Source organism: Panthera pardus, unplaced genomic scaffold (genome assembly GCF_024362965.1).
Source record: "Panthera pardus isolate Hobbes unplaced genomic scaffold, ASM2436296v1 HiC_scaffold_10, whole genome shotgun sequence".
Lineage (NCBI taxonomy): Eukaryota > Metazoa > Chordata > Mammalia > Carnivora > Felidae > Panthera > Panthera pardus.
Genome location: NW_026526655.1, coordinates 81,257,582 through 81,474,515, shown reverse-complemented (window position 1 = coordinate 81,474,515; position 216,934 = coordinate 81,257,582). Strand labels below are relative to the sequence as shown.

The 216,934-nt window shown below is 41.6% G+C and overlaps 1 protein-coding gene across 7 annotated transcripts; it reads left to right on the top strand.

Annotated features, from left to right (window-relative positions):
- The first annotated feature begins 10,182 nt into the window (after nt 1-10,182).
- On the top strand, nt 10,183-188,587 carry LYPD6B (LY6/PLAUR domain containing 6B). Of its 7 annotated transcripts, XM_019455742.2 has the most exons (8): nt 118,519-118,631; nt 118,746-118,811; nt 135,018-135,090; nt 159,175-159,244; nt 176,162-176,312; nt 178,858-178,956; nt 182,354-182,484; nt 184,224-188,587. In XM_019455742.2, exons 5-8 carry the CDS (start codon nt 176,198-176,200, stop codon nt 184,386-184,388), a joined length of 510 nt encoding a protein of 169 aa, XP_019311287.1. In that variant the 5' UTR covers nt 118,519-118,631; nt 118,746-118,811; nt 135,018-135,090; nt 159,175-159,244; nt 176,162-176,197; the 3' UTR covers nt 184,389-188,587. The 7 variants fall into 7 exon arrangements, with proteins under 7 accessions (XP_053764929.1, XP_019311276.1, XP_019311319.1 ...); XM_019455731.2 differs by lacking the exons at nt 118,519-118,631; nt 118,746-118,811 and adding an exon at nt 10,184-10,289; XM_019455774.2 differs by lacking the exon at nt 159,175-159,244 and having other exon boundaries at nt 118,518-118,631.
- Nucleotides 188,588-216,934: the final 28,347 nt, after the last annotated feature.

The following is a 216,934-nucleotide window of genomic DNA, read 5'->3' as shown; positions in this document are numbered from 1 at the left end:
GGTTAGTCGGGCTCAAAATAGTAAAAGACTTCCAGGTATCCCCACGGATCTTTCCACTTATAACACTGTGGATGGCAAAGGCTGGAATTCTCCATCTGCTTTGCCTCCTCAGTGCCAACCGCTCTGTTTGGGAGTCCTCCCTGTCTGGCACCCTCCAAACTCTCACCCCTCCCTATGACCATACTGCAAATGATTCTCATAGGATAGCTCTTCAAAGAAAATTTACCTAAAATGATACTTTACTCCTTCAAAACATATACATGAAACTAGGGAAATTGGCAAACTTGCCTCAGATGACGTGTTAACCGCATCAGAACCTCAAAATGCCCAGAGAGCTGTGGTAAGCAATCAGTTAATTTGGAGAGATGATTCTGGCTGTGTGCCAGATACCGTTTTAAGTGCTTTGCATGTATGAATCCATCTAATCCTCCTAATAACCCCATGAGGTAGGCACCATTATCTCCACATTAGTGGGGAGGAAACAGGCACCAGAGAGGTTTGGTAACTTGCCCAAGGTCTCACAGCTGGGAGGAGGAGTCAGGTTTGAAACCCAAGCAGTCTGGTCCCAAGGTTTGTGTTCTCAAGAGCTGGCAAATATCTCCCAGAACAGTGCTCGGTGTGGTGTGGGCTGCGTCAGGAGGGGGGCGGGGGGGGAGGGCGGGGTGGTGGTGATAACCAGCAACCAGCCTCAAAAACCCTTTTGTAAACAATTTATACAAAGTTTTATACCTTTGCATACCTTTGCGTTTCTGTGTTTTCTCCTTTCAGAGGAATCTGAGAATTCCTTGTTAGTTGAATTACATTAAGCAATCAAATGCATCTAGTAAAGAATCATCAAAATAATAATGAAAGCGGATGCCCCACAGCAGGAGTGCCTGCTAATGCACCTTCTAAAGGAAGTCTGCAGCCACTGCAATTGTCAGACTCTTTTTCTGTGTAACAGACACTCAGAAGCTACAGTCACTCCTGTCAGTTTCGTACTATTTGCCTTAAGAATTTAACTTCACTCGTGTTGACTTTTTTTTCCTCTTTAGGACATTAATTATCTCTGGTTGCATTTTAAAATATATAGCCTATGTCCTCTGCTGTTTAAGCTCCAAGTGAAAGCAGGGCTCTCTTGCCCCATCTGGGCCAGCTGGAACGGGAGGTCTGAGGGGCACTGGTGGGGTCCCCTCCCCCCCACCCCCCAGGTCTATGTGAGGCCTTGGAGGAGGCTGCTCAGGGAGCCCTGTTGATAGTAGCTACCCCTACCTCACCTCCAGCCTTGTCAGGATGATTAATAGAGCCTCATTTTAGTGCTTTAGGTTTCAAAAAAGTAAACATGCCAACCATACCACACATGCATATGCAAGTCCGACTGCAGAAAAGGGGCAGGAAAGCACAAGCGGGGTCCTTGTGAGCACCCCCCACCCTGCTTTACCACAGACTCCCTTTACCTCTGCCTCTCCTGTCTGAGGGTGCTTCTGATGGGCTACTACAGAGTTGAGAAGGACAGGCTGATGGCAGATTTGTCTAGGTCTTGGGCAGCTACCTCCTTCAGCCAGTGCCATCGTGGCTGCTGGCCTGCAGACCCCAAGCACTAGCCTGGCTTCTCTGCTGCCCTGCAGTGCCCCCTTCTGGGACATGCACGCAACAGTAAAATACCCCTGGAGCACCGGCTCTCCACTATAGCACCGCTGAGTTAATTCCAAAATAGGAATAATGATGGACTTGGGACCTGGATCCAACTCGACTTCATACTGACCAACTGTGGGATTATGATCAAGCTGTTTGGCTGTACAGCGTCTCAATGGCTTCGTCTCCATACCTGGATTAGGAGATTTCTGGTCCACCACTCTCTACCCTTCACTATTGGTTGGAGGATCAGATGAGAAATTGTGTGCCAGCATTCTATCAAAGTGCCACTTAAACATAAGAGATTGTTATGTTAAAAGACAAAATTCAACTGAGTACATTTTAAAGATCTTACTGGCCTTATGCAATGATTCATGAACTGGGCAGCATGAATCTAGCAGATAGAAAGGAGCTCCGAGGAGCAGTACAGAATGAAAGACTTACAGGCAGAAGAGAGTGGGAACAAAGGGGAAAAAAAAAAAAAAGAAAAAGAAAGAAAAAGGGCAGAGTAGTTGTGGCAAGGTCACTTTCCTTTAGAGGATGGCGGGGGTCCCTCAGGCAGGTTACCTAACTAGTGCTGACCAGGTGATTCCTGGTTGACTGGTTTAAGATTGCATTTCTGGAAGAGCTGAAACTGAGTGACGGTTTGGGCTTAGCACAAGTGACTCCTTTTGGGGCCTGTTGTATTGTTTTTAGCAGTTATTGTAAAAAGCTTCCTAGGAGAAGGTATTTGCACCTTGGACCCCGATGATGCCATTACCTATCACCCCCGATACGTAGCAGAGAAGAGTATGGGAGACCCTGGGAATTGTCTGATTCCACCCAGTGAGATCAAATCTCATTGTAGCTCTCTGTTTAGGGTTCTTCCTTTCCCACACCTCCCCGTCCTTCCTTTTGGGGAAAAGCTGCTCTTAGGCTGTTTCACAGGGTAAGAATATCCTCAACCTGCAGTGAGGAGGGTTTGGGGCTGGTGTCCCATTTTTGTGCCTGGTGTTCATCTCTGCACCTGGTGTCCATCATCTCTGTGCCTGGCGTCCATTATCTCTCTGCCTGGTGTCCACCTCTGTGCCTGGTGTCCCATCTCTGTGCCTGGTGGCTGTTTGTATCAGGGCTCAGCTGCACTCAAGGTCCTGACACCTCATGCATCAAGTCCATTCTGCATCTCAGAAATCATAGCTACTTCGGAGGGTCTACGTCCCAGCAGCATTTCATAGGAGCTTAACAAGTTCCCCAAAGCGAGATGAGATGCACTCAAGGAGTCACTTAGCCAAAGCCGGGACACAAAATCCTACTCAGCTGCTGGCAGCATCTGGAAACAAGCTCTCTGCTGCTTCTGCTGCAAAGAGCCTGGTATCTGAAAGCTCTCCTCCTGGCACCACGCTGGAGGCAGGTACTCACTGTGTGGGGCAAGCTCTTCTGTCCTTTCTGCGTGGGCCTGCTGCTCATAAACAGATGACTTACCACCGTGACCTCCGCTTTCTACTTGTCTTCTTTCAGCCGTAAACCCAAGAGAAAACAAATCCAGACAGGTGAACTAACCTGTCCAAGGTCACATGGTTGGTCTTGGCTCTCGAGCTCAGATTCCTTCTATTACAGTCTCCTCTGTTTGCCCATCTCAATTTTCTCATTCCTAATTTCCCCTAGGACTTGTAAGTAAATAGTGTCTTTTAAAGTGGTTTTCGCTTTACTATATTAAGCCAATAAAGTGGGGAGTTCTTGGAAGAAATAAAGTGTACATCACCAATACTTGGAGTAGAAAAGAAGGCTACGGAGGCACATTAGAAATCATCTGTTTCCACCCAGCAAGGGTAAACACTCCCCTCACGTCACACACGGACAGCCGGAGCCCAGAGCTCCTCACTCCAGCCACACTTCACTCCGCTGCACCAACCCTCGGCCTGCAAAGACAGAGGCTGGTGACGGTAACTGATGGCGGTGGGCGCCTCTCTGACGTCCCTGGGTCAAGCACTGCGTGACGGTTAGTCGCGTGGAAGTGTTTTGTACACATGTGAACTGTGTGCCAGGAACCTGGCGATCAGGACTGGACCTTGGCAGTTCATAGTCCAGAGTTCCTGTAGCTCCCACTCTTCTCTGGAGTAACCGAGTGCCTCTCTGGGAAGTGAAGTGCTTAGTATATCATGCATGGCTCATGATAATAGCTAGTTTTTCATGTGCATTCTGGAATCTCTTAACAAGGGATGGATGAGAATGGTACTATTATTTTCCCCACATGCAGATAAAGAAACTGAGGTATGGAGAGCTAGGGAGCGGCGGAACTGGCTGTACAGTCCATATTCTTAATCATTTTTTAATGTTTATTCAGTTTTGAGAGACAGAGAGAGTGCAAGCGGGGGAGGGGCAGAGAGAGGAAGACACAGAATTCGAAACAGGCTCCAGGCAGAGCCCGACACGGGGCTCAAACCCACAAACCGTGAGATCGTGACCTGAGCTGAAGTCGGCCTCTTAATTGACTGACCCACCCAGGTGCCCCTTAATTTTTTTTTTTTTTTTTTTTTAGAGCGGTGTGGTGGAGAGATAGTGTGTGAGCTGGGGAGAGCTTAGAGAATCCCAAGGAGAGAGAGAGAATCCCAAGCAGGCTCAGCACTGTCAGTGCAGAGTGTGATGAAGGTCTTGAACCCACAAACTGCAAGATCATGACCTGAGCCGATATCAAGAGTCAGATGCTTGACTGACTGAGCCACTCAGGTGCCCCTAGAGTCCATAGTCTTAACCAGGTTTACATGGTTACCAAGGAGCATAGAGAGACGAGGCTGAAATCATGTTTTACTCTTAGACCAGAGCTTATTCACAGAACCTGAGCGACATACAGGAACGGTTGAAATCTCTATGTGATAAACTCAAAATGTTAGCATTCATTCACTCTTTCCAGAAATATTTGAGCACCTATTTTGTACACAGCGTTGTTTTCAGAGCTGGAGAGAAGTGGTGAATAAGGCACGACAGTCTTTATTCTCTTACAGGCAAATGACGAACGAGTGAACACTACTTTCTAATATGATCGAATACATTTAAGTGCTATGAAGAAAGTAAAACAGGCTGCTGTGGTAGCAGGTGGCTTGGTCTCCTTGGAACCAAGTACTCAGGGAGGGCCTCTGTGAGTGACAGAAGGAGCCAGCCATGCAAAGATCTGGAGACAGTTCCAAGCAGAAGGGACAGTAAGTGCAAAGGTCCTGAGGAAGATTTTGCTTGGTGTGTTAGCGGTAACAGAACTCTCATTTTACACGAAGAGTTTTCTCCACACTGGCATTTCACTTCCTCATTGACCTTCAGCAAATTAAAAAGATGATCCATATGTTTGTGTTACCTTCAAAAGTAGGAACTAAATTCGGAATAATCAAGAACTTCTTTCCTGGGTTTAGAAACCCACCACCAAAGGCATTTGGACATTTTTGTAGCCAGCAGTTTTGTAAGCAGACCCATAGCTTTGTAGTCCATGTTTCAGTGCTTGCTCCGAAACCCAAGCGAAAGAGGGCAAGCAATCCTAAGAGGATGTGTTTTAGACAGCCCGGCAAATTCACGATGATCTGTGGTCCCTGAGAGCGTAAGGCAGCATACTGAGGAATAAATATGGAAAAGCTGATTCACTGCCCAGCCTCAGGGCCAAGCACTCGCCTGAAGGGGCCACCTGTATCTTTTAATAGTTTTCTCAGGGACATACTGCCTCTACGGTGTGTCACTTGGAAATTTTGCTCGCTGCCCAACACACTTTGGAGAGGTTATTTCAACTTTCTGCTGCTTTAGGATTCTGTGATTGGTGGACTTCCAAAACCCAAAGAAACCTATGTATCCTTGGCCGCCCTTGGTAAGCATGGAGAGAATTTCACCAGACAAAAAGCAAAGGTTCTGGATTTTGTCAGATAATTCTTGCGCTGACATTTTTGGGTGTCCCCGAAGCGTAACTCTGATAGCCGTTCTTGCTGTAGCTGCTGCCTGTTCTGTTCTTGGTTCAGACTCATTTCTTGCCAAGATCTGCCAGGAAAGAAGTGTTTCCCGCTGCGGGCCTCACACAACTAAATGGCACCAGACTGAAGTTCCCTGTTCAGTGACTAATTAGCCCGTGGCTTTAGGAAGTGGAACAAAGGATCTACATTTTTGTAGGATGTCACTTGAAAGTGTGAGCTGAATAGCGTCAGCTGTTCAAATAGCAAAGCTGGATACAGTGGGGTATGTGGAGGGGGTGGGTCCCGGAGTGAGGTAGCAATCCGGGCAAGAAAGGTCTGGGTTTCTCTGAGATTTAAAGGGCTAACACAGAGGTGGCTGCACATTTTATTTTTCCCTAAAAGGAAGGCTGATTTCTAAATGGGTGAAGGGGAGGGGAGCTTGGGTGGCTCTTGATTGGTTAAGTGTGCAGCTCTTAAATTCGGCTCAGGTCATGATCTCACCGTTGGTGAGTTTGAGCCCCAAATCAGGCTCCGTGCTGACAGTGCTGATCCAGCGTGAGATTTTCCCTCTCTCTCTCCCCCACCCCTGCTCATGCTCTCTCTCTCTCTCTCTTTCTCTTTCAAAACAAACAAACAAACAAACAAACAAAATGGGTGAAGGTGAGTGGGAGGTACAGGTTTCTAGTTATGGAATGAATAGGTCATGGGGATATAATGTACAGCCTGGGGGATATAGTCAATGGCATTGTTGTAAATGGTGACAGATGTTTGCTACGCTTGTGAGCACAGCAGAACATGTTGACTTGTTGAATCACTGTGTCATACACCAGTAACTAATGTAACATTGTGTGTCAACTATACTTCAATTAAATGAGTGAATGAATGAATAAATTAATAAATAAAATAACTTTAAAAAAAAGAAGCCTCATTTTGTTGTTTTTAGAGCACTACTTATGTGAACCTGGGTTGTGGAGAGAGTTAACATTTCTCTTCCTTTGTTCAGGTGAGGTGAGGGCATGGCTTAGAGGGGAGGGACGCCTCTTGGTGGATGTGGGGCGGGAGCTGTTCCAAACTGAACCTCTCCCCAGGCTTGCTTCTGCACCTGAGAAATGAGAAGTTGGATGAGATCCGTTTCCTAGGCTTGCCTGTAGGTGAGTAGCACCTGGAGTGCTTATTCAACACCACTCATCTCTCCGGAATCAGAATTCTCAGGAGCAGTGATCTGCCTCTTGAGCAGGCATCCCCAAGTGACCTTCCTCCTGAAGGATGTCTGGGAACAGCGGCCTGCAGGATCTCTGACAAGTCTTCTGGCCTCAAGACCCTTGGCTAAGTCTGGAAGGCAGTGATTCCTAACCAGTTCTGAGACCCTAACATCTTTGCAAATTTAAGGACAGCTGTGGATTCTCTCTTTAAGAAAAATGTATGTAGACACAGAATACCGAATTCAGTTCCAGGGTCTATGGACCTTGGTTAACAATTCATACCCTGAAGTTAGCTCTCAGAAGAGAATCTAAGCCCGTAGCCGTGTGCCTGGCATAAAGTGGCAACTCACTGAATTTTATGCATGCCTCCCAGCCCCTATGATACACTAGTATTATCTTCATTTTATAGATGAGTAAACTGGGGCATAGAGAGATTAACATATCTTCTTAAGAGGCAGCTGGATTTGAACCCAAACATTCTGATTCCAAAGCCAGTGAACTTAAATTCTGAGCCTAATAAAGTGGTTATCAGGTTTGCCTACCTGAATTCATGGCTCTTTTCGACCCTAATATTGTTGACCTGTTCCCTAAACCTCTCCCATATTAGTTTCAATTAACTGAGCAGCTACTATGTACCAGGAACTATCCTAGGCACTTTCCACACATATTGAAAAATGTGCTCAGAAAATGATGTACAGTATTAACACACACATAGAATCCTGTGTAAAGGTAGGAAAAAAAGGTAAATTATATCCCAAAGCTCAGAAAGTTTTTTGGTTATTCTTTGGATAATTTCTCTTCCACTATGCAATCAGAGAACTAGAGATAGAAAAAAACCCTGAAGATTTCCTAGTTCAAATGTCATTTTCCTAGGTACCAGGAGAATAACACGCATGATCATTTGCAAGGATTAATGCATTCTAGATTCTTAAGAAGTCTATCAATAGTTTTATCCTATTTTCAGCACTTTAATACCATCAAACATCAGTTGGCTCTCTTTGCCCTGCCAGCCTGAGCCATGAGCAGGTGCTTTGTGCTGGCCCTGTGCACTTCAAGTGCCTTATTTGATTTAAGCTCACAATCATATCAGACCTGCATATTTCAGATATCCCTTTCTGGCGAAGAACTTCAAGCAGAGATCTTGTCTGATTTAATGTTTATGGGTTTTCCAAGTGGGAGAAATGCACAGTTAGGGAACATGCCCAGGGCTACTCAGCAAGCCTGGAGTGGGGCTGAGGGAGGGAAGGGGGAGAGAGAGAGAGAGAGAGAGAGAGAGAGAGAGAGAGAGAATGAATGAATGGATGCCAGGGCAGAACTTGTGCCTTCCTGATGATTCCCAGGCCAGTTGAGTGGCATCACTTCAGGTTGACCCAGCCAAGATCACACACATAGTGGGGGGGACCCTAAATCACAGCACAGATCACATGCTCCACTGACTGTAACCAATACACCAGAAGGGCCCCGCCCACTTTGTGTGGGTGAGACCTGGAGGGGCTCCCGACCTCAGCCCCACGTGCTGGTACGAGTGACTATCCCAACGGCAGGACCCTCCACAGCCCCACCCTGGGACATTAGCCTCCTCACCCACCATACAGGGAGTGCAGCTGGAACAGGGCGCACCTAGGTGCGGCATTCTCTGTAACTTTTTACCAGGTCGGCCTTGCCCAGTGTGAAGCAACCAACCAGGCAACACCACATCTTAAACACCCATCTGTGCAAGACTCACCGATGAAGCAGGATTTGGGGGGGAGGTGGTCTGGGCCCCAAGAATGTTGAGCCTATTGTTGGGGGTGGGAGTGGTGCAGGCCACTTGGCCCTGGCCTCACCTTGGCAGACAGCCTCTAATTATGGCCTTTGAGATTTTTTTTTTTTTTTTTTTTTTTTTTTTTTGGGGGGGAGACCCCCACCCCCGCCCCAGCAAAACCCCCTATGGCCTTTGAGATTTAATAGATAGTCCTAGAAGTGTACTGAAATAGTTCTAAGTAGGAATGTTCTCCACGCACCTTTAAAGTTGTACAATGTTTCCTATAGTGGGCTTAGAATGGATTTCTTTAATGAGTCTGCAAATTAACATATGAATAGCAGCATCACACAGCATTGTGTGTGTTTGTGTGTGTGTATGTGTGTGTTAGGGTCATTCATTTGCTCAATGGAAAAAATACACCACACTCTTTGTGTCCTATTTTGACACATGTTTTTTCATGGATTTTATTTTGTCTAATTTTTTTATGTAACCTCTACACCCAACTTGGGGTTCGAACTCACAATCCTGAGATTAAGAGTTGCATACTCTACCCACTGAGCCAGCCAGATGCCCCCCCCCCCCCCTTTTTTTAAAATGTCAGGGCTTCAGTGAGAGTAAGTGGGTCAGGTCATGAGCTCTAAGAGGCCTGGAAAGAGCACGGATTAGAGATTTCAGCAGAGGACCAACCCCAAGTCCCATTTCTGTAGAAGCTCTATCCCCAGTCAAGGCTTCCTGGCTACAGGACTCACCAGCACCCCGAATGCCCCACGCTTGGCTCAGCTACTAGCTGTGGGATCCGGGGTCAGTCACACAAACTCTGGGCTGTTTCCACAAGTGCAAGGCTGGCAGGAGAGCATCGTATTTCTGAGTACCCCTGCCTGTGACATCTTCGGAAGTTAAAGATTTGCTTGACAGCTTATGAAGATGTCCAGGGGGTGTCGACTTCCCACAAGCCTGACAGGCAACCAGAGGGTGGTAAGCGGTACAGACAGGATGGGTGGCTTGGAAACCTAGCCTCTTGACTCTGGGTTCTTGCTGGTAAAGCGGGAGAGATGCTGGAACAATTCTGGCTTGGAGAGACCATCAGAAGGCTGGACTCAGAAGACTGGGCCACACCTCATTTGTGCACCAGAAATTAAGTGAGCACACGCATCGTTCAAGGCTCTGGTTATTTAACAGCGTACAGAGGAGGTTCCTCCCCTTTTGGGGCTTACAGTCTAGAGGTGGAGGTGGGGGGGAACATCACGATCTGAAATGATCTTATTTATAGCTTAATGCTATTCTACAAAAGGCTTTGGGGCCCATCTGAACCCACGTGGGTGAGGCGGGGATGGCTTAAATGAGGGATGGTCAGAAAAAGCTAGAGTTCTTCCAGTTCTGAACTCATTGTGCCCTTGGCCCAATCATTTTTACCCCATAGGTCTCAGTTCTGGGTTCTCGATTTATGCATCCCACAAAGAAAGGGGTTGGCTTCCATTCTTGGCGCTGGCTTGGTCGGTCGGTCGGTCGGGTCACGCTCTGTGGCCCATCTACCGCGCCGGCCAGGATGGGACCAGGCCGTGCCTCCCAGGCACTGACCGACCCCATCAAAAGATCCCTGAGGTTCCCAAAGGAGCCGGAGCTCCGGGCGGCTCGCTTGCGGGCGGGGCCCACCTGTCCGGGCCGGGTCCCCTCGCGGGCGCCCCAGGTGGCTCGGGCGGGGAGGAGCCGCGCCCCGCCCCGCCCCGCGCGGCCGCAGCCAACGCGGGCCCCCGGCGGGCGCGCTCGGAGCCGGGGCCGGGAGCCGGGCTGGGGCGCGGAGAGGTCCGGCGGGCGCGGGCCGCGCAGGTGAGCGGGGCGGGCGCGGCCAGCTGGGGGCGGTGGTCGGCCGGGGGCGGGGGGGCAGGTGAGCCGCGCGGCGCGGCTGCGGCGGGTTGTGCAGGGCCCGCGGAGCAGTGGAGGGCGGGGGTCCCGAAGTCGCCGGGAGGCGAACAGCTGGGAACATCTGGACTGGACGGGGGGCGGGGGCAGGGGGGCCCGCGAGGGTCTCCTGAGTGGCAGGGCGCCGCCGAGCACCGCTTGCGTGGCGCTGGTGGGGAGAGGAGAGGCTGCGCGACGGGGCTGCCGTTGAGAGCGCGGGGCTGGGGCGGGGGTTCGCGCCGCGCAGGAGCCGAGAGAACTCCCGCCTCTCCCTCTGCGGCGCCGCTGCTGTCTGCCCGACTCGTACTTTTGCTGGTGCTGGTGAATAAGCGACACATGCACAGGGGTTAGTTCTTTACCCGCGGCTTCCGAATGGCTGAGTGTGCGCGGCAGCTCTGACTCAGGGGCCTGAGGTTGGGAGGCTGCAGGGCTTTGTGCCTGGGGGCGTTGTGCCTGGGGGTTAACGGGTGAATGGGCGGCCCGGCCAGCCAAGGGAGAGGGGGAAAGGACTAGAGTGCTGTTTAAATTCCGGTTGCTAGCTGTGTGGCCTTGAGCAACTTACTTAACTTGGCTGATTGAGTCTCCGTTTCCTCAAAGGCAAAACGGGTATTATAATCATTAAAATAGCCTTAAGTTATGTGATATTCATCAAGTCCATGGCACAAAGCTTGCTGGAAGTTCTCTCCGTTTTTCCCCCCTATGTGATAATGTAATACTTTATGCCTCCCAGAGGTCGCCACACATTTCTGAGCAGAAGGGAGATCCAGGAGGCTCAGATTACCCTTTTGTAGGGGGAAACCCTGATGGTGGTGGTGGTGTGTGTGTTTTGGGGGTCCCTTTTTTTTTCCCACTCTTGATTTGTTCATTGCTAGGCTGCCTCCTCACAGTCTTACTTCCTGATACCATCCTAGAGGCAGGAGAGGTGCCAGGACACAGGCACTTAATATTGCCTGATGCAGTACAGAAACTGATTGGGTTACATGAATGACATAGGCTGAGGGCTCTAGCTTCAGGCATAGCTATATCCAGGGGCTCAGATAAGGCTGCAGGACTCATTCTCTCTCATACATATCTTGGCTCTTTTCACCCTCTGTGTTGACAGGTTTTTGGTATGGCGTGACAAATAGCACTGGCACCTGCAGGTTTATCTGCTTCTTCAGAGAGAGGGGGTGGGTGAGGTGGGGGTGGAGAGAGTCTTTCTCTTCTTGCAGCTCCTTTATCCTTATAGCAAATCTTACTGATAAACTAGACCAAAGCCAGGCCAAGCCATCTCGGTGGATAGGGAGTGGGTTTCCATGATAGGAGTGGATACTTCACCCTGGTGCCACCAGTGCCTGGGGCTTTAGTTCAGCTCCAATTCAGCTGTTGGAGATTGAGGAGGGGCAGTTCCCAGTGGGCAGATGAAAATAGGACATGTCCATTGATTGCACTGTCTCTGCCTTTGCTCACGACCACCGAAACGAAGTCCATAGTAGAGTGTAGACAGCCTGGGTGCCGTATTCAGTCTGTCAGTCATTGTCTTCATCTAAGGCATGGAAGGCATCCTGTGTGTTCGTCTTTTCATTCATTGTTTTGCTGTTCATTCATTCAACAGACCCAAAATGGAGTCGCTCGTGCTAAGCCCAAACTGAGACTTAATTACAGTATCCCAGGGCCTCTGCCAAGGGTGAAAATGCTTGCTCTTGAGAAGCTCACAGAAAGCAGATGCGGAGATGACAGTGCCTGGAACTGTTTAACTGTCTGGGGATGTCGTGAAGACTTCTCGAGGAAACTGTAGTTGAGCTCTAAATGGGAGATGACAGGGCTACTCTAGGAGAAAAAGCCTGAGGGGCTTCCCAGGCCACGTGGTGGGATGTCAGTGCTTGCTGTTGTAAATAACACCGTTAGGTGAGTTACTTAACTGTGTCACTTAAGAAGTATGGAGGTAGGAGGTTCAAGCGGTCACGGCTCCAGGCTGGATTCTCTCGGTTTTCCCTGCTCTGCCACAGGTTGACTGCAGCTGCATCACGGCTTCAGGTGATAACATCCCAAGCAGAAAGGGAGGGCTTGCTTCTCAGTGTTTCTCTAGATAACAAAGGATGAAATTTGCCAGAAGCTCCCTATGGCATTAGGCAGAAGGGTCACATGCCCACCCTGAATCGGTCACTGATAAAGGAGAAGAAAGCGGGCTGTGATTGTGTTGTCCAAGCCATCTTCTGCAGCTGAGAGAGGGTCTCGGCTTCCCTGAGCACATTGATGCCCCTGTCTGAACAAAGCTGGAGCTCGGTTGGCCAGGAAAGAAGCGAGACTGCCTACCAGGCTGTTCGTCAGGCCGTCAGTCAGTGGTTTCTCCCACAGGCGGTGACAGATGAAGAAAGGCCTGGCCTGTCCGGGCAGTCAGGAGAAGTTCAGTACAATAGAAGTACAGGGCGTGGCTGAGGGGAGAGAGGAGCTGAGGCTGGAGACAGGCAGACGCAGGAGTACCCCATGTTAGAGACCACGCTGGCTGTCACTAAGAAGTGTAAATCTTGGTCCCATTTCTCCAAGAACTTACACTTAAAACCTGGAGAAGTTTTTCTGAGTTTTTCATAGTCTTGTTAGAACAGCAACAGTGGCTTACTCCGTGGTGATGATTCTGTAGGGGTGGCTTAGGGTAGGGGGTTTGGGGCTGCATGTACGGTTTGAAAAAGCCTCACAGCTGTCCTTCTCTGCCTTCCACTCCCCACTAACTCCCCTTCACCCTCTCCCATAGCCTCTGCTAAGAACACTTGCTTGCTCTAAATCATGGCTTCGTTTCAGTATCGTTAGCTGTCTTCAAACTAACAGGCTGGGACTTGGCGCACGTGTAGTTAGTGGTAGATCTCAGATGAGAAAACAGTTCTCCTGACAGTAAATCCAGTGGATGAATACTCAACAGTTCTTTTAGTAGGAAACCAGCCTCTATTGCCTATTGCTTTTAAAGCCTTTAGGCTGTTTTCATTTGAAGTATGAAGTGAGTGCTGCTTTTTGTTTCCATTTGCTATGGTGGACACTGGTGGGCATTTGGAGCTAGAGTGGGCAACCAGGGATGCATCCTCGGTATCTCGTTAGCACAGAAATTGGCAAAAAGACTCGGTCACTAATCTGGAAGAAAGGAGGGAGTGGAGGGCAGCATATTTTGTTGTTTCCACCGGCAGTGCTGCTATGGGATGGCCAGGATCCTTGGGAAAATGTGAAGGGACGGGGTAGGGAGAGATGCCTCGGGAAGTTGTTGATTCACAGCTGTTTATTGAGCATCGACTTGTGCCGGACCCTGTTGTGGATGCCGAGGACAAAAGAGTACAGGAGAAAGACAAAGTCTCTCTTCTCATGGAACTTACAATCTGCTGGAAGGAGACCTATTTATTTACGTTTTATCTCATATTTCAGGTGTTGAGAAGTACTATAAGAGAAATAAAATAAGTTTGCCAGAGGGGTGGGTGGTGGAAGGATGGGCGGAATGAGCGGAGGGGAGTGGGAGATACAGGCTTCCAGTGATGGAACCAATAAGTCATGGGGATGAAATGTACAAATAAGGGACATAGTCAATGATATTGTAATAGTGGCATATGGTGACAGCAACTGTGCTTGTGGTGAGCTTAGTGGTGATGTGCAGACTTATTGAATCACTGTGTTGTACACCCGAAACTAATGTCACATCGTGTGTCAAATATACTAAAAAAAAAAAGACTCTAAAAAAATAAAATAGGGTAAGAAAAGTGCAATAGTTGGAAACAAGCTGGGCATAGTGCTGGAAATCTTCAAGGTTTATTCTCTCTCTGGTTTCCACCAGAGAAGTATGGCCTGAGCAGGTATGATATTGGGGTGGAGGTGGGGGTGGGGTGGGGGATGGGGAAAGACATTCACTTGGAAGAGGGTTACGTGTTGAATAACTTGATCTTAAAAGATTTCTTTCATGCAGAATCTCTTTGTTTCTTTGTTGTACCTCGCATTGTTCCCAAACGTGATTTAAGGTGACTTACAAAATATGGTACCAGGTGACAAGAAATAAGTGTAGAAATATGAGCAAAGGGGAAATAAGTCTTTTCTTTCATCATTGGATTCCAAAATTGTTTAGCTTTGGTATCAAGGAGAAGGAGGAAGTACGTGATTAAAAATGTGATTCATGCTCAGGGGTCATTATTTAAAAGGTGAGAAAGTACATTTTTATGCCTCAGAAAGTTATAACTCATTTGGGGTGTGTTTAAAGAGCCAATTTTATTTGATGGGAAAATTAGTCTCTTTACTAAGGACTTATGTAAAATTTATCTCCCGAGTTGAATGAAAACTAATAGTTTCTTTTTTTTTAGGTCAATATAAAGTGCATCAAAAGTTAACAGAGATCAAAAGCCTAATTCTGGGTCAAATTATATGGTACAAAAAAAAGTTGGTGAGAAGTTATGTTTGGGCCCATAATGGACTGGAAAAAAATATACACATTCAAATAAAAGTTTCTAGCTTTTAAATGTTATGCAGTGGTAATTTTGAGTGCCTATTTTTATTGGGTTGTTTGTTTTCTTATTGTTGGGTTTTGAGAGTTCTTTACATAATCTAGATATAAGTTCTTTGTCAGAAGTGTGGTTTGCAAATGATTTCTCCCAGGCTGTGCCTTATATGTTTATTCCCTTAACAGTTTATTCCCTTAACCCTTTCAGGGTAGAAGTTTTTAACTTTGATAAACCATTTTATCAATTTTGATAGAAGACTTTTGTTGTAATATCTAAGAATTCTTTGCCTAACCAATTATTTTGAAAATTTTTTATGTTTTCTTCTAGAACTTTCATAATTTTATGTTTTACACCAATATGATCCACGGGGTTAATTTTTGTATAAGTTGTAAAGTGTGAGTCAAGGAATTTTTCTTTTTCTTCTTCTTCTTCTTTTTCAATTTGTCATGTGAAAGTCCAGTTGTTCTAGCATTATTTGTTGAAGGGACTGTGCTTCCCTATTGAATTGTCTTGGCATTTTTGTCTAATATCAATTGGTCGTAAATATAAGTCTTTATTTCTGGACTCTCGATTCTATTCCGTTGATTTATATGCCTACATTGTGCCAACACTACCTCTCTCTTGATTATTGTGACTTTATAATAAGTTATGAAAGCAGATAGTATAAGTCTTCCAACTTTATTTTTATCCAGAATTTGTTGTGGCTCTTTTAGTCCTTTCCATATAAATTGTAGAATCAGCTTGTCAATATCTATAAAAAATCGTGCTGGGATTTAGAATGGGGAATTGATCCTATACATCCTTGTGAATGTATAGTTATTTTAGGAATAATTGACATCTTTACAATATTGAGTTTTTCAGTCCATGAAGATGATGTTTTATCTCTTTTTTTTCTTTGTCCTTTTTGATTTTTCTATTAGCATTCTGTAGTTTTTAGGATATAGATATTGCATATGTTTTGTTAGATTTATACTTAAGTATCTCATTTTTGGGGTTGCTATTATTGCTAGAATATAGAAATGCAATTTTTTAAAATATTGACATATCCTGTTACCTTACTAACAGTAACTAAAGTTACTTATTCTAGAGGGTTTATTTGTAGATGCTTTGGGATTTTCTACATAGTCAGTCTTGTCATCTGTGAATAAAAATCTTTACAGTCTGGATGCCTTTTAGTTATTTATTATTTGCCTTATTGCACTAACTATGAATTCTAGTACATTGTTGGATAAGAGTGATGAGAGAGAACATTCTTGCCTTGTTTCTTGTCATGGGGGAGAAATCATCAATTTTTCACAATTAAGTATGATGTTAACTGAGGATAGATGCTATAACGTTAAGGAATTTCCCTTGTATTCTAAGTTACTGAGAGTTATTATCATGGATGGATTTTGAGTTTTATTGAATGCCTTTTCATCATCGATTGACAAGATCATGTGATTTTTTTGTCTTCATATTTAATACAGCAAATTCTATTGATTGATTTTCACATGTTGAGCCAGGCTTGTATTCCTGGGATAACTTGACTAGGTTGTGATGTATTTTTGGAAGAGACTATGCAGGATTGGTATTATTTCTTCCATCAGCATTTGGTAGAATTCATTAATGAAACTATCTGGGCCTAGAGTTTTTTTTGATAGAAGGTTTTTACTACAACTTTCATTTCTTTAATAGGTATAGGACACTTTAGGTTACCTATTTCTTGATGAGTTTGGGTAGTTTATATCTTTCAAGAAATTGTTCTACTTCACCTAGGTTGTCAAATTTATGGAGCTAGAATTGTTTGTGGTATTGTCATATTATCCACTTAATGTCCATGGAATCTTTAGTGATTTTCTCCTCTCATACTTGATACTGGTAATTTGTTTCTTTAGTCTTTTTCTTATTCTGTATAGAAGTTTATCAATTTTATTGATCTTTTCAAAGATCCAGATTTTGGTTTCATTAATTTTGTCTGTTTTTCTGCTTTCATTTTTATTGCTTTCTGTTCGCTTCTTTTTTACATCATTCTCTTTGCTTTGGGTTTAGTTTACTTTTGTGTTTTCTTAAGGGATAGCTTTTATTACTGGTCTGAGATTTTTCTTCTGTTTTAATATAAGCATTTAGTGCTATACATTTTCCTTTAACCACTGCTTTAGATGCATTCCACAATTTTATTATGTTTATTTTCATTTTCATTTATTTAAAATTAAAATATTTAAAAATATTCCCTGAGAATTCTTCTTGGCCCATGTGTTATTTGAAACTATGTCACGTGATTTTTTAAGTGTTTGGGAATTCTCCAGAAGTTTTCCTGTTATTGCTTTCTAGTTTATTCCTTTATTGTTTCACAGTATAATTTGCATAATTTCTGTTCTTTTAAATTTGTTCACATTTATTTTATGTTCCAGAATATGCTCTCTCTTGGTGAATACTCAGTGTGTACTGGAAAAGGATGTATATTTGGCTATCGTTGGGTAGAATATTCTGGAAATATTAGGTCTTCTGTGTCCTTACTGATTTTCTTTTCACTTGTTTTATCAATAACAGAGAGGCATGTTGGAGTCTTCAACTACAATTGTTGATTTTTCCATTTCTTCTTTTCGTTCTATCACTTTTTCCTTCATGTATTTTGATCATCTGTTCTTAAGAGCATACATATTTAGGATTGTTATGTCCTCTTGGGAAATGGATCCTTTTACTATTATATAATATTTCTCTTTATCCTTGTTAGTATTCCTTGTTCTGGGTTCTACTACTTTGGGTGTTAATAATATAGCTACTCCAGCTTTCTTTTTGCTAATGTTTGCATCCTGTATCTTTTATTTTTTTACTTTTAATTTGCCTATGTCCGTATATTTAAAGCAGGTTTCTTGTAGACCTCAGATAGTTGGGTCTTACTTTTTTGACCAATCTGACAATATCTGTCTTTTAACTGGTATGTTAAACCATTCACATTTACTATGCAATTAAACTTAATGAAGATCATCCATTTTTCTGCTGTTCTTTTTTTCTTTCTTTTTACTATTTCTTTTGTAATGCTTATTTACTTTTGAGAGAGGGAGGGAGGGAGGGAGAGAGAGAGAGAGAGAGAGAGAGAGAAAGAAAGAAAGAGAGCCAAAGTTGGATGCTTAACCAACTGAGCCACCCAGGTGCCCTTTCTTTTTCCTATTGAGTCCTTTTTATGATTCCCTTTTATCTCCACTGTGGACTTCTTATTTATGTTTCTTTAACATTTTTAAGTGATTATGCTAAAATGTGTGTGTCTATATAAATAAATACATATATATCTGTAATTCATCAGAATCTGCTTTCAAATTATAGTAAACTGTTTCCCATGTAGTGTAAGGACCTTAATAGCAGTATATTTCTAATCCTTCTCTTCTATCCTTCGTGCTTATGGTTATCATCATTTTTCTTTTACATGTGCTATAAATAAAACATTGCTATTATTTTTGCTTTAGACCAGGAGTTAGCAAACTTTTTGTCCAAAGGACCAGAAAGTAAATATTTTTGGCTTTGAGGCCACATTTGTTCTCTGCTGCATATTTTCTCTTTTTCTTCAACAACCCTTAAAAAATATAAAAATTATTCTTAGCTCGCAGGCGGTCCTAAAAGAGACTATGGGCTGTATTTGGCTTATAAACCATAGTTTGCTGACTCCTGCTTTAAGCATTCAGTTATCTTTTATAGCAATTACAAATAAGAAAAAGATGAATTGTTTTTGACTTTCATTTATTCCATTTCCAGCACCCTTCAGGTCTTAGTGTAGATCCAAGTTTCTGACATTATATTCCTTCTGTGTGAAAAACTTCATTTAGCATTTCTTGTAGTGTAGGTGTCCTGGCCATGAATTCTCTGCTTTTGTTTGTCTATGACCATCCTTATTTCTCCTTTGTTTTTTGAAAGATCTTTTCACTGGTATAGTATTTTGGGTTGACAGTTTATTTTTTCTTCTAGCACCTTAAAGATATTGCTTCATTGTCTTTTTACTTGCATGCCTTCTGACAAGATGTCTTCTGTAATCCTTATATTTGTTTTTATATTTAATGTTTCATTTGTTTCCCACTGCATTGAAGAATTTTTTTCCCTTGGTTTTCAGCTGTTTTAATATGCTATACCTCTGTGTGTGTGTATGTATGTGTGTGTGTGTGTGTGTGTGTGTGTGTGTGTGTATGTATGTGGCATGTGTGCACATTCTTGGGATTCATCCTGCTTGGTGTTCTTGAGCTTCTTGGATCTGTGGTTTGGTATCTGTCATTAATTTTAGAAAATTCTCAACAAGTATTTCTTCAAATATTTTTTCTGCTCCATTCCCTTTTCTACTTCTAAAATTTGATTACACCTAGGTTAGAAGTTTTGATTTGTTCCACAGCTACTGAACACTTTTGTCTTGTTTGTTTCATTCTTTTTGTTTCTTCTTGTTTTACTTTGGGTAGTTCTGTTGGCCTATTTTCAAATTCACTGATTCTTTCCTTGGCTGTGTCAAATCTGCGGAAGCATGTTGAATGCAGTCTTCATTTCTGTTACTGTGCTTAGCCTTTCAAGTTATTTCATTTAATTCTCTTTTACAGTTCCTATCTTCCTGTTAAAATTGTACATTTGATCTTTCATGTTGTCCGCCTTTACAATTAATTAAAGCTATTTAAAATTTAGTGTCTGATAGCTTCAACATTTGTGCTATCTCTGAGTCTGGTTTGGTTAGTTGCCATATCTCTTGGCAGTGTTGTTTTTCTCTTGCTTTTTGCATGCTCTGTATGTTTTGTTGAGAATTGGACATCTTGTACAGTATGTGAGAGACTGAGATAGTTTTTTTTTTAATTTTTATTTTTAGAAAGAGAGGGTGAGCGGGAGAGGGCAGAGGGGGAGAGAGAGAGAGAGAGAGAGAGAGAGAGAGAGAATCCCAAGCAAGCTCTGCACTCAGCGCAGATCCCAATGTGAGGCTCCACTCACGAACCATGAAATCACGACCTGAGCCAAAATCAAGAGTCAGAGACTCAACCACCTGAGCCTCCCAGATGCCTCCCAGTTTTTATATGTGGAAATAGGAGTGCCTTTCTATTATTTCTGCTAGACCTTTAGTGTGGGGGGTTGATCGCTATAGTCAGGAGTTGAACTGGATTTGAGGTTTGTTGTTGGTATGGTTATTCTCAGTGCACCACACACTTTAAATTCCTCCTGTGATAGTTTGCTTTTAGAGTTGGGGCTGGTTTGTCAGTGTCAGCCTTTGCACTGTGCCTCAGAGTGGTCTGTCTCCGTGCTCTTTCAACTTTTCCAGAAGTACTCTGTTGTTATTTGTTACTGGATGTGTGTTAGCCAGTGTCCAGGTACATCTGCCTCAGGGACACAAGTACTTGCCTTCTTTCTTCCTGTGGATATCTGGTTCTCCTCAGATTTAGGGCTAGTTTGTTTCCCTGTGACCTCAGCTTTCTATGGATTCAAGAAGGTTCTGGACTTGCCCTTTATCTGGCTTTTTATTTGTTGTGAGAATCAGAGTGATGCTCTTTTCAGCTCTCTACACTCTGAGCAGGAATTAAAAGCCTTGGTATAATGTTTTCTAGCCCTTTCCTTTTATGATCTTCATGTAAGTCCTGGGGCTGTTTCCCTTCCCTCTGTGCTTTATAAAATGTCATTTATACATTTTATACCTACAAATCAGTGGTTCTCAACTCTTACTTGAAGAACATTAAACAAAATACAAATTTTGGGTGCCAGTGTTTTAATTAATACATGTTGGGATCCAGGTATGGGTATCTTTTAAAAGCTTCCCAGGTAATTCTGATGTACATCCAGGCTGAGAAGCATGGTCTTAAAACTTTCCCTTTCACAGAGGTATTATTCCAGCATAAACAACCAAATAAAATTCAGGCTATATACATTCACCCTTGTGACTCCATGAAATTATTTTCTCCTAATTGTGTGTTCAGTGATAGTTAATTGCCTGTGATCTAGACTGATAGTCTCGTAGAATAGGAAGGGAGCAGAGTTCTTCTTAATGCACTTTCTACTTAAATGAATATGCTCCATGACAATCTATAGCTTTGGTGGCACTGCTTGAAGTCTTCTGGGGGCTGGAAACTCCAGTGTGAGATAGTTTTACTTGTTAGAGGTGTTTTCTTTCTATTGACTAGAAATATATCCATTTATAATCTCCCAAATAGTTTGCCTAATTCACAGCCTTGCAAGCTGTATGAAAAAATACCTGTTTGCACGATCTACTACGTGTTTACATGTGCATGCATACACACACACTCATACTCGTGACGGGTCTTTTATGAAACAGCATTTACTCGAAGTCTTGTACCTCTAGATTGATTTCATGACTCTCCAATGGGTTGTTTTTTGCAGTGTGGAAAATGCTCATCCAGCCCATCTTTCACTAGACAAGCTTTCATTCTGAAGGCTTCAGGACTGCTCTCCTGGTACCTCAGAGTTTTCCTGTGTGTGGTGTGATGCTGGTTCCTTTAGCTGAGTTTCAGCTTCCTCGCTGCTCCAGCCGGTGTCATGCGTTTGTTGGGCTGCAATGTCTAGTGTCCTCTGCAAGTTGATGGCTGAGTTAAGAGGCCAGGGCTCTTCAGGAGGGCAGATCAGTTCAGAGTAGAAGAAGGTTCTTTGTCTTTTTCTAGACACCATTTCTAGTCCTGTGGCCCCAATTTAGCGGGAGGTAAATCGAATGGTCCTCGAGGAACATTGTTGATGGCTTTGTAATTGTTATGTGTCCTCCCACGTTTTCATGTTAATCAGGCATTATCCTAATTAGCTCTATTTGCATCTTGATTTTCTGAGAGACTATAAACTCCTTTGAGGTCAAGAAGAATATTTCGTTCTTTTTGTCCATAGTGATCAGCCCAATAAAATTAATTTGTTGAAATAACCTCAGAAAATGATATTCCCAGTCAAGAAACTTTGGCCTTTTAGCATTATTGCCTTGCTAACGGTTGTGCTATCAGCCTTACCTACTTACCGACATACAGCTTGATAGCCGTGTATTTCCTTTGGGAAATAGATAAATTGGGTAATTCTTAATTTAATTTTTTTAAGACAGAGAGAGAGAGAGAGAGAGAGAGAGAGTGCATCAAGGGAGGGGCAGAGGGAGAGGGAGAGGGAGAGAATCCCAAGCAGGCTCCACGCTCAGTGTGGACCCTGATGCAGGGCTCAGATCTCACAACCATGAGATCAGGACCTAAGCCAAGATCAAGAGTCGGATGCTTAACTGACTGAGGCACCCAGGTGCCCCTAGATAAACTGGGTAATTTAGATGAACTTGTCACCTTAGTAGTCATGCATAAGACACTGTGGCAGGTGCTCAGTGAGATGCATAGTATTTTACAGCTTATAGCTTGACTGGGGACACAGGACATGCAAGGTGGGTGTCATGAGTACTGTAGTGGTTATGTGCCCCTAGAGGTCACAGAGGAAAGAAAGCTCACACAGGTGGTCAGGAAAGACTTGATTTGGGCCTTGAAGGTAAGTAAGCATCCAACACATGGAATGGAAGGTGTTTTGGGGAGGGAGGATTTGGAGAGAGGAGTAAGCTATTTTAGTAGTCTCCCAAGCTCTACAAAATCTCTGCTGTCTCCAGGAGTGACTTGGATCCATAGGATCTGAGAGAAACTGTAGGTAAAATATGGAAGAAAATCTAATTTAAATGGTTTCTATAGCAAGGACAGACACCCACGGAAGGTGATATGCAGATGCCCCTCATCCCTGTCCCCCAGGTCTGAGCCTTCAGGGACTCTGACTCTGACGAATGTAGTTTATGTGTCTGTATCTCTGGGACTACTTCTCGTCATTACGAGGTTCAGCTTTCCAGAGGTCATTTCAGGGATGGTAGCCTTAGCAGTGCCTCTTTGTGACTTCCATCAAGTTTTGGAGCCACCATCCATAGCCACTGACCTAAATTTTTTTCTACTTTCCCTTCTCTGAGGCCTTTTGAACAGATGTTATATGTAAGTGATGAATCACTAAATTCTACTCCTGAAATTATTATTACACTGTATGTTAACTAACTTGGATTTAAATAAACTTAAAAATTAAAAAAAAAAAAAAAAGAAATGTACATTCTCAAAGTATGCCACATCTACCATTCTTTTTTTTTTTTTTTTTCTTTTTTTGAGAGTGAGAGAGGGCGCAAGTGAGTGAGGGACAGTGAGAGAATCCCCTGCAGCCTCCACACTGTCAGTGCAGAGCCCAAAGCGCGGCTCGACTGCGCCCGAAGTAGGGCTGAAACTCATGAACCGCGAGATCATGACTTGAGCTGAAACCAAGAGTCGGTTGCTTAATGGGCTCAGCCACCCAGGCGCCCCCATCTACCACTCTTCAAGATCAACTTTGTCTAGGAGACTGTCTTCTGAGTATTCTTGTTGGTAGTGAAACAGTGACACTGTCAAAATAATGCACAATTGGTGTCTTATTGAAAACATTCATTTGGGGACTATTTGCTATGATGGAAATAGGGATGGAAGTACATTAGGAAAAAGGCACTGTGTGTGTTACTTATCCTTGAGCAAGGGGTGGGGACTACAGTTCTTAAGCAATAACAACAAGAATTAGAACAAAAGGGAGGGTTGTGAGTCACCGCCTGCTGTGCTGTACTGCAGGGTAGGTATTAGCATTACCGAGCAATGATACATCATACATTTCTCTTAGAATCCAGTGCTGGAATGGTAGTTGATCTCCTGGGAAGAACTGGGAAATAAAACAGTAGAGATCTAGATAATTCTTATATTTCTCTTTTTGCCTTGGCAGCCAGGAAGCCCAGAGCCAAATGCAAAAATACTCAACTGTAGTAATAATTTTATTTCAAGTTCTGAGTACAGAGATTTCCTGTCTTAAGTTATATGATTTTACCTTAAAAAAATTTTTTTTTCTTATTACCATGGTGATACATGTTCATTATAGAAAATGTGGAAAATAATAGATTACCCCAGTAATCAGCTGTTTTCCCACCACACAATAATAGCCACTGGTTTTTTTTAAAGTTTATTTATTTGCTTATCTTGAGAGAGAGAGAGAGAGAGAGAGAATGCACAAGTGGAGGAGGGGCAGAGAGAGAGGGAGAGAGAGAGAATCCCAGTGCAGGCTCCACACCACTAGTGCAGAGCCCAACACAGGACTAGAACCCATGAACCATGAGATCATGACCTGAGCCAAAGTTGGACACTTAACCGACTGAGCCAACCCAGGTGCTCCAACAGTCACTGTTTTAACCATTCTCATTTCTTCTAAGCATGTATGTATACCTCCTAAGCATGAAATGATACCTTTCATACTGTATTAAAACTTTTTTTTAGCTTACCTTTATAATCATATTCCATGTCATTATATATTCATGTAAAACATTATTTGTAATGGCTGGTATATTGATATTTTCATCATGAGGATGTATCGTACACATTTAGCTTGAACTCAGCTTTTTGCCATTATAAACAACTCTGTCATGTATGTTCTTATAGCTACATCTCTGAGCACATCCAAAATTATTTCCTTAGAATTTCTTTTTTTTTTAATTTTATTTTGGAGGAGAGGGGGGAGAGAGAGAGAGAGAGAGAGAGAGAGAGAATCCTAAGCAGGCTGCATGCCCAGCAGGGAGCTCAAAACAGGGCTTAATCCCACAACCCTGGGATCATGACCTGAGCTGAAATTGAGTTGGACGCTCAACCGACTGAGCCATCCAGGTGCCCCTAGAATTTCTAGAAGTGACATAGTTAAATAATTAAATGAAATAAATAATATTTTTAAGGTCCTAGATATATATTTCTGTGCTGCCTGCAGAAAGCATGAACTAATCTATTGTATCACCTCAAGTTTTGAGAGTGCCTCTTCCCCAAGCCTCCTCCAGTACCAGGATTATTATTTGTGAAAATCTGTATTAGGAAGCAGGATTACTGGCTTTTGGTCAGGTGTGGAGGATTTGGAAGGACCCCATAAAACAACTATGAATCTGGACAAAATGAACAGCCTGTCACTCTGGTAATCTATCAAAGGCATATAACAATCTGGGAAGCATTTATTCTTGAAAAACTGCTGAACTTCGGGAAAGAACAGTAGGAGTCTACGGCAATCTTGCCTGCCCAGCTCGGTGGGCTCAGAGGTGGGCTCCTCAGTGAGGGAGACTGTGCAGACCAGCCCCTGTGCTGCCCAGATCAAAGGGACTCGCTCAGTTTGCAGTGTCGGGCAATGTCTGTGCCTTCAGGGTATTTCCAATATTCTGATCTTGTAAACTACTTTGCAGATAATCTTTATAGCTAAAGTTGTGGCATTAGTAATTATTGATGGAGGGTACATTCTTAGAATTTGAATTATGGGATCAAATTCTATACCTTTTTTCAAAACTGTCTTTCAAGACATTTTGCCAGTGAACACTTTCACCAGCCGTATATGCACATATCTTACCATAATTGTTATTTTTAAATTGAGATAAACATACATCCCATACAATGTACCCTTTTAAAGTATACAGTTCAGGGGCACCTGGGTGGCCCAGTTGGGTAAACATCCAACTTTGACTCAGGTCATGATCTCACGGTTCGTGGGTTCGAGCCCTGTGTCAGGCTCTGTGCTGACAGCTCAGAGCCTGGAGCCTGCTTCAGATTCTGTGTCTCCCTCGCTCTGCCCCTCCCCCACTCATGCTGTGTCTCTGTCTCAAAAATAAGTAAAACATTAAATTTTTTTTAAAAAATAAAGTATATAATTCAGTGGTTTTTAGTATATTCACAAAGTTGTGAATTATCATCAACATTATCTAATTCTAAGATGTTTTCATAACCTAACAAAGAAATCTCATACTCATTAGCAATCATTCCCCGTTGCTTCTTCTCAGCCCCCAGGCAGCCATTTTCATGGATTTGCCTATTTTGGACATTGCATATAAGTGGAATCAGTTACGTGATCTTTTGTGTCTAGTTAGACTAGACTAGTTTTACTTAATATGATGTTTTCAAGATTTAAGTTTAATAATGTTTTCGAGGTGATAGCATAAATCAGGACTTCATTCTTTTTTATGGTTGAAAAGTATTCTATAGTATGGATATAACACATTCTGTTTATCTACTCATCTTGATGGAGGTTTGGGTAGTTTCCATTTTTGGACTATTATGAATCATGCTTCTGTGAACATTCATGCACAAGTTTTTTGTGTGGACATGTGTTTTGGGGTCTCTTTGGTATACACTTGGAATTGCTGGATCATATGGTTTAACTTTTTGAAGAACCTCCAAATTGTTTCCACAGATGTCGTACCATTTTACATTCCTGTCAGCAATGTTGTGAGGGTTCCAATACCCTCACACCTTTGCCAACACTGTTTATTGTCTAACTTGATGCTTATGGCCATCTTTGTGAGTATGAAGTAGTATCTCTTTGCAGTTCCAATTTGCATTTTCCTAATAACCTATGACGTCGAGTATCTTTCGTGTGCTTATTGGCCATTTGTGTATCTTCTTAGGAGAAATATTTACTCAGGTCCTTTGCTGATTTTTTTAATCCAGTAGTTTGTTTTTTTACTGTAGAGTTGTAAGAATTCTTTATATGTTCTGGTACTAGACCCTTATCAGATATATGATTTGCAAATATCTTGCCTCCTCCTGTACATTGTCTTTTCATTCCCTTGATAGTATCCTTTGAAATATAAATGTTTTAATTTTGATAGCATCCTATTTATTTTTTTCTTTTTTCACTTGTGCTTTGGTGTCATATCCAAGAAACCATTGCCTAATCCAAAGTCACAAAGGTTTACACTTATATTTTCTTCTAAGCTTTTATAGTTTTAGCTCTTCTGTTTAGATATTTGAAATATTTTGAGTTAATTTTTGTATATGGTGTGAGTTAGGGATCCAAATTTATCCTCTTGCATGTAACCATCCAGTTGTTCCAGCACCATTTATTGAAAAAAGCATTATTTCCCCCTTTGATTGTCATAGCTTGTCAAAAATTGGTTGACAATAAATATATACAATTTACTTCTGTTAATCTCAATTCTATTCGGTTGATTTGTATGTCTGTCCTTATGCCAGTACCACCTAATCTTGATTGTTGTTGCTTTGTAGCAGTTTTGTTACTGGGAAATGTAAATTTTCCAACTTTGTTCTTGTTCAGTATTGTTTTGTTTATTCTGGGTCCCTTATATTTTCATATGAATTTTAGGATTAGTTTGTTAAATTCTGCAAGAAGCCAGCTGGGATTTTGATAGGGATTGCTTTGAATCAATAGACAAATTTGAGGATAATTGCCATTTTAACAATATTAAGTCTTTCAATAATGAACATGGGATATTTTTCTAGTTATTTTGGTCTTCTTTAATTTCTTTCAATAACGTTTGGTAGCTTTCAGTGTTTAAGTCTTGTACTTCTTTTGTTAAATTTATTACTGAGCCTTTAAATTTTGTTACTGAGCATTTAAATTTTCTTAAATTTATTACTGACCATATTTTTTTTCTAGTGCTGTGTCAATGAAACTGCCTTAATTTCATTTTTGGATTGTTTGCTAGTATTGCCTAAAGGTGCAATTGATTCTTAGGTTTTGATCGTGTATCCTGAAACCTTGCTGAACTTGGCGATTAGCTCTACTGGTGTTTTAGTGAATTCATTAGGATTTTCTCTATGTGAGATAGTGTTATCTGCAAATAGAGATAATTTTACTTCTTCCTTTCCAATATAGATGCTTTTTATTTCTTTTTCTTGCCTCATTGCCTTGGCTAGAAGCAAGAATACAATGTTAAATACAAGTGGTGAGAGCAGACATCCTTGTGTTGTTCCTGTGTTAAGTTCCTGATTAACAAGGTGGTCAGTATTATTTACACTACTTTATGACTCTTTTTATAATCTTCAGAATGTGAGTGATGGAACAAGAGCTGCTGCCTGGTTTCTCCTAGGGAAGGAACAAACAAAAATTGCCTTGTTCCTGTGCATTTGAAGGCTTGGCATGGTAGCTAATAGGAAAAAGAAAATTTAATTGAGGAATTTATTCATGTGACATTAGGTGCCACGGAGTTTGATTAATGCTTCCTAGGATAGAAGCATTCATTACTTAAAAATAAAACTTAAATTTTCCCTGCTAGTTTTTTTTTTTTTTTTTTCTCCTGCCTTTCCATATGCTTGGCCCACTGTATGCTGCAGGTACTGTTCTGGGATGACAAAGAAGAGTTAAATGCACACTGTGTCTTCAGGATGCTCATGGAAAAGTCTTGGAGGGAACAGGAAATAGGAAGTTTAACATTCTGGTTTCTATCCAGGGTAACCTGTCAGAAGGAAACGGGTAACATGTGGGTTCCTTCTTGGAGTTTTTGAGTCTCAGTTGTTGATGGAACATTCACTTTTTACTCCACAGAATCAAAGAATTATAGAGCTGGAGGCTTGGAAATCCTTTTATCCAATGCAACATTGTTTCAATAGGAGGAACCTCTTACCTTATTCAACAGTTGCTGTTCTCTCCCGTCAGCAAGTCTTTTTCTGAAATGTTTTATCTCACACACACATATACACACACCCCCTCACACAGCATTTTCCAGCGGGAGGCAGTCCATGTTTAGCCCACTTCTTGGCTTTGTTTATTGCGTCTGGTGATGGAAAATGAGCCGCGGTGCTCATCTTCAGTATGACGCATCTAGGATTCCTGCTTCCTCTTGACTCAGCATTGTCCTTTCCATGGGTGCTTATGACGTGGAACTGACAAGGATGGGGACGTTATCCGACCCCAGATCTGAGTTACTCAGAAAGCTTGCAGGAGGCTGCCTGTTCTAATTTATTGTACTTTGAATTTTCTTTGTAAAGAGCATATTCCATTTTAACCTTGTCAGTTCAGGAGATTAAGTAGGAGGCATGTAAAGTCATACCTGTATGCTCACTGTGAAGTCATCTTTTCAGAAAAGAATGAAAGTGGTTATTAGCAAAAGCAATGAAATAGGCACACACCTTAGCAAAGTTTACAGTTTTTATTTTGTAAGTTAAGTCAGAATTGTATGCTACATGTGTTTCCATTTTTACTTTGCTATTTAAAAAGAAACCTTTTATTCCAGCTTTATTATTTATTATTACAATTAAAATAACATCAGGTTACTTTTTATCATCCCACTGGTAAAATGGAATGCGAACCTTACGGTCTTAGGCTACAAAAGGAAATGAATTGTCCCCACAAACCTTTCAAGTTTAATTAACTTTTAAACAAATTTGAAGTTCTGGTTTCCTTTTTTCCTTTTTTATTACAAGGCATTTTTTCTTTTGATTACGTGAGGGGGTGAGATAAGGATGCAGAACTGCTTTCTGGTTCACATTGTTTACTGCATATGATACAGCAGACAATTCAATCAGAAGGGAAATAGGAAAATAACTATTCTATTTGTGCCTTGTAAGCGGTTTGTACAGTCCCCTTCAGTCCCTACGATTAAATGTTGGCTTCTCTCCTTGCAGGCGTCTAAAATGAAATTAGAAAGTGAAGCAGGCAGCATTTTAAGACCAAACACAAATACCGTGTAGGGACAAACCCAGCAAATTGAAGAATGCCGGCATTGCAGGTGGTCATTTGATTCAGGGCTGAGAGAATGCCACGGAAAAGGAGAGGGGATGGGAGCAGGTCCTGAGAAAGTTCTAGGTCGTTGAAAAGCCCCTGACTATTTGTCCATGTTGAGGGTGGCTTGGGGTGGCGAGAGGTGGGGATCGATTGCTGTTTACAGCAGAGCTCTCCCTAATACATATGGTAAACACACCAGTGAAACATAAGGTCACTAAGTTACTCATTACCTCAGTCTAAGCCCTAGAATGGCCCTGGGACTTGCCCATGGGAAGGGGGGAGGCTAGGGTGTGGAGGGCCCTTTCTAGAAAAGGGGGTGGCAGTGTGTAGAGGAAAGAGTGTTTGGACTGGCAGTCAGGAACCTGAATCCTGTACTTGGTCCTTCTGCCTTCAGACCATCTGACATTGGATGTGTCACCTTACCTCTCTGAACCATGGTTTCCATACTGCAAGATGCAGGTTTGGACTAAATCTTTGATGTCCAATCCACGTTCCCAAGCCTCCACTGAGCCATCTCAGAGGCTGTCCCTGCACCAACAGTCGGGGTTCCTGGCCCCTGCTTCCCAAAGGGAGCAGTCTCAGTTTCCTCCCTTCTGCAAGCTGTTGTGTGAACAAAGTGGTCACCAGAAAGTGTTTGAAAACTCTTCATGGCCTGATCTCAAAGATCTTATGGTTCTTGCATTCCCTTCGTCTATAACTCGGACATCCGGTCCTAGTTGCAGGTGGCAGCCATCAAGGAACACCCATTATTCTGGTCTTTCCCACCTTTCCCAGGAGACACAAACAACAGTCACAGCAAAGCTGCAGGGTGGAGAGGGGTGTGTGCATATAGGATTTCAGCCTGAGACTTCAGGAGCCCACCATTTCTTCCCTCCTATTGATATAGATTCTCTGTGGCTCCAAGATCAGGGCTTGGTTAATGTAAGTGGCCAGGAGACGTGATTTTTTTTTTTTTTTAATGTTTTATTTTTAAAATTTTTTTGAGAAAGTGCAAGCGGGGAGGAGCTGAGAGAGGGGATCAGAGGATCTGAAACGGGCTCCGTGCTGACAGCAATGAGCCTGATGTGGGGCTTGAACTCACGAACCACGAGATCATGACCTGAGCTGAAGTTGGACACTCTCCTGATGGAGCCACCCAGGTGCTCCTGGAGACGTGTGATTTTGAGGGCACCTGTTGCCTCCATCTTGTCAGCTCTCCACAGGTGCTGTGAGGTTGCCCAGCTCTGAATCTTTACTGGGTGTCCCTGAGGTTAAGGAATAATAACCACCTGTCAGCTGCAAGTTGGGATTCTGAAAGCCGCCTCTCCTGGGAGTCACTTGCTGGTTTGGGTTAAATAAGCCTTTTCTCCCCATGTCAAGTCATTACTTATCCGTGCCCTGTCTTGGGAATCTTTTCCTTTCACTCCTTAGGAATGTGCCTCCCTCTGCCACAAGCTTACCTCCATCTCTTTTGAAACCAGAGTGTGTGCACTTTTGTGTTGCCAGGAGTGAAGTAAGGGAGTAAGCCTTCAATTTCCCTTCTGTTTCAAGCAAATATAGTGCCTTTTGTTACTCGTCCCCAGACGCTCTGGTGAACACAGAAGCCTGCGAGGAAACGTTTGGCAGAGGAAGCCGTCATGAAAGAACTATTTTAATTGAAGAATATATAGCTGGAGACCCAGGGGTGTTGAGCAGTTTAATTAATGTTTATTAGAAATGAGACTTGCTATTTAAAAGTGAAACTTTAAACCTCCTGTCTCCATATCCATTTCTCCCTCATGTCACTGCTCCTTTTGCCCCCTTTTTAATTTAGCAAACTTTTATTGAGCTCCCACGATGAGACTAGGCACCTTGTTAAACATTGGGCTGAAAAAGATGAGTAAGACCTAGGCCTTGCCCTTAAGGAGCTCATGGCTAGGCTCAGAAATAGCTAAGCAGATGGTAATAGCACAAAGTGGTCCATGCTCTTTGGAGAAGGTCCTGGAAGCTGGGAGAACACTCAGGATGAGCAGCCAGCCACATGCTCTTAGCTGGGGACAGGAAGTGGTTTCTGCAGGAGGAACCCTAGGGACCTGTATTCTAGAACTAGGGGGAGGGCATTCTGGGCAGAGGGAGCAGTGGGTCCTAAGTGCGAGGGAGCTGGGGAGTCTGGTGAAGTGTAGGGGCTTAGTGTGGTTGGTTGGGGCAGACCTTGAGGGAAGGGTGAGGGGGAGAGAGCAGGAGCCTGGATGGGATAAGCAGGGATCAGGCTGTGAATGACCTGGAATATTTTACTAATGTGCTTGTCAATTTGGATTTTACCCCAAGGTATGGGAAGCCACAGCTAAATTTTAGGCAGCTTGGGACAGGAGGTTTGCAAGCCTGTTTAGCGTGGCAGTTATGAGCAAGTGCTCTGGATGCAAGTGAGTGGGGTTGAACCCTGCCTTTACCACCTTCTAGCTGTAGGTAGGCTCCTTAACTGTGTCTCTGTTGACTCACCTTTAAAATAGGGATAAAAATCCTATCTGTCCTATACGGTTCTTGTGAGGAATGAATAACTAAATTTACCTTAAGGTCTTATAAAAATGGGTGTATAGTAAGCACTTATTAAAATTTAGTTATCATTTTTTGGGGATGGGGGCATACTGTGTTTTCTGTGAGCAGTCACCTTATTATCCATTAAGGCTCCTGCAACTGTGGCTGGCTCTGGGGCTTGGCTGATCTTAGCTGGGCTTCACTGAGCAGTTGTGCTTCAAGCTATGGCCCTGCTGGGAATGCCGTTTGGGTTTTCATCGGCTTCAGGTGGGATCCAAGCTGAGGGCAGCTCTTGCCAAGGCAGTGGCAGAACTGGAAGGGGTAAGAGGAGGAAACCTGCAAGGCTTCTTAAAGCCTGGGTTCTTTCCAGCCAAAGCCATTCACAGGCCAAGCCTGAAATCAAGAGGCAAGCGATTATTTTGACCCCCATCAGTGGGAGGAGCCGCACAGCTACTTGGGGAAGGGCATGAACACAGGGAAGGCCGAGGGACCGAGGCCAACAGTGTGAGATTCTGCAGGCTGCTCTCGTGTCTCCTGCAACTTCGACTTCCAAGGTGCTGCTCCGTGAGGAGTAAAGTCAGCACTCAGCCTGGGCAAACCTGAACCCCAGGGGCCTGGCTTCAATTAGCGACTGCCCTGCCCTCGTCCCAGTGCTGACCTCCAGGCCTTGCAAATGCATTGTTTCTCCCGCTTCTCAGAGTCTTTGGAGGAGACCGCACATTGTAGTGGTGTGGGTTTGACTCTAGACTCTGTGGGATGAAACGGGGGTGCTAATTTTCTCCCATAATATGCATCGGAAAGGAGCAGAGGTGTTTCTACAGGATTGTTTCGCCGCCTCTCAGACTTCGCAGGCTGCAGTGATATTCTGGAACATGGTTTGTAGCAGATATGAACAGCAATGAGAAGGCTTACTGCTTAAACCCAAGAGTACACTAGGTGTGTGTTTATATGTGTTTTTAGATGCCTCTCTCCTGATACAATGGAAGGAATTGTGCTTTTCCCTGGGTTCCCTGGCATTTGCTTTCTATTCCCTGGGAACCTCCTGTGAGGCGTGCCTGCCTCTCCAGTGGACACCCGTAGGCAAATGCTGAGAGAGAGGCAAGGGAGAGGCAGTCTGGTTAGTGTTTATGAGGATGTAACTCTGCCCCGGTCTCCCATACTCCTCGGGGCTTGGGAGCAGGATAGGGACAGTGGTGGGAGGAGTCAGATACGGTTGCTTTGCCAGCATGTAAGATAATCTCTCTGCTTTTCCTGGGCCTCCTTCTGCTGCCTGACAGACACATCCATTCTTCTCCAACAGAGAAGAGAGATACAGGGACGGCGAGATGTTCTTATAGGTTAGACTTTTCTGTTTTATGTATGAGAAAGAAGTATATTATGAAATTAAATATCAAATTTCTTAACATGCTAGTCCTTTATTAGATTAAAAAATTAAGCAAGATCTCTAAAATTACACTTAATTATGCATCGTATCACATTGAGCAATCGTTTTAGAAATGGGGAGGAAATACTAAAATTTTTTGGTAATGAAAACACCACTGGAAATAAAAAGTAAAACATTTAGCAGTATGATTGACATCTATAAAATGCTCAGTAAATTGTAGCACTGATGATGATGATGATGATGATGATGAGTGTAGTGTCTAGAGAACTTGTCCCTTCATGGGTGGAGGGGACTACAGACAGAGATTACAAGGCTGAGGACTCTCACACACTGCCTTGCTCCAGAGGAACCTCTCTCACACTTTCCTTCCCTACATGGAAAAGCAACAGGCAAATGAACCCAGAAAAGCTCAGGTTCTAAAACCAAGCCAAGTGGCTGTGTACTTTAACGAGTTACAATTTTTCTTTTTTCTTGAAGTGTTTTTTTCTAAAAGGCACAATTCAAAATAGTCAGTGCAAGAACAGACATGCTGAAATCCTAATGGTGCAATTCTATTTTGTTGAGTCAAAAAATAGGGCTGGATAATGACGAGTCGTAGCTATGCAAATGAAAAGAAAGATCATCATGTCTTGTGCTTCAGGGTGTGAGTTGATGGCAAAAATCTGTCCATGTTACTTAGTAGGAGAGATGAATTCAGATGAAAACATTCAGTGGCATATTTATATATATATATATATATATATATATATATATATATATATATATATAATTTTTTTCCCCTTAAGCACTATTTATGGCTGAAATGCTAAAATAGTTGGTCCATTGTTAGCCTTTCCTGGGTGTCTACTGTGGGCAAGGCTCAGCAAACGAGTCCATCTTTCCTTCCTTCCTTTCTTCTCCAATAAACATAGCCTTTGCTTTCCAGGAGCTTATATCTTAATGGAAATGGCAAGATGCAGACATTAGAAATGGAAAAAAAACACGTCCAAATTTATATAGTACATACTGTGTATGGTAGGTTTCTAATATATCTGGAGGGAAAATCAATAGAGTGAAAATGATAGTTCTAAATCTTCACTAAATTAAGCAATGAATTCTTCAACTTATTTTATTTTTTGTGTTTTCAGGCCATGGGGCATTCTTTTCAGGTGTATTGGGGTGAGAATAACATTGTGATCCAAGAAGTAGACCCTACCCATAAAATAAGCAGAGAATTCAACCAACGGTTGGTGACTCAGCTACCATGTACTTATATGCCTTACAAATATATTTTCAAAGCCTTCGACTAAATGGGAAGAACTAATTTTAAATAGGAATTATTACTTAGCTGACTGATGCCCCATTGAAGATGAAATGGCTTGATGATGACGATGATTTCATTTGTTTATAATCTTTTACTGAGATTTCTTATGAAACTACTATGTATATTTGGGTTTTTCCTTTGAAGTTTTTGTACTTTTTATTTAAAAAGTGAACTGGAATAATTTCCTAACTACGTATAACACCAATGTGCTAAAGTTTTCAAAATAAGGCAATGAGGAGGCATTGTCTAATAGATTAATTAAGACATGCTTTGGACATAACAAGATATCACTTTGTACCCCACCAAACATAGGATATCTTACAAATAAAGTCCAGAGGGTTGAATATTACAAATTGAATAATAGAAAAGCTAGCAGAAAAAATTTATTAGGTCTGCCTAGGAATGACGATTTTTATGGCTTTAAAGCAAGAGAAGCAACCAGTGAAGAAAAAGCAAATTCACTTGCATATATTAAAATTTAAAACTTCTATATAAATGAAGAGACAACAGACTGGGAAAATTCACATTACATTTGTGACACATAAATGATTAATATGTGTCATAACTTGAATATATAACTTACTCAAATATATAAGAAAAGGGCTGGGGCCCTAAAGAGAGATGTAAAATATAATAGCTACCATTTATTGAGTATTTTTTATGCCTGCATAGATTTACAAAATCAGATTATAGTGATTGTTTTACATACAGAGTGTTTTATAACCAGCTTTTCTCACATGCCCAGACTATGTTACTAATTAGTCTTCCAAAACATGGTGTTCAGTGGTTACAAACTATTTCCCTGGTAAAGAAGTACAGCCCAATTTTACTTAACTAAGTTTTTCATGCTGGATGTTAAGGTTATAGAAATATAACTTAAGGTGATTTTTCTAGTGTCTCTTCTGCTTGTGAAGCCATGGCTGTTGTTAGAGCCATGATTATGGAAAAATACATCTCAATGAATGGAATAGTGATTTACAAAGAAGCACATTCTATACAGTTTTTATCAACAATTTTATAGGTAGCATCTGCCACTGAAACCTGGTTTAGCAAGAAAGGAAATATCATTTGGGATCCCATGCTTTACACAACGTGCCATCATATTTACTGAAGGCCTTAGTGAAAGAGACACATTAATTACCATCCCTGTGAGCATCTCTAGGATAGCAATGACTTGAGTATTCTACGAGGGCACTTTGTCAAGCATGTCATTCCCTTATCTTGTTTTTATAGCAAAGGAATCAAGGCACTAGAGAAATATCTTTGAGGTCACACAACAAGTTAACAGCAGGTAAACATTAGAACCAGCAGCTCCAGAATTCCCACTGTGTGTAATTACTTCACTGCAGGGAGGAAATGACAGCATTGGGGATAAATGGCATTGTGTTTAGGGACATGGAGGCTGGTGGGAATTCTCTTTGCTCTTCTGAGTGGTTCATTAAGTTAGTTTCTTGCTGAGGTTCCCAGTGCACAGAACTTGGAGGCCTCTCAGCCAGGTGCCTTCTTCCTTAGGGTGAAAGGAATCCCCCCACGGTCACCCTCTATTGCTTTGATGGGTTGTCGAGGTGGAGGATATTGGGTGTGGACCTGAGTCATTTCTTAGGCAGTGCAATCTCTTACTGAGGCTTTACGGAGTTTGTGAGCATGTTTTTTGCTGTTAGCTCCTGATGGACCCTGAGGTGGCAAGAAGTACGAGGTTGGTAGTGAAAGGGCAGGCACTGTTTCTGACTCCTTAGAAGTTCACCCCTTTTCCCGTGCTCCAGAGTTCTCAGAGTCGCCTGGCAAGTGCTGGTAAGCTCATGGAAGGCATGTTTGCCTTGTTTTGTCTCTCTGTGAATGACAGATTCTGAATTTGTGGACTGCCTCCTATTCTTAGGTATCTAACAAAATCATTGTAGGAAACAATGTGGTTGAAAAGTACCACCAAGAGATTTGGTATGTTTGTGGATTCTAGGGTGTTCAGAGACTGTCTGCCATGTTTGGGCCAAAGGCTGGTTCCATTGGTTGCTTTAACAAACTCATTCGGTCCTGGAATCATGATGATCGTAATTTCATTGAGACACCCCCCCCCCCCTTTTAAAGAACATAGCTAATTATTTAATCACCAAGGGTTCACCAGAGCGAGGACTCTATGCCCTTGCTTTAGAATGTTGAAAGAAGGTGAAATTCTGAGTTCATTTTCTCTTTGTTCAGCCTAGAATGAGCTTGGCATGCTTCCTGGGAGAACACAGGCTGGACTCTACTTACTTTCTGTTGCTTCAAACCTGGCTACACCAAGTGAGGTCTGCAGACTGGCAGTGTCAGTATCACCTGAGAGTGTGTGTGTTAGAAGTGCACCTCCTCAGGTCCCATCACCTGTGTTTCTTTTATTAATTAAAAAAAAATTTTTAATTTATTTATTTTGAGAGAGAGCGCACACAAGCAGGGGAGAGGCAGAGAGAAGGAGAGAGAGAATCCGAAGCAGGCTCCACTCTCTCAGCACAGAGCCCGATGCAGGGCTCGAACCCATGAACCATGAGATCATGATCTCAGCTAAAATCCAGAGTCAGATGCTTAACCGACTGAACCACCCAGGCACCCCAAACAAACAACACCCCAGAAAGCATAAGACATGCTCAAGTATAAGAAGCATGGTATAGAGCATCTGGTATAGAGCATCTGAGTTGTTTAACTGTGAAAGGTAGCTTTCTCAGTGCTGAATCCTTTCTCCTGATCATATTTTTCATGTGTACATTTTGACCCTTAATAAACATGTTAGTTCTTTGACATTTTAATAATTTAAACATCTTTCTAAAATTTGCTTTTTATTAGAAATTACCACATTCTTATTATAGAAGCTTCAGAAAATACAGAAAAGTGAGCATAAGGAGCAATTTATCCCTCAAGTACACTTATTCATAACATTTAAAGGTACATTTTCTGTCTTCTCCATGCATAATTTTTTTTTATTTTTTTATTTAAAAAAAATTTTTTTTTTAAATTTTTTTTTTAACGTTTATTTATTTTTGAGACAGAGAGAGACAGAGCATGAATGGGGGAGGGGCAGAGAGAGAGGGAGACACAGAATGGGAAGCAGGCTCCAGGCTCTGAGCCGTCAGCCCAGAGCCCGACGCAGGGCTCGAACTCATGGACCGTGAGATCGTGACCTGAGTTGAAGTCAGATGCTTAACCGACTGAGCCACCCAGGCGCCCCCCAAAAAATTTTTTTTTTAATGTTTATTTATTTTTGAGACAGAGACAGAGCATGAACGGGGGAGGGTCAGAGAGAGAGGGAGACACAGAATCGGAAGCAGACTCCAGGCTCTGAGTTGTCAGCACAGAGCCCGACGCGGGGCTCGAACTCACGGACCGTGAGATCATGACCTGAGCCGAAGTCGGAAGCTTAACCGACTGAGCCACCCAGGCGCCCCGCATAATTTTTTTTAAAACTTCGTGTTTCTGTTCCCCACCCCAGCCCCCCTCCCCCACCCACCAATTGTAGACCTTCTATATTACACTTGTGGAAAATAAAGAAAAGAGGAAAACATGAGAGACAGAAACCATCCTTTATATACAGGTGTTTGGGGGTTACATAGTATTATGACGCAGTATTTCAGTCTTTGCTTCTTTCTTTTGGTTTTAGAGGATCTTCTCAGATAATCTCTGTTTTTAGTTCTTATGAGACTTACAGGTTCTGTTCTTATTTTTTATTTATTTTTAACACTTATTTATTTTTGAGAGAGAGAGAGTGGGAGCAGGAGAGGGGCAGAGAGATAAGGGAAGAGAGAATCTGAAGCAGGCTCTCTCAGCGCAGAGCCTGATGTGGGGCTCGAACTCACGAACCATGAGGTCATGACCTGAGCTGAAGTCAGACGCTTAACCGACTGTGCCACCCAGGTGTCCCTCCACTTATTTTTTAAAATTTTATGTAATTTAAATAGATTTCTATTTATTAATTTTATATAATCTATTTTATAATCATTAATGCCTCAAATAGTTATTTCCCGGTTAGAATGGAGAATTTATTAACTTCTTTGTGCAATTGAAAAATTTAATTGACTACTTACCATTGGGGCATTGTTTTATATTATTTATGAATCCTCTTTGACCAGAAACTTCTTGGTGAGTAGCAAAGCCTTTGCTTTTGAACAATGTGTAACTACCCTGCTCTCAACGTGCCTGATAGGTTGTCTTCTAAAGGAGGAAAGGAGGGACTGGTTGGATTCCAAGATTCAATGATACCAAGAGAAAATCCTTTTTTTTCTTGGGTTTACTGAGTAGAAACTTCTAGATGATTGGGGAACACCACTGCAAGGAAGCAGGGTTTTGTTACTTGGGTGCTTTGCTGAGACTGGAAAAATGGAAGACAATCTTTGTCCAAATTTCTGCTTTTTTAGGTAGTTTGGGAATAAACTGGCATGTGACTTTTAACATCTGTAGAATAATTGGCTTCAGCGTTTGAGGCAGGGCAGGGGACATCTGGTTGTGATTTTCCCTGTAACATCGTTACCATGCTTTGTTTTGAAATACATCATTGCCCTTGATATTGCAGAATGTATTATGTTAAGAATTCACTGCATTTTTTATGTCCATGGACTAGACTCTTTCCCCAAGTCTGGTTGTTGCAAGTGTACTTCATACAATTTACCATCCAGAGGAACACAGTTCAGAAGCTAAAGTAACTAACAGGTATTTCCAAATTTCGAACTTTATTTGACTTTTTTCAGAGAATATTAATAGGGATTTAATGTATATTTCTAAAAATTCTAAGTAATATCTGTAAAAATTCTCTCCCATCTCTCCTGCCTCGCACTGTTCCAGATCACCTTGTACCTTTCTGAAGTTCCAGTCACATCTTTACCTGCAGTCTTTATTATGTAGATCGCTTTAGTCCTACTGACTTCTTTTAGTTTTCTTTCTGATAATTTCCAACTAGAGATAGTCATGAAATGACCCACCAACAGGAGTTTGTCCATTTTGTGGGTGGGGAGGGGACGTGGCCTTGAAGAACCTGATGGGGGAAGGATTGTGACTAGTGATTAATAATAGCTGTTTTCTGTTACACATGCTTCAGAGTATGCCCTGTGGTCCGTGCTTGTTGCCTTGGTGACACAGACTGTGTGTTCTTTAAGAACAGTGGAGTCACTGCACCGAACTATTTAGAATTTATGAGTGTTTTTTCATTGGAATACTGTTTACGAGATACACGAAACTGGTTGATTAGGACTGAATGGAATTGAAAGATAGCAGATCTTAAGGTACCACCCGCAAACCCTGCTGTGTCACAGATCTTGGCTGATAGCATCTTCTTCATGTTGAGAAGCTGGTTGGGCAGGAAGGATGTGTGGTCTGGATATTGCATTAGCCAGCTTGGCATTTAAACTTGCCAAAGACTTTTGGGGCATTGCAACATTTAAAAAAAATGTCCCTGTGGTAAATTTCAATGCTTTTCTCTCCTGTAATTCTGCATGTTATTCTTGTATACCAGTGTGACGTCTTTTTATAGCATTGTTGCACATCCAGTTGCCCGTGGTGCTAAGCTGTGTTCTCCACTGTGGTGCTCGGTCCCAGTTCTATAGAAGCTACTCTCAAAGCCACAAACAGTTTTCATTTTTATTAATAGAAACTTAGGATTTTTTTCCCAGGCAAATATGTTGGCTTTTTCTTTCTCTTTTCTTTTCTTTTGTAGGTTGGCTTTTTTTCTTCTTTTTGTTGTTCTCTTGAAATATAGAGATATGCATTTTTTGAAAAATAACCACTGTGGAGTTTTAAGTAAATGAAAATTTGGTAAATGGGTGGCTTTTCTCTGTGATGGATAAACAGGTATGTGTTTTAGAAGCATACATCTCGCTCTCTGCTCCTCTCTGATTTTGTTTCTTACATCTCTCCCTGTGAATGTTAGGCTTCAGCCACACTGGCTTCTTTGATGTTCCCCAACATGCCAGCCGTGATCTGCCACAGGAACTTTGTATTTAATGCTGTCTTGAATGCTCTTCCCCATTTATCTGCAAAGCTGGCTCCTTCCCACTCTTCAGACTCAAATATGAGCTTCTCACTGTTCTTGGCTACCTGTAATTTCATCTGTAATTTCACCCCCTTCTTTGGCCCTGTAATATTTTATATCCTGCTTCCTTCTTTTTTCTTTTCTTCTCCTTACCGCTTGTTAGCATTTAACACAGTACAGTTGACTCACGAACAACAAGGGGGTTAGGGATACCAACCCCTGGGCTGAATGAAAAACCATGTTTAACTTCTCACTCCCCCAGAACTTAACTACTAATAGCCCACTGTTGACCGGAAGCCTTACTGATAACATAAGCATTCGATTAACACATGTTTTGTATGTTATGTATATTGTTCAGTATATATATAATGTCAAGAATATCATAAGAAAGAGAAAATATGTTTACAATACTGTACTGTATTGAAAATCCACATGTAAGTGGACCAGAGAAGTTAAAACCTGCTGTAGTTCAAGGTCCAGCTGTATAAATTTTACTTATTGTTGATCTCTTTTTGTCTCTGATTGGAGTATAACTTTCCTGAGGGCATGGTAAGGTTTATTCCCTCTTGTATTCCCAGTGCCTAGAAGGTGCCTGTACCATCGAATGACTATGATGTCGTCACATAAAGAACTTGATAAATGAAGGCTGGAGGGAAGGAAGAAAGGCTGTGAGTGACTCTTGTTGGCTTCCCCCTGTCATAATTGACCTTCCCCACATTTTAGACAACCCAGTGTAAGCTAGCAATCAGCCCACTCCCTACACGGCACAGCCTGATCTTGAGGTAAATTTGGAGGCTCCCAGGTTCTGGCAGTCTTCACGGTTGGTGAATTGTCATTAGTATTTGGTGTATAGAGGCATGTTCCGTGAAACCAGTAAACGCCCCCTCTCTACATGGTTCTACTATTTCATACATTTCCAAGAAGTCAACAGGTAGTAATAGATACAGCCTGATTGATTTCTGGAAGGGTAAAGACAGAGTGTATTTGCTGTGAGATAGGTAAATGGAATCTTTGGCACTGAGATTCCATTATCTTTTCTCCACGGATAAAAGGTGTATGACTTACTGACCATTTAATCCCACACACAGCATTAACAGTAGTGATAGGTGAGGGGTGTGTGAGGAGAGGGACTTGTAAATAAGAAGATGATAGGAGTGTAAAACCCAGTTTGGCAGGGTCTGCCTGGGATTTTTCTGAGTCCCTGGCAATACTTAATTAACTGCAAACATTCTATTCAAGATAAGACTATAACAGTTGCCTTGGGGAAAATTCTTTTGAGTCAATATTTGTTTGATCTTTCATATAGTATTTTGGCTCTGCTGTTCGTGCTATAGCAAAGTTCCTATTATAAATGCCATTTTCAAGGATTTGCTGTATTTACACATCAGGTCAGTCCTGGAAGGATTAGAATCACTGTTTAAATAGAGACTCTAAGGAGTTTCAAACAAATCTTTAACAGTGGAAACCTTTTGTTTCAGCCAGTTGACAAATAATTATTAAAAACTGGGTTAAGTAGTTCGGGAGATCTCAAAATACAGAATAAGATCTTTGCCCTCAGTTGGCTTATGATCTAGCTGTGGGAATAAGGCTTTAATCAGTCTATGTGAGACAAGATTTATGTGCTAAATAATAATGATGGTCTACATTGCTGGATGACGAATAGCACTGAGCACGGTCTTAGGGGTTTTCTAACCACGAACTCACTCATGTTGTCTTTCCAGTAGCCCAGTGAGGCAGGCGCTACTGGCTTAGAGTGAATTTTGCATAAATAGACAGTGCTGTGGGAGTTTGGAGAAAGGGGGGACCAGGGAAGCAGAAACACGTGAAGGAAAACTTTAAGAAGGACGTCTCTCAATCTACATCTGAAAACCGGGAATGGCTGTGTAACGGGAAGGAGGAAAAAAAGGGGCATAATGGGCATTTGTTGCTTTTGCTTGTAAAATCATTTGTGTCTCTTGAAAGTTCTTTTAGTCTTCCTAGACTCTCAGCACACATGCTTCTGCCGAAGGGGGCTATAAACAAATACGTAGGCAAAACATACAGGAGGTCAGTGTGATAAGTGCTTTGAGGAAAAACAAAGACAGAAAAAGGAAAGAGTGCTGAGGTGGTGGAGGAGGGGATCTGTAATTTTAAATAGGGTGGTCAGGGAACACTAACTGAGGCATTTGAGTGAAGATTGGAGGAGAGAGAAAGAGCTCTCCTGTGGGAAGAGCTTTCTAGGCCAAGGGAATGGTGGGTGCAAAGGCCCTGGGGTGGCAACTTCCCTGATTTGTTCAAGAAACATCAGAGTGGCTACAGAATACTAACCAGGGAGGAGAATGGTAGCAGGTGACGTCTTCATAGGCAATGCATGCCTCGTCACCATTGCTTTTGGTGGTGCTGTGATGTAGGAGGAGCTGGTGAGAGTTTTGAGTAGGTGGAATGGGTCTTCCACAGCTGTAACTACTTTCTCCAGCCACGTGCAGCTGTAGCTCCTTTGGCTTTTAACCGGCAGCAGTTCTCAGTTCCTGATCCGTTGCTGACGTGGGCAGAGGTGTTTTGGCAACTTCATACCCACTGCCTGGCAGGTAAGAACTCAGCCACACAAGCTCGGGCCCTGGGTGAGAGCACCCATATGCGCTGGAGACACCCTTGGCACAACCCTCACAATATATTCTCATTCTGCGTTTCTTCCATTTCCTGCTTGGCACAGGCATTCCTGCTGGAACCACAGCCCTCTTGGCTGGGTCTTTGGCTCTGTCTGGTTCTCACCATCCTCTCTGCCAGGCCTACTCCTCTGTTGCTGGGAGTTAGTGCTGGTTCTGGGCTGTATCTGAAGCTTTTGGGGTCTCTGTGGAGAGTTAAGGAAGAGCCACTACGCTGCTAGGGGCTCCTTTCCCTTCCCTTTCCCCCTCCCCCCCACCAATGATCTTGGTTATCTTTCTACTATTGCCGTGTCTCCCTAGATAACAGACGTGGAGACTGGAATTAGGTGTGGTTGACTCTGGGTCTTTAGACACACCTGCTGGACTGTTGCCATAACCCCTTTAGGCAGGGCTATGACATGGGTTTCTGTCCAGCCTGCATTTGTCTGTCTTTGATCCTTTACCTTTATCCGGTGCAGCTGGTCTGCTCAGTCACAAGCACAGACCATACCTGAGAGGGAGAGGATGGGAATCCAGGAGGGACTCCACCTGGGGTGGAGGATGAAGACCCCCACCAGGGCGACAGCAGTGTGAGTGGAGAAAGAGGGCGGAAGTGAGAGATCTGGGGAAGGAAGCCTCAACAGAATGTGGTAGAGTCTGCTTTGTGGTGACTTGGTAAAAAATAGAGTCAAAGCAGGTGTTTCAGGATTTACCGATGAATATCGATTCAGAAGTTGCAAATGCAGTGAGCACTTTCAGAGAGTCCTAGAGCTGAGTCATGACCAAGTTATTTAAGAAGATTGTGTTTACCCTGGAGACCCTGTGAGGGTGCAGGTGGGGCCAGGTCAATATGGGTTAAGATGAAAACAGATGGTCTAGTTAATGTTTACTGTAAGGGTCAGCTGGAGGGTCACTTCTGTGAGGACACACCCATGAGAACACACACTGACACACATAGTCTCGCCCATTCCTGCTTTTGGTTTCTGATTTCAGCTTCAGTTGCTTCTATATTGATCTAAAAGTCCAACTTGACTGCTGTTTGTAGGAACAGTTATAGAGCAAATAGGCCCAACTCAGAAACTTAACAGAGGTTGGATGATCTAAAGTTCTCTGCCATTTTCTCCCTGTTTTCCCAGCAGTGGGACTGGAGTTACTAGGGTGCACATGGAAGCTTTTTTTTTTTTTTTTTTTAATGAATCTAGTATGTAGGAAGATATGCTATGGGGCTCTTCCAGTGCTGGAGAAGAGTAATTGGGTTGAAAAGGGTTATGACAATAAAAATGTTGGCATGGTTCTAGAAGATGGGTGAACTAAGGCATGTTCCCTCTTTGAAGAAAAATGGTAGGTTATTTAAGGTATGTGGTCTCCTGGGCTCACCATTTACTTTCCTGGGAATGGATTAATTTGAGTTAATGTTTATTGAGCTTCCAGAATATCCTATGAAATGCTTTAAGGTTTTAAAATATAATTTGTTTTCTGAATGGGTAATTGATTCATGTGGTTCAACATTTAAAAGCTGCAAAAGGGGCTTCTGGATGGTTCAGTCCATTGGGTGTCAGACTCTTGATCTCTGCTCAGATCTTGATCTCAGGATCATGAATTCAAGCCTGTGTTGGGCTTCACAATGGGTGTCAAGCCTACTGAAAAAAAAAAAAAAAAAAAAGAAAGAAAGAAAAATAAAAGCTGCAAAACAATATTCAGTGAAACCCTCCCTCCCATGTTACCATTTTCTGATGTATTTCAGAATCTATCAGTGTTAATAATATTAAAAAAACAAAACCAAAAACAATGTGGGGCACTTGGGTGGCTCAGTGGGTTAAGCATCCCACTCTTGATTTTTGGCTCAGGTCACGATCTCACAGTTCGTGAGTTTGAGCCCAGAGCCTGCTTGGGATTGTTTCTCTCCTCTCTAGCTCTCTGCTCCTCCCCCACTTGCATGCATGCACACACACTCTCAAAAATAAATAAACTTAAAAAGATGTCTTCTCTAAGCAGCTTGCCTTTAATAAAACAAAGGGAGGTAATCATTTATAGCCATTTTGGAAACTTAATTATAATTCCACTGATTATAAAATTCCTAGATGCTGAAATCTATATATTTGCTACACAGAGTGTGGTCTACACTCTGAGCCCTGGGGGCTTGCTAGGATGCAGTATCTCAGACACCACCCCCAACCTCCTGAATCAGAATCAGCCTTTCATAGATCACAGGTGATTCAGAGGCACATGGAAGTTTCGAAGCCACTGCTGTGATTCATTTCCACAGCATTGGTCTCAGGTGGCAGAGTGACTGAGGTCCACATGGAATGGGGAGAGGGAGACCCTCTTAGAAGTAGAGTTCTGCTCCCCACATCACTCTTCATATTTGTTGCTACAGTTAAATGATGGTGATCGCTTCTTAATTTGTGACCACAGCTCTAGGTGGTCTATACATCTTGTGATTATGATTGTGAAATTGAGAATTTTTCCCTTTCCTTCATTTCTCATGAGTTCTCAAATCTTTGGCACTTGCTGTAACTTCCTTATGGGGCCGTGCTGGTGCTCAGTAAATACACTATAAACAAATAATAGAAAAAACAGCCAGTCAGGTTTACATCGACAACTTGTATTTTGATGGATACATGTGTTTATGACTGTGGTTTTGTATTGTTTTGCAGTATGTGTACATTTGATTAAACTTCATGTTTCTGAGATGAGCCATTAGTGTATATGTTTGTGCTAATCTTAGTGTGATGGAATTAAATAGGTCATGGGATTCTGAAAAAAGACCAACCTTTAAAAAGTGATCAAACTTCTGGCGGGGTTGGGAGGAGAAGGAAACTTGTTCTTTGTGAATGGAGAAAGAGGGCCAAAATTACTGGAAGCCTATGATGGATGTACTTGTAAACTAGTGCAAACAATTAGACTATGAGTTTGACTAGGAACTTGTGAAAAATTTAACAAAAAGGAAGTAAGAATGTAGGTCATAACTATATTTAAGGAAGGTGGGTAATTAAAAAAATTTCTAATCACTAAAGAATTTATATTCTACAGAATATAAGAGATACATATGAGATACATATATAATCCATAAGTATCCTAAACCATGCTAATGGAATACTTTGGAGGAAGGTCGTGGCAGAGTTGGAGGATGAATGAAAACCGGCAGAAACAAAAGCAAGCAGTAAGGAAACCTTACCCTCTTACAGGTGAGACAACTACTGCCTAGGCAGTTGGGGCCAATTCTGCAGAAGGAGGCAGGAGGCTGAAGGGAGGAGCAAGTCCAGGAGAGGAAGGGATGCTATAGGGAAGAATGAGTTTCAAATATGGGAAAGTGAAATGTCAGGATTTAACACTGAAATGCATGAGAACCTTTTTGGCTGTGTGTTACTGACAACTGCAAAATCGTTTGCTCATTTGGATAATTACTCACACCTGGACTAATTCTAACTCTAGAAATATATTTTCAAGCAATGTCTGAAGTTAAAAAAAAATATTTGGCATAAAGATGTTCTTTAAGGTATAACTTACAATAAAAATGGAAAGTGAGTTAATTGTCTAACCAAAAGGGAATGGATAAGTAAATTGTACAGCCATAGGATGGGATGCTTTACAGCTACTGCAATATTTATGATGTGTTCTAAATGAGGTATGAAGCAGGACAATGATTGTTTGGAAAAACAGGAAGCAATGTTAGTGGTGGTTGTGTGATGGGATTTTCTAAAGACCATTCTGGATCTACTGTGCTATAGTGAGAATGTACTATGTGAAAAAGTAAAGAAATCCTCACCCTAATTTTAAAAAAGGACTAAGAGTTGAAAATGGACAAAACTTGCGTGTCATTATTCAGTGGAAGATGTTATAATGAATATTTGAAATCTGAGGTGTTCAAGGCATTTTTGTAAGTTCCCTAGAATGTGCTGGGGTTGGAGTTATGTAGAGAGGTGGGAGGAGGAAGAAGCTCTCCATAGGGAGAAGTGAGAACCTTCCTAACCTAGAATGCGCATAGATGGCCCCCATGTGCTTCTGGCTGTAGATAGCCAAGCCACTGGCTGGCTGGAATGGACGGCCACGGATGACTTCGTGGCCAGTGTCCTGTTAAATGCCACAGAATGCTCTGACAGCTCCTTTTTAATTCCCAGGAGGTCCCTTGCAATATTGAAGTGATGAGGCAAGAAATCCTAGTGGGGGTGCACTCGAGCATTAGCGGCCCCCAGGGATGTCTGCAGGAAGCTCTGGAGAGCAGTGCAACTTCAGGGCTTTGCAGTAGCCCAGGGAGGTGAGGGCTTTGGTGTCTGATGTGGCTTAAATAGCCATCTGGACATAATAGATTAACTTTAAGAAATACGTTCCCTTTGTATTGGGAGACCATTGTATTTCTGTAACACTTTGACTTTTTATTTTTTTTTAATTTTTTTTTCAACGTTTTTTATTTATTTTTGGGACAGAGAGAGACAGAGCATGAACGGGGGAGGGGGGCAGAGAGAGAGGGAGACACAGAATCGGAAGCAGGCTCCAGGCTCCGAGCCATCAGCCCAGAGCCTGACGCGGGGCTCGAACTCACTGACCGCGAGATCGTGACCTGGCTGAAGTCGGACGCTTAACCGACCGCGCCACCCAGGCGCCCCAACACTTTGACTTTTTAAAAAAAATTTATTTATTTTATTTATTTAAAAAGACTGTGACATAGAGCAAGAAGTAGTAACTATGATTCTTAAAAATTTCTCTAGGACTCTACAGGAGCCACTCTAAGGGCTGTTCTTTAAGGTGGTTTGAAGCGAGTGGCCTTTAAGGTTTTTGTCCTTTTCTCTCCTGTATATTTAATGCCTGCGAGCATGTCCACATGAACACATGCAGATATGATTGCCCCATGTTTGGGCTTACCTGTGCCACAGTGAAAAATCAACACCATTAGCACAGTGTGTGAGCCCCTATCCTCTAAGTGCTGGCTATCTTTTCAGTGGATAAATTGTGAATTTAAAAACATAAAACTGAAGTTAATCACACTGCCATCTACCTTTCAGCTTGTCATTTGCTGAAAGTGATCTGATGTCATTGAGGAAGAAGGGCAGTTGGAATGCATCCAGTCCTGGTGGTGTAGCCTGTGGCTAAAACTGAGCTGCTGTACCTTGAAGCAAAAGGCTGCTGCTGGTTTAACAGGCTGTTTATGAACTGTTCAGCCCTCCATGGGAAAGGGAAATCCTAGAAGTCACATGAATGTGACCGTGAACACTTAGTTTGCCTGGTAGGCTGTCTGGACAAGGTCGGTCATAGTGCCATGATGTCAGGCCAGAAGAGGGTCCTGGAAGGACTGAGGGAATCTCCTATGTAGGTGAATGCTGCCCTCACCTTGCACCACTGCCCTCTGCCTGCGCCCCCCCCCCACCAAAGGTACCATGATCCCTGGGTAGAGGCCTGTTTCCCCCTCTGTAACCAGATCCGCATCTGTATTGATCTTTGCTTCCCTCTCTGTTCATGAAATGCTTTGCCCATACCATCTGTCTGTATGTTGGGGGCCATAATTCCTTTCTGTAAAGCAGTGACTTGAAATGTGGAGTTGTCTGCCAGGATAATAAGTGCAGTCTCTTGAAGTTACCTGATCCTTCGGGTCTTAAATCAGTGACCTTGGTTTGTTCAAGCTATATATTGGTCTGCTTCTAAGGTTGGCACACACACTAAGGGGAACGCTCCTGTACATTCTACCTGAGAGGAGCCTAGGGCCCAGCCTCTGCTACTAACTTCAAGGAGAGTCATGAGAACGGACTAATTTTAAAATTCAGAAGAGCAAATAGAAATTTCTAAGATAGCAGTCATTAAATTTTCACCTTTTATTTTTAATTTTTTTTTTTTTAACATTCATTTTTCAGAGAGCATGAGTGGGGAGGGGCAGAGAGAGAGAAAGAGGGAGGGAGGGAGGAGCCACAGAATCCGAAGCTGGTTCCAGGCTCTGAGCTGTCAGCACAGAGACTGATGCGGGGTTTGAATTCATGAACTGGGAGATCGTGACCTGAGCCCTAATCGGATGCTTAACCTACTGAGCCACCCAGGTGCCCTGAAATTTTCACCCTTAAAGACCAGGAGATATTATCACCCTGTGGGGGTACCACTGAATTCTATTTGTGAACTCTGTTCTAAGCTCTATGAGGGCAGGCTAGGGTCTATTTTATTCACCCCTGGATCTGATTTTCGGTGCATAGACTGGTAGCCAGCATTCACATGTGCTCCATATTTCTTCTGTGAGTGTATTTCCATTTCATAAAACTTAACCATATTGTTCTAGCTAATACTAAATTTAGTCTAGATATCACTGACACTTGCTGTAATTTGGACTTAAGCCATAGCTGGCACATACCAGAGATCAATTCATAAAACCCACCTTAACACTGATTGCTTTTAGAGGTTCATTTGTATTTTCTATGGCTGCATTTGAAATGGACACTATTGTGCAAGGTTTGCTGGATGGATGTTTTTGGAAGACATTGTGGATTAATTCCATATTAAAGTTCAGAAGTGAGTCTGAACTCCTAGCCTCCCTTAAAGTCTATTACTTATTAAAATGCCATTTCTATTCATATTTTTTTTCTTGCCTCAATTTTCAGTAGCTGCCTTCTTTTTAGTAGATTTAGGCCTTTGAAAGTAATTCATTCCTGCAGTGGAAATTATGAGTTTGGGGGGGGGGGGGTCGGTGGTGAGATTTGTAGGACTAGGAGGCACCTTTCTCTTTAGACAGAACCACCCTAAGCCATCTCAGAGGAGTTAACAGGCTTCCAGGGAATGGAGTTTGTAATTTCTTTCATGCTTTTACTTCTCACAACTTTTTGCAGCAGATTTTTTGTTTTCTTGATTTGAGTTCTAATCTTGGTCAGTGAGGGCTTGGTGTCTAAGCAGTGTCCTTTAGTTCTCTGTCCTGGTTTCTTCATCTCCAAGATCAGGCTAGAGCCCGTGCTCTTAGCGGACGGTGCCAGGCCTGGGCTATGGAGGTGTGTGGTCTGCTAGGGCCGTCCTAACAGCAACTCAACTGGGCAGCTTAAACAATAGAAATGTATCTTTTCATGGTTGGGAGGCTGGTAGTTTGAGATGTAGCTCTCAGCAGGCCTGTGCTTCCCTTTGAAGGCACGAAGGAAGAGGGTGTTTCCTGTGTCTCCTCCAGTTTCTGGTACTTTCTGGGGCAGCGTTAATTCCAGTCATCATACGGTGTTCTTTGTGGGGTGTGTGTGTGTGTTTGTGTGTGTGTGTGTGCGCGCGCGCGCGCGCTCAAGTTTTCCCATTTTTATAAGGACGCCAGTCATGTTGGATTAGGGCCCACCCTGCCCCAGAATGACTTCATCTTAACTAGTCACCTCTACAATGACTCTACCTCCAAATAAGGTCACATTCTGAGGTACCAGGTGTTAGGACTTCAGTGTATGAATTTGTGGGGAGGACACAGTTCAGCCCATAACATTAGGCAAGAAGGGCAAATAGAATTGGGAGATCTGAAATAGCAGGCTGGGCTATTTCTCTCAAGTTCTCTGTTCTTCCTTGCTTCTTAAGAATCCAGTATAATAGGAGAATGGCCAACCTGGGATACATGCGTTTGCTATCTGACTGGGATCCTGTCTAAAGATACCATACAGAAGTGGTGCCTGGGGGCTCAGTGGGTTAAGTGTTCAGCTCTTGATTTTGGCTCAGCTCGTGATCTCACAGTTCGAGCCCTGGCTCGGGCTGGGTGCTGACATTGTGGAGCCTGCTTGGGATTTTCCCTCTCTGCCCTTCCCCACCCCCCAACTCATTTTCTCCTTCCCCCCAGCCTTTCAAAGTAAGTAAGTAAACTTAACAAAACAGACTGAAGTTAAGGTACGTACAGTCTTGATTTAGTCGGGATGTTTTTATATCCGGGCCTTAGTAATATCCAGTCCTTTTCTGACTTCAGCTGCTACTGTGCAAGGGTGCAGGGTCTGGGTCTGCTACTGTAAACAGGTGGAGACACAGCCGCCTCTTCCAGAGCACTTCTGGGCTTTGTTTGTTGCTGGCTCCTTTGAGATCCCAGATAGAAGATACACTAGAGGATCAAAGGCCTTTGTAATTATTGTCCCCCACCCCCAGCAATTCCTGCTAATGCCTGCAGAGTTATTTATATGGCTATTGCAGGCACTGTGTCTAATTTCACTTTACATACAGGTTTAAATGTTGGCTCCTACGTGCCTTGAACTCTCACTTGCTTTAAAAGTATGTTGTGGGGGCGCCTGGGTGGCTCAGTCAGTTAAGCGGCCGACTTCGGCTCAGGTCATGATCTCGCGGTCCGTGAGTTCGAGCCCCGCGTCAGGCTCTGTGCTGACAGCTCAGAGCCTGGAGCCTGTTTCAGATTCTGTGTCTCCCTCTCTCTGACCCTTCCCTGTTCATGCTCTGTCTCTGTCTCAAAAATAAATCATTAAAAAAAAATTTTAAAGTATGATGTTGTGTAACATCTCTGAGGTGGTTTCAGAAGTCCTGTCTCTTGGTGGCGTATTTAATTGACTTCCTAATTGTTACATTTTACATTTTTTGAGATACAATTGACATAAAACATTAGTCATTACACATTAGATGCACAATGTAATGATTTTTTTTTTTAAGTTTATTTATCCTGAGGGGGGGTGGGTAGAGAGAGAGAGCATGCATGTGTCCAAGTGGGGTACGGGGCGGGGAGAGGGAGGGAGAATCTCAAGCAGGCTCTGCACTGCCAGTGCAGAGCCCAGTGAGGGGTTTGAACCCACAAACCGTGAGATCGTGAGCTGAGCTAAGTCGGATGCTTAACAGACTGAGCCACCCAGGCACCCCTGTAACTATTTGATACTTGTATGGATTGGAAAATGATCACAAGTCTAGTTAATATTCTATACTACATGATAAATAATTTTTGTGTGTGGTAAGAACTTGTAAGATTCCCTTAGCAACTCTCCAATATAGTATTTTTTTTTTTTTTAATGTTTTTATTTTTGGAGGAGAGAGAGCATGAGCGGCGGAGAAGCAGAGAGAGAGGGAGACACAGAGTTCGAAGCAGGCTCTAAGCTGTCAGCACAGTGCCCGATGCGGGGCTCAAACCCACAAACTGAGATCATGACCTAAGCCGAAGCTGGACGCTCAACCGACTAAGCCACGCAGGCGCCCCTCCAACATAGTATTAACTGTGGTTCTTGTTCTGTATGTTAACCTCCCCATGACTTGTTTATTTTATAACGGGACGTTTATATCTTTTATTTATTTTTTTAACTTTAATTTTTTTTTAATGTTTATTTTTGAGAGAGAGACCGAGTAAACAGGGGAGAGGCAGAGAGAGAGGGAGACACAGAATCTGAAGCAGGCTCCAGGCTCTGAGCTGTCCGCACAGAGCCTGACACGGGACTTGAAGCCGCGAACCATGAGATCATGACTTGGGCCAAAGTCGGTTGCTTAACTGACTGAGCCGCCCTGGTGCCCCAACATTTATACTTTTGAATTCCCTTTGCTCATTTTCCCTACCACCCACCCCTGCCTCTGACGACTGCAAATCTCTTCTCTGTATCTAATGAGCTTGGTTTTTTGTTTTTTTAGATTCTACACGTAGATGAAATCATAGGAATTTCTTTCTTCATCTGAGTTATTTCACTCAGCATAATGTCCTCAGGATCTATCCATGTTGTTGCAAAAGGCAAGATGTCATTCTTTTTTATGACTGAATAATGGTGTTATACATAAAATGTACCGCATTTTCTTTGTCCATTCACCTGTTGGACACTTAGGTTATTTTCCTGTCTCGGCCATTGTAAATAATGTTGTAATGAACATGGGGCACATACCTTTTCAAGTTAGTGTTTTCATGTTCTTCGGATAAATAGTCAGAAGTGGAATTAGTGGGTCATATGATATTTCTATTTTTAACTTTTTGAGGAACCTCCATACTGTTCTCCACAGTGGCTGCACCAGTTGACGTTCCCAAGACCATACAAGGGTTCCCTTTTCTCCACATCCTTGCCAACACTTGTTATTTGTTGTTGTTGTTGTTTTTTATAATAGCCTTTTTCACAAGTGTGAGGTGATACTGCAGTGTGGTTTTGTCTTCATATTTTTAATTAAGCTTTTTGTTGAAGTATAACCTATAAATGGTAAAGTGCACAGAGAAGAATAGTTTAATGATTTTTCGCTCCCTGAACATACCTGTGTAACCATCACCCTGAGACCCTCCCCTGCCCATCGTGCCCCTTCCTACTCACTACTCCCTTTCTGAAAATAACCATTATTTTGAATTCTAACAGCATTAGTGATTTTTTTTATTGGTTTGAATTTTATTTATATGCATACTTAAAAATACATTTAAAGTATCTTAAAATTCTTTAAAACTTGCTTTTCAAGTGTTCATTTTTGAGAGTGTAAGTGGGGGGAGGGGCAGAGAGCGAGGGGGTCAGGGGATCTGAAGAGTGATCGACAGCAGTGAGCCTGATGTGGGTCTCGGACTCCCGAACCATGAGGTCATTACCTGAGCCCAAGTCAGATGCCTGACCGCCTGAGCCACCCAGGCATCCCTAAAATTTCTTAAAATTTTAAATGAAGTGTTTATTTATATAGTCCCAGTATGTACTTTATGGTGCCTGGCTTCCTTTGGTCATCATTATAGGAGATTTCCTCCATGTTGTTGGTTCTAAGGATATCCATTTATTCTATAAGGGACGATATAGGCTTTTCTTTCTGCTCTTCCGAGTTCTTGGCTGAGAACCTTGTAATAAAGGAGTAACCAGAGAAAAACAGTGGTTTGTTAACATGTACACCTCATATATACATCAGAGACACCGAGGGGGAAAAATAAGTAACTCCTTGAGGTGGTTCAGTATTCAGGATTAAATATGATCTTAGGAAAACGGAGGTGAGATGTAGGCCTCTGAGGGGAAGGCAAGTGGTTTTCAGGAAAGATTAAAGGGCCTTAACAGAACAGATGAGAGGTATGATAGTGTGTGACAAAGTCTGTCTGGGTGTGGTGTTAACTTCCAGTCTTCTTTCCTGTGATAACCATCAGTCTTCCTAGTTAATGAAACTCCCAGGAAGGGACTTCTGGCAATTGAGCTCCTTGTGAAGGATGAAGCAGATAGGAGAGTTCAGACGCAGCCTCTCCTTGCATTTGCTGGTTTTCAAGAGCCTATGGCTCAAGCTTACCACATCCTAAGTGCATACTTTGAGTGGCAAGTCCTGAACTCCTATGGTCCTATTTTGGGGTGCCATATTCTGCAGCTCTTCAGTTCTAGTCACTGTAGGATACTCCAGCAGGGCCTTCCTATTGGTTACTGCTTTCTGTATAGTTCCTATGTAGATAAATACTGCAGTCACTTCCTGAATGGCTTGCTACCCTTTTTTTGTACGTGTTCACGTAATTCAGCTGCTGCCCTCCAAGATTCGAATGCCTGCCTCGCTTCCTTGGTGTCTGAAGGTCTTTTTTCCTCTTTATTCTATCCTCGTGGCATATTTGAAGCTTAATTTTACCCTCTTAATAACTATCTGCAGTAACTTTGAGGAGGGAAACATCTGTTCTAGTCTTCTGAATTTTCTGCCACTAATGTGTGAAGAGCTGTGAGCAATGGCAAGTGGCCGATTAGCAATGGCCCGATTAGCGATGGCCGGGAGGAACAACTGGATAAAGTAATACATCTTTGCTTCTCGTGCTTTGATTGCCGTGGTAGCTGTCAGGAAGCAAGCTGTGATTTTAATTGTGGTACATTCTTTCCGATGATAAATGGTTATGGATGCCTAGACATGCAAGAATTTGAGGGGCGATTTGCATTAATGGTTTTTAGGGGAGAAATAGTGAACCTCCTTCTGCCCACCAGTACCAATTACCATTATTTTTTTCTTTCAAGCAAAATGATTTACTCAGCCTTCGGAGTAGGAATGATATTACCAATTACTTTTTAGCCTTTGTTTACAATGAGTTTGTCAGTGGTTGATAGTAGTACTTAATGATGATTTGATAAAGGTTGGCCACATTTGGAAATCCATACATTGTTGGACATATGAGGCACTTAGAACAGTGTCTGGCACATAGTAAGGACTCAAGAACTGTGTGTATCATTGTTACTTGAAATTATTGGGGATTTTCCTTGTGCCAGCAGGGGGCCCAAGGCTGGTTGGACTCCATTGTGTGGTTAATAATTACCATGTAGTTAGGCAGCTGGAAAAGCTTGTCAGCTGAACCTGGCTGGCTATAGCCATAATTCAGGCCTCCCTTTCTACCTCATTGCCTGTAGGAAATAAGGAATCCAGGGTGTGGAACAGCTTTCTCTCTGCTTGCCTGGGTGCACCTGGGTGTGCCTCCAAAAAGGAAACCTGATGCCAGCACAGGGAGCAGATGCAGCTGCTGTTAGATAACCGAAGCCAGCGCAGACATCTATGTGTCCAGGTTAGAGTCTGGAGACCCTGGATGGAGTACCATTAAATGGGAATAAAGTGGCACAGTGGGGGCATAACTATAGAGCAGTTATGACAAATGGAAATCACGTCATGGATACCCTGCCACTACAACAGCAAATAGCACTTTGCTCTATCTGCTCTTGTCTCTCAAGTTTGACATCAGAGCATTTCATCCCTAGATTAGTTCAGAATGCATCTCCTAAGAATAAGGACATTTTCCCTTCATTACCAGATATAATAGTTTTAAAAAACTTTATGTATTTTTAAAGTTCATTTTTGAGAGAGCATAAGCAGGGAGGGGCCGAGAGGGAGGGAGGGAGGGAGAATCCCAAGCAGGCTTCATGCTGTTAGCATAGAGACCAATGCGGGGCTTGAACCCACGAATCATGAGATCATGACCTGAGCTGAAATCAACAGTTGGATGCTTAACCAACTAAGCCACCCAGGAATGCCCAGACTATAATGCTACACCAAGAAAATTAACAGTGACTGTTTTGTTATGTAATACCCAGTATTTTCAAATTTCCCTGCTAATTCAGAAATGTCTTAGAGCTTTAACATTAGGATCTAATCAAAGTTCATTCATTACATTTGTCATGTGTCCTGAATCTCTCTCAGAACATCCTGTACACCTTCATCTTTAACTTTTTGGGGAGTTTAGGCTAGTTGTTTTGGAGTGTGTCCTACATTAGGATTTCTTGACGGATTCTTCATGTTTTATTTACATATTCCTATATCTTATGTATTTCCTTTTAAGTGGAAGTTAGGTCTAGAAGTGGGAATCGATTCAGGTTAAACATTATCTTGGTCCATTCAGGCTGTTACAACAAAAATTCCATAGACTGGGTTGGCTTATGAACCACAAGAATTTTTCTCACGGGTCTGGAGGCTGAAGCCCAAGGTTGGGGTGCCAGCAGGTTGGGTGAGGGCCTTCTTCTGGGTTGCAGACTGTCCTGTAGCTAACATGGTAGAAGGGGTTAGGGAGTTCTGGGGGGGCTTTTTTATAAGGCACTAATCCATGGGATTAGCTCTACCCCCATGACCTAATCACATCCCAAAGGCCCCACCTCTAATAATAACACCTTGGGAGTTAGGATTTCAACCTATGAATTTGAGGGGGACACAAACATATTATAGACCCTAGCAAACATTTTTGCCCAAACTGTTGTAGGTGATGCTGTGAATTTGCTACTGCAGAATGTCCTGCTGTCCTAGTGTTAACTGATAGAATTGCCAGATCTTTCTACTGTAAAAGCACATTTTCCTTTGCAATTAGTAAGCATTTGTGGGGTGGTTTTTGGCAAAGTGCAAATACCCTGTTTCCTAACAACTTTTCAAACAGGATTTTAGCTTCCTTTGATCCCTGCCTCAATCAGCTATTACACTGGAGTTGCAAAATGGAGATTTTGTAATTCTTTCATTGCTTCTACATGGCTGCTGGCATTCTTTAGAGAATTTTCCTCACTCACCCTTCTGAGTATCACTATAGATTGGTGATTTTTGTATATGTACTTTGTAAGCAATTTTGGCCATTGTCCTTCTTGATCCTCTAGATGCCCTCTATGTTGAAGGGCACAAAGAAATTTTATAAACTGACAAGTTCTGTCTGTATAAAGGTGGAGCCCTTTCAGGTAGTTTGTTAATTGTAGGCAACTGGCTTAAAAACTGGCATGTTCAAAAGTATTTAGAATGTTCCAGCCATGGGGTGTATATGTGTGTGTGGGGGGGGTTAGTTCTCTTTAAGAATCAGCTTTGTTTGGGGGTGCCTGAGTGGCTTAGTGGGTTAAGCATCTGACTTAGGCTCAGGTCATGATCTCATGGTTCATGGGTTCGAGCCCTGTGTCAGGCTCTGAGCTGTCAGCAGAGCCTGGAGCCTGCTTTGGATTCTGTGTCCCCCCCCCCCCCCCCGCTCATGGTCTATCTCTGTCTCAAAAATAAACATTTTAAAAAAAAATCAGCTTTTTTGGGGGGCAGTTATAAAATTGAAGAACCCAAGAAGAGCTTTGATCCTGGGAATTTGCCAAAGCAAAGAGGAGAGTGAGGATTTCATCTAGTGATTTTCTTTCTTTCTTCCTTTTTTTTTTTTTTTTTTTTAAAGCTTATTTTAGAGAGAGAGTGAGAGCAAGCAGGGTAGGGACAGAAAGCGGGGGGGGAGGGGGGAGGGGGGGCGGGAGGAGAGAGAATGAATGAATATCCCAAGCAGGCTCTGCCCTGCCAGTATGGAGCCCAGTGTGGGGCTTGAACTCAGGAACTGTGAGATCAAAGCCAAGAGCCAAAATCAAGAGTTGGGTGCTTTATCAACTGAGCCACCCAGGTGCCCCTCATCTGGTGACTTCAGTCTGTTTGTGATTTGAAGCATTATCCTTTCTCAACTTTTTTGTCATGGATACAGAAGAATGAGGAGAGGCCCATGGGAGGGGACAGGAAGGTAGCTCTGTTCCAAAAGCTCATCAGCGAGGACTGGGATTCCCCCAAGGAGGAAGTTAGGCTCTCCATGCCTCTGGGTTAATACTGGCAGCAGGAGGAAGGCCCATTAAACAATTCCATCAACCTCCAAGACATTGCACAGAATGTTCTCAGGTGCAGTGCCTGGGCTTTCTCCATGCATGGGTACACCTCAGCTGAAGTGTTTAGACCAGAATGGAATGCAGCCCTTTTTTTTTTTTTTTCCAAAATGTTTGCAAAATATACTTCCCCACCCCCATGCACATAAACACTTCCCCAATGTAAAACAGCCTATCCCTATTCTCATACATTTAGTAATAATAAAGCCAAAGGTGGCCACATTAGAAAATGGAAAGAAGCCTCCCCTGGTCTCCCTGATGAGAAAGGCAAGGAGAAAGCCAGTTGGTTTGGTTTGTGAATTGGGGGCTTTCTTGCAGTCCTCCCCTTCACACATCCCACTCTGTCCTTCCAGACCTAGGAGGGGAAGAGAGCCTCAGGAAATGAGTCGTCATGGTGTCCTGAGCATCAAAGTATCACGAAGTGACAAGTTTAAAATCTGGTGCTTCCTTCTCTCCTTCCTTTTTTCAGTTTTACTCCAGAGTGTCAGCTCTGAACAAGACTGGCCTCCTTTCAGAACTAGGACAAGGTACATTGTCTTAAGGTATTAAGTGTAAAAGAGTTGCCTTGCTTTTTATATGGGGAAATGGATTAGTTTTCTAAGGCTGCCATAACAGAGTACCACAGGTGGGTACTGGGTGAACAACAGAAGTTTCTCACTGTGTGTGAGTGTGGGTCTGAGAGTGCGCGAGCGAGAGTGCGCGTATGTATGTTGTGTAAGTCCCTCATACAGTGGAGAGCCTTGCCAGACAGATACTCAGTTACTTGGTAGCAGCTATCAGAATTAGGACCTAAAGCTCAAAGGAAATTCTGTGGCCTCTCTGTTTGGTAGCACCTGTATCAGAATCACATGTGGTGCTTTTTAAAAATGCTCACCTGTGGGCACTACACCGTATCTACTGAATCAGTGTCTTGGAAGTAGGGCCTAGGAATCTGCATTTTAAGGATGTCTCGGGAGATTCTCGGGCAAATAGAATTTGAGGACTGCACTCGTGGCAGGATGTGCTGTTCTGTGTCACCGTGAGGTGGTGACTGTTCTCTCACTTCTCATAAATACTGTTGTAGGGAAATTATGTAATGCTTTGGTTCCTGGTCTCGCGCCTCTTACCTTCACATCTACCTTTAATTGGAACAGGGTTGATGTCTCCTTGCCTTCACACCCCTGCTCTTTGCCTCTGCAAGTATTCCATTTCTGTGGGATCATGCTTCTCTGTGATGGTGGGTAGCTTCTAGAACCTTCTAGGACATCTAGAAAACAGTGGGCATGTAACTCTTTTGGAGGTTTTCTTTGAAAAGGACCAAGGTTAATTGGGTACATTTTTTTCTAATTACTTGTCTGTGTTCAGTGTAGGCTAGACTACACCATCTCACAATATGGTTGTCCTGGTAGGGGGAGTAAAATATCAATGGATATGTTAATATAATAAATGTTCTTTTGTCTCAAGTTTATCTTTTAGTTTTAAATTTTAATTATGTGAGCATGTTGTCTTTTTGATAATTTCTTCTTTGGACCATTGGTGACTTAGAAAATCATAACGTGTAAGAGGAAATGCCAGCCACAGTGTCTCGTCTCCTGCTTCTTGGTGGTGGTACCCATGTTTTTAACAGCCTAAGAACGTGATCACCATGTGCATCTCTACCACACTGACATCCCTCCTCAAAGTATATTTTTTTTAGGTAAAGGAATTCTCTGAAGCACTATTTCATTTTGGATAGTACATACAATAATAGGGTTTAAACTGAGCGGTCAGTATTTTAGTGTTAGGATCACATGCAAGGGTTAGAGTGTTGTGGAGTTGGCCTGACAGTTTAGGAGATTTTCTTTTTTTTTTAATTTTTTTTTTTTTTTTTTTACTTTTATTTATTTTTGAGACAGAGAGAGACAGAGCATGAACGGGGGAGGGGCAGAGAGAGAGGGAGACACAGAATCTGAAGCAGGCTCCAGGCTCCGAGCCATCAGCCCAGAGCCCGACGCGGGGCTCGAACTCACGGACCGCGAGATCGTGACCTGAGCTGAAGTCGGACGCTCAACCGACTGAGCCACCCAGGCGCCCCTAGGAGATTTTCATAGCACTCCTTAACTTTGTTGGAGCCAAGATACTAAGACGAAGAGTGTGAAGTTTTACTGTCAAAGCTAAGTAGTATCAAATAGTTTGGGCTTTTGAGAAGAAAAGGGGAGATGGTACATTGTGGTGGCTCAGAGCACAGTTTTAGGAATGAGTACTGAACAGATCTACCACATAGTTCCTGGGTGTCATTAGAGGACCTATTTCACCTCTCAAAGTTTGCTTCCTCCCCTCAAAATGGGGACAATAACCATACTTAAAATAGTGAGGATCAAAAGATCCAATACATGCTTTGCCTGGCATATTATAAGTGCATTTGTGTGTATGTCCAAGATTCTGTGAATGTTATTTTTTAATATTGAAATGGTTACTTGGCGTGTGGTGTAACAAACATGGATAGAGACTATTTTAGGCAATTAGTTCATCTTAAGTTGTTTGTAAATCTATTACACATTCAACTCAGAGTTAATATATTTTCAGATTGGGAGGGGCTAAATGTCCTGCTGGGTTGGGATGGTGAGGCTGTTTCTGGATGCCATGGGAAGTGCTGGGATTGGCTGTGTCTGTTCCAGTCCCAGAGGGAAGATTGGTGGCATGCATCCATTTCCCGGTCTCCTAACTCACAGCTAAGCTCTTTGATCTAGTAATGTTTTCTTCATACACTTTTATACTTGATATGAACAAATGATTCTGTAAGATAATGAAAATACTAAACTCTGATCACATTTTTTCTGGCTGATCCTCCACACTACATATATTTATGGTTTGAACATATTACATCTCACTGGATATGCTTGAAAATGTAAGGAACGCCTCATTTTGAATAAGTTGAGGAAGTAAGTTACTCCTCTTGTCAATTAATCCCTGGTTTTTTGTTTGTTGGTTGGTTTTGATTGTCCTTGTGCAGTCTTGCCCATCTTATAGCTTGTAAGGCTTTTCTTCAAAACACATACTTCAAAATATTTAAGTGATTCAATAAAGAGCAATAAAAAAAGAACTGTTGAAAAGACAAAAATTGCTTAATTGTGCAGAAGCTGGATGAGGGAGTGTTTGGAACGTGGTTGTGGCAGCCAAGTGCATTTGTCCTCCGTAGCTGTGGTAGAAATCTCGGCCCTTGGTGCTCCTATTCTGCTTCCCTTAGTGTGATGGGGATGGAGACCACCTCTTCTGGGAACCTAAAATCTGTGTCTCTGCCTTGATTTGTATATTGGAGGAGTCAGGGAATTTTTGGTTCTCCCTGTATATATTCCCATTTTCCCTGGAGTGACAATTTTGTGTTTTCACAAGATGCTGAATTAATGATACCAAGTGTATCCTGAAAAAAAGATTTAATATTTCAGAGATAAATGAATCCATCCTTCGAAGGACTTAAGTTTGGCCTAAGGTATTAACGTAACAGACTCGCATGCAGTTATATAGGCTTTTTAGCAAACGGACTGACCTTCTGGGAGTGGTTCAATTTTCAACTGGCCACTGGATCCTAATGACTTACATGGCAAGATGAAATCAATGTGCACTTAAATAATATGATTAAATCAGTCTTTCTGGATCACTGCTTTCCATTTTAGGTTTGTTTTGTTTTGGCTCAAGCCAGAGGTCAGAGGTATTCATAGAATGTTAAGAATGGAAATGATCTTTGTTGATAGGATCAGTACTCTTAGCTTTTTCATGCAGGATTGTTGATATTAAACCAGACGTAACACAATTCTACGTATAAGACTTAAATAAGTGGGGGAACCTGGGTGGTTCAGTCTGTTGGGTGTCCGACTTTGGCTGTGGTCATGATCTCACAGTTCCTGAGTTCCTTGCATTGGGCTCTCCACTGTTAGCTTGGATCCTGGAGCCTGCTTTGGGTCCTCCTGTCTCTCTGTCTCTCTGTCTGGCCCTCCCCCACTCGTGCTCTGTCTTTCTCTCTCTTAAAAATAAACATTAAAAAAATTTTTTTTAAAGACTTAAGTGGACCTACTATAAAAATCTCTTATTTGGAAGAATACTGTTTCTTAAGGTTATCTCAGACAATTAGAGAAGATAATTCAGGACAACCAATGATATTGCTTATATAAGGCAAGTGAAGGCATGTCAAATCTTTCAAACTTGATACAAAAGCACTAAGAGTTTGCATTTTTTAAAATAAAACCTTTTTTTGAGAGACAGAGAGAGTGTAAGCAAGGGGGAGGGGCAGAGAGAGGGAGACACAGAATCCAAAGCAGGCTTCAGGCTCTGAGCTGTCAGCAGAGCTCAATATGGGGCTCAAACCCAGCTCAGATCATGACCTGAGCTGAAGTCGGACCTTAACTGACTGAACCACCCAGGTGCCCCTGTCTTTATTCAAGTAATTATTCACTGATTTCTAAAAAGTGCCTGTTACATGACAGGCATTGATCTTTTTGAAACCCACAGGTAGTATATATACTCCAGCATTCAGCAACATCAGTGCACTAAGCATGGGGACAGATAATAATGATGCATTCCTTTCCCGTGAGTTTTGTGAAGTTACTTGTCTTTGAATTTGCTCGCAATGGTCAGAATTATCCTGAAAATGTCTGGGTGCCCTGCATTGAACACAGCGCTTGAAGTGTGATTACATACGGAATAAATTGGCACTCAGTTCTTGATGCCTTGTGTCTAAAAAGTAGAAGTAAGTTTGGGAGAACTCTTCATTCAAACTGAGGTTTTGCAGTAGAGTCTTACACATATTTTCACTTGTATAATTTTGTTCGATTATATCTCTGCATCTTGTGAAGTTGGAGTTTCAGATCTAAGTAAATGACCTAAGTGAAATGAAGGACTTTGTGCTCAGATGATAAATAAATGACTGATGGGGCACCTGGGTGGCTTAGTCAGTTAAGCGTCTGACTTTGGCTCAGGTCATGATCTCATGTTTTTTGGGTTCGAGCCTCGCATCGAACCCGGAGCCTGCTTCAGATTCTGTGTCTTCCTCTCTCTCTCTGCCTCTCCCCTGCTCGTGCTCGCTCACTCGCTCTCAAAAATAAATAAACATTAAAAAAGTGCTTAATATGCAAGCTAGTCAGAGTGGCCAAAATGAACAAATCAGGAGACTATAGATGCTGGAGAGGATGTGGAGAAATGGGAACCCTCTTGCACTGTTGGTGGGAATGCAAACTGGTGCAGCCACTCTGGAAAACAGTGTGGAGATTCCTGAAAAAATTAAAAATAGATCTACCCTATAACCCAGCAATAGCACTGCTAGGAATTTACCCAAGGGCTATAGGAGTGCTGATGCGTAGGGGCACTTGTACCCCAATGTTTATAGCAGCACTCTCAACAATAGCCAAATTGTGGAAAGAGCCTAAATGTCCATCAACTGATGAATGGATAAAGATATTGTGGTTTACATACACAATGGAGTACTATGTGGCAATGAGAAAGAATGAAATATGACCCTTTGTAGCCATGTGGATGGAACTGGAGAGTGTGATGCTAAGTGAAATAAGCCATACAGAGAAAGACAGATACCATATGTTTTCACTCTTATGTGGATCCTGAGAAACTTAACAGAAACCCATGGGGGAGGGGAAGGAAAAAAACAAAAGGTTAGAGTGGGAGAGAGCCAAAGCATAGGACACTCTTAAAAAGTGAGAACAAACTGAGGGTTGATGGGGGGGGTGGGAGGGAGGGGAGGGTAGGTGATGGGTATTGAAGAGGGCGCCTTTTGGGATGAGCACTGGGTGTTTTATGGAAACCAATTTCACAATAAATTTCATATATTAAAAAAATAAAAAAAACCCAGCACAGTCATGGCCCACATAATGGACCTAGAAAAAGAAAAAAGTGTTTAATAAGTGAGTGAATGAATATGTGATTAAAAAGACTATATATGTATCTATCCATCTATCTAGGTATGATAGATTGATTTTTGACCGTCATTCTAGCCTATTGAAAGTCTTTGGATCTTGCTTCTGGCATATTAGATTTATTTCATTCTTTTCGTTTCAAGTGTTTGGTATTTTTAATAATCATGTCAACTCTATCCTCAATGTTAGCAGGACAAGTCCAATGATCAAGTCTTGAGTTATGCCTTTCATGAGCTTCCCTTGGGCTTATATTAATCATAATTGGCATTCTTTGCTTCACATCATTACAAATCCACCTAAGTATACTACAGTCCAGTTTATATTCCTCTTGTCATCAAATCACTCATCTGTCCATCATTCTACCCACAAACTAATGAACATCTACCTGTAAACCAATGTGATTCCTGTGAATCACATACTTTGCCACTTTTTGAACTAAAAGCTAGAGAAGACACAGGTTGTAATCAAATACAGGTGAAAGTAGTTTAAGAGGATAGTTTTGACACTATGTCACAATTCTTTTTCTTAATGTTTATTTATTTTGAGACTGAGAGATGGAGAGCAAGTGAGCAGGGGAGGGGCAGAGAAAGAAGGAGCGAGGATCCCAAGCAGGTTCTGTGGCCTGTGCACAGAGCCCACTGTGGGGCTCAATCTCCTGAGCCATGAGATTGTGACCTGAGCCAAAATCAAGACTTCTGTGCTTAACTGACTGTGCCACCCAGGTGCCCCTAGACTATGTGACCATCTTTTTGTGTGTTTGTTTATGTTTATTTTTGAGACAGCTCTGGAGCGCAAGCAAGGGAGGGGCAGAGAGAGAGGGAGATACAGAATCCGAAGCAGGCTCTAGGCTCTGAGCTGTCAGTACAAAGCCCTCTGTGGGGCTCTAACCCACTAACTGTGAGATCATGACCTGAGCTGAAGTCAGATGGTTAACTGACTGAGCCACCCAGGCATCCTGACTATGTGACCATCCAAATCCAATTTTGAGGACCACTGGTTTAGCCACAGTTGATTCAGGATGGCGATTTGCTGGGAAGGTAGGGTGATAGTTCATGTGAGCAACTGTGGTGTCCAGATTGGTTAAGGGGGGAAGGTAGGGAGGGAAGAAGAGTAAGTAGGAGAAAAAGATTGCTAGAAATCCTGACAGACTGGGGGGGGGGGGGGGGGGGGCGGGGAATGCAGGTTTTAGGGCCTAGCCATCTTAATGTGTAGAAAAGTAAGAAAGTTAGGAGGATGGGAGGTGAGGATTGGTGTGGGAGGTTGAGTTTAAGATGTCAAAGATCATGACAAGATCTAGTATAGGAATAGAACAGCAGAACTACAGGGAAGACGAAAATGTTGGTGTTAAAGGAGCCAAATAATTGTGATGCTAAGGTGCTGAGTAGGCTTTTTGCATGCATGACAGTAATCTTCGATAATAGCAGGACTTGGGATGTCATGAAGACTCTGAACCAAGCGAGTGTCACTGAAAATGCGGAAGTGAGGAGGCAATCTTTGTAAGCCAAGGCAGGTGTACAGCTGTGGAAGCAACCTTGGAATTTGAGATTCATAGGAGGCAGACATTGTGAGTTGACTCCTCATATCTGTTCTTCCTTGACAATATAATCATGATTTTTAGCTGAGCACGTGGCTGCCCAGAGTAAGACGACATTTCTCAGCTTACCTTGCAACTATGTAAGGTCATGTGATTAAGTTCTGACCCATAGACTGTAAGTAGGGGAGTGCTGCTTACAGTGGACACAGAGCTTCCTTAGAAAGGAAATTTTCTCCCTTCTGCAAACTTGAATGTGCTTGTGCTCTATTGTGAAATGATAGCCCTCTTGTACCATGAGGTAGAAGATACTGCTGAGGGTGGTGGAGCAGTAAGATAAGAGCTAACCTTGGCTCCTCCTGACTTTGTGAAGCCCACCCCTAGGTACTTCTTATGTGTGTGTGAGAAACAAGTATCTCCTATAACCATTTCTATCTTGGGGTTCTGGGGTTCTATCCCTCATAGTCAAGTGAGTCCTTCACATAGCTCAGGACTGAGAAGAGAGGATAGGTAGCCTCAGCAGGGGAAGAAGCAATAGCTCTAAGAGAACCAGTTTTCAGTTTAAGGTGCAACCCATATTCTGAGAAGAGCTTATGGATGCTGAACAGCTATTTTACTTGGGAACAGGGTTGCCAGAAGGTACAGTGGAAAGCTTTGAGGGAAATAGCTGCCAAAGAAAGCAAGAATGGGGAATAGTTTGGGAACGCAGAGATAGGAATTTACCTCTTGGCAGAGATCAAAGAAGTCAAGGATGCAAGGCAGGTCATTGAAGCTGACCTCAAGGACTCCATGTTTGATGTAGTGGGTATTGGTACAGATATAGCCAACCCTAAACAGGTGGGAGGCCTGACGACCATAGCAAATTGGAAGTAAGGTCTCTTTGTGCTGAGGCCTGGGACAAGAATAAGCCCTGGTCTAAAGGGATATCATGATAGTCAAGATACCCTATCAGAATTTTTGTGGATAAGATTGGGAACAGTGTTCAAAAAGGAAATAAAGGTAATACAGTGCCCAGTGTACTGGGATAATCTCTGGTGGTTTCTCATGATCTCTACTCTTTCTCCAAATGCTTATAGGCCATCTCTTTAAAGATCAAGGGTAGGTATTTTACCTTGGATTTGACATTTTGAGTTGCACATGGCTCGCTGTTCATTATCTGGACAGGACTGGATGTCTTTATTCTCTTTCCATCTGTATATGCTAACATATTTTTGTCATTACCTATGGCTGTTAAAATCTGTTTTTCTCTTTCCCTAAGACTTTGCTTTGATATTTATTGCATATATTAGTAATCTGTATTTTACTTTTTCAGCTCTTGTTGGTGAATAATTTGATTTTTTTTTTTCTTTTGCTGATTTACAGTTTTTTTTCCCCACTTACTACAAACTCCACTGGTTTGGTGATCTTCTTCATCTGTGATTCGTATCAATCACTTTGAGACTCCTTTACGTCAACTTTGTCTTTCTAATCATAATGGAACAAGAATTTTCTTGACTTTTTTTGGTACCTGATAGATTCTAATGGAATATTACTTTGGTATCATGGAGTTGATATAAAGTGGTGAAGCAATAAACGGGTAAAATAAACATGTATAATGAATGAGGAGATTTCTCCCAGCAAATAGTTATCTACTTAATTTTCGGTCCTAAATCAGGACCAAAATTTAATTATTTTTGGTCCCTGTGTGTGAATGAATAGACATAAATAAATAGTATGTAGAGTAAAACTTTTTTTTTCTTCCTTTTTAAATGTTCACATGAGGATTTTAATACCAGAAAGCAATTTCACTAAATGTGAATGAACTTTTGACATAGGAATGATTGGACTCTGGCTCCCATAAGAAAAAATTGAATCAAGCTTTGTAACTTCACTTCTAGAATGCCAGGGATATGATATAATCTAGGGGACTTACTTTACATGTAGAGATCACAATTAGATTTGCTGAAGCTGATATCCAAAGGATTGTCCGAAAAGTATCTCCTGAACCCCAGGCAGTTGGAAATGAATAGAGGCGATGGCCACTCTGGGGCTAACCACTTGGGTATTAAGTTTAGGATATTGGTAGCTATTTGAGCAGAAGCTATTTTGTATTTCCCATAAGACTGGAATTCTTGAGAACATTCATTAACTCTCAGATGGATTCTTCTTTGGAAAGAAGAAAGAATAGAAGTAGATTTTACTTTAAACTTATTTTTTATAGAGTTCATAATCTTTTATGTTTTTTTATTTTCTTATTTTTAGAGAGTGAGTGCGAGCCGGGGGAGAGAGGCAGAGGAGGAGAGAGAGAATCTCAACCAGGCTCTACGCTCAGCATGGAGCCCAACACAGGGCTCGATCCCATGATCCTGGGATCATGACCTGAGCTGAAATCATGAGTTGGATGCTCAACCCACTGAGCCACCCAGGAGTCCCTACTTATTTTAAATCACATTTATGGACAATAAGAACATAAGCACCATTTGCAATTGCTGTTTTCATGTCTGATCCTTGTCAGTTGGTAGGCCTAACTTGTTCATTATATTGAGGGGGCTTCAGATTACCATGGTGTTCCTTTGTTTGCTTGGCATTGCTTAGCCACTTGTTAAAGGACATTAAAGAAGGATGGGCTTGTATCAAGTAGCAACTCCAAAAATAGTTATCAAAAAATAAAAAATCATATCTATGCATTGTTCTAGATTGTGTGACTTTACAAATAATTTTGCATCTTATTTTTTATGTTTTGAAGTTTGAGAGAGAGAGCATGTGAACAGGAGTGGCAGAGAGAGAAGGAGAAAGAGAATCCAAAGCATGCTCTATGCTGTCAGTGCAAAGACCAACATGGGGCTCAGTGTCATAAATTGTGAGATCATGACCTGAGCCGAAATCAAGCATCGGCCATTTAACTGACTGAGCCACCCGGGCGCCCCTTGTATGACTTTGAGTGTTTAAGAAATTTTGTTTTAGAAGATGACAGCATAGACAACATAGCTGATGGACTAAGAGAAAGACAGAAGTTGAAAGGACATTTCCCTCTTTACAAGGGTGGTGTGCAGTACCATGTGAGAGCATGTTCCCAGATACAGTTAAAGACCTTTCATTCTCTCAGTGAAAATGTTGGGGGGGGGGGTGGTTTGGGGGACTTTTTCTTCCCAAATGGGAGTTTGGTTAAGTACAGTAGTGATTTGTATGTACCTGGTTTGCATAATAAAACTTAATCTTTGCTAATCTGGTTAATTATTGCTCTGTTTGATGTTGAAGCCATTGGATTCAGACTGACAGCCAACACATGAATGGGGCCATGCAAGAGAACACAAGACCTAGCAAGGGATGTTGAGGAAGTAGAAGGGAGGGAGGGCCAGTGAAAGGGTGAGAAAGTGATGAATACATCAATGAAGGAAACCAGAGGGACCCACAGATGAATGGGGTGGGGAGGAGGAGGAGGTGATGGTCACAGAGAGCAGAGGGAAGGAGGGAGTGAATATGCAGAAACAAGCCCAAGCGGGGGAAGGACAGAGTGGGGAGAAAAGTAGGAGGTAGGGAGTGAACAAGTTTGAGGAGGTCTTGTGTTTTACTGTCCAAATGCCCTCTTGGAGAGTCCTCATGTAGCAAATGTAAGTTTATTGGAAGCCAGTTAATGAATGGAAAACCATTTGAGTCCAGTAGCAAAATTACCCTATGAGTTAAATTTATTTCCACTTAGTCCATGCTTTCTGATCTGGAACTTGGGTCCTGAGCCATGTTAATCATTACTGAATATTAATATGGAAATGAGTTTACCCTGTTGCAAGTCCCAGTTTCAATCAGTAAGTAATTATGAAAATTAGTCTTAAAGAGGCTGTGAAAAGGTGTTGCTTTCCAGGCAATAATTAAACCTCTCAGGCATCTCTAGGTGGTTGATTTTTTTTTTTTTTAAGTTTTTTTTTTTTCTTTTCCAAACTTCTGCAGGCAGAAAAAAAAATCAGTTGCTGCTGCGTTTTTCATTGGAATAGTAGGTAAGGTACGGTCAAAAGGAGAAGGGAATGAATGGAATGTTTTAGAACTGAAAACTAAAAGATCAGCTGTTTTCTTGCCCAAAGGAAAGTTTGTTTTTTTTAAATAAGTGTGAATAGAAACTTTAAACCCCGTTTGTTTTCATGTTTGTGTATTTTTTTGAGCCAAATTTCGAAAATGGAGCTGTATCTCCATCCTCAGTGGGAGCCAACCCAACATGCTAGCCAATTTCAGTTTCTGGCAATTAGTAAACAGGTGCTCAAAAATAGCAACACATGATTATTATTGTCATCATCTATAAAGTGCCATGGAGCTCTGCGTCACTGCAGAAGTAGAACTTGAAAGGCCTGTAGGCATGCTGCTCTGGTGGCACCATGTACCTTGTCTTCCTGCTTCCCCACCTCCTCCCCCCAAAAGAGAACCTCTTCCACCATGACAGCAGGACAAAGCCCCTTTGAAACTCATTCAAATAGGAAGCCTTCAAGGACATGGTGTAGATGTAGGCACAGTTCTTCAACTTTACACTTGCAAAAGTTCCAGTATCAGCAGGGTGTTAGGAATCTCCTTCTCTGCACGCCCTAAGCAGAAACTCCTGAGGGAGAGGGGGAAGGGTTGCCAGATAAAATGCAGGACACCCACTTACAATTGAAGTTCAGATAAACAAATAATGTTTTGCTCATTGTTTACCTGCAATTCCCAGTAAATGAAAAAAAGTACTTAAAACATAGTATGATCCTGTTTAGACTTTGGCTTTCTCAGTAAAAGGCAATGGCTGTTGACCCATCCGGATGGACTTTAACTGCACACCCTCTGTTTTGTTGGCTCAACTGGCAACCCAGGTTGCATCCCCTCTTTTGGGGAGTGTCAGACCCTGACAGTCTTGGCTCGGCAGCAAGTGAGCCTTTCGTTCCCAGGCTTATGATGTGTTTATCTGTTCTAGGACCCTTATACCTTTCTCCAGAAGGTAGCATAGATATAACTGGGAATAACTATAAAAGGAAGAAGGCAGAATTTTTGGACTGGATCTCATCAGAGATTTATACAAGTTAGAGCAGGCAATAAAACAAGTCTCTTAAATTAGGTTGCTGTACTGACGTTAGGAAAAGTCAATGGCTGTTGATTCATCAGCAAGAATTACAAGTGTGCTTGAATCTAATCATCAGCAGGTTTGTTTTGTTTGGCTATTGGGTCATTCCGTCATATACTACCCTACATGATTTTTAATGCACAGACACAAGAGTTATTTAACAAGGAAATGGAAGGGAGTATAATTTTTAAAAAAATGATTGAGTCAATACTGTTTTTTCTCATTACTTTGAGGCAGTATCTTTTAAAGAACTTGCAAATGAAAATAGTAATTGCTTACTTGTTGTAACCTTGCCTTTTGTTTGCTTTTTAAGGGAGTTAACATAGAGTGGTAGAACATCCTAGGAGTCAAGAGACCTTGCCCCAGTGCTCTTTGTGAATAGCTATCAATGTTTATACATGCTGAGTTCCAGTGTGAATTCCTGAGACTTAAATCTTCTGAGGTTACCCTAACTTTTACGTTCTCAAATGGGTTTGGATCCATCTTTCGAAGGCCTGTTTTCCCTATGTGAGTTGTATAGTACATAGACCAAGGGGTATTAAAAATGGGTTGGATTTCTTGCACTAATTTCTAAGTTAAGCTTGTTTGCTTTTTGAGTACAGTAGAACCTTGACATGTCTATATCTATAGACAGATGTAGAGATAGAGATATATGTAGATAGATATTTTAAAGTCACACTGCTTCAACAGTGAAGAGTTTAAGACAGATGTGAGATGACGGGACTTTGATGCACTGCCACGTCCTGCACTTTTACAAGGCTCTCAAATGCCTTTCCCACATATTGAACTGTCACAGCAATGATCAGTGGCTCAGAATGCCTCCTGAATTCCTGACCAGCTGCCAGAACAATTGCTTAAGTAAATGTTTCCTGATGTCCAACCACCATTAATATCCCCTCTATACAATTGGTTATGAGCTGAGATTCTGAAGCTGTGCTGTCTATACTTTAGTGAAATCTATAAAAATTGGTGAGTGTCATCCACTGGACTAGGGAAGGCAGGCAAAGCCCCTCAGAGGGACAGAAGCATTTCTTTGGCATCTATTTCTTCCGAGATTAGAATGGATCTCTGAACTGCCTGAAGACTCGGGAGGGCCACACTAGTGCCAGTGAGAGGTAACACATGTTCAAAGATCTCCAACGCCCGGCCTTCAATCCCCCGTGAGGAGCCTGGAACCCAGTAGACTCTACCATTGTTGAATACCATACTTCTGAATAATGAAGCGTTCTGGTAACCAGAATGTAACGATGCCCATCTCAGGCTTCTTAGAGATCTCCAAAGCTCTGTGTGTAGCACCAGGAACAATGCCCAGTCTAGGATTGAATGCTGCTTTTTGTGGTGGCTGATCTTCAGGAATACAGTCTTAAGCCCAGGGACTTTCAAAAACCTTATTTTCTGAAAGATGGGAAAGACAGCTAGCACATGGGTGAGGGGACACCTGATTGCTCAACCTGAGTTAGAGCACCTGTAAGCTTGTTGGCACAGCAGTGTAGTATTTACTAAATAAGTGGCCAGGGGGGCGCCTGGGTGGCTCAGTCAGTTAAAAGCCAACTTCAGCTCAGGTCATGATCTTGCAGTTTGTGAGTTTGAGCCCCGTGTCAGGCTCTGTGCTGACAGCTTAGAGCCTGGAGCCTGCTTTGGATTCTGTGTCTCCCTTTCTCTGTGCTCCTTCCCTGTTCGTTCATTCATTCATTCTCTCTCTCTCTCTCTCTCTCTCTCTCAAAAATAAACGTTAAAAAAAAATTTAAGTGGCCAGGGCCTTTGGTCAAAAGTTACTTCTTAGATTCATACAGGCCACAGAGAGCTATTCTCAATAGGAGTGGTCTCTCCATTGTTTCAGGGCTGCTGCTCTGAACGGGCAGTTTGTCCTCATTATGTTCAGCATGCAGAATTTTACATTCTTGTTGTAAAAAGGACCATTTATGCCAACTTACTTCCTGTCAGGAAAAGACTGATTATTGATATCTGCCAGGGGCTGCTGGGAAGGGATGGGGTGTGGCAGAGGGTGTGATAGTCTAAACGGGATCATACTATATTTTAAAGTTATTAAAAGTTGTAGCCCTTTTGGGCTCAGGTGTGTCCCCAGAATGCTTCTCAACTCCGTGTTCCACATAGTCACTGCCAATTAGTTGTCCTTGACACACGAGCTGATGCCAGTTTGCCATTTGGAGTTTAGAAAGATTTTTTTTTTTTTTCTCTGCTGACTTCTCTAGAAATTTGCCTCCAAAAGCAGCTCTGTGGGTTTTTAAAAAGCAGGCCTTCAGCCTTGGCAGAAAAGGGCCAGGTCTGGAGACAGAAGGGTGGTCTGTTTCAAAAGGGATCGGGCATAACGAACCCTTGTCCTGTTACCAGTGGGTGGTGGGCCATTGTGTTGGGGCTGGAGGACCCTGTAGAGGCTTAGTATCAACTAGAACTAACCAGCCACCATCCCCACTTCTGGGGTTGTTCCTCCTCCCTACCCAGGGCTTTAGGAACCAAGTCTGTCTTACTATATGGACTTTTAAAGTAGTAGCTAGGTGTAAGCTATTGTAAAAAGCTAAATGAATCCATTGTTGACCTTACAGTTTAAAATCCTCCTTTCAAAATTATCATGCAGGCTGGGCTGTAAATTGCCCAGAATTTGGAGTGTAAAAAGCAAAGCAATAAAAATCTGCTTCCCGTCTGAGCTACCGGTAACCCAGGAACCTCTTGCTACCCACCTCTTTGTGGCATTAAGAAAAAAAAAAGTTTTTATTGGGGCGCCTGGGTGGCTCAGCCAGTTGGGTGTCCTACTTCGGCTTAGGTCATGATCTCACAGATGGTGAGTTTGAGCCCTGCATCAGGCTCTGTGCTGACAGCTCAGAGCCTGGAGCCTGCTTCGGATTCTGTGTGTCCCTCTCTCTCTGCCCTTCCCCTGCTTGTGTTCTTCCTCTCTCTTAAAAATAAACATCAATAAATTTTTAATGTTTAATTTTCAAAATTTTATTTTTGAGAGAGAGCACGCACGAGCTGCCAGCACAGAGCCCGATGTGGGGCTCAAACCCACACCTGAGCTGAAGTTGGACGCTTAATGGACTGAGCCGCCCAGGTGCCCCTCTCTGTGGCATTTTTAATCCTCCTGTTGTTTGAACCTACCCTTGTCCATGTTCTAATCTTGCAGGGCTGAGCTGTGTCTTCACACAGTTAGAACACATTCACTTAGACAATAGACGCTCTTGTTGTCAGTTCTGCTGCTTTCAATAATTTATCTTGACTCGATGTTCATTAGTGCATGCCATTGGCAAAAGCAGAGTACCTCCAAGCTCGGCTAATTACTCAGCTTCCAATATCCGCACAGCTGAAAGGAACCTAGCCATCTTCATGAAGGGGCGCTTTTCTGCCAGAGCCAGCCCTGAATGTGGCAGGTGACGGTGACGGGGCTAGCAAGGATGTGCCAAAACCAGAGGAAATCTGGAACCGTCAAGGAAACTGGTGGCTTCCTTTTGTTCCAATATATTCCCCTTCTGCATCCCCATGGAAGCCCTGGCACAGTTCAAAGGCTGGAAAGTAAAAGAAATTTGGGTGTGGGGAGGGTCACCGCAAGTAGCCCTAGAAATTCAGCCACTGATTTACGACTTTTGTAGCAACTAGTGGAAATGCTGAGGCTTAGGTAATGCTTGGCAAGCCATCAAGTAGAGTTGTACCTATTGTTCATTGCACGAGGGCACCAAGCCAACGGGTTAAGTGGGGCCAAGATCCAACCCTTTCTCTGTCTGGCAGAAGGCGATGTTGGCCTGGACGGAGGGAGGCCTTTTTCAAATGCCTGCACAGACACTGTCGTTTCACCAAGCTGTGTACACACGCGCAGAGCTCATCTGCCCCTGGTTGGGCGCCTTTTCCTAATTTGCATAACAGTACCATTCGGGCTAATGGGGGCCCTAATGCTTGCTCCCTTGTCCTCAGAGTACATCAGACTGTTAGCTGAACTCGGAAGCCATCTTGGCCTCAGGAGCTTAGGAGATCTCAGAGATCCCTGAAGGCAAGAACCCTCATGGCACAAGACGATTTCAGTGTGCACATGACAACACGTGTAAGGAGTTCCTTCCCTTAACTCTTTGAGTTCTACTCATTAGTCAAGAAGAAAGTGCCTGTTTGCTACAAGGAGGCATCAGCAAGTGCTAGCTTTAGTTAGCCACACCAGCCACAGAGAGAGGTGGACTTAGAGCCAGAGGCTTTGCAGAAAATTCTTGTAGGCATTTATTCTCACCTTTAATATTCGGTGTGTTTATATTTAGAATGAGCTATCTTTGCCAGTGAGTTGGTTTCTCGTTTTAGTCCAAGCCAAGTTGTCACTCCCATGGACTGAATTTAGCACATACCTCCGATTTCATGTAAAAAGACCAAATGCGAGAAGGAATTATTTGAGTGTGAAAAAGAGAGGTCTTCACAGTATAATACTGGTTTCTGATAACTTCTGCTAAGAGAATAAAAGGAAACATTTGCACTGTGGTTGGAGGGGTTTGGGGTTCCAATGTACAAGTATGCACGTGTGTTGCTGTATTTGTGTGTACTTGTTGCATAAACGAAAACTGAGAGACTGTGAATGTTCTGAATTCCTGAGGGTGGGACTAGAAGATGTAGGAGATGCATTTATTTAGATGTTAAGTAGTTGACCCCACATTTTTTCTGTAGGGAAGAAATGGCTGGATTAAAGCCAGAAAGTTTGAGAAGAGGAACACAGCTAATTGATACTTGACTTCATATGTCCCTCTGTGTCTCCTTCATTTTCTCTTTCTCACACAAGAGTGTGCTCCCACGCACCCCCTCCCTTCCCCACACACCCCCTCCCTTCCCCACACACCCCCTCCCTTCCCCACACACCCCCTCCCTTCCCCACACACCCCCTCCCTTCCCCACACACCCCCTCCCTTCCCCACACACCCCCTCCCTTCCCCACACACCCCCTCCCTTCCCCACACACCCCCTCCCTTCCCCACACACCCCCTCCCTTCCCCACACACCCCTCAGCTAGTCCACCAGTGATTCAGATCTGCAGTCTTCCTTGTAGATTTTTATGCACAAGGGACCTCCTGACACATAGAACTAAGGGCATTGTTTTCAGACCTCTTCAGGTGAACTGACACATTCAGCTGTTAGTGTGCATATGGTTGAGATAACTGCAGTAAAAGCATTGTTTGGTATCCAGTGGCAACATTAGCTTATGTTTACATAAAGAAAAAAAAGTGTCGTCTGATATAATCTCAGAAAACTGCTGCCACAGGCCTTTGAAACAATTAGTTGAGACTATTTCACAGAGCATTAAGCTTAACAATGTCAGTCTGTTCCTAAATGCTCTTCAAGAAATTTTTTGCAATGAGGCCAAAACTTGGGCTGGCAAAAGGGCAACCTCAAATTGGCAATCTCATCTTTTTCTTTTTTTTTTTTTTAACAGATTTTTTTTTAGATAAAATTGACCTACAATAAACTGCACATATTTAGAGTATAATTTGCTGTTTTGACATGTGTATATCTGACATAATCAAGATAATGAACACCTTCATCACCCCAAATGCTTTGTGTTTTTTGGTAATCTCAACCTCCTGCCCCTTTCCGTGGTGGGGGAAATGCCTTCTGTTATTATAGATTAGTTTGCATTTTCTAGAGTTTTGTATTGAAAGTACGGTATATGCTTCTTTTTGTCTGGCTTCTTTCAGCATAATTATTTTGAGATTCATATATGTTGTGTGCATCATTAGTTCATTTTGTTTTACTTGTCAGTAATGTTCCATTGTATGGTTACGTCACAGTCTGTTTATCCACTCACCTGTTGATGGACACTTGGGTTGTTTGTAGCTTTGGGCTATTACAAATAAAGCTAATGTGGACACTTATGTGTAAGTCTTTGTATGGATGTATATTTTCTTTTCTGTTAGGTAAACACCTAGGAATAGATCATATGGTAGTTGTAGGTTTAATAAACTACCACACTGTTTTTGAGGGGACTGTTTATGTCCCCACTAAAATGAATGTTCCATTTCTTGTGTATGAGCTTTCTAGTTCCTCTGAATCCTTGCCAATACTTGACAACCTAGAAGCCATTTTATTTCTTTGTGGTTTTAATATTTCCTGAGTAATGTTGTTGAGCATTCTTTATGTGCTATTTACCATTTGTATATCTTCTTTGATGTGTAAACATTTAAAAAATGGGTCTTTTTTTCTCATTCATTTGTAAGTATCTTTATATATTCAAGATGAAAATCTTATATCAGGTATGTGCTTTGTAAATATTTTCTCCTAGACTGTGGCTTGTCTTTTTATTCTAATGGTGTCTTTCAAAGAACTGAAGTTTTAAATTTTTATTAAATCCACTTTATTGATTTGTTTTTTTCTTTTACAGACCTTGCTTTTGGTCTCACATCTAAGAAATCTTTACCTAACCTAAAGTCACAAATATTTTCTCCTATATTTTCTTCTAGCAATTTAAAAATTTCCAATTTTACATTTGGGTCGGCGATCTGGTGATTTTCATTTTTCTCAATTCATGCAAGGTATGGATCAAGGTTAAACTTTTTGCAAATACACATCCAATTGACCCAGCACTATTTGCTAAAATGTTTTTTTCTCCATTGAATGGCCGTTACACATTTGTCAAAAATCAATTGTTCGTATATTAATATGTCTATTCCTGAACTCTATTCTGTTTCATTGATCTATGTGCCTATCCTGACTTGATTACTTCACTGTGTAGTAAGTCTTGAAATTAAGTATTTGCTTCTGTGACTGTGGGTCGTCTGCATTTTCATATGAATTTTAGAATCAGCCTGTTACTTTATATAAAAAGCCATTGTAATTTTGATTGGATGGTATTAAATCTATGGACTGATTAGGGGGGAATTGCCATCTTAACAATGTCTGTCTTCCATGAATAAGGCTGGTACTCTCTATTCAGGTTTTCTTTGCTCTCTTTCAGTAATGTTTGGTTTTCAGTAAACCATCCCTTCACATTTTGGTCAGATTTATCCTTCAGTGGCTTTTGTTTTTAATGATACTTTAAATGACTTAAAAAAGTTTTAATTTCTGATTGTTTGCTGCTGGTATATAAAAATACAAATTTTTAATACTGATCTTGTATCCTGAAACCTTACTAAAGTCATGTCTTTGTAGTAGTAGTTAGTAGTGGCAGCGGCAGCTTTTTTGAGCTGTTAGGTTTTCTACATGTTTGGTCATGATGTTCTACAATAAGATAGTTTTACTTCTGTCTGGATTTTTTTTATTTTTTTATTTTTTATTTCTTAGACTTGACTTGCTCTACTGGCTAGATCCTTTTGTACAGTGTGGAACACAAGAGATGAGAAGAGATATCCTTATACTTAATCATAGAGGCAAACATTCAGTCTTTCACTGTTAAGTATGTTAACTCTAGGTGTTTCATAGACACTGTATGATACTCTATCAGCTTTAGGAAGTTCGTTTCTGTTACTAGTTTGCTTAAAGCTTTTTTTTTTCTTTTTATCTGCAGTAGATGTTGGATTTTGTCAAGTGATTTTTCTCTTGAGATAAACATATGGTTTTTCTTTTAAAGTTTCTTAATATAGTAAATTACATTGGTTTTTATTTTTCTGGTGACTTTTACACCAACCTTCTAGTCCTGCAGTAAAACCTATATGGTCATGATACATTATTTTATATATTAAGTTCAATTTGCAAAAATTTTGTTTAGAATTTTCACCTGTTCTTGTGGGTATTGGTTTGAAGTTTTCTTTAATGTCCTTTTCTGCTTTGGGTACCAGAGAATTGTGGTCTCATAGAATGAGTTGAAAAGTATTCTCTCCTTCTTAATATTTCTGGAAGAGTTTGTGTAGAATTTGTACTATTTCTTCATTAATGATTGGTAGAATTAATTATTGAAAGCATCTCGGTATTTTGTTGGTATGTTTTTAACTACAAATCTAAGTTCTTGAATAGATACAGAGCTATTAAAGCCATCCATTTCTTCTTAGTAAGTAAGCTTTGGTAGTTGGGTCTTTCAAGGATTTTTTTTCATTTGATCTAGGATTTTGAAATTATTGCCATAAGTTAGTTCATAATATTCTCTCCTTCTATTTTTAACATAGAATATGTTGTGATGTCAACTCTTTATTCCTTGATATTTAATTTTTTTTTTCTATTTTCCTAATCTATATACAGGGTTGTAAAATTGATCTCAAAGAATAAACTTTTCTCTATTTTTCTGCTTTCCATTCTTTTAATTTCTGCTTTTTTCCCTTCCTTATGCTTATTTTGGGGGTTAATTTTCTCTCAATTTTAGTGGAATGAGGTCATTGGTGGAAGCAGAAGTCATTGATTTGAGGCTTTTTTGAAATAGTATTTGGGCATTTAGTACTATAATTTTTTTCTAAGAATCCCATATACCCTGCATTGTTTTCATTTTCACTTAGTTCAGAATACTTTCTAATTTTATTTTTAACCTCTTCTTTGACCCATGGTTTATGTTTTAGGTTTACAAATATTTGGGGGTCTTTATTGCTGATTTCTAATTTAATTCTATGTAGTCAGAGAACTATGACTTGAAATATTTTTAATCTATTTAGATTTGATTTATGGCCCAGAATATGTTCTGTCTTGCTAAGTATTCCATGTGCATGTGAAGAGAATGTATTCCACTTTTGATTGGTAGAGTATTCTATAATTGCCAACTAGGCCAAATTGATAGTATATTCTTAATGATTTTTTATTTGTTTCATCAATTATTGAGAGAAGGATATTGAAATCTCCAGTTATCATTATGGATTTGTTTAATTCTACTTGCAGTTCAAGGAGTTTTTTCCCCATATACTTTGAAGCTCTGTTTAATAGCCTAATAAATGTTTAGGAATATTCTGTCCTCTTGATTACCTGGAAATAAATTTATATACATAAAAGGTTTTTCTTTGAAATGTACAAGGTCTGATGGTCTGGTATTTTATATATATGTGTGTATGTATATACATATGTGTCAGTGTGTGTGTATGTATATATTTGTGTGTATATATGTGTATATACATGTACACACACATATATATACACATACACATTTGTCTCTGAAATGTACATGGTCTGATGTTTTGACTCTTTGGGTTTTTTGTTTTTTGTGTTTTTTTTTTGTTTATTTTTTTTATTAGCGTGGTGTATCTTCTATCATTTTAGTTTTATTCTATTTATGTCTTCATATCTAAATTGTGTTTCTTATAAACAGTATATAGTTGGGTGTGTCTCTTTTTTATTCAGCTGATAACCTCTGACTTTCATTTGGGGTGTTAGACTGCTTATATTGAATGCAATCATTGATATGGCAAAGTTTAAGTCTTTCAGCTTGCTGTTTGTTTTCTAATTGTCCTTTTGGGTGTTTTTTTTGTTTTGTTTTGTTCCCTTTTCATGTTTTTCTGGCTTCATTTGGACTGAGGTTTTTAAAAAACGATTTCATTTTAGCTGCTTTATTAGCTAAATAAAGCTTACTAGCTCATTAGCTAATTAAAAGCTTATTAGCTTTATTTGTTTTAATGGATGCTAGGTTTTAAATTATGTCTTTAACTTATAGTCCATCTCAAAGTGATAATATGTCAATTCAGTGTAAACACCTTAGTATACTTTTATTTCTATTTTTCTCCCCAGCTTTTAATGCTATTTTTCATACATTTTAGTTATGTATATGTAAGAAACCCCGCATTACATTGATAGAATTTGTTTAAATATTTTTTATTTAAATCTCTTTTATAAGTGCATCTTATATATTTATTCTTGTACTTACCATTTTTGATGTTTTTCTTTGTGTAGATCCATCTTCCATTTAGTATCTTTTTTGTTTGAGAGACTTCCTTTGACAATTTTTGTAGTGTAATTCTTAAAGGTTTTCACCTTTGTTTTTGAAATATTTACTGGGTATAAAATTCTATGTTGATGGTTTTTTTCCTTTCAGTACTTTAAAGATGTTCAGCCATCTTCTCACTTGCATTGTTCCTGGTGAGAAATCTCTGTCCTCCTGACCTTTGTTCCTCTGTACATAATGTGTCTTTTTACTCTGACTGCTTTTAACCTTTTCTTTTTTACAACTGGTTTTGAGGAGTCTGATAATTATGTGTCTTGCTATACTTCTATTCATGTTTCTTGTGCTCTAGGTTCATTGAGTGTATTAGATCTCTAAGTTTATAGTTTTCATCAAATTTGGAAAATTTTTAGCCTATGTTTATTTCTCCTACCCTTATCTCTTAAGAGAACTCCAATTATATGTATCTTAGACAACAAAGTTGTTCTGTAGTTCATTGATGGTCTATTTTTTAAAACAATTTTTATTTTTTTTAAGTAGGCTTCATGCCCAGTGTGGGGTTCACACTTACGACCCTGCGATCAGGAGTCACATGCTCCACCAACTGAGTCAGCCAGGTGTCCCAATGCTCTTTTGTTTTAAAATGCTTTTTATTTGTTTCATTTCAGGTAATTTTTTAAATGTTTGTTTATTTTTGAGAGAGAGAGAGGGACGAAGGGAGGGAGAGAACGAGTAGGGGAGGAGCAGAGAGAGGGGAGGACAGAGGATCCAAAACAGACTCTGCACTGACAGTAGAGAGCCTGATGTGGGGCTTGATTTCCAGAACAGTGAGATCACTACCTGAGCTGAAGTCAGATGCTTAACTGACGAAACCACCCAGGTGTCCCTCATTTCGGGTAGTTTTTATTGCTATGTTATCGGATTTTCTAATCTTCTGTTCTGGAATGTTTAGTCATTAATTACATTCAATGTGTTTTGCATCTCAGATGTTGAAATTTTCTTCTGTAGAAGTTTGACTTGGGGCTTTAAATTTTTTTCCTATATGTGTTGACTTAAGCAGATAAAGACTTTAGTTATAATAGTTTTAATATCTCTGTTAATTCTAACATCTGTGTCTCTTCTGGGTGGTTTTGAATGATGTTGTATTCTCCTGCTTCTTAGGGCTGATAATCTTTGTTTGCCAGACATTGTGAATTTTCCCTTCTCGGGTGCTGGATGTTTTTGTATCCCTATACAAATTCTTGAGCTTTGTTCTAGGATGCAGTTAAATTTTTTGGAAAGTTTGACCATTTTTAGTACTCTTTTGTTATTAGCTAGTCAGGACCATAGTAGCATTTAGTCTAGAGTGAAGTATTCCCTCTTGTTGAGTGAAGATGCTTCTGAGGACTAAATTCTATGCCCCATGAATTCTGAGGTATTGCAATGTAACTAGTGGAAGTGGCAATTGGTAGAACGTTATATATTATACTCCATTTTAATATAAAATCTACACATATTACAGATGTTTCCCTTATTTAGTGATTGTTTTATGAATATATATACAATGTGATAGGAATCAGGTCTAAAAGAGCAAATAAAACAAAACAAAATCCTTGCCCTCAAGGAGTCTACATTCTATGACTGGAGACTTACAATAAGGCAATAGGTAAATAATAGGTCAGGTAGTGATATGTGCTTTGAAGAAAGTAAAGCAGAGTAAGGAGAAAGAACATTATGGGGAGTGGGAGAGGGTACAGTAATATGAGTGGGAAAAATTCCTTGAAAAGATGACATTGGAGCAGAGACTAGAATATGAGGTAAAGGAACATACCATTCTAGGAAGGACATTCTAGGTATTTGAAATAATAAGTGCTGAGATGGAATAAGTGAGGAGAATCGGTTTGGCTTGCTGGAGGAAGATCAAGGAGGCTAGTATGGTTGGGGTGCTGATAGAAAGGAAAGGGAGGAAGGGTGGGGGTGAGGGCAGAGAAAGAGCATCAGGACAGTGGAGATCGTAGAAAGCTTTGCTGCATGTGGTAAGAACTTTGGGTTTTACTCTAAGGGTGATAGAAATAATTTAGGGGTTTTGAGGAAGGTAATGGCATGACCTGCTTTACCTTTTTAAAGGCATGTAATGTAGCCATAGGGAGAATTGACTATAGGTAAAGGGCAGTAACAAGGAGACTAGATTAAAAGCTGTTAAAATCACTTGGACCAAAGGAGTTGGTAGTGGTAAAGGTGATGGGGAAATAGATTCAGAATGTATTTAGAAGTTAGAGCCAGCAGGATTTGCTGATGGGTTAGATGTAGGATTGAGAGAAAGAGAATGAAATTAAGAATGGCTCCTCAGTACTTTTCTTGTTGGTTTTTGCCTCTTCTTGCGTTCCTAATGCTCACAACAAGAAAAAAAAGTTGCCATTACTAGGATGGAGAATACTGGTGGAGGAGAATCAAGAGTTCAAGTTTGACATGTTGAGTTTGAGATTCCCTATACAATGTCCAGTTAAACATAAAAATCTGGAGTTCAAGGGAGAAGTCTGGGATGGAGTGTGGGTTGAGAGCCATCAACATGTAGAAGGCATGTGAAGCATAGGCCTAAATGAGATCACGTAGAGTAAGTATACATGGAGAATGAAAGAAGGCTGAAGATTAGGATTATCCTACATGTAGCGATTAGGAAGATGAAGAAGAGCCATCAAAGGTGACCATGAAGGAATGGCCAAAGAGGAAGGGTGATACCTGGGAAAGGGACATCCTAGGAGCGAAGAGAAGAAAGTGATGCAAGAAAAAGGATGGAATATACTATGTCAGTTACTGTTCAGAGTTGAAGAAAACGACGTCTTAGAATTGACTTTGGGATTTGGCAATGTGGAGGACATTGGTGGCCTTGACAAGTGCAGTCTTGTGGAAGTGGTAGGGATGAAAGTCTGATGGGATGAGTTCCAGAGAGACCGGGGAGAGGAATTGGCAACAGTGAGTGTGGATGGTCTTTGGAACATCTTATGAATGGGAATACAGGAATGGAATGTAAGCAGATATATATGCCTGACATGCTTAGATGTCTTAAAGGAGACACAAGAAAGGGCACCTCGTGGTTACCTCTGGAAGACAGGGTGGGCCAACTTGGGTACAGACTACATAGAGAAAACATTGTGTGTTGTTTGATTTTTCTTCCTTCATCAAGCTTGCAGTGCTCTTCATATCAATCAATACATGAATATATGTATAAAGATAGAATATGGTATACATAGTGTGATTAGGATAAACCACTGGAAAAAACCATGCAGAGAAAAGACAGGAAGAAAATGCATAAAATATTTAAAATGTATAAATGCATTGAACTTTGGAATTGAAGTACTAGGAGCTTCCATACAAATCACTTCATGCCTCTTGGCCTTGGCTTCCTTATTTGTAAGTAATATATAAAAATACTATCATCAAGGGTTAGTGTGAAACTCAACTGGAATAATATGTTAAGTGCCTGGAAATTGGTAGTTCCTGGGCCATTATTGTTCCTTTGAATTTTCCATATTTTTTCATGTTTTATTTATTAAAAAAATAGTTTTTGAGCGAAAGCATGGGCAGAGGAGGGGCAGAGAGAGAGGGGAGACAGAAGAGCTAAAGCAGAGTCCAATGCAGGGCTCGAACTCACAAACCATGAGATTATGACCTGAGCTGAAGTTGAATGCTCAGCCAACTGAGCCACCCAGGTGCCCCCTATTTTCTCATGTTTTAACAGGAACAAAATATTTATGAGTTAGTCGTATAATTAAAAGTTAGAAACATTGAAAACAGACCAGAACAACAGTTAGTAGTGTTTGGTTCTAGGTGATTTTCTATTCAGTATGGTTTCTGTGCTTTTAAAAACAAGCCAACAAATAGTTTCTTTAAATAGAAACAGTAGGTGATTTTTTTTTTTTTTCCTGTCCAGGTCACCACTGTTCTGTTGAACAAGGGCGGAGGGTGTATAGAAAAGGAGGAGGGACTGCAAGCTCAGATGGTACCTACCATCTGAAAAATTAGTTGGAGAAAATCCAATGCATCAAAAAATAGGTTAGTGAAATGTGACTTCATTTATAGAAAGCCTTCAAGGCCTGCATCTGTTGCCTGAGTTGAGGTCACAAAAGAGGGTGCCTCATAAGGACAGTTCCAGTTTAACTGTTGTCCTGGTGTCCTTACTTATAAAGTCCCCTTTTACTTCCAGAAGTGTCCCAGTGTGGATGATAAATTAAAAAGTCCCCCTATTTAAGGGATGTGGAACCTGCAGAAGTTTTCACAGGACTCACTAATGCTCTTGGATGGTTTTGCTCAAAGATTTGTTTATTGAGATGGAGAGTTGGATGGTGTCAGTCAGATTAAAAGGATGTCCAGGTCATCTTCCAGATTTCAATTCTGTGATGAAATTGAGAAAGGTAACACTTGAGATGGGACAGTGCAGTTTTTTTGTCCTGGCTAGATGGGCAGTATAAGTGAGCATTCTTAATATAGGTCAGAGGGAGCCATGGTAAGTAGGATACGTTGCAGACAGTAAGGCTCTGTTCAAATGAAAAGTGCTGTCATCTGGACTGTTCCATTTGAGTCTCACCATAATATCTAGTTTGGTGTTCTAAATAGGTTTGGGAATCACTAGTAACTGATCTTAGAACAAAACCCAAATCTCCTTATGCTCTTTCCATTGTAACACACACGTCGGAAAGCCTTTGCCGTGCTCTCCAGGGAAGATTTTTTTTCTGACTAGGACAAAAAGTGAGTTTAGGTGGCTTCTTGGGAGTGGACTGCCTGGTTCCTTGTTTAGGAGACCAAGTTAACTTCACTCCCTGAGGTGGCTTTGCTACATAAGGTATTGAGAAGAAGTTGAGTTTTAGACGGGAAATCCTTGCCCATTTCCAAGATGTTTTTAAATACAAATGAGCCACCAAACAGAATAGCAGTTGGTTGACTACTGTCAGATTTGGGTACCTGCCATTTATTGTAACCTTGGAAATTCCATTGCACCCTTTTCCTCCTCCCAAAAGCCCAGTAAAGCAAAGGGAAGGAAAGCTGTGGACAGAACAGTTAGAAGAGCTTCAGAGGGTTGACTTGATACAATCTGAAGCTCTTGCTTAGTACTTTATTCACATACCAAATTCTAAATTAAGGGATTATACTATGGAATTTAAGGATTGAAAGAAAAAATAGGAGCTTATCACTAATTGTTCTTTCAACTTTTTTCCCTAAATGCACAGTCTTTGGAGAAGTCTTATCAGTATAAATAATGCTTTTATCTCCATGCCAAGTGATATTTCATTTTGATCTAGGAATTCAGGGCTTGGATATGTATTTATTTTTGCAAAATGTTACTTTGTCCTGATAAATTAAGTAGTGAAAAAGAAAAACTCCAATACAGTTCTTCCCTGCTATCCCGAAATCCTATCAAGACCCGATTTATCTGAGAGAAGGAAATTATACCTTAAGATTTAACACAGAAGTCGTAAAGGCTGGTCTCTGTTAAAGCTGGGCTGTCAGCAGCCTGCAAATTAGCACTCTAGGGAATGTTGAAACTTAAAGTTCATCTTTAACATAAAGGGAGTTCACACAATGCTATTCTGAGGGCTAATCTTTAGTGACAGATGCAGAGACAGGAGCCTGAAGTGTTGTTACGAAAACCCAAGCCTTCCCTCCTGAGCACTTTTGACTTTTATTTTAGGCATCAGCCAGTCATTGCCAAGAATATGTCTGAAGGGACTGATCCTAGCTCTTTGAAAGGGCTTGCTTTTGTATACGGTACTTAGAAAATCATGTAGTATTTTGTTCTCTGGCATATTTTATTTATAACATGACCACAGATATCAGTGATCCTAATGATTTTTTTCCAAGTTGATGGCAGCATGGACTTGTGAAAAGAAAGCTCATGGAGCTGGGAGGCAATCCTTACTACAACAATTTAAATTAGATATTATTACTAATCAGACAAGTTTTTTAAATCTGTTATCTCAATTTTCACATCTGTAACCTGAGATTCTAATCACTTCACTTTCTGCTTTACTGGAATATTTTCATGATCAAATGGATGATTAGATCCCTTGAAAAGTAGAATCCTGGCTTTGGTAGACTTACAGTGCTCACCTGTATCTGTTTCATCTTCATGGGAAAAGTTCTCTCCCTGGCTCCTCCTGCAATTGGGCAGGCCATATGACTCTTCCTGAGCAGTGGCTTGTAGTTGGACACTGGTCACTTCCGGGCCAGACTGATTAGTCAATGTAAGACCCTTTAGGGCTCTTTGCCTGTCGTGGTGATTGTGGAAATATGGTGCCACATTTAGAGCTGTCTGGAATGCTAAGACAGTACATGGAAGCTCGTTCACCTGGGAGAGTTTCCTGGACCCACTTGGGCTTCGAATCAGCCAGAGGTAGACCTACTGTGTCAAATCAGACACTGAGGATTGTTTGTTACGGCAGCATAACCCAACTCATCCAGATAGGTCTAGGTATAAAGAAGTTGTAACATGAAAAAAGGGGTGGTATGTGCAAGAAGTACTGTATCTGCATTTAATGAATAGCCAACAAAACTTTATTGACAATAGGAAGAGAAACAGGATGATATGGTTGTTACCGGTGATCCCATGTGGCAAAATCAAGTAGTCAATACTCAGTTCTCTGCACACTTGGCCTTGAAGGCAGGGTTTGGCAAGCTTTGTCACTCCCATTTTCTTGAAGTTCTTTTTGATCCTTGGCTACCTAGACACCAGAATCTTGTAGTTTTCCTTCTGTCCTAGTGGCTACTCTGTGATGTCCTTTGTTGAATCCTCTTCTTAATATCTAAATATTGGAGTGCCCCAGAGCTCAGTCTTTGGAGCTCTTTTTTTATTTGAATCTTTCAGTCCTATCTGCTGTTTGTTTTATTATTGAATGACTTTATGGATTTAGGCATTCTCTTTTATATAGAGTATTAGCTCTCTATCATATATTGCTGATAATTTTCCTCATTTGTCACTAGATTTTTACTTTACAGTTTGTCCGTGTAGGCACTTTACATTTCTATATAATAAAATGTCATTTTAAAAAAGGTTTTCAGAATTAGTGTGGGATTTGGGGGATTAGTTAATGTGTGATGTGATGATGCTTCAAATAGGAAATTGGCTTCTATGTTAAAGCCACATATCAAGGACATGTTGCTCACCCATCATAGTTTGGACATGTTCTCTGGGTTGGTAGTTACCTGGTGAAGAATCTTGTCATTGCAATCCATATTCTTGCTAAATTACCCTTGTTACTATAATGATTCATTGCTGTGTAACAAAGCCCCCCCAATTTTAGCTGTGTCAAGCACCAATATTCATTTATTATCTCTCATGGTTTCTGTGCATCAGGAAATCAAAAGTGGCTTGGCTGGGCAATTCTGGAGCAGTGTTTCTCACCACGTGGATTTACATCTCAGGTGACTCATGTAGCTGGCAAGTTGGTCTCCCTTCATGTGGGCTTGAGTGTCCTTATGACATGGTTGTTGGTTTTCCCCAGAGCAATTTATCTAGGAGACCAAGGCAGAAGCTCCAGGGTCTTCTATGACCTAGCCTCAGAAGTCAGACATGATCACTTCCACCTCATGTCGTTGGTTGGTTGTATAACAGACCAGCTCTGCTTCAGAGTATGTGTTGGATGTTGGGGAGGGCACTGCTAAGGGCACAACTACCATGAGGTGATGCTGGGGTACCACAGTAACCAAAGGGTATTATGTGTCTGAGATGTTTTCTTGGGTTTGATACACACTTTTAAATTTAAAACATAGGAATGCTAACTGATGAGTATTGGGTTTTATCCAAGGCACTGTTAACTTAATGCTCTATTAAAAGATACAAGGTGGATGAGTGTCGGGAGACTGAGTAGATGTCATCAGGACAGGTGTTTGGGATTGCACCAATGTGGGACCCCAATACTGGGGTCGAACGTTATTCTTGATTTTTCTACTTTCTCCTTACCTCTCTGAATCCAAATACTTTGAAGAAAATAAGTCCCATAGGGACAAGACAATGTTTAAGACAGAGGAAAATAGCTGCTAATAATAGCAATAACTTTTATTTATTAACCACCTGCTATGTGCCAGATATAGAACAGACACTTCATAAACTACATCTTACTTAGTTTTCTAATCGCCATTGATGGAAGTGGGTATTATCCTCCTCGTAAGTATGGAAAAACTGCTGATCAAAGTGATTCATCCAAGGTCATGCAGTAGTAAGATGGTTGAGCTGAGATTTGAACCCAGGTTCGTCGGTCTCCAAAGGCCGTGGTTATTTTACTGCCTCTTACTGCATCCTGTTGATGTAAACATAGGCACATAAAACCTTTGGGCATCAGAAAGTTGAAAAACTGGAGTTGTGTGTTATCTGGAAAAATTCGTCAAAGGTAAAAGATTCAGGAAAATGCAATCCCAGATATGAAGGCACTCTGAAAATGAAAAGTGCTTTATAAATGTAAGGTGGCAGTGTTATTAATATTATTCAGATCAGAGAAGAAAATGAGTCATGTGTAATTCCTCTATTTCTTTAGTCCGATTATAGCAGAACACCTGCCCATTAATCCTTACCCCGTTAAAATAGTAACTGCCTCGCCAGGTAGTACATTGGAATTAATGTGTAATTAAAGAAAATTATCATCTGCTTAGCTATGAAATAGGAATGGCAGTATTTCAAGTTAATATATATTCTAGGCAAATAAATGTTTTAGATCAGGAAACTCTGCTAAAATGTATAATTTAGGAAGATATCAAATCATCAGTTTAAAATTAAAGCATAAAGAGCTTTATGTCTGTAAAAGCATTTTGTTGTAGTGTTGATATGGTGTCCTATTCATCTTCAGTACGAAGACATTGTCTTTCTGACAACTGCTGTGTAAAGAAAACCAGCCTTGGGAATGGGGAAAGCAGGTTTCTCCTGGATTGCCTCTCTTTTGACGTGTTTGTTGGTGGCATTAACACATTAATGATGAACTGAGATGGCGGTCCTGAGGGTGGGGGACGATGTGTAGTCCTCATTGCTCCTTGGCACCCGGCCCACAGACACTAGCAGCAGCAAGAGCCTTGATTTCATTTTAAAAGGAGTTGGAAGAATGTGAAGAAGGTCATAGCCATCAATCTGTTATCACTCTGCTAGATGGGATCTCTTTAAGGAGGAGCGTGAAACATATTTTAAAACCTCCAATGAAGGCCCCCAAATGACAATGTTCATCTTACCGCTTTCTAATGAAAGTGCTCAGTCTCTGAAGCAGAGCTCACAGTCACTGCACCACGAAATTTGTCTAAGAAAATGATTTCGTTTTAAATTGTCCCAGCTAGAGTCGGCATATGCAGTTAGTACATACAATGAGGCAGATATACAAGAGCTATATATATATACACACATGCATATATATGTATACACACACACATACACACACATATATATATTTTTGCAGTTTTATTAGGTTTTGTCAACTTCACATTCTTGTATGTGGGCCAGTAGTTCTGCTGCAGAGGAAAGAAACGGAGACAGACGTTAGATGTCTAGCTGAAGGCTGCTTATTGATCGGAGGGTGGGAAATAATCTGGAGGAGCTTTAAATTCTCACAGTGTCCCTCTCCTATCACTAGCTGTAGCCATGAGGTCTCTGGATATCATGCCTTTTGTTTTATTTCTTTTGTTTTTAAGGAAATTTTAGAAAATAAATACACAGTACTTAGAATTGGAATCCTCCAGCTTGGAATTTAGTTTTGTGAAATTTATTTAATTTATTTAATTATTTAATGTTTAGCCACATGCGTGTTTGTTTTTGCACAATTAAATTATTGTATGTTCAAATGTATGGACAAAATCTGTTCAAATACCCGTCTTATAAAGTTTTTTGCTACTATAAAGTCTTAGTAGTATTTCATGGTAGCATTCTAGTCCTTCAAGTTGATATGTCATAATTTATTTTCTTACTGTAGAACATATAGGTTGTTTCCAAAATTTCCTCTGCTACAGATGATAATGTAATAAACTTTTTCATGAATATAACCTCTTTATTTCTCAAGGTATTATTTTTGTAGCTAAAATTTTCACAACTGGATTTAAAGGGTCAAGGCCACTTTCATTGTTTATGTGATTATCTTCACGGGTTTACTTCCCTGAAAGATGGTGATTTTCTTCTCTTTTATATTCTTTATTTTTAAGAGTCCATTCTGTACCTAGGGGTTAATGTAGTACTGATTTGCCCGACCAAATTTGATGATTGTGTCAGTAAATGGCCACAGCAGGACATAGAATTCACACCATTGGTTCAAATGAAAATAATTCAGTGGATTGTACCCACAGAGTCAGTGCAGGGTGAAAGGACAGGGGAGTACAGCAGTAGAAATCCATGTGAATTCCAAGCTGAGGGGACAAGAGAAAGAAGAAACCTCCCATAAGGTTTCTTCCATAAGCCATAAGGGCTTGTGGTCAGTTCTGGACAGAAGAGACAAGGGAGGGAAACAGTATTTCGTGAATGCTCAGAGCCGTGGCTGTGGAGGAAGCACTGCCTGCTAGGGCTGGTTCTGCAGAGGGATGCCACTTACCTGGTGATGCTGGACTTGACTGACTAACACCCCCACCACCACCACCCCCCCTCCCCCGCCAGCCAATCTCCCTTTCTTCCCTGGCTCTGGTCTCCTGCCACTGCCTCCATTAGCCAAACCCAATCAGAAGTCAGCTGCCACAGGAGCCTGAGTGATCTGGTCTGCAGGGTCACCCAGGAGGGGGAGACAGGGCAAACCATGGATCTCAGGCTGGTGGAGGTGAAGGTACATATGACAAAAAAATAAAAACCAAAACCCAAAACAAATAAAAGTAGCATAGTGATGATGGAAAGTTTGTTTCAATGGCAGTAAAGGGCTTATTTTGTAGAATCTTAAGTTTGGATGGATGATATTTAACATCTCTCCGGACTCTAGTTTCTGAGAAAGGCCTTAAATACTGCATTTCCTTTATTATGAAAACTAGGTCACGGTAAGAGCGCAGGGGACTCAGAAAGAACACTTGGCACTGACGAGAATAAGTCTCGAGTCTGTAGGCTGTTTTTGCTTTTTTGGCAGTCTTTGTAGTTACCTTAGGTCAGATGTGATGTTATTCCTTACACAAGCTTTTCCACATCTCTTCTAGCTCCTGCCCTCACCCCTCAAGGTTTTGATCCCAGTATGTTTCTAGTTTCAAGGACACACCAAAGGCAGATTATCTGTAGGAACCTGGTCACAGACAACATTCCACAGGGCAGTTTCTCACATTGGGAGCTGAAGACCTCTGAGCCTCTGTGACCTTGGGGGTTTGTGAGTCTTATGTAAGAATTTTAAGATGTTGCTTTTAGTTGGATTGCAATAAAAATTTTATCTAGACCTATCGTGATCATTAGATAACTGTCTCATAACTGAGCACTGGAACGTGATTTCCAATCTACATTTAGGTTTGTCTTCAAATGAGTGTTGAATAGAACCTATTTAAATGTGGAGAATTCCTAAGAAAAATCAGGGTAGAATTAATTTGATGCCAGAGCACTGTTCACGTTTAAAGACCAAATGCCTACAGAGTAGGCTGATGAAGAAAGACTTCACAGTAGTTCTAGAAGGAGAAGTGAATGAGGAATGCAGACTTCATGTAGAACATGGCACTAAATGCTGAGCTCAAAAGAACCCATGCCGCAGCACTCAGGGACCAGTACCATGTGTATTCTCATTGGAGCAGCAGGGTGGTTTCAGCAGAACATCATCTAGCATGTTAAATTACAGTTTTAATTTGAATGCTGTTGATTTTATAGTTTGAGTCACATTTGCTTATACATGTGCCTTGGTTTGTATAGATAAAGGGTGATACATGTAATGATTTTGTACCCAGTTTTCTAAGGAACACACTAAAAACAATAAAGTTAACATTAGAGAAATTAAGGGAACTTATTTGTTTTTAAACAATTTTCAGTGTTTATTTTTGAGAGAGAGAAAGAGAGAGCGTGAGTGGGGGAGGAACAGAAAGAAAGGGGGACACAGGATCCGAAGCAGGCTTCAGGCTCTGAGCTGTCAGTACAGAGCCCCGTGTGGGGCTTGAACTCATGCACCGTGAGATCATGACCTGAGCTGAAGTCAGATACTTAACCGACTGAGCCACCTAGGCACCCCTTTTTCTTTTTCAAAAAAAGTCTGTATATAATTCAAGTTGGACAATTACCATGGAGTTAACACTGTACTGGTAATCTGTCTCTGAACTGACTAAGGGAGGAAGGAAGGATTTTTTTTTTTTTTTAATATTTGAAATTCATTGTCAAATTGGTTTCCATATAACACCAGTGCTCATCCCAAAAGGTGCCTTCTTCAACACCCATCTCCCACCTCCCATCAACCCATAGTTTGTTCTCAGTTTTTAGGAGTCTCTTATGCTTTGTCTCTCTCCCACTCTAACCTCTTTTTTTTTTTCCTTCCCCTCCCCCCTGGGTTTCTGTTGAGTTTCTCAGGATCCACATAAGAGTGAAAACATATGGTATCTGTCTTTCTCTGTATGGCTTATTTCACTTAGCATCACACTCTCCAGTTCCATCCACATGGCTACAAAGGGCCATATTTCATTCTTTCTCATTGCCACGTAGTACTCCATTGTGTATATAAACCACAATTTCTTTATCCATTCATCAGTTGATGGACATTTAGGCTCTTTCCATAATTTGGCTATTTTTGAGAGTGCTGCTATAAACATTGGGGTACAAGTGCCCCTACGCATCAGTACTCCTGTATCCCTTGGGTAAATTCCTAGCAGTGCTACTGCTGGGTCATAGGGTAGGTCTATTTTTAATTTTTTGAGGAACCGCCACACTGTTTTCCAGAGCGGCTGCACCAATTTGCATTCCCACCAACAGTGCAAGAGGGTTCCCGTTTCTCCACATCCTCTCCAGCATCTATAGTCTCCTGATTTGTTCATTTTGGCCACTCTGACTGGCGTGAGGTGATATCTGAGTGTGGTTTTGATTTGTATTTCCCTGATGAGGAGCGACATTGAGCATCTTTTCATGTGCCTGTTGGCCATCTGGATGTCTTCTTTAGAGAAGTGTCTATTCATGTTTTCTGCCCATTTCTTCACTAGTTTATTTGTTTTTCGGGTGTGGAGTTTGGTGAGCTCTTTATAGATTTTGGATACTAGCCCTTTGTCCGATATGTCATTTGCAAATATCTTTTCCCATTCCGTTGGTTGCCTTTTAGTTTTGTTGGTTGTTTCCTTTGCTGTGCAGAAGCTTTTTATCTTCATGAGGTCCCAATAGTTCATTTTTGCTTTTAATTCCCTTGCGTTTGGGGATGTGTCAAGTAAGAAATTGCTACGGCTGAGGTCAGAGAGGTCTTTTCCTGCTTTCTCCTCTAGGGTTTTGATGGTTTCCTGTCTCACATTCAGGTCCTTTATCCATTTTGAGTTTATTTTTGTGAATGGTGTAAGAAAGTGGTCTAGTTTCAACCTTATGCATGTTGCTGTCCAGTTCTCCCAGCACCATTTGTTAAAGAGACTGTCTTTTTTCCATTGGATATTCTTTCCTGCTTTGTGAAAGATTAGTTGGCCATACTTTTGTGGGTCCAATTCTGGAGTCTCTATTCTATTCATTGGTTGATGTGTCTGTTTTTGTGCCAATACCATGCTGTCTTGATGATTACAGCTTTGTAGTAGAGGCTAAAGTCTGGGATTGTGATGCCTCCTGCTTTGGTCTTCTTCAAAATTACTTTGGCTATTCGGGGCCTTTTGTGGTTCCATGTGAATTTTAGGATTGCTTGTTCTAGCTTCAAGAAGAATGCTGGGGCAATTTTGATTGGGATTGCATTGAATGTGTAGATAGCTTTGGGTAGTATTGACATTTTAACAATATTTATTCTTCCAACCCATGAGCACGGAATGTTTTTCCATTTCTTTATATCTTCTTCAATTTCCTTCATAAGCTTTCTGTAGTTTTCAGCATACAGATCTTGTACATCTTTGGTTAGATTTATTCCTAGGTATTTTATGCTTCTTGGTGCAATTGTGAATGGGATCAGTTTCTTTATTTGTCTTTCTGTTGCTTCATTATTAGTGTATAAGAATGCAACTGATTTCTGTACATTGATTTTGTATCCTGCGACTTTGCTGAATTCATGTATCAGTTCTAGCAGACTTTTGGTGGAGTCTATCGGATTTTCCATGTATAATATCATGTCCTCTGCAAAAAGTGAAAGCTTCATCTTTGCCAATTTTGATGCCTTTGATTTCCTTTTGTTGTCTGATTGCTGATGCTAGAACTTCCAACACTATGTTAAACAAGAGCGGTGAGAGTGGACATCTCTGTCGTATTCCTGATCTCAGGGAAAAAGCTCTGTTTTTCTCCATTGAATTTTTTTTTAAAAAAACCTCTTTTAGTGCTAAGAAGACTTTATGAATCTTCATATCAAGAATTTGTGAGGTTTTGAATGATTTAGTAGTGCATATTTAGGAAATAGGATACTAGCCAATAGGATCCCCGTGGCTCATTTCCTTCATGATTTTCTTGTTCAGGACTCTTTGCTGTGGAATCCAAGGCTGATTCTTCCTATTGCTGCCATAACCACGTAGTTTAGTGAAATCTTGTAAATGTTTGGTGACTGATTTTTGTGAAGCATTAATTTCATTGGTGGAAAATATTATAGAATGTCTCTTAATTCCTCATTGTATTGCCCCACTCCCCTGCCATGTTGTGTGGATTTTGAATACAGCACTTCTTAAGGGATACCAATATATAGTCTTCTTTGGGGCTGGGAGAAACTGCCTTATAGTTACCAGTGACAATTTTTCTACTGGGCATTGTCTTCTCTGTGCTCATAGCAGATAATTTACATTAACACCCAAGAATGTTGCAAGCACTTGGGGTAAAAACAGGTAAAGCTGTGTTTGGTATTAATGCATGGGTCCAGTTTTTAGACAGGGGTTATAAAACACATAATGTAATGGAGGCATTGCATGATACCATGAACAGGTGCACATGCTGGAGTGGCCTGGTAGTCTTGACTGGGCAATACATTTTTGTCCTTAGCTGCTCTCAAGACTCAAATAGCTTCTAATGCTTCTCAGGTTGTAGTAACAGGGTGCTTATTAACTGCTGTCTCTGCTCACTGATTCTTCTAATGGAGATCCTCAGAAGCAGAGATAACCTAAATAATAGATAATTCATAAATAACTTGGAACTGGCATTGAAACGTGTTATTCAGTTGCTCCCTTGCCAGTGGACCTTCTACTGTTTGCTTGAGGACTATGTGAAAAGGAGGCTGCATTCCATAAGTTAGAATTCCACTTGTAGGGCGGCCTCTCACCTGCTCCTCCTGTATCACCCCGCTGTCCAAATGATGAAAAGTGAAGAAGATCTGGCCACAGGAAGCTTCTTAGGGTTGGCCTCCAGGAAAATTACCCAAACTCTCAAGACCCACGCTCGGTAACCAAATCCCAAGGATGCCTTTGAAGAAGGAAGGCCTTGGCCTAATGTGGGTTGATGAGGTCAGATTGCATCGAGCAGAAAAATTCCAGGAGGAAATAGGGTTTTCTCAGCCAGATGTAGACCTCTCATGTCACATCTTCCCTGCCACCCCAAAACTCTTCTGTTGGTGAGACCCAGGAGCCCATACACATCCTTACCTACTACTAGTTAGTGCAATGACTTTACAAATCCTTGGTCTCCAAGCCTGTTTGTTGAAGTCAAACAATGTCTAGCCCCAACAAAGCCCTTCACAAGTCTGCAAGTGAATAAGTGGATTACTTTCTAGACACAGCTGAAAGCTTGGCTGCCAAAACACTGTCCTGTCCTCCACCTTCAGGCCTTTTCTTGGCTCTGACTCTTCATCTTCTCTCAGGATCTGACCCAGGAATCTCATTCTGTCAGGAAACCCGTCAACTCTGCTGGTTTCCCCCCACCTCCCTGCTCTTCCCACCTAGATCACAAACTGGGGAGGGGTAGGTCTAAGGTGAGAGGGAAAGAGGGGAGTCCTGGTGTGGTCCAGGCTGATGAGGGGCTCTGGTGCCATTTTCCCCCTTTGTGCATGGGGTTCATTCACAAAGTGGCACAGCCTCTCCGAGTACTTGAATCACTCCTGTGAATTACACTATTGTCCAGTATTTTAGCTCTGACTTCTTTTACCACCACAAGATCCACTTTAGCTTTAGTATTGTTTTATAGAGACTAGTAAAAATATCCGTATAAAATTACCTATGTATTTACCATCTTTTCTGCTTGCCATTTCTTGTATGTCACACATTCCTTTGAGTTCATTTTCTTCCTTTAAAAAAATTTTTTTAAAGTTTGTTGATTTACTTAGAGCAAACTGGGGAAGGGCAGAGAGAGAGCAAGATCTCAAGCAGGCTCCATACTGTCAGTGCAGAGCCCGATGTGGGGCTTGAACTCATGAACCATGAGATCATGACCTGAGTCAAAATCTAGAGTTGGATGCTTAACCAACTTAGCCACCCAGGCGCCCCTCATTTTCTTTCCTAAAGTGCATCCTTGAAGGCATTTCTTCAGGGAACTTTTTTTTTGATCATCAACTCTCCGTTTTGTTTATAACAATGTATTTATTCCATTCTCGTTTAAAAAAAAAAAAAAAGGCTTCATTGGGTGTTATAGTAAGAAAAAATTCAACCAAGTACATCTGAAGATTTAATTGGCTTTATTAATGGATTCATGACTTGGACAGCATCCCCTCAAGCTCAGTAAGTAGAGGGGAGCCCTGAGGAGTTGTACAAAAGGGAAGGTTTTGGGGGGTGCCTGGGTTGGTTAAGCGGCTGACTTTGGCTCAGGTCATGATCTCATGGTTTGTGGGTTTGAGACCTGCATCGGGCTTTGTGCTGACAGCTCAGAGCTTGGAGCCTGCTTCAGATTCTGTGTCTCCTCCTCTCTCTGCCCCTTCCCCGCTCACGTGTGCGCACGCGCTCTCTCTCAAAAATAAACATTAAAAATTTTTTTGTAAAAACAGAAGGGTTTTATGGGAAGGAGAATGGCTCAAGAAAGTTATTAGCAAAAGAAAAGATAAGATTGTTCTAGGCAAGGTCACCGTACCTTAGGAGAAGGCTAGGGGTCTTACTAGGTGATTTTCCTCCTCTTCTTTTGGGAGATGGGAGATCCATATGACAGAGTACTTCATTTGTGCTTATCAGAAGATTCCTGACTGACCTGTTAAATGCTTACATTTCTGAAGGAGATTGAAACTGCAGTTAGGTAGTAAGCCCCGGTTTGGTGACTTGGCCTAAGTGATGCCATTTTGTACCTGTGGGTTTCTTTTTAACATAGTTAGTTTTCTTCTCCTAGCACTTTGAAGATTGGATCATTTCTTTTTTTTTTTTTTTTTTTAATTTTTTTTTCAACATTTTTTATTTATTTTTGGGACAGAGAGAGACAGAGCATGAACGGGGGAGGGGCAGAGAGAGAGGGAGACACAGAATCGGAAACAGGCTCCAGGCTCCGAGCCATCAGCCCAGAGCCTGACGCGGGGCTCGAACTCACGGACCGCGAGATCGTGACCTGGCTGAAGTCGGACGCTTAACCGACTGCGCCACCCAGGCGCCCCGAAGATTGGATCATTTCTGACTTCAGTTGTTGCTGTTGAGAAATCTTTCAGTCTAATTGTTGATCTTTTTTGTGGCGGACTTTATAATGTCATTGTCTGTGGTATTCTGCAGTGTCACATAGACGTGGAATACTTTTTATTCTGCTTAGTGTCTAGTGTTTTCTGTGTCTTTGTATAGGTGTCTGTCACAAAACTTGGCCATTATGTCTCAAAACTGCCTGTCCTCCAATCTCACTTCTCTCCTAGGGCTTCCATTGGACTTATGTTCAATTTTTTTATTCTACCCTCCATGCCTCTTAATATCCTTTTAATACTTTCTCTTTGTTGCATTTTGATCACTTTTTTTCTGAACTCTTATTAGTTCAGTGATTCTGTCTTCAGCTATGGTCAGTATGAGTGTACAGAACAGTGTACGACCTGTTCATTGAGTTTTCAATTTCAGTGATTTTACATTGTTTCTAAAAATTCTTTTTGACTAATTTGCAAATATTTCTGGTCATTTTTTTAAAAGTCTCTTACTGTTCACTTTTCCATATTTTATTACATGAAGTATTTAATTTGAAGTATTCTACATGTGAGACTGCTGAATATTTGGAAATTAAGGGTGTACTTCTGTTTCTGGCATTTCTCATTTATGTTGGTTTATTCTCTTGTGTTTTGAGGAATTTTTTTTTTGAGGGCTTATGTTTGATTAAATTGTGTCTCTGTCTCATTGTCTGGTGTGTGTGCTCTCACTTTCTCTCATTCTTTGTATTTGTGCATATGCCCATTTGCATACTTTCTGTACTTTTTTGGTGGTCAGGAATGCAAGATAAAGTTTGTTCTATTTATCCGGGATTTTGTTATAGCAAGAGGGCCTCTCTGAGTATGGGCTAGAAGCAGAAAATTTGACTGATCTCTTTAGAGGATGCCCCAGTTCCTTGTGTCCTCAGCCATTAGTTATAGCTAACTTGTGCCTGATTATAGTCTGAGTCCTGGAACTACTTTTGGCTTATGGGGTATAATGGTGCCCTAATCACCCAACATTTCACATATTACCTTATCATCTTCTTTACTGATATCCCTGAGGTCACTGGTCAGGGGATGTTTTCAAAATACAGTACTACATAGGCAAATGACTTTTTTTTTTTTTCCCCCAAGGAAAAATATCGGATCCCATGATTAGGTATTGAATTTCTTTAAAATATCTATTTTCAGCTAACATATGCCATGTAACTGATTACTTAGAAGAAAAAACATAACCCATTATCCAAATGGCTCTTTCTACTTGGATATGGTATTGCCATCATTTGCTTCTTGAAACTTAGGTGTGTGTCTCATTTTTTTTCTACCTGGCTTTGCCTACCATTTGATAGATTTTTCTGGAATTGAAGTACATTTTTCTAGCTGGCTTTTCAGAGCTCTGGGTATGGCATGTAGGTTTTTTTTTTTTTCCCTGCAAGATTTTATTGAATTCAGACACAAAAACTGTATCTTCAGATAGCATTTGAAATCTCCCGATAGGCCAGTCTCAATAGAGCAGGTTATTTGGCTTCAGTTATAGATCCCAATCATGGACTTGAGGGATATTTCCTGGAAACTGATTCTTTGTCCTGGTTCTAATCACTGGTACTGCATCTCTCTTCATATTAATGATGGGCAGCTGCTAGGATTACTTGGGAGAGTCTCACAAGGATGGAAAGTGGAAATAGAACTGCATTTTTTTATTTGATGTTAATCAAGGCAATCTTCAGTGTTTTTTGCCTCATCTGGATAGAGACCTTTGAAAGAAGCATGCAAGGTACTCTGTGTTCTCAGTGAGTAATGGTAAGAGGGTCTTTGAATGTGGAACATGTCCTAAATTTTCTCTTTTCAAAAATAACATTTCAAAGCAAGTCAGAATTTCCTTTTTAAAATTTTTTTCAATGTTTGTTTATTTTTGAAAGAGAGAGAAACAGAGTGAGAACAGGGGAAGGGCAGAGAGAGAGAGAGAGAGAGAGAGAGAGAGAGAGAGAGAGAGAGAATCCAAAGCAGGCTCCAGGTTCTAGCACAGAGCCCGATGCGGGGCTTGAACTCACAAACCACAACATCATGACCTGAGCCAAGGTCAGATGCTTAGCTGAACAAGTCAGAATTTCTTAGGGCAATTACAGAGCCATTACCCAGCAATAGGCTGGGTGGTAGAAAGTTCTGTATCTGTTCACTGTTCAGGTGCTCAAGGATATACCAAGGAAGGGGTGCCTGGGTGGCTCAGTCTGTTGAGCGTCTGACTTCGGCTCAGGTCATGATCTTGCAGTCTGTGAGTTCAAGCCCAGTTTTGGGCTCTGTGCTGACAGCTTGGTGCCTGGAGCCTGCTTCGGATTCTGTGTCTCCTCCTCTGTCTGCCTCTTCCCGACTTGTGCTCTCTCACTATCAAAAATAAGAAAAAAAATTAAAAAAAAAAATAGGGACATGCTAAGGAAGAACATAACATCTCTTTTATTTTCTCTTGAGAGGCTGCTCTAATCTTGCCTAGTGTTCTGATCCTTTTGATTGTACACCAGAAGAAAATCTGATGAGAATTATGTAGGCCACCTCCCTTAACCTCACAATAAGAGGAAGGGAGAACTCGCCAGGGGAATCTCCTCTCTTTTCTGATGATAAATTGTTTTTTTTTAATTTTTTTAATTTTTATTTTTTTAAAATTTTTTTTTAACGTTTTATTTATTTTTGAGACAGAGAGAGACAGAGCATGAACGGGGGAGGGGCAGAGAGAGTGAGGGAGACACAGAATCGGAAGCAGGCTCCAGGCTCTGAGCCATCAGCCCAGAGCCCGACGCGGGGCTCGAACTCACGGACCGCGAGATTGTGACCTGAGCTGAAGTCGGACGCTTAACCGATTGTGCCACCCAGGCGCCCCTGATGATAAATTGTTAATTCCTGATTGATTGAAATGATATCCTGAGTGGGTGAATAGCAAAAAGCATATGCAACCTTGGGTCCATTGCATGCTTCCTAAAGCTCAGCATATGGGGAATGTACTTCAAACACAGGGAGGTCCTCTGCTGGTTATCTCCTGGGGATATGCAGGGCGTGAATGACCAAAATCTGTAATTTAGTAAGGTTCTTGAAAAAGCCATCTCCTCTAGACTTCTAAGACCCTCAAATCTAAGAGTTACTGCATGTGGGATTATTTAAAGCATTAATGGTTTTCCAAGCTTGAGAAAATATAAAATATAGCAAGAAGGGTATTTTTTAGGAGCATGGCCTGAAGGAATTATGACAGATGCCAGGCCTGGGCTGCCCTCTGTATTCGCTTCCACTCCACTACTTTTAGGGAACCAACGCTCAAATTTGCCATCTGAAAAATCTTCTCTTTGGGATGGATCCAGTTAAGTCCTTTGTACAGAGGTACAAAAGTTGATAATCGTTCAGTAAGGGAATGCAACTCCAGTTTTGTGTAATAGCAAGGATATCTACTAGGGAGGGGAAGTTAACTTGGGAAGGAGGAGTGGGGAGGGCTGAGTGCTTTCTAGAGTCCCAGGCCTTTCTTGGGATGTTGGCAGGATCTGCACCTGGTGGTGATCATGAGATAGAGGACACCCCGGTGGACTTTATCCAGCTTTTCTGCTGGGCTTTGTATCTTCAGGGAACCTGTAGAATTCTTCTGTGTCCTCTGTTTCTAACTCCATGCCTGGTGCAAGGTAGGGGCTCCGTGTGTACTGACTATTGAGTGGATGTCAGCTCACGGCCTGCCAGCAGGGCTGAGGCACCTGGGAAGGAGGAAGAAGGAGGCATAGAGACAGGTACCTGACATGGAGGGCTGGCATGCTGAACACAAACCTTGTTGTGGTCTTCCTTTTGTCATGGTCCCAGTCCTTCTTGGTACTGTTTTCCCTTTTGCGAGGGGAAAAAAAGGCTCTTTGTTTTTACTCCCCCAGATTTACACTTCCGCTCCATCCCAGGCCCTCATCTTGGGTCCAGGAGGACCTTGTGCTCAAATATAGTAAATGCGTCTGTCTCTTCCCTGGATGCCCTCAAGAGGTCTGTTGCACCAGGACTTTGAGCAGCAACTCTTCTCCCTCCACACCTTAGGACACACCTTGCCTTTCTCTGCTTTGGATTTACCCAGGACACAGCCAGGAGCTTTGGCTATTGCTCAGCACGTAGTTTGTGCTGCTCTGTTGATCTGTCCTCCAGCCCCTGCTGCCATAATGGCAAATTTCCAGATGTATTATGATCCTATTGTTCTAGGAAGTAAAAATTTAAGTGCCTTTTGAAGGGGAGGGGAAGGGGGAAAAGTCAAGTGCTTTAATTTGGACATCAGACTGGTTTGGCTTGTGTCCTGTAGCCATTCCATAGGAGTTTATTTAGGCAGACATTTGCAAAGTGATTAATCAAGGAGGGACAAAAGTTAGTCATCCATCTTAGGCACCTGGCAAATTGTTTCACACCTGCAGGTACAGTTCAAGGTGCTTGCTGGGAAACCAAAGGCTTGTGCCTCTGAAAGAGAAGGTCGCACTGAGTTACAGCAGGGCCAGATTAAGTTATTCTCCATGACTGGGGGGGAGGGGGGGGAGGGGAGTATCCACTGTGTTCCTCCTCCTATTCTAACCACCACTTGAAATTCGCATCCACTTCATCTACATCCCACCAGATCTTTCTACCTGGGGACACAAGGATGCTATTTGAAGTCCGGGTCATTCTTACAACTGATGCGTGGCTGGGGAAGGTTACTGAGCCTAAGGACCTCCTTGAGACTCGCCCTCTGCCCAAAGTTTCCTACTTCCTTAAAATAAACTTTTATCCCAGGTGTCTGTAACACCAGTTATAATGATACCTTTCCATGTTCACTTGTTTAGATACACCACACTTCTGCCTGCTGTTGGCAGCCCTCCTGAACTAGGCTGCTTTGGTTAATCACATGGATGTTGTGAGTATTATGTTCCCAAGTGGGTGTAGAGAACATAATTTGATTGAACTACAAATCCTCACCACACGAGCTACTCCTGCCTAGCAAAGATACATTACACAGTTGTGATCTGGAGTTACCTTAATCGCAGGGGTTCTGCTGCCTGCACATGGGTTAAATACTGTGGTTTCTGTATCTTACTCTAATCATCGACTTTTTATGAAAGAACTTGTGACACAAAGCTGTGTCTGAGAATGTTTCAACATGAAGGTGGTTGTTGATCTCAATTTGGGATCCTGAATTCATTTCATCTCCTGTGCTTTTATGTTATGGTTTTCTTAATGTTGTCAACATGAATGTACTTCAAATAACTTTCAGTCCTAATCTTGTGGTTCTGTTCAATGAAGATAAGCAGCAATTTCTTATTTTCCTCTGGGTTACCGGTGGGTCTAAATAACTCCCTTAGTTGTGCTGGCAGGACCAAGTGAGAAAAGAAGAGAAAGAAAGAGGGGAAAAAAAGATCGAGAAAATATGAGAAAAATAAAGAGAAGGGAGAGAAGAGAGGATCATTCTGGGAAGGTCACTAATTAAGGGCTACAAGTCTCCTGCATCATAGTTTACAAGCCAGGGGTTAGCAAGGGTCTCTCTGAAGGTTCCCAAAAGAAAGTATATGTGTCTTAGGTCAGTCTCTTTTGTGACTTGAAGAGTCATTCAGAATATTCTCCAGCATAAGGCAAAGGACATCTACTAGTCCAGTCTGGGGATAAATAAGGTCTAAATAGAAAGGCCAGGAAGAATTGATGATGAAAATACTACTTTCAAAGAGAGATCCCAGAAAAACCCACAGAACCAGAGCATCTTAAGGTCGACAGCAATCTCAGATAACATTTGGTCTCGCTTCTTTTTTTTCTCTTCGAGATGGGGAAAACCAAGACCAAAAGAAGAGAAGTGATGTGCCCAATGCTGCCCAGTGGGGAATGAGCAAAGCTGTGTATCATGAGCATTTTCCATACAGTCATGCTGACTTTTCTAGAAATGTAATCACAGGCAAGTCAGAGCCATGTTGCACAGCATCACATACAACTGGGCAGGCAGGAGTTTGATTCATTACATCAAAAGAATAGCTATGGCTAATGTGGAGTTCATCTTTGTGAGCAGATGATAGCATTTTAAACTCCTCTTTTTCATGGCTGAGCCAGACTCTCCCCGGGCACAGCAAACAGAAGCAACATTGTAAGCGTAGCCCAGGCTTACACTCGAAAGGTTGACGTGGAAATGCACTTCCCTTCCACCCACCACCATTTGATTTCTGTTTGGGCAAGAGGAAGGGGGCTTAGAAAAGGTATCTAGGTTAATAACATGTAGAAGAGGATTCCGTGTATTCTTTCTCCAGGGAAGGGATCAGACGCAGCTTGAATTTCTCAATTCATGGTAGCTCCAGTGGGTCCTAGGCAAAGCCCCACATCTTGGCAGCCTCTTCTCTTCACAGATGGAAGTGAACTCATTGGCAGCTACACACTGAGAAGGAGAAAGGCTTCAAAACTCTTTCAGAGCTACTTAGTGAGGAGAGTTACTGCTAAAGATGAGGACAACTATTTCCATCTTACAGATGGGCAGTTTGTTAAGTGCGCTTGGCCCTGCCCCATTAAATTAGCCTTCCAATCTCAGTAGCTTGTTGAAAGAATTGCTAGGGCTCTGCTTCATTGCTCCTTGGAAGGCAGTTTAGTAGAACACTTGAGTAGCAAACATCAAGACAGAATACTGAGACTTAGAATCATGGTCTGCTCAAAGCCCACTAGCTTCTGTGGACTGATGTTTTTATTTATTTACTCATTCTTAAAATTTTTCCTATGGTATGTGCCTTTGCAGCAACAGAACCAAGAACAATTATGGATCAGACACTTGACTGCTTATTTAGTTGTATCTCACAGTTCTGTTATTAGTAGATTCTAGACCTCCTGTAATTGAAGTGATTCATGGCCTCTCATTTCTTTAAAAACAATTTTTTTTATGTTTGTTTATTTTTGAGAGTGAGAGAGACAGAGCACAAGCAGGGGAAGGGCAGAGGGAGACACAGAATCCAAAGCAGGCTCCAGACTCCAAGCTATCAGCACAGAGCCCAATGCAGGGCTCGAACTCATGAACCGCGAGATCATGACCTGAGCTGAAGTCAGATGCTCAACTGACTGAGCCACCCAGGCGCCCCATGGCCTCTCACTTCTTGCATATCTGGGTTGCTTCCTCTTAGCTACACTTAAGACTTAAAGGGTCTTACAGACTCGTATTCAGGAAGGTGAATGGTTTTAGCTGGAGAGATTCTGAAGTGCAAAGTAGCTGTAGTAAACTGGAGCTGTGTGGTCAATTTAATGAAGTTCGTGCACATACAGTGTCATGGATAATCACTGGTCTTAGTCCCTTGCTCCCTATTAAAATGCTGGACAGGCAGTCAGTGGGGTTAGTATAAATTAGTCTTGTTTTAAGGTGATAACTAGATACAGTGGTTGATTTCTCCTTTGGAGGAACGCTTAGAGAACATTTTCGGGAACCATGCCGAGTGGGCAGGTTTCAAGACCATCAGAGTCAAAATACATTCAGTTGTTGCTCTGTAAGGTACAGGTAGTTCTAGATGTGTTGCTGCAGGAGTAACAGAAATTCTTGGGGCATTTGTTTCAATCAGATTTCTCTTTTTTGTAGAGAGCTGTTCTTTGCTAGAATAAGGGAGAAGAAGATGTTAGGAAAATTTCTACCTTCTCTGGGCCTTGGTTGCTGTATTGGGATTCTCGGGTGGAAGCGCTGTGAGCTGAAAGAGTAAAAATAAATAAATAAAAATCATTCAATCATCAAATATTTATTGAATGCCCGCTTGGTGCCAGGTGTTGGAGATAAAATATCGAATAAAACATAGCCTCTGCTTTCTGGGCATATGTTGTATCCGGGGAAGAGGGAAAACAGGCATGTTTCCTGTGGTAGTAAGTGCTGTGCACAAACAAATACATAAATGGAAAGAAAGCATTTAAAGCAACAAGCAAGCAGAGAAAGGGGGCTGGGGAATGCTGAGATTGCTATTTTAAAGAAATGTGGTCAGGAGAGGTCTTTCTGATAAGGGGACACTTGGGCAGAGACAGCCGGAGGGAGGGAGGGAGGAAGCCCTGTGGATATCAGCTGGAGAATGTTCTGGGCAGAGGAAGCCCCAGGAAGTAGTCCGCATCTCCCTGCAGCTCTTCCCTAAAGGCACAACTTATTTTCCTTGCTGCTCCTGATTTATAAGCTGAATATTATCACGTTTACCATAGGTTTGTGCAGTAGTTACTATTAAGTGAGAATTATGCATATAATATACTTTATTAGAGCAGTTGTTGTTAAGCACCGAATTCATCATATTTCTATTACATGGAATTCTGATTTTTTTAAAAAAAACACAGGCACAAAGAGACTCCAACCCACCAAACTCTTTATTGCTTCTAAGGTATTTGTAGGCATAGAAAACTATTCCTTTGGGGATGGGAATGCTACATAAATGTAGAATTGTTTTACTGCCCCTGCGATTCAGATCACTAGAGTGTTCATCTGAAATAAAAGCAGGTTTGCTTGGGGATAGATTTGAATCAATGATATAACTTGAAATTATGCCAGCAACCCCATTCTCTCACAGTGTATGCTGTGGCAGAGGGAAATGTTGGTGCAGGGGGAGGCAAAGGAATGCACTGGTTTAGCATTAGCCAAATCTGGAAGTAAGCCAGGATCCATCTAGAAACCATGTAGTTAATCCTTGTTGTCAATCACTATCTACCAGCCCAGAGCTATTGAATCGAGATCTTTGGAGTTGGCATACCGGTGTAAACAGTAGTGAAGCAGACAAAGTTAAGCCTATGCTAAATTAATAAGAGGATACCTTCATATTTTTAAACCAAAGTCATTTTAGAATCATGGGAAATATTCATGGAATATTCAAGAATCAACTCCTCAAAGCAGATTACTCCTAGTTACATCTGACTTTTCCCAGGGTCCCTTGTAATACCCCATCGTAAGCTGTATTTTGTAAATATTGAGGGTTCCTCTAGGTTAAAAGGATATTAACCTTTTAATACTGTTACTGTTTATTTTTATTTTTGAGAGATAGTGCACCAGCAGGGGAAGGGCAGAGAGAGAGAGGGGGTGGGGAGACACAGAATGTGAAGCAGTCTCCAGGCTCTGAGCTGTCAGCACAGAGCTTTACGTGGGGCTCACACTCAGAAACTTTTGAGATTATAACCTGAGCCAGTCAGATGCTTCAACCAACTGAGCCACCCAGGTGCCCCTAAAAGGATATTGTTTAGTGTGTGTATTTAAATATGCTTATGAATGAATAAATATGTATTTTTCAATCTATTTCTATGAAAGCTTAAGACATTTTAAAAGAAAGATTCAGAAACATCAGAAGTCAAATAAGAGCTAATTTACCAAGAAGCAGAGCTGATAGTGTTTTTAACGGGTACCTCTCTTGATTTTTCCTTTCCATCTCCTATCCCCCCTCCACCACCAGGCTTCATGAGATGCCATTCCCCTGAGCTCTCAGAGCATACTAATGTATATCCCAATGATAGTAATGGCCACTTTTTTTTTTTAACGTTTATTTACTTTTGAGAGAGAGAGCATAAGTGAGCACACATGGGGGAGCAGCAGAGCAAGAGAGAGAGAGAGAGAGAGAGAGAGAGAGAGAGAGAGAGAGAGAGAGAGAGAGAATTTGAAGTAGGCTCCAGACTCTGAGCTGTCAGCACAGAGCCTGACGTGGGGCTTGAACTCATGAACTTCAAGATTATGACCTGAGCTGTAGTCAGATGCTTAACCGACTGAGCCACCCAGGCGCCCTGGCCACTTGTTAATTCTGTATCTGTATCTGTCCAAGGCTTTCTGAAAAACTGACTATGTCCTTGAGGACAGAATTGCCAGCACTTTATGTGATACTTGACATGTAAAAGGGACTCTATATATGTTTATTGAATGGATGAGTGAATGAATGAGTTAAGGGATATATCTGGTTCTGAACTTCCTGGTAACCAAAGCAAAACAAACTGTGTGTGTGTGTGTGTGTGTGTGTGTGTGTGTGTGTGTGTGTGTGTACAATGTATATATATCGATTGTCCAGTTCTCCTAGGCAAAGAAGATTAAACAGCATTACTTCAGAAGGTACAATTCTTTTCTTGGCGCTAAGTTCCTGAAAGTATTTATCTGATGAAACACAGTATCAAGGCGGTGAGTTTCAAGAAATGTCATTTTCCATATGCATTATGCTACTCCGGCCCTGGACTAAGTGAAGGAATTCACATAAGCTGCTTCAGTAGAGCCTTGCAGCTGGAGGCCAGCTCTGGCACCAAGAGAATCTGGGTTTTCATTAGCTTCGAACCTGATTCCGTGCCAGAATGTCACTTTCCCAGATGGCAGTGGCCCCACAAGGCGGCTTCTCTTATGCCGCTGGATGTTATTCTCATGATTGCAACTATCTAGCAGATATCGTCCTGAAAGATTTTACTGTGCCTGTAGGCTGACTGTGTGTGTGAGTAATTACTATAACTGATGCGTGTGAATTAAGCGAAAACATCCAAAGGAAGCAAATTGTGAGGTTGCTGTCGTCAGTGTAGGATTTGCAGCATGCCTGAGCAGAATGTGGGTCCTCCTGTTTCTGTAGACGAACTGCACTTGCTGATTTGTAGGCTTTCTGAGGAGAGGACTATTTCGTGGAGACAAATGTGGATAGCGGAATACAGGTGAGAGTAAGCTGCAGGATAGCTGCTAATGAAATATTTTTTAACCAATTGCCTCTGCGAAGAGGGTGTAGGGCTAAGAACAATGAAGATATAGTTGCAGAGAGAAAGAGGATGGCTTGCTTTTTGTGTGGGTGAGAGAGGAGAAAGGGGATACTGGAAAAATTCTTGGATCCAGCAATAGTATTTACTGACATGTTTTTAAAGGATGTATTTTCTTTTAAGTTGGATGATCAACTAGTACAGAAGACACTTAGTGGCTAACCGTTCTGAATCCCAAGGCATTCTAAGAAGGGGTGAGAAAGAGATGTTTATTGAGTATCTACTATTTTCCAGGCATCTTGTAAAGAGTTTGAGACATTTTTCTTTTCCTCTGAACCCTTAGGGTAATTCTGTGAGTCACACAAGGGAAAACTGCATTAACAAGGGTAAGGAAATTGTTAGCGTGTACTTTATCAAAGTCAATATCACATCCACTTCATGTGTTCTAGAGCTCAGGCTGGTGTTATTTTTAAAGTTTAAAAATACTCCAGTGGCTTCCCCTTTGCTCTGAACCCACTGGGGCTTCAGAGCTCTTGCAAGGGGCTTCATTGAAGGACACATCTAGCATTATCTGTGTATACAAAAGTACATGTCTTACAGATACAGGTATGTATGTGTCTCAAAAATATGTAGCCATTTTGGAATTTCCCACTAAAAACTTATTTACAAGCATTCCATCTAGACTGGAAACTCGACAAGAACTGGGATTGTTTTGTGCTTTGTGTTCTATAACTCAAGCACCTAGAACCAGGCTGGACATCATAGTGGCTTAATAAATGCTTGTGCACTCGAAGTGAAAGAATCATTATAGTTGTTTATGCCATGCTTTTTTTTAAGTTTACTAATTCTGTGGGAGAGAAAAAGAGAGGGGAGAGGGGCAGAGAGAGAGCATCCCAAACAGGCTCTGTGTTGTCCCTGTGGAGCTGGACGCAGGGTTCAAACACACAAACCGAATTGTGAGATCATGACTTGAGCCAAAATCAAGAGTCAGACATTGAACCAGACAGAGCCACCCAGGAGCCCCATATGCCATGCTTTATTTAGTCAACTTCATGTTAATAACATTTACATTGTTTCCATTTTTTCTTCCAAAAGCAATACTAATACATGCTACAAATAAATCCTTTATATATACATCTTTGCCCTTTGTAAACAAATATTCTATTTCATTATAATTGATTCCTGGGAGTGGGATGGCTAGGTCAAAGGAATACCTATTTTAGGTCCTGATACAACATTTTTGGGGGCAGTTTGGCACACTGTATCAATGACACTACCTCTTACAGCATGTAAGTGATCTGTTCCTCAACCTGGCTGACGTCCGGAGCTCTCAGGCTTTTCCTTCTTATGTATGCATGTATGGTTTTTTTAAGTCAATAAGTTTTTACTTAAGGACTTTGACAAGTAGTTTCTCCCACTGCCAATCACCTTAGTTCCTCCAAAGTCTGAGTCCCTATCTTTAAGATAGCCCTTCTAAAAGAACTTTGGCTCAAACCACAGTTTTCATTGTCAGTCAATCCATAGTGCTTTTAGTTAGGTTTCTTTGATCTCCACTTGAATGTGGACATAACTCAAAAATTCCCCACCTGAACTTACATGAAATGTTCTCTGATCATTTTACTCCAAAGGCAGCGACCCATGTTTCAAATAACTTTTACTGTAGAGCTTTCATGTTTGAAAATATAGCACAGATCTCATTTGGATGGATGTTCAGAAAGCTGTTTTAATTCAGCTCATTCGCTTTTTGTTCTTTTGCAGTATCCTTAAATTTCAAAATTTGGAAGGCTTCATGATTCTTCTAAGTTTCTATTTGTCCTGCTTAGAAGCTTAGGACGATATAGTATGGCTTTTTCCCTCCTGGGTTGAAAGTATGTGGATGATATTATTCGATAAGTTATGTCCTCTTTTTTACTCTCTGCACCCTTGTTTGAATACAGGGACTTTGTCTCTTGTCGTTGGTCTAGAGTTCGCTGTATGTCATTAACAAGTGGAATCTGCCCACCTTCTGAGAAACCATGAATGCATTTCTAAACTGGGGGAATGATCTGCCTGTGGGACCCTGTGCTCTCTTGTTCCCAGCCTAGCCAACCAGTGCAAATGAATGAGATACCATAGGGTGTTCCTGTTGGCTATTAAGGATACCTGACCTTGATACTTGTCCCAGAAGCAGAGTGGATGGGAAAATATATGGGTAACTAATAGGTCCTTCCATCTAGCAAATACTGTAAAGAGCACAGACTTGTTGCTGGACTTTTTCATGGGCTTTCAGCAGAGGATTTTAAAGAACTCACAGAAACTTGTGCTCAACATGCTTCAAAACAATGTTAGCTGTACTTTATCTTCCGGAGCGGTGTTCTCTTCCTTTATTCACACACGAAAACTGTGTGAACCAATATATTCCATTTTTGCTTTGGTTACTGGGAAGTTCTGAACCAAATGTAAATCTTAATAACTCATTCATTCATTTATTCAGTAAATATACATGGAGTCCCTGTTACATACCAAGCACTCTAACAGTGCTTGTGATTATGAGCTCGAGGACACAACGTCTGCCTTCCAGCAAGGTGGTTCGAGTTCCAACTCAGGAAGGAATATCTTGCCTCCTTGAGCCTTGCTTTGGATGCTTGCCCTAGAAGAGGAGAGCCCAGCTTTTCCCATGGAACATAACCCCTCTCTCCACTAAACTTATTAGCACTAGAAAGGAGGCAGCTCATTTTCCTCTCAGGTGTAGACAAAGGCTGCTGTTGTCCCAGGGTGAAGGGCCTTTGGTGAGTTGATTAGCACACAGCCTGGACTGCACTGATTTTCAGATGGAGACCATCAGATATAATCTACCACCTCATTAGGTTGACACTGTTCCTGCCCCCTCTTGTAATAATGTCACTGGAGCACTTAATAATCTTAGGTAAGTGCTGCAAGCATGCACTGCTGAGGTAGCCCAGGGTCAGTGGCGGCAAGATGCTCGAAAAAGCAATTGTTTTCTCATTCTCTGCTCTGTTTAAAGAATAGCTAGCAAAGAAGTGTAATAATTAGGCAGGTTTATCCCTCTCTCTCTACCCCTCCCCTATTCACACTCTCTTAATAATAAATGTTAAAAAAAATAAAAAATTGGGCAGGTTTAAATGTTAGAGGAGGAGAACTTGCAATATAACTTTTTATCTCTGATTCACACTTGTACTTTTTCAAGATCAAGGGGACAGTGAAGGAGATTGGATGATTGCCATGGACTTACAGAAGAGAGCTCATTTATTTTAGAGAAGAGAAGGCAGAAAGGAGCCCTTAAGTACTTGAAGATATATAAGATAGGCAATAATTATGAACTTCTCTCTTTTTCCAGTGAAAACAGAAATCTAAGTCTTAAACTGATTCAAGGAGGAATTAGGTTAGACTGAGAGCTCGCTGACTAGAGATTAGAGAAGCCTGTGGGTGGGGGGTGGGGTGATCCAGACTCAACTATTCCTTTTATATAATATATTAAGCAGTTACTGTCTTGATGGGAGTTGGGTTTCAGGAACGGTTTTGGGGGTTGATACCAGACTGTGTGCTAACTCACCAAAGTATATAACCTGTCCTCAGAGAACCACATGGGTGTGGTGGGAATTGGGGTGGTCATTCTCTGTTTAGTGGGTTACAAGGATGTAGTGGGAAGGGCTGGGGACAGTTGACATTTGGCTCAGTGCCATAGAGCTAACACCATCTTCTGTTTAGGTTGGAGCTGGGAAACAGGGTAACGGATGAACTTGTGACTCCATGCTTAAGAGGATGGTGGGGGCTGCCTTCAAAACAGACCTGTCTGGAAGCAACAGGGTAGAGAGACTTCTTTGTGTCCATGGATTCTGGCCTAGATTAGTGCCATTTCTCTGATAAGTGAAGCCTAGAGAAGGAAAATGGGAAAAACCTAATAAAGAGCAGAATTTTATATGGATTGGGGGGTGTCCTCCAGGGGACAGGAAGCTGAATCCTTGACTCTCAGAGCCTTAGCCAGATCTGACTCACCTGCTGGACCATGAAGGTCAAGGTCCTTCCACATGCTTAGATTCAAACAACTTCTTCAAACTTAGCCTTGTTTTAGAATCCTTTTGTAGCATTGGGTTTTTATTCCTCATACTGTCTGAAAAGGATTCCCCTAACTTTTATGATTGGATGACTGAGAAAATAAATGCTGATTCTGAACTTGTAACATGTTAGCCTGGCGACTTTCAACAAAATCCAGCATCATGGTACAAGTTCTTTCTCTGTTCTTGAGTCTCTTTTTTCTCCAGGGAGAAGTTTTCTTTGTTTGCCCCAGTTTTGATCATTGGCTATGCATAGAAGGAGAAAAAGCTACAGGTGGAAAAAATAAATATATGTGAGAGAAATGTGAGATTTATAGCTAGAACATAAATTTATGCTATAGGTTTACCATCTGCAAATTTTATTTATGTGACATTCATTTAGTGCCTACTGTGTGTTACGAGGCACTGGTGGGTAGCAGTTAACCCTGCCTTTATGGAGCTTATCTTGTAGTGTGGGAAGCAAACAAATAAGTAGTGAAGTCATCTCTGGTAGTGATAAGTAAGGAAAAAAGAAATAAAGCTGATAGGGAGATACAGAGGGTCTGGGAAGGTAGTATTGTTTTAGATCAGCTGGTCATGGGAGGCCTTTCTGAATAGGTGACATTGGAGCAGAGATCTCAGTGAATCCAAGGAGTAAGCCATGTATTGTTTAGTGGGGGTGTGAGGGGATAGGATCATTCCAGGAAACAGGATAGCACATGCAAAGGTCCTGAGGCAGGGCCAGAAAGTACTTGATATTTTTTTTGGGAGTAGGCAGGGGAAAGAGATTAGAAAGGTAGCCAGGATTCATCAAGTTGGTTTGGAATGAAAGGAAGCAGTCTTCCATTTGTTTGTACTAGTTCTGTTTTGCAGTTTTTGACTGAGCACCTTTACATATACCAGTCAGATAATGAACCTCTTGGAAACCTTGTTGAACATGTTCACTGGTTTAATTGCACAGACATGTTAGCCTTGACAGTTCATCAAAAGAAGGAATTTAAAGGGAATGTGAAAAGGAATTTGGAATTTCTACAGTTTATTAGGATTATCACTAGAGACTTCATTTTATTTAGATGCAGTATTTTTTTTAAAGTTAATTTATTTTGAGAGAGAGAGCATGAGCACGAGTGAGCGCAGAGGAGAGGCAGAGAGAGAGAAAGACAGAATCCCAAGCAGGCTCCGTGCCGTTAGTGAGGGAGCTGGATGTGAGGCTAAACTGTGGTACCATGAGATCATGACCTGAACCGAGATCAAGAGTTGGACACTTAACTGAGCCACCCAGGTGCCCCTAGGTGCTGTATTTTAAATGAATAATGTGACTAAAAGCTTTCTGCTTATTTATTTGAATAGTAATATGAACATCATAAAAATGCAGATACCATCTTTTAGTGAAATTAAATCTTCCCTGTCTCTCCGTACTTACAGAAACAACTACTGTTAGCAGACTGTGTTAGTGGGGTGTGTTTCTAGAATGTGAAGACTGCAAGTAGCCCTGACAACACTGACTCCATCTTTGGCCCTCCATCCTGGTCTCACCTCAGATGCATAGGTGGTGCCACTTTAGAGAACTAGCCTGTGACCTCACCATCATGTCTCTAGCTCCATAAAAGTTGGGTGCCGAGAATAGGGGCAGAGAATAGCCATATATTACCGCCTCAATCATCTGCTTGTCCTCCTGCCCACCCACCCACCATATTGCCCCTGTCCGCGAGTTACCCTGAACAAAACTGTGTAAACAGTACGGAATGGCTTGCTTCGTTTTTTGGCTTTAAAGAACCTTCTCAGTCCGGAGGATACATTACATTACTGACCCTCCTTCACCTTCTAACAAATACCCTTCCCCTCTATTAAAAAAAAAAAGTTTAATGATGTGACTGTACACATTGTTTCACATCTTGCAGATATTAGCACTCTTCCATATCATAAACATTGTGTTGCCTCATTCTGTTAATATTCGGTTATCTGACAAGACCATAGTTTAATCATTCCCACATTGATGGACATTAAGGTTTTTATGTCTTTTGTGGTAACAATCAATACTGTGATGAAATCCTTGCACACTCTTCTGTTTTTGCACATTTGTAAGTATCTATAGGGAGAAAATCCTGGGAATGGATTGGCGGGCACAGGGCAAATGTGCATTTTAAATTTTGATAGATACTGCCAAATCATATCAATTTTCATTCTCACCCTGGCTGAGAGTTCATGTTTTCTTACAACCTAACCAACACCTTGTTTTGCCCTATTTTGTGTTTCTAATATAGGCAGAAAGTGCTATTTTATTGTAATTTAATTTGCATTTCTCTTAGAGTGAAGTTGAATTCAGAGATAATATTGTAGTTTTGTTTCCTCAAGATTTTAAGTAATCTCCACACCCAGTGTGGGGCTGGAACTTACAACCCCAAGGTCCAGAGTTGCATGCTCTACTGAAGAGCCAGCCAGATGCCCCAGAGATAAACAATATCGTATTTTGGTCAAGGAATGTGGTGTGTATGACCAGGATTCTTTGAAGTCTGTTGAGACTTCTTGGAAACCTAGTACATGGATAATTTTATAAACGCTCCCCCGTGCTTTAAAAAGAAAAGTGAATTCGTTTCGTTGGGAATAGGGTTTTGAGCACATTTTTAGATTAATCTTACTGGCAAAGTTCACATTGTCTCTAACCCTACTATTTGTTCTCTGCATATTTTCTCAGATTACCTCTTTCAGAAGAGAACATCTACCACTCAATACATCTTTCCATTTGTCCTTACAGTTGTCAGCTTTCGATGGATATTTTTGTAGGCTATGTAGTTTAGGAACATTGTAGTTATTTCTTCTTGGGGTATTCTAAGCATGAATTTTCTTTTTGTCTTAGATATTAATATTGTTACACCAGCTTTTTCTCTCTTCAGGTGGTTTTGGTATCTTTTTTCATATTCTTACATACTTTCTATCACTTTGTTCTGATATTCTAGAAACATTCATTGAAGACTATAAATGAATCACATTTGTAAACCCATTTAGCATTTTGTATTCTAATAAATGAGTTTAATAGGGTCATAATTTCTGAATTGCTGATACATTGAATATTTTTCTGCTGTATTTTGTATCTGTTATATAAAACCCTTTTTTCCCTTTTGCTACTTAAAAAATAGTTTCTAGCTTTTGCTGGATTAATCTGATTCCCCCACCCCCACCCCCACCCCACCCCCCACACACCTCATTAGAAGCTCATTTAGTTTTCTAGGGCACTGTAACAATGTGCCACCAACTGGGTGGCTCAAAACCCTAGAAATTTATTCTCTCACAGTTCTGGAGGTTAGAAGTCTGAAATCAAGGTTTCAGCCTTGTTCCCTCTGAAGGCTGGGGGAGGAATCCTTTCTTGGGTTATCTTTGCTTCTGGTAGTTTCCTGGAAGTTGTTGGCATTCCTTGGTTTGCAGCTGCATCGCTACAATCCCTGCCTTCCTGGTTCCCTATGGGTCCCTGAGTGATTTCCGCTCTTAGTTTATTATTTCCTTCTCTCTGCTTGCTCTGGGTTTCTATTGCTCTTTTTCTAGAATCTTGAGGTGGCGGCTTAGAGTGATTTGAGACCTTTTCTAATATTTGTATTTAATACTATGAATTTTCCTCTCTGAACTGTTTTAACTGTTGTGCAGATTTTAATGTATTGTATTTTCATTTTCATTCGGTTAAATATATTTTAATATTTCCTTTAAGTCTTTGTCTTTGACCAGCAGGTTATTTATTTACTTTTAATGTTTATTTTTCAGAGAGAGAGAGAGGGAGAGAGAGAGAGAGAGAGAGAGAGAGAGAGAGAGAGGGAGAGGGGAGAGTGAGTGAGTAGGGGAGGGGCAGAGACACAGGGAGGCACAGAACCCAAATCAGGCTCCAGGCTCTGAGCTGTCAGCACAGAGCCTGATGTGGGGCTTGAACTCATGAGCACTGAGATGAGATCATGATCCTAGCTGAAGTTAGACGTTCAGCTGACTGAGCCACCCAGGCACCGCTGACCAGTGGATTATTTAAACTATGTTATTTAGTTTTCAATTATTTGAATATTTTCCTGGTATTTTTCTGTTACTGGTTTCTGGTTTGATTTATTGTGGTTGGAGAATACGCTCTGGCTGATATAAAATCTTAAAAGTTTGTAGAAGCTTGTTTTATAGACCATGATCTGGTCTCTCTTGGTCTGTGCTTCATGAGAATTTGAAAAGAATGGGTGTTCTGTTTTGGGTTGGAATGTTCTATAAATGTCTGTTAGATTCTGTTGCTTGATGATATTGTCCTTTTATATTCCTCTATATCCTTGCCAATATTTTGTCTAATTGTTCTATCAATTGTTGAGGGAGGGTGAGTACATTTTTAAAGTTTTTACCCCAGAATATATTTCTCCTCTTTGAGGACTAAAATAGTATCTGAATTTATAAGGAGCACTTCTTATCTGACCGTCTAATAGACCTTAGGGGTTAGGTGACTGCGATGTCCCCTCCTTACACCCTTAACTCAAAAGCAGACTACATGTGTCAGCTGATGGAGAGAAACGCTGTGGAGGAAGAGAAAATAGTAATGATTTGAAATTCCCACATCCATAAAAAATTAACTGATCTCTTAATACCCAGGCTTGCCCTCTCTAGTTCATCTTCTAGGCTTATCCTATATACTTAACCCTGCTGCATGTTAGAACCTCCTGGGATGCTTTTAAAAAAATACTGATGTTTTAGCCCCCACTCCAGACCAATCAAATTAGAATCTGTTGGTGTGCCTCTGGGCTTTGGTCTTCATTAAGAGCTCCCCAGGTGAGTTCATTGCCCAGCCAGGGCATTGCCTAGCTAATCTCTCCACGTGTTTGTGAGGCACCTGCCATCTGCAGGCCGTGCTAGGTCTGCGGGGGTGCAACTGAGGAAGCTCCTTTCTTTTTCTGGGAATGAGGTCCCATAGCATTTTCTGAAGGTCTTCTACTTGAGACTCAGTTAACATTTCTTACTTGGTTGACCTAATTACAAGTCACTAATCAACTACCTGCGATATGAGTGAAAAAAATTAGGAGAGTGAAGGGAGTTGGAGGGTGGCATCCCAGCATTTAATCAGGGAAATAAGAGATACTGCATCCTTAACATTCCTTATTTTTGCCACTTTTCTGTTTGCTGGGCGATAGGCTTACCCATCTGTACACCCCATTGATATACTTTTCTTATTTCCTACATTTTCTTGGACTAAAACTCTCAAATTTACCCTGTCTCTCTCTACTTGATTGATTAAAAGTTACAGATCTTAATTGTTTCCTTTAGGGACTTCTGTTTTTAAAAATTAACATTTTGCTTTAAGTTCTAGATGTATAGAAAAGGTGAAAAGATAGTGCAGTGAGTTCCCATGTACCCTACACCTACTTCCTGCTGTTATTACCGTCTTACATTAATGTGGTACATCCATGAAAATTAATGAGCCAATGATGATAAGTTATAATTAACTAAAGTCCATATTTATTCACATTTCCTTGGTTTTTACCTAGTGTCTTTTATCTGTCCCAGGACTCCATCTAGGATACCACATTACATTTGTGGACTATCTCTGGTCTTTTAAGATTATTCATAAAGTCATTGAGTAGCTGTCTTTCTGATAAAACAAGAACATCAACACACTTTAACTCCCCTTGGTTTTTGCATCCCAGCTTCTTGGCTAGTGTCATGTAAATTTTGGTTCCAATTGGGTTTTCAGAACATAAATGCCATTGAGTTTTTCATCAGGGCAAAAGGATGTTTGGTGGGAAATGGCTGTTCTTGGTCTTCCTGTACGGAGGACGTCAGTAAAAACCACAGGTCTACACCAACCAAGTTTTGGCTATCCTGTTTGATGGTTTTAGAAATTTGTCTTATGAAACTACAGAATGATGTTTTCTCAAATCACCCCACAAGAATGGCAAAGGAAATTAACTGTGTGTGACAAAAACTTGTCTTTTCAATGCCGGTAGTTTCTAGACCCTGATTTCTCTGTCTGATTCTCTTTTGAGGAGCAGAAAGACGGAATCTTCATGAGATGCAGTAAATAACACCCACAGAGTTTAATTGTTTTTAAAATTGCAATGATAACTAATGAAATGCTAAGATGTGAACAGCTGCACAAGAATATTTAACGGATTTCTTGGAGCCATCCCCACTTTTGATGGGACTTTTAAAAAGGCTACTTCATGGAAACACATAGTGAGTACTTGTTTTATATTTCACATATAAAGTGAGAAACCAACCTGAGGATTGGCAAGAACAGAATTCTCTGTTTTTTCTGCCCAAGCCGCTCATCTTAGATCTCTTCAGCAGGTGGACAGCACACAGCCACAGCCTAGGTGGGGGACTGATGGTGGTCAGCAGGCACTGCCAGGTGAGGTGAGATCCGTTCAACCTGGAGGGTGAGGGTTGTCTCTGTGGAGGTATCACCTGAGCTCAGTCTTGAAAGATGAGCAGGATTTTTCACTTGATATGCATATATTAAGCTTGGACTGGGTACCCGTCACTGTTAGGACCGGGACCCTTGGGTGAAATAAGTTATGCCTTTCGCCCTGGGGGAGCTCCCAGTTTGGGGAGGGCACTGATGCTTCAGTGGCTGCAGCCTAGTGCAGGGGATGACCAACCGTGGTCCGTGGGACCCAGGCTATCCTGCCACCTGTTTTTCAGTGGCCCATGAGCTGAGAATGATTTTTATAAGGCAAAGAGCATACAGAGATGGGTATGGGGTCCCCCACCACTGCTTTTTGGGGGGGTGCTTCTGGCTAAAGCAGAGCCCCTATCTGCCCCTTTAGAATAATAGCCTAGTGTTTTATGGGTTAGAATTGCAGCACACTCGTGGGCTACATGGACACAGCTAGATCAGACTGGGGATGTCAAGGAAGTAACCCCCATACGAGGAATTGCAGAACTAAACATCTGAGTCCTTCCACTTGGTATGCCTTCAAATATACCAACTTTCCTCTTTTCCTCCTCTGATTTTTTTTTCCTTTTAAGACTTATTCTTTCATCTGCTCCTTAGAAAACATGGCTTCAGTTGTTCTTGTTGCTGTGTATTGATTGTATTCCTTTTTCTCTCTGTTTCTCTAAAGCAGGGTTTCTTAAATCTATGGCTGGGGCTTCAGGGGTTCTGAGAACCCCTAAAGTGAAAGCCAACCGATGCACCCGTGTTGACCTGGACAGAGGGTTCATGAACCTGTCATTAGAATCTCTAAGAGGTCCGTCATTCAAAAATGTTGAGAAACTTTTTTTTAATATTTTTAACATTTATCTCTCTTTGAGAGAGAGAGAGACTGAGTACAAGTGGGGGAGAGGTAAAGAGAGAGGGAGACCCAGAATCCAAAGCAGGCTCCAGGCTCTGAGCTGTCAGCACAGGGCCCGACGCAGGGTTCGAACTCACGAACTGTGAGATTGTGACCTGAGCTGAATTCAGACGCCTGACCGACTGAGCCACCCAGGGACCCTGAGAAACTGTTTTAAAGTGGATTTCTCAAAACCACAGTCAGTCCTGCTGATGCTGTGTCTGACCAGTGCAGAATCAAGCAGAGGGATTGTGAATTCCCTTCTGTTAATCCAGGCCAGGATTACAATAGCTTTGTTCTCTCCTTTGATGTGTAGTGAGAAGCTCCTCTCAAAGTACTATGTTCTTGGGCTCCAGGTGCAGTTTGTGTCTTTCGGGGATACAGGGGTTATCGGAGGATGTCGGTCTGGATGCTCGAGGAAGCAGGATGGAGAAGGATCAAGGTGTCAGTAATTTATTTGGAAGATGCAAGCTCCAGGTGTGGGCACCAGGGAAAAGCAGTGGGACAGGGATGGAGGTGCTGCTCGGGTGTGCTGGCTGGCACCTTTCCACAAGCCATGAAGAACTGTATCTGTCTCCCAGTAGCTTGTTCACCTGGCCCAGCACTTCTCTAGGAGGGTTCCACGGAGGGGCTATCCCTCCAAACGTTCCTAGGAGGGAGAAAGGAGGATGGGTTTATCTGCTGGCCTCACTTCCGTGTCCTTTTCATGTTGGTGACTTTTTCACGTGAAGCGTCAACTCTGCTTTGTCTGAAGCTGGCATTCTCCACCCTTCACAACTTGGTCAAGAAGCTGGGTACTGCACTCCACAGTGTGGCAGTCTAGTCCAAAAGTGTGTGTGTGTGGGGGGGTGACCGGTGAAAGTGGAGATGACAGTCACACAAAGGGAAATTGGGGGTAGACTTGACGGAATGAGAGAAGGTACACGAGGCTTAGTTTCTAGTAACAGAAGAGGCAGACCTCTGAAGAAGCAGCAGGTGGAATGGGGGCAGAACCTTCTGGGCAGAGGAAACCTATTACCAAAAGTAAAAGTAAGAGAGTGGTGAGGCAAGGAGCTAGTCCTGCTGAGGTTGTGTGTTCCTCCTCCTAGGCATTCATGTGATACTTACTAAGCTTCTAGTCTGTGCCAAGGGGGTATAGGGGTGAACAAGAACATATATGGTCTCTCCTCTCACAGAGCTTAAAATCCAGTGCCAGAGATGGATATTAATCACTTCATCATACTAGCAAATGTAAAATTGCAACTGTGTTGGGGCACCTGGGTGGCGCAGTCGGTTAAGCGTCCGACTTCAGCTCAGGTCACGATCTCGCGGTCCGTGAGTTCGAGCCCTGCGTCAGGCTCTGGGCTGATGGCTCAGAGCCTGGCGCCTGCTTCCGATTCTGTGTCTCCTTCTCTCTGCCCCTCCCCCCTTCATGCTCTGTCTCTGTCTGTCTCAAAAATAAATAAACGTTAAAAAAAATTTAAAAAAAAAAGTAAAAATAAAAAAAAATAAAAATAAAATTGCAACTGTGTTAAGCACTCCCAGGAGAATAAAAAGTAGACTTCTTTGAGAGCCTTTACTAGATAGAGTTGAGCACAGTGAGAGAGGTCGGAGAAGGCTTTCCAGGCAAAATGGCTCACAAACTGAAATAGGAAGGACTGGTAAGAGCTAAGGGCAAGAGAAAGAGATGGGAGAGCTTTCTAGATTGGGGGACACCATGTCCAAAGGCTTTGTGGTAGGGTGGAACATGGAAAAGGTGAAGGTCAGGGAGGAGGCCAATGTGACCAGAGCAGATAGAGCACCAAGGAGAACGTTTGGGGTGGAGATTGGGTGTATGTGGCCGGGCCATGCCAGGCTGTGTGAAAGGAGTTTCTCTTTTCTCTGAGGAGCAATGGGAAATTGCTGGAGGAATTTAAGTAAAATGTTATAATCACATTAGGGGTAATTTGGAAAATCCAGGCAAGAAAACCCCCAGATTTTGTAGACCTTCTGAGCTTGAGACTGTCCTATGAGAACTGTGGCTTTTGGAGCCATTCCTGAAAAACTCAAATATTAACGACCCCAAGGATGTGAAGGAAAAACAACTCCAGGAAAATCCCTGAAGTAACAAACAAGAGGCATTAGAGACTTTTGGACTAGTAGCTGTGGGAGACCCTCACACTAACTTGCTGGCCCTAAGAACATTTTTCAAAGTGATACAGAGCTTTTTTTTTTTTTTTTTTTTTTTTAAAGACTATTATCTCTTAGACTTCCTAGCAACATTGTCTAGTAGGGAGAGAAACTGGGGGTGCCCACATGGAAAGTTCTAGAACTGAATGTGGAATACAGACCTCTTTCTGAGGCCCCATCTCACCAGTGGTAATGCTGGGTGATGGGCAGGTGAAAGGCTTCTCCCACTCAGTCTTGGACCAGGACTCTGCACGGGAAGGTGCACAATCCCAGGTTCTTAATGGTTCCTTCCTCCCGAGCATTGACTCAAATTCTGTTTGAGAATTACTGTGCCTGAGCCTCCAACGCCTATTCTGCTTCTAGGAGCTTTGGGGATCGTTTTGTGGCCCATAACTCTGTACATTCAAAACAAAGCAAAGCAGAAACCCATGGTGAAGCAATTTGAGAAAGAATTTTTTTCAGTATAACTACCAAGTTACCTTTGGCTTGTGATAAACAGAATAATTCAACTCATTAGCCCAGGAGAAGGTATCTCTGAAGGGCAGCCTTTCTATCTCTTGAAAAGCTTTGAACAGAATTTAAATTAATTCTTATTTGGCAGAACTTATTTATGTATTGTGATTACCTCCAGTCAGAACAAATTGTCTGACGACAGGAAGCCTTAGGATTGGGTAAAGCAGGTTTGGCTGATTGCAAATGTATGCACATGAGCCCGTGTGTGTGTGTGTGTGTGTGTGTGTGTGTGTGTTCGTCGTGTTCTTCTCTAATCAAGTCAGTGATGTTAGTAGTCACATGTTTGAGCTGTGAGTACTTGCAATTCTTCCTTTTTCCTTTAGGGTATTTCTAGATGGCTGCAAGAGCAGATCTCTCCTGACCCATTAATCTATGTAGTTTCGGTGTGCAAGCAGTGATAGGGTAATATCTGTATGCAAGGTTCCAATTCCTCACATTCCCTGGAGTGCTCTGCATTTTCTCTTTTGAACTGGGTAGCTGCATGTGAGAAGTTGATTTAACACATCAAATCTTGGATATTCCTTCTAAAAAGCTTTTAGGTACACTCTAAACTGTTACATTTTCCCTAGAAGATGTTGAGAAAGGAAGAGGGCCTATTTCAAGGCTCTTACCTTTTTTTTTGAGTCACAGACCCCTTTGGGAATCTGGTAATACCTCTGAGTGCTCTCCTCGAAAGAATGTCTAGGCTCATACTTCCTTGGCCTGTCTCTTTCTTGCTCTTAGCTCCAGGCTCCATGTAAGTCTAGAACTGCCAGGCCTTTTGATTTTGTAAGACAAGTTAGAAATACAGATTTGTGTGTGTGGGTTTTTAAAAAAATTCATTTCTTTAATGGAAAAAAAAAGTGGCCAAATTAATCTCTCTCCAGGCCACTGTAGTTTCTAGATAGTTCTAGAGTCTTCATCTTCCATAGGGTCTCTGAGTTTTCCATGTGATGTGTTTGTTTAGTTTCACTTCACTTTTTCATGTGGTAGGCTTTCCTCAAATGTGTGGTGATCCTTGACTGAAAATTCAGTGTGAATGGGTGAGGAGTATATACAGATGCTTCTCTTTTTCAGAGAAGAATTATCCAGTCAACAAGGGAGGAGGGGTGGGGTGGGACATGAAGGGAGACCAGGAGGGAGAATGCATGTCTTCCTATAGTTGGATGCTACTGTTATAGGAGCAGCTTTTTTAGTATGTAGATTATTGCTAAACTCCCAGTTTTCAGTTTTATACTTCATCCCACTGTTCAGTGTGCCCAACACTTCTGAATCCAGAGAATCTTCTTGTTAAATTTTTCCAAAATACAAAGCCCTAGTCTTCTGTAGGAGATGAAGAGATGCTCCAAAGGTCTAAATTGCTCTGCTTTTAAATAATTGCTGTTTTCAACCTGGGATTGACCCCCGCCTTCTTGCTACTGGGTGTTCTCAGGCATTGAATCTCTGAAGAATTCTACAGAAATAAGTCTTTTCAGTTTCTTTACTGCTGGTTCCTTTCTCATATTCTACTTACTCAGATCTCCTGTTTTAAACCCTAAAATTATTATCCCTCCACTATTTTTTTTTTTTTTTTGACTGCAAGTTTCAACACTGAAGAGTAGCTTAATGTTGCTGCTTCTGGTATTTTTCAGGCCATATCACACTGTGACCTCTCCCGCCATGATCGCTACTACTCCGTGGAAGGTCCTGATTGTCCAGTTTTGCAATCTCTCTCGGTCCTCCTCTTTATCACACTCAGGTCATGGTGGATTCTTGACCCTTGAGCCTTCCTGTGGCTTCCTGATTCCGGTGGCCCTTCTACTCCTGGCCACTTCTCTGTCTCATCACCTTGCTCTTCATGTGCTCTGCCCTAAATACATGCATCCCTGAAGGACATGCCCAAGGGTCTCTTCTCTCTCTTCTGAAACAAACGTATCCAGCTCCAGGTGCACGGCTGTTACTTGTAAGTAGGGAATCCTGGATCTGTGTTAAGATCCCCGACCCTCTCCCTTGATTTAATCTAGCTCCTATAAATGCTTGTTAGAGATACTTATGTGAAGAACCTGCAGAAATCTCAGATGCACATGTCTAAAACCAAATCCATCTTTTCTCCCACGGGCAGCTCTTTGGTTTCTGTGTTTTCCATTTTTGTTAAGCGTGTCACTGTCCTCCAACTCATTCAAGTTAAAATCCTTAGGGCCATTTATTACTTACAACTTCTCACCCCAGATTCTAATTCATTGCAAGTTTCTATTGCTTTTACCTTCACAGGGTATCAAAATCTGTCCCCTGTCTTTTTTTTTTTTTTAATTCAATTTAGTCAACAACAGTGTTGTCCTGGCTTCAGGAGTAGAACGCTATAATTCATTTCTTACATATGACACCCAGTGCTCATCCCACAGTGCTCTCCTTAATGCCCATCACCCATTTAACCTATCCCCCTACTCACCTCCCCTCCAGCAACCCTCAGTTCTCTGTATTTAAGAGTCTCCTATGGTTTGCCTCCCTCTGTTTTTATCTTATTTTCCTTCCCTTACACTACATTTATCTGTTGTGTTTTTCAAATTCCATTGATGAGTGAAATCATATGACATTTGTCCTTCTCTGCCTGATTTGTTGTGCTAAGCATAATACCCTCTAGTTCCATCCACGTTGTTGCAAATGGCAAGATTTCATTTTTTTTTTTCATTGCTGAATAGTATTCATTTGTGTATATATACCACATCTTTCTCCATTCATCAGTCAATGGACGTTTGGGCTCTTTTCATAATTTGGCTATTGTTGATAGTGCTGCTATAAATATAGCACATGTGCCTTTTCAAATCAGCACTCCTGTATCCTTTGGATAAATACCTAGTAGTACAATTGCTGGATTGTAGGGTAGTTCTATGTCCCCTGTCTTTTGTTAACATTTGCATTGACCTTGCTTAGGACTGCGTCACCCCTGCTTGAATTATCATTCTTGCTGTTCTTCCTACCTCTGCTTGGTCTTCTCTTTGGTTCATCTTCTACTCCCGTGACTCCCCAGTCCAGGTCTGGTGACATCAAAATGAACAGGAAGTTTTTAAAAACTTCATATTTCTAGACACCTCTGCTCAGGGACTGTGATTCATTAGATCTAGGTGGGGTGCAGGGATCTGAATTTTTAAAGATTCTTCCAGTGAGTAAGGCAAATTTAGAGCAATATTTGCTAAATGTATTGTGATTTTAATACAAAAAGCAATATTATATAGCTTTTATGGACATACACATGTATCTACGTGTTTCTTTCTTTGTATCAACATGGACCAGAAGGATATGCACTGAAGGGAAGTGTTTATTTCTGGGGAAGGGAGCGAAAAGGAGCTCAAGAATATTTGTCTTATTTATCTTAAAAAGTCTGAAGCCAAAATGGCGAAGCATCAATGCGATTTTATTGCGAATGGAGAATTGTCATATTACGTGTACTTTCCTTCTATATTAAGCAATTTTGGAGCTCTACAGATGATTCTGATACCTATCCAGTTCAGGTCCTGTAGTACTGTATAAGTGCTCATCTAAAGATGCAGATGTGACCACATCACACCTGTTTGAAAGCCTTCCATGACACCCATCTCCTACAGAGTCCATTTCAAATTCCTTGGCATAGTATTCGAGATGCTGGCCTACCTTTCTAGCCTTGTCTTCCGTTACCCACCATTCAGTCAGTGGGCCAGAAAGCTCTGTTCTTCATGGAAGCTGAAAAATGCCGTTTGCTTTCCCTGGGCTCTTGTACAGATGCTGCTGCTTCTGTACTTTATTCTCTTCCCTGATGAACCACTTTTTACTCATTTTTTATTCTTCAAGATCTCTCTTAGGTTCTACTTCTTCTAGGAAACTCTTTTCCTTTTAAAATTCCCTTTCTGTATTTCCCACAGAATTTCATCTATATTGCTTCTATGATGTGTATAATATTGTATTAGCCTTTGTTATCCACCTTTGTGTGTCCCTGTCCTCAAATGTAACCTGCTTGAAGGCAGAGACTATATTATTTCCTTGATGTATCTTTTCTTAAGTGTCTTTATTTTGAGAGAGAGCCATGAGTAACAGAGGGGAAGAGAGAGGGGGAGAGAGACAGAGAGAGAGGATCCCAAGATGACAGCACTGCACTGTCAGTGTGGAACCAGACGCAGGGCTTGATCCCACAAACCATGAGATCATGACCCGAGCCAAAATCAAGAGTTAGATGCTTAACCGGCTGAGCCACCCAGGCGCCCCTCAATATAACTTTTATTGATCAGCTATTTCTGAGCACATGTGACATGCAAGGTGCTGTTCTAGATTATGGGGGAGATGGACATGAGTAAAGCAGAGTTCTACCCAGACTCTGTTACAAGTTTTGTGACAAGTGTTCAAGTCTCTACAGGGAGGGGAGAGAACATGCCTTCTCTGTCTGGCAGACTTTTAAATTTTAAAAGTCCAATGTGGTTGATGAAACTCACTAAAGACTCATAGATGAGTTGTCTTTTGAGTTGAGCTATTCTGTGTAAGACATGGACAGGGGGACATAAGTCAAGATAGAAGTTTGTTGAATTAATGAATAAATCCTAGGCAGAGGGACTTGAAAGTCTTGGAGGAACTTTGAGTTCTACTTAGGATCACTCAATGATTTACTTCCACTGCCTCTGGACCAAGTGGAGGGGAGCAGTGGAAAATAAGGCTGAGGGTGGGTTTGGGCTCATTCTACTGGACCTGGATGCTAAACTGTACAGAGATTGGGCTTCATTTGGTTAGATGCCACTGAAAGTTTGGGGACAGGGTTGCGGCATGCTTGGGCTCTGTTGAAAGCAGCAGCGTAGGGCATGGTAGTTAAGGAAGCTGGCAGAGCAGGTAGGAGACAGGAGAATCAAGCTGGGGGCAGGCTGGTTAGGCATCAGGGCTGGAAAAGAGAGGACAGGCATAAGTACTTTTGTAGAATAGAACTGATTGAACTGTACTTCATCACTGCGAATTATGGAGCTGATTGGAACTGGGGAGCAAGTAGGTGAAGGCCCTTGACCATGACTCAAAGGGTTCAGCCTGGGTCCTGAGTAGGAAATGAGTCCATTAATATGAAGAAGAGCATTGGGAAGAAGATGGGGTCTTCTGGTACAGAGGATATGTTCTGACTTCGAATTTTAGTAGGTTTAATAGTATTCTCCAAACTAGATATATCTAGGTCCTAACCCCCAGTACCTGTGAATGTGACCTTATTTGGAAATAGGGTCTCTGTGGGTCACATGGGTGGCCCAGTCATTTAAAGGTCTAACTCTTGATTTCAGCTTGGATCATGATCTCTCAGTCATGAGATAGAGCCCTGAGTCGAGCCCTGTGTCAGGCTCTTTGCTGGGGATGGAGATTGCTTAAGATTCTCTCCCTCTCTCTGCTCCTCCTCTGCTCATGCACTGGCATGTGCTCTCTTTCTCAAAAAAAAAAGTCTTTGCAGATGTAAACAAGTTAAGGATTTTAGGATAAGCTAATGCTGGATTTAGGGTGAGCCTTAGGCCCAGTGGCAGGTGTCCTGAGAAGAGAGAGGGGGATGTGACCAGAACCCCAGGAAAAGGGCATGGGCAGATAGAGGTACAGAGTGTAGGTACAGTTATACAGACACACACAACGGAGTGTCAGCAGCCACCAGAGAGTAGGAGGGACATGGGCTCTCTCTGAGCTTCCAGAGGGCTTTGGCCCTGCTGACACCTTGATTTTGGACTTCTGGCCTTCAGAACTGTGAGAAAATAAACATTTGTTGTTTCAAGTCACTGAATTTGTGGTATTTTGTTACAGCAGTCCTAGGAAACATACAGATATGTTCAGATTTTAAAACAGGACAAGAATTTACCAACCTTGAAGCTCATCTGCAATTTTGCTGTCTTCTATGATAGATCCACTGGATCCTCTGTGGACATTCTTGTGATGATGCTGTTGGTGTTCTCAGTTCGGTGAGGGGGTGGGGGTCAGAGAGAGGAGGGAGTTGTGTTTTTTATTAAATGAAGCAGGTAGAGTGGATGTTCTTCTTTCCAGGAAAAACTGTTTCAAAAGCAAGCAGCAAAAAAAAAGTTAATGAACCCTTACCGAGTTTGCATTTTGTGTCCAACGCTATTCTCAGCCCCAAAAAGGAGATAAGAATAAGATTCTCTATGGACTCTTGAGGTGCTCACAACTCAGTATTTGAAACAGAGCCATTAGCAAAGTGAATGTGTAATAAGTTGTTAGAGGTGTAAGGAAGATTGACCTGGATAAGGAACCTTTTATTTTATTTTATTTTATTTTATTTTATTTTATTTTATTTTATTTTAATTAATTGGATACTTAAATATTCATCATTGAGTTTCAGATTCTGTGACAGAGTCACTCAACAGTATGTGTCCCTTGATTCCATTAAGGTCAAATTACCCCTTGGTTGAAGGCGATGCATGCTGATTTAACAGCAGAGCCCTGGAATTTGTAGGCTGAGAAATCATCCTTCCTTTTCTCACTTCCTTGCTAGGAAAATGCTGTGCAGCCCGCAGAATCAGCAGGGGGTGGGAGCACAATCACCCTCCGGTAATGGGAACTGAATAAATTCAAGTGCTGTCTTACCTAAATGGTTTGACAAGTTCCCATTCGCCTGGCTAATTGCATCAGTCTGTTCTCCTTTTTCTTCCATGGGGCTGGGACTTGGCAGGCTTGAGTGTTAGCCTGAGTGTTAGTGGTCCCCTGCCACTGGAATGCACCCTGGACAGGAGCCCCCACCCCATGACCACAGTCCAGAGAGGACCCAGGAGCCTTGTTTGCTGACCCCAGGAGTGCTTGGGGGTATTACTTCTAATAGATTTCACATTTGTTTCAGGACACTCCAGGCAAAGCCGTGTGGAGCTTGTGTTGGCTTGGGGAGGTGGCCAGAGCGAGACTGAGAGCTGGAGGAAACTAACGGAGCTGGAACATGAGCACAGGCTAGGTGCCCCCTTGTGCCTCCTCTGTCACTGGTGACTTACTGCCAACAGTCCAGTCTCTGGTTCAGTCTGTGGTTCCTCCCCTGAGTGCAATGCAGTCTCCTTCAAGCCATAGCACCTGGAGCCAGACCCAATGCCTACCTATGCTATAGGCTAAACATTATCTATGGAGAACGAAAATTAGGCTATGGTGTTCATGGCTCCCAGCGCTAACAAAGGACTTCGGCTCTCCTGTATGAACTTCTCCAGTGAAGTAGAAAGTAATTACTTGTAATCATCTTGAGACAACTGGGAGTCCTCTTGCCCCTGATAATCTCTTGCTCTGGACTTGTTTCTGTAATGTGCAAGGCTCTCTGGTGCCCAACCTCTCCTTTCCTTTTAAAAAGAGAGGGAACTAATGTGGGTTAAGGCATCTGAGCCAGCCTTAGGTATTAAGGCAAGAGAAATTTAGACATGGTTTCTGGGAAAAGTATCTTAAAAATTGTTTGCAGGCTGACTTCTGGTTAGTAGAGAGCATTTGGGAAAGGCAGAGAGAGTTCCTATAGTTTTGGAAGTCAGAGGTCTTGGGACAGGCATTGGTCCCCTGTTTTATAGTTGGGGTCCTCAGGGTATTTGTGAGGTGTTCTTACTTGTCACTTTGGATTTAGAGATTGCCCTGGTTGGGGATAAGGAAATGAATGACAGCGAGGCCCTTAAGAGGAGTAGGAGACAAGAGTGTCCTTGCCACCTGTACAGTCTCCTCTCTGGAAATCAGAGGAGAAAGAAAAGGGGAAGGAGTATTAGTTGTCTTGGGCTGCCATAATAAGTACCACAGACTAGGTGGCATAATCAACAGAAATCTCTTATCTCACAGTTCTGGAGCCTGGAAGTCTGAGATGAACGTGTAGGCAGGTTTGGTTTCTTCTGAGGTCTCTCTCCTTCACTTCCCATGGTCCTCTTTGCCCTGTGTCGTCACATGATCTCCCCTCTGTACAGGTCTGTGTCTAAATTACTTCTTATAAGGACAGCAGTCGTATTGGTTTAGGGCCCACCCTAAGCACCTCATTTTAATTTAATCACCTATTTAAAGACCTTGTCTCTAAGTATAGTCACATTCTGAGGTACCAGGGGGTTAGGACTTCAACATATGAATTTTGGAGGAAAGAGGATACAGTTCAGCCCATAACAGAAAGTAATTGGCATTCTACCAAGTTCAAGTTTAATTTTGTATCTTCTGATGAACCCTGATTGCCTTATTGGGTTCTCATCTTTGAAAATGGATCCAGGCCACGGGACAATATTTTTGAGAGTATATGTGTGTTTACACACAAGAAAGGTTTGAATGAACTTAACAAAAGTTGGAGGATCTGAATGATTACCACAGATGAAATTTTCATACTCAGGTTGTGCCCCCATCCACATCCCAAATGCATATTATTGATGCCCTTGGAAGAAGGGTAGAGTAATTACTTGTGACAGAGAACTGAGTGCCTTCTCATGCTGGGGTTTCCTGATTAGACTAATTGGAGATCCTTCACTTTAGCATCCTACTTTCAGCCTGTTTGGGGCCGGCTTCTACAACCCATGGAAATATCTCTTGTTTCAGAGCCAATGGACTCTTTACCTATATACTAAAAGGCACAATCTTAACAGTGTTCATTTTGTGTTTATCTACAAAAAACTCTTGCTTTTGAAGTCTGTCTTAAAAAACATACAGGAAGGGGGCATCTAGGTGGCTCATTTGGCTGAGTGTCTGACTTCGGCTCCAGTCACGATCTCTCATTTCTTGAGTTTGAGCCCCATATTGGGCTTGCTGCTGTCAGCTCAGACCCCACTTCAGATCCTCTCTCTCTCTCCCTCTCTCCCTCCCTGACTTGTGTACTTTCAAAATAAGTATTTAATTTTTTTTAATGTTCATTTTTGAGAGACAGAGACACGTGCTTAGTTGGATGCTTAACCCACTGAGCCACCCAGGTGCCCCTCACGATAAATAAAACATTAAAAACACACAGGAGGAACTCCAGGCTAAATTGTCTATATTTTTGTAAAACCACTTTTGTTGGTCGGATGACATAGTCCCCGTCAACCGAACACAAAAGTAGTAATGAACTTCAGCTCAGCCAATTGTTAACAATCTGGGGTGACAGCAGATCCTCCCAGCTGAGAAGTCTATGCCGAACGAAGTGGCCTTGATCCTCTGTGGTTCTTGATTTTTGCCTGCGATTCCCTCATCAGTGTACAGAATTGGTTGTTTCTCGTCAACTTCCCGTGGACGTCTTTTGATGACTCATCCTGGGCCACTTTTGTGAATTCAGGTATGTGGTGGCATCCCCCCTTGGCACCACCTGCTCTTTTATACCCTCGAAAGGTGAAAACCGGAGTGAGGTGCAGGTTCTCGCTTTCTCTTTCAACTGTTACACTGTCTTGCTGGGGAGGTGCTGTGGAAACACCCATGTTTCCACACAGAAGGCTTGTTCCCTGATGGATGTGCCGAGAAATGCAAAGCTGATGCATGGCAAGCCAGCTACGGGAAGATGTGCTTTTCTAGTTAATTCTGTCAGGGTATTTTATCTGCAGGGATGGAAGTTTCTGGCTGTTGACATCAGCTGCTCGGCTAGAAGCTCATTATCACTGGGTCGGGGGTCAAGAATGACACTGTGTAAGCTGTGGGCACCATGATAAGAAGCACTGTGGAGCACACTGGCCGCATAGTGGGGGTACTCTGGTCTCACTTCAGCTTTGAACATGAAGAACATTCATTAAGATTGTGCGGGAGATTCCCCTAACCCTTAGGGAGGAAAAACTACTTAGACTTTTGTTTCCTTGCTGCTGCTACCGGTTCTGAAACGAGGATTCATGTGATTAATTGGCTCCTTGTGGAGTAGCACTTCTGGCTCTTACATACTGTTCTTAGAATAAAGTTAATGTTTAAAAAAATCAAACTTCTCACATTGTAAATATTCAATACTTGTTGAAGTAATTATATTAAAAAATCATTCCAGGGTAAACAAAACATGGTAAATACTAGCAATGGAATATTATTCAGCCATAAAAAATGGAATTCTGGTACATGGTCTAACATGGATGGACCTTGAAAACATGCTACGTGAAATACTCGATGGGCAAATATTACATTGCTTCACTCATGTGAGGTACCAAATAGACCAACTTAACAGACAGGAAGTAGGATAGGTGTTACCCGGGGCTGTAGGAGGGGGCGGTGGGGTCTCATTGTTAATGGATACAGACATTCTGTTTGGGATAATGAAAAAGTTCCGGAAATGGATGGTGGTGATGGTTGGATGACACTGTGGATATAGTTAGTGCCACACACAGTTTTACACTTAAAAATAGTTAAAATAGGGGAGCCTGGGTGGCTCAGTTAGGCGTCTGCCTCCTGATTTTGGTTCAGGTCATGATTTCACGGTTTGTGGGTTCTAGCCCCATGTGGGCTCTGTGTGGACAGTGCAGAGCCTGCTTGGGTTTTTCTCTCTCCCTCTCTCTTTGACCCTCATGTGCATGTGTGCGTTCTCTCTCTCAAAAATAAACTTAAAAAATAGTTAAAATAGTAAATTTTTTATTATGTATATTTTACCACAATAAAAAAGTCTTGAAAATTGATTCCAGTGCAGGAAGGGTCTATAAGACTTCTACAGACTCAAACATATAAAAGTTAAACATTCCCTTTTTTAGACATGCATTGCCTGAGCTTTATTAACCTATCTGAAGGCAGTTTTTCAGTGGCTCTGCCCCTGATCATCAGTAGAGAAAACCTTTACTCTAGGCAGTTGCCAGGGAACACAGCCTAAGGTAGTATAGGCCACTTCCCACCCAGCTTTGCAGTGGAGAAATATTTCTGGGAAATATCTCAAAGGATATGGGGTTCATTAACTCTTCCAGAAATTCTCATTTTTATCCCTGGATCAAGCCAGATGATCAGATTGCTGTGTGCTTGGGCTTCTTTTTGGCCTTGTTAAATCATGTTAGTGAATTGTGCTTTGGCATCATGTCTCACTGAGGGATGCAGTAAGAGGCATTATAGGAGACTCTCTATATACGTAGGCCCTTCTAATTACTTTGCCTCCTGACCCTTCAGTGTGGATGTTAAAGGATACTTGAAGAATTTACCCAAGGAGGGGAAGGTTAACACCTGGAGAGATTTTCTTTCTTCTTTCTTCCTCCTCCTCCTGTTTTTCTTCCTGTTCCTCCTCCTCCTCCTGCTCCTCCCTGTCCCTCCTCCTCCCTCCTCCTCCTTCTTCTTTGTTTATTTTGAGAGGGTGGGAGGGCACAAAATCCCAAGAGAGGGAGATAGAGAATCCCAAGTAGGCTCGTGCTGTTAGTGCAGAGCCCAACATGGGGCTTGAACTCACAAACCGTGAGATCATGACCTGAACCGAAACCCAAGAGTCAGATACTTAACCAACTGAGCCACCCAGGCACCCACCTTGGGAGAAATTTCTTAACAACAAAAAAGGCTAACAGTCTTGAAGTGCTTACATTGTATTTTATCTGCAAGTCCATGTGATTATCCTGTGTCTTTTTTCTTCATTGTGTTGGCCGATAGGATGCTCAGAACCTAATTTATCAACCACATCAAGAAATAGTTTAATACCTTACAAAATACATTTCTGTGGACTAACTTTCCTCATGCTCTAGTCTCTTTTCTGTATTGTCCTCATGTTGTATACATATTTTATAAATTAAGGCATTTTTTTCTTGACATTAGATGGTATATTAGAGTTCTGCAGAGAAACCTGACCAATAAGGTGCGTGTGGGTGTGTGTCTAGCGATTGATCAATAGATTGATTTTTAAGGAATTGACTCCCATGATTATGGAGGCTGGCAAGTCCAAAATTTGCAGGGCAGGCTGGAGACACAGGGAAGAGCTCATGTCCTAATCTCAAGTCCAAAGGTGCATAGAGGCAGCATTCTCTCTTCCTAAAGGAACTTCAGTCTTTTCTCTTAAGGCTTCAGCTGGTTGGATGAGGCTCACCCATGCCACCAGGGATAATCTGCTTTACCCAGTCTACTGATGTGAATGTTAATCACATCTAAAAAATACCTTTACAACAATGTCTACACTTGTGTTTGACCAAACAACTGGGCACCATAGCCCAGTCAAGTTGATTAAACACATGAAATTGGCATCACAGATGAGGGCTATAAGTATATAATAGGATTTCCTTAGAATTGGGCACAATTGTTGTCTTTTACATTTGCAGATTTGAGTGCTTGTAGAAGAAGATTGCACTTCCCTCCCACCCCCTTATTTGGGTTCAAGTCTCGTGTTGTCATTATTTCATCAGCTGGTAGGGCCGTCTTCCAAAGCAGGGTTAGTTAAATGGCATAGAGTCATCTTTGTGTGTGGACGTGTTGAGTGTGTGAATGCTCTGACCTGCCAACATACCCTGATATATGTAAGTGTTATACAAAGTTCTGCCAGCTCCTTGGTAAACAGCCATTTTTGTGGAGGGACGTGATGAAGTGTATGATTTCACCAGTTATTACCATTCCCAATTAGGCCCCAGGTGTGTGTTAATAAAAAAGTTAGCTCACTCTCTGTAACTTTAACAGTCTCACCTGACTTGATTCCAGGGATTTCATTCATTTGTATTGTTCAATTGATTATGTTGCTGCTGTTGTAGTCCGAAAGGTCTTCAAACATCCAGAGACCTGCTTTTTGTTAGAAAACATTCCAGATGTGGAGGAATGTAACTCTTCACCAGCAGTTCTTACTTTATCTTTTTATCTTTGGTAGGCTGGTTACTTTGTTTGGGCACAGACCTCATCACCATTGGAGAGAGGAGCCTGACAGCCGTGTTCTCTCTGAGGTAAGAATGGAAGCGATTACAGACAGTCGTTGGCTTTTCATTTGGGAGCTCAGGGTTAGATGATCAGGGATCCACGCGGACTCTGGAACATCTTGGGACTCTACCTTTTCCCTGTCTCCTGGGTGATTTGCCATGTTTTCTAGTCCATCCTAACCATGCGTTGCTCACTTGGTCCTGGGATTTGGAAGGCAGATTTTGGCTTAAGTCCTATTTCTGGTGAACCCAAGGAGGGAGTCCCCATGCCCAGGGAATGATTAGTGGATGAAAGACTTCTCTGTTTCCCACATACTAATTTGGTCAATTACAAGAGCATCTTCTAGAGGAACTATCCCACTGATGGGGGCAGGAATATGTGGGGGATAGGGAGTGATGCTCAGAAATGTCTATATCAAGTGAAATACATTGCTAACTCTCCTTAGTTAACTGTGTGCATAAAGTATTGAGCATTTGTAATTATAGAACATTTAAATGTTAAAGATTAGAAAATATTTCCTGATCCAAAAGAGGATGAAGGTGTTACCCCAACAAAGAAGAGGCAAGAGCATGTTTGTCTACTTGGGCATGTTTAAAGTTGTACGTTTTACTGAGGACTGCTTTTTATTTCATTCGTTTTTGCCCTTGTGGGTTTAGGTATGGTGCTTAATACACATGTTGACCAGGTTCATTTGTCAGGCCTCTCTTTTCTCAGTGAAAAAAACCAAAAAACAAAACTGAATCTGAGGTCTGATGTCAGGCAGCCAAGGCCACAGAATGTCTCTTTGAGGATTCAGGGACCTGAACCTGATCTACTGAGGAATCTTCTTCCTGGTGTGGGCTATTAGCTCCTAGCCCAGAAACCTTTTGCCTTGCAAACAGACCTCCCACCTTGCATCTGATGCGTGGGGGAGGCAGCCTCCAAGAGAAGTTGTCTCCCATCAGAGCTGATGGGGCCAGAAATCTTCCTGTTTCTTGTCTAAAGAGCAGATAGAATTATTAGCACCCATGTTTGTTAATGATAATTACATGTTTCAAGTACAAAGCAGAATTCTGTAGAATATCTACTAAGGTGGTTTGCTCCTTGCCTTTGTAAAAAGGATGACATTGTACTATCCTAATTAGGCCCCAAAAACATGTAGGAATCTGTATGTTATCACTGTTTCCCCCAGGGCGTACTGGGTGGTGTGCAAACTGTTACTTCAACTTAAGAGTCTACTACTAATAAACCGAAAGAGTATGGAGATGAGAGAAGGGACAGGCCAACAGTGAGATATATGGAGAGCTTTGGGCTGTCTTCCAAAGCAAGGAAACTTAATGCCTTTTGAGTTACAGCGTTAAACAGTATTAGGAACATCATAATACTGATAAGCATAATAATAATGATAACAATGGCAATAAAAAATAATAACTCTATTAGCACCTCTATCACCATCATCATGACAGCTAACACTGGCTGGCTCCTAATTTCTGCCAGGCGCTAGACTAAGCATTTTGTTTTCTCTCTCCATATGCATGGCTTTCCTATGAAGAAGGCCCTACTAGTGCCCACCTTTTGCGGTTGAGGAAGTGGAGGATTAAATGAAGTGGGTGAGCTGCCCAAAGTTAGCCAAGCCAGAAGTGGCAGACCAGGAATATAACTGACCGAACAGGACAGAGCAGAGTCCAAGCACGCTGAGGCTTTGACCCACCTGCAGACATTCGGGGCTGGCACTCCACCTGACTTTCACGCTTGCCCCTGCTCACATGCCCTTTGCCTCCTGACCACCACCTGTCACCGACAGTGTGTCTCTTCCCAGTGAGTTGGCCAAGACATTAAAAATATGTACGTAGTCCAAAAATGCGGGGGGGGGGGGGGGGGGAAACGCATGGGTGGCTCAGTCGATGGAGCATCCAACTTTGGCTCAGGTCATGATCTCACCGTTCATGAGTTCAGATGCCACATCGGGCTCTCTGCTATCAGTGCAGAGCCTGCTTCGGATCCTCCCTCCCTCCCTCCCTCCCTTTCTCCCTCTCTCTCTATCTCCCACTCCCCTGCTCACTTTCTTTCTTTCTCACTCTCTCAGAAAAATGAATAAACATCTTAAAAAATTAAAAAAAAAAAAAAAGAATGTTAAAGAATGTTTGGTCTGTAGGGAACAGCAGAAAGATGAAGAATTCTCCCAGTTTTAAAAGATGCCAGCGTTACAGTCACGAACATGTTAGTGTGTTTTACTGCTGTTTTTACCTTTGTGTATGGTTTGTTCACATAGTTCCTGTGGATTTAAGTTTTGAAATTGAACAAGTATTGTGCCTTTGTCTCATTAGCCTATTTTAAGGGCTGCTGAGCATTTGAGTGTACGTGGTTAGAGGGCTCTTTAGTTAATTCCACAAGAAGTTGTATCTTTGGGTTCTTCCCATGTGACAAGTGCAGAGTTTCTGCTCATTATGTTGGATAGCTAGTGTGTCTAGTGCAAGATGGGTTAGAATTGTGGGGTATCTCTGTGCTCTCACGCTGTAAATACCTTGTGTCTTGAGACAGGTCTCTATGGGGTTGGTAGAAGTCCTATTGGACTGAGACCAGGAGACCCAGATTTGGCTCTGCATTGAAACCGGTCGTGAATTCTTGGGTAAATTACTTCATTTTAGTATCTTCATCTGCAGACCAGTTACATCCACTCAGCTCTGTGATTCCATGAAATCAGTTTTCTGAACTCCCTTGATTTATAACGTGATCAGTTCCAATCGGTGCAGCAATTTGGGCATGGCTCAGCTGGATTACTCTGAATTGCTTCAAGCAGGAAATTTTGTTTTTCAAGATAACCAGACCTGTAAGCTCTTGGAATGTGGAATGTCTTAGCTACTTTTATATAATCCTTGCTATCTTCACTTGTGTGCTTTCCTCCTTCCTCAACTTTCTCATTTCTAGACACCCACAGAACTGTATGGTACAAAGTATGTGCTCAACAAATATGGCATGAATAAACAAATACGTGGACGGATAAATGCTACTGGTCTTCACCTGAGAAACTTTGGCACTACGGGTCATCCAACTTACCAGATTAATAAGATTGCTTTCATTGAGATGTGGTGGTTTTGCTTATAACAGACAGGAACTTAAGCTTCCGAAGTCCCTCCTAATGTATTTCAGAGTGATTCTCCTACAAAGTTGATTATCAGTTCTTACCACATGTTACAGATGACAGAACACTGACTTATGGAACTTGGCATTTTTTTTCCCCTTTTGTATTGTGGGGTGAGATAGGCTTTTTGGTTTGGTCACAGCAAAATCGAAGCTTGGAACGTGATCATTCTCTTGCTGTGACCAGCAGAAAAAATGAAGATGTTCTGGGCTCCCTGTATTCTTAGAGCCACATATCAGGACCATGGGGATTATATGGTTGATTCTGACTGGCTCCCCCTTATTCTCACTTGGTGATGCTGACCTTGAATTGGTTTGCTTGTGCCTTGAAGGCATCTACCCACCTCATCCTATAATATCTAAGACACATGGTATAAAGCTACCTCCAGGGAAGCCATATCTTGCCATTTCAGGCCCTGGATTGTATCGTGGACTAAAGGGAACAAAATCCTTTTTTCTATGCCATCCACCTTACCCTCTGCAAGGACCTAATTTGGCCCCTTCCTTGGCACAGAAGGCTTGCGTCTGTGTCTCCAGATTTGATCATGCACTGGTCTTAGCTTTTCCCAAGTTAATGTGCTGACTGTGGTGGCCTTACTGGCCCTAGGTGAGTGGGATGAGATCTTGGAAGCACCACGTGGAGGTTGGTTAACCTGCTGACAGACAAGTGGCCTGGTTTCATGTGAACGTTTGTGTTTGAAATGCTATTGATAATAAAGCCTCATTCGTTTAGGGCTCTGTGTCCGTTATCTGTTGCATAATAAGAAATCACCAGAAACTTAATGGCCTAAAACAACAACCATTTTATTTGCTCATGATACCGTGGGTCACCAGTTTGGGCTAGGTTCTGACTCATGTTGTCCGGCATCCCTCACGCCACCATACCCAGCTGGTACCTCTGAGGGAGTTGAAAATAGACTTCACTTCTTCATGGAATAGCTGCAAAGAATTCATGGCCAGGTAAAAGTTATCATAGGTTCTTAACTTTGATCTGAAAGCAATCTGAAATTTTTTTATTTTGCCTTAAACTATCCTGGAGTAGGGATGGTATTGTCAGCCCACCTGAGAGAAGTCTGGGAAACAGTATGCTGTGTAACATACTCAAGAATATAATAATGATGATAATAATAGAGATAGTAATAGTAACATCAAATATTAATTTGTTCTTACTACATGTCAAAAGGACTGTTTTAAGTCCTTTACGTATCATAATGCATTTGGTCATTATACAGTCTTATGGGTAGGTACTATTTTTATGCCCATTTTATAGGTGAGAAAACCAAGGTACAGAGAGCTTAAGTAACTTCCCCCAATGTCAGAAAGCTACTAAGTGGCAGAAGTGGGGTTCCACCCAGGCACACTGGCTCCAGAGTCTGCATTAACCCCAAGTGCTTCTCAGGTTAATGGAAATGAAATCTTGACTCTTGGCAGAGTTCTCCCTTGGACATGTAGTTTTTCTAGAGGCAGGGACATTGGCTATTTGGAGAGAGACATAACCTTTCTGGGTATATACATGTGGCCAAAAATGGATCCCTAATTGGAGATAGTAATAACACTTGTCCTATGGAATGGAGACTGACTCTCCTGAAAGAGGGTGTGGGTGGAGATGTCTAGTGATGGTGGTCATGTTCATGGTGTCACTCTGCTCATCTTCTGGGGAGATGTTTGAAGGACGAGAATATTTAATAATGTCCTCGCTAGCCTTCCAGATAGTCTCTTGTTCTTGGCTTCAGGTAATCAGCCTAAGCTCAAAAGAAAAGAATGTATTCAGCTTCTTGTTTAAGGATGACCCCAGGGAAAGGGTGGGTTGACAGCCGCTTCTATACAGTATTTGTGGAACTACATCCAGTCCAGTCTCTAGGTGGCGTCAGGTGGTTTATGTAAGGAAAATGACAAATTTTACTGACATTTTTAAGATTACCCTTGTCACCCTGGGCGACGTGGCCTATAGCCCCTTCCTTAGTTTGACAGGTTCGGAACACATTTAGGGGCCAGGACTTTGCAGTTGGCAGTAGAATGGGGGAGACACTCCCAGGCTAAGACTTGAGGGCAGTTATTCCTGCCACCTAGCATCTTCTCCCCATCAGATCTCATTGTTGCCTCTTGGTTCCACAACTAGCCACCTCCTTCTGATGTCCTTGTCCTCCTACTTTGACTCAGGTTAGCATCACTGACTGCTCCCCTTGCTAGGAGGTGTTTGCCACAACTTCTGCATATGTGAGAACCTGCATGGTCACCCTAATACAGACTCCATCTAGAATCGGAGCGGGATAGTCAACAGTCTAAACGTGCGCAGCCCCACCAGGGAGGGTGGAACGTGGGGTAGGGACGATGGAGAGGACCTTGCTGGTTGCCCTCCCCTCCCACCACCTCTCACCTTCCCACACCAGGAACTTCCCTGAAAGCCACATCCCTTGACTGTCAAGATATCCTAGCGATGCTGTCTCCCTACTGGTGGAAACCATTATATTTAGAGTCTTTTCCTTCAGCTAATCTTTTTTTTTTCTAATTTTTAAAATGTTTATTTATAGTAGAGAGAGAGAGTGAATGAAGCAGGGGAGGGGCAGAGAGAGGTGGAGACAGAATCTGAAGCAAGCTCCAGACTCTGAGCTGTCTGTATAGAGCCTGACGTGGGGCTCGAACTCATGAGCCATGAGATCACGACCTGAGCTGAGGTCAGACGCTTAACTGACTGAGCCACCCAGGTGCCTCTCCTTCAGCCAATCTTGAACAGAGTTCATAATCGTGTCCTGCGTCAAATACTTTTTCCTTTTGGGGTACTTCCTTTTTTTCTGATTTGAACCAGCTGGGACAGTTTAATCCCCTTGCATAGGAATGAAAACCTGACAGGCAGGTCTCTACAGCAGACATGCTGCAGACAGTGCCTTACTGTCCGTGGTTACAACTGAATGGTTCAGCCTGTCTTTATGATAGAATTAGGGAACGGAACACCGGCAGGAAGCTTCTTTTGTTTCCAAGGCCTCTGGGGCTATTCTTTCCTGGCTATAAACTTAATTGCTTCCTGGGATGGATCTGTCCAGCAGGCCAGTACCTCGTTAGCTCCCACCTGTGTGGCCAACCCGGACTACCAAAGCCTGCACCTTCGTTTTCCTGTAGGCTTGGTTGATGAACATTAGCTTTCCTTTGGCTGTGGCTAACATTGCCTGTTTTGGGGCACTGTTGATGCACAGGAGTGGGATGTGAGTATGGAGGATGGAGGGGGTGGGTGAAAGGCAGGTGGGCCTTCTGCGTCAGCGGTGAACGGGATGATGTAGTGCGCTTAGAAAACTGGTTTGCCACAGGGTCCTTGGGTGCACACAAAAGTCCTCCTGTTTCCCGAAGGGGAGGTTGAGTCACCTTATCCCCACAGAGGACATTTCAGACATGGTATTAGCCTGAATCCACTACAGTTTTGACTCCACCCTAGGATTGCTGGGTTTCATTGTTCCCCTTTCTCATTGGTTTTATGACCAATGTTGTAGGAAGACAATACCTGAAAGTTTGCATAAGCCTTTCCCCTTTTTTCCCCTCAGCGGTGAAGAGGATTGCTTAACAATAAACACAGAAAGGGAGTTAAAAAAGAGAGAGAGACGAGACAGAACTTTGCTCTAGGCTGGCTCTTGGCAAGGGAGTCTGAGTTGGAGAAGGCATTTTCGGTGGTTAGAATGCACATTTACCTATCCGCACATGCCTCCCTCAGCTTCTAACCCATAGCACCAGGCACTTCAGCAACTTTCTTGTCATCCTCAGTGGCCCCTCCTTGGAAGGTTGTTATTAGTAGTCCAGCTAAAGCAGAGCATTTCAAATTTAACCTTAAGCAGCTCTTGCAACTGCATCTTCAGGAAATCTTTCCAGAAGAGAGATGAAAACTTCCTCTGTGTCTAAACGTGGCAAGCCCATGCATGATTCTCCTGTTTTCACCATGATCGCTTTCCATATTTTTACTGTGAACATCAAGTCCTGTCTACTTCTTAGCCATGTTTCCTACCCTTTCTCCAAATGGGTACCTGCTAGGAAAAGGCAAGGTAAGGTGGTTACTCCTATGTGGCAGATCTGCATTAACCACCCAGTGTGGCACCACCAGCTGGGTGATGAATAAATGTCTTTGCACAGGAATATTACCCACAACATGTACTCAATCCCAGGAGCCTAGCTTCTCTTGTGCTATTAAGTTTCAGGTATACTTTGGATGTGTGGTCAAACCTTTTAGTTAAGTTTACTTTAGTCTCAGCAATATATTCAATCAGATTTTTACCAAAATCGCACATCGTATGTAAAACTATTCAGTGCTCAGGGCACGTGGGTGACTCAGTCAGTTGAGTATCCAACTTTGGCTCAGATCATGATCTTGTGCTTTGTGAGTTCAAGCCCCACGTCAGGCTCCATGTTGATAGCTCAGAGCCTAGAGCCTGTTTCAGATTTTGTGTCTCCCTCTCTCTCTGGCCCTCCCTGACTCATGCTCGCTCACGCGCGTGCTCTCTCTCTCTCTTTCTCTCAAAAATAAATAAAACTCACAAAAAAAGCGCCCTATTCCGCTCTTATCCAAAGGAACTCTAATATGAGTTACCTGCCATCTATTAAATCAGTTTATTTTTTGCCTGCCTTCAGTAGCATTTCATTTGTAACTAAACAGTATTTTAAATTTTTTAATTGAAATATATTTGACATATAACATTGTGTAATTTAAAGGTATAAAATGTTGATTTGATACATTTATATATTGTAATATGGTCACCATTGTAGTGATAGTTAGCATCTCTATCGTGTCACATAATTACCATTTCTTTTTAGTGGTTGGAATAATTAAGATTTAGTATTTCAGTAAGTTCGAATATAACACACCATTGTTTATATTCACTATGCTGTGCATTAGCTCCCCAGGACTCATTTGTCTGCTAGTTGCAAGTAAACAGTATTTTAACGTCTCTCTCAAAAGGGTAAATTAGAGTAATGCAACATGGAAAATAGTGGGGAGATGCGGATTAATTAGGAAATGAGAATCCCTAATGCACTCGTGGATTTACTCCTGAGATGGGTTATACTCAGAAAGATTTTCAAGTCTTTAAAATGAACTGCCATGTTAGAGGCTTTCGTACATCGGTTTGTGTTTACTCTGTTAGAAGAAGGCCTTGTATTAGTTTTATATAAAGGATTCCTAAAATAACCAAGCAGTGACCAAGAGCAGAGAGCCAGATGCTGTTCCTATAGGATTTTGCTCCACTAAGATTCCAGATGTCCTCTCTGCCACCTCTCCCCTATCTCCTTGATAGTTCTGTGGATAGCTTTCCTTGAACCATGAGCTGAAATGCAGACTTTAAATACAGAGTTCTGATATGTTAGGGAGGAAAGTGACATTGATTTATTTGTTCTGTTTTTGGCCAGCCTGAGGAACCTGTCTTGTCAGGTAATGAACAACTGCTTTTATCCTAACTGGTGACTTCAAGAGAACGATTACTCATCCCATCATTACCATTCCCCTGAGTCATCTAGGCTGGCTCATATTGGTTCCAAATGAGTAAGAGTCTTCAGGCAGTGGACTTGAGGGCCAAGGTACCTGTTTGGTAATATTAGTTATATAAACGTACCTCGGACAAGGAGTCATGTCTCATTCTGGAACGATACTTCATAGGTGCAGGTTTCAGCCGTGTGTCTATTTGGTACCTTGTATCATCTGGTATACTCAAAATTGGCCATTATAATGGTCAGTATGAAACGATGATATGACTTACCAGACCTCTAGCCTGTCTGCTGTGGATCTAAAAGGCAAAGATATAGCTATTAAAATGAATGGTGATTTGGAGCATCTCTGCCTGCTTAGTGGTCCTATAGGTTGATCATGGAGTGTTCAGTGGTCATCTCCATAAAGCTACTTTAAGGCCTTGTCCTTGTGATGGTGGGGAGAGCACCTTGACACTTAAGAAGACCTGTGCCATCATAGATGGGTACAACTGCAAGGCAGCTGGAGTCATTTCCATTTTATACAGATACTACCCGTCCCCTTTCATGGTGCCATTTGTGGTACTGTTCTTGGGTCCAGTTGTATATGATTTGGAGGACAAACATGAGACTGTCCCAGATCAAATTTGGTTAGATGGGTAACTGTGGAGATCAGTATTGACTGGCATATGTGTTCCAGGTCTTTCCAAAGCTCAGTTTATTTCAGAGTTCTTTCTTTTTTAATGTTTTATTTACTTTTGAGAGAGTGTGAGGGAGGGGGAGACAGAGGATCTGCACTAACAGCAGCAAGCCTGATGAAGGGCTCGAACTCATGAACTGTGAGATCATGACCTGAGCTGAAGTTGGACACTCAGCTGACAGAGCCACCCAGGTGCCCTGATTTCTGAGTTCATAATATTTATATTCATTACAGATAGAAACTTAGCTTTGAGTCTTAACTTTAAAGGCTCAGTTGAGCCATCACATGTTTATAGACAGCTTGACATCTAGAAAAGAAGAACATAAAGCAAAATGCTGAATGCAAGTTTGTGGGTTAGTTTAAAATCCTACCTCTCTTACAAATTCATAACTAATCCTTTCCAGGTTTAAATAAAATCAGCAGTTGCTTTAATAACAGCTATTCTGTCACCTTTCTCTGTCTTTCAGGCACTTGTAATACATCACTAAACAATATCAGAATTAACCCAAAGTACTTTAGACTGAGCTGCTTGGGGCAAGAACCTTGCCTTCTTCATCTTGAATTCCTAGGACCAAGAAGGACCAAGAAAAATAACACCCCCTGCCCCCCATCACCCCCCCCCCCCAGCCCTGTCCCAACCCTGTTTTATAAGCAGGTATAAATGAAGTAATCAGTAATCATGAAAATAAAGGAAATTGTGATCCTGACACCCTGGCATTTGACAACATGTCCTGTAGTGTAAGTGTTCGGTGGGAGCCAGGGTAAAGGCGGGAGCAGCTGCTCTGGGATTCTTGGATGGGGCCAGCATGGAAAGGCAATAATACATACCCCACGGTGGATGGATTTTTATCATTGCCCCTGATTTCTGTGTTGAAACAGGAAGGCTCAACCCAGACAAATGCTAAGGAAACAAACCCAACTCTTTTATTACACTCTCCAACATTTATAGCCAAGTCCTATTCGATGCCCTTCTCCTTGAGGCATTCTGACAGTCATCTTAATGATTTATTTTCTTTTTCACAACCAAAAAACAAATAAAATATTTTATCACCTTTTGGGTAGACTTGATGTCTTTCTCTTCATTTCATCACTTTCTGGGTCTATAAAATTCCTCGTACCTTTCAGTTTTTATAACTCAAGGAAAGGAATCCTGTTTTTCTCATTTCTTATGTGAAGGCTCACCCCACTCCCGGACCTATGTGTTTTTTTTTGGGGGGGGGGGAGGGGAAGTAGAGTCTATATCCTCAAGCCTGTTGTTGTGTGTGGAGGGGGGGGAAGAGACGGGGGATGGGAAAAGGGGGACTCGAGAAAGGTCATGTGAATTCCAGGGAAAGGTTTTCAATTAAGAAAAAAATATTTTTTTTCAAAGCTGTTCTCCACTATTTAAGGTATAAAAACTGTGGAGCCATTGGTGCTGAAGTGTAGTGGGTTGTACTGGTTTAAGAAGAAAATTCTCTACAGCTGATATTTGCTCTGTGGTTTCTTTCCCGTATCTACAGTAAAAACCAATGATCTGTGTGAGAGCCCACAGCACTGTGATTACCCCTCTCCATTCTGAATTGCAGGTCTGCACCCCAGCTCCCTGCTTTATAGCTGGCAGGCTCAGTTTTTCTACTCTTTTCCCCTTTTTCTCATTTCTGCCTCATTTTCCATATGGCTCCTTGCATTAAGGTGTCAGCAGCAGGATATTCAGACCAGTCATTGTGAGTCACAAAAGCTACTCCACCACATGTGGGTTCATAAGGGGCAAAGCTGTTCTCCGGGAAGCGGGGTTTCAAGTCTGAGTTGATGCAGCACGTGAGGGTGTGCAACTGAGTTTAGTGAGTTTGGTGTGCAACTGAGTGGTCTGAGATCTCTGTCTCCTTCCCCTCAGGTCCCTCCCCCATCAGCTCCAGTAAAGACCAGAGAATTGAAAGGGAATGCAGGGTCCTTACCTTCAAGGATCCTTCGAGGAGTTGATGATTAGTTTTAGGAAGAATGGGAAAGCATTCAAAGAAAGGAATAAAGACTCTATTGTTAAGTGGCTGGTGCCTAGATTCCGGACCCTCGTGTGCCTAGGCCCCTCTGTCTGCCACTGTAACTTCCTGCCTGCCAGACGTGTGACTTGTACTTGGTCATGTTAACTATTGATTTTTTGCCCTTACCTTAATTAGTTGACTCACAGACTTCCAAACTATGTCTGATTTTTTACTTTGGAGGGGCATTTAGTCTAATCAGGTAAGTAGAAATGATTGACGGGACTTGTCTGATAGTCACCTACATCCTAGCATGACAGCCAACCCGTGGATTCTACAGAAGGTGGTAATATTATAACCCTAAAGGATATCACCAGTCATATAGGATGCATATCTGACAAACTTTAAAATTAGGGTAGCACCTGTCCTTGAAACCAACAGTAACTCTACTAAAAAGAGACCTTCCCCTATACACACACCACCTATCCCCATGCCTTGAGACACCCAATGCTCTTTGCTTTGAAATGTTTCCTTGATTTTCATCCTCAGTTGAATTGTTTGGGGAGATTTGAAGTGGATCAGTAGAGCTGTGTTTGCATTTTTCTGGAGCGTGAAAAATAGTGTTTCGGTTATTACATGTGGAGAGATGAGGCAGCAGATGTACAGCCTGGTTTTTAGATTGCAGGTGGAATCGGCAGCATCGGTAGTTAGAGAAACGGCCCCCAACCATGTGAGCTATGTAGATGCATTCTGTGCCATGTAGACAGAATAAATCTGGGACACCACAATGTGGTTTTCCTCCCATGCCTTTCTGACCACTCCCCATTTGGTGGGAAAGAGCTTTTGTTTTTCTACTGTTGGGCCTCTCTTTCCATCAGATATGTAGCCAGCTGGCTGAGATCGCAACTTACAAAGCTGGCTGGGATCCTGTTGTTGGTGTCCTGGCAGGAAAGTGATGTTTGTTGTAATCGGGCACCTTCATTGTTCTTTCATCTGGCCATTTCCTCCTGTCTCTTACTCTTCTTCACTTCATTTTTTGGGGAGTCAGTAGCATTGCTTTTTATATAGGAAATGGATGTAAATGACCAATGGCAGTGAGATCGCTCATGCCTTGCTTTTTGGCTTAGAGGGTGGACATTTTGGGAGTCAGTAGCAGGAAGCTTTGCCGTGGGGTCCACAAGGGGTTGGGATAGATGGCTAATGCTCTGAACCAATCTCTCGCCTGTTGGGCACTTTATTGTGCTTTCCCTGTCACGAGAGACTTCAGTAGGTGGTACACAGAGCCTGTTTACAGGACCGATAGTGGTTCAGCTAAATCTGCCCCAGCAGCAAGAAAGCTCAAAGAGTGTCAACTTCTTACACTACCTGGCTCTGTCTCCTTCCTCCAAGAATTTCTCTGCTGCCACAATCAAAAGTGGAAAAACAAAAATTGGAAGGGAACTAACATTTATTGAGTACTTACTTAACTATAGTTAATTCACTTAATTTTCACTGTCCCTTATTTCCTTCTCACTACTGTCCTGAAATTTAAAGTGCACTGTCATGATTTACAGATGAGGAAGTGGAGACTCTGAGGACTTAAGCAGCTTGTTGAGGTTAATCGGTTCCTACCAGTGGTGATGAGAACCTAAGCTCAGGATCAGAACGAGGGTTCCCCGACTCCAGTTAAATGCAGAACATACCACACCTTGAGAATGACTTGTGTTCCACTGGGGGCTAGAGACTTAAATACTCCGGCTGAGAAGCAATTAGGCTTCCAGCATAGCCTTTTATGCAGAATGCAGCATATAGGCAGCTGTTCCTTGTTCTTCCCTTTGTTGCCATGTAGTAATGTCAGAGCTTTATTGAAATTGTAAAATAGTAGAAGGCATCTTGTCACCGCTGGGATCTAGGGATCAGCGCAAAATTAATTCACAGTTTCTGATCATCTCGCCCTCTCCTGCCCTTCCCAGATGAGACTACACCGTGCTCCCTATGTGTCATGTCCTTTAGCCCATGACAAATAACATAATTGATGAAGTTATGCAGAAGCTATACCCTGTTCACAGAGCAGTCTGTCAGAGTTAGACTCCGCATCCCCAGCAATTTGACAAACACTGGCAGCTAACTCACCTTGCTTTTGAAATTTTGTTTTCCTTTAAACTTGAGAAATGCCTTTAATGCTTTCCTCCCGATACTGATACATAGGAGACCTGATCTTCTAAGCCGAACGACCGTTTTATGAGGTCCTGGAAGCCTGTTGGTGGTGTACGTTCTTCTTTCTCAACAAAAGGTGTGTCCCTACACTTCCTCCAGCCAGTAGGTCTGGTCAATAAATCCATCAAAGGCCAGGCCAGTCTGGACAAAGCAGGCTTCACACCTTCCCCAGTGGGATGAAAGGCAGCGCTTTAGAGCTCAGTGGGATGGAAATTACTTTCCTTCTCCAGCTCTAGAATAAAAGTGTACATCTATCCGTTTTCATTCTTGTCTGGCTCTACAGTGGGCAGGAGGTTACTTACTGTTTCTTCATTAGCCAGTTGGTAAATACCCAAGGTTGGAGGTCAGGAAAGAGCATTCTGGCTGTGCCCACTGAAGTCAGACTCCTCCACTAGTGGCAGGCAAAAGAGAGAAGTACGTGCTGGGGGGCCTGCTTCCCTTTCCCACAGTTATGCTTAAGTGCCATCGTTCAGGAATAATTGAATGGGAGGTTTGTGCCTCCGGTTACGAGGCCGGGGATCAGAGACCCTTACTTTATCCTGACACAATTACAGCTCTGCGACAGGGATTAGAAAGCTCTGCAATTATGCAGATGAGTTACAAAGGCCCCAGGAGAGATTTCACCAAGTCCACCATCTGAATGACTGTCGGTGAGCTGATGGTGCCGATGACCACATTGTGTTGTGAGGTCTACAGCTTTTGTGTAGAATTGCTCATGAAGCACAGAGAGCTGTGTCCCATATTTTAAGGAGATTTTCTATTTCTGACAAGGGTGATGAAAAACAAAACAAAACAGGCTTTATTGCTCAGATCAGCATATAGGCCACAGACATGATTCTCTTCCCTGGATTTCCAACCGGGTGTGTTTCTGTTTGCCACGTTGGTGAGTCCTGGAAAGGTGAGTTGGATTTGTTTTTTTTGTTGTTGTTGTTTTTTAAGTGGGCGTTCTGAATATGGAAGAGTTAATCAGTTCACAGAGAGCTGTTAATTCATAACTCACAGCCTCTTTCACCACTAATGTCATCGGAAGCGAAGTCATAGTCCCCTTGGGATCCACCCTGAAATGGCCCCGCGAGGGAAAAGGCTCATCTGGCAATGGCCGGTGTGTATGCCATCTGTGTGTGCTTGGGTTTTCCTCAGTTTACAGTCCGTAGCATGGTTCCTTTAGGGGTTCTTCTAGTTAGCTGAGATAATTCACAAAGCTGGCAAGAAATAGTTGAACCTAAGTTAAAACGGAGAGAGCTGTATCTTCAGGAGACCTTTTCTACCAAATTCTATCACCTTTATTTATTTTTCCTGACAAGGAGAACAGGAGAGGACACACCAGAATTGTAGTCCGTCCCTTTGTACCTGGCAAGAAGGTGGATTCTGGTCTGCCTAACTTTTCTCTGGGAAGATTTAATCAGCATTTGCTGTCAAAGAAGACAAATGTTCTAGCTTTGGTGAAGACACTTTGTCTGTCTTGATAAACACTGTTAAGGTGACGTTAGGCCCTGTGTGAGAAAGTGAGGGGAATACTTTTTTATGATTAGAATACAAAAAGACAGATTTACAAGGGGCTCTGCCAGGCCTTCTCCCTCTAAACTTCCTGATTCAGCGGGCAGCGCGGTCTCCGGTACGGCGTTATGTGCTGTTGTACAAGTGAAACCAGCGGGTTTAATGATTCTCTGCTTCTGGGTCATAATTCTTCAGAAACAGTGAAAATTCCAAACCTGCAGCACTTCTTTATCTTCTCTTTCTCAAGGTGGCTTTTTTTTTTGGGTGGTGCTGGTGGGTTGGTTGGTTTTTTGTTGTAGTATGGGGTGGGGGGGGGTCGACCTTAGATGGTCTTCAAAAGGGGACTAAAGTGAGGGAAAAGGAGAAGTAAGCAAATATTGAAAAATGAATGAGTTGGAGAAGAGTGTTGAGCAGACCCTTTTCTGACTAGAAGCACCTTATGTTTCATTTGTTGGTGGGAGGCTTCCCACTGAAACCAGCTCCTGCTGCTTGGGCCCAGCCTGGCCATGTGTTTCCCCATGGCGGCCCTTGGCTGCCTGGGCTGGCCCGCTTAGGGCATTGGGGACCGGCTCTGCTGCAGGCACATGAACGGGCCTGGAGGGAAGCCTGGGTGTCAAAGGCTGTGAAATGATTTTGTTTTCTGAGTTCTCAGTGGCCCCAATTCTTCTCCCTCACCCCCAGCTTGACTGAGGTAAAATCGGCAAATGTAATTGTCTATAAAATTGACAAAATTGTGTGAAGCTGTACAACGTGAGGATCTGATACATATACGTATGCATTGTGAAACGATTACCACAATTCCGTCAGTTAACACCTCCATCTTGACCTCACAGGGTTGCACCCCCCCCTTTTTTTTTTTTTTGGCAAAAACGCTTAAAATTTCCTCTTAGCAAATTTTAAATATGCAATACAGCATTATCAACTATGGTCATCATGCTCCACGTCACAGTGCCAAAACTTATTTCTCTTAGAAGTTTTTTTTGTTTTTGTTTTTGTTTTTTTATACTGCATGTCTGTTGGCGTAAGTCTTTTTAAATTTTCTTTTTTTTCAACTTTTTTATTTATTGTTGGGACAGAGAGAGACAGAGCATGAACGGGGGAGGGGCAGAGAGAGAGGGAGACACAGAACCGGAAACAGGCTCCAGGCTCCGAGCCATCAGCCCAGAGCCTGACGCGGGGCTCGAACTCACGGACCGCGAGATCGTGACCTGGCTGAAGTTGGACGCTTAACCGACTGCGCCACCCAGGCGCCCCATGATTTTGACTTTTTTCAATTCTACCTATAAGTGATGGCATACAGGATTTGTCTCTCTGTTTCTGGCTTATTTCGCTTAGTATAATGCACCTCCACTTTCATTCATGTTGTCACAAATATCAGGGGTTCCTTTTTTATGGGTGAATAATATTCCATACGTATATGCCAAGGAAATGAATACCATACTTTCTTTAATTCATTCATCCATTGATGGGCACTTTGGGTGTTTCCAGATCTTGGCTGTGGTGAAGAATGCTGCAGTAAACATGGGAGTACAGATATCTCTTTGAGATCATGATTTCATTTCTTTTGAATATATTCCTAGAAGTAGGATTGCTGGATCATATGGGAGTTCCATTTAATTTTTTGAGGAACCTTCATACTGTTTTCCATAGTGGCTGAGCCAATTTATATTCCCACCAACAGTGGACAAGGTTCTCCTTTCTCCACATCCTCACCAATACTTGTGTCTTGTCTTTTTTGATGACAGCCATTCTGACAGGTGTGAGGTGATATGTCATTACAGTTTGACTTGTATTTCCCTAATGATCCAATTTTTTAATTGTATTATTTGGTGTTTCGCTATTGAGTTGTATGAGTTCTGTATTTTGGATATTAATCCCTTAGGAGACATTGCTTTCTGAGTGTTTTTTCCCATGCTGCAGGTTGGGAGGTTGCCTTTTCATTTTGTTGACTGAAGTTTCTTTGCTATACAAAAATGTCCCTCGGGTGGTCTTCCTTGCCCTGTGACCTTGAACAAAGCCCTTCTAGGGCCTATCTCTGCTTCTTCCTCTGTTTGGGGTGACATTAGACTAGATCCGTGGCTTTTCAGATGTTTTAATCTATGCAACCTTTCACGCATATGAAATGTTGTAATCTAGTCTAATAAATGCAGTTTTACAAAATCTGACCTATTCTCATTTAAGTGTAGGTGAGGGACCCAGAGTTCCCCCTACCCCGCTCAAATCCCCTTAATCTGTGAGAACTCCAGCCGTCCTGTGGGGTTACCTCCATTCCAATTTGATAACAGGCTGACAAAATGCAGAAAGTCGCATTAATGCAAGGCCTAAAAAAAGCGGGTGATTTTACCTTTGTCAAACCTGAAGACAGTGTATTTTACAAATTTTAAGTCAACCAACCTAAAATGGCTTAATCCATCATAAACTTGAAAGCACCAATCATTCTTCTCTTTTATATACCCTGTTGCTTGTAACCAGAGTATTTTTAGCTTTGCTGTTGTTCAGTGATGTGCAAATGAACGTGGGCGATGAATTCTGTGAAGTATACCCACGTCAACATTTCACGATGCTAGCCCTTCCCCCACCCCCGCCTGGATTCCAGAAACCCAGACTCTTTGCCGCACCCCCCCCCCAACCCTGTACTATACAAAAAGTATATCAACTTTCTCAACCTCTGCATTGATCATGTCAGTCTCCCCGCCAAAATAACTGCATTGTTTGAAAGACCAAAACTCAGCTCATGATACCAACTTTCTGAAAGATCCATGATTATTTAATTTCCTCTCAAACCCTATTCCCCACTTCGTTTTAATATACATTCTATTTTGGTAAGTCATTATTTCCCCCAGTCTCTGCCTCCAAACCTGTGGTCATGCTCTTTGCCCATCTCTGTCTGTCTTGTTTTCCCCATAAAGACCCTTCATCCTTTCTGTTGCCTATAACTCACCCTTCTGGTCCTTCCATGCTCCGTCTTCTCCCTCCCATGGTACTCAGCAAGGTGGCAGCATGGTGTGGCAGCAAAACCACACAACAGGGAGACCACACTAGAACTACAATCCTGGAATTCTCCCACTTATTCGCAAGATGTCCTTGGCCAACCCCCTTGACCTCTTTGGGTCTCAGTTACCTCATCTGTAAAATGGGGTTAATATCTCCTTTGCCTACCTCACCATGCAGTTGTAACAATCAAAAAAAGAATTATAGGTGAATGCACTTTATCTAATTAGGGACTCTTCATTTTTCATTTTTGTTCTTAAATAATAGTAGGGTATTATTATTATTATTATTTTTAATAGTAGGGTATTATTATTCCTTACTGTCTCCTCCTATAGCACTTGACCCTGTACTCACTGCAGTCATTTCATGTGTGATATCTAGTCTGGCCAGTTCTTTAGGTCAAAGATTTTTCTTAAACTTAAAATTTAATTCCAGTGCAACTTTACAGTGGTTATCACAGTGCTGATCACATATTAGGTAGTTCGTGTGGATTTGTTAAATGGAAAATATTGGAGGTCAAAATTCCAAGAGCCAATCATTTTTGGGTGCTGGCAGAAGAGGTCACTTAATTATCAGAGGATACTTGAAATTCTGGCATCCTCCCAAAACAAGACTGAAATTCTAAGGATTTAAAATGGGTGTGGAAGATCTTAGAAGCAGAGTACATAAGTTATCTGGGTGAGATACTCTTTTGAAGATTAACTGAAGGTAGAACTCTGTTCTGGGACCAGTCATAATGAGGCTGGCAGTCAGTCCTTAGTCAGCATAGCCTTTTAAAAACTTGGCATGCTTGGGACGCCTGGGTGGCTCAGTCAGTTGAGCGTCTGACTTCGGCTCAGGTCGTGATCTCACAGTTTGTGGGTTTGAGCCCCGCGTCGGACTCTGTTCTGACAGTTCGGAGCCTGGAGCCTGCTTTGGATTCTGTGTCTCCCCCTCTCTCTGCCCCTCCCCTGCTCATGCTCTGTCTGTCTCTGTCTCAAAAATAAAACATTTAAAAAAAAAAAAAAAAACAACTCTGCATGCTCACAACGAATAAGGAGAAATTTCCAGTGAGTGAGGATGCCACCTGGGCTGTCAGAACTGCACCAGGATTCACTGAGGAGGCTGTGTCTCCGAAATAGAAGAGTGAGTGCTGTTAGTGTCTTAGTAAGTGGAGGGCGAATACTTCTTCATGGAAGTGAAAATTACTTCACTTTGAATCATCAGGGAAGATACCTTTTTTTTTTTTTAAATAACTGGAATAACTTCAGGAAGATAAGGTGAATTTCAGGAGATAAGGTATAAACTCTCAGGGGGCAGGAGAATGCAGGATACCTTTCACTACACTGGAGATTTAATTTGAAGTGGGTAAGCTGGTGATCAGTAAAACTTGATTTCCCTGCCTCCAAACTTGACTTAGTGTGTACCTGATGCTTCTGGAAGAAATGAACTTGTTGGCTGGTGAAATTTCTTTTTGTTTCTTTTTTGAATGTTTATTCATTTTTGAGAGAGAGCAAGAGACAGAGCGTGAGTGCAGGAGGCGCAGACACAGAATCAGAAGCAGGCTCCAGGCTCTGAGCTGTCAGCACACAGCCCGGCGTGGGGCTCGAACCCATGAACCATGAGATCATGACCTGAGCTGAAGTTGGGTTCTTAACTGACTGAAAAACCCGGGTGCCCCTGGCAGGTGAAATTTCTGAGCCAAGAATTGGGGACATGGGAGCTATTAAGTGTTGGAAATCCTCAAAGTACCAGGCTATCCAATCCCTAGTTTAGGATATGGAAACAGAGCATCAACATAATAGGCTGCAAACCTAAGTGCACCCTTTCATTTATTCTGGGGATATCTGTGGAAAGTCTCACCCAGGCTGCTTTTTTTTTTTTTTTTTTTTTTTTTAAGAGGAAACATTTTTCCTGAGGCATTTCCTCTACCTGGCCAAACTAAATGTGTTAGATCTGTTCTTTTCAGATTTGCTTATTTCTGGCATCCTCCCTGCGTGGTTTCAGCATAAATAATATGCTTCCCTACCTACTACAAGCTATAGGAATCACTAGCATTTTAGAAAAGTGATGGTGGTAGAGTTAGTAACACTCTATAATCCATTGTTTCCATAGCAACTGGTGCATGTTTGCTGTTTGTACACGGACTGCCTTCATCACTCTATTCAAACCACTTTAGAGCATGGACCATGTCTTAAATTTTTATTTCTGGTTCCTCATATGGTGCACAGTAGGTGTTCAAGAATGCTTATTAAATGCATAAAAAAATAAAATGAAATAAAAATGACTAAAATGAATTTTAAATGTGTATATATTTTTGTCTGCAGATACGTGTATATATATATGTATGAATTTTCCATTTTAAAAGTTTATTTGATGACTACTTTCTCAGCTAAGAAAAACCTCCAAAATAAATGTGGATTGATTAAGTCAAAACATAACACTTCTAATCCAATACTCAACATAATTACCCACATGAAAGGAAGCCAGATAAGTGAGGAATACATTATGTGACCATGATGCAGCTGCAGAACATTGCCACATTTTCTTAGATTTGTCCTGCAGGCCCAGTGAACCCAGGCCTAAAGGAATTCTTATGACAGCTCTCCCAACTGTCCTTCATGAGCTACCATTGCCAAAAGCTATAGAAAGTTAAGCAAAAAGCCTAAGCAGGGGTAGCAATATTTAAATATACAACCACCTAGTAGCCCTCATTTAGCTATTAGATTCCTGCGGTTCTGGAATTTTCCTTGAAGGATTTCATAGCCAAATCAAGCTCATTGGAATATTGATTATTCTTGCCACTGCTTTCTCCTCACGGAAGCTCCTGATTTGATGTCAGTTTGATACTTCTGTATATCAACCTCTATCTCTTATATAGACTTGAACCTTTAACTGTTTGGGGTTAATGGTCAGAAATCAGATGTTGCTGTAAAGTATGTCCTGAGAACTGGCCATGTCTTCTCTACATTCTAAGTGTAGTATATAACGTGCATATCCCCTGTGCAAGTTTTTTTTTCCCCCTTGTTAAATCCATTGTCTCATAAAATGCTCCTTAAAATGTGCCTTTCACATCTCCTTTCTTCATTTCACAATAGTCAGCAAACATTTGGAGCCCTGCTCTGTGCCAAGCCCATTGCTGGAGATGAAAGACTAGACTAGGCCTGCCTTCAGGGAGCTTGAATTTGGTAAGAGAGGGAGATAGGACCCCTTCCCTTTGTGCCCACGTTCTTCTCCCCATTGAAGAATCTGACCACCTGGTCCAAATGGCTGCATGGGCTTGTGTGGCATTGAGGGATTAGCCAAGTGTTTTTCGGTAGACCAATTAAACGAAATCACTGAGAAGAATAATTAGGGTCCAAAGCCCCAAACTTAATCTCATATTAACCTGGAAAAATAGCAGCAGTGATTGCCATCTGCTGACATGCCACCCACAGACAGACAGTGAATGTTCTAGGCCAGCCAGGCCTCCCATGAGCAGGACCAGGAAAGTACCCCTGATTAGAGCAATTAGAGCAGCTCCCTGGGCCGGTTCTTAATTTGCTTAATCACACTCACTTCACTGGACTCTGCCTTGGGCTTAGGGAGTTTTAGGGGAAGAAAAAAATGCAAGGTTTGGGGAAAGAGAAAGGAAACAATTTGAGAGAGAGAATTCAAATTCTCCTCTCTAGTCAGTTTAGGGTTGGCAGAAAAGGAGAATGACATCAATGACAAGGTGTAAATACGAGGAAGCTGATTTGGCAAATGGGTCCTTTGAGTCTTCTTTGGGTGAGAATCATTGAGATCACAAAAGGAAGCAGCTGGTAAGTTCTGGAAACTTTTGTGTTAGCCCAGAATCTGAATAATGCACTAAGTGGAGTGGAGTGCATATATTTAAATATTTATGTATAATTGGCTGTTATTTCTTAGCCTGCTCTGCCATGGTCCCATGACTTGATACCCTTGCTTTTAAATGATCGTTTTCTAGATGCTAGAAAGGCATTGTACAGAAAAAGAGAAGAATCCTAGCATACCAAACAGGGAAAATGCAGAAGGAGACCAATTTCAAACCAGAAATCCATCATAGCAAGCTGTCTTTGAGAAGTTTTGAAAGTACTCTAGGGTGGGGACCGAAATGGAGGCGTTTGGAATTGGAGCCCAATTTAAATTCTATCTATGACTTACTTTGTAGTCTTGAGCAAGTTACTTATCCTCTCTTTAAACTTTAAATTCATTGTCAAGTGGGGAGGACAACAGTGCCCACCTTACAGGGATGTTGTAAGAACTAAATGAACTAATGGTGTTATAGGTACCTGACACCCATAGCCTTCAACAGATGTCAGCTTGGAAAAGGAAGTCATCCTGCAGGGGGACACATGGAGAAAACCAGCCAGTCGCTGGAAAATCGGCTCTCTGAGAGAAGGAACTTTATTTTAAGCACTGATGCAATGGCTGTGAACCAAGGTGCTCCATAAATATTGACTGAATAACTAAATAAATGTAGTAAGTCCATTTAGAGTGTTTAAGTTAGGTTATTGATGAAATTAATGTGCATTTTAAATAACTATAAGGAAATAATGGGTGAAAATTTCAAGTGTGGCAAAGGTGTACTTTTGAAACTTTTAGCCAGGAAAATGTTCCTTCTCCCTTTGCCCATCAGGGACACAGAGTTTGATTCCATTTTTTTCCCTAAGACCAAATGATTTGGGGAGCGTTTTTGTAACATTCTAGATGGTCTCTTCCTAGGTGCGGATTCCCAGTTCTTTTGCTGTCCTGTTTGGATTGTGTAGGAGTGAGAGAAGCACACATTTAAACTACTGATGATAAATACTCTTCTTCCATTTGCTTCCAGAGTGTGACAATTTAGTATCCCCTTGTGATGGAGGGCAGAGGCTCAGAGGTGCAATACCTCTCTCTCATATGTAAGTAGGCCCCACTTGGGGGGTCTCTTCTGAACCAACAAGCCATGGGCTACTTGGTTCTGCCCTTATCTGTGGGCAGTGTCTTCCTCTGGTCCCTGGGGTTTCAAGCTTTTGCACAGAGGGAGGGGAAAGGGATTGGCATTCTCCACCTAACCCTAGCCTGAAGTCATTTCTTACACCAGACGTGATGAACAAATACTACCTTTGGAGGAAGGTATACAAATTTGCCAAAGAAAGGAATGCAGTTCTGGGACCTCCTAGCTACAGGATTATGTAAATCATTCGACACTAGTAAAGCTTAAGTTATGAAAGTAATTTCCATTTGTAGTGCAGCTAATTAGTCTAAGGAAATGGTGGCAGGGGGTGTGTTCTATAACTTCTCAGGAGGTAGCCCTGGCTCTAAAGAGAGAGTTTCAAACTCGCCTCTAAGATGTTACAGGTGGATAGCTAATATTTGAGTTCGTAAGTTCATACTATCTTCCAGACATTATTCTAAGTGTTTGAGACATATTAAGTCACTCACTTGAGGTCATTATTGTTTATCTCCTTTTTACAATGAGGAAACTGAGGCACAAGGAGGTTAAGTGACTTGTCCAATGCTTGCACTAACTTTTAACGCTTGATTACGTGTAAGGAAATGGAAATCCTGAGAAATAGACCAGGTATAGAAAAATATTTAGCTTGTCACTCAGCCAAAGAGCAGGAATCTGCCCCTTGCTTTAGGTGCACAAGGAACCATTGCTTCCTTTCCTATGGAAGCGAGTCATAGCCCCCTCTTACCATGAAGACTTGATGCTAGGGACTGAAAGAAAGGGTTCCCAGGCTGCTGCCTCTTTTCTACTTGAAAGCCTGAAATCTGGAATCTCAGAACCTCTAACGGAGTCATGGGGATGAGCTATTTCTAATATTTCAAGGAACCTAACAGAAATTGTTCACTTACGGGCAGCCAAACAACCTGGACTAATAAGTATATAAAAACATTTTGTTTTGCGTTTGTCAAAATTATATATCATGTTAATAATTTAGTTATCTTGTGTGGGTCAGATACTTTTCATGGCAATTGTATGTTTTTAATCTTAAAGATGGGTAACTATCTTCTACATATGGTTTAGCTAAATCATTCTAAACATGGAATCTAGGGTCTAGAGTAGGGGCAAAATAGAAATGGACTTTGGAGATGGAAACATTAGCCCCTATTGGACTATTGTGCAGAAGATGTGTTGCTTATACTCAACAACCACAACATACTCAAATGGATAGCATGTTTCTCTTCTGCAGGAAGGCAGTGCTTTCTACATGTTTATCTATCTTACCTATTTTTTTCTGTTCTTACAGATCACTGTGACTGTGTTCTTACTAAGGTCTCGGGGAGACTTTACTGATGAAATCTGTAAAATGTAATCAGGTTGGTGAATTCTCTGATGTCCACATCCCTACCATCACATGATACACTTCAAAGCCAAATAAAAAATGCTATTTTGTGTCATCTCATCTTTGGCTTTTCCAAGCCCCTGGTCCAGTAGAACTATTGAGCTTTAACTAGATGGTAGGTACTCAATCATAAACTATAGAGCCAAAAGAATTCTTTGTTTGAATTTAAATTTTGAGTCTTTTATGATTTATGTGGGTAAAAAAACCAAACCAATAAAATGGGGTGTACTCTGAGAAGTCTTCTTCCTACTTTTGCCCCCTCTTACTATTTTTTTAATGTTTATTTATTTTAGACAGCTCGAGTGGGGGAGGGACAGAGAGGGAGACAGAGGATCTGAAGCAGGCTCTGCACTTGCAGAGCCCGATGTGGGTCTCAAACCCATGAACCGTGAGATCATGACCCAAGCCGAAGGTGGGCACTTAACTGACTGAACCACCCAGGCACCCCTTATACTATTTTTTACCCTGTTCCTTCACCTACAGTTCATCGCTCCTATTAGTTTCCTGTATATTGTTACTGAGTGTATTTATGCATATATAAGTAAATGCATATGGTAATTCTTTAAGTTTATTTATCTATTTTTGAGAGAGAGAGAGCGTGCACGCGCAAGGGCGAGCACATGAGCAGGGGAGGGGCAGAGAGAAACGGAGACAGAGAATCCCAAGCAGGATCCATGCTGTCAGCACAGAGGCTGACGTGGGGCTCAACCTCATAAACCCATGAGATCATGACCTGGGCTGAGATCAAGAGTCTGATGCTTAACGAACTGAGCCACGCAGGCACCCCCATATAGTAATTTTTATTGTTTTCTCTCTAACACACAAAAATAACGTGATATTCATATCTCTATATCTTTCTCCATTCAGATATATATGTATATATAATCTGTATCCTAGGGCTTTTTCACAGCATCATACAGGGAACGTCTTTGCTGTGTTCTATTCCGTTGTGTATGTAGAGTTTTAGACACGCACACACACACACACACACACACACACACACACACATACACACTCTTTTTGATGGACACAGATTGTTTCCAATCCTTTGCTATTATAGTGCTGCTATGACTCTGATGACAGTGTATCATTGTGCATGTGTACAAGCCATCTTTTGAAGAAATTCCAAGAAGTGAGATTTTGGGTAAAGGGTAAATACATTTAAAAGTTTAATAATGTTACCAAATTGTTTCTAAGGGGTCATCTTTCCACAATCAATGTATGCAAATAACTGGTTTCCCATGGTCTCCTTAAAACACAGAATTAGAATACATTTTTATATGAGACTAGTCAAAATCTGAAAGTTTAAAGTATACTTTTGGTTCTCATTTCTCCTATTTGAAAAGATGCTTAACTTTTCTCCTGGTGTTTAAAGACCATTTTGTTTATTTTTCTATGAAAAGGCTGTTAATGTTCTTTGCTTATTTTTCTGTTAGGTTGCTGATAATTTTCTTATTGATTTCTAGTAGCTCTTTCCATATTAGCGAGATTATCCATTGTTTTGTCTGTGACATAAGTTGAAAAAAAATTTTTTCCAGGTTGTTACTTGTTTCTCGATTCATACTATCTTTTGGTCACACATAACTTATTTAATGTAATTGAATGTATCAAACTTTAATTTTATACTTTCTGAGTTTTGAATTACAAATGGAAAGGCCTTTCCCCCCTCCAAGGAAGTCACTCATATTTTGTTCTGGTACCTTAAGAAAATTTTATTATGGAAAATTTTAAGCACATTAGAGAAATTAGGATAATAACAGATAATAACAGATCCCCATGTGTATTTGAGTGTATTTCTGGATTTGCTGTTCCATTTGTCTAACTACTCATGTGCAAATACTATGCTGTTTTAATTACTATAGCAATAGAGAATGTTTTAATGTCTATCCAGAGTAGTTATTCCCTAAATGAAATAGTCATCTACTCCAAGTCATGCTCTATAAAAATGGGAGAAAATTATAGTTGGTAACCCAACCTCCTCAGGTCAGGGATAGACTTGATTTAGAAGTTGACAAGGAATGGGAATTGTGCAAGTGAAGGCGGTCCCCAAGGAGAGTAGTACTATTAACACACTATAGGAAGGTAAATAGTAATTACATAAGAGCATGAAACTCAGGGCAGGTCCTCAGCTAGAAGGTGGGACGAGGAAGAGGAACCCATGGAGGAAAAAGGACATGGTTCTCGTGGTTGAAGCTTGCTTTGCCCTTTTAAATAGCCAATCCTGGTTCTCTTTGGCAAAGTCGGAAGGCTGATAATAGAGAAGGTGGAAATATTTGCTGTATTCGTGCTCCGGGGAACTGATCAGAGACTTGAAATCTGTCGCACAGCAACAGCCCGGGTGAAGTGTGGCAAGGAGCCCATGCTGTCATTCTGCTCTGGGCAGTTCACAGGTCTGGACTCTGCGGGCAGTCTGTGCATAGACTTGTGTCTCTGTGGGTGCAAGGGTGAACCCCCCCCCCCTTCCCCACCCCCCATGCATATCTCAGGAAGGGCAGTGAAGATGATACTTCTCAGCCTTCTTTCCAGGAGACAGTACTAAATCTACCTAACAAGATGTATGGGGAAGATTAATTAGTTTTCGATGGGAAAGTTCTTTGACAATCAGTCATGTGGTATATAGTGTGCTAATTTGAGTCTGCACAGCCATGACTTGGGGTAGCAGCCTGCTGCCCAAACCCTGACACTAGAGGGTAAGTGGAAATCGGTCTGCCTCAGCGTCAAGGATATGGACTTTGCAAATTGAATGAATGTGTGAAGTCAACCTTAGTCAAGCATTTATTCAACACCTATTAGCTGTCTGCCCTGTGCGAACAGTATGAGGCAGTCATAGTGGGTGCTGTGTGCATTGGGGGGGGGGGGTTACCAAGGAGTGATAAACCTGAAATGCAGGCACTGTACTTACTGCTAGAGTGGTTATTACCCACAGTGGCGAACAAAAACCCAGAACTGCAACTCTGGACTAGAAATAATCTGCCACCAATAGTGTGAGCTCAGCATCAATTACAGTGGGCTCCATGTTCCGGTGTACTGAGTAGTAAGTAGGGTCATGGGTGCTTACTCAGTTCTTCACTTTTCAGGTGCTATCCTTACCACATCCCTAAGCTAGTCTTCCCCTTAAGATGCTTTCAGTGAAGGGAGTCTTTGGATCCACTAACAAAAGGGAACTAGAAAAGACTCCCTTTTTTGGCCTTTTTGACTTTGTTGTTGCATGCCACTGTTTTAAAATCTACATTCAAGGTGTGCTTTAAGTACAAGGTAAAAGGGACTATTTTAGGCATTATCACAGAACACTTTCTCTGCCAGTAAGGAGTTTTATGGTCTGGAAATTGGTACAGAATATGGATGAGATCTCCGTGTACATTTTGAGCTGAACTTTTCCTCCACCCTCTTTCAGTTGTCCTTGAGTTGAGGGTAGGAGGGAATGGAAGAGAAGGAGGGGGAAAGAAAATTAAGAAAGGTGGGTATGAGTAACCTTGGGAGGTGAAGTAAAGGGCTTTTCTGGGCAAATGAGGCTACCAGGAACATTATTCAAGTAGGAAGGTTTGGTACCACAGAAAATGAGAGGTTACCAGATGCCTAACCAAAGGGGGCATTTCAAGAAAACATAGTCACGTAAAAATTAGTGTTGTTTCTCAAAATGTAAGATCTTAGGAAGGAGACTATAGGGCAAAGCACCATTACATTAATATGGGATTCCAGTTTATAGTGGATTTATTATACTCAAGTACACTTACATTTCTGTGTAGATATTTACAGGTGCTACAATGCAATAGGAGGTACTATACTGAAACCTGAATGTACTAAGGCTTCAGTGGGCTTCAGTACTGTGTCCATAACAACGTGTGTTCTTTTTTCTCAGCTTCTTGATTGAAGTTCAAGAATTTTGCCTATCCTCTGCTTACTTATTTTTTAAATTTTTAAAAAAATTCATTTCTGAGAGCCTGCATACACACACTTGAGCAGAGGAGGGGCAGAGAGAAAGAATCCCGAGGAGGCTCTGGGCTAACAGCTCCAGGCTTGAGCCCGCAAACCATGAGAACATGACCTGGGCTGAACTCAAGAGGAGGACGCTTAACGGACTGAGCCACACAAGTGCCCCTATCCCTCTGTTTGTTTAATGATATTCTTCAGTGATGGTAGGAGCAGAAAAAGCTGAATTTTGATGGGTTTGTGATATTTGCATGAGATTGTAACATATTCTTCAGCTAGATTTATCTATTTAATATTCCCATTTTCTTTCGAAAGCCTTTGTTCTTACCTCGATTGGTTTATAGCATAAATTCAATTGTTGCTTTACTATAAGCCAACAGTAATATTCGCTCTTATGTTCTCCTAGTAAAGCAGTACTGTTTATTCACTACAGCTGTTCCTACTATAAGTCTGCTATAACAATAAGCCATGATACTTTGGTCCAAAGTGACTCTTGGTATTTTAAGACTAGATTCAAGGCTCAGTCAGACACCAGGCAGGCAGATGGCACATTCAAGGGTATATTCAGTCTGGTGAATTGATAGGAGGTTATTTATAATGGTATGGCTAGCTTTGGGAAAACCAGCAGGAGATAGTACCAGACGCCAGAGTTAGCAACAGAGAAGAGTTATTTCTGTTATGTAGGCTTATAGGACAAGGAGAGAGAATGGCTGTCAGAACCCAGGAGAAGGTAGCTCTGGAGTTGGCCACCTGACAGGAACTGAGGGATGTGATAATAACCAGGCAGGGAGTGAGTCAGGGAACAGGTACCCCAGTCTCAGTCTCTTCCCATTCTCCAACCTCCCAGTTTCTGCCATTAGCCAAACCAAATTAGAAGCCCATGGGGAAAAAAAAAAAACTGTGAGTGGTCTTCATAACTTGGCTTCCCAAGGCACAGAGCAGCATGGAGAGGGATGGAGGTTGGGTCTCAAGGGGCAAAAGGTGAAACCCGGCAGGGTTCACTTCCCTTCCATCCTGTGAGGATAGCTTGGGAAGATGGTCATAGCATTTTTAAAGCCTGACATAGTGTGTGTTGAACAACATGTAAATAGACTAGGTTGTAGTTGGGTAGACCTTCAGTTGCTGAAAATAGAGTTCTTACAATCTCCACATGGTTAACCTAAAATCTACACAAACAATTGAAATGGAAGTTCTATTGGTAGAGAAAATGAAAACTTTTTAAAAAGTTTTTAATGTTTATTTCTGAGAGAGCACTAGTGGGGGGGGGGGTGCGGTGCAGAGAGAGAGACACAGAATCTGAAACCTGCTCCAGGCTGAGCTGTCAGCACAGAACCCAACGTGCAGCTCAGACTCATGAACCGTGAGATCATGACCTGAACTGAAGTCGGACGCTTAACCCACTGAGCCACCCAGACACCGCTTTTTTTTCTTTTTTCAATTTATTTTTATTGGTAATGCCTACAGTTGTGTGAGACCTTTAGAAACTTTTAGCTTATTTACAAGTAAGGACTAAAACTTGTTGTGCCCAACCCAGTGCTAAGCAAGAAAGGATATGGTCTTATGTGCCCAGACAAACCCAAGCTTTTTTCAGAGTAGAGTCTAACCCATGGTCTGGAACAGACACGGTAAGGTTAAATGAATGAGAAATATTGGAACTAGGCCTTTAAAGAGGAGTTGTCAGTATGGGTAAGGATGCATGTGAGAGCACAGAACTTGTTGCTTTTTAAAGCAGACTTTGTAAGAACCATTGCATCTTATGTAAGCACAAAGAATACAGATTTATCAGAAAACAGACAAATGAAATGCTCAACTTAGGCCCATTGTGCCACGTGTGTTCTAGGGTAGTTTTCCTAAAATTGTTCTTTAGGGGAATTTTACAAACTTCTCTCATATATGCTCAGACAATCATAGAATTTGATAGCTGTAAAACGTGTATTGAATTTCAGTGTTGAGTAGGTGTTGCATGATCTTAATATTTTCCAGTGTGTCATCCATAGAAGAACCAACCTTAAATTTCTACTTTTAGCTTCCAACTGATTTAATAATTTGACAAAAACAGCAATGGGTAGGGACTTATTTCTTTTCCTTCAATTTTCATGACTTTCTGCAAAACAGATATTTAATATCTCTATTTTACTGAGAGGGAAACAGTCTCAGAGAAATAGAGGGGTTTGTTAGAGTAGATCAAACAAGTGACAGAATCAGAACTTGCACCCAGGCCTGCGTGCCTACAAAGGCCATTCTTCCCCCATTATACTAGACAGCATTTACACTTGACTTTATCCTTGTGGGATTATGAACCACTGCTTAAATGCAGTTTTTCTTGTTGCAATTAAAACACTATTTAATGCACATAATTTTTCAGTTTCCTCTGGGAATATGAAATTATGCACATATATATCTTTATATATGTACATTTCCTTCTGCTCCAAGCGGTAATAGTGACAATTTATAGAGCAAGTGACATGCTGTAACTTTGTTATATATGCAGAATGCAGAAATTTTTTATTAGGATTGCTTTTATAAGCTTGTCAGCTTCCAGAGAGTTCTTTGAATAATCTGTCCTGAATTTTGTGACTGTGCAAAAGTCAGCATGATAGTCTTTTGCCAAAGCACATAGTTTATTGTTGTTTTTTTAAATGCCCTCCTGTTTTCAGAATGAAACCCACGAACATGTCCTTTACTTGTGTGATATATTTTTAGCTGTAGAATCGAGAATAAAGTTGAGCTAGTGGGAGCTCTATAAACAATGGTCAGTGACATTAAGCCCTAGCACAGAAGAAAGATGACAAGCCAAATGTATAGTAACAATTCTATATCCTGAAGATCTCCCAACTGAAAGATAACAATATGGGTCCTGGAAACAGCTGACATGATTGGCAATACAGTCTTTTATACAGAGTTCTAGGGACACTTTTACAACCTGGCACATAATTAGCACTTAAACAGTCAAGTCATTCAATAAAATAGATCTATGTTTGTGTAGAAGCACATACGTACATGTATGTATGTGGGTGTGCATATATGCATGCACACATATCCAAATGAATTTATTGCCGAAGATTTCTGTTTTGGTATAGACATTCTCTTATGTTAGAATTTATACAGAGAGGTTCAAATGAGAAGGACATCTGTATGAACGCTTTATTTTTATGGTCCCTTTTTTATGTCAGCTGAGACTAAATGAAGTCAAAAGTCCTAGCCATCGCCTGTATGCTGACCCTGAAAGCTAAATTTTCTCAGTTGAGTTGTGTATGCCACATATTAGAGAATGCATGCTCGGCATGAAACATTCCTCCACTCAACAAATGTAGAATAATGGATTCTTAGCCAGCTGTTGGACATTCCAGCCTAGATTTCTATTATGAGAGCTTTGATTGGTTATTAAAAGAAATGGGTTCGGCAAAGCAAGCAAGGATATGGAACATAAAAACAATGTCTTCCATGCCCAGCCTTTGTTGCTGCTTGGTTTATGTCTATGTAGTTCTGCCAGTGGAATTGCTCGTTAACAGTACCAAACACCTGTGCGCCCACAGCTTTCCTGCAGAACTTCAGTCCACTTGTATCTTTCTCTCAAATTTAAAGACCCCCTGCTTCCATGGAAAAGAAAATAATCTCTCTCATTTGCCTCCCTGATAGCAGAAATACCTCTATAGAATTAATATATGCCCTTGGCTTTTTTTTTTTTTTTTTTTTTTTTTAAGAAATGGCCAATTGAAGGATGCCTCTGCAGCTCTTTGAAACAAATTTCAGGCATTATCCATATGTTGTTTGGTGCTCTCTGTATAACACATAGTGCCCATTAGTTTGAGAATTAAATACCAGGAAGAGTTTCCTTTTATCAAATAATGAGAATATGTGTCCCATATGCATCTCCCTTAACGCCTGAAAGGTACAAAGTGAAATGTAATGCACAGCAGAGGAACACCATACATGGAAGTTTAGTGGTTCAGATCTTTCCTCTCTCAGGGTTTTTACTCTGTATTTTGAGAACCTTAACGTCGAAATGACTTGGCATAACCCTCCTAAAAATCATTTGTGGGTACAAACTGGGCAACAATTATTTCACCTATGTGAAGGATACTCTCAAATTTAATCAGTTAGCATATATTTATTAGGTTCCTACCATTTGTCTAAATAGTTCAATAAAACATGGCAAACCCATCTGGATTCTTTTTAAAAGGAGTACATTTTCCAATTCCCAATCATCTAAGCTTTTTAATCTTGTTCATGTGGAGTTCTTAACCTTCTCCTCTAGTGTCATCAAAGCCTTCTCAAAAAAGATGTAAACTTGTGTCTTTGACAAAAATGCAGCTGAAAAGCTATTACTTGGGAAGGGTTTTTTTAGTTTTTTTTTCTTAACATTTGAATCACATTTAGAAAGTTGCCTTTAAAATTGATTAGACTATTTTCTACCCATTGAACACTTATTGCCCCGTATTAACTCATGATTAGCTTTAAGGTTGATTTCCATAATAACAATATTTTAATGTTAGCACTGTTTTTAGATATTATTTTGTCAGGTTGTATATAGTAGAAAAAACCATCTTTAGCACTACAAAATGTACAGCCTTATGCTTAGAAATGAAATATTCATTTCTGTGAAGTTTTGATCCTACGATGAGATTTTTAAAGTTATCCTTGTAAACATTATAGCAGGGATCTGAAATATGGGAATACTGTATTACATATGACTTTTTATGGTATAACTGGAATTCTTCATTAATATCCTTCCATAGAAATCATAAAATCCTAGAAGGGGAAGGAACCTTGTCCGTCATTCATTCCAACTTTTCATTTGGTTGCAAGACAGATAATTCCTGAATCCCGTTTAGAAATTAGTGCATAGAACTCAACACTATTTACCAGATTTGGTCCAGCTAGTATGGAATGGAGCTGGACAGTTATATCTCTTGATCTTATCTCTGTTCTCCTGCTAATGATATCTGAAGAACTGGGAAGGAAGATACATGAGGGGAAGCAGACACTTAACATTTCTTTAATGCCATCTAAGTGAAAGGTACTTTATGTAATTATACCCAATCCCCACAACAGCTTAAGAAATTTATCTACATGGCTCTAAGCCTCACTTATCTTATTGACAAATGGGGTTATGTGGCTAGTAAATGTAGAAACAATTTGTAATTTTCATAAGAAATTGAAGATGACACTAAGAAATGAAAAGACATTCCATGCTCATGGATTGGAAGAACAAATATTGTTAAAATGTCTGTACTACCCAAAACAATGTACACATTGAATACAATCCTATCAAAATATCTATCAAAATCCTATCAAAATACCATCAGCATTTTTCACAGAGCTAGAAAAGACAATCCTAAAATTTGTGTGGAAGCACAGAAGACCCCAAATAACCAAAGCAACCTTGAAAAAGAAAAGCAAACTGGAGGCATCACAGTTGAGACTTTAAGTTATAATACAAAGCTGTAATAATCAAAGCGGTATGGTACTGGTGTAAAAATAGAAACATAGATCAATGGAACTGAATAGAAAACCCAGAAATGAGCCCACAACTATATGGTCAATTAATCTATGGCAAATCAGGAAAGAATATCCAATGGGAAAAAGAGTCTCTTCAGCAAATGGTGTTGGGAAAACTGGACCATGTTCTTACACTATACACAAAAATAAGTTCAAAATGGATTAACGACCTAAATGTGAGACCTGAAAGCATAAAAATACTAAATGAGAACACAGGCAACTTCTTTGACATCAGCTGTAGCACCTTCTTTCTAGATGTGTCTCCTGAGGCAAGGAAAACAAAAGCAAACTTCAAAAAAAAAAAAAAAAGCATCAAAATAAAAAGCTTCTGCACAGTGAAGGGAACAGTCAACAAAACTAGAAGGCAGCCTGTGGAATGGGAGAAGATATTTGCAAATGACATATCTGATAAAGGGTTAGTATCCAAAATCTATAAAGAATTTATAAAACTCAACACCCAAAAACAAATAATCCAGCTTAAAAATGGACCAAAGACATGAGTAGACATTTTTTTCAAAGAAGACTATACAGATGGCCAACAGACACATGGAAAGATGCTCACTGTCACTCAGCATTAGGAAAATGCAAGTCAAAACTACAATGAGGTATCACCTCACGCCTATTATAATGGCTAAAATCCACAATAGAAGAAACAAGTATTGGCAAGGATGTGGAGAAAGGAGAACCTTCTTGCACTGTTGGTGTGCGTGCAAACTGGTACAGCCACTCCGGAAAATAGTATGGAGCTTCCTCAAAAAGTTAAAAATGGAGCTCCACTACAATCCAGCAATTGCACTACTAGGTGTTTACCCAAAGGATACAAAAATACTGATTTGAAGGGATACATGCACACTGGTGTTTATAGCAGCATTATCAACAATAGCCAAATTACAGCAACAGCCTCCATGTCCATCAACTGATGAATGGATAAAGATTGGAGGGGTGTGTATGTGTGTGTGTGTGTATATATATATGTGTATACATATATATCTCTATATCTCCTTCTTTATATACATACACACAGGAATATTACTCAGCCATAAAAAAGAATGAAATCTGGCCATTTGCAATGACATAGATGGAGCTAGAGAGTATTATGCTAACTGAAATAAGAGAAAGACAAACAGCATATAATTTCACTCATATGTGGCATTTAAGAAACAAAACAAATGAGCAAAGTGGGGGGAAGGTGGGGGTGGAAAGAGATAAACCAAGAAACAGACTCTTAACTATAGAGAACAAATTGATGGTTACCAGCATGGAGGTAGGTGAAGTATGGGTGAAATAGATGATGGTGTGATGAGCACTGGGTGTTGTATGGAAGTGTTGAATCACTATGTTGTACAGCTGAAACTATTATGTTGTATGTTACCTAACTGGAATTTAAACAACTTTTAAAAAATGCTGATCCTGTAAAACAAAACAAAAAGGAGAACCAGAATTTTATTCTGTGTGCCCTTTCTGAATCTAAAGCCCATTGTTTTTCCTCCTCTCTAAGATGATTGTATTAACCCTTGGCAGACACATCTCAAATTGAGTTTTTGGCCCAGTAATGTATGTGAGTACAGACATTGTGTCTCTTATTTATTGTTTTCTGAGTGCTTAGCAGAATACCTGGTATAAATGCAAGATTTATCATCCTAATATTTTCAAGATTTGGATAAGCTGGTATGAGTGGTTGAATCATGATCCTACTTTTTCCTAGTGAATGTTGTTAAGAATAAAGTCCATGGTACTCCGTGGGTATTTTGTATTTTCAGAGGAAGATAATGGATTGGGTGGGTATAAGGTAAAATTCTCTCTTGTATTGTGCTTCCGGCACTTAAAAAAGCTAGATTAAATATCTCTAAGGAAATTCCTATTTTTTTTTTAATTTTTTTTTTTAACGTTTTTATTTATTTTTGAGACAGAGAGAGACAGAGCATGAACGGGGGAGGGTCAGAGAGAGGGAGACACAGATTCTGAAACAGGCTCCAGGCTCTGAGCTGTCAGCACAGAGCCCGACGCGGGGCTCGAACCCACGGACAGTGAGATCATGACCTGAGCCGAAGTCGGACGCTTAACCGACTGAGCCACCCAGGCGCCCCAGGAAATTCATATTTAAACTCAGGAGGACAATAGAACTTTTTGTGTACCAGAAATAGAACACCTGTTAGAGAAGGTAGAAGCTGCAGCGTAGGAGCTGGGCTCTCGATGCCCAGGTAGGTTAGCAATTGAAACCCCAGTCCCCCTGCAAGGAAGGGAACTACAACAGGGTCTCGGCATAGATCCCATGAACACTGTTCTTAAATGTAACAGGAACCAGAGTGTCTCCACTGGCCAACCTGGCCTAATAGCCAGAAGCAAGTAACACAATCCTTGTTGCAGGTGATAAAGTTTTTTGGTTTGGGCAGATTTCTTCTTTTGAGAGGAGTGTTTTCATCTATTCTTGTCCTTCTTAGTAAAATTTCAGCACTCATTTTGAATTTCCACTTGGCCTTCTATTCTTTTTACAAGGGAAACCGGGCCTATTAAAGTTTGTCATTAAAGTGTCTTACTGCGGGATAAGTGATGCTTTCAGGAAAGTGTGAATATGAGTGTTGATGGGCATGTTGGACTTAGTAGAGCTGCTTCCTCTAAATTATCCATTTCATTTGTTTTATTGGCAGTTGGAGTTAGCCTTGGCTTGCTGACTCATTTTTAGCAACTGTGCAGGAAGTACCAGTATTTACCACATTGTTTGGTCTCTTCTTTTTCAAATCTCCCTTTGAGTCCATTCCTTTTGAGACCATTTCTTCATCTTTGGACATTCCATCAACTCCTTACTGCCCACAATCTTTGTCTTGTTAAGAAAAGAGTTCCTTAAGATCATAGCTAAGATGTTGGTTCTATTTAAAAAAAAAAAAAGTATTTATTGGATATTTACCATGCACTGAGCCTAGACCTAGGGAATTAAAAAATAGTTTAAAAAATAATGTAGGTCATTTCCCTACCCCAAAAGAGAGTTTATGATGTCAAGGACATGCTGCTTGTTGAAACCCCCCATCATCTTTGCATATTTTCCGTGGAGACAGAAAATGCCACATGTAGTATAAGATGCTGATTATTACTCAGACCTGGGAAATAGTCAAGCTTCTGGACCAAGTGCCGTGTAGGTCCTTTACTCTGGGCAGTAATAGGCCAGGTGGGCTTTGCAAATGTACACATCTGGCTACCTGCCATTCCCTGGAGTACCTGAGAGTTGCCCATCTCTGTTGAATCTGCCTTTGCAGAAAGCACCCCTTTCTTTTGGCATTCTGGAGCATATCCTACTTGCCAAAGAGAGGATCATAAACCAAATGGAAGACCAGCACCACAGATGAGGGGTTTCTGACCAGGCCTACCATCTGTGGGAAAAAAATGGATAAAAATATTGTGCTCTGCTGGGGAGGAATGATTTGAGCCATCCTTGAAGTTGAGTGTATACCAGATACCTAATGTATATGTGGAACTTTCTTAGTGTCAAATATAAAACCATCTAAGTCACAGGAAGCCAAATCCTGACAGTTATATTCTGAAACGGCAAGCAGCAGTTCTTAACTGTTATGTTAAGATTAACAGATTCCTTAACAGATTCCTTTTGAGATCCTCAGCCCAGGGGGAAAAATCTATACAGACACAATATTTTGCAAATAACCCTAACAAGCTTACAAGTCACCCCTCCCCGCTCTGAAGAACTCTGCTCTGTGTGATAGTCCTGGAGAAAATTCCAGAATGGTTTAGTCTGACTCATCTTAAAGACTTCTTTTTTTTCCTTCTGGAGCAAAATACAAGCTCTACTGTAACCTTGTTCTGCAACAAAGACTGCAGTGAGAGCCTACTCAGCAAAGTCTCAGCAGATAATTTTTAGTTCAGAGTCTCCGTGAAATGATTCTAAATGTAAAACAACTTTCAGATACCATAGTTAGTCATTTGCTTTTTCATTATCCTAATGTCTTTTGGTTGTGAAAGATAAAACAGTCATGTTAGCACAAACCTATCCACTGCAGAATAGATAGAGATAGATATAGGTACTTAGGGGAAAGCAGTATTGGTAATAGATTATAAAGCCGGCTCTGGAAAATAGCAGACATTTTTATTTAGTGTTTTGTTTGTTTGTTTCATTTGATAGGTAAAACCTTTGCAGTTCTGGCAAATTTTGATACAATAAGGCTATGCTGTTTTAGCTAAAAATGGAAATAAAAATATACTAGTCCATATGACAACTTTTCACTGTTGTTTTGATGGGGTTACTGTGTTCAAGGCAGTGTGCTAGGATCTTTACACACATTGTCTCCTAAGCTCACTTGTACAATGGTAATGATGCCACTTTCCCTACAGTCCTGTTTTGAAGAATGGAAAAAACAAAATACAAATCTAATCCTTGGGTTTGCTGTTCATTTGGTTGTTTTAAAGTCGTCTGCCATCCAATCACTCTTTTATTCAGAGAAACCTTCGTGAATCCTAAATTCCTCTGTGTTGTCTGTTATTGGCATCCCTTTATTCTGGGAGTGAGAAATAAGGCTAGGGATTTGGCACCTGTTGCTCTGCAGAGACCAAGCATTTTTTCAAAATCAGATAATCTAAAACCAAACAGTTCCTTGGTTTTGTTAGATCCCAAATCCTTGCCATGGCCTGTAAGTAAGTGCCTGTATGGTCTGGTCCCACCACCTCTGACTTTGTTCCTGCCCCCTCCCCCCCTGCACGTGCACTTCTTCCTATCTTGAAATCCTAGTGTCTTTTCCCTTGATTCTTTGCTTGGGTGGTTTCTTCTCATACTGGGTCCACTGTATATGTAAAGTAGGTCCTCCTATTCACCCATACATCTCTCTATTGTACTAATCTCAGAATCATGACTATCTGAAATTACATTTTCCCCATAGTTAGTGTCTGTCTTCTCCTTCTAAAATGCACACTTCATGAGAGCAAAGACCGTGTTGGAGGTCCAGTAATAATAATTTCTTTCTATGCACTACATGTCAGTAATGACATTTGAATGAATAAATGAGCTTCTGTCTCACATAGAGAATACATGAGGAAAACCAGGGGTTCTGACTTGTGATTCCTGTTTGGAGATATGTTCTTAACAGTGAATGCTACCTAGTGAGGATTGAAAAATGGCGAACACAGCTAATTAGATAAGTGCTTTATGTGTATTAACTAATTCCTACAACCCTATGAGGTAGGTATTAATATCATTACTTCCATTTTATAGATGCAAAAGTTGTGGTACAGAGAGGTCAAGGAACTTTCACCAGTCTACAAAGAGAGTAGGTTTAGAAGCAGGTATTTGAGCCTGTACTCTACCTGAACGTGCCCATGTGCCCAGCACTCGGCTGAGTGCTTCATACACATGATGTCATTTAGTCTGTGCTTCTATACTCTGAGGTAGGGACTGTTATTGTACCTCTTCTACAGATGGGCAAGCCGAGGCTTGGAAAGTTGAAGCAATTTGTCTGAGGTCCCATATTTGTTAGTGATGGAAAAGGGACTGAATGTAGACGATAGCACTCTGAAATGTATAATCTTAGGCATTATTTCCATATTACTTGAATGTGGGTGCTATTGGAACACAATGAATTTGAGATTTGTGAAAAAGGAATGAGTCTCTCCTACTCAAAGTTTCTCCACTGGTGTAAAGCAGGGGTCTTCATTCCTTGGCTCCAGATTCACAATGAATATAGAGTAGTCCAGCTTAGAGAAAGGAATACGAGAAGGAGAATTTGTACCAGCATAATGACTCGTCTGTAAGGAATAATAAAGTTAGCTATAAAAAACGTCCATTTCTTCAGAAAGAGCATAAAAATAAGATTTAGAAATCTAATAACTGTGAATGATCAATTTTGGTTTCTAAAATGAACCAGGACAGAATTTTATATATGTATTTACATATCAGTAGGTCGCATTCTGCCATGAGCTGAAATGCAGTATAGGAGGTTTAGCCCTATTGGCTTTTGAAACCTTCCAGGTTCCTTTACACTGAGTACTTCTTAGAGACTATGTTCAATTGGTGGCAGAAGCCATCTATAGGGATGGGGATGCTGTTGGCTATATTTTGTCTGCTATCTAGTTCCATCTTTGTAGGTAGGCATTATTAGCTATACACACAAAACCAATATACTCACAACACAAGAGGGGGAGGTAAAATCCCTAGATTCTGTGCGTTATTATCCTGGCTTCAAACAAAATATCCATGTGAAGGATTATGCTCATATGTGCAGAGATCAAACTTTTCTTCTTTGAAAAATTTCCTAAACCCACAGAGACCGGCTGATTCAGCAAGAAGAAAATGAGTTCAGGCAATATTATTGAACTCTAAGGTTCTAGCATTTTCACAGACTTGTGTTACAAGTGCTGTTACTTTCACAATCCTATGTGATTCTACCTGAGCCTATATTTGATGCTTACAATTATCCAAACGTGTGGGCAGAATGGGTGTTATTAAACCACTTTGCAGATGAGGAAATTGAGGTTAATAGAGCTTAAAGAGCTTGCCCAAGGTCAGACAGCTAATAAATAGCAGAGCCAATACCTGAACCAAAGTCTTTGGACTCCAAGTTACATCCTTTTCTGCTTCCCACACCTCTCCATTGCCAAAGAGAACCTGTTTGTGGTGATCCTGTATGTTCTCAGCATGTCTCCTGAAGATTTTCTTACTACCAGGTCTGCTTCTAGAGGGTAGAACCAGTGGGACTTAAGATGTACTGTCTTCCTCGGTGTGCTGCGGACGTCTGTTGTTTCACTGGGTATCAAACCTACTTCACCTCTTTGAAAGCAGAAGCAGTATTTGTGGGCTAAGACTAACATCACATCAGCATTTCAGACAACCCTTACTCTGTGTTCTCTAGAACCTCCCGGCAGCTTGTTGCACCCAGTGTGACAGACACAGATGGGGATGGCATTGTCTTTGTGCTCTGGGGCCCAGCAGAGACTCTATTTCCCAAACTCGTTGTACATTTATGCACTGCCCTTCCTAGTGCTCTGACTCTTAAGGTTTCTTCCAGGTTTTGAAAGCGTTGCAAAATTTCTCAAACACAAGTGTTTACTCAGAGTATGGACTTGACAGGTAGGTGGTTCGGTAACTTCAGGTGAACGCGCCTCTGAACCCTGTTTGTTAAGTGATTGGCTGATTCAGCACAAAGTACGCCGGCTAGCCTCAGGCAGTGAGGGAATGGGGTGCGGCCACGCCCATGCTGTTCCTTGTTCTTCCCGAGCCTGAAAGGCCTTTGGGTGTCCTGCTAGAGCTTAACTGGCTAGTGCAGAGGCCTGACCAGTAGAAGGCAGTAATTACTTAGCTTTCATCTGTGAAAAAGAATGCAGTTTGCTTACAGGTGTGGGCCCTATAGAACAAGTAGATGGTTGGATAGATTTGAACAATCAGGCTTCCCAAATGGAAGCAAAGCCTGCTCCTCCTGACAAACAAAATACAGATAAATGCGACCAGTCTCTCTTTTCATTGTAGATGTGAGTTTTGGACTTTCCCATAACCAAGGTCAGAATGCTGCCCCTCCGTCATGCTCTGGCTGTAGCTGTTGTCCAGATCTTTATCTTGTCAGAAAACTGGGCATTGGCCAAGAACATCAACTTCTACAACGTGAGGCCTCCTCTGGACCGTAAGTAGTGGTTGTGTCCTGGTTCATGACTGTAGGGTCAGGGCGACAATTCGAAGTCCCTCTTTCCACCTATAATAACTTTGCCTGCTCTGGAATATTTGGTTTATACCTAGAATAAGCCAGAGAGTCTTCACTACTTTGGTGAGGAGGAGTAGTACATAATGACAGAAATTTTCTCCATTTCTTTAAAATGCTTTAGCTTTCTGCTGAAGTCTCAAAATGGTTCTTGGTTAAAATACTCTGTTTGGGGTGCCTGGGTGGCTCAGTTTAAGCATCTGACTTGGCTCAGGTCATGATCTCACGGTTCATGAGTTCGAGCCCCGCGTCGGGCTCTGTGCTGACAGCTCGGAGCCTGGAGTCTGCTTCTGATTCTGTGTCTCCCTCTCTCTCTCTGCCCTCCCCCTACTCACGTGCACTCGCTTGCTCTCTCACTCTCAAAAATAAATAAACATTTTTAAAAATGAAAAAGTAAAATAATCTCTTGAACACTGTCACCACGAATGGCTTAGCAGACAGTGTTCTTTGTTGATCTCTTCAATGGATAAGGATATTGGCTGTAGGAAGGAAGTTTCTCCGTATATAATTTATATATGGTTGTGGAGCCCAACATGAGGTTTGAACTCATGACCCTGATATCAAGACCTGAGCTGAGATCAAGAGTCAGATGCTCAACAACCGAGTCACCCAGACACCCCTAAATGATATATTCTTTCAAATGACCATTAACAATTTTGAAACAGATTTGTATATTTGAAATTAGGTGGGAAATAATACTTGGATTTTCATTAATATGCATAGTCACCACTAGAAAAGGCTGTATAAAATTCAACTTTTCCACTAATAAATAATAATATTGCTTCCACAGAAGCAAATATCAGTGAACATTATCTATAGGATAATATATTTTATATGCATACATGTGTATTTTTGTACTTTTATACATATATCATCTGCTTTCTCTCTTCAGACAAGTGAGACTTCTCTGATATACTTTATTAGAGAAAGATTATAGACATCAATTGGTATAAAGATGAATGGCTGTAGTTCCCACACCTGGAAGAGTATCAAAATCATGATAAAAGCCTTTAAAACTACATATTCCTTGGTCCCCTCTGCAGAGGTTCAGTAGTCAGAAGGGTGGGATGTAAATTATTTTCTTTTCTTTCCCTCCCCCAAACCCTCTTCTTTTTAAAAAAGCTCTCCTGATACTATTCATGCACAGCCAGGTTTGGGACCCACTGTCTTTATACCACTTCTAAATGAAGCCTGTATATTACTCTTCTTCCCTTTGTGCTTTCTTTATTATTTGTGACACTGCGTGTGTGTGTGCATACACACATATATCACATATATACCACACACACCTTGAACTATCATTTATTATATGTTTCTAAACTGGTAATGATTGTATACTAATAACTTAATGACATGGCACAAACACATTTAGATTTTCATAAAATCTAAATTATAGACAAATTTTGAAACTTTAAGCCTAATAAAATTTTATGATTAAAAAAATCATTAAAAAAATAGAAATATTATTTGACTAACGTGATCAGTTTACTAGGATGGTCGGACATTTTCCTTAATCTTTATCCATTTTCTCCAAAAATGGAAGAATTGGAAGTTTTACATAAGGCTTTATGCCATGGCTTATAAAGAAATGTCAAATTTATTACACTTTTGACTTCTTGCCCATTAAAATAACAAGATACAAGGTTGGGGGAAAAAAACCACAAAAACCTAAAGACCAAAAGGACATTCTAGTTGCTTTCAATCCAGACTGCCAGCAGTCATAATTCCTGCTTTCTGTAACACCAGCATGAGCATAAGAGCCTGAGAATTGCTATCATCCTTACATTAAATGTTACATTCCTGATTGAGGTCTAATGTTGTGATAATTGACATATATCAAGTGAGATTACTTGATTGAGGTTGAAGATGGCTATAATGGAAGTGCGTGTAGACAGAAACCAGCAGGATTTGATGTGCCAGGGACTATGCTAGATATTTTTTATTGCAGCCTCCTGTTTAATCTTCATGATTCCTCTGCAAGTCATGGGGATCTTCACTGTTAGCATTTCTCTAAATATTATTATTTCCTGGAAGTTAAAAATGGTAAAGCTACTCAGTAGGAAGAACAGAATTCAAGCTCAGGTTAATCTGACTCCAGTTCTTTTCAGGGGCCACACTAAACCAAATCATTGGTTCCAATCCCGCCACCACCCTTTCCTGTGTTCTCAACCCCCACTTCTTCCCAAGTTATAAATTGTAATGAAACAATACCATGGGTGTTTCAAAGTGGCTTGTGGAACCATTTTCATTACTCTATAGTAGATAAGCATAGACAAAATATTTAAAGAAAAGAGAATAAATATGCCCCGAAGTCTGGCAGTTAACTCCAGCTCCTTGGCAACGAAAACTCTAAGGATGATGGTTTGTAAATTTTGTTTGATCTAATAAAAGTTGCTAATTTGTGCCATCTTTGATGTTTAAAATTTTTGTCTTTTTTAACCTTTGTTTCACTGTGCATTTTTCTTTAAAGCTACGCCATTTCCAAATAGCTTCAAGTGTTTTACCTGTGAAAATGCAAGGGATAATTATAACTGCAATCGATGGGCAGAAGACAAATGGTGCCCACAAAGTAAGTGCACTGAGTTTGGAACACTCTCTGGTGATTATACCTCATTTAGGTCTCTCTTAACTGGCCGTGAGCTGACCTGCCTTATATAATGGGATTAGCATATATCAACACGCTGATGATGTTATATCAAAATCAGATTTCTTTTAGTAGACTGTGCAGGTATCAGACTACTCTGAGAGTACTTGGAAACTGATGGTATAACCTCAGTTTGTGTGTGCTGTGTGTGCCTCCAGGGAGGATTTCTTAAATAGTATTTATCAAGCAGAACAAATAGTCCACAGTGTTGTCTTAGGCATTCTAAGAATTTCAGAAATGCTTGATACCTCTAGAAAAGTCACACTTACTGGCTAAAGCAAAGAAGGGTTTTTATACTCTTGAGATACATTGGTGCCTTGATAACTCATTCATTCATTTGACAAACATTTGAGAACTTTTTAGTTTGCTTAGCTCCCGGATACATCCCTAGTGGTTGGGGACAAAAGTAGAAGGGAAACCAAGTGGGGTCTTTTATTGTCTTTAGGCAGGAGAAGATGACAACCGGGACTATGGTGGTAGGGATAGAGGGACAAGAAGTCGAATGATTTAACATATATAAACTTGGAGGTAAAGCAGACAGGATGTGCTGAGGGATGATTTGGAATTGGAAAGCTCTACTCAGAGCTATAAGATGAGGCTATTCAGATTTTTAGGAAGTACTATTTTTTAGGTTTTCAGACCTAAAAGGCCAAGAAAAGCAAACTGACCAACCAACAAACTCTTCTAGAGCTAAAGATTACCAGTTTGGGTGTACTATTACCTTGACTCTTTTGGAAATCTTTGTACCATATTCTATAAAGCAGTAAAATAGCCTTACCTCTTCCAGATAAAGCCAGTGTATGGTACCAATGATTAGTACACACTGCAGACCTCTATGGGGCCTGAGACTCTTAGGCTGTAAATTAGCACAAATGGTTGTGACATCTACTTGGAAAGTATTTTTCTTTTTTTTTTAATGTGTATTTATTTGGAGAGAGAGGGAGAGCGAGCAAGCATGAGTGAGAAGGGGAGAGGAAGAGAGAGAGAGAATCCCAAGCAGGCTCCACATTCAGCATGGAGCCAGATGTGGCGATCGATCTCACAACCACGAGATCATGACCTGCACCGATACCATGAGTGGGTCACTTAACTGAGCCACCCACGTGCCTCTGGACAGTATTTTTCATGATTTCTTTTCAAGAGTAATTAATTATTTTAATTTTGTCTTGAGGTTCTTTTACATTTCTGTAGAGTGACCTTAAATTGTGTGTGTGTGTTTGAGTACATTTATGTATCTTGTGCATTTGAAGATTTGTTTCTACATTTTGCACAGAAATTTATCTTAGTAATTGCAAAGTTTTTAAGGTTGGCTGATGCCTCTCTTTACTAATTTACTTCAGAGGGTGGGTACCATTCTTAGCTATTTGCTTTAAATGCCCCTGAAAACTGGGTGGTAAGGATTGTAACAGTAGCAAATTACGGCACTGATGTCCAACTCCTTGTACTTCGTCTTCATGGACTATATTATTTTGAATTGTATCCAAACACTGTTCCTACTAGGAACAGCACAGTGCTCTGATTTGTCATTCATGAATCAAAGCCGTCTTGAATGGGAACGTGCATGGATATTTCCGGGTTGCAGAGTTTCATCTCTGTTGAAACACGTGAGCAGAAGAAGGGAGCTGCAGCTTTCCATCAGCAAGGAAACGTCAGAGATGGGAAGGGTGAAGGAAGTTGGCTCTTCCAAGTCCAACTTGAAAACTTGACTCTTAACGAGACTGCCACGGAACGACCCTACATTCCAGTGTGCATGACAGTACATTTTTGACTGTGCTCCAGTCAAGCCCCAAAGATACTAACCATCTGGAATTCTACCTGAGGGTATAATTTCTTGCTTTTCAGTTAGTCATCATTTAGGGGCGTGATAGTCAACCATTTCTCGGGGGCAGACTGGCCCACAGCTATTGTTCTTTGTCAGCTCAGGTTTCCTTTTCACCTTAGAGCTTTACTTCTGTGGTCTGTCAGTGTTGTTAAGAGAGGTTCTCTGTGTAACAGGATATGACAAGAATGACATTTCTTATTTTATTTTACCCTGGCTTCTATTCTGACTTTCTAGGGTGCTTTAGCATGTGTGGCATTTTATACGAACACATGCAGCTACCAGTTTCCGATTCTTCTTTATGTGAAGTATAGGTTGAAATGCGTTTCCCAAACATTCAGTGGTTCCCTGTCCTTCTAAAGGCAGAAGTCAGCTACTCTCCTAGAGCACAGCAAAGCATCATCTAGTTTAACACTAGGTATGCTGAGAGGAGGAATAGTGTTCTGGCTAAGAGTACAAACCCCAGAAAACTGCCTAGGTTAGAATCCTATCTTCCACCACCTTCTGTCTAATGTAACTGTGGGCAAGAAACCATGCCTTGGCTTTTCTATCTGTAAAATGATATTAATATGACTTGCCTTAAGGCTTATTGTAAGGATTGACTGAGTGAATACCTGTTAGAGTGCCTCGCTGATGGCGTGTTGATATTATTTGAAGCTTACCACAACCCTATCAAAATGTCGGACACTTGTTATCATCTTTTATTCAAAAGAAAATGAGCTTTAAGGACCTAATAGTGCTCACATATGACAGAATTCTCTAAAACCAAGTGCTCTCCACATTAGTCAGGTTTCCCCCCATTTTATGACATTCCTGCTGTAGTCCCTTCTCAATAAACTAAGGAGCATTGCATTGGTCTGAGATAACTGGAGAGAGATGCAAAACTGAAGTGGCGGGTCCTAGCATATTGAATGAAATCACTTTCTTTAAAAGTAGTAAAATGTGAGTACTTAAAGCTATAGGAAAAACTGTAGACATGAGCTCTGTGCAGGGAGGGGCAGAGAGAGTAGGAAAATGGGAATACTCCGGAAAAGTCAAACATGCAGGGAGGATTAGAGCATGAGTAAGAAGTGGATGGGTCAGGAAGGTGGTCTTGATGTATACTTTGAAGCACCTGTTTTCATTCTATTCTACCACGTCTGTTAGTATACGAGAAACAAATGCTGAATAATACACCAAGATGTGTTCTAACCCACTGCATTTTACGTTTACAACTCTCATTTTATTTTGGAGTTCTAGAACACGTGCTTCATAGGGAGAGAGACAGAGACAGAGATGCTGGCACTCTCATATGAAATGAGCAGACCTAAGGTGCTGATGAAAAGCTTGTTCAACTTTTTTCTCAGCTTTAGCTGGCACCAAAGGAGAGGCATCCACTCCTGCCATTAAACTTCTTGCCTAGAAACCTAAGGATCATCCTGAGTTTTAGTCTTTCCTGAAGTGATTGTTGAGTTTCTCTTTTGCAGCGTGAAACATGACGTTGCCTTTTCTCCCCCTGCCTAGATACACAGTACTGTCTGACAGTTCACCACTTCACCAGCCACGGAAGAAGTACATCCATTACCAAAAAATGTGCCTCCAGAAGTGAATGTCATTTTGTTGGCTGCCACCACAGCCGAGATTCTGAACATACAGTAAGGAGTGTGTGTGTATGTGTAAGGTTACTGTCCTAAGGTTTTTCCTATTGGTCATTAGTTATACATAATGGAAAGGCAGGAAGGATAAAGTAACCTGTTGTATACATGTAGTCTTTAAGGAAAGACTCCCTTACAGTGATGTAGTGGAGACCAAAGAGAAATTGAAGACTTCCTGTCCTTCAACAAAAAATGTCACTAAAAACAAATGATAATTCCTGGACCACAGAGCTCCATCCTAGACCTCGAACTTGATTTGTTTGAAGTCTGTTCTGGAAGCCCAAGAGCCAACCATCCATGAGAGAGTGATGAACGCTACAGAACCCAGCTCATGTATTTTGTTTATGGCCAGATATCACCGAGAACAATGCACAGGGTAGCTGGGTTGTGGAAAGAGGGAAATGGGGATGTCTTTTACTAAGGAAACCTGGTCTTAACCCCTACCTCTGCTTAGATGGGGACATGAAAGTCTGAAAGAATTGATCTTAGTTTAATATGAAGTATAGATATATTTCAGATCAGTTGATCTCCTTAATTTTTTATCATTCTAAAATGAGCAATTTCACTCTTTTAAATGCCTGGAATTGTGAAATGTTTGACAAAAAATTACTTGAAAAGTATGTTAATTTTATGAGATTTTAGAATTTGATTTAGTTACTGTGTACAGAAAGTGCTTCTGATATCAGTAGCTTTTAGCTCTGGCAACGTTGGAGAGTCACCTGGGGAGTTTTCACAGCTATATTGGTGGTGGTCAGGGAACATCCCAGATCAGCTGAAACTGAACTTCAGGTGGGGTCTTGGGCATTAGGCTCTTTTTTCTTTCCTTTTTCTTTTTAAAAATTTTTATTTTTGAGAGAGAGAGAGAGAGAGAGAGAGACATAGAGTGCGAGTAGAGGAGGGGCAGAGAGAGAGAGGGATACACAATCCAAAGCAGGCTCCAGGCTCTGAGACATCAGCACAGAGCCTGATGTGGGGCTTGAACTCACGAACAGGGAGATCATGAGCTGAGCCACCAATAGAGCCACCCAGGCATCTCTCTTTTCTTTTTTAAAGTTCTCCAAGGAGATTCTGATGTTCTTGCTGCCAGGGTTGAAAGCAGCTGATAAAGACTTGTAGAGTTGCTGCCCTTTTCTTAGCCATCCTGGAAGCCTCTATGGATGGCTAAGTTTATCAGGTTGAAGCCTTGTACCAGGTATTATGACAGAAGATTGCTTCCTCTGAAAACACCTTGTGCTGTGAGGGAGCAAGCCTTTTCCACTCCTCAGCAGCCATAATTAGCAAGCCCTTGCTGTTGTAATGATAGAAATCAGTTGTTAGTATAGACAATACAAAGTCATTATTATCCCTTAACAAGTAGTACTGAGAAAGAAAATCAATGGCCAGCCCAAAAGGTTCCTAGCTTTCATTTTCATGTCAGTGTTTTTCCTTACAAACCTTAGAAGATTTGTTGACTCAATCAAGCAATCTTATTCAGTTTCTCCTCCTCTTTTTTCCTTTGCTTATGCTTGGCTTGCTACAGATAAATCACTGTTAAAATGAAAAGACTCTCAAGATAGTCCTTACTTTCGGGTTAGTGGGGGAAAGGTACTCAAGGGCCTGAGTGTCTCATAGACTGGATGAGTTGGGTAACTAATTCTGTCTGTCCTCAGCACTGTGGAAGCATTCTTTTGTTCTTTGTTTTGCCCTTCCACTCCTTCCCATTACTTACTCTTTCCCCTCTCCCCTTGCTTCTGTAACAGGAGTGTAGGTCTTGCTGTGAAGGAATGATCTGTAATGTAGAGTTACCCACCAACCACACTAATGCAGTCTTCGCCGTGATGCATGCTCAGAGAACATCCGGCAGCAGTGCCCCCACGCTCTACCTACCAGTGCTGGCCTGGGTCTCCGTGCCTCTGCTAACATGAAGCCACTGTTCCTAAGAGAGACAGAAACCGCCCTCCAAAGCACAAGCCAAAAATTGTGTGAACGCTGAACGTTTGAGTGAAGACCAGTCTTGCACTTGGTGAAGAGTGCACCTTGGACGACCACAAAGCAGAAGCCAGTTGTTCGCTGAGCTAAAGCACTCCTATGTCGGGCCACAGGTTGGAGGAAGGGGATGTGGCAGGAAGTGAGGGGATTGTCTGGCTTCCAGGCTTCCTGGTCAGAGGGGCTGCATCTTGTCTCTTCTGCAGGGAGGATCCTGCCAGTATCTGCAACAGAGAGGTTGCAGCAGCCTGTTTTGGTCCTGCTGACCGGGCCTTTACCTGAATGGACTGCTTGACCTCAAGACTCCTTCAGAAGCTGCTGGGTCAGACTCTCTCATTTCTGTGATTAGCTCAGAGTGTCCCTATGAAATCAACTCTTCCATCATGAGAAAGCAATTTTCCCACCAATGACACAGTCAGTGAGAAAGGCAGCTAACTATAGGAAGAAAACTTCAGTTGAACTAATATGAAACCCATTTACTATTGTGGGGGGAAATAAAGCTTTTAAATTATACGGTATAGAATGCATGCTTGTGTGTTTCTTGACTGACCTGGCGACCTCGGATAAAACATTTACCAGTGTTGTAAAGGAGGTCACTGAAGTTAAGTTTCCATGCACCATGGGTGATCTATTCCAGCTTGAATTATGAAATTCTCTGCCAAAGTGACTTAGCTTTTTATTTTTCAGGAAGAATACTTCTTACGATGCTAAACGGTAATTAGTCAATTGAAAAGGTCAGGAAACCTTCCTGATGGAGGAGGATGAAGCCCTATCACATGTTGTACCCTCAGGGGTAGCAGCTTCACTTCAAAGAAACTGGCCAGAGGGCCCCTCCCCCATACAGTCAGCTTTTCTCTGAATGTCAGGGCCACCAAGAGAACCTTTCTAAAAACATGCTAAAATGTTTGGTCCCTTTGTCTCCTCTTTCCCTTTTATAATAGTCTCAGCAACTTCTGTTTTCAGAATCCTGATTTCCTGCCTTTGCAGTTGGGGTGAGCTCTAAACACTCTGCCCTTGTATGTATGGTGATAATGGAGTATTTTTGTTTGTTTGTTAATTGAGCATCTACCATCGGGAGACTGAGTACTCCATCAAGTCAGTCCATTAATGACACTATCCTTACCATGTGGGCTCACCTATGGTGGGAGTCTGCAAACTATGGTTCATCAGCCAAATACGTCCTACCACTTTTAGTCTGTTGGATTTCTGTAACAAATACACTATTAGTTTTGTGGCTTAAAAAAATTTTAATCCTTACAGTTCTGGGGGCTGAGAAGTCCAAGATCAAGGTGCCAGCAGATCGGGTGTCTGAGGAGGGCATTCTTTCTGGTTTGCAGACCACCATTTGTATTCATACAGGGCAGAATGCAGAGAGAGACTGGTCTCTTCATTCCCTTATATGGCACTATTCCCATTCATGAGGGCTCCACTTTCATGACCTAATTAACTCCCAGAGTCCTCATATCCAAATACTATCAAATTGGGAATTGAAGCTTCAACATATAAATTTTGAAGGGACACAAACATTCAGTTCCACAGCAGCCACCTATTTTTGTGAATAAAGTTTTATTTGGAACACAGACATGTCTTCATTTATGTATTGTCTATGGCTGCTTTCATGCTACAAACAGCAAGGAGGAGTAGATGCAACAGACAGTATATGGCCTACAAAGTCTAAAAGATTTGTTCTCTTGCCTTTTACAGTAAAACTTTGCTGATGCCTAACCTATGGATTGGTAAAACAGAATAGGGAGAAACCTGCTTGCTTTGCAGGGACCATGGTTCTTATATGGTGGTTACTCAGCCTGTGCAGTGGTTTGCCAAATTGCATCCTTTATATTCTTTGTCTTCTGCGTCAGTGAATTTTTCTTCTCTGTTTTGATTTTACTCCACTGATTTGATTCAGTTTTTAGTTGTTATGTGCTGATGTCAGGTGCTGGCCTATATGTGTCTGTCTTCTCATCCTTGATGCACTGGGAGCATCTCGTCTTAAGGCTCTCTTGAGTTTCCAATAAAACAGGGAGGGAGCAGACATCATTATCTCCCTGTCTCTGGCTTAATCTTAGACTCACCTGGAAGCATTGGTTTTGAAGCCTGGTGCAGATTTATCCTTCCTTTCACTCAGCACCTTGAAGTATTTGAGTTTTCATAGCTTATGCTTGTTTGAAATTAATTATATATGGCTTCACTTGGAACATTTTAATAGCATCTTTGGTGTCTTTTTATTCCCCAGGGTTTCTTTTGACTGTATAATTGACGAATCGTCTGCTAAAAAGCCCTTAGCAGACAGTATTTTTTTCCTTCCTGATTTTGTTTCTGCTGTCTCGATTAATGAAGTGTGTGTGTGTGTGTGTGTGTGTGTGTGTGTGTGTGTGTTTCCTGAGGAAATCATTTTCTCTTCTTCACCCTGCATATCCTGTTTGCATGGATTTTACTCCTCACCACCACCCTCTTGAGCATTTAAAATAGGGCTGTGTTAAGCAAAAGGGGGAACACACAGAGGAAACAAACTCTTCACAGATATACAGCTCAGTCGCTAGGGGTGCCAGATGTACAAAAAAATATATATAGGATACCCCATTAAAATTGAATTTCAGATAAATGATTCAGATAAATTATTCATAAAGTCACAAATCTGGCTCATCCAAGGCAGTGTTTTCAAATCCTTGTAATCAGAAACTTCTGGTTTACTTCAAAACAATACAAATTCCCAGAGCATCCTGGAGATGTCGATTCAGTAGATCTGGGGTGAAGCAGAAGCCTAATTCCAATAACTGAGCGTTAAAGAAAATAAAAGCTCCTAGGTGATTATGATGCTCAGCCAAGTGTTACCCTTGATCTGAGAGGATAATTCCTTCCTCTGAAGCCCAGGCCTTGCTTGGCCATGTAATATAAGAGCTAATGAATAATAAACATGTGTACAAATAACCTAGGTTAGAGCTGTGGTTCTCAAAGCATGGCCCCAGATCTGCATCAACATCATCTGGAAACGTGTTAGAAATGCACATTCTCAGACTTCATCCCAGACCTACTGAAAACTCTGAGGGTTCAATCTGTATTTTAATGAGTCCTTTAGGTCTCTCTGAAGCACATACAAGTTCAAGAACCACTAGACCAGAGAAGTGCTTCCCAAATGTCTTCAGTAAATGGGTCCTTGGTGACTGTATAAGATTCACTTAGGCAGCTTGCAAAAAAAAGAAAAAAAAATTCAGATTCTTTATGTTGGAGTTGAGTCAGAAAATCTATTTTTAACAAAATCCTTGAGTGATTCTGATACACAGCCACTTTGGGAGCTACTAGAGAGTAGAGTTGGAAGTGGCAATGGTGACCAGAAGACCCAGACGTTAATACCTGGCCTTTGAGTTCTAACATGAAAGCCCTATGCAGTATAAGTTGATTCTTGGTGGTGTCTCCAGTGTAATTTTAAAACTAGAATCCAAGACATAAATCCAATCATTAGAATCCATTGCATGAATTTTTTAGTCCATTACATAAGAATCTGGAATGGTGGCCAAGTGTCCCAGACCTTGTACTAATTTGCCCCTCGTGAGCAAGAAACTGAAAAATACTTTGGTGTCAAAATATCCAATGAGAACTGAAGTAGTGGGGGCAGGAAAGAAGAGGTAGGTTTGTTGTTAGAAAAGAGGATTAATTATAAATAGGAGGGTCTGAGACAATGAACTCTCAAAAGTCTGTTTTGTCTAGGCTCCCGAATAAATAGATTCTAGAATAAACTTTCAATTCCCGTCCATGACTCATTTTCTGAAAAAGAAAAGAATGGTACTGAACACTTTTTTTCCCCATCTGTGTCTAAACTCTTCCTACATCCATTTCTGAGTGAAGTTAGCAGTCAGAAGTTATAGGTGTTATTTTCCATACAATCTACATTCTGTTGTGTCAGTCACTGTGAAATATGTATTTCATAAGAAGAGGGAAGGAGGTGGGTGGTTTTCTCTTCACTGGGAAAGAATTTCTAAAGCCACACGAAGCATAAATTGAGCGATATGAACTGGCACGGACTTGGGAAATGAGGTATGGTGTGGGACTGGGAAAATGTATTTCACATTTGTGACAGTACTAACTCTTAGGCAAAAGTTTTGTGACATGTAGATTGCCATTTTATAAAACTTTGACCTTTTGATCTTGGACATTTTATTCTTCACCTACTTGTCATCAACTCTATGATTTGTGGACGGATACATCATGCTGCTGGGCATGTCTGGGTGCAAATCTTGCCAGAAGCAAAAGCTAGTAGAGCATGCACAAAGGTAAAAGTAGTGAAGCTGGAAGGCACACGGCTGTCATAATTTGCACCTGCCTCTGGGCACAACTCCATTATGTGCATCCGAAACCATCCAGCATCTTCCCATCGTGCTTCCTGATTCTCTCTTCACCTCGTAATTCTGTCTCCTTCCCAGACCCCCTCTCTCACTGCTTTGCCCTCTATTTCATCAGAGGCTGAGGCTGGAAGCCAAACTGTCTTTGGAGTAATCCAGAATGTGAACTAGTCATGGTCTAGGCTGTGAAAACGAGGGCTTTCATGGCTTAAACCCGGGAATACTACTCAGCAAGTCTGGGGATCTGCATTTCCAGCCAGCATCTGATCATGAGACTGGTGATTTGGATACTGGTCATTTGAGGGCATCATCTTAGAAATAGTAAGCTGAGAGCGCTGCACAACCCCCACGCCTCCGTATTTGTGCTTTTTTGGTCTATGAAATTTGGCCTTAGCTAAGGGGAGGACACAGGTCTGCCCCTGGAGGACACTTGGTTTGGCAGAGCTGTCATGCTGGGAAGGATCCTGGGAGGCTAGGACAAATGGGAACTCTGGGAAACCTGGGGCCTTTTCCACACAAGCTGGATGTCCCTGGTTCTGACCATTGACTGAGGCAGGAAGAAGCAATGTAAAGCAAAGGGCAAGGTGAGCTTGTCCAGAGTGGCCAAAGACTAAAACTCAAATCCAATGCAAATATTCTTCAAAAGAGGATAGGCAACACAGGGGAAGTAGGTCCTAGTAAGGTTGGTAAGGGTCCCCAAGTTGTGTACCTTTAATAGAAAGCTGTACCCATCAGGATGTGGTCACCCTTGGCTTAGTTCAGCGAAAGGGAGCTCACTGTTCCCTGAGGCATGTGGGGTGCCTGGCAGAGGGTAGATATCTGATCAAAAGAGGAATTTAAAAGGAGGAAGGAAGAAATGGTTCTGGGTGGGCAGCCAGAAATGTCTGCTCCAGAGCCCCACAGTCAGGCCATGTCCCAAGGCAGTTGTTAAGGTGGCTGAGAAAATACTCTGTTAGAGAGGAGAGAGCTGAGCCCTCCAGAGCTGTGCAGATTTGCCCTAACCACACGGCCAGCTAGACGGAGACCTTACCTACTCTCCTACCTGCTGTGATTTCCACCACATTGTTGATTAATGTACATTGTAAATCCCCAAGGAGTGGAGAGGGTTTGCAACACTTTGTCAACCATTCTATGAGAGAAGCTTTTCTTCCTTGAGCATCTGGATTCCATAGAACATACTTCGTTTAGCCAATAGTACTTTGCAAATGTAGAGAAATAAGGGAAAGGAAATAAGAACATGGGGATGGGTAAGACACTGACTCCTAAAACATGCATATATCCTAGGGACTTTAATGAGAGTGTTTTCAGTGCATGAACCTTGAACACTTCAGAAACACCCATTTCTCCAAGACTGTGGGCTCTGTCCTGTACAGATCTATTTCCAATATCCTTAGTTGAGCAGAGGTAGAAAACTGAGAAACCCACCTTAAAAGGGGGTAACTTCAAATACTTTGTCTTCGACTTTGTTCTCATGTTTGTTGACCTATTCATTGTCCTGAGCGGATTTTAATTCCACTCATAGCAGTTTCCTCTAGGTCTGGAGAGCCCACGGCTCCTTGGGCTCCACTCTAAACCAATCAAGAATACCATGTTTTCAGAGGATTATGTTTTATTGTTGTCTCTCTTTCCATATGCCCCCTGAAGAATTATCTGAAGTTGTCATTTGTTATTTGTAAATATTTTTGATTTGTTATGAAATCAATCTTGAGTCAGAGATGGGTCTTGAATATTAATTATTTATCTTCATTTTTAACTAATTACTTTAAACTAGAATTTATTAGTGAACTGAAGACGAAGATTTGTCAGGGAAGTGATCAGATTCTCAAGGCAAGTTCTTCCATATGTTATCCAACAAAGGAAAACAAAGATACAACTAAGTTGAAAGCGAGGGAAAAACATAGCATTTTGCCTAAGTTAGGTAAACCTGCATTTCTTTTGATGGATCTTTTCTTGCATTTAATCAGAAATCCAAGTGTCTGACATTGATTTTAGAAGGTGTTTTTCAGCAGTGTTCATGATCTGGGTCTTTTATACTTAGTTGGCTTTAAAAGTTCTGGAATTTGAAGAAAGACATGAGGGAGATTTTGATCAACAATGTCTCATCTTTAACTACCTGGGGCCAGGGAGTAATTATTTGATTGATATAATAGATTAGTCAAATAATTCTACATGACATCTGTATTTTTCTTTTTAATGCAAAGTTTCAAAATGAAAAGTGAGTTTAATTAAGTGGAAAGATAATCCATGATTAAATAAGATAATGAAGCACATATTGCAAACAAAGGAACATGGTAAAAACTTAAGAGTTCATGAGTAGGGAGAAAATAGTCAAATAGTTTGAGGCAAAACCTTCTTGACTATTATTATTTTTGTTTAAAGCAAGAATGCTAGATTTTATCTACTTGTGGAGCAAGGGAAGGGGCAAGGCCTAGCCTTCCCCATTTCAATATCAACTGCTCTGCAAATGTAGTTACCTGATGTGGTTTGGTGTCCCTTGTCAGACGTGGGGACATGTTTGTGCCAACAACGTAAGGGCAGTGTTAGGTACTCAGGGTGCAGCTCTCAGGGCTCACGTGCAGAATCCTAATAAGCATTTACCTCTTTTACTCAGAGCAGCCCGCAGTGCCTTGAGGGAAATGTAATCTGAGATTTGCACAGAAAACCTCAAGTATGGAGGGGCTCCACAGAGCTAGCTCTCTTGGAATCTGTGCTGGGGTTCAATGGCACCTTACGGGCCGCAGTCATGGCTGGCCTAACAGGTCACATACACTTGGGGAGCTTTAGCCATGGCAGCTCTGTTCAGACAGTTTAGCTCTAGGAGTGGTCAGGGTCTGAATGACTTATGCCCTAACATCCTAACCATACTCAGGACCAGGTGGTTGAATGGGCATGGCTCTTATTCCCTGTGGTTCTCTCTGACTAAGGATGAGTGGATGACATTGAGTGGGTCAGTAGGTGTAAACGTGAATTATTTACAAGATGGGAGTAGGAAATGGCATTGCAATGTAATATATTATCCCATTTGAGAATTAGATTCTTCCCACCCCTTGTTTTGTTCGGTGAGACTAAACTCCTTCCCAATTTTTATGATAAGTTTCTAAGACTTTGATATTGTACCCAGGTTCTGATGTGTTTGTCCTTTATTGGGAGCAGGTAGAAACCAACCTCTGGCAGAATTCTTAATAAAAATGGACAGGCAAGAAGGGAGGAGGAATCAAGAAAGCCTAGAGCCCAACAGTCTTCAAAACTTCTGGCATAGCTCTTAAGTAACCGGATGTGGCCTGGGCATATGACAAGAGATATGATTATGAACAAAAACATGGGCACAGAGGGTCCTCAACTTCCTGTCCCTCCCACCATGCCCAGCATTGATTCCTGTAATAGGGCTAATGGCAGGGAAACCATGGCTTGGCCCAACAATAAGTACATTTCACAAAGTCCTTAATATCACCAGCATTTGATGTCCCATTTGTGCTTATTACTTATTCCTCATCCTCCTCCTAGGCATTGCAGAGGAATAGTTATGACCCTCAAGTACTGGTAGTCAGCAAGTGCTGCAAACAAGTATGAACTGATTTATCTCCATCTTATTTAAAGTCTATCTGTTACATTCTGTACACTACCCTTTTTTTTTTAAATTTAAGTTTATTTGTTCATTTTGAGAGAGACAGAGCAAGCAGAGGAGGGGCAGAGAAAGAGGGAGAGAGGATCCTGAGCAGGCTCTGCGCTGTCAGCACGGAGGAGCCTGACGTGGGGCTCAGACTCATGAAACCCAAGATCGTGACCTGAGCCGAGACCAAGAGACGGATGCTTAACTGCTGAGCCACCCAGGCGCCCCTACACACTACTCTTTATATTTTCTGTGGTTTTGAAGTCACTAACATGCTCTTCCTGTACCCTCATCAAATTGGTTTCATTTTATTGGCAGAGAGATTCTCAGTTACTTTTCACTGAGGTTAGATTTCCTGAAACTTCAAATGCTTGTTTTCATTTTTGAAAATAATAGGAGGTGTAAGCTGTACATTATGCAATGTGCAGGGCTTCCATTCCATTAGTTGTTTGCCTAATTTTCTTTTAGGCAAATAAGCAAATTAATTTATACAAGCTATTAATCCAATTATTAATGCTTTTCATTTTGTTGGTTTCAGCAATCTCTGCATGACACACACTGCAACAAAATGGAAATTGATTTCACCAAGTCTGGCAATACTGCAGTGTTTTGTAACCTTTGCAATGATGCTGATTTGAAAGGCTGGTTTTAATTATCCTTTCTTTGTGTGTGTCTACATCTCAAGATGTTGATGGGTAACAGTTCTATTGCACCTGACAGTTAAAAGTAAATTCATCTCAAGTGTTCCTATACTGCCCTTGATGCTTGTCACATAAGGAGACTTTAATATGCCCACTAGAAGAACATTAGCCTAACTTATCTGCATCTTAGCATATGTGGGGAAAAGAAACTTTCTCAGCTACAAGGCAGTGTAGGAATCAGGCCTCCTGGCAGAACAGAACCTGATTTAGGCAGATCTCTTTGAGCCTGGAACTAAAGACCCCCTGGGATTCAAGACCCACGTAAAGCAGAAGAACTTGGATCTTCTGTCTACTGTACTGCCTTTAATGTGACATTCCCACCACACCGCTTTTGGGTGTCTTCTCATTCTGCCCCTCCTCCTGAGGACCGGTTCTCTGACCCTCTCTGTTGTGTGGCTGCTGCTTACTCAGACATTTGAATCCTTCATGACTCTGGCTCTCCGGACCCTTGTCACTTCTCAACCTCATGACCTTTCTGCATTTACTCCTGCTGCACAAGCTGAATTGCTCAGCACTTCCTTGCTTTGGAAGTCATTTCTATGCCAGGCTTCCATGGGCCCTTGTCCTTTTAGAGGTTGGCCACCTCAGACCAGGGAACTGCGGTCCACAAGTGGGCAGGGGGAGCATGGCTCACAGGTGTGAGAGCAGGCTCCCTGGGTTCTCTCTCTGGAAGGCAGTGAGGCACGGCAGTTTCCCTTGTAGTGGTGATGGGTGAGCTAGCTACTATGATTGGTCAGAACTCCAAATAAAATGTGAGGCCATCCCTTGGAGGATCTTTTTAAAGCTAAATATGACAATATAGGTGCACCTTTCTCTCCTGGTCTCTCTTTTACCTTCACATCCCAACCTTCCCCAACATCAAATTCATTCCACCGGCATTGGAATTTCAATTAAGGAGACCATGACTTGCCAGCTATCACATTTTCAATGGCTTAAAATTTTGAAGTGGTGTGGGAAACACTCTGTGTCCTAATGTTCTGCACAGTAGGGACTATGTTTATAAAAGGATAAAATCCCAGAGCCACAAGGGAGATGATAGAGGTGACAGACCAGAATGCTTGCTTTTCCTTTGAGCCTGACCCTTTTATTAGTTGCTCTCAGTTTTCAAATCAACACCTACTCATGCAGCCGAGCAAGAGGCTGCAAGCCCAGGGTCACTCTGACTGCAATAGGGAATTAGAATGTGTGAGATTATTTATATGCATAGCATTTAATTAAATCTCATAGAGGTGAAGTCCATCTTGAATGTACTCAAGCTGTAACTCACTGCCTGTTTGCTGGTGTTGCTGTTGTGATAATTGATATAATATCCATCGGTCTCTCCAAGTATCCATACTAAATTGGAAGATAAATGTGGCTCTACTTCTGGAGACTTACGATCTAAATATCTTAATGCAGCATTTCCAATTTCCTGTTCATCTTGCTGGTGGGTCTTTCTAACTGAGAACAAAAGCCAGACTGATAATGTTTGCTTTAAGAAAGAGTATTAAAGAGTAACAAGATAGTGTTTGGTCAATATTCAATTAGGCCTTTTTGTCTTTATCCCAAAGTTTTAGATGGTGGGATTGCATTTCTTTATTCTCAACTAGGATTTAGTTTTTCTAGGAGAAAGTTTCTGAGAAATCTCTGACTGCAAGATAACCAGATTTTTGCAAAACAAACCACAGGGTTAAGGATGTTTAGTAAAATGATAGAACTAATGAAAATGAAAACCTGATTAAAATGTAAATTCTTGCTTCTGCCTGACCTTGTGGTGTATGTGTCGGTAAAGCTTCAGGGCAAGGTCCTGAGGAACAGCCTGAATTCTGGAAGTTAAGTCTGCACCAGAAACCATCTAAGTAGCATTTCTTATGTAAGGGATAGGGTCTCTTTCTACTCCCATCATGATATTATTACAAGGTCTTCATGTCACTTATCACCAGACATGACTTGTTGGTCCTCCTCTCATTCTGCCTGGCCTTGCTCTCCCTTATAATGGATGAGGGTCCTCCCTGTCTTTTGGATTTACCAGTGGGTATGGCAGTTCAAGTGGAGGTCTCACATAATACCAGTTTTCTGGATCATTTGATTTATTTAAGTATCTATAATGCCAAGGCCCCTGGGCATTCATCCAACCAACTGCTTATGTTTCAATAAATAATGTCAGCTCTGGGACTCAACTGAATTAGGCCAAGGACTGGCTAAAGTGTTGTCTCTCCTGATCCCTGAAGGTTAAGAGATTTGGACTGTCAGTGGATAAGACCTTTTTCAGAAAAACATTCCAAGATCAAGATTTTAGAAATATTGTCTCATTCATTATTCAAATTTCAAAGCATTTTGAAAATCTGTGTGTAGGTTTTGTTTTGGTTGGTGTAGAGCAAGAAGCTCTAGAAATTCATGAAGAGAATTAGAATTTAACACCCAGTAAAACATTTAAATAAAAGACAAAGTCCAACAAGTTAATGTCCAAATGGCAGTAAAGAATTCACAAATTGAGGAATTACATTTTCAAATGCTAAGGTCAAGGAGAAATTCAAGTAGATGTTTGAAAGTTCAAATTCCTTAATATTTGCTTCTGGACCTTAATGATTAATACAAACACATCATACTAGTGTAAAGGAACAAATCATTAACCTTGGTCACTGCAATGAACCAGCACCATAATCAATAAATGGTATTTGCTCTTTCCCACCAAATAGGAGATGGGAAGTGTCTAGACAATATTTGCAATCGCCACTCAAGAGAGGGAGCAATCACTTCTAGGTGGCCTGCTACTAAAGGTTTCTCTTGAGTTATACAGTGTTCACATCACCATGCAAAACTAATAGATGTAATTTCATGTAACCAAAGATACCCACGAGATGCTCAGCACACCCACTTTGAGGGGACTTGGGACCAACAAATAAAGAGTGATTCTAGTCATTTCTAAAAATTCTCCCAAAGTGTTGTTTTCTGTAGGAACTAGTCCCTTAAATCCTTCTGCTCCATTTCCCCTGGCCCCAACACAATCCGCTCTACTGCCTGATCCTCTTAACACCATTTAGTAGTTAGAGAGCAGGGCATGCCCCACCCCCCATGTGAATCTTCTCCCTTAATCCTCCATAGCTAAGACCATGCTACCAATCTGAGCAAAACTTCATTGAAAGTTAGATGATCTTGGAGAAGAGGTGCAACACTGAATGACTGACTGCTGATACTCAAAGAGGCTGCATAGGGTCACTCCATGGAGTCCTGACTCCCCCCTGGCTTGCTTACCTAGTGCCAGCAGCCAGCTCATGGCCACTGCCCATTCTCTACCGGGCCCACAACATCTCAACATCCAGAACTCCATTGGGCATCTTAATGCTTTAATTATTTGAGGATCCATTTGTACCTGGCACGGAGAAAGGAAGGTGTCTTCTCTTTTGTTTACAGTCTGTCTCCCAGGCCTCTGTGCCTGCCCCAGGATGACCACATAGGAAAGTCTACTTCATTTAAGAGACTCCACCCCCACTTCTTACGGCACATTACGGTCTGTTGATCTCAAAAATAATTTTTTAATGTTTTTATTTATTTTGAGAGAGAGAGAGACCGAGTGCAAGCCGGGGAGGGGCAGAGAGAAAGGGAGACACAGAATCTGAAGCAGGCTCCAGGCTCTGAACTGTCAGCACAGGGCCTGACGTGGGGCTTGAACTTGTGAACCTCGAGATCATGACCTGAGCCTAAGTCGGACGCTTAACCAACAGAGCCACCCAGGCGCCCCACCTCAAAAATAATTATATAAAACATAGTGCTAGTTAAGACTGAAAAACTAAGAATGCACTGATGTCAGACCATTCTTTGACCTATTACAGATGTTAATTTGGGGGAGTGGAAAAAAGAGAAAGATGCAAATATTAGGAGAGTAGGAAAGGATAGAAATTATATTTGGAGCTATTTATTGTCTTTCAGCATTGGGTCTCAGATGTTTCTCCCCTGTGGCAGCAGCTAGTCAGTTGAGACAGCAGGTATTACTTGCTAGAGTGGGCGGTAAACTCTTTCTGAGTGTCTTTCACCAGCCTGGATAGGCTTTGCTGAATGTTTTTGTATAGGCATTTTGCCTTAGCTCTGTTGCATACCTTAATTGCATGCACGATATTGGTGTTGCCTTGTTATAGCACCGGGGCTGGGGGGGGGGGGGCGGTGGTGGTCGTGTGTGTGTGTATATGTGTGTGTGTGGTGAAGAATCCCTCAGTGAACTCTTAGGCCTAGGCTGTGAGATCATCTTTGCTTCTCATTATAAAAAACTAAGTGGATGTCTTTTTTTTGAAGTAGGTACCACTTTTCATTGGCTACAATAGTTGTCGCCTGTTTGCTTTTACTCAATAAACTGAGCATTATGCTTATAAGAAAGAAAGTATGATAGCTTCTCCCAAGTTTGGAGAGAAACTTTATGACCACTATTTAAAAAACTCTATCAGGTAAACTACTTATCTTCATTTCATTAAGTTTTCTTCCTGAGGTTTTATCTTGTTTTTTCATTTGGAACATATTTCTGTGGTTTTTTGTTTTTTTGTTTTTTTTTTTTTTTTGCTTGACTCTTGGTTGGTTTCCACACGGTAGATGAAACTACCACCTCTCTCAGTCTTGAAATCTTGAAGGGGTGGCCTCATGTAGGAGATGAATCTTGTCATACAACCCTGCCTCAACTCTCGGCTGTCTCTTGAATTTTTGTGATTGTCCAGGCAGCCCAGTTTATTTTTCATAACACATTCCCAGTAGGTGAGGATGTGCTAAAACCTGTTAGTGTCTCTGAGGGGGAGATCTCAGCACCTAGATCCAGGCTAGTTAGAAGCAGTCCTGTGGGGCTGCAAACCGAACTCCTTTGGCCACCAGAGCCAGGAGATGGGGGTGGGGGAGAGGGGAAAGTGGGTGATGGGCATTGGGGAGGGCACTTGTTGGGATGAGCACTGGGTGTTGTATGTAAGTGATGAATCATGGGCATCTACCCCCGAAACCAAGAGCACACTGTATACACTGTATGTTAGCCAACTTGACAATAAATATAAATAAAAATAGGATTACAAAAATAAATTTGTTCATTGGAAAAAAAGAAAGACAGAGGGTGTGTTTCAGCCTGTGGTCTGTGCACAGTTCCCTAAGGGTGGTAGCCTGCTAAGAACTGTCTGTGATTGTTAGAGTCCCTTGGGACCCACAATGCAAGTCCATTTGGTCACCGAAGAGTGGCAGTTAAGGGATGTCCCTGGGAGGGGAGGGGGCACCACAACAAACAGGGCACCAGACACATGCAAAATCTCCCCTCCAGGAAACACTGACATTCTGGAGCTCTGAGGAGGGGGAGGCCATGAGGGAGAGCCCGAAGCTAGAGCCCCTCTCTGAGGTCTCTGGAAAGGAGGAATGCGGTCAACTCTTAGATGCATAGTTAATTAGAAGCCTGCCCCCCAGGCCGCAGCCATGAGGATTAGCTAATAGGCCTCCCTCACAGGACAGCTGGGCCCCTGGGTCTGCTGCCTCTCACCATGCCCTGGGCAGTAGTGGTGTAAGAGTTCTTTCTCCACTGGTTAAAGTCCTGTGGGGCCTGCTAGCAAGCCCTGCTGGCCTCCAGAGCTGGGGCTGGTGGAGGAGTTCCCTGGCGGCAGGTGAGAAAGTCCTGGTGCCAGACAAAGGTAACAGGTTCATTCTGGGTGAGACCGATCTTACAATCAAATGAGACTCAGGAACACCAGCTTCCCGGGCGCCTACAGCCCGGCGAGCTAGGGTTGTCCCCTGGCTGTGGCTGCAAATATTGGGGCACTGGATGTGTGTAAAAGCTTTCTTCTGGGAGGGACTGGTGCTCTGTAGCATGGCAGAGGGAGAGTGTGAAGATGGCGCCCACTGGAAAGAGAGAGAAACAAAAGGAGAGAAACGAAAAAAGGAAAAGAAAGGAAAAAGGAAGAAAACTAAAGATGGTGCTTACCAGTCTCTGACCTCGGGGTGTTCCAGCAGGCTCCTACAAGTGTGAGTTAAATTAGCAGTCTGCCTCTTGGGGCCTCTCCTTACTATAAGTAAATGAGCCTCTTTCAGTGTGAGCGGGGCTGACTGCTTTGTCTGAGTTGGGCCCTAGGGCAGGTGAGTTGGGCCCTAGGGTGGGGTGCCAGACGCCTGGGAGAGCTGGTTCCCCGATGGGTATAGTCTAGTAGGTCTTGTGGGCTTTGCGAGTCTTGTGGACGAGAGCCCTGTTGTTTTTCAAAGCTAGATGTTTTGGGGGTTCGTCTCTCTGGTGCAGGTGTTAAAAGTTCTGGTGATGAGATCAGGCTCACATCCTTGGCTCCTCAAGGAGAGGCTCTATGTTGCTGTGCCGGGAGTGGGTTTATGCCAAGATTGCATCCCAGCCTCTTCTACCTTCTCAGTGGCCTTTAGGTTTCTTTTCCAGAGGAACTTCCATCTGTAGCTATAGACTCACTGTGTATGTCTAAGGGGAGAGGCGAGTCAGGCTTCCTACGTTGAGTTCTTGAACCAGAACCTGAATTTGTGATAGCTTAAATGGATATTTTCTGGTACCTCATTCATTTATTCAGCAAATATTTAAGAACCTGACAAGTATGAGGATATGGAAGGTGCCAGAAATACAAAAAAAAAAAAAGTTCCTTTCCCCAAAGAGCTGAGTCTAGTGGAGAGCCAGATATAGAGGAGAGATTAAACAGATACGTCCCCCTTCACAGTTTACACTTGTTTTTAATTTTGCTTCCCCAAGGTTTAATTGTTTTCCCAAAACCAAACCCTGAAAAAGGAATTTGAGTGGGAGCCTCTCCCTCTCCCTTTCCAGAGGGGAGCTAGTCCCAGGAAGCACTTTTATTTTATTATTACTTAAAAACTTTTTTTAATGTTTATTTATTTTTTAGAGAGAGAGAGAGAGAGAGAGAGAGAGACAGAGCACGGGTGGGGGAGGGGCAGAGAGAGAGGGAAACAGAATCTGAAACAGGCTCCAGGCTCTGAGCTGTCAGCACAAACCGTGAGATCCCACAAACCGTGAGATCATGACCTGAGCCGAAGTCGGACGCTTAGCCGACTGAGTCACCCAGGGGCCCTTATTTTCTTTTAGAGTTAGCATGTAAGTTGGGGAGAGGGGAAGAGGGGGGGGGGGAGAGAGAGAGAATATGAAGTAGGCTCCTTGCTCAGCACAGAGCCAAACTTGGGGCTCAACCCCATGATCCTGGAATCATGACCTGAGCTGAGTCAGAGGCTCAACTGACTGAACCACCCAGGTTCCCGATAGTCCCAGAAAGCTCTGAGGGAGTGGGGAAGCAGGACAGGGAAGAGGGCAAAGCCACGCTGGAGAATATGAATAAGCAGGTTACCACTGGGCAATTGGGACTCAGTCTCCCTCAGACCCTATAATAAACCATGTGGGTTATACCTCAGAATGGTCTCCTTGAGAAGTGAGGAACCTGAGGCATTTTTCCAACAATTCCCACCATTTGTTGGCCGAGGTCACTCTTGAGTGTGAACTCCAGCCCTTCTGGGGTGTCCTGCGTGCTGACTGAACATGCTCCTGCTCCCTCCAGAGAGAGCTTCTGGAAGCTTCTGGAAGCTTCTGGAGCTTCTGGAGAGAGCTTCTGGAGCTTCTGGGGGAGTTGTCTGCACATGATCTCTGGGTCTGCCAGGGGCAATGGGTAGCCCAGCCCCAGCTTCAGCTCAAGGCCTGGAATAGCAGCTCATTACTTTAAATAGTCATATTAAATGCCATGGAGTCTCATTCTGTCGATCACAAATATATCGTTCTTCTCTCCCACATGTTCTCCTTCCTGGGATTTCTCCAAAAACTCCAGCAGTATTCACTCTGCCCCAGGATATAGTCTTTTGTTGTTGTTGTTGTTGATAATCTTCTATTGACAGAAATCCAGGAAACCTGTTCGGTCCACTAAAAGTCCTCTTATTTTGGGGGTAGTTGTTGCTGCCTTTATGCTGTTGGAACACTGATGATCGGGCCACCTGGTGCCATGCCAGCCATTGCTGGAAACTGCAGTGATATGGAGATGTGCACAGCACTGAAGTCCAATAGCCGGGCAGCCTGGGGTGATAGCTGCCCAGTAAAGAAGAGAATTTTGGTGATGTAGGGCCACTGATCATATGTTTCTCTTCATCTTCTAACATATCTTTATCTGAAGTCCTTATTTTCAATTGTTTTGCTCGCTTAAAGTCATTCCAAGCCTCCCCAGAGTTGGGCTCCAAAAGTTACCGGCTCTTTTGGGTTATAAGTACACGTCTTCCCTGGCACTCTTATGGTACCATGGCAGGTAGATGGGCCTAAGGGATTTCTAGTCTTGGCTACATACAACATCTAGAATGAGCCCTTCTTTTCCCACCTCCTTAAGATCAGATATGATCTTTTGCTCTTCAGTCCAAGGCCCAACATTCTTTTCCTGCCTTGGGGTGAATGACATTATTTTAAAACTAAACCACCCTTTTCACAGGGATACACTGAAGAAGAGGTAGGGTTAAGTAAACTCCTTCCCCTTCTCCAGATCAATTCTTGCTGTTCCTTCTGAGTGGAACGCTTTCCCCTTTACCCAATGAAGTCTTCAGATTCTGAGAGAACCGGGAAGTTAAGGGTGAGGATGAGGAGGTGCTCGTAAATAGAGACCTAGGAATTGAGACAACCCCTCTGGAAACTAGTTAAAGAGAAAGTTGGAAAGAAGCTGGAAGGGCAGAGACACAGAGGAAAGGGGAGAAAAGGGGGAAGCACATCTCCTTTTGTAAATCTTTATGGCAATGAGAAAAACAGGACTCATATATATGAAAATACTTTAATGTCCACAAAGGAAATACACAAGTCAGTGAGAAGTGCTGCGGCCGCAAAGGGCCATGCAGAGAATTACTCTGGGATCACAGATGTGTGGTGGGCCACAGGGGGAGTATTACCATTGCTACTATTTGGTCCGCCTAGCTGTATCATTTACGGAAGCAAAATCTGGATTTTTGTCCTTTAATATTTCTGATACAGTGATTTCTATATATTGGATATATTGCCAATTGACAGTGTTTTTTTTCTTTAGAAGTGTATATTCGTATACCAGCTTCCTTCCCTTTGAACTGAGATACAATTTGCCCCTTTCTGTTTTCTGTTGAAGCGACTAGAAAAGCCATTGGTACACGCAGCCATATGAAATAGCATCCAGGAGGAGAGAACTGAACCTGAAACTCCCAATGGTGCTGCTACTGCCAACCGCGACATCTCTGTTTTATTTGTCACTCTGGAGTGAATCTCTGCAATATGCCAAGACACGCTATGCTCAATGTAGTGTCAGTAGAGACTGTTATGGACTGAGCGTGTCCCCACCGCATCCCAGATTCATATGTTGAAATCCTAACCACCGGTGTGATGGTATTTGGAGGTGGGGCCTTTGGAAGGTGATCGGTCATGAGGGTGGACTCCTCATGAATGGTATTAGTTATAACTAGTTATAAACTAATAGAATTAGTTATATATTACTTACTAGTTATAAAGGGACCCCAGAAAGCTCTCTCATACTCTTCTTGCCACATGAGAATACAGCAAGGATACAATGGTAGTCTATGATCTGGAGGGCCATTACCAGAACCTGGCCATGCTGGTTCCCTGGTTTCAAACTTCTAGACTCCAGAACAGTGAGATATAAATATCTGTAGTTTATAAGCCACCCAAGCAGTGTCATTTTGTTATAGCAGCCCGAGCCAAGACAGAGACCAGCTATCAAATGCCTCCCTGTTTCTACAAGTTCTGTAAGAACTCTTACAACATTTTGATCTAGTCAACTCCTTGGCACATTTTTGGAAGTCAGTAAATTCTTTTTATTTCCTTTGTCCTGGAAGCATTGAGACTCTCTTTTTTAGGGTAGTGCTATTCAAAACTTAGTTTTAAGAGTGGGTCTGATCATTTTTCTTACTCATGACATTATTTTAACTCTTACTTTTTATGAAAAACAGATGGAGAAGATGAACTGTTATCCTATCACAGATCTTGGATTTAAGAGGTTACAGCTTTAATTTTCTTACCAGACATTAGTTGTCTTCTTTGCTTGCCTACATCCATTCACTCAACAAATCCTTCTTAAATACATGCTACATGTCAGACACTGAGGGCATAAACAAGGTTTTATTGGTCTTTGTAACAACAGGTTCTAACTAAGAGCAGCAGGGAAGACTGAAATAAAATAAAATAAAATGAAATAAAATAAAATAAAATAATCAAAATACAAATTGTCAAAAAATCAGAGTACATGGAATGAGCATCTATCTTATAAATGGGAATGGCTTTACCTTCAGACGGTCCTTTTGGGCAAATGTATATGAGATGATTGACTTTTTTGCTCTTCCTTTGTGTAATGAAGAGTCTTAAAAAACAAAACAAAACACCATACTGTAGTTTGCTTGTTTAGCATGCAAGCATGAAGGAGGCTGGGCTGCTTTATTAAGGATTTGTGCTGGACATGTTGAGTTCAAGTTCTAACATATATGCTGCTCTTTGGACCAATATTACTTCATTGGTCCAAAATATGAAGAGTACAGTAAGTTTCTTCAGACTGTATTTGTAAAACACATTTGAGTGTGATAAACCCCCTGTGGGGGGCAGCCTGGGTGGGCAGCCTGGGTGGCTCAGTCGGTTGAGTGTCTGAGTTCGGCTCAGGTCATGATCTCGCGGTTCGTGAGTTCAAGGCCTGTGTCAGGCTCTGTGCTGACAGCTCGGAGCCTGGAGCCTACTTTGGATTCTGTGTCTCCCTCTCTCTCTGCCCCTCCCTTGCTCATGCTCTGTCTCTCTCTGTCTCAAAAATAAATTTAAAAACATTAAAAAAAATTTTTAACTCATTGTGATAGGGCTTCTGGGTACATGCTGCTGCTTTGTTCCTGAACAAACCCAGATGCATACTGATTGATAAAAATAGCTCTAAGACTAATTTCTCCTTTAAATTGAAAAACAGATATCCCTCTGTACATTTGTCAAATTTATTATGTTGACCTGGTTTAGGGGTAGTTGGGGAACCTCAAAGCTAGACCTAGGACATGAGTTAAAAAGAACTCTTTTGGTGGATTAGATATTGCCATTGAAGTAGAGTTTATCATCAGCTTATCCAAGCCTGGGTCAGAGACCTTTGGAAGAATCACTCATAGTTTTCACAAATCATTTTGCTGCCAAAGGAAAAAAATATTTAGGTCTGTAACTCTAGAAGTGAGTTCTTACCTTCTCAGGGACTTTCAAAACCTGTCTTATCATGTTTCCTCTCTATTTGTTTCAGATTTTTCCAGAAGTCCCATTCTCTTTTCCAAGGATCTATCATCACCTGGACTCTTCTGCATACAGCTTGGCACATGTAGTTTCTCTCCTCCCTCAACGTCCTTTCCCGGTACCTGGTTCACCTTTTGTCTCATAGAATTTCTCACCCCCCAAGCCCTATTATCCACTTGGTACCCTAACATCTCAGTTCCTTGACCTACTGCACCACAACCCCTCCCGTGTTCATAGCCTAAATGTCTCTTCGTTAAAAACTGTACCGAATTTAAATTACCGGTTTTAAACATCCCATCCTTTGATTGTGCCCAAGGCTTCCTTCCTGGTGCCTCTACCCTCACTGCACCAGTCTTCAAACCCATCGTGACTTTCACTTCGCTGATCCTAACACTTTCTCATAAGTGATCAGTTCTTTTGTGTCTTCACTTTGCTCTGTATCCATTTTTTTTTTTTTTTTACTTTAGCCCTATCCTGGGTATCAAGTGCACTCAAGCCCATTACCACTCTCTACCTCTGTCATACCCCTCTGAAAAACTTTAAATTATCTCTATTAATGTAGCTCAGTATTATGAGAACATCATGAAAACAGTCTTCATATAGCAAACTGTGCTCATATCCTTAATAAAGAAAACTTCTGGGGCACCCGGGTGGCTCAGTTGGTTAAGCATCTGACTCTGGATTTTGGCTCAGGTCATGATCTCGTGGTTTGTGAGTTCAAGCCCCATGCTGGGCCCTGAGCTGGGCCCTGCACTAAGATTCTCTTTCTCCCTCTCTCTCTGACCCTCCCCTGCTCTCTCTCTCTCTTGCTCTCTCACAAAATAAATAAACTTAAAAAAATAAAGGTTTCTCTTAAAAAAAAAAGAAAGAAAACTTCCTACTTTTGAAGATAGCAACTCATTACTATCTTCTATCTCAAGCTTCTCCCTTCCTTTCTAGTTGACAACATGCTTCATATTTCACCGAAAATCAGAAGCTATCAACCAGCGTTCTGAAATAGCCTCGCGAAAGAATCTGAAAGCCCATCATCATTTGCACCAGTCTTCTCTTCTTGCTCTCTTTCATTATGGAATTGCTAAAGGTAAATCTCTCCTCTTTTTCACCAGATCCCATTTCCCTTTTGTTCTGCACCTTCCATCTCTCCTTCTATATTATATAATTTTTGAAAATCTAGGACTAAAAAGTTATAATAACTTAAATAAAAAATGTATTGGGTGGAATTAATATCAGACTGAAGGTGGCAGAATAGTCAGTGAGATTAAAGACAAATCAATAGGGGTGCCTGGGTGGCTCAGTTGCCTGAGCGTCTGACTTCGGCTCAGGTCATGATCTCGCAGTCTGTGAGTTTGAGCCCCGCATCGGGCTCTGGGCTGACAGCTCAGAGCCTGGGTCCTGCTTCACATTCTGTGTCTCCCTCTCTCTCTGCCACTCCCCCACTCATGCTCTGTCTCTCTCACTCTCAAAAATGAATAAATGTTAAAAAAAATTAAAGACAAATCAATAAAAAGTATTCAATCTGGAGAACATAGAGAAAAAGATTGAAGAAAAATGAACACAGCTTTGGGGGGCCATAAAATCGTAAGACAGATGCTTAACTGACTGAGCCACCCAGGTGCCCCTCTTTTAAATACATACTTTTAAAGTGAGTTAATGGATAGGTCGAGCCCACATCAAATAACATTCTACATTTCTCTTCCTGGCAATTGCTTTTTCTTCTGTATTCTCAGCTCCCTTTGTAGCCTATGAGAGAATGAGATCTTTCTGAAACAAATACTCTTGGGAGTTTTCTCTTAAAACAAAACAAAAGAAAACAAAACAAAACAACACACAAAAGAGGTTATGGAAATCAAACCAAACCAAAGGGAAGGTAGATGATGATCCTCTTAGGTCTGCCTCAGATTTTTATTTGTTGGGGATTTATGAATTAGTAATTATTTCCATGATTGCACAAAGGCTTATAGTCATAACTGTTGAATCCAATTAACTGCTGAAACTATTTGGTACATTCGATGATTTTTTTTTAATCATAGAAAGAAACTCTTATTAAAATTTCAATATATGGAAACTGGCTTTTAGGTTTTCCCTTTATGTTTCTAAGATAATAAATCAAGCAATGGTTTAGTCATTGAATAAATATTTTTTGAATGCCTACTATATTCCAGGCGTGCTCTCAGGTGCTGGGTGTGCAGCAATGAACTAGTCATAGTCTTTGCTTTATGGAATTTATCTTCTAGTGCAGGGAGACAGTAAGCAGGCACACAATCCAGGAAGGGAGATTGCTAAGAAGAAAACTAAAGCAACCTCGGGGGAATGAAGAGGGGTAGAGTGGGTGTGAGTGATCAAGGGAACCTGTTTTAGGGAGGTTTTAGGGAGGGCCTCTTTGAAGATGTGACATTTCTGCAGAGGCCGTTAAAGTGTTTGGCCTTGAAGTCTGCTTTGTCTTATATTTGAGTTCCAGGCAATCATGGGTTGAATTCTCTGCAAGGAGATGCTGAAATAGGCTTCAGGATGCATGATGTTAATGAGGGATCAGCACCTGTGAGAGAAAGGGAGGGGAGCAGGATTGGGCAGAGGGAGATATTGAAATATCATGCCACGGCTAACCCGTGTCTATCACATAGTTTTGTGTTTTGTTTTGGTTTTTTTTTACAGTTCTTTTTATTTTAGTTAAGTTTAGTTAATTTTATTTATTTATTTATTGGTGGGGGGAGGAGGGTCAGGGAGAGACAAAGAGAGACAATCCCAAGCAGGCCGTATGCTCAGCACAGAGCTGGACGCGGGGTTGGATCTCACAACCTGAGCCGACACCAAGAGTTGGATGCCTAACCGACTGAGCCACTCAGGCGCCCCTACACAGTTCTCTTTAAAACAGAATTTTTCATTATAGCTTTGTTTATCCCAAAATGAAAATAATCAATATGCTGCTAAATGAATCACTGAACAAATATTTAAGAAATATCTACTCTGCACTGAGCACCCTCATAAGGACTGTAAGGGAAGAAGAAGCAAATGTTCTGCCCTCATGGAGCCCTCATATCCCAAGGGCTAGACAATACATGAATAATTACAATTCAATCCAGAAACTGTTTAAAGGAGGCTCTCAGAATGCATTGAAAGGCACGGTTAAATGATTTACCTGGAAGTACATTTTGTAGCTGACTGACCTGGCAGACTCATTGGTATGCAGCCTTCCTCAGAAATCAAGGATTCTACGGGAACACTATTAAAGTTATATTTTGGAAGCGGCGGAAAGTTGATAAACCCTGTCGTCAGAATCTTGCAGCTCTAGAACATCTCTTCCACACTTTATCGTTTAGGGCCCTGGGACTCCAGCTGATTAGTTTTTGGAACATTTGAGCAGATAATGAATACATGTAACTTTCAAGGAAGAGAACAGGTTCTGTATTATTTTTCCACCTAAGGCCTTAGTTACAGCTGTACACAATGCATAGACAAATAATTCCCCTGCTCTCAAAACATTTCTCTGTAAAGGAGCAACACGTAGATGCTTGGAAGATATTTATATGTTACAACACCTATTTGTATTCAACTAACGTCTAAGGGTGCTGTTGAAGAGGTCCAAGGAGACAGCTCTTCCCAAACTAAAGTAAAATTAATCTGGAAAATCTAAAGAAATAAACAATGTGAAATAAGTTGAGTAGAAAATTAACCTCCTGAAGGGGAACTACATACAATTTGCATTAAGAAAAATCCAGAAGCTTTTTAGAAAGCTTTTTCGAAAGAGAATATGTCAACAATATAATTATTATGACTATTTTCTGTGCATTTTTATGCAAATAGCATACTTACTGAAGATCTCGAAGAATATTTGCAAAATAAGGCAAAATATAAATAGTACTTATAGTTTTATAGACAAGAATTACTATCTTTTCTTATAGTGTTATTTCTATGTATCATAGTTTTCCATTTAATTAAAAAAACTAGTATTTTTTTTTAATGCCACTATGTAATGCAGAGGTGAAAGTGCTCGAATGGAAGAGTCATTCCTGTGGGTTTGAAGGGTAACTTGGCTATGAAGCTCTTAAATTCAGTTTTAGAATTGCGAAAACTCGACTCCCCCCAATCTATGTTTAATCTTTAATCCTATAGAAGAGAGTTATTAATATCGAGAAGAGGACAGAATGAATTTATGTACGGAGAACAGCACATTTAGGGATTTTAGTTTTTAATATAAGGGTGTGGAGGCAGCTCAGGAACAAAAACCTCCTTATTGGAATTGTTTGGTCTTCTAATCCCTTCCTCCTCAGCTGCCTTCCTGAGTGAGGTGTGCCTTTACTGAGAACCCCATTGAGCTAACTGCTGCCTGGGAAGCTTGAGGCAAATCATCCATTGTCTGATGAAATTTGTCCTCAGGCTAAAGTAATATGCCTGTCTCCGAAGCAATGCACAATTTTAGGCTAGATAAATGGGGCATGTTAAAAGCACACACACAGAGCATCTTCCTGTTTTTGAGGTTTTTTGAGACCATTATTGAAGACGAGGAAAGATTTTACCCGCGAATCTGTTTGACTGTTTGTCAACCATCTAATATGCTTGGACGGGATCTTAAGACTGTATTTTACGTCTGTGCCTTTCCTGGGATGACACAGTTGATATGCAATCTTTGCACAAGGAACTGCAAAGCACAGACATAGGCAAGGTTTTCCAAGGTGGCAGGTGGGTTGTAAGTGGTAACATTAGGGTTCTCTCTGAGACCTTAGCAGGAGACTGTAAGTTCACTCTGCAACATGTAGAATGAAACTCCTTTTGTCTGACAGGTACAAAGTTGCTTTCCACCCCCCATTGGCAATGATCTAAGTCAGAAAATCAGTTTTCCTGGAAAGCACTTTCCTAATTACTATCTTTCCCTATAATATCATATCTTTGTTGTCTCATGAAAAAAAAAAATCAGCCATAAAGGGGATCACTGTAAAGTTACAGCTTCCCTTTTCTTTATTTCATGAGAAATAGAATGTTTTCTAACGTTTGAGTTGATTTTCTTGTTGTTTCTGAGCAATGCAATGTGGACCAAAATAATAATGAAATAGTAAAGCTTTGGTTAAAAAGAGATTAATTAGAGTACACACTCCATCATTTGGGGAGCACATTTATGAGAAATTCAATCCTCCTTGGTAAATGGTCACAGGAGGCAAAGCCTAAAATATAGTTAGGTCCCTCTTTTCTTGGGCATGTTATACATTCGTGGAAAGGGAGGTACTGCTCTAACATGTCACTTTAGAATAATGGGATTATAATTCTGTTAAAAAACAAGGATCTTGTCTGATTTCCATTGCCGTCTACAAAATTAGAGGTTTTCAATACATCACAAGGGGAGAGGATCAGCAGTTGACAGAGATCAATTTTCTCTCCTCATGGATTTTGGAAATGCCACTCCTAGAGGTGTGGAGATTGGGTCTAATTCGCCCTGAATGACCATCATCACCCTACCAACACATGCATAAGCAATGTACCCCATGCCATTACTCGTAAAACCATTTGCCCCAGCAACTGGTCTTTGCTATCTTAACCTCCTGACTTATGTTAGACATAAGACATAATATAAAAACTATAAAAAAATTTCTCCTCATCCATACGTTCCAATGTCAATTATTCCTTATAGAAATGAAGGTTTAAAAATGGAAATATAATAACGGTTTAAAGCATTTTTTTTCATTTTGAATGTCAAAGGCTTGGTTTTTGGACCTTGGCCATCATTGTCAGAATCTGACAATGAGTATTTCTCTTTTGGTTGTGAACATATTGAACTTGAACTAGGTCAGTGCCCCCAGCATTTGGAGTTTTTAGGGTAGGTTTCATATGTGTTCCCACCATCAAAAACCAGAGTCTTGGAGCAGGATGTTGACTTTATGTTTTCAGATGTTTTAGGTGCTGCCAAAAAAAGGATGACAAGGATTTTAATTGTGCATCTGTCTGACTGCTTGCTATTCTTCTGAATAACCGTTCAGGTGTTTTGGTAAAAGGTGCATCAACTTATTTAAAGAATGGAATGGTTAGAGATTACATAAGAGGCAGCGCTTCATTGTTATGACTTGGAGAGTGAAACTAGAATAAAGTCTCAAGGTATTTATTGTGGAATTCTCAACTCTGAGAATATAAATGCCGCTCAACCCGATGCTCAGGCTGAAATATGTCTGTTGGCGTGAGGATCCTCGCCTGCATGTGGGCGCTTATGCTTTGGACTAAGGGATGCCCACTCACTGGAAACCAGTTCGATACTTGTGCCAAGCATGGGGCACTGCTCTGTGCAATTTGAGAACACTAACTCAAGCGGGACAGTACAGCGTTTTGTGTCTAATAATGGGATTCACGAGGATTTAAGTCTGGAGGAAGAATGGTAACCACCAACACAGCTCTACTTTCTGCTCTGGCTCCGTCCTCAGAAAATCAGGTCTCCTCCATTTCTAAGACCTGAAGAAGAAATTCAGTTTTATTGTCACATACCTGGATTGATGGCAGGAATACTTTGCTGCCTACTCAACAGCTAGCCAACCTTCTTCCTTGTTCACATCACAGAAGCCTATGTGGGTGGCAATATGCTCAGGAAAGGTGAGCCCCTTCCAAACTGCTGGGACTTCTGGGAAATTCTTTAGTCTCTAATTAAGTAGGGCCAGCATACATCCCAGTTTTCCTGAGATAGTGCTGGAGTGATGGAGAGTGTGATGCTTGGAGGTGAGGTGCCATTTTATGATTATGAGGATGAGAGCCAAGATAAACTCAGAACATCAGATCCAGAACTGATTCTGGAATTCCAGAGCCTCTGGATTTAAGAGTAAAAGGTTTTTTTTTTTCTCACTTCAGACTCTTAGAAAAACATTCTGTTACTTGTAGGGAAGAGAATGGAGGAAAGGAGAAAGACGGATGAAACCTTTCCATGGAAAGGATTTTGAATCGGTTTGGGTAAGATTTCTGAGTTATGTTTTGCATTATTTTCTCCATTCCTCCTTAGGGATTCTGGAAATTATGTTTGGCTTAAGAGAATGGTAGAAAATAGACCCATGGTCTACTGCTGAGGGAAGAGGAGTAGAAATTAAAAAAGAACTGTTTTTCTCATCCCTTATGGTGGGCCCCTCTTGGGACCACAGGCAGTTGGTAGCAGCATGTCTAGGATAAAGGTTCTTACGTGACTGAGCCACCATCAGCCCTGCCCCAAATGTTACCAACTAGATCTAGAGACTCAGTAATTTTACTTTTGCAGTGTTTGTATTTACTTTAACCATATGACATTCCTTGTGCACTATTTCAGAAGAGGATATTTGTTGAGAGACTCTGAAGACTATTCTTGATTCTCTTTAAAATATATAGAAAAAAACATATTTCCATTTACTTACTTGAAATCACTTTAGGAAAACAGTGACTGAATCATGACAATTCCATATGGCTTTGACTGAAAAATGATTCATTGTCTAACTAATCTGTGTTCACACAAAGCAAACCAAAAGCCCATTTAAAAATTGTTTTAATGTTGATACCAGACACCAAGTTGTTCAGACCTTCTCCGATATGTATATCGGTAAGTATCTGTTATAACTTACAAAGCAAAGCTACTGACTTTCTTTTTTTTTCTTTTTTAAAGTGTTTATTCATTTTTGAGAGAGAGAGAGAGAGAGAGAGAGAGAGAGAGAGAGAATGAGTGGGGGAGGGGGAGGGAGAGAGGGAGACACAGAATCTGAAGCAGACTCCAGGCTCCGAGCTGTCAGCAGGGCAGCTGAAGCCAAAAACTGTGAGATCATGACCTGAGCCAAAGTCGAATGCTTAACCAACTGAGCCACCCAGATGTCCCCAAAGCGACTGACTTTCAAAGGAGAAGCAAGCAGGGAGAGGACCACTATATATACAGTCTCTGGCACTGTGCCTGGCATGTAGTTTAACGGGGCATTCCAATCTTAACACTCTTCCTTAGAGCATTATTAGATATTATTATTATTTTTATTATTATTATTTTATTATTATTTTTATTATTTATTATTTTATTATTATTATTATTATTATTATTAGTTATTAGAGTGTATTAGATAGTGATGGGATTCCATGAGGTTGTGGCTGGTGAGACCTGGATACTTACAGGCTAGTTTTCTTTGCATCCTTCTTAGCCTGCCTCTTAAAGAGGACAGTGTTCGTTTTATTTCTCCTTCTCCACAAGTCCATAGCGGATGCTGCACTTATGGTCAGTTGAAGAGTGCTATAGTGGGTCAGTCCTAGGGTACTGATTTGTCTAAGTGACTTCAACATCTTTAAATCACTATAGTGATCTGCAGCAATCAGAATAAGTCTTCCCGGCACAATTTCCCACCTTTTGCTGGGTGCTGTGGTCATCCTGGGCTTACCTGTGTGGCAGGGCAGAGGTCACGACTGACAGCCCACTCAGAGATGAGATGTAGTAAAGAGAATGCGCTTCACACACTAGCAGCATGGAAAAGTGCTCATTTCACTGTACGCTCACAAAAATGAATATTGCCTCTTTACATCCAAGTGGAAAAAATTTTTTTAACGTTATTTATTTTTGAGAGAGAGAGAGAGAGAGAGAGAGAGAGAGAGAGAGAGAGAGAGACCAAGTACAAGCGGGGGAAGGGCAGAGAGAGAGACAGGGAGACACAGAATCTGAAGCAGGCTCCAGGCTCTGAGCTGTCAGCACAGAGCCTGACAGGGGGCTCAAATTCACAAGCCATGAGATCATGACCTGAGCAGAAGTCAGAGGCTCAACCTACTAAGCCACTCAGGTGCCCGCAAGTGGCAAAGATTTAAAAAAACTGGCATGTCACGACTATTTTAGATTTATTTCTTTAATCATTACAGAGAGTATATGTTTACTTTTTGTTTTAATTGACTGTTTCTGTCTTCTCACTTGCTATCAGAGTGTATTTTCTCTTTTTAGCTTGAATTTCTTTGCATTAACAAAATGTGTGTGTGTGTGTGTGTGTGTGTGTGTGTGTGCGCGCGCGCGCGCGCGTGCGCGCGCACGGGCTTAAGACACGTGCTTAGGGTGTCTTAAGCCCTAAATTGGGTTTAGGCATGGTGAAATAATGTTAGCATCACCCCACCTCCATGGCCACATGTTTGATGGGGGAAAGGAAGCCCAGATATTAACATTTGGAAAAAATCAAGATATTTTGATACCCCAGGTAATTAATTAATTATTGAAGGGGCACCTGCCTGGCTCAGTTGGCGAAGCATCCAACTTCAGCTCAGGTCATGATCTCACGGTCTGTGAGTTCAAGCCCCGCGTCGGGCTCTGTGATGACAGCTCGGAGCCTGGAGCCTGTCTCAGCTTCTGTGTCTCCCTCTCTTTCTGCCCCTCCCCTGCTCATGCTCTGTCTCTCTCTTTCTCAAAAATAAATAAAAACGTTAAAAAAATTAAAAAGAATTATTGAACCAGTTTATCCATTTGTCATTCCGCAAATACACACCAAGTGTCTACTGTTGTAGCACCATTTTAGGAGCCGGGGGTACAGCTGCGATAAGATGACCCCCCTGCCTGCATGGGGCTTATGTTGCAGTGGAGAAGATACATGGCGACCAGCAGGTAGATAAATGATATGTGCTAATTCCTAGTATTGGTAAGCACTGTGAAGAAAGATATAGCAGGGAGATAATGTGACAACGGTGGGCATATGTAGATACCACGCTCAGCCTCACCGGAAATGTCATAGTGTCTTCTGGACAAAGAAGGAAGAGTTGTCATTCCTTCCCTCCCTCCCTCCCTCCTTCCTTCCTTTTCTCCCTCCTTCCCTCCTGCCTTCTTCCTTTGGCAACTGCTGTTAGGACAGACAAGGCAGTCCGAGTGAGGAGAGCTAGGATTATTTTTTCTTTTCCTTCACAGAAAAGCTTATTTCTAGTGAGTATTTTATTATCACCTCCAATGAGATAGTTCAACCTTGGTGAAATTGGCTTATGCTTGAAATGAATAAAAATCTTCCAGGTCCCATCAGCTCTCTTTCTTCGTTGCCCAATTCCCAAAGGTGAGTGAAGTTTTCACTGAGCATTGCATGACCTCAGTACTTTTGCATTAACACCCTCGGCTAATAAGCCTTTTCTTGGCCTGTGTGCATTGGCTCATCTCCATTTTTGAATCTATATGTAATTAATTTTCAAGCGTTCTTCTTGATTCAGCCACAGTGCTAATGATGTTGAGGATAAAAATATTTCTTCTGGAATGAAATTCATGCCAGTTCACTTCTGTAGAGAAGTTCTTCATTATCAGACTTCTTGCCGCTCCTTTCAAATGAAGCTGTTTAAAATCTCCTTGTCCTCCTCTGAGCCTTTCAAAGGAGCAATCTTAGCCACTTGCACAGTGACCCTAACTTACCTTACCTGTTAAGTTCAAAGCTTGCAATTTAGTAGACTCTGTTTATGTATTTTTATATACATTAGAATAATGTTCTCAGTGACTCGTTGGCCCTTTTTTCTCTGAAAGTTTAAGTACTGCTTTCTTGGGATTGTGGCAGAGTGTATCTGGGTGTTTATCTTAGTCCTTTAAAATTAAAGCACAAGTGATACTATTGACATTAAAAAATGTGGCTGGCACACTAATCCTGTTGTCTTATCATTTGAGAACGGAGGATAATGGAAAAAATAAAGTAAAAGCATAATTAAAGATAGCTAACGTGTCTGCCTGCATATTTGTTTACTAGCAGGAACTTCAGAGCAACAGGATCACATTAACTTGCACCAGTAAAGTCAGACAAAAGTGGATTCTTTTCTTTTCTCTGCGGCAAAACTTTGGGCCAAATATATTTTCCAACTATTTAAATTGTTACTGTTTACACTCAAACCTTGATTACCAATAGCAATGGTGGAAGATTAATTTAAGAGTGCCTCCCAATCCCAAAATAAGTTAAATTTAGCTTTGAAATACTACGGTGCTTTAATTTTATTTTTTATATATATTTTTAAATGTTTATTTATTTTGAGAGAGAAAGAGAGAGAGCGTGTGTGTGGATGTGTGCACAAGCAGGGGAGGGGCAGAAGGAAGGAGAGAGAGATTCCCAAGCAGTCTTCACGTTCATTGAGGAGCCTGATGTGGGGCTCGATCTCACAAACTCTGAGATCATGACCTGAGCCAAAATCAAGAGTCTGAAGCTTAACTGACTGAGCTACTCAGGCACCCTGGTGCTTTCATTTTAATATAAGATAATTAAGATTCATAATATTTCTTTTCTTAATGTTTATTTATTTTTGTGTGGGAGAAGCAGAGTACAATAGAGGAGAGGCAGAGAGAGGGCCACACCAAATCTGAAGGAGGCTCCACACTCTGAGCTGTCAACCCAGAGCCTGAGGCAGGGCTCGAACTCACAAGCTGTGAGATCATGACCTGAGTGGAAGTTGGACGTTTAGCCGGCTGAGCCACCCAGGCGCCCCAAGATTCATAATATTTCACACAACGTGTTGTATCTAGTTTAATTATCTAAGGAAATTAAATAAGCTAAAGCAGGGTAGTAATCTGTTAAGAATGTGGACAGCATCAAACATACCTGAACTGATATCAAGTCTCTGCCATTGGAGAGACTCGTGGGATATTAGAAAGGATTAAGAGAGACGTAACATGTGATCACTTAGCATGGTCCTCAGTACACGGTGAGCTCCTAATGTTAGCTATTTTTGTTGTCATTATTTGGATAAGTGTCAACTATTGGGTATATGTATTGGATTTTCAAAAAGTCATAGACTAGGTTTCATGTCAAAATCTTTAAGAAATATGTTATTATGGACTTCAGAAGATACATTATCAAGGAGAAGACACCAGACTAATGCCAGGAAATGTAAACTAAGAATTAAGTACTTCTCTGGATCAACAGGGCTAAAATGTGGGGTCATATAGGAGTCAATGCCAGGTCCATGTATTTTAAAGTGTTTTATAATTATTTTGAAGGCAGGGATGCACACTGATCTCGTCAACTTTTCAAAGAGAGTCAAGAAACTCCAGGACTCTCTAGCAGCATTTAATTTAGAAAGCTAATGGAAGGCTCCGTGAGAGTTTCAAAATGAGGTAGACAGACAAGCTTCAATGTAGCAATACAAATAATATACTTCACAATAACACATATGGAAGGTGAGCTAACAGGCTGGTCAGGCTGGCAGTTGTTATCTTCCCTAGAGCTGCCAAAAAGACCTATCAAGCTGGACGTAAAAAGAAGGCACTATGGGGCTCATTCACCTCTTCTAGAAGAATCACTGCACATTGTAGGCACCTGTGTGGCTCAGTGGGTTAAGTCTCCGACTTCTGTTCAGGCTGTGATCTCATGGTTCATGAGTTCAAGCCCCACACTGGGCTCTTTGCTGTCAGTGCAGAGCCCCCTTTGGATCCTCTGTCTCTCTCTCTCTCTCTCTCTCTCTGCCTTTCTCTCTCTCTTTCTCTTTCTCTCCCCAAAATAAATAAACATTTAAAAAATGTAAAGAATCACTGCACATTGCAACATTAAGAAAGATGTAATGAATGTGGAACAGGTCCATAGAGGGCAACTAAAATGCTCAGGAAGCCAGAAGGACATGTATAAAAAGAAACTCCGGATTTGAGGTGCTACCAACAGAGACTAAAACCTTATAACTGTTGACGCTGAAAACATGGAGAGAATATACTAAACACACTGATAATATTATGAAAAATGAAAGTGAACTTAAC

Bases quoted from the DNA above. Each gene is read 5' to 3' on its own strand.
- LYPD6B (XM_053908954.1), top strand. From the start codon at position 176,198: ATGCTGCCCCTCCGTCATGCTCTGGCTGTAGCTGTTGTCCAGATCTTT. The intron at 176,313-178,857 runs GTAAGTAGTGGT...TTTTCTTTAAAG, and splicing joins CGTGAGGCCTCCTCTGGACC to CTACGCCATTTCCAAATAGC. The intron at 178,957-182,353 runs GTAAGTGCACTG...CCCCCTGCCTAG, and splicing joins AGACAAATGGTGCCCACAAA to ATACACAGTACTGTCTGACA.